Below are 288,358 nucleotides of genomic sequence, written 5' to 3' on the forward strand. Positions count from 1 at the left end.
TATATTACACTTTGTTTATAAAGCAACTGTCTTTTAAAAAATTCTAGTTAATAAACATAAAAGAGCTCTTCTGATAACTGATTAAGAGAAACATTTCCTATGGGCACAGACATTGTTGAACAAACTCAACAATGCAAATCCTAGAATAAATACTAGGAACACAGGTTTCAGATACTCTTAGATGAAACACAATTTTAAAAACTGAGAGGCACCTGGGTTGCTCAGCTGGTGAAGCATCCGACTTTGGCTCAGGTCCTGATCTCACAGTTCGTGAGTTCAAGCCCTGCGTTGGGCTCTGTGCTGACACTCAGAGCCTGGAGCCTGCTTCAGATTCTGTGTTTCCCTCTCTCTCTGTCCCTCCCCCTGCTTGCCCTCTGTCTCTCAAAAATACATAAACGTTAAAAAATTTTTTTTGAATTAAAAATAAAACTACCGATATAAAGTTTCTTATAAATTCATTTTATTTCAACAGCAAAAAAGTCAGTTATACACCTCTGACTGATTAGAAAGTATAATGTCTTCAGCATGGGTATTCTCACCATGCCACAAACACAGAAAGAGGCTGTAAGAGATGGATACAGGGGTGTCTTCTTTCTCTGGCAGTATTATATTAAACTGTAGTATAAACATCTGATTTTACAGAACAGGATGCCTCTTGAAGAGGTGTAGCTTATTTTATAATACCTAAGTATTGCAAACACATTCATTGAATGAATTGAGGAAGGAAAAGGAAGAAGAAACACCAATTCATGAAAATCCATTCCTAGACCGCACGCATATCGAGTCTACCTCTTTATAGAGTTCAGAATTTATTAGCCAATGCTGCATAGAAATACAGCTCCACTAGTCGTAAGTTGATATTGGAGAAAAATCACCAGAATGCCTAAGCATGGGGGTATATAAGAAACCAAATCCCTATCTGCCAATGGTTCCTGCTGGTGTCTACATCACAAGTGTCTGCATCCTGGACAGAGCTGAAAATGCCCCAGAGACAGCGGCCATTGAGCCATCATGCTCAACCAGACAGATGAGGACCCAAAGTGCTAAGTGCATGTTTCAGTCATGTGTTCTGAACCTGATTAGAGCCACACAGAACTATAAAAGGCAACTTCATACATTCTCTTTGAGAATAAATATAATTGTTAAACTTGGTATTCTTGCCTCAAAAAAGTTTTTTTATGCTACAGAGAATAAACTCTGATACACATTTTGAAACTCTCACTAAAATTACTATCCCAAGTCCATCAAGATTTGAGAGTTGGTTTTCCTGAAATAGGTGAAAGGGTAAGTTGTACCTACACCAGGCTTCCCCAGAGGACTTAGCCATACAATTACACATCAAAGTCCTTCAGCTCTCCCCAGCTCGCACCTATTTTCACTTTCACTTTCAGTTTCACAGAAAGTTTTATGGCATTTTCCATTTCATTCTTGACAATCTGAGCTACCTACAAAAAAAAAAAAAAAAAAAAAAAAAAAAAAAAAAAAAAAAAGAGGTTAACAAACTCTTTTCCCAATCAAAGAATGTTTCCCAACCCACCCATTGAGGCGATAAGCCAGACTAGAGCTCTTCATCTCATGGTGCTTAAAACTCAAAATCCAAAAAGAGCCAGCCATTCCAAACTGGTCTGCATTGAAGAGCAGGGCTCTACCAGTTTCTGTGGGAATGCTAAGTTTTTAAACCCTCATGGCAGAGCTCCAAACTCTCATCTAACTTCTCCCAAAGAAAAACAGCCCTGCATCAAAAGTTTCTTTTAAAAGGAGTATGAAGGGCACCTGGTGGCTCAGTCAGTTGAGCATCTGACTCTTGATTTCAGCTCAGGTCATGATCCCAGGGTCATGGGATGGATCCCTGAGTCGAGCTCTGTGTTAAGCATGGAGCTTGCTTAAGATTCATTCTCTCTCTCCCTCCCTCTCTCTCTCTCTCTCTTCACCCCTGCTCCTCTCCCCCTCTCACACACATACTCTCTCTCAAATTAAATAAATAAAAATAAAAATAAAAATAAAAATAAAAATAAAAATAAATAGGAGTATGAAACCGAGCACTCTTAGCTCTTTCTCAGCCCTGTAGGACTCAACATTTATATAGCTATATCTATAGTCCCGTCCTGGGACTAAGGAAGGATTCCAGAAATCTCATGCATCTTAACCTGATCTACAGCATCTTAGCATTCTGTGAAATGGACACAAACACTGCAAAAATACCTGAACAACATCCTCTTCTGCCACTTCATATAAGAGCTCATCATGGAGTTGAAGGATGAAGAAGCCTCCTCTGATCGGACAGAACATCCCTTGCAGTTTTCTTTTTGGTAACAATCCTGTGCCACGAAAAAGGGATAAAACTGATCAGTGTGTCACTGTACCATAAAAGAATCATTTTTTACGGATTTTGAGAAACTCTGGGAATTTTTAATCAAGAGATTAAAACACATGAGATTTAGAACTATTAGGAAAATATCTACTTGCTGACTGCTGACCTATCAGGTAAACTCAAATCTCCATCAACTTCCTCCCATAAAGGAGGAATCTAACAGTCAGTAAATGGAGTTTGAAGAACTCTGCTCCAAATGCCATCTAATTTATTTCTTATAAAACAACCTACATCTTCACTTTCCATGGCACCCTGGTAATAGCACCAGAGTAGTATGGGCCCTGATCCATGCTCCAGGAAAGTGAACTGGTATTGTCATTAGGTAGTGTATTATAAGAAGAACATTTGCTGCCACATTTTTATGGCCAGAAGTGTCACTGTGGTAGAACTGGTGCTTTCCCAACTGGACCAAACACTGTAGACAAGTAATTCTAAACCTAGGGTTCAGATGAGGACTTCAGAGACTGTATGAATCCCTTGAAGTTATATGTAAGTCTATACCTGTACATTTTTCTGTGGAGATGATCTTTCAGTAGACTCTCAAAAGAACCTGTAACTCCACTATATCAGACTCAGTTACTATTTCCTAACAAGCTGAGCCTGGTGGTACAAATAATGTCCCAGTGTTCACTAAGATAAGGTCCCACAATAATACCTTTAGAGTAACTGCCTTTAATCATTTGCCCATAGCTCACAGCAGTCCTTCCTTTCTGCCACCCCAATTTCCTACTGATCCTTCTAGGCAGCACAAACACTATCTTCCTCATATCTTGTGCTTCTCTCAGAGAGGATTCTTTAGCTGTCACTGTCTGCAGCCCAAGTTTTCTCACAGGTGGCTCTTAGAGGGTAAGAGAACAAAGGTAGATGAGGCTGTGGCAAGATGCTTCCATATCAGGGCTGCAAGGCTGTGCATCTAACTGAAATCTGCTCTGCCCCACCGGGCCCACTTATCTCACATCACTGGTTGTCAGGATGCTTTTCTGCTTTCCAGTCACCATACCTTCCTTCTCTTGATTTCTCCTAGTTATTTGGCTTCTGACTCTGAATGCTACGATCTCCCTGTTCCTGGTGTGGTCTGCTTCCTCAGGTTCAGCTCCCTTTGATCCCACTAACCTACCACTACTTTTAACCCAGCATGGCATCAGGATGTATCCTCAGGGACATACCCACATTGCTTTCCACCCACTCTAAAGGCTGTTGTTCTTGTCTATATCCTCATTCAGATACTGCATCACTCTGCTGTGAAGAGTTACAGAAATATTTCAGTCAGGAATCATATCTTCCCTTCTTTTCTTTAGATTTTAAATGTAAAGAGGTTGATAACTTTTACTCCCAAATCCTCTAAAGCACATAGTACAGTGTTATTCCCTAAATAAGTTTGATCATATATTCTTTCTTTAAAGACAGAGAGAATGTGTGTGTGGTGTGTGTGTGCAGTATGTGTGCACATTGACTCCCACACACAAAATGTTGAACGAGTAGCCTTAGATATATGGGGGAGAGAGAAGACAATAAAATTAACAATCCGCATTTGGTAGGCAAGTCTTTATATCTATGTATTTTTTGTATGTAGAAATGAACATCTTTATTATCTGTGTAACTGACTATATTATTCTCTATAACATATTTATATGTCTCTCCTAGAAACAGCAAATTCCATCCTCAACAGCTGATCTCACATTTTCTGCCCCATCTCCAATAGAACTGATTCTTCTCCTTTATGCCCAAAACCTTAACTTCTTCCCAGGAAAATTTAAAACTTGGCTGCAGTCATGGTTTGGTAATCTCAATCACACTGAAATGGTATTTAAAGCAAAAGTATGGACATGGGACAAACAGAGAAAGGAATCTACTTGTTAGAATAAGAAATAATCTATCCAAGCAACAAGGAGAGAACTTAGGAAAATAAGAACAAGAAGAGACAACAATACTGGCAAAGAAATGTTGTGATAAGGAAGTCAGCTCAGAATATATTCCCAGACTTGAGAGAGAACATGGAAGGTGATGAATTGGAAAATCAACATATTCTTAAGGTGTTATCTAAGGACAAGAGGATCCCTAAGACACCTTCAAAGTATCTGCAAAGCCAAAACTATTTTCATAATAACACTCAGGTTATTTTCCTTTTCCAGCCTCCTTCTCTCATAAGTACAACAAAGGGACCAGTTATCCTGGATTTACCACTAAAAGTCCCATATCCTAGGAAACCCATCCGTCTCCCACAAACTGGGACATTATCACCCAAGACTATAGAGGGTTTTCCAGAGGTTACAGGGCAGGTGAGATTGCAACAAATCCAAATGTCTGAATCCAATGCAGAAATCCAAATGTCTTCTCTTAAGCCAGACATTAAAGAGACTTGCAGAAACATAAATATCACCAATTTTCTTTTGTTCTAAAACAAAAGAACAGTAGTTGTTTCTATGAAAATATATTACTTATGCTAACATGTAGTGAGTTTATTATTTGTTATTATTTTTAAACATTAATATATGTTTTTGAATTCCCTGTTAAAATTTCTAATATGGTAAATATTACTATATATAACCTACATAAAGTTCTTTGGGACCCTTAGTAATTCTAAGAGTGTAAAAACATCATGAGATAAAAATGTATGAAAAATGCTGAGAATTAATATATAAAAATACTTCCCTTTGTCTTTTCTGATACCGTTAATCTTAATGTTACAGCAGGGTCCTTGTTTGTGAACAAACCTGTTCTGTCTCTTTGGAGCATACCCTCCCGATGACCATGAGATTTGAAGGTTGAGTGCAAGGTCTCTAATTGCTTCTGAATGTTAACTGTGGCTATTTTGACGATATCAGCTGCTGAACCTTGGACTGTTGTGTTGATGGCCTGACGCTCAGCCTATGAAAAACAGTAACAATAACAGGCGCTCCATTAGATATATCAACATTGTTTCATACCTGCTTTCAGTGTTCACAGATCAGTGCTCACCTCTGTAACCAGACTGGAAATCTAGACCAAGATGTGACCCAAGACATCAACTATTAAACTGCATCTTGAGAATAGCAACTAGAATGACCCAGGGCTCTAGATTCTGGGCTATCGTCCCCATGAGAACAGACTAAACAGAAGAAGGTCAGATGGCTTCAGTTTAGAAATCTTCAACACTCAGGATCAAAAACTGCATTACACTTAAAATGTATTTAGCAACTCAAAATTATTTTATAAACATATATCATCAATGTTCTAGCTGTTCATTCTAAAAGACCTATTCCTTGAAAAGTAACTCCTCTTAATCTTAAACAGATATAAGTAGAATACATTCTTTGTGATGTGAGTTAGAATGTTCCAAGCACATTCCCCATATCAGTGGTTTGTTGGTCCTATGTAGGGTTTGGCCCCAGCAGGTCAGGAGCCCTCTGGTATGAATCAGAGCTTTTTAATGAGCTGCTGGAGCTAATCATTAGCTGCTAGTAAAAATGCAGACCCTAGATTCCTAGATATTAAGTTAGAACTTACCCAAAACTCTTGCTACCACAGCTGCTAAAAGTGATGATCCTAAGGCAGCAGGGATGGACATCTGGTTTAATATCCAAAGTAGAACCTATCCATGAATACCATGCCTACTGTCCCAAAAGGTCTCAGAAAGTGGGAAGGGTCTACACACTGGACAGATCTATGTAACTTGAGATGTATTCTCTAGTTCCCTGTTACCTGGACTACAACCAACTCCTAGTATAGTTAATACCTATTAAAGAGATAGACTTTTTTTTTAATGTTTATTCATTTTTGAGAGACAGCATGAGTAGGGGAGGGCCAGAGAGAGGGGGCAACAGAGGATCTGAAGCAGGTTCTGAGCTGACAGCAGCAAGACCAATTCAGGGCTTGAACTCATGAGCCACGAGATCATGACCTGAGCCGAAATCAGATGCTCAACCAATTGAGCCACCCAGGTGTCCATAAACATTTTTTTAAATTATTTTTTCATCAGATGCTGACAAATCCACTCTAAACCCATTCAGTTGTCATTGTTTTAAGAATGATTAAATTTCAGAGTTCTACTGACTCCTCTCCTCTGTGTAGTGGACTGTGTTATTGTTGCTATTACTTGCTGCCCCACCCAATGCCATATAATTTCAAGTGTTGTTCACTCTAAACTGTTGACCTTGATTTATTTTGCTGAATGAAATGTGACTAAAATTGACATAAGCCCCATCTAAGAAGTTTTAAGAGCTACCCAACATTGTCACACACACACACAAAAAAGGCTTATCCCAGAGACTTTTCCTTCATTCTGAATTCCAGAATGAAGAAAATATGGAGTAAAGTCACAGTCAACCAAGAGCTTAAGTCTAGCGTGAATTAAAAATAAAGCTTCTTATTATAAGCCATTGAAATTTTTGGGTGGTTTTTACTGTGACATAAGCAAGCATAAAAATAAAACTAAGATATATAATTCACTCTCATGATATTATACTTCCCTGATTCTCTTCTAAAATAAAAAAAAAAAACTTGGCAGTCTTTGGCTTTGTGTCTTACAACCTCATTCCCCTCATGACCAAGGTTTTTTCATGTACATAAAAAATATAGGTTTCTGGTAATAGGAGATTAGTCCATTAGGACAAACCCTCCCACTAATAACAACCAGAAAAGCTGCATGGAGAACACCTATTTGAATCAGATGATTAAAAAGGAAATGAAAAATTATAGAACCTAAAGAGCTAAGAGAGAAAGAAAACCCTGGCGTTGGAGGCCACCATTTCTCTCAGGGGCATCAACAGGTTCCAGAAGAGGCAGCTGAAAGAATCTTTGAGCAGAGCTTAATGGTTTTGAGGGGTCTGGGGAACAAACAAGGGTCATGTAGTAGGAGGGCTAGTAAACCATCAACTTGCCACTCCAAAACTAACACCCTAAGAAAAAGATAAATTAGAAATAGTCTGGTCTTAACATCCTTGCTTCAAATCATTTCTATTCCTGAAATTAGATCAAAGTAACCCTATATTGTTGGTCATTCTAATCTCCTGCCAAAAGCAAATATGAATCTTCTGAATAAAGGTAACATTATCATACAAGCTTCAAATTATACCCACAGTCATTCATAAACAACATTTGACACTCAATAAAAAGCCACCAGGACAAAAAGGAGTTGAGACAATATAACTATTTTTGTAGAAAACTAAGAAAAACAAAGGGCAATAGGAACAGACTACAAGGATATAAGTTCAAGGCTTTAATTATACTATAAACTATTATCAAATTTATTAGACTATAAAGCAAAGTAAAATATATTCAACAAAATAAAAGATGAAATTGAATATTTCAGCAAAAAGTCAAAACCATAAAATAAGAGCAGAATGGAAACTCTATAACTGAAAAATAAAAATAACAGAACTTACTACAGCTTTGAAGTATTATCTTGAAATCTGGGATTGTGATACTTCCAGCTTGGTTCTTCTTTTGCAAGATTGCTTTAGCTATGTGGGGTCTTTTGTGGTTCCACACAAATTTTAGGATTGTTTAGATCTGTGAAAAATGCTATTAATATTTTGACAGGGATTGCATTGATCTGTAGATTGCTTTGAGTCGTATGGACATTTTAACAATATCTGTTCTTACAATCCATGAGCATGAAATATCTTTCCATTTGTTTGTGTCATCTTCAATTTCTTTCATCAACATTTTATAATTTTCAGAGTAAAGGTCTTTCATCTCCTTGGTTTAGTTTATTTTTAGGTATTTTATTATTTTTAGTGTAGTTGTAAATGGGATTATTTCCTTAATTTCTCTTTGTATTACTTCATTGTTAGTGTATTGAAATGCAACAGATTGCTGTAAATTAGTTTTGTATCTTGTGACTTCACTGAATTCATTTAACAGTTCCAGTACTTTTTTGGTGGAGTCTTTATAGTTTTCTATATACAGTATCATGTGATCTGCAAATAAGTTTTACTTCTTCCTTACCAATTTGGATGACTTTTATTTCTTTTTCTTGTCTGATTGCTGTGGCTAAGACTTCTAGTACTATGTTGAATAAACGCGGTGAGAGTGGGCATCCTTGTTTTGTTCCTAATCTTAGAGGAAAAGTTCTCAGTTTTTCACCATTGAGTATGATGCTAGCTGTGGGTTTTTTCCACACATGGTTTTTATTATGCTGAGGTAAGTTCCCTCTAAATCCACTTTGTTGACAGTTTTTATTATGAATTGATGTTGCATTTTGTCAAAAAGACAAGAACAAGCATTGCTGAGAATGTGGAGAAAAAGGAATCCTCATGCACTGTTGGTGGGAATGCAAAATAGTGCAGCCACTGTGGAAAAGAGTATGGAGATTCCTCAAAACAACTAAAAATTGAACTACCATATAATCCAGTAATTCCACTACTGGGTATTTACCAAACGAAAACAAAAACACTAATTCAAAAAGATGTATGGACCCTTATGTTTATTGCAGGATTATTTACAATAGCCGACATATGGAAGCAATCCAAGTGCCCATCCATAGTTGAATGGATAAAGAAGATGTGGTAATGTATACAATAGAATATCACTTAGCCATAAAAAAGAAGAATGAAATCTTGCCATTTACAACAACATAGATGGACCTAGAGGGTATAATACAAGGTGAAGTAAGTGAATCAGAGAAAGACAAATACTGTATGATTTTACCCATATGTGGAATTTAAGAAACAAAACAAAGAAAAATCAGAACAAACTGGTGGTTGCCGGGGGCAGAGGGGAGGGTGTGAGGATGAAATACATAAAGGGGATTAAGAGTACACTTAGGTTGATGAGCACTGAGAAATGCATAGAATTGTTGAATCATTATATCATACACCTGAGACTAATATAATACTATATATTAATTATACTCCAACTAAAAAAAAAAATCAATCTGAGCCAGGAAAAAAAAAAACAGAACTTAAAGCACTTAAATAGTACCTTTCCTGTAGTTGGGTGTGTGTGTATGGAAGGGTAGGGGGAGGGGGATGGTATTGATGTGGAGGGAGGATAAAGAAGCCTTATGGAGTTGTGGAAAAGTTCTATATCACTTTGAATAGAAAAGCTTAATAGTTGGGTTCAATAGCAAATTGAAGAGGAAAATCAGTAAATTGAAAGATAAGTTTGAAGAAAAAATCCAGAATTAAGCATGATGAAATATAAACATGGAAAGAGCCAAACAGAGGAAATGAAACATGAGGAATTTTTAAAAAAGATTTAAAATTTTTATAATAGGAGTCCCAGAAAAAGAGGAGAGAATGTAATGAAGCAATAATTAAAGAAGAACTGACTAAAAATCTTCTAAAATCAACAAAAGATATCAAGCCACAGATTGAAAAAGTCCTAACACTCTTAATGGATCAATCAAACACACATATCCACAGAGAAACACGTAAATTAAAAACACACATGCAATTTAGGTATATCACAGAAAATCTACTGTAAACCAGACAGAAAGAAAAATATTGTATGGAAATCAGCCTGGAGAAGAAAGGCAGATTACATCAAAGACAGTTAGACCAGGGCTGAGCAAACTACAGCCTGCAGGCCAAATGTGGCCTAGCTTCTATTTCTGTAAATAAAGTTTTATTGGAACACAACCACACAGTCACCCATTTATGTATTGTCTATGACTGTATTTGCACTATAAGAGCAGAAGTGAGCAGGTATGACAGAACCTCTATGCCCTGCACGCAAATATATAAGGGAGCTTACTTTATCTGACAAAGGCACTAATAAACCTAAAGGAAAGTTCTACATAGCAGTGAATGTTTAAAATTCCCCTCTGAGATCAGAAAAGAGGTAAAGATGCTCACTATCACTACTTGTATTCAACACTGTCCTGGCTTATAAGTCAAACAAAAGTAATAAAAGGAACAAAGTTTAGAAAAGTAGTTATAAAAACTACTTTGCAGATAATAATTGGGAAGATAGAGTTTCTAAAAGTATCTACAGATAAATTATTAGAATTAGTAATTACAATATTTGCAAGGCTTCTAGACAAAAGAACAACAATAAAAACAACTATTTCTATGTACCAGCAACAAAGGCTTAGAAAATGTAAAAAAGGAAGGAAAAGAGCAAAAATAGATACAACTTGCAACAGCATCAAAAATTTTCAAATACCTAGACAAATCTAATTCCCCAAAATTATACATCGAGAGAATTTAAAAACTACAGACCTAAATAAATGGACAGATATATCATGTTCATGGGCTGGAAAACTGAAGTGTATAAATATATCCATCAAGCTCATCTTGATCTATGAACTTGAGGCAATCTCAAAAAAGTCCCAACAGGATTTTGTGTTTATATAGAAATTTACAAGCTGCTTGTGCAAGTTATATGGAAATGCAGAGAACCAAGAAAAGGCAAAGCTGCATCACTAAGATGGTGTGGCACTGTCTAAAGGATGAACAAATACAACAGACAAAAATAATGTGTCCAAAAACAGACACATCCATATATAGAAATTTCATTTGTGGCAAAGGTGGCACTGAAGAACAGTAGGGGGAAAGCTCCGTTTTTCCAATAAATAGTTAGGGACAACTGTATATCCTTGAGGTGAGGGGAGATGGAAGACCTTGACCCTCAGTCTCTCATAATACATCAAAACCAATTTCTGGTTGATTGTAGATATAAATGTATATGGCAAAACCAAAAATTCTTAGCGAAAATTATCTTGACATTGGGGTAGTGAAAGCTTTCTTAAACAGATCAAGGAAAGCACTATAATAATATAAAAGACTGATAAGTCCACGTAACCAAAGAGCTCATATCTGGAATATATAAAGGACTCTCATAAATCAGTTAAAAGAGAGACAACTCAAAACAAATAAACAAACAAAGACAAAAGATTTAAACAGACCCTCCACAAAAGAAGACATCCAAATAGCCATAAACAAAAAAGGAGCTAAACATCATTAGTCATCAGAAAAAGGCAAATTGAAAGCACAATGAGGTACCATTACACAGTTACCAGAATAGCTAAAATTAAAAAGACCAATGATATCAACCAAGGCAAGAACGTAGATAAACAGAGCTGGTGGCAACGTTAATGGGGATAACTGCTCTGTAAAACTGTTAGGCAGTATATACTAAAGTAAAGACGTGCTTAATCTATGACTCACCAATTCCACTCTAAAAGTAATGAAATTAGGTACATATGTTCACCAAAAGACATATGTGAGAATGTTCATAGCAGCTTTATTAATGATAAGCAAAACCTGGAAAGAGTCCAAATGTCTGCCAATGGAGAAATGAAATGTTAGAATGGATAAATTGTTGGTATGTTTCTACTATGTCAGCTAAATAAAGACATGAACTATAGCTGCACATGAAACTCATGAATCTCACAGACCTATATTTGAATGAAAAAAGTCAGATCCAAGAGTACATATGGTACGATTGCATTTAAATAAAAATCAAGTTCATACAAAACTAACCTATAGTTTTATGTGTGTGCTGGGGTGGGAGGTGGATAGTACTGATTTGGAGGGAACATAAAGAAGCCTTCTAGGGTGTTGGAAAAGGTCCATATCATGACAGGATGGTGGTTATATGTGTATAAACATGTAAAACTTTACATGTTAAGATTTGTACCCTTTACTACACATGTTATTTCTCAATTAAAATTTAAAGGCTAATCCAAATTATTACCCTCTCCTCATCTAAAGTTACAAGTAAGAATGAAAAGGCAAGATACAGTGTGGAAGAGACTATTTTCCCAACATGTAATCAATATGTCTTTCCTACATATAAGAAAAAGACAGACAACTCAACAATAAAAAAAAAAAAATGAAAAAGAAGACTTGAAAAACCACTTTTCCAAGAAAGAATTAAGTAATGGCTAATAAATATTTGTTAAGTTACTTACCTCATTAATATTCAAGGAAATGCAAAGTAAAACTACAAGATACTACCTTAAACCCAACAGAATAGCTAAAATTATATCACCTTAATAGCAAATGTTGGTAAGAACACAGAGCAGTGAGAACTTGCACACACTTCTGAAAGGAGGACAGATTGCTGCAACCACCATCAAAAACAATTTGGCTTTATCTACTAAAGTTGAAGATAAGCAGCAATTCTAAGACTAGTTCTTTACCAAACATAAATTGAAACATATGTGCACCAAGAACATTGGACAAGAATTTTCAAATCAGCAATATCCATAATAACTCCAAACTGGAAACCTAAATTCCCATCAATGGAAAAATGGATAAACTGTGGTATAATCATAAACATACTATCATAAAGTAAAACAGCTACCTTTATGTAAGACGACATGAATGACTCGTCTATGCAGTTTTGAGTGAAAGAAGCTATAGGCAGAAGAATACATACATATGATGTACATAGAGATCAAAAATATATAAAACTATAGGGCTAGATTATAATAGTGATTATTTCTAGGAAGCAGTGGGTAGTGAGTAGGAGTCATCAAGGGACCTTCTAAGGTGCTAACAATATTCTATTTGACTTGAGTGGTAGTTACACAGGTGTAGTTCTGTGATAATTTACTAAAATTTACATTTGTTTCCTGTACTTTCTCTATGTATATTTTTCAATACAATAAAATTTTAAACAAAAAGTGAAGCCAAACCAAAGCAAACCAAAAATTAAATCTGGTTATATCTATTCGTAATTCTGAGGGATGGAATTTTCTTTTTTCTCAGCAACAACATAATGAATCAGTTAGAACTTTAACTCCTAAGGATTTGGCATGTAAAGTCTTACCCTCACATCTTTAGGTACAAAAATATTAGTTTTCAAAAACTTGTATGGTTTATTTACATCAATAAATATATCCTCCATTTTTAATCATGTAAATCCCAAGAAATATAACTCCTCTTAGATCAAGTCTAAAATTTTCAGCCTGCCATTAAAGCCTTCCACTAGCTGGCTCCATCTGACCAGTAGAAAATTATCTACTCCTAAGGGACAACTCATTTAGAGAGATGGTAAAACCCTGATAAATATTTGATGTCTGTGTATATGGTAGGCTACAGAGTGAAGAAGTAACAAAAAGCCATCTATTCTTCCACGGTCCTTAAGAACATTAGTGCTCTGAAGGTTTCTAGCTCCAGACAGAAGTCTAGCACTGTGGGGGGGCTGGGTATTTTCATTACATACAATGTATAGTGGGCACTGACATGCAGAAGTATTGGAGAAGATAAAATATAACCAGTTGAAATAGGAAGATGTGGACTATAATAGAAATTTAAATGTTCAGATGCATAGAATACTTTTGTGGGTCCCAAAGATTTCAGAGACTTTAAATCATAATTTTAGTAAATACCATCAATAAATATTTTAAATGCTGTTAAAAATAGCCTTTTTCAATATTTTGAATATCCTAATAACTTTGGGTGAGCCAGTGTTATTAAAATAAATAAACAAGGGGAGCCTGGGTGGCTCAATCGGTTAAGTGTCTAACTTAATTTCTGCTCAGGGCATGATGGGGCTTCCCGCTAGGCATGGAACCTGCTTAAGATTCAATCTCTCCCTCTCCCTCTGCCTCTTCACTGCATGTGTGCATGTGTGCTATCACTCTCTCTCTCTCAAAAAAATAAAAAAATAAACAAGTAGAATGAGCCAAAAATGAATGAACCACAATTTAATGATGGGCTAATCTGAAAAAATCGGAAACTTTGTGTGATATGACAAATTGGTATACAATATCTGAAACAAAGAACAATTAGCAAATGTAAGAATTACATTTATAATTTATTAGCAAAACTAAAAAAATAACTGGCTTACTGAAACAGAACGTCTTTAAAGTATTTGAAGTATTATTAAGTGAACTCATATTTACATTGGTCTCTAAGGACTACATTCAGCAAATACTGGCATGTGCCATTATTTCAAAGTCCTTAGTGAAACAGAAGATCCAATTAATAGGCTACTGATTCCTAAAAGGAAAATTAGCAGTGTTTAGTCTTGGTTGAAAAGTATATGTCATTAAAATATTAAGTTAAAAATCCAGAGAAATCTCAACATACGTGAGCTTTATGATAAGGGTTGTTGTCGTTGATTCCTGGTAAATATCTACGTCTTCCCAAAATGGTCTGAACAAATCCATCTCTTTTACAATTCTTCACTGTCTCTCTCATGAAATGATTAATCCCTACAAAGAAAATACAAAAATAATTATAACCAAAGTCCATTCTTAATCTCATTCACTAGCTTCAATATAATGAAATATACCAAAACCCTACCATGATTCTTAACACTATATCACATCATCAAATCTTTGCATATAAACTTTCATTCACTTTTTGTAGACTCAGAAAGTTAGGAACAAAATGACTTTAGAACATAATCAAGAAACCCAAAGCAGGAGGCATCACAATCCCAGACTTCAAGCTATACTATAAAGCTGTAATCATCGAGACAGTATGGTACTGGCACAAGAACAGACACTCAGATCAAGGGAACAGAATAGAGGATCCAGAAACAGACTCACAAAAGCATGGCCAACTAATCTTTGACAAAGCAGGAAAGAATATCCAATGGAATAAAGACAGTCTCTTCAGCAAGTGGTGCTGGGAAAACTGGACAGGGACATGCAGAAGAATGATCCTGGACCACTTTCTTAAACCAGACAAAAAAATAAACTCAAAATGGATGTAAGACCTAAATGTAAAACAGGAAGCCATCAAAATCCTCAAGGAGAAATCGGGAAAAAACCTCTTTGATCTTGGCCACAGCAACTTCTTACTCAACATGTCTCCAGAGGCAAGGGAAACAAAAGCAAAAATGAACTACTGGGACCCCATCAAGATAAAAAGCTTCTGCACAGCAAAGGAAACAATCAGCAAAACTAAAACACAACCAACAGAATGGGAGAAGATATTTGCAAATGACCTATCAGATAAAGGGTTAGTATCCAAAATCTACAAAGAACTTATCAAACTGAACACCCAAAAAACAAATAATCCAGTGAAGAAATGGGCAAAATATATGAATAGACACTTCTCCAAAGAAGACATCCAGATGGCCAATTGACACATGAAAAAATGCTCAATATCACTCATCATCAGGGAAATACAAATCAAAACCACAATGAGATACCACCTCACACTTGTCAGGATGGCTAACATTAACAACTCAGGCAACAACAGGTGTTGGCGAGGATGCTGAGAAAGAGGATCTCTTTTGCATTGCTGGCGGGAATGCAAGCTGGTGCAGCCACTCTGGAAAACAGTATGGAGGTCTCCTCAAAAAACTAAAAATAGAACTACCCTACAACCCAGCAACTGCACTACTAGGCATTTATCCAAGTGATGCAGGTGTGCAGTTTTGAAGGGACACATGCACCCCCATGTTTATAGCAGTACTATCACTAATAGCCAAAGTATGGAAAGAGCCCAAATGTCCATTGATGGATTAATGGATAAAGAAAATGTAAGAAAATGTGGTATTATATACAATGGAGTATTACTTGGCAATCAAAAAGAATGAAATCTTGCCATTTGCAACTACATGGATGGAACTTCAGGGTATTATGCTAAGTGAAATTAGTCAGAGAAAGACAAAAATCATGTGACTTCACTCATATGAGGACTTTAAGAGACAAAATAGATGAACATAAGGGAAGGGAAACAAAAAAAAAAAACAGGGAGGGGGACAAAACAGAAGAGACTCTTAACTATGGAGAACAAACTGAGGGTTGCTAGAGGAGTTGTGGGAGAGGGGATGGGCTAAACGGTAAGGGGCACTAAGGAATCTATTCCTGAAATCATTGTTGCACTATATGCTAATTTGGATGTAAATTTAAAAAAAATAAAAAATTAAATTAAAAAAAAAAAAAAGAACTAACATAATCAGGGCACCTGGGTGGCTCAGTTGGTTAAGCATTTGACTCTTGATTTCAGCTCAGGTCATGAGCTCACTGTTCGTGAGTTTGAGTCCTGCATTGGGCTCTGTGCTGACAGCACAAGCCTGCTTGGTATTCTCCCTCTCTCCCTCTCTCTTTGCCCTTCCCCCACGCTCGATCAATGTCTCAAAATAAATAAACATTAAAAAAAAAAGAAAGAAATGACATAATCTAACTCTATCACCAACAAAAAATATGAAACCAAACTCCAGAACAGAGCAGGTACTAAAACCTAGGATCTTAAGATTATTCCATGCTACTTTTCATCAGCTTCTTCTGCTCTTTCTGATTGTGTTAATCAATCCTCTTTTACTGTTTGGTCTTATCACTTCCAGGCTTAAAACATTCTAATAGCTCCTTGTTAGCATCTAAGCTACAGTCAAAATAGGACCTAAATGAAATCAATACAAGAATAATAAAAACTTCATTAGGAATATACACGACTCACTTCTTACAATTTAAAAAAATATGTACGGTGTACTTTTCAAACGCATTCATATTCCCTATACCAGGATTCATCCTCTGCTATATAGGCTCATTATTACATCTTACAGATCTCCAGATTGAATTTGTTGCTCCAGGTAGGCCAACTGTTCATTCCTATTTCTGAGCTAGAGAGGTCTTCTCTCCTCAACATCCTTTCTCCGTGCTATTTTAAACACAATCAGGTATACAGACTGTGCTGATATATCTTTATTCATACATGCAATCTCTGCTTTCTCACAGCTCTGCTTATCCTAAATAATTAACATTAATGTCTCCTAACTAAAACCCCTCATCTGAAGATTTCTGCTGTGTGGCTGGTACAGGAGAGACATTTGAGGGGACTGTGGGTGAAAGGAAGGGATAAAATCCTGCCAAGTGAAGCTGCTGGTGATATTCAACCACCAGCATAAGAATTTCAGAAAGCAGTAAGGCTCTCCCCTTTTCCTCTTTAAAAATTACTATGGTATTGTTGAGTGAAGAGCAAAAAAAGGATAAGACTGAAGACACTGCACCTGTACAAATTCTCTTAACTGACCCCTGTCAGAGGCTCTCAAATATTCAGAGATGGAAAGAACTACTTTAAAAAAAAAACAAGCAAAGGGGAAAAAAAGAGAGAGGCAAGTCAAGAAGCAGACACTTAGCTATAGAGAACTAATGGTTACCAGAGGGTAGGTGAATGTAGGGATGGGTTAAATAGGTGATAGGGATTAAGGAGTGCACTTGCCATGATGAGCACAGGGTGATGTATGGAAGTGTTGAATCGCTGTACTGTACACCTAAAATTAATCTAACACTATGTGTTAGCCAACTGAAATTTAAATAAAAATTAAAAAAATCAATTTTGAGGTATAGTTTATATACAGTAGAAGGAACCCACTTAATTTTTAAAATTTGTATATTAATTTTATTTCATTTTATTTTATTTTAATTTACATCCAAGTTAGTCAGCATATAGTGCAACAATGATTTCAGGAGTAGAATCCAGCGATTCATCACCTACATATAACACCCAGTGCTCATCCCAACAAGTGTCCTCCTTAATGCCCTTGTCCATTTAGCACACCCCCGCAACCCAAAACCCCTCCAACAACCCTCAGTTTGTTCTCTGTATTTAAGAGTCTCTTATGTTTTGTCCCTCTCCCTGTTTTTATATTATTTTTGCTTCTCTTCCAAATATGCTTCTCTTCCAGATATGTTCATCTGTTTTGTATCTTAAATTCCACATATGAGTGAAGTCATGATATTTGTCTTTCTTTGACTAATTTTACTTAGCATAATACACTCTAGTTCCATCCACATTGTTGCAAATTCTTTTTGATCACCAAGTAATATTTCAGTGTGTGTGTGTGTGTGTGTGTGTGTACACACACTACATCTTCGTTATCCATTCATCAGTCAGTGGACAGTTGGGCTCTTTCCACACTGGCTATTGTCGCTAGCACTGCTATAAACATTGGAGTGCATGTGCCCAGAAGGAACGCACTTTAGGTGAACAATTGGATGTATTTTAACAAATGAATGCACACTACAAGATATGAAACATTTATATCACCTTTATAGTTAGATCCCCATTATCAGCCAAAAAACTCATTGATCTGCTTTATGATACCATATCTTGGTTTTTCATATTCTTAAAAATTCATAAAAATTGAATTGTACTGTATGTTCTTATTTGAATTTGCCTTCTTTTGCTAAATAGTATTCCATTGCAGAGATATACCAAAATTTGTTTATCCATAATCCTGTTCATAGACAATTTGGTTGTTAGGAATAAAACTGCTATAACATTCACATAGCAGTCTTTCTCTTGCTGTTTTCATTTTTCTTGGGCAAATACCCAATAGTAGAATTGCCGGATCACATAATTATCTGTATGTTTAACTATGAAAGAGCCATACTGTTTTCCAAAGTGGTTGTACCATTTGACAATCCTACCAGCAATGTAAAAGGGATACAGTGTTTTTAATTTTGGCCATTGTAGTGTTTTTGTAATGGTGTCTCTTTGTGGTTTTCATTTGCTTTTCCCTGATGACTAATAACAATAATATTTGATGTTGTCATTCATATATTTTCTTTTGAGAAAAGTCTTTCAAATCTTTTGACCTTTATTTTATTGGATTGTTTGCTTTCTCACTATTGGTTGTAAGAATTTTTACATATTCTGGATGCAAGTTCTTTGTTGGATAATAGGAACTGCAAATATTTTCTCTTCTGTGGTTTGCCTTACATTTTCTTTTATTATTTAAAAAAATGTTTTTTAATGTTTATTTATTTTTGAGAGAGAGAGACAGAGTGTGAGCTGGGGAGGGGCAGAGAGAGAGAGAGAGAGAGAGAGAGAGAGAGAGAATCTGAAGCAGGCTCCAGGTTCTGAGCTGTCAGCACAGAGCCCAACATGGGGCTCGAACCCATGAACTACAAGATCATGACCTAAGCCAAAGTCGGACGCTTAACCAACTGAGCCACCGAGGCACCATGCCTTACATTTTCTTAATGGTATCGTCTATCAATGTTTATCTTTTATGGTTAATTCAGTGTAATTATCACCTAAGAAATCTTTGCCTACCTCAATGTCACAAAGAATTTTCCCCCTATTTTTTCCTTCTGAAGATTTGTAGTTTTAAATTTTACTTTTAAGTCTATGCTCCATATCAAGGTAATTTTTGAATAAAGTATGGGATAAAAGTTGAAGTCACTTTTTTTCCATATTAGTATTCAGTTGTTCTAGAACCAATTGTTGACAAGATCATCTTTCCTACATTGAATTACCATGGCAACCTAATTGAAAATCAAACCACCACATATATATATATACACTTATGCCTATATTGATTATTGTAGTTTTATCATAAATTTTGAACTCAGGGGGTGTTAGTATTCAACATTATACTTTTCCTCCCAAAATTTTTCTCATTATTCCAGGCCCTTTGAATTTCCAGATAAATTTAGAATAAGCTTGTCAAATTCTACACAAAAGTCTAATGGAATTTTGATTGGAACTAAATTGAATCCATAGAACAATTTATAGAGAACTGTCATCACAACAATATTGTACCTTCTAATAAATTAACATGGTAACCCTCACATTTATCTAAGTATTCTTAAATTTCTCTCAGGATTGTTTCAGAGTTTTCAATAAAGTCTTGCACATACTGTTAGATTTATCCCAACTATTTCATGTATTTTGATGTGATTGAAATGGTTTTATTTTTACTTCATTCACTAATTATTGCTCATAAACAAAGATACAACTGAATTTTACAAATTGACCTTGTATGATGGGAACTTTCTAAATTTAGTTATTTGTTCTAGTAGTTGTTTTTGTAGAATTCATATGATTTTCTATGTACAAGATCATGTCATATGTGAATAAATTCTTTTTGGGGATTGAGGACAAGGTTGACTATAAAGGACTATGAAATAGCTTTCTGGGGTGAAAGGCTAATGGTTCCATATCTTGGTTGTGATGCAGATTATATAACTCTGTGCATTTGTCAGAATTCATACAAATACACATCTAAAAGGAATGAATTTTACTGTATGTAAATTGTACCCCAATAAATGCCAAAAGAAAAGATAATTTAAAATGGTAATACTTGGGGCGCCTGGGTGGCGCAGTCGGTTAAGCGTCCGACTTCAGCCAGGTCACGATCTCGCGGTCTGTGAGTTCGAGCCCCGCGTCAGGCTCTGGGCTGATGGCTCGGAGCCTGGAGCCTGTTTCCGATTCTGTGTCTCCCTCTCTCTCTGCCCCTCCCCCGTTCATGCTCTGTCTCTCTCTGTCCCAAAAATAAATAAAAAACGTTGAAAAAAAATAAATAAATAAATAAAATGGTAATACTCAAACTGCTCTATAACAGTAATTGTTCTTTCATAGTGTCTGGTACATTTAATCAATGGTTTACTGTTTTGAGTTAAAGCTATCTAAACCTACAGCACAGGACAATTCCAGGGCTTTATGAGATATTCACAATGACATAGTAGCATATACATCAACTGGATTTTGTTATTCCATTTCTGATCCTACTTTTATTTAAAAAAAAAAAAAAAGCCCATCTTAGTAATGATAAGGTTAATGTTATTTAATTAACAATACCTAACAAAAACTTTTGAGTAATAGAAACGTTAACAGAAAATTTTCTAACACTAATTTTTTTCAATTAATATGGCAAGATAGTTGAAGGATAGCATCTAGAAGATAATTGGCACTCCAGGTTTATCTACCTGTATATCTGGATTTGAATGAATCAATGTAGCAGGCAGCATCATTTTCTTTAATGCCCATCTGCTCTCCCAAAGATTTAGCTCCCATTCCATAAATGATTCCATAGCAAATCTGAAAAGAAGTCATTACACTCAGTGAGTAAATTAAAGGTGATAACTACATAACATGCAAATATAAAAAGTTCATGAGGCTTGAAATTTGGTCCACTTTTTATTTCATAGTGAGTCAAAAATGATTAGATCTGTTTTTGGTAGGTTAAATTCATAGAACCTGACATCCAGTGAACATCTTTTCTCTTTTCTGCCTTTTAGGAATACTTTCGGGTAGGGAGGAAGGGGGAAATATGAATAAATGTGAATATGTGTGTGTTTTAAGAAAATAATACTAGTGATTTAAAAGGGAAGATTTATTCCTGTCATTTAACCAGTAGTCTTCAGAGCGGCTTTCTGCTCCCATAATACCATATTAACTTCTGCTTAAAGAAGTGTCCAGGAGTCAAGAAAGAGAAGCATTACAAACATTCGTCTCCTGGCCCTTACATAGGACTAATAGAGTAGGAAGTGATGGCTTCATGGTTGGAAAATAGGGAAGACTTCACTGGAAATGAATATGCTTTCCGCTTCACCACACCTGAAATCCCACAATTGCAGAATTCTTTTGGGTTAAATGAATTCCTGAGGAAATTTTGGGAGTAATGGAAGGAGGTGGTCTAAATAGGTCAGTAAGGACACTATAATTTAATAATGAATATTGCCTGGGTTCAAATCCCAATTCCAGCATTTACACAAGCTACCTAAAGTCTTGTAACTTGATTTATTCATCCATAAAATGAAGATAGTAATACCTGTATCATGAATTGTGAAGATTATGGAGTTATTATTTATAAGTGTTTAGGAAAATTCCTGATATAAAGCAAGCTCATATAAATGTCATTAAATACAATTCAGAAGATAACTTGCAAAAAATGATTATCAGAATTCCAAAATACTTTTAATGTGATAGGATGGCTAGAAGTTTTTGTTTTTTACATTTTTTAAATGTTTATTTATTTTTGAGAGAAAGAGAGAGCAAGCAGGCAAGACGCAAAGAGAGAGGGAGACACAGAATCCAAAGTGGGCTACAGGCTATGAGCTATCAGCACAGAGCCCAATGCAGGGCTTGAACTCGTGAACCATGAGATCATGACCTGAGCCGAAGTCAGACGCTTAACTGACTGAGCCACCTAGGTGCCCTGTAATGTTTATTTATTTACTGAAAGAGAGAGAGAGAGAAAGAGAACAGGGGAGGGGCAGAGAGAGAGGGAGAGCAAGAGAATCCCAAGCAGGCTTGCACTGTCAGTGCAGAGCCCTGATGCAGGGCTCAAACTCACGAACTATAAGATCATGACCTGAGCCGAAATCAAAGAGTTGGACACTTAACTGACTGAGTCACTCAGGCATCCCCCTATCTTTTTAAATACATTGAGAGAGTTTTTTTTTTTACCTTCTTTTTTCTTTCCCTTTTTGGTGTTTTTACATTTTATTTTATTGTGACTCCTACCTTTTTTTTTTTTTTTTTAAACTCAGAAAGTACACAGCACTTTCTGAGATCTCAGCCAGAGCCAAGGAGTTCAGTGCATGGTGACTTAGGAAGAAAAATTGACATAGCATAAACACCATTAAGTCATATAAGAACTTATTAAATAGAGGCAGATATCATCAGTGCATGAGTGTTTATATGGAGACAGAATGTCTAAGTTCTGGCATTCTGAACTTATCTTGGCTCCACCACTTACAGCTGTATGACTTTAAGCAAATTACTAACTTTTGGTGCCTTTGTTTACTCCTATATAAAATGGGAATAATAATAATACCTATTTTATGGGTTTATTAATATTAAATACTGGAACATTACCTATTTTACTTAGGGTTTGATTCTTGCTGAATGCAGAACCCCAGAAGAGATTCTTAAATAGAAAGGGCAAAGCTGGCTTTCTAAACAGTGGAAGAGGGGCACCTGGGTAGCTTAGTCAGTTAAGCATCCAACTTCAGCTCAGGTCATGATCTCACAGTTCGTGAGTTTGAGCCCCGCATCAGCCTCTGTGCTGACAGCTCAGCCCGGAGCCTGCTTCAGATTCTGTGTCTCCCTCTCTCTCTGTCCCTCCCCTGCTTGCACTCTCTCTCTCTCAAAAACAAATAATAAACATTAAAAAAAATTTTTTTAAAGTGGAAGAAACAAGTGCTGGTGCTAAATAGGCAATGTTGAGAGGAAGTGTTTCATGTCTAATGAGTGAGTCAAGAATTATAGTTGCGAGTAACTAGAAGTATAAATGTAAAACTAACACATAGGATCTTAAAGGTGGGAGTAATGTTCGTTTGCCTCAGCCAGCAATCCTATTCTCTCAAAAATGGCATCAGATTTCCCACAGGCCATGAGGTAAAAAAAAAAAAAAAAAAAAAAAAGTATCAATGTTAATCCAGGCCAGGAACTAATACGGACCCACTTGAAAAGTCCAAGGGCAGTGTAAAATTTCACATGTGGATTAGCTAACCAAAGGCCTCAAAAAGCTATCAGTTATTAATTATAATCTACAGCTCAGTCAATTTTTATTTTTCAGTAAACATTTAGAAAGCACCTGTGAAAATAAAGATGAAAATATGAATGCTTATAGACTAGAAAGAAATTTTTAAAACACACACACAGGGACACCTGGGTGGTTCAGTTGGTTAAGCATCTCTTGATTTTGGCTCTAGTCATGATCCCAAGGTCATGGGAGTGAGCCCACATCATGCTCTGGGCTAAGTGCAGAGTCTGCTTAAGCTTCTCTTTCTCAGGGGCACCTGGGTGGCTCAGTTGGTTGAGCGTCCGACTTCGGCTCAGGTCGTGATCTTACAGTTCATGAGTTTGAGCCCCGCATCAGGCTCTGTGCTAACAGAGCCTGGAGACTGCTTTGGATTCTGTGTCTCCCTCTCTCTCTGCCCCTCCTCTGCTCATGCTCTGTCTCTCTCTCTCTCTCTGCTCTCAAAAAGAAATAAACATTAAAAAAAAATAAAAGATTCTCTTTCTCTCCCTGCCCCCTACCCTGCTCTCCCACTCACGATTCCTCTGTCTCTCTAAAAGAAACCCCCCCCAAACACAGATATACATAAATAACAACTACCACCACCACCACCACAATATCTACCACTAATGCAGATGGCTTTCCTCACACTAAGTTGCCTCAGACTAAATCTACCTGATTCTTTTTACTGACTCTATTGAGGAAAGTATAATGAATACCATGAGACAGGCTCAGGTGAATGTGATTTCAAAGATCCAAAGATGGAGAAATCATTCCTCCACTGCAAATGATCAAGGCAATTTTTAAATTTTTTTAATCATTAAAATTCCCATTTATGTTCAACATGCTCACTAAGATCACCTGCTTTGCTTGTTGCCTCAGATCATCCCCAACAGACTCTGGCTCAATCATCTTCCACTCAGCGGCAATACTCCTGAAAACATCAGTTCCAGTGTTTAACACTTGAATGAGACGCCGATCATGAGATAAATGAGCCAAGATCCTCAGTTCAAGTTGAGAGTAATCAGCAGCTAATATTAAGCCACCTGAAACAGAAATGACTTTAGAAAAGCTGGTACAAAGATAAATCCAGGTTTTATAGAATTGAGCGGGAAGACAGAAATTTAGTTCTAACCTAGAACCATAAGATATGTGTCCAAAGGTTAAAATCTTGCTTTTAACATGATGCAATTCAGTTCTGTGACTTAGATCATAATTTTTCTGTTTGGCTTTCAAGTATATGTATTATGTGTAAAGCCACCCCTGACCTCTGCCACTTAACCACTATAGTAGTGCTTTCTTCAGTGTTTCCACAGCACCTGATACACAATCTAAAATGGTTCTTCCATGCCTCTCCCACGTAGCACAGAGCCATTAGAGATGGGATACTTATTTTTCCTTTTCATTCTATAGAAAATCCTTTAAATGAGGGGAAAAATATATTTTCTATTCTTTTAGATTGCTTGCAAAAACTGACATATCTTAAGTTTTACAACAAAACAAAAGATCAAATATTTGCTTCAATAAATTTTTTTAATTCTCATTTCAAAATTAAAAAAAAAAAAAGAAAAGAACATCCTTTAAATGGTTGTTGAATGAATGAATGAATGAAGAAACTGATTCGTAATATGTGCACATTTTAAGTGGGCTGGAGAGAAACATTCAATGGAAACAATCCTCTATGACTTGGAGGATTCAGAAAGTTTACCTATGAAATAGAAATAACTGGATTAGACACACATGGCAAAAACAAAATTTAAAAAATAGTGGTAAAGTGGCACCTGGGTGGCTCAGTCAGTTAAGCGTCTGGCTTTGGCTCAGGTCATGATACCATGGTTCATGAGTTTGAGCCCCTCATCAGGTTTCAGATCTTCTGTCCCCTTTCTCTCTATCCCTGCCCTGCTTATGCTCTCTCTCTCAAAAATAAATAAACTTTTTTTTAAAAATCATGGTAAAAAAAAGTAGGAAAAATATTTACAACTGATATCACAAAAGATTCATTGTCATATTATAAAAAAAGACATGCTACAAATCAAGAACAAGATAAAATATAAACAAGCAGTTCACAGAAATAATCAAAAGAACCTTAAACATACTAAAGAATGCTTGACTTCATTCACAATAAAAGAAATGCAATTTAAAACTATAGCAAGGAATAATTTTTCTCTACTTAAATTGCAAAAATCCAGAAGTCGGACAGTACGTTCTGTGGCAAGGCTAAGAAAGGAACACTCAGATATCGTTACTGGGAACTAAATGGCTATTCTCCCCCATTAGATTGCAATTCAACAATACCTACCAATTAAACAGATTTACTCTATGATTCAGCAAACAAACCCACAGTTTGCTGCTACACAGATTACCTGCACAGAGATTAAACTGATTTATGTTCAAAATTATTTACTGATCATCACAATTCTTCAGTATAAAAACATTAAGTGAAGAAAGGCATACAACAATGTATATGGAATCCTTGTTTTTGTGTAAGAATAGGGGAAGGAATTATATATTCACATTTGCTTATATCTGCATAAAAAATACAATGAGGACATGTAAGAAACATATATGAATGAGGTTATCTAGAAGAGCTGAAGACAATAGGACAACTAGGACAGGGAAGGAAATAAAACTTCTCAATATATTTTGATTTTATACATTTTTATTTCTGAACTATGGTAAATAAATAAACAATTCAAAAGTATATAAGTAATAATTTAAAACAAATGACCACAACTTTTATAGCCTTCCTGCCATAAATAAGATAAACTCACAAAATATATGAAATAAGTGTTTTCAGATGTTGGACATAGTACAGGACTACAATCCTTAAGAAGTAGGGAGGAGGGAAAAGATGAGGTGAGTCATACAAGTGTCTTAGGGTTCTGAAAAGAGGAATTTACCAGAATGCATTGCAGGGAAGGAAAGATGAAACAAAGCATTATGATCTCTCTGAGATGAGGAAGCAGAGACTAGAGTTTGTGCCTACTGAGGGAGCTAGAATTTGTGGAAATTTGGAGAAAGGAGTTGTACATAAGAGGAGCACCACAAATATGCATAGTAACCCCTTTGGACTTTTAACCAAATACTAAAGAAGGGAGATAGTTCAGGAAACCAGGCAAAGAACCAATACTAAAGGAGTAACTATTACTGAAGAAACAACCACCATCACATAGCTGTCAGCTGAACAACTACTTGAACAACATCCTCTTGAATGTTGAGAGATGTTCAAGCTGTGATCAGTCTGAGTGGACAGACCTTGTTAACCCCTTGAGCACCAAGTACAGACCCTAGCAAGGCAGCACCTTACAATCAGGACTAATCTAGCCCTGGGGTAAAGGCCACTCTAAACATTTGCTAACAAAGCTTAAAAAACATCTCAAAATGATCAAGCTGAATGTGAAAGTAAATTAAGTGTCTGCCAGAGAAAATGTTATTAATGAAGACTACAAAATCCCAAGAGTCAATAATGTAGCAACCGTAATGTCCAATATATAATAATAATAATAAAATACCAGACATATGAAGATCCAGAAAAATGTAACTGACCAGGAGAGTCTTTAATCAATAGCAAAATGACCCAGAAATTACAGAGATGATGGAATTTTAAATAGCTACCATAGATAATGTTCAGGAATTTAAAGACACATGAACATAATGATGTAACAAATAATGAAATGCAATAAGGTAATAAAAACTAGACAAAGAAATCAAATAAAAATTCTAAAGCTAAAAATACCTGAAATGTAAAACCCACCAGAAGGATGTGACAGTAATTAGACACTGTAGAAGAGAAGATCCATGAACATTAAAACAGCCAATAGAAAATATGCATTGTAGCACAGGATTGGGAGGAAAAAAAAAAAAAGGAAAGGGAAATAAAAAAGAAGAAAGCTTCAGGGAATTGTGGGGCAATACCAAGTGGTATTACATATGTATATTTGGAGTAATAGAAAGGAAGGAGAGAGAGATATGAACAAAAAACATTACAAGAAATAATGGTTGAAAATGTTCCAAATTTACTGAAAAATATAAGCACATAGATTAAAAAAAAGCAAAATGATGCCAACTGAGGAAATTCAGCAAATTCAAAAGTCTTACAAGCAAAGCATGAAAAACTACCCAGAGACTTGCGCCCAAATCAAATTGCTAAAATTGAATAACAAATAAAATTGAAAAAGCATCCAAGGAAAAGTTTTATTATGCTTAGAAAAAGAGCAAGAAAAATGGTGGAGTACTTCTCATCAGAAATAATGCAACCAGAAACTAGTGGAAATATATAAAGTGATGAAAGAGAAGGACTGTAAACCAATAAATCTATGTTGAATAAAATTATCATTCGGGCACCTGGGTGGCTCAGTTGACTGAGCATTGGACTCTTGATTTTGGTTCAGGTCATGTTCCCAGAGTCGTGGGATTGAACCCTGCATCAGGCTACGTGATGAGTGTGGAGTCTGCCTAAGATTATCTCTCTCTCTTCCTCTGCCCCTATCCCTGACTCACTTTCTCTCTCTCTCTCAAATAAAATTAAAAAAATAAATAAAATAAATTATCTTTCAAAAGTGAGGATAAAATAAAGACACCTAGAGACATGGGAATGCTGAGATAAGTCGTTGTCAGTAGATCTGCACTACAAGAAACCTTAAAGGAAGTATTCTGGAGGAAGTACTTTAAGATTCCTTGAATTACTCCAAGAAATGAAAAGTGCAAGAAATGGTAAAAATGGACAGATAAGAGAGATGCTTTTTTATTTGATTTCTTTGAAAGATTATAGACTGTTTCAAGCAAGAATAACAGCTATATAGTAGAATTTATATGTCATAGAAATAAAACCTATTATAAAAGAGGGGAAATGGAAAAAATTCCTTATATTACAGGTGAAGTAGTATAAGGTTATTTGAAGATAGTTTGTGATGGGATGCATATTGTAAACTCTAGAATATATAGGATAGTTAATAAGACAGTAGGGAAAATAAAAAGAATAAAAAGTAGTCACTTAAATCTTTAAAAAAGAATAAAAAACAGATAAATAAAACACAAATAACAAGAGAGTAGACTTAAACCAACCATATGCCAATTTTTTTTTTTTTTTGAGAGTTAGAGAGAGTGAGTGAGCACAAGCAGGGGAGGGGAAGAGGGAGTAGGAACGAGAGAAGCTTACACCAGCTTGATGCTTAGCTTAGATATAGGGCTCGATCTCATGTCCCTGAGATCATGACCTGGGCCCAAATCAAGACAGACGCTCAACTGACTGAGCCACTCAGGTGCCACACCAATAATTACTTTAGATGTAAATGGACTAAACACTAAATATATGTGACAGAAATTTTCAGATTTAATCGATATATCTTTAATTTCAATAAACTTAAAAAATGTAAACAAAAGCAGTATAAAATAAGGTCATGTTAACACAATTTTATTGTTTAGCTAAGAATAAATTGATGAACAAATAAACAAAATGAAGTATATACATACAATCAAATATTATTCAGCCTTAAAAAGAAAGGAAATTCTGACATATACTACAACATGGATGAATCTTAAAGACATTATGCTAAGTGAAATAACCAGACACCAAAAGACTAATATTGTATAATTTCACATAGATGAGATAGCTAGACTAGTCAAATTCACAGAGACATAAAGTAGAATGGTGGCTGCCAGGGGCTGGGGAGTGGGTGGGAAGAGTTATTTTTTAATAGATGTAGAGTTTCAGTTGTGGAAGATGAAAAAGTTCTGGAGATGGATGGTGGTAATGGCTATACAACAAGGCAAATGTACTTAATGTCACAGAGCTAAATACTTAAAAAAAAAAAATACTTAAAATACTTAAAAATGGTTACAATGATATAATGCTGATAGTTCATACTTAAAACAAAACTGAAAATTACCAAGCAGGTTATGTTATCATAGACCTGAATTCACCATTGGAACATTAAGTTTCTGACAGAATTAAAATAAATTCAGAATGCACTCACCCAGACCTAACAGCTGGCAAAAGATAAAAGAGCAAATATGTATACAAATATTAGGGATGTTTAGGAGTTAGATCGTGACTTTCAAATGTTTTATGACTCGAGTTTATAGCCAGAGTTAAACCTTTTATGAAAAGTATATGACTAGAGTACTGAGGAGAGGTCAGGCACTGGGAGGACAGCCTTGGGGACTAGCCCCTGCACTAGGAAGCAGCGGTGTGGAGAAGAGGAGGAGAAACAGAATAGCAAAGCAAGTCAGAAAGACAAAAAAAAAAAAAAAAAAAAAAAAAAAAAAAGTACCCTTCGAGATAAAGGGAGGACAGAAATTGAGGAAAGTAAGGGTTAATTGAACAGTACAAAAGCTGTACAGAAGTCAAAGAGGACAAGGACTAATGGTATCTGCTGGACTTTGTCAAAAGGTCTACAATGACCTTGGAAAACATGGTTTCAGCAGACTGCTGCCCATAAGCTTACACCACAGAAGTTTCCCACAGAGCAGATCATGAAGACAATGATGACTGACAACCTTGCAACACAAAGGGGAAAAACAGGCTACACTGAAGAGAGGAAAGGGGAAGCGACCAATGCATCCTTCTGAGTCTTATTCATAATGCAGGCTTTATCAGTGCTTTGAAAACCATTCCCACAGCAATGAGAAGTTCAGAAAACCATCAGCCACCTTACCTGGGAAAGGTACAAAGGCATGTCGCATGCTGACTGAAAAGGGCATTCCTCTGTCTGAGGCTCTCTCCTCCATCTGTGCCTGGTGTCCAGAGTTCAGGCTGCAACTTATCTTCTTTCTTCCTCTGCCATGAAAACAACATCAGCAGCTGGACATGAAGCAGTCTCAAATATATGAAAAAGGTCTCATTTTTCAGTAAAGTCAATAGTTCTATCTAAGAAACTTAAAAATCTTATCATTTGAAACGCACTTTAAAGCTTAACAAAGCTACTAGATTTTCTTTTTTAGCAAACATTCAATTAAACAGGAAGTAAGACATTTCTGTAACAGCTTCTGCCACAAACTGCTTCTGAAACAATTACTGATATTTAGCTCAAATCAACAAATCCTTTTGATATGTAATTATCTATGCTTTTTCTTTCCATCAGGTGTATATGGCAAGGGCAGGAGGGGATGTTCCTGACATAATTAAAAAACTCCTCCCTTTAGCGACTGAGTTAATAAAGCACGTCATGCCAATTGATTTAATTAGTGGCCTAGGTTTTCAGCCTTTCACCATCAACTAGCATCTTTATAGACAGACTCAGGATGTTAAACGGATAGCACCTAGAATAGAAATATATATGCCCAAGGGTGCCTGGGTGGCTTAGTCGATTAAGCCACCAACTCTTGATTTCAGCTTAAGTCATAATTTCAGGGGTTGTGAGTTTGAGCCCCCCACTAAGGGCTCTGTCTCTGGCTCCTCAACGGACTTGGGGCTCCACGCAACATGGAGCCTGCTTGGGATTCTCTCTCTTCCTCTTTCTCTGTCCCTCCCTGTGCACACGCACACTCTCTCTCCCTCAAAAATAAACTCAAAAAAAAAAAAAAAAAAGAAATATGTATGCCCAGAACAAAAAATTCATTATTTCATTATTTTGTCCAATAAAATAACTAATTTCATTATTTTGTCCAAACGGCTGTTTTTGAACCATTCATACTCACAAAAGTATATTAACACAAATACAGAGAAATAACATCTACCTGTATGTGGGAAGTAGGCCTTTGCCTAGGGCTTGGGAAGGTGGGCTTTCCCCTACTAGTGTTGGCATTTCGATCTCAAAATCTCTTGGCACGTTCTGAATATTTGGTTCTGTAAAGGTTATTCGTCCTAAAATCAAGCAGAATGAAGACATAAAATTGAGGGGAGTGGGAGGGATCTGACATTTATTTCACAGTAATGGCATTACTGAATTATCTTTAAAATGCATGTTCTATTATTGCTACGCTAAAATAAATTTGTATTTAAATATTTTTCATTATGTTCATGTGTCTGACAATGATAAAACAAGTATAAGACCAATCCCAATGTAGGTGAAGATATGAGTCAACAATAGAATATTTTACATTAACCTAGCTCTCTAGAAAACAATCCTATAAGTCATAATTTGATAAGTTGAACTATTCCTATGCTAAGGTGAATACCAGGTGTCAGCACTATACAATGTTAGTGGTGGTATTAATGAGTAACCAAATGGACTAATCAAATGGATCCCAGGAGAAATGACTGTCAAAGCTTTCAAAACCCAGGAATGCACAAAACAGAATCTGAAGCAGAAGAGCAACTGAATGCTGAAGAGGGACAACTGGGGCCCAAGGAGTTAGCTAATGTGGAAAATGCAGGAGTGAGAAGCGGTGACTGGAAAATCACTTTCTAGATATCAGCTGGCTGCTTTTCTTCATCACCATCCTTAATCATTAAGAGAATCAACGGTAGCATTGATAAAGTTGGAGACTAGAATCAGGTGGTTACTGAATTTTCTAGGAAAGAGAAAGCAATTTGTTTTAATGTTTATAGTCTTTATTTCCCAAAAAATATTTTACACTTGTTTACTTATTGATTGAATTTTTCTAAAACACATAAGCATAGTTCAAAAAAAGTCTGGGTAACTGATTGTGTTATTGTAGTTTTTATAACACATATATAGTGATACAAAATCTTCTGTTTTAAATTGTACTCTTCTTTGTAACTGGCTGTCTACTAGCTACTATATATAATTTCATCTTCTTTTGATGAGTCAGGCATTTTAAGTACCTCAGATATTCTTTTACTGAATAAATCCCTGATATATGTCCTTGTTATTTACCTTTTAGCAAAAATTAGTGCTCAATTAATGGTAGATATTAATGTACTTACTATCATTAAATGGCCTGTTCAATGTTACAAAACCAGCCAAAACCAGAAGAAGGAATCTAAGTCTCTTGCTGCCTCAGCACACTGTCTTCTTTTCTATAATGGCACTTACTATTCAGGCCTATTGTTTAAATTAATGAGGTTAACACTGGCAGACAAACAAGATGGCAAAAATAAATGAAAACATGAATGTAGCTTCATGGAGATGAATTCTAATAAATGGCTTTGCTATGCTTAGGTAAGCTTGTATTTCTAAAATAGTCTTTATTTATTTATTTATTTATTTACTTATTTTTATTAATTAAATATAATTTATTGTCAAATTGGTTTCCATACAATACCCATACAAACTGACTGAAAAACAAAAGGAACTGATTACTTTCTGCTTTATAAACAATGAATAAATGCAACACCTTTAAAACTCTACATTGATTTTGATATGTTGATATGTCTTAGCATATGTCTCAAAATGAAATTTAAATACCAATAGGGCAAGAAATGGCTAGGATGAAGGCAGATGTTAGCTAAATAGGGGAGAAGGGAAAAGACTTTATTTAGAACAGAGAATAAGCAAGCGAAGAGAAGAGCAGCTCCTCATGGTGCCTCCATCTGTAATAACAGCAACAACTGATAACTAGCCATGCACAAAGTGCCATGAACTAAACACTTTAAATGTATTAACCTACTTAATCCTCAGAATGACCTGGTGAAGTAGACTATTAACACTGTGTTTTACACATGAGGACACGTGGGCACCAAGCTACCTTGTCTAAAGATTCACAGCACCAGAATTCAAAATATGTAAAAATTAGATATTAAAGTCCAATTCTATACCACCAACCTAAACTATCTCCCCAATGAAAGAATTAATCCTGCCCTTTCTTCAAATGCACTTTGCAGTTGGCAAATATTTAGTTTTGTATGGCTTAGCCTAAGAATGCTTTTTTCCTTACCTATCCCAAGAGTCATACAAGACACTCAAAGTACTCCACAGCTCTTTTCTGATTCAGTAAAATAAGACACTCATTTATTATACAGATGTTCCACAGCACTATTTAGATTCAACTTGGAGAGAATCTTAAGAGGTTCAGGAGAGGGCTAGGACTGAAATTAGATAAGATCACTGGCTCAAATAAATATTAATCCAAAGCACAGCCTCAGACATCCCAGTTACTCTATATAGTACTTGAAAGTAGGAACTCTATCATACTAAATCTCATCTCTGTAGCTAGTATCCATCCATGCTTTGGTGTAGTATGTGTTTCATAAATGTTTATGAAACTTCACAGTATCTAATAATCAACACTTGAATTCCTTGGTCATCATAAGCAAATATTATATATGAAAAGTTTTTCTTTCAAAATTGGCTATTATCTACAATTAAGATTTCTCATTACCTGTAGCAGTGTGTGATTGTGATATAGGATAGATTCTTTCCATTCCAAGAAAAGGATTTAGACGCTTTTCCCGCTGCAGAGGAAAGACCACTTTGGTAATAGCATTAGTGATTCTTCTCCACTCTAATATCAAGCCTGGTAAAGGATGCAATGCCTTTAATTTATTTAAAACATCCTGCCAAAGAAATATAAAAAGGTAAGATCAGATTCTTGTCCAAATTCCATAGCAAACTAGACTTTCTTAAATCTCAAAATTAATTTTGTTAACTCCTGTATCTACAACTCAAAATTAACTGTTTGGGGTTTTTTTGACAATCACTGTGATAAAACTATAACAACTATAGATTATAAAATGCAAATATGGGGGCGCCTGGGTGGCGCAGTCGGTTAAGCGTCCGACTTCAGCCAGGTCACGATCTCGTGGTCCGTGAGTTCGAGCCCTGCATCAGGCTCTGGGCTGATGGCTCGGAGCCTGGAGCCTGTTTCCGATTCTGTGTCTCCCTCTCTCTCTGACCCTCCCCCGTTCATGCTCTGTCTCTCTCTGTCCCAAAAATAAATAAAAAACGTTGAAAAAATAAATAAATAAAATGCAAATATGTCAATGCTGAGTAATATCAATTTAGATCTACCTTAAAAATAAAATCAATGAGATGTCAACTTAGCAAGGTATTAGAACTGCCTTCCCTCGCCCCACCCCAAGAATCTTTTCTCTGTATTTTCCTTCTCTATTCTTCATGTGATTGGAAGTTTCTTATGTTTTGTTTTTTTTTTCCTTTTGCCCTAATACTTTCATGGTTTCCATGTCAAGAAAGTTAGAAGACGTTTATCTTCAAAACTGTGAATTTTCCATGCTACAGAATTTTGGTAAACTGCTAAGAAATAGGAACTTGGAAGGTTAGAGGGCCAGTGAGATAAAACAAAAAGTTTTGTTACAGAATGAAACAGTGGAAACTTCCCTAGGGCAGGTTAGTCATAGTTAATGATATTAGGGTCAAAATTCTACAGAATGGCAACTGGGGACTTCTTTTTCCTTGGCTGTTGTGGCTGTATTTCCTACCCCTTATTATTCCATTGAAAATTTGTTCAGCAAAACTGTAAAATTAAGCCTTTTCTCTTCTCTCTTAAGCATAAAGTTTCCATGGATTGTGATTTGTACTTTTACTTTGAAATTAGCAGAGTAGAGGGGTCTCTGGGTGGCTCAGTTGGTTATCCGACTCTTGGTTTTGGCTCACGTCATGATCTCACGGTTCATGAGTTCCAACCCTGCAGTGGGTTCTGCTCTGACAGCGTGGAGACTGCTTTGGATCAATTCTCTTTCCCCCTCTCTGCCCCTCTCACATTCACTCTCTCTCTCAAAACAAATAAGTAAACTTAAAAAAAAAAAAGAACTTAGTAGACTAGATTCTTAAAAGAAGTTCATGGAAAACTTACTATTTTGCCCTAAAATTGCCCCTAAACTATTTTATTTGTAATGGCTGGACTTTTTTTCTTTTTTAATTCTTCCGCACCTTTGTTCATATACCTATAACTATATAAATTATGTTACACTAGAAGTCCAAGAGTAGTGGATGTCAATGACTAAATAATGTCTACAGATCTAAGTTTATAAACCATTATACTGTCTTAATGATAGGAAGGACACAACTGCTAAATCAGATTATGGTCCAGATTTTCCATGATGGAATGTCTCCAGTTTTTGCAGGCAGTTGAACCACAAACCAATTTGTTTTTATCTGGATAAGTTCAAATATTGGGCTATGCTGGATCTTGCTTTCATCAGCATTCTTTCAAGACACTAAAATGCTAAAAGTAATTCAATTTCTGCCCTGTGACTGCCCCATAGAGCACCTTACTGGTGCTGAGCTGTTTTCCCAGCCTTAGCTTGCGTCCATTGTCATTCACTCTTCTAGTAGAACCCAAAGTCTTCTTGCTGCCTTGATTTTTTCTCTCTCCATTTGGTGGCAATTTTAATTCCAAAAATAAAACCTGCAAGAAATTAATGCTTCTTTAGTCAAGAATTAAATCCCAAGCATTGACATTCACAAACATTTTTTAAAGTTATTTAAGAAAATCTATATAATTCACTATGGCTTCGGAGATTTTCTTATAACATCTTAAATTATCACATTTAATAAATAATGGCAATAAAAATCTGTACGTCAAGTATGTCTATACCCTAATTTAGGCACTATCAGATTAATACCAATGCCAGGCTTTTAAACAGTCAAGAACACGGGAATGTATACTCTGTGCTGAACAAGTGATAAATAAGCTATTGACATTGAGACTAGCAATTGCTCTGACAACTGTGAACTCTCCTAAATACCCCTTGATGTGGTAACCAACATGGCTACTCAACCATTTAGGCCTCATAGAGGGTCAATATGGGAGGCTCTGTGGCTATCATATGATCACAAAAATCAGAGAACACTAAGGTAGAAAGGGATCCAAAAAGTCATCTACTTCCACCACCATAAGGCTAGACTCAGAATCCTTGGGCACAAAAGTCAGGAGAAGGTGGCTAACCCAACGTAGCAATAATGATAGCTAGAGTGGCTCATAAGCACCCACTGAAGAAACTAGGCCTATACAGAGCAGGGATTTTTTTTTTTTTAATTTAAAGTAACAATAAATCAACAATTCCAGGAGGAAAGACCTACCATAATTAAAACAATTCAAAGATCTCAAGTTACGTTTTTAAAGGTTCTTTATCTTGCATTTCTGTTTTTGGTGAAACCCTCAGAATTGAGTGCGGAAACTTCATAAATTACCTCTCCACGTCTCAATGAATATATCTGTGAAATGAGGTAGTTGAACTAGATGAGAGCAAGAGGCACTACTATTTATTGAGGACTTACTTTGTGTCGGCCATTATGCTAGATGCTTTAACACGTATCATCACATGTAATATATGTAACAATTCTGTGACACATTTGAAAAGTTTACACAGTTGGAGAAACTTGCTTAACATTACATGGCCAAAAAGCAGAAAAATTAAGAATTAGAACCCATAGTCTTCTGACTCCAAAGTCCTTTTTCTTTCCTCTAACCCATGCTTCCCTCTAGACTAGGAATCAACAACCATTTCCAAAAATGGGCCAGATAACAGATATTTTCAGCCAATTGTGCCATTATAGACCAAAAGCAGCCAAAGACAATAAGTAAATGAACAACAGGTGTGGCTGTGCTCCAATAAAATTTTATTTACAAAAACAGGTGGCAGACCAGATCTAGCCCACAAGACGTAGTTTGCTGATCCCCACTCTACACCAGTGCCATCCAAAAGAACTTTTTTGCAATAATGAAAATGTTCTATATTTGCATTCCCCATTACGATAGTCACTTGCCACATGTGGCTATAGAACATTTGAAACGTGTCTAGCACAAGTAAGGAACTGAATTAATATATTTTATTTAATTTTAATCAAATTAAATATAAATAGCCACAAGTGGCTAGTGGCTCCTGTATTGGACAGTGCAGCTCTAGATGATTAGTAATATCCTTCCCAGGTCAAAGATTCAACTTCAGATCACTAAGGATTAAACAGTCAATGTGTGAAACTGTCAGATTACCTTAAATATAATTTCCATTTTAACATGAAGACCTAAGAACAAGCCATTAACATCAAAGGTCTTTTATTCTGGCCTAGAGTTTAGTCTAGGCCTATGGCCTTAGTACCCATCTGAATCACAAGGGCACAGATTCCTGTCTTTGCCCCAAGCCTACTTATGCTGAAATCCAGAGATCCTATGTTTTTGATAAGTCTTCTATGTAATTTTATGTGCAGTCAGTTTGGGAGTTCTAAGCTAAAGAACTCAAAAGAGGGGTGCCTGGGTGGCTCAGTCCATTGGGCAGCCAACTTTGGCTCATGTCATGATCTCATAGCTCATGAGTTTGAGCCCTGTATCAGGCTCTGTGCTGACAGCCAGATTCTGTGTCTCCCTCTCTCTCTGCCCTTCCCCTGCTCATGCTTTGTCTCTGTCTCTCTCTCTCAAAAATAAATAAACATTAAAAAAAAACTCAAAAGAAAAAAATTTAAAAAATAAACAAAAAAAGGCACCACTAATTCAATACAAATGTACCCTGTGGTTAGGAGAAACAAAATTCCTCTTATTTTAAAAACATAACCCTGTGGCTTAAAAAGGGGGCATTTATATGAGTATATATAACATTTATTGAATATTTACTATGAGATGAGCACTATTCTAAGTGTTTTACTTTCATCATTTACTCCTCACAACAAATCTGTGAGGTATTTCTATCATAACCCATTTTACTGATGTAGAAATTGAGATATAAAGAGTTAATGTATTGGCCCAAGGTTCAGAGTTAATTACTAAGTGGAGGAGACAGGATTCAAATTCAAGAAGACTGGCTTGAAAGCCTGTGATCTTTACAATATGCTGTATTACTGAATTGCATCTGTAAGACACCTGAACCTCAATGCTATCGAGTATAAGCACCCACCCTGTACTTGTAACCCCTCTACAACACCCCAACCACCCTTTGCAGAGTGTGAGGAGACAAAAGAATAGAATGTCAAACTTTGAAAATAAAAAAAAAGGATAAACTCTGTCAAAACGTATGTAAGTTTATAAAAATCTTACGTAGGTTTAAAAAAAGCAAATAGTCACAAAATACCCTTTTTCATTAACAACTGAGAAAAATATCTAATTTTGTTCTCCAAAAAAAAATTGGGGGGAAGGAAGGAGTGAGACTTCATGAAATGTCTAACTTCATGGAGAAACAACTACACTGTTATGTAACATCACTATAGATCTTTTGTTTAATAAATATTTACTGAGCCTCCTCTGTTCTAGGTAAATCTCATGGAGCATACATTCTAGGTTTCTTTACTACCTTCCAAACTCATAAATACAGACATAATTTATAAATTAGACACTAGAATACTCTATTTCCAAAGTTCTGTGCTGGACTAAAATTTTTAAAATTGATCTTTGTCATTTAGGCAAACACATTTAGGAAATACACACACATACACAAACACACACATCATTTTTAACTCTAAAATTCTGCATTCCCATGATACAACCTCAGCAATATCATCTGAACTGGTGAAGGAAAAACTGTGCCCAGCTAGTTGATAGGCCTGAGTCTCAATGGCATCCAGCTTGGCTTGCATTATGTGTTTCTGACTTTCACACTCTGCAGTACTAAATCCAATTCCATTTAGTTCTAACAAGGCCAAGCAGTACTGAGAGGGCATTTCCACTTTACAGAAAACATCTGGAAGAAAAAACAAGAAAACTAAGACATTAATTCACCAGCTAAACGATTGGATTAGCATCATCACCTAAAAACACATGGAATTTTTCTAGGCAAATTCAGAGGTGCTACCCAAGCAATTCTTCAAGATCCAGTCTCCAAAGCAGCACTCTCAGGCCAACAATGAAAGGCATAAAAGTACTTCCCACTTTTCTACTTCAGCACTAGACCACTATCTTTGTCTACACAGAGGGCAGAAAAACTGGCAATCTTGTGAATAGTCTATATTATAATAAACTGCATTTCTCCCAAGATAATGTTTTTGTTTCTACCCTTGGCAAGAGCAAGAGAGCCAAACTTATTTGCTAAACTGACTAGAAAGAGTTAATCTCCTGAAATTATTTCCAATGTTCCTGGTTCCATGATATGCACATTTGCACAAAGAACTAAAAATGGATGCTTCTTACCAAAGAAGCCAATGCTCTTACCAAAGAGTAAAGAAAAAGTTTTCTAAAGTAAGAATCAGAGTATTTTTCTATCTACTGATGCTTCTCAACAGAGTAGTCATTCTACATCATTTTTTTCCAGTATGCTTTCTGGAATATTAGTGTCAAAGATACTCTATGAAAAGAGTACAGTTGAGAGACACTGTATTGGGAGTTCCAGCATTTATATACTGCTTTTGGACATTCATGATGCCTGTTAATTTAGTAAAGGCTCTGAGAAGCCCTGAAGCAAAGACTATTTAATTTTGTATTAACTGAAAGTCTGAAATTATTTGACCACAATACCTTGTATCTTATGCAATACTTATTAACATCCTGAAAAGTAAAAATATTTAATGTCTCACCTTTTAAGGAAAGTTTGTTGACCCCTGTGCTGGACAATCCAGACATAGAATTTGCATTAAAAGTGATAAAGAGGGATGCCTGGGTGGCTTAGTCCTTTAAGCCTCTGGCTCTTGAAAACAACTAGGTCGTGATTTCAAGGATTTGTGAGAGGGAGCCCCCCATGGTGGCAGCTGTGCTGACAGCACAGAGCCTGCTTGGGATTCTCTCTCTTCCCCTCTCTCTCTCTGCCCTTCCTCCTTGCTGTCTCTCTCTCAAATAAATAAAGTTTAAAAAAAGTGTGATAAAGAGTGATAAAGACCTGTGATAAAGTGTCTAAATATAAAACCAACACCAGTCTGTAATAGCACAAAAATGCCAGCAACATCGTTTTAACCTTGAAGGTTTTCCTTCTTCAACAAAGAATTGAGTTGATTCATAGCGTTGAAGATGAGAATCGACTCCATCGAGGCTCTGTATCTCCCAGAATGTTCAGTGTTGACATTCAGCCCCAGACTCTGAACTCCTTGGCCAGTCTCTATCCCTTCGAGGAGTGGAAGCTCATGAGGAAGAAAACTGGAAACTATGCTGTGAAGAGTTGGCTCCTTAGAATCTGGATCTAGTAACCAGCATGCCACCTGAGAGGGTTCAAAGACATTTGTGCGCACTTAAATCAAAAGGGGAAAATGCTCATTTCTAATCTCACTCATTTTCATGTAATACCAATTCAGTGGCCTTTCTAGAAGAGGAGGAAAGGATAATTATAAATTGTCCCAGGACTCATTTTTGGTACTAATTCGAGCAATTTTCAAAGAAGGAAAACTTACAACTTTTCATCACTACATTGATGATACAGCTCCTGCTGATATAGTTCTGAAATAGGCTTGAAATCTTAGCACCCTTCAGATAATTAAAACTTTGTTTCTGAAAATGTAGACAGGCTCTTCTCCACTAAGGGTTGATTTTGGCTAAGCTACTCTAGTAAAGATAGGCCTATACAGTTTTAGGTTTTTAAAAATTCTTTCAACATCATAAGAAGTGAGACATAAATGTTTTACCATTAAAACTTCATACTCAAAGTTTTAGAAAGCCTCTGGGGGCTTTCCCCTCAGGATGAGGGCCTGTCACTAGGACCATCCAACAAATCATGACTGCTATTTTTAGCTCTCCTATGAGACTAGACTTGTATTTTCTAATGCTATGTGATCTAGCAGATCAAAACTAAATTAGAATTAGGAAATATAAGCCCTATTCATAATTCTGACAATTACTACCTGACTCATTTACTTCTTCTGTAGCTTAAGAATGTAGTTTGATAGGGGAGTGTGATACTGTGAATTATAATAAGAAATTTAAAATCGGTCTCTGTCTCATTTCTAGGACAGAACTTCTAAAACCTTTGACATTTCCTTAACTATGAGATGAAGGTGTCTCTTGTTATGTTAATGAGGTGACTTTCGGAATGCCCCTAGGTTACCTAAGGATGGGAGCTGGCTGCCAGAGGAAACAACTCTGTGATTGGAGGGTGAGTACTTTCAGTCTCACCCCTGACCAGCTGGGAGGCGCCTGGAAGGCCAATGGCTAATGATTTAATCAATCGTGCCTATGTAATGAAGGCTCCATAAAATCCCCAAATGACAGGATTTGGAGAGCTTGGAAGTTGTGGAACATGGAGGTGTTGGCGAGTGTGGTGTGCTCGGACAGAGGATGGAAGCTTCCTTTCCCTTCCCACATACCTTACTCTGCATCTCTCTTCCGTCCGGATGTTCATCTGTATCATTTATCATATCCTTTTATAATAAACTGATAAATGTAACTAAATGTTTCCCTGAGTTTTGTGAGTCACTGTACTTAATTTATTGAATCTGAAGAGGGTGGAGGTCACAGGAACCTCTCATTTACAGCCAGTTGGTCAGACTACAGGTAACAACCTGGATTTACAACTGGCACCTGAAGTCCTTGCCAGATGTCCTCGGAAAGGGGGGTCCTTGGAATCTCCAGTCTGTAGTCAGTTGGTCAGGAGCATATGTGTTAATTTGGGCTTGCAACTGGCCTCAAAATAGTGGGCAGTCTGTGGCACTGACCCTTAACCTGTGGAATTTGATGCTATTTCCAGGTAGATACTGTCAGAATTGAGTTGTAGAATACCCAGCTGGTGTTTCCAGCATTGCTTGATGGTGTGGGGGAAAACCCTACAAACACATCAGAACTGGTCTCAGTAGGGGCGTTTGGGTGACTCAGTCTGTTAAGCCTCTGACTTCGGCTCAGGTCATGATCTTTCAGTTTGTGAGTTCAAGCCCTGCATTGGGCTCTTCTGACAGCTCAGAGCCTAGAGCCTGCTTTGGATTCTGTGTCTTCCTCTCCTGCTTGCTCTCTCAAAAATCAGTAAACATTAAAAAAAAATTAAAAAAAAGAATTGGTCTCAGAACATTTTTTTGTTTTTTTTTGTTTTTTTTGGTGTCAGAGAAGCAGAACTTGCTAGAAGGGCCTGGCTCACAGAAACATATGGTTTATGAAGAGAAAAGATAAAAGGGTGGAGATTATGATCCTTTGATCGCTGGATGCTACCTAGTGACCCATGATGTGAAACTGCAGTTACACTATAGTTACTAAAGGTAAAATCTACCAATGCAATTTAGAAATGGTAGACCTAACCCCCAAGGAGTTGGCTCATTAGATATATAAGGAAATAAAAAATAATAATCACACTAAACATACAATCTCCTGGTTACTGTTATCTGTAATAGCTAAATAAAAGTAAAGTGCTGGGTCTCGCCCTGATGATAAACCAAGTTCAGATTTGGGTCAGTCTGAGCTCTAGCCAGTAGCCTCAAAGTCATCTGTACAGGGGCAACACAAAGTAGCCCTAAGACCTCTGGTCATCGTTAAGGTAATCAATGTAGGAGGGCAATACCTACAAACTACCAAAACTAGGGGATACAGTGTGAAGAAGCTGTTTCCCTTTGCGGATCAGTATAATCAGTCTTTTTTTTTTTAAGTTTATTTATTTATTTTGAGAGACAGAGTGAGTGGGGGAGGGGCAGAGAGAGAGAGAGGAAGAGAGAAGAAGAGAGAGGGAGAGAAAGGGGGAGAGAGAGAGAGACAGAGAGAGAGAATCCAAGCAGGTTCAGCACTGTCAGTGCAGAGCCCTTTGCAGGGTTTGAACTCACAAACCACGAGATCATGGCCTAAATTGAAGTCAAACACTTAACCAACTGGGCCACCCAGGCACCCTACCTACTATCATCAGCCTCTTGAGGAACCTTTACTAAAATGGATTAGGAGAGTAATTTAGGAGGAGGGTCTGGTCTTGGATGCTGCAGAACAAAAGGCAGAGGGTTGATGCAAGACCCCACAGCTCACTATAGTATAATAATAGTTGAGTGTATGTGATCCAGATACCTGCGAGGTTGTTGCCAAGGAAACAGCTGGCCTGGTACACAGGATAAAAGCCACTGTAAGGTCTGTTTACCCTGAGAGGGAGACTGTCCCTTTTCTCTTATAAGTGCCAAGTGGAACACCCCAGATAAAGGAGCTGATATTCTTCATATGCAAGCCATATGGGACTGCTTTATGATAACTGGGATATTTACCCACTGAAATCAGTACATTATCCAGGTCACAGTAAATGCTTTGGTTTAAGGGGGACCTTTAACCATATAACTGTACTGTTGCAAAACTGAGGGACAGTTTGGGAAGCCTTGTCAAAATTACCACCTCACTTCCTCTCATAGGCCTTAGAGATGATAATAAAAACTTGAGATTTATTAACAAGAGAATGAGAAGAGGCAGGGCCAGAGTCAAGAGACTTCCCAACAGGGTGGAAAATTTTAAAAGGTTATTAACAAATAAGGGGAATAAAGCAAATATTGACAGGAGCAAGAGAAAGAGGAAACAGAAAGGGGAGAGTTACAGGACTCACCCCAGAAGGCTGGAAATCTTTAGATGGTTATTAAGAAATGTGATGAATAAAATGGGTAATGATGGATTAAATAAAAGGTTTTAATAAAGCACCACCAAAGGTTGGGTGGGTCAAAGCAACCCCCCCTCCGTTAGTCCCCCAACATTAAAGGGCCTCAAACAAGACTGTTCTATTCACCATAATTTGGAGAAATTTTAAAAGCTTGAAGGCAAAAGGTACAATGAGAAACCTGACCAGTGGTTAGGCAGATTAATCAAGTTAATAAAAGGGCCAGGGTACCTTGGTTCAACCCGTCCCTCAGGACTCAAAGCCTTTAGGACAAGCGTAGGTAAAACTGTCAGGAGGTGGAAAAGAGAAGTTTCCAGAACTCTTTGATGGAAGATCCAGGAACTCTGGTACCAAAACCCATTGGTAAAGCCCTGATTTGGGCTACAATTAGATTAAGAGAAATGTAAAAATGTAATCGTTGATAGGCTTATGTAAATTGGAATGTTTAATTATGTGAAGAAGTTGTATCTCCTTTACCTGAATATTTTATGGTAATGAGTTGTTATGCCTAGTTGGGGAACACTTTCCCTACCTAGTTTTGTAAAACCAAAGCCTTTTGATGAAGTCCTAATGGAGATTATGATTAGAAATGTAAGGGTTGATGGAATTAAGGAAAAAGTCTGTAGGAGAACTGGTATGTTTGAAATGGCTTTAGATGAGGTGGTTGGATCCTTACCTGATTGCATTTTGGGAATGGACATTATGTCAAACAGGGGAACATGTCCCATAATTAGTATTGTAAAACAGAAGGCATCTAAATTCACTCTTCAAGCAATGTTAAATAGACACGCTCAGTGCGAACCAGCAAGATTGTCTAATCCCGCACAGTGTGGAATAAAGCTCAAGTGCTGGTAAAGACAAACTGTGCAATCGCCCTATGTGGAGACTGGGGCTAATGGCAGAGCTTGTGAGCATCTCATGACAATGACTACTGGGACTTTAAACAAGAGAATTTCCATTTGAGGGTATTTATTGCCTTCTTATCTGACATTATTAATTGATGCTATTTCTATTACTAAAGGATATAATACAATCCTGAAACCTGAAATACCCACAAAGTGTTGGGTGATATCTGAGAACTGCTCTAATGGAGATGGCAGTGCCCAGTAGAGTTCCATAATAAAATGGAAACAGTTTATACAGGATCCTGCTGCCTGGGGAATGAAAAGAAGAGATACTCAAGAGCAGGGAGCCTCTTTTCTCCTAGGCTTGACTCTGGAATTGTGTGAGGAGAAGCTGCTGGATTCCATTGTCACTTGGACAGTGCTCTAGAAACAGTCCTTGACTGACTGATAAAGAGCTGCTAGGTTTGTGGATGGCAGTTCTGAAGTGAATGGACAATATCCTGCTTTGGAAGGCCATCATTCTAATTAAAGAAGATAGAAAAGATCATCCTGGTGTGCTGAATTTCATGTTGTTTTCCTAGCAGTGATGAAAGAATTGAACAGAGCTAGGGAAAAGCTCTGTTTGGGTTTTCACTGGCTCATAAATAATGCCCAATAACTTTGCCAGAATGTCAGTCAGGAAGGCAATGGACACATGGCCTACTAAAGAAGGGTCCTCTTCTGGGACACAGTCCTTATAGAAATTTGAAGGGGTGCATCAAAATAGGACACATTAATGCCTTTCAGAAGAATTCCCTTCTAGGCTAGGAAGGTGACTAGAATCATCAAGCCAATGTCCCTGTATGACCCTGGAAGATGGACACCTGGATCTGTGAAATGAGTGGGCCTGGTTCACTGCAGCAATGCAGAGATGGGCTGAATCTAGACATATTCCTCTTGCACCCTCTGAGGCACAGAGTGCCAAAACAAACTATTCTATCTGCCAACAAGAGGGATCAAGACTGCAGATGGTTATTTAGCAGATTCCCTGTTAGGAAGGTCATGAATATAGCTGGCAGGTGAAATTAATGCTAGTAGCCTTGGAGGGCTACAAATGGGTCCAATAGGAACAGACATTGACTCTGGACTGTGCTTTGCTTACCTGATTGTAGGGGCAAATGCTCTGGGTACTATTAAAAGAACAGAAGAAGAAATTGCACCAGTTTGAATGGCTGACTGTTATTTCTTCAGACTAAAGAACACACTTTACAGCCCATAATGTTCAACAATGGGCAAAGAGATATCCTCCTCAGTACTAGTTTGATAGAGAACTGAAATAGGCAATTAAAACATTGGTTGTCGTAAATGGGGGAAGAGAAAGGCAGGAAGAGATGGCTTTTATGCCTTCATGGTATGTGAGTATATGCTCACACTCAACATGAACATGAGTGGGGCTAAAGGAGTCCCCACTGGATATATTTGTCTGTTTGGATCTGAGGAACTAAGGTGGGGGGCGGGGGGAAGGTGCTAACATACTTTCTTTCCCACATCACCTCAACTTTTTTCCTCTTAGCTGATAATAGGGGTCACAGGACCAGGACTACGGGTATAAGGGCTGGAAATGAATGATTCCTAAGCAAGAAACTGTAACTATTCCAAAAGGGGTGAAGGCACATCCTGCCCCATCAGGCCCTTAGGAATTGTAACATAAAGGTTAAAGCATTGAAGGAAAAATAGTAGTTATGGCTAAGTAAATGAATAAATGGGCTTTGTAAGGAGGAAAATCCAATATTAACATCTTAAAAGCCGCTCCAAGCAAGAAATGATATTGTCTTTTAGTTTGATTATGTCAGATACCTGAAAGGGTGAAGCCATATATTGCTGACACAACTCTTACTTTTGGAACCTGGTAAGCCTGCAAAGCTGGGAGACATTTCATATCCTGCCATCCACATTAGAAACTGGTGAACAGAAACCTTTTGGAGAATATCAAATACGGTAGTTTGATGTAAAAGTTGGCAAATGTTTCTTATAAAAGTGAGCTTTTTAAAATTAATTATCTTCTTACATCAAAAGTGTTGTGACTGACAAAACTGATTGTGCAATCTTTCAAATAGTTTATGTAAAAAGTACTACAATAAATCTGAGATGCTACAGTAGTTTTAATGAGAAGCTCATATTACCCATATTCTCCTTTTGGACTCTGGAAGATCAAAATTAAGTGACAACTTTTTATATCCAGTAAATGTCAGTTTAAAAACTACATGGAATTTATCACATGTAAACCAAGCCCAGCCTGAACTGCAGAAAAGGCCAGTATCTTCAGTTTATTTGATATTGCCTTTGAAAATCTTTCCCTAAAAAAGCTAAAGAAACTAAGAAATTTATCCTATTGATTTATCCTATTATTGATTATATTGCTAATAACAACCAAGTAGTATCATATATCAATTCAAAATTAATATTCTACATACCTCATGTATTCAGTATCAATAGGGGGAAAATGATATTCCTTTGAAAGCTATGATACTGTAAATAAATGTCTTATGAAAATGCATTATACTGTTTATGTTACAATAATGTAAGTTACCCTTTCCTTGATAACTCAGAGTCATCATTATGAAAAGCATATCATGCTTTGCTATTATTATAAGCAAAGTTCACAGGGGCTAATAAGGTGATTTGTCCCTATGCTAAATGGCCCTAAATGTTGTCCTTTCAGATGGCTTATTATCTACACATTTTTCCTATTTTCTGCCTCTATACTCATGGACATCTGAAACAACCTGCTACCATATATTTAAATCTGACAGTTCTCACTTCATTTCTAATTTACTATGAGACAGAAAACTTAAAACATAACCAAAATAAAATTTTTTTAAATCTCTGAGGAAAGATATTAATTTTAGTGCTTAGAATTTGTGGAATCACTGTTTTTATCTACATAGAGGTATTTTGGTGCCTAACATTCTGTTCTGGGTGGATGAGATTACTGGATAAAGGAATGACTACTCTGAAAAATGTAAGCTTCATTGTTGGAGTTAAATAAATACCAAGTCATTTAAGAATTAACACTACACATTAAAAAAGTTTTTTTAAGTATAGTAAAAATTAAATAAGACATGAAACCTTAGGATCTTCATAACTTTGTTCCAAGGAGATACCACAAGACAGAAGAAGAATTTTATAGCTCTGGATGAAGTCATAGATGATAATAGAACGTTCTTTATCGGATTCGTCTTGAAAGCAAGACAGAAGATACCACATTCTGTCTTTCACAGTCAGGCTTGGATCCAGAGAAGGTGGGACCAAACTGGAACTAATTTCTTTAAAAAACAAACAAACAAAAAGGCTTAAGGCAAAAATTACATGCATTCATTTGAAGCAGCAATCTTTAATAAAAAGACTGAAAAAAGACTCAGAAATCTAAGGGTTTACTTCCATGTAACCAATAACTCAGCATGACCTTATTCAGGTTATGTTGATCATATAGATGAAGTGCTTCATATTCTAGTGTGTATGCTGCCGAAGCAAGCACGAAGCTTCATATTCTAAAAATTAAGGCTTATGCTATGTAATTTATATTGTTCTATTTAATTAGGTGGGAGACAATTCTAAATATGAATATTTCTAAAAATAAATTTACATTTCCCAGAATAAGGAGTTAAAGACAGAAAAGGGTGTTTTGAAATGAATTTTAAATGAACTCCTTTAAAAAGGTTTAGTATGAACGTATAGTGTTACATCTTAAAAAAAAAAAAAAAGTACTCAACATAACACATTTTCCCTCAAAACAACTGAAAAAAATTTCATGCTTACTCAGGAACACATACATTATATGGCATTCTTTAAAATGCTTACTTATTAATTTTGCTCCTGTCTAAAACCAATTATGTCAGGTATGTAATGCAGCAACTGTAATCAGATCACAAGGTATTTCTAGATCATATCCTCTCTATTCCAAAGGTTTCTACAAAGGCTGTATGATTCAACTATTGTATATGTTCAGCTCATCAGTGTCACTAGATAAGTTCCAGACACAGTCAATGACAGGAAAAAAGTCTGAAAAGAAACTGGTATGATCCAATCTTCAGAGCAATCCCCTAAGATATCCAGGGAGTCCCTAAGGCTCCACTCCACTACCTCCAAGAAGAAAAGATAGTATTAGTAGCCTACGTGATAGGTAGAGGGGAGTAAGAATAGTACTTAAGACATTCATTCTAATGAATATATGAAATAATGTACACATGTGCCACTTCCCCCCCTCCTCATTTTTTTAATCCTAAAAATAAATTCTAGGAAAACATCAGGAAATTATTCTCAACAAAAAAGCCACTATCCTAATAGAGATTATCTTAAAAATTATATGGTGACTTAATCAAATAGTGATTACTTACCAGGATGCTTTTGTTCCTTCTGCAGTGAAAAATAATAGGCATCTCTTCCACCCCAGCACACTGCCAAACCAACCACCAAGATGTCATCACAACCTTTAACAGGAACTCCATCATCTCTAATAGGGGTTTCCTGAGGTAGGCTGACTAAATAAATCAAAAGTGAAATAGTTAAAAATCTCAAAATAAAGCCATTAAACTGAATGTTAAAACAATGATAATGATAAAAAAAAAACTATTTGATTGGCAAAATTTCCAGATCCCCATAATATGCATTATTTGGATGGTCTTTTTAAGGTATATGTAAGATCTTTCTAGGCTTCCCATCAATTAAGATAACTGTCACTTTGAAAAATTTATCAAAGATATCTTAAAATATATCCATAATAATAACTAAAGTGGGTATTAACTAAATTTTTTAAAGCTACATTTTGAATTGCTATAACTGAAACAAATAAAGACCACTGGTATACTATAAAAATTTTGTAGTGAACTCAGCAATTCTTTTTTTCTTTTTTTAATGTTTATTTTTGAGAGAGAGAGACAGAGACACAGAATCTGCAGCGGGCTCCAGGCTCTGAGACGTCAGCACAGAGCCCAACACAGGGCTCAAACCCATGAGGTGTGAGATCATGACCTGAGCCGAAGTCAGACACTCAACTGAGCCAACGTAGGCACTCCTGAACTCAGAAATTCTTAACACTAAGAAACTCCAAAAAAATCAAGTATCTTACTTCTTGGTGAAGAATCAGGTATAATTTTGTATCCAGAGTCAACATTTTTTCTGAAATAATGGATCTCCAACTTTACAAATACAGGTCAAGAACCAGTCTAATAACTGGCACACAGTTGTTAAATTTAAGTGAACAATTTTACCCCTCTACCCGCTCAAAGAATGTGCTCAATTTTATATTTGTTGAATGAAAAATGGAAAGTACTAGTCAACACAAAACATATATAAAACTTGTCATTAACACATTTGCTCCATGACCTAAGTGTTCATCTACAGACAAATGAATAGGAAGATGTGGTATACATATACAATGAAATATTATGGTGCCATAAAAAGGGATGAGAACTTGCCGTTTGAAACATGGATGGACCTACAGGGTATTACACTAAGTGAAATAAGTCAGACTGAGAAAGGCAAATACCATATGATTTCATAAATAGAATCTAAAACAAAAACACATAAATGAATAAACAAACAAGCAGAATCAGACCTATAAATACAGAGAACAAACTGATGGTTACTAGAAGGAAGGGGAGGTGGGGGGTTGGGCAAAATGGCTAAAGAGAATGGGAGATACAGGCTTCTAGTTATGTAATGAATAAGTCATGGGAATAAAAGGCACAGCATGAAGAATATATATAGTCAATGATATTGTAATAGCAATGTATGGGGACAGATGGTAGCTATACTCATGGTGAACATGGTATAATGTATAAACTTCTCATATCATTATGTTGTACACCTAAAACTAATATAACATTGACTGTCAATTATACTCAAATAAAAAAATTAAAAAGAAAAACATGTGTTCCATGAATTGAAGATCAGACAAATACTCAAACTTTTATGAACAAATTCATTCATAAATACAGAGATTTAAGAAATCTGATCAAATCTTTGATTTCCACAGCAGGTCGACAAGCTGACTACAGCTATTCCCCAAGATACAGAATCCTTACTGTCATGAAGTAAGACAGGAATATACATGCATGGCATTATTTGGTTCAATTCTCTTAAAATGTGGAAGGACTCTGTGAGGATTTGGGATCAACATTTTGGTATAGAATTCATGAATATCAGTAAAGGTTATAAGTCTACTTGAGGTAAGTATTGAAAAATATAGTTAACATACATTGTTAAAAATATAGTGCCAATTTTCTATGTACTTTTGTGATTATCTAAGTAGATTATATAATACAAATTAATTATTTTAATTAATTAATAGAAAATAATTCATAAGCACTGATGATTAATAAAAAATGAGATACCAAAAATGGTGATCCATATTCAAAATATATTTGTTTTTACAAAATTATATTCTAACATTTATATATTATATAAAATATTATATTATGTATTAAATATACATATTTATATGATTTTTTAAAAGAAACATTGCGTTTAATGGTAAAGCTTAGCACACTACAGCACCAGATATGGGCTGGAGTTGAAGCAGCAGAGACAGGTAGATGACCTCCATGAAGCCTCGTAAAGTGAAAAGAATAAGAAAGGCAACAATTAGCACCATGGCCTGACACATGGCAAAACCCAGAATAGAACTGAAGAAATGCTGCTGTTTGAGAGCCAGGTTCCTGATACACCCAATGATCAAGCTGCCAAAAACTATCCCAGTTCTGGCCCATGTACCAGCCACAACAACTGGGATGGCTGCAGCAGCAATAAGCTTGGGTACTATGTCCATGTCCTGAGAGACAAGACTGCTATAGAACTCCCTTTGGACCACCTAGTGTGGGGAGCTACTGTGGCAAGGCTGTTTAGGGATTTCTGGCTTTTGAAGAAAAGAGGCAGACACAGGCCTGATTAGACCAGAGCTATAACAGCGGATCAGGGCCACAGTAATAAGTAGTGCCTTAGAGGTCTGCATTATTTCAGTATCCCAGCTTGACCTTTTTTCTCAGTGCTCAGTTCTGACACCCTGGAGTCGCCCATCACTTATACCAGATGGCAACTATTATTAATCTAGTTGCACTGAACAATAAGCTGTTCTACAGGTAAACCCATATAGAAGAAATTTTAATTAAATTGGAATAAATTTAGTACATTCATCCCAATTCACTATTTTACATATAAACATGAAAATATGAAAAATTAAAGAAAAAATTCTTACCTTGCTTAAGCCTACCACCAATAGCAGCATTTTTAGAAGACCTCAAATTACTGATCTTTTCACAAGCCAGTGAGATGGAAAATCTCTTTTTGCACTGCCACTCCTTAATGAATGTTTGAAAGAGAATTTGGTCACTTGCTACATCAATTATGGCCAAGCTTTCTGGGCTGCATGAGGCTGCAGTTAACTGCGATCCATCCTGTGACAACTGCAGTGAAAAACTTGTGTCTCTAATAGGTCTATCCTTTTTTAAACCATCTCTACTCTCTGAACTTAAATCTTGGTTTTTAATAGCTGAAGATGAGCCAAATGAGTAACTTTTACCAAGCTGTAAAACACTATGCATTTTCTGGAGTTTTACAGAAGATGTTCCAAGAATACTTGGAACCACTAGCTTAGAAGCAGATGCTGGGATGGGTGTAGGAGGAATGAGTCCGTTATCATCAACTATACAGCTCTCTTTCCAAGGCAAGAGGGATGAGGTTTTACCATGATGGGCACCGTTCTCCAGTGCTCCAATCTTGCTCTTTATTTCAACATTAGGGAAAAATGAAATTCCCGGAACTTGATTTGGCTCCAAATTTGAAATCACTTGTTTGCCATTTAACTCCATATTTTCCCCTTTTAAACTAGACAAGTTTGTAGTGGCTAATTTTTGCTTTTCATTTTCTAGAGGACTGGACACTTCATCTAAAATTCTTTGCAGTCCTGGACTTAAATCAAACGATGCCCCTGACCATAGGAGTGATTTATTTTGCCCTATCTCAGTTAATTTGGATTTTTTAGACTTTTCATCTTTATCTCTTCCAATTATTTCTCTTTGTGAATAATCATTATTGACAGTTCCTGGATCACTTAGTTCTAATGCTGTAAGAGACACTGAGGTATTATGTTTTTCCTGGACAGGAAATATATCTACATTGTCCAAAGCTTCAACCATCTGAGCAGAATCCAACTCTGAAAATATAAGAGACTCCTCACTGAAACAAGTCAACTGTTGCTGATTATCTTGATTCTCATTTATATTTGATTTTCTAAGTTGGCCCTCTGGTTGTAGACACAGAGAATGACTGAAACAGTTTGACATTAGTTCAGAAGAAAGCGGTTCTTTTGCTTGTGTATCAGGTGGTTGTTCTTTCACTAGGTAATCTTCACTGAAACTGTCAAATAGTAAGCTATCACTCAAATTCAAACTTGTTTCAGGAGCTGGCAGACATTCTACTTCTACACCAGTGGGAGGCGGTAGTATAACTGGTTTCAAAGCTTCTTGTGTTTGATAACCTTGAAGAAAACTATTTAATTGAGAGTCAGTGACAGAAAGTTCATTCCTTTTAAAACAAGGGCCATTTTCCCTCAAGAGTATTGGAGAATGAAAAATTGAGCTTTCTGGAGTCAGGACATCAACTCCATGTGAATCGGTGCTTTGTTTCACAGTATCTACAGTCTTATCCTCCAAATGATCTATATTTGTCACTCCTGGACAATGTCGTTCACCAGGAAAAGTAATATGAATCTCATTCTGAAAAGAGATCACCGAGCTCTGTTTGTCTAAACTCTTCGGCATTGTCTCTGTTGCCAGGTTGGCATCCTTTGCTCCTTCTTGTTTGGCATTTTCAGTTGCCATCTGTTGTATAATTTTCTCTGACTGAGTATCCAGGTACAAACTATCTTCAAATTCACAAAGAACTAAACCTAAGTCAGAAACGCAATTATTTTTAGTTTTGTTTGCTGCATAAACTTCCGTTTTTTCTTGTATTTTAGAGGGATTTAGAAAATCCTCATGCTGGCCTCCTGATTTACCAAATGCTCCAGTTGGGGGATGTATTCTACTGAGTATCTCAGTGCTGTTTATATTATCTCCTGATACCTGAAAATTATTTGATTTATTTTCCTCACCATTAAACTTCATAATTCCACACTTGATAATACCATTTGAGTCTTTATTCATATAACTACTGCCTGTCTCACAGGGCATTTGTCTCTCTAATATTTTTTTCTGTTTGGTATAAGTGTTTGTTTGTTTATCAGACTGTTTTTCTGCACACTGGTTAATTGAATGGGTGTCATGGTGTTTTACATAAACATTCTGGGTTTTTGAATCACTTTGTATCATCAGTACTTTGTTTATTTTTTCTGACTCAACAAAAGCTAGTGCTCTTCCGTTTTCACTAACTGTACTAGTGGGATGACAAGTCACTTTTTTACTCTGGGATTCTGTGATAAAATGTTCCACAAGAATATTGTTAGTTTTTGTTTTGTTCTTTGAACTTTGTTCTGTTTGTGATGAGAATGATGCTTTGCTATATTTTCCCTCAGCACAGTAAGATACATTTTTAGCAAACGGCTCTGGACTTCTAAATTCCATATTCTTCTCATCTAAGGTAATTGAGTCTTCACAATAAACAGGATTAGACATAGCTTGTTCCTGTAAATCAATTCTATACATCCCAGTGTCTTTCACAGGGCTACTATCTCTGGATTGTGTTAGATGCTTACCACGTTTCCAAGATCGAGAGGCAGTACTCATCTTTTCTGAACTGAAACTCAAAGATTCTTTTTTTGTTTTCTCAAATAAGAGAGTTTGAACAACATTCTTAGTGCCTTTTTTCCCCTCATTCAGAGAGGTTACTAGCTTTTCTTTACTTCTGTTCAAAGAAGCCCGTTTTCTTGCTCTGGAAATGGAATGTACTTGGGATTCTTGATTCCCATTCCGTAACTTGTAATAAAAGGAATTTCTATTCTCTCCACATTTAACTAAATCTTGCACTGTAGTTGGTGAATGCTTAGCAAAAGAATCATTAAACACTGAGCTACTTTTTTTCTTTGATATTAATCTTTTACAAGATCTCTTAGTTTGGGGTGTAAGTTTCTGTTCCTTTACTTCTGGCTCACTGCTGGTCAATGAGTGTGTATTAGAATTTAAAAGGGAATATGGATTCCATTGCACTCCCATTTCAGCTAAATCCTGCTGCAGAATCCTTTTGGCTTCTTCTACTATAAGGGCTGCTGCTTCCCTTTCAGTTAAACCTTTTCTGCCAGTCACCCAAATATTTCGCATATTCCGACGTTCTTCAACTGCTTCCTCTTCCTCATCCACGGCCTTTCGGGCACTAAACAAGGATATAGAAAAAGAAATAAATTAATGCATTGATTCATTCATGCATACAGAAATATTTATTAACCACTAAACTGATCTGTTCTAGGAAGTGAAGAAATAGCACTGAACAAGAGAGAAATACATCTGCTTTCTAAGAGCTTACATTTTAGTTGGAGAAACCAGAAAACAAATGTTAGAATGCATTCCATATCAACTGATGATAAGAGTTGTGAACAAAAACGAAGCACCAGGAGGGGATGGCTGGTTCTGCAATTTTCAGATAGCAAAATTAGGGAAGGCCTCACTAAAACAGATGTAGCAGAAACTTTTTTAAAATAGTGTCATAAAACTTTCATTGAAACAAATCCTCCTATGTAATATTAACTCTAGACAAAATAGTTGAAGGAAATGGAGAGTGACCAAAAGAAAGGAGAAACTGAAAGAGGGTAACTAAAAACTTGGATAAAAGCCTGGAGTTTATTAATTGACAGAATTTGAAAAAGAGCTCAGAATAATTACAGGAGGTATAAAATGAATGGAGAAAGTCCAGAAATGAGATCCAGAGAAGGAAAACCCAAAATTCTCCATATAAATCTGTTCAAATATCTAGCTGACCTCTAATCTATGCAAGTATGGGATGACTCTAAGCAGCCAGTTAAAAGTCTAAACTGAACAGAGATTTGAGTTACTGTCCACTATAGGAAGACAAAGTTTAGAGTTTGAGTTCAGCCAAGCTCACTGATAAAATATCAATGTTCTTTAGCGTAAAATAATAGATTCTACACCCTAAAATGCCAAACATATACATAATTGAAGTACCATGAAAAGAAAAAATACAGCATGAATCATAAAAACTATGAAAGAAATAATGGTCAAGAGACTTCTGTTTCCAACAAGACTGGTGTAAGAGGGACCAAGTTAGCCACTCACCCAAAACAACTAAAATACCAAGGCTAGCTCCTAAAAGATGTTGCAGCTTCCATTTTGCTCTCTTATATCACTTAGTCTAAAGAAAGCCAATCATCATGGCATAAGGACAACAACAGCTCTATGGAGAAGGTCACATGGAGAATTGAGCACCAGCTGGGCAGTATGTGTGTGTCATCTTAAAAGCAGATGCAACTCAACCCTTCAGATAATTATAGTCCCAGCCAACAGCTTTACTACAACCTCAAACCAGACCACCAACAAAGATGCTCCCAAGCTTATGACTCATAGAAACTTTGCGTTAATAATTATTTCTGTTGCTTTTAAGCCACAGAGTTCTTCTTTTAAAACATATTTTTCAAGTGTCTTTATTTAAGGACTCTCTACACCCAATGTGGGGCTTGAACTCACAACCCCAAGATCAAGAGTGACATGATCTCCTAAGCCAGCCAGGTGCCCCTAAGTCACTAAGCTCTTAAAGTAATTTGTTTCACAGCAATAGTTAATTAATTAGCCTATTAAAACTATCCAACTTCAAAGATATAAAAATCTCAAGGTCTACATATTTAGAAGGAAAAAAAAAGAATTATATCACCATCAGAATTCTCAAAAACAGCATGCACAGCAAAGAAATCATTTTCCTAAAACTTAGTAAAAGAAAAGGTGGACCAAAAGTCTATATCTAGTCAAGATGTGCTTTAATTATTAAGGTTATAGATAAGCAGTTTTACACATACAAGAACTTAGGGAATTCTATACGATATTAGCCCTCAAGAAATCTATTAGCAGGTAAGTGTAATCCAACCAAGAGAGGACTAAGAGTACTTCAGCACTAAGACTGATGGTAAGAATATGAATAAATAAAAACGTAGATTATATTAGTTTTCATCTCTACATCCTACAAGGGTAGGGACAAGGGTGGAAAATTAATGTATAAATGTTATACATTGAGACAAACAGAACTAATGCACTTTTTAAACGGAGGGAAAAGGAGAGGGAAAAAGAAAACTAAAGTAAGCTCAATGTCAATGACTATTGTTCAGGCAATAGGTAGGTGCTACAGGATACCATTAAAATCTTGACAAACCAGGGATGCCTGGCTGGCTCAGTTGGAAGAGCATATGACTCTTGATCTCAGAATTGTGAGTTTGAGCCCCACGTTGGGTGTAGAGACTACTGAAAAATAAAATCTTAAAAAAAATGTTTACAAGCCAGATAATAAAAAGTACACAGGTACGCGCTAGAACAAAATACACACCTGTCTAAATTTAAAAGTAAAACTCCAAAGAGTACCCTTAAAGGTAGACAAAGAAACATAGTAAATACACAATACACATAATTATAAAATAATTTAAGAATTGAAATGGAACATTTTAGTTATATCAATAAATGTGATGGGATTAAATCATCTATTAAAAGAAAGACTTCAATTTGGTTCAGAAAGTAAAACACAATTACAACTCAGTGTGGTACATAAAAATCATACCTAAAACCAAGTGATTCTAAAAGACTAAAACTAAAGGGATGGACAAAAAATATCCTAGAAAAATGGAGCAAGAAGAAAGCAGTGAGGGCTATTTTGCATTAAATATAACAAAAAGAGTAAAATTTAATGCTAAAAACAACAATCATAGTAAATATAACATTACCAGTCATATTTACTATGAGTATTTACACACCAAATAATAAGCAACCATTTTTATGAAGCAAATATAAGAGATACAAGGAGACACAGAAAGAAGTGTACTAATAATTAGTAGACTTTAATAAACCATTCTCATTAAAACACAGATCAAATGTTGAGGAGGGTAATAAATAAGAATAAAGAAGACCTAATGAACATAAGCAATGAGGGTGACTTTTTATGAATATATCTCAAACACTTTACCTTTGTAATACAGAACACATCTAGTTTGTATTGATCATATATTAGAGCACCAAGAAAACATCAGTGAGTTCCATGAAGTATATGTGTTATAAATAGCATGTTAGATTGATGTGCAATAAGACTAGAAATTATTTTAAAAAATAAAAAAACAAAAAGCACTTCCACCTGGGCAAAAGAAGGAAACCATGCAAATTACATTTCTAACAAATAAAAACAAAATCTCTACATATCATAATCTATGGGTTATATTTAAAATAAAAACCACAGGAAAACTCACAGTACTAAGTTCATAGTTCTACACTAAGAATACAGTATTTATCAATAAAAATATAAAAGTCAACAAATTCCTAGTTCAACAACAAAATTAGAAAAAGTACAAAAGAAAACAAAAGAAAGCAGGAAGAAGGAAATGTAAAATTAAAAGAAGAGATTAATAAGGTACATTACTTTAAAAAAAAAGCCATAGCAAGGGAATTAAAAGCAAAAGTGAATTACTGGGACCTTATGAAGATAAAAAGCTTCTGCACAGCAAAGGAAACAACCAACAAAACTAAAAGGCAACCAACGGAATGGGAAAAGATATTTGCAAATGACACATCGGACAAAGGGCTAGTATCCAAAATCTATAAAGAGCTCATCAAACTCCACACCCGAAAAACAAATAACCCAGTGAAGAAATGGGCAGAAAACATGAATAGACACTTCTCTAAAGAAGACATCCGGATGGCCAACAGGCACATGAAAAGATGTTCAACGTCGCTCCTTATCAGGGAAATACAAATCAAAACCACACTCAGATACCACCTCACGCCAGTCAGAGTGGCCAAAATGAAGAAATCAGGAGACTATAGATGCTGGAGAGGATGTGGAGAAACGGGAACCCTCTTGCACTGTTGGTGGGAATGCAAATTGGTGCAGCCGCTCTGGAAAGCAGTGTGGAGGTTCCTCAGAAAATTAAAAATAGACCTGCCCTATGACCCAGCAATAGCACTGCTAGGAATTTATCCAAGGGATACAGGAGTACTGATGCATAGGGGCACTTGTACCCCAATGTTTATAGCAGCACTCTCAACAATAGCCAAATTATGGAAAGAGCCTAAATGTCCATCAACTGATGAATGGATAAAGAAATTGTGGTTTATATACACAATGGAATACTACGTGGCAATGAGAAAAAATGAAATATGGCCTTTTGTAGCAACATGGATGGAACTGGAGAGTGTGATGCTAAGTGAAATAAGCCATATAGAGAAAGACAGATACCATATGGTTTCACTCTTATGTGGATCCTGAGAAACATAACAGAAACCCATGGGGGAGGGGAAGGAAAAAAAAAAAAAAAAAAAAGAGGTTAGAGTGGGAGAGAGCCAAAGCATAAGAGACTGTTAAAAACTGAGAACAAACTGAGGGTTGATGGGGGGTGGGAGGGAGGGCAGGGTGGGTGATGGGTATTGAGGAGGGCACCTTTTGGGATGAGCACTGGGTGTTGTATGGAAACCAATTTGACAGTAAATTTCATATATTAAAAAATAAATAAATAAATAAATAAATAAATAAATAAATAAAAAAAATAAAAAAAAAAGCCATAGACCTAGACCTAGGTCTAGATTTTTAATCAATTAAAATTTAACTGATTTTTAATCAATTTAAAAAATAGATAAACCACTAGCTAACCTAATCAAGAAAAAATAGAGATAAAGTAAAATTTATAAAATAGTAAATGACAAGGAAGGAATAACCATTGAAATAGAAGAAATACTTAAAATTCCTAAGAAACTAATTTACAAATCTCTATAAAAATGTATTTGAAAATCCAGATGCAACAAATAATTTTCTAAGGAAATACAGATTACCAAAATTGACCCCATTCAAGATAGAAAGCTTAGAGAGACTAATTTCTGAAAAAATAAAGTAGACAAAGTGATCAGGAAACTAACCCATTGAAAGGCACCATTCAACATGGTTTCATACAATAATCATATAAAAACTTCTAGCAGTCCCAAGCCTCCCTAAATTATTGCAAAGCACTGAAAACAAAAAATGCTTCATAATTCTTTTTCATGAGGCAAGTCTGATACCAAAACTGATAGCAAAACTTGAATAAAAATAGTGCAAAAAAACCACACAATGCAAGAAAACAATAGGCCAATATTATTTGTAAATAACAATGCAAAAGTATACTATATCAAATATTAGCAAATAGAATCTAACATCATATAATAAAATAAGATGACCAAATTAAATTTATTCCATAAGATTGATTCAATATTAGGAAACCTATTAATATAATGTACCATGCTAATAGATGAAGGAGGAGGAAAAAAAAACTATGATAATCTTCAGGAATATTGGAAAATGCTTTGACAAAATTCAATACCCAATCATGACAAAAATATTCAAGAATTATGTATTTCTTACATAAATACACACACACACACACACACACACACACACACACACACATACACACACACCATAGTTCTGAAACCAGTATCCTATTGAAGCAACACCAGAGGCATTTCCCCTAACAAACAAAGCAAAAATGCTTGTTTCCCCTAACAAAACAAAGAAAATTATTTACAAATAATATTGGCCTATTGTTTTCTTGTTTCCCCTAACAAAACAAAAATGTTTGTTTCCCCTAACAAAGCAAAAATGCCCAATATCTATTACTACTATCCTTACTACTACTACTACTACATATTAGAGATATCAGCTAATACAATTAGATAAATCAATTAAAAGCATACAAATTCTTACAGAAGTAAAATAACTATTTGTAGATGATGTGCCAACATACCTGGAAAATTCTAGAGAATCAATGATAAAAGTAATTCAAACAATAAAAGAATTTAGAAAATAGGATAAAAAATTATACAAAACAGCCTTCATATACCCTAATAATAACTATGTAGAAGACATAATAAAAGAGAGCAACCAATTAAAATAACAATAAATATTAAGTAGGAATAACTTTAACAAGAAATGTATAAAACCTGTGTGAGCAAAACTTAAAACTTTTGAAAACCTATATGAGGAAATCTTTTGAAAACTCTTAAAAGTCACAAAGACTAGATCAAATTCAAAGATGTTACCTATCCTTGGATAGGTTGACACAAAATATAAAGATATCAATTCTAAGTTAAATTTCAATACAATTCCTATAAAATATCAACAAGCTCTTTAACTTTCATATGGCAAATATGCAAGAATAGCCAAAAAAAAAAAAAATACTGGAAAACTATGAGAGGAAGTGTCCTTCCAGAGATTAATAATTTATAATTTATAATTAAAAGTATTTACTGGCTCATGAATTGACAAAAAGAATAGTATATAAAATAGAAACTACAGAAATAGACCTAATTATTTATGGATATTTGGTATATGACAAAGATGGCATCTCAAATCACTAAGTCAAAAATAAACATTTTTATAAATGGGAGCCATTGGATAAAAGACAAAATTTGATCCAGACTTTATACTATACACAAAATTAAATTCTAAATACATCAGGAATCTAGATGCAAATCTACAAATACTAGGAGAAGACATGAATGAATTCCTTTTTAATTTCAGTAGACAAAAGTTTTCTAACTATGACAATTCCAAAGCAAAAAAAAAAAAAAAAATTGACAAAAAAATCAATAGAAAAGTTAAAATTCTGCATGGCAAAAACAATGTAGTAAAAGCCAAAAGACAATTTATAAATTTTGAGAAAATATTTGAAATATACATATAAAATAAACAGCTAAGAACTCTAATCAATTTAAGAAGAAAAGATTCTTTTAAAAGGAGAAAGAAGGGCACCTGGGTGGCCCAGTAGATTAAGCATCTGACTCTTGATTTAGGCTCAGGTCATGATCTCAGGGTCCCTGTGATAGAGCCCTCTGCACTGACAGCATGCAGTCTGCTTGGGATTCTCTCTCTGCCACTCCCTTGTTCTTTCTCTCTCTATTAAAGTATATAAACATTTAAAAAAAATAAATAAATAAAAAGGAGAGGGAAAAGACCAAACTCAGTAGAAACAAGAAAAGACATAACCAGATAATTCACAAGGATACAAAAAAATGATCCTGAAACATATGAAAAGATATCCACCATCATTCACAATTGGAGAAATACACATTAAAACCATACTGAGATACTATTTCCTATCTATCAGACTGGTGAAATGAAAACTATAACAATGGATTCTGTTTGCAAGGCTGTGGCGTAATAGGCCAGTGAGAATGTAACCTGGTACAACCCTTCTGCAGGGTAATCTGGAACTAATAAACCTACATAAGCACTTACCTTTTGAAATCCCACATCCAAGAATTTACTCTGAAGAAACATTACCAACAATGGAAAATACATATGCATAGGTAATTTACTGTGAATTTTTGTTAATGGCAAACTGAGACAATAAAAATGGATTTTCTGGCTCTCATGTACCAAGTACTAAAAGGAAAGGGTGGCCAGGTGTCAGATATACCAGTTTCCATTCAGAAAATTAACATTAATACAATGCTATCTCTTATCTATACACCTTATTCAAATTTTATCAATTGTTCCACTTATATCCTTGTTCTAATCTAATCTAGAATAAGGTGGTACATTTGGTTGTCATGTCTCTTTATTTCCTTTAATTAGAAAGAGTTCCTCAGTTATTGTTTTTCATGACCTTGATATTTTTGAAGAGTATTAGACAATTATTTTGTATAATATCTCCCAATTTAGGTTTGTCTGATGTTTCCTTACAATTAAATTTATGTTAGACATTTTTGATAAGAATACTCCAGGAGTAATGCTGTGTCTTTCTCACTGTGTCACATGAGGAGGTATGTGACGTAGATCTGTCCTAATACTGATGTTAGTAATATTGATCAATAAAGTTCTGGGCATTCAGAAAAGGCATAATCGCAGAAATAGTAGCCTTAGCATAATACATAAGTACAAATAGCAACTAGAATGTAAAGAGAAACTAGACCTAGAACTTTGCCAAATGGTGGGGGAGCTGCCGGAACCCTTTCCATGTCAGGAGGGGCTGCAAGTGCCACAGTTTATGCTCCCTCTCCACCTTGATAGCCCAGAGAGAAGCAGGGTTCAGTTTCCCTAGCTGGCCTACCACTTCAGTAAGTTCCAGACCCCTAGCCCACACTAGCCCCAGCCCCACCAAAGTAGCACCAGTGTGGTGCCTGCCAGAACACCCCTGAGCAGTACTCACTGTAACTCCAGCCATTACAGCAAGGTGGCACAGGCGTAAAGCACCCCAGACCCAGGTCCACACTACTTTGGCTCCACACAGTTTACTAACACACTCCATGACTCCCTGGCCCACATCCACCTTAGTTCCAGCCACCCCAACAGTGCATCCCTTGTGTTAAGTGTCCCCAGAACACCCCAACTTGTAGCTTTAGCTGTCCTCCCAGGGCATCCTGTGGGTGGAGAGTCCCTAGACAGCCCTGGCCCATGCTCACTTCAGCTTCAGCTATCCTGCCAGGGATCCTCTCATGGAGAGCCCAGGGAATGCTCCAACCTGCGCCAACTTCAGCTATAGCTCTCCTGCCAGAGCACCCTCTCTATGGAGAGCTCTGGGACCACCTGGCCCAAGCCCACTTTAGCTCAAGCCATCCTACCAGGGCAGCCCAAACATGGAGTACCTGGGACTCCGTGCCCATGCCAGCCACAGTTCCAGCCAGCCAAAGTTATCCAGCATACACAGAATACACAGGAAATGACATACATAATACCTTTCTTTTAAGTTTAGAAGTAGCTATTCTACTCAATTCAAAGGAACAAACACAGAAAGTCAAGCAAGATGGGAAGACAGAGGAATATGCTCCAAACACAAGAACAAGACAAAACCTTAGGAAAAGGACCAAATGAAACCTAGAGAAACAATATGCTTGATAAGCAGTTTGAAATAATGATCTTAAAGATCTTCACTGGACTGGAGACAAGGGTGGAAGAACTCAGTGAAAACTTCAACAAAGAGTTAGAAAATATAAGAAAGAATCAAAGCTGAAGAATACAATAACTGATATGAAAAATACACTAGAAGGAATCAACAATAGGGGACGAGAAGAGATGATTAGCAATCTAGAAGACAAGGTAATAAAAAGCACTCAGCTGAACAGCAAATAGAAAAAAAAATTTTTTAATGAGAATAGGTTAAGGATAGGTTAAGCAATCTCTGGGATGACATCAAGAGAACAAATATTCACATTAGAGGGGTCCCAGAAGAGAATAGAGAAAGTAGGAGGCAGAAAATTCATTTGAAGAAATAACAGCTGAAAATTTCCTTAACCTGGGGGAAGAAAACAAACATCTAGGTTCAGGAAGGACAGAGAGTTCCAAACAAGATGAACTCAAGGAGTTCCACACCATGATACATAATTAAAATGTCAAAGGTTAAAGATAAAGAGAAAATTTCAAAAGGAGCAAGAGAGAAACAAAAAGTTACATAGAAGGGAAACCACTTATGGCTATCAGCAGATTTTTCAGCACAAATGTTGTGAGCCAAAAGAGAGTGGCATGATATATTCAAAGAGCTGAAAGGAAGAAAACCTACAACCAAGAATACGCTCCATGGCCATGTTATCATTCACAACCGAAGGAGAAATTTAAAAAAGTTAAAGTTCATCATCACTAGGCTACCCTTAAAAAAAATGTTAAAGGGACTTCTTTATGTTAAAAAGAAAAGGTCATAATCAGAACTAAGAAAATTATGAATACAAAGATGTAAAATATGAGAATACATACCTAAAAGGGAGGTGAAAAAATTTTTAGAATGTGTTCAAATTTAAGTAACTGACTTAATATAGACTGCTATATAATTAACATGTTATATATAAACCTCATCGTAAAGACAAAACCAAAATCTATAATGGGTATACAAAAAATAAAGACAATCAACTAATACAACAGAAAGTCATCAAAGGAAAGAGAGCAAAAGAAGAAGAAAAAAACTGAGAACTACAAAACAACCAGAAAACAATTAACAAAAGGGCAATAAGTACATACCTATCAATAATTACTTTAAATGTAAAAGTAGGTCTAATGCTCCCATCAAGACATAGCGTGGTGGAATAGATTAAAAAACAAGACCCATTTGTATGCTGCCTACAAAAGACTCATGTCAGACCTAAAGACACACAGAAATTAAGAATGAAAGAATAGGAAAAGATATTCCATGCAAATAAAAGCAAAATTAAAAAAAAGCCAAGGTAGCAATACTTATATCAGACAAAACAGACTTTAAACAAAGGTTGTAATAAGAGACAAAGGGCATTATATAATGATAATGGGGTTAATCCAACAAGAAGATATAACATTTGTAAATCTCTATGCACCCAACATTAGAGCACCTAAATACATAAAGGAAATATTAACAGACCTAAATGGAGAAATTGACAGTAATACAGTAATAGTAGAGGTCTATAACATCCCATTTACATCAATGGATAGATCATCCAGACAGAAAACAAAGGAAACAGTGGCTTTGAATGACACATTAGACCAGATGTACTTAAAATATCCATGCACAACATTCCATCCAAAAACAACAGAATATACCTTCAATTCAAGTGTACATAAGACATCCTCCAGAACAGATCACACATTAGACCATAAAACAAGTCCCAGGAAATTTAAGAAAATTGAAATCATGTCAAGTATCTTTTCTAACCACAATAAGAGCATAGAACTATCAATCACAAGAAAAAAACTGGTAAAAAGAAAAACACGTGTAGGCTAAACAGCATGCTACTAAATACCATGCTACTAAACACCCAATGGGTCAATGAAGAGATCAAAGAGAAAATCAAAAGATACAGGAAGACAAATGAAAATGAAAAGACAACAGTACAAAATCTTTGGGATTCAGTGAAAACAATTCTGAGAGAAATTCATACAGATACAGGCCTACCTCAAGAAACAAGAAAATTCTCAAATAAACAATCTAACCTTATATGTAAAGGAAATTGAAAAAGAGAATGAAGCCAAGGTCCATAAAAGGAAAGAAATTAAGATCACAGTGCAAATAAATGAAATAGAGATTTAAAAAAATAGAAAAGATCAAGGAAACCAAGAGCTTGTTCTTTGAAAAGATAAAATTAATAAACCTTTAGCTAGACTCATCAAGAAAAAAAGAAGAGGACACAAATCAATAAAATCAGAAATGAAAGAGGAAAATTAATAGCCAACACCACAGAAATACAAAGACTTACACGAGAACATTACAAAAAATTACGTCAATAAATTAGAATAAATGGATAAATTCCTAGAAACATATAATCTTCCAAAACCAAATCAGGAAGAAACAGCAGCTGAACAGACAAGACACTAGTAATGAAACTGAATGAGTAACCAAAAAACTCTCAAAAAACAAAAGTCCTTGACCAAATGGCTTCACAGGTAAATTCTACCAAACTTTTAAAGACAAGTGAATATCTATTCTCCTCAAACTATTCCAAAAAATAGAAGAGAAAGGAAAACTCCCAAAAACATTATAAATGTATTCTACAAAGCCGGTATTACCCTGATACCAAAACCAAAAACACTATAAAAAAAGAAAATTACAGGCCAATGCCCCTGATAAACATAGATGCAAAAATCCTCAACAAAATATTAACAAATCACATTCAACAGTATATTAAATGGATTATCCACCACGACTAAATGGGATTTACTCTGGGGATGCAAGGATAATTCAACGTTCACAAATCAAAACAAAGGTTAAATATCATATGATCGTCTCAATAGATGCAGAAGAAGCATTTGACAAAATTCAACTTGAGTTCATAATTAAAACTCTCAAAGTGGGTTTAGAGAGAACATACCTCAGTATAATAAAGGCCATACGTGAAAAACCCACAGTGAACATTACACTCAATGGTGAAAAATTGAGAGCTTTTCCCCTAAGATCAGGAACAAGACAAGAACATCCACCTTCCCCACGTTTATTCGGCATAGTACTGGAAAGCACAGCCAGAGCAATCAGACCAAAAAAGAAATACAAGACATCTAAACTGTTTAGGAAGAAGTAAAACCATCACTATTTGTAGATGATATGATACTATACATGGAAAACCCTAAAGATCCATCAAAAGTCTATTAGAATAAATATTCAGTGAAGTTGTAGCATAAAAAGTTAATACACAGAAATCTGTTGCATTTTTATACACTAATAGCAAAGTAAAAACAGAAATTAAGAAAACAAACCATTTACAGTTACACCAAAAATCTTGTACTCTGAAAACTATAAAACATTAATGAAAGAAACTGAAGATAGAAAAAAGAAATGGAATGATATTACCATGCTCATAGACTAGAAGAATTAACATTGTTGAAAATGTCCATACTACCCAAGCTATCTACAGATTCAATGCAATCCCTATCAAAATACCAACAGCATTTTTCTCAAAACTAGAATAAATAATACTACAATTTGTATGGAACCACAAAAGACCTAAAAGCCGAAGCAATCTTGAGAAAGAACAAAGCTGGAGGTATCACAATCCTAGATTTCAAGATAAACTACAAAGCTGTAATAATCAAAATAGTATGGTACTGGCACAAAAACATGTAGTAGATCAGTGAAACAGAACACAGAGTCCAGAAATAAACCCATGCTTAATGGACAATTAATCTATGACAAGGAGGCAAGAATATGCAATGGGAAAGTCTCTTCAGTAAATGACGCTGGGTAAACTGAACATCTATGTGCAAAAGAATGAAAGGGTATCACTTCTTATACCATACAAAAATAAATTCAAAATGGATTAAAGACCTAAATGTGAGACCTGAAACCATAAACTCCTAGAAGAAAATGCAGGCAGTAATTTCTTTGACATAAGCTTTAGCAACATTTTTCTGGATATGTCTCCTCTTGGAATAGGAACAAAAGCAAAATAAACTATTGGGATTTCACCAAAATAAAAAGCTTTTGCACAGTGAATGAAACAATCAACAAAACGAAAAGGTAACCTATTGAATGGGGGAAGATATTTGCAGATGATATATCCAATAACAGATTAATAGCAAAAATATGTAAAGAACTTATATGACTCAACACCAAAAACAAACAAATAATTAAATGGGCATTAAGTCCAATTAAAAATGGGCAGAGGACCTGAATAGACACATTTCCAAAGAAAATATATAGATGGCAAACTGACACACGAAGTTATTCAACATCACCAATCATCAGGGAAATCAAATCAAAACCATGAGATATCAGTTACACCTGTCAGGTCACCTGGAATCAAAGACAAGAAATAACAAGTGTTGGTGAGGATGTGGAGAAGAAGGAATGCTTGTGCACTGTTGGTGGGAATGTAAATTGGACCAACCACTGTGGAAAACAGCATGGAGGTTTTTCAAAAAATTAAAATGAAAATACCATACGATTCAGTAACTCTATTACTGAATATTGACCCAAAGAAAATGAAAACGCTAATTGGAAAAGATATATGCACCTCTATGTTCATTGCGGCATTATTTACAGTAGCCAGGGTATAGGAACAACCCAAGTGTCCACGGATAGATGAAGGAATATAGATGTCATATATATATATATATATATGTATCACATATCATGTATCATAAATATGTGATAGAATATTACTCGTCCGTAAAAATGATTGAGATCTTGCTATTTTTGACAACATGGATAGACCCAGAGGATATTATGCCAAATGAAATCAGTCAGACTAAGAAAGACAAATATCATATGATTTCACTTAGATGTGGACTCTGAAAAAACAAAAAAGAAAAAATAGACCCATAAATACAAAGAACAAACTGATTGTTGCTGGAGGGGAGAGGTAGGGGGATAGGCAAAATGGTTGAAGGGGAGTGAGAGATAAAGGCTTTCAATTATGGAATGATTAAGTCACAGGCATAAAATGTACAGCATGGGGAATATAATCAATGGTATTTAATAGCATTTTATGGCAAAAGATAGTAGTTACACTTGTGGTGAGCAGGGCATAACATATAGACCTTTCAAATCACTATATGTACACCTGAAACTAATGTACCACTGTGTGTCACCTATACTTCAATTTAAAAATATATACATACACACAGGCAGGCGCACACACTACACACACACACACACACACACACACACGATAGTAATTCTAAAGGGGGAAAAAAGGGGGCGCCTGGGTGGCGCAGTCGGTTAAGCGTCCGACTTCAGCCAGGTCACGATCTTGCGGTCCGTGAGTTCGAGCCCCGCGTCAGGCTCTGGGCTGATGGCTCGGAGCCTGGAGCCTGTTTCCGATTCTGTGTCTCCCTCTCTCTCTGCCCCTCCCCCGTTCATGCTCTGTCTCTCTCTGTCCCAAAAATAAAAAATAAAAAATGTTGAAAAAAAAAAATTCTAAAGGGGGAAAAAAGCAGTCTCATTTTCTTCCAGTGACCCCATGTACGTCATGATACTATCAAAGAAAAAATATTTTAGTACATTTTCTATTATTTACAAATAGACATAATTTTTCATTTAATAACTACTGGTCAGGAGGACTCTCTTACCTTTTAAAGGGCACAGCATTTTTCAGAACAGTCTCCACTTCCACAATATTTGCTCTGGCAAGATCTGCCACAGTAAGATAGCCAGAAGCATAGAAGAACCTGGCTCGCTGTGCATTAAGTAAGGACACCCGGACCAGGTCACACAACTCCCTCTGGATGCCAAATGTAAGACGCTTCTGAAATTGGGAAAGTAGTAGTTCCATGTTGTGCCAGCCGAGGCGGTTGGAAAATACTGTAATCATCCCTACAATAATCATAGAATATTTATGAAATTAAAAATTCTTGGGCTGCCTGGATGGCTCAGTTGGTTGAGCGCCTGACTTCACTCCGGTCACAATCTCTCAGTTTGTGGGTTCTAGCCCCACATGGGGCTCTGTGCTGACAGCCTGGAGCCTGGATCCTGCTTCGGATTCTGCCTCCTCTCTTTGCCCCTCCCCCATTCACACTGTCTCTCTCTCTCTCAAAAATAAACATTAAAAAAAGTTCAAAAATTCTTTTAAAAATTCTTTATAAATAATTCTCTATTTCTTTAGATACTTTTGTCTTGCTGTATCTTTTGTTTTGTTTTGTTTTACCAGCAGAATCGTAAACTTTAAGAGGCACAAAGGCACAAAGTATACGTTAACAGGCGAGTAGACACATGTTCAGGGCCTAGCTAACTGGTCAATAAAAGGGGTAAACACATTGTCATCTCATTTATTCTTAATCATGAACTTGATATTTGAAAAAACTGAGGCAGAGCATGTTAACACAAAGTACACAAAAAGCCCTCACTCTAGTTCATTCCTCTCATTCTCTCTTCCTTCCTTTCTTTTTTTAAGGAAGAGAGAACTCTTTAAAACAGGTGAGAGACTCTTTCATCTAGAGCAAAATAAGAAAATAAGAGAGATGATTTAAATATTCAAGTGCTGAGAGGAGTACAAAAAGTGAAGCTCCTATTGATATTTTCTTCAAGGAAAGGTTGCCCAACTTAATAGCTATTCCCTCATGAGATAAAGAGGCCAGAAGAGCCAATGTCAAGGCATTAATATAATCACTTCCCTATGAGAACATTAATCCTACAGGCAATTTGAGATCCTTCATGCCAGTGAGTTGAAGTCTCCAGCCCCTCCTACAATCTTTCCCTCAGTACTCTCATATATGCACACACCTTCACAATGAAACCTCCTACACTCCAAATCCACACTCTCTCCAGCAGCCCAGGGTTTCCTTCCTAAGAGTTTGTAAGGATTTCTTGGTAAAATCAGACCCAGAACTTCCCTATTTGCCTAGCTTACAGATAGGGGTTTAATTTTATTAAGGGCAGACCAGTGTTTCCTTAGAGGAGAGATATTTAGAACAGTCTACCAGATATACAGAAATCCCTCTGTAGTTGCCATCCTCCTACTCAATAACAAATATTAATCAGCAACTTGATGAGAAAGAGGAGGCCATTGAGAACTTTGGGTCTACTTCCTGCAACAGTGAAAACATAAAAACTAAAAAAAAAATAAAAAGGAGGATGCTTAGCAGGTGGCTAAGCAATGGAGGGAGACTAAGATCCAGACACTCAGCTAGCTGCCAGCTGCCAATCCTCTGGAGCAGGGTGAGAAGCCATAGTTTTAGGGGTTCTTATGAGGACAAACATACACAATTATGACTTTACATGATCCCCTCATTTTTAGAGAAGCCTAAAATAAACGGAATATGAAAAAAAGTAATTTTAACTTGATCTCAAACTGCAGAGTCTCAAATAAATGTGGAAACCCTTGTTTAACTGACCTGCATAAACAGCTGCTGACTGTTGTAAGGATTGAATCTGTCCACGACTGCATCCATATTTCTGATTTATTTCCTTTAAGGGAACTTCACTGATTAAGTCTAATAGCACAAGACTGGTAAAAAACCTGGAAAGTAAATCACCGAAAGTGTGGTAAGAGATTACTTATGCCTACAATGAAGATATAACATATGCTGGGAAACAAGAAAGAATCAAAAAGGCAAGTGAAGATTTATACACTGTGAGAAGATTCCTAATAGGATATAGGATTAGTGGACAAAGACTGAACTCAATGTTGGTCAAATAAATCCTGACATACATTAGTACTATAGCATAGCAAGGAACCTAATACCTATATAACAAAAAGAGCTCCTCCATATTTCAATACTGCTAACTAATTTTAAGAAATAAGACTTGGTTCAAGAAATATAATGGCACAATAATTTAAAAGAACATCTGATACACAGTTACATGATCATCTATTCATATTTCAAAAAAATGACATAATTTGATAATAAAAACCAGTTTTGACTTGAAAGGTCCTAGTGCCACAAATAATCCAAGTATATAAATCCTTACAAAATTCACACTTGATTATGTTGTAAATAATATACTAGATACTAGCACTAAGAAAAATAATTTTATTAGATTTTAAAGAAGCTAAATGATTCAATTTCCCCATCTGAATTTTTTAATGGCTCTTCCCCAGAGCCATTATAATATTGTTTTATAATAATGATACAAAGCACAACCTCACATGAAGCTACACTAAGTTGGCAATTCTAATTCACATCTTTAAGTAAAGGAAGTAATTAAATGTTCTACTTTAAAAGGTCTTCATCTACAATGACTTCTAAACTATAAATAGCAAGAGAGAAATATCAATCAATTCAGTAAATACAGGAAAGTGAAACTTTTTACCATACTCAGCCAAAAATTTGATTTTAATGATAATGAAAGTGACTACAATAAACTGAACATCTACTATATATCCAAAAACTGTGTTAAATACTGGATAGTGTAGACTCCTTGATATTTACCTTTTATGGATGGCCATCTGGCGATGCTGTCTCTCAGTTCTGGCTACTACTTTTCCTTTCACACAGCGAGCCAAGAACGCTTCTTCGACTCCCACTAGCTCTGCCACCCGTTTCATAGAAATTGGCAGCTTCTCCCATAAACAGAAAAATCGATACCAGTCAATAGTGGTCCAATCCTCAAACATAGGTGTAACCTAAAAGAAAGAAATATCATTCATTAGCTAAACAAATGTATTACAAAAGGAACAAAACTATAAATGTAAACTTTGTATTAAAAATAAAGGACTCAGCATTTGGAAAAATTTCTAAATGTGGTAATACCTCACTTATATGGAAACTTCATTTATTTACAAACGAGTCACAACCAAAAGAAAAGAGACCACTGAGCATACAAACTGGATTTTACCAAATCCAAGAACTTTAATCATAGACACTTTTAATTTCAATGTCCTTACATTAAGTACAATCCTAAGTATTTTCTATGATTTCCAAGAAAGAATCAGGAGAATAGAAAGAGTGGGGAAGGAAAGAAGGAATCAATATTCACAAATGCTACAATATATTATCTAAAATATCCAGGGTTCAACAACAATAAAAACTATGAGACATGCAAAGAAACAGGAAAGTGTGTCCCAAACACAAGGGAAAAACATGCAAAAGAACTTTGATAGGTTCCAGATTTGGGAATGCCAGACTTCGAGGTATACAAATACAGTCAAAGAACAAAAGAAAACTATGCTAAATGAAGTAAAGGAAGGTATGATGACAATGTCTCAGCAAGAAGAGAATAAGAGTAAAGAGAAAGAAATGATTAAAAAAAAAGAGCTAAATGGAAATTCTGAAAGTAAAGAGTGCAATAACTGAAATAAATAATTTACTACAGAGCTAAATACTACATGCAAGCTGTCAGAAGAATCAGCAAACATGAAGATATACCAATAGAGACTATGCAATCTGAGAGGACAGAAAAAAGGGAAGGAAAAATTAACAGAGCCTCAGAGAAATGTGGGAACTATTATGTGCAACAAGAGACTAAGTGAACTCCAAGTAGGATAAACATAAAAATATCCATACCCAGATGCATCATAGTAAAAATGTAAAAAAACAAGAGAAAATCTTGAAAGCAGCAGCAGAAAAACAATGCATCATATACAAGAGAAACCAATAAGATTAAGAGCTGACTTCTTAACAAAACAATGAAAGCTAGAATGCAATGAAATGATATATTCTAACAGCTGAAAGAAAAAAAAAAAAAAACCATCAACCCAGAATATTACATGAAGGAAACTATCTTTCTAAAGTAAAGGCATCATAAAGGCATTTTCACTGAAACAAAAACTAAAAACATTCTTTTCTAGCAGATTTTCCTTATAAGAAATACTAGAGAAAATTCTTCAGGTTGGAAAAAAAGTGACCCAAAACAGTATTTTAATTCCACACACAAAAAAAACCAAAAAGTGCCAATAGAAGTAGTTATGTAGATACTTATAAAGACAGTATTATTGCATATTTCCTCTCCTTCCCTCTCCTGATTTAAAAAGCAACTGTATAAAATGACATGTATGTAACATATAAAAATGCATTACATTTGGCAATAACAGCCCAAAGGTTGACATGTGGGAGTTGTGAAACTAAATAAAGAAAACCTCCCTTACCATGGATCAGGGAAGCCCTGAAGGGGGAGCTGTTAAGCCCATACCACTCATTGTAGCCTACATAACCAGCAGGAAGAAGGAAGAATAATTTCAACAAGGGAGAGCACTTTTCAAATCGGAATTGTATCTCCTGTCTTTAAAAATAGGAAGGAAGATCCCTCTCTGCTCTAGTGACAACACACTAACTACCATTTACAACTAATCAGAAACCACCACAAACTCAAACTCTTGTTCTTCTCCAGTACACTTTTGTTCTAAACAAAACACTCCCTAATTTCCTCCTAAAACATAATAAAAGCTGACCCTCCTTTGTCTTTTCAGACTTGCTTATGGTTCACCATAGCTTGCTTGTCCCAAATTGCAATTCCTCTGCTATTCCTGAATAAAATTCATTTTTTACTTAAATAAAATTTCTCTTTGCTCTGTTTAGAGTTAACAGAGCAAAACTGTATTGGAGTAAGGAAATGACAAAAGATAGTAACTAAAAACAATAGGAATAAAGAAAAACACAAATCTTAAATACGAATTTTAATGTAACAATAAATATACATTTTTCTCTCATCTTACCTTCTTTAAAGACATAAAATTGGGGTGCCTAGGTGGCCCAGTTGGTTAAGCATCCAACTCTTATTTTGGCTCAGGTCATGATCTCATGGTTCACAGGTTCAAGCCTGCATGGGGTTCTGCACTGATAGCGTGGAGCCTGCTTAGGATTTTCTCTTTCTCTCTCTCTCTCTCTCTCTCTCTCTCTCTCTCTCTCCCCCCCCCTTCTCTGTCCCTCCCCTGTTCGCTCACTTTCTCTCTCAAAATAAGTAAATAAACATTTAAAAAGACATAAAATTACATAAATTATAACTATAACAATGTATTACTGGGTTTGTAACACATATAGATATACACATATAACAGTAATAGCATATCAAAATAACACTATACCAGAATAATGTTTCTATATCTCACTGGAACTAAGTTAGTATAAATTTTAAGCTATATTATAACTCCTTGAGTAACCACTGAGAATAACTAAAAAAAAAAAATAGAGAAAAATTAATTAAAGAAATTAAAATGTTATACTAGGAAATATTCAATTAAAAGAAATCAATAAAAGAAGTACAGAGGACATAAAAAGACATAAGATATATAGAAAATAAAGAGACAAAACATAGATGTTACCCCAACTATATCAATAATAACATTAAATGTGAATGGGTTAAATAATAAAAATTAACAGACTGGATAAGAAGCCAGAATCCAACTATATGTTGTCTGTAGAAGACAGATACAAAAATACAAAAAGGTCAAAAGTAAAAGGCAGAGAAAATATAATGCAAACCACAACCATAATAAACCAGAGTGGCCATATTAATATCAGATAAAATAGACTGTTCAAAAACATTAATAAAAACAAAAGGATCATTCTATAATGATAAAAGGATCAACCCATCAAGTATATATAAACAACTATAAATATATACAGGGTGCTGAAATACAGGAACAAAACTTGTCATAAATGAAAAGAGAAATTAAAAAATAATAGCTTAAGACTTAAATACCCTAACTTTCAACTGGATAGAACAACTAAGCAGAAGATCAACTTAGTCTTCTAAGACAATATTCTAAATCAACTAGACCTAACAGACATCTGTAGAACTCCATCCAACAAGAGAAGAGTGCACATTGTTCTTGAATTCACATAGAACATTCTCCAGGATAGACCATATGTAGGCAATAAAACAAGCCTCAATGTATAAAAGTATAGGGGTGCCTAGCTGCCTCAGTCAGTGGAACATGCAACTCATGATCTCAAGGTTGTGGGTTTGAGTCCCATGTTGTGTGTAGAAATTGCTTAAAAATAAAGTCTTAAAAAATATATATATATATTTTTTTAAATATTATATTTAAAATATATATATATAAAATCTTAAAATATATATACACACATCCATATATATATATACACACACATATATATAATATATATAAATATATATTTATAAAATATATAAATATATATATATATATATACACACACACACATCCATATATATACATACACACACTAAATTACACAAAGTATGTTTCCTAAGAATGGAATAAAATTCAAAATGAATAACAAATAATGTTTGAGATTCATAATGTGGGAATTAAGAAACTACTAAATGACAATTGGTTAGGGAAAAAAATCACAATAGAAATTACAAAGTACCTTAAAATTAATGAATATAAAAAATGAAAACATAACGTACCGAACTTAGAAGATGCAGTGAAAGTAGTATTTTGAGAGAAATGTATAGCTATAAATGCTTCTATTAAAAAAATAAAGGTTTGAAACTAATACCCTAATCTTCAACTTTAGACAATTGCAAATTGAAGAACAATGTAAAGCCAAAATAAGAAGGAAGAAAATAATAAAGAGCAGAAATTAATGAAATAGCCAAAAATAATAAAAGAAAAATCAACTAAACAAAAATTGGTCTGGTAAAAGGCAAACTTGAGACACATAAAATTTTTCAAGATTTTATTTGAGCATAAATTGATTTCAATTGGGCAGTGCCAAACCAAAGGTGGTTAGAAGCCCTCCACTAACAGGGGGAGGAGCAAAGTTTTTATAGAGAAGATGCTGAAGCAAAGCAAAGCAATTATTTGACTGGTTATAGCTTAAGCACTTGCCCTACTTGGGAAAGCCTCAATGGCTGTTTGTGATTGGTTGTTCTCAAGTTTCAATTTCTTGGATTTGAGTGCACTGCTTCTGGCTTATGTTTTGTCTTGCTTACATAAACTACCAAGGCATTACAGCCGCCTCAATCTAATGGCTTCCTTGTTTAAATACTTTTAACAGTGCTTTGAAAAGATGAATGAAATTGAAAAACTTTACCTAGGCTGATTCAGAAATGAAGAGAGAGGACTTAAATTACTAAAGTCAGGAATGAAAGAAGGGATAACATTACTGAATGTACAGAGAAAAAAGGGGGGGGGGGTTATAAGAAAATAATGTGAAATGAATACCAACAAATTAGAGAAGCTATATAAAATGAACAAATTCCCGGAAACACACAAACTACCAAACTTGATTCAGGAAAACACAGGAAATATGAATAGACCTATAAGAAGTCAACTGATTGAATTAGTAATAAATTTACTCGAAAGAAAAGTCTGGGCCCAAATGGCTTGACTGGTAAAATTTATCAAATATTTACATAAGAAACATAAATCTTTCACAAATTCTTCCTTAAAACCACACAAAGTCATATTGAGAAAAGAGAACTACAGACAATATATCTAGTAAGTATAGATGCAACAATCCTCAGTAAACCAAATCTAGCAACAGATAAATAGCATTATACAAATAACCAAGTGGGATTTACCCAGAAAATCCAAGATCAATATCTCAAAATCAATTAACGTAATACACTATATCAATAAGATGGACAAAAAAACCCACATGATGATCTCAACAGATGCAGAAACAGCACCTGACAAAATCTAACACTCTCTCATGATAAAAGCATTCAACAAAGCCATCTGCAAAAAACCCACAACTAACATCAAGATTGATGGTGAAAGACTGAATACTTCTGCCCCAAGATAAGGAACAAGGCAAAGATGTATGTGGTTGCTATGTCTATCCCATATTTTATTGGATTCCAGCCAGGTAAATTAGAGAAAAAAGGAAAGGAAAGGAAAGGAAAGGAAAGGAAAGGAAAGGAAAGGAAAGGAAAGGAAGGAAAAAAGAAAAGAGAAGAGAAGGGAAGAAAGGGGAAGGGAAGTGAAGAGAAAGAAAGGGAAGGGAAAGGAGGAAGAGGAAGGATGGATGGAAGGAATGAAGGAAGAAAGGAAGGAAAAGATAGAAAAGGAAAGACATCCAGACTGAAAGGAAGAAGCAAAACTATATTTGCAGATGGCATGGTCTTGTATATAAAAAATCCTCAAGAATTCACAAAAGTACTGTAAGAATGAATAAACAAGCTTAATAGATTACGGGATATAAGACCCATGTACAAAAAACAGTTTTTTCTGTATACTTTAATAAATAATCTGTAAATGTAATTAAGAAATAAATTCAATTTACAATAGCATCAAAAAGAATAAAATGCTTAGGAATAAGCTTAACAACAACAACAACAAAAAACTTGTACTCTGAAAACTGTAAAAATTGTTGAAAGATATTAATGAACTATCTGCATCGACCATAAGGCTTAATATTATTAAGATGAAAATATTTCTCAAAATGACCAACAACTTCGGACAATCCCTATCAAAACTCAGCGGGCTTCTTTGCAGAAATTGGCAAGATGATCCTAAAATTTATAAGGAAATGCAAGTGACCCAGAATGATCAAAATTTTTTTCAAAGTAAACAAATTTAGAGGGCTCACATTTCCTGATTTCAAAACTTACTACCAAACTACAGTGACCAAAACAATATAATATCAGGGCACCTGGGTGGCTCACTTTGGTTAAGTGTCTGGCTTTTTATTTTGACTTAGGTCATGGTTTAGGTCTCATGGTTTGTGCAGGTCATGATCTCGTGGTTTGTGGGATCGAGCCCCATACTGTCAGCACAGAACCTACTTGGGATTCTCTCTCTCCCTCTCTCTCTGTCCCTCCCCCACTCAAGTGTGCTCTCTCTGTGCTCTTTCTCTCAAAATAAATAAACATTTTCTTCAAGTACAGTATCAGCATAAGGATAAATATATACCATTGAAACAGAATTGAAAGCCCAGAAATAAACCCTCACATTTGTGGTCACCTGATTTTTGACAAATGGTGCAGAGACACCTGGATATGCACATGCAAAGGAATGAAGTTAGATTCCCAACTTACATCAGTCACAAAAGTCCAAGTGGATCATATGTCTCAATGTAAGATAAAACTATAGAACTCAAGAAAACAGGAGTACATCCTTGTGACACTGAGTTATACAGTGGATTCCCAGATATGACAGCAAAAGAAAAAAATTGATAAATTTATCAAAATCCATAGCTTCTGTGCTTCGAAAATCATCATCAAAAACATGAAAAGATAACCCACAGAATGGAAGAAAATATTTCCAAATCTTATGTCTGATAAGAGACGTATCTAGAATATATAAAGAATACTTACCTCAATAATAAAAACTAGCAATACTTTAAATAATTTAAAATAGCAAATAATTTAAAAATAGCAAAGGATCTGAATATTTTTCTAAGATATTCATATGATCAATAAACACATGAAAAGATGCTCAACATCATTAGCCATTAGGGAAATGCAGTCCAAACTATAATGAGATAGCACTGGACACTCATAAGGATATATTAAAAAAGATAAAAACAAGCATTGGAGAAGATGTGAAGGATAGGTATTCATATACATTGCTAGTGGGAATGTAATATTATGCAGATGCTTTTGAGGAGTTTGAAAAATCTCAAAATGTTAAAAATAAAGTTACCACATAATTCAGCAATTCTACTCCTAGGGATATACTTGTACATGCATGTTCACAGCAGGATTATTAATAATAGCCAAAAAGCAAAAACATACCAAATGTCCATTAATTGATGAATGGATAGAAATGTAGTATATCCATACAATGGAATATTATTCTCCAATATAGAGAACTTAAGAACTGATACATGCTTTATTGCAGCATTATTTACAATAGCCAAGAAATGGAAGTACTCCAAGTGTTCATCAATAGATGAATGTATAAAGAAGATATGGTATACACAATGAAATACTAATTAGCCATAAAAAAGTATGAGACCTTGCCACTTGCAACAACACGCATGGAGCTAGAGGGTATTATGCTAAGCAAAATAAGTCAGTCAAAGATAAATATCCTATGATTTCACCTATATCTAGATTCTAAAAAACAAATGAATAAACAAACAAAAAGCAGGATCATATCTATAAAAACAGAATACAAACTTATGGTTGCCAGAGGCAAAGGGGGAGAGGGACAGGCAAAATAAGTGAAGGGGAGTGGGAGATACAAGCTTCCAGTTATGAAATAAGTCACAGGAATAAAAGGTACAGCATAAGGAATGTAATCGATGGTACTGTAATAGCATTGTATGGTGACAGATGGTAGCTACATTTGTGGTGATCATAGCAAAACATACAGAGCTATTGAATCACTATGTTCTGTACCTAAAACTAATGTAACATCATGTGTCAACTATACTCAATTTTTTTTTAAAAATAGAAAAAATAGGAATATATGTTATACCATGGATGAAACTTGAAAATATTATGCTAAGTGAAAGAAACCAGTCATAAAAGACCACATATTATATGATCCCATTTATATGAAATTTCCAGAATACGAAAGTCTATAAAACAGAAGGCACACTATTGCATTAGTGGTTGCTTAGGACTAAGGGAGAATGAGGAGACTAGAGGAAATTTGAGAGTAACTGCTAATGCAACCAGGGTTTTTCTAGGGTGATGAAAATGTTCTGAAATTAGATATTGGTGATAATTGCACAACTCTGTGAATATACTAAAACCCACTAACTTATACTTTAAATGGTATGCTATATAAACCATATTACACAAAGCTATTTTAAAAATATATACTCAACTTCTACATGAGAAAATTTTCAGAACATTCTTGGAAGCCCAAAAATAGACTTAAAGAAATAGAGAAACATGTCTCTTCATGAATAAGACCAATCAGTCTAAAAAAGAAGGATGTCAATTCTCCTACATGACAATGTGTAAATTTAACAATACCAATGAAAATACCAAGTTAATTCTAAGCATTACATTAAAAAGCAAGCAAGCAAGAAAGCATATGAACACTGAAAAAGGAGAGCAATGAAGGAAACTAGCCCCATTAGATAAAACATACAAGAAAAGCTTTTAATTAAAACAGGGTAACTCGTGTACAAATTGGTAAAATTGGTCTGTTGTCAGATTGACAAATGAGGCAGATATACATCCAAAACCAAATGTAAGTTTAAAATATCCAAATAAAAAATGCAAATTAGTACATAAAACATGGGGAAAAAAGTAAAGATAAAAGCTAAAGAAATTTTTTCATTCGTTGTGTGTAAATAAACCTTTTAATAAATGAAATTGTGACTGCAGAATGTCACCATGAAAGAAAGGTGAAATTGAAAAGCCATATACAGTAGGTCTCCCCTGCTGCTTATCTGTTGGTTTCACTTCCCATGGTTTTAGTTACCCACAGTTAACCATGGTCCATAACAGATGATATATCATCAGAAGGTCAATAGTGGCTTCACACTACATCATAATGTCTATAGTATTCACCTCACTTCATCTCATTACATAGGCAATTTATCATCTCACATCATCACAAGAAGGGTACATACAGTAAATAATTTGAGAGAAAGATCACATTCACAAAAGATTTATAACATTACATAATTGTTCTATTTTGTTATGTTGTTGTTATTAATCTCTTACTGTGCCTAATTTATAAATTAAAATTTATCAAAGGTATGTAGGTATGGGAAAAACATAATATACATAGGGTTCGGTACTATCTGGGTTTCAGGCTCCACTGATGGTATTGGAATGCATCCCCCATTTTTTCCCTCCATGAATTGTCATGTGTTTTATTTTTCTATTGTGTTTTGTTCTTTTTCTTAAGTTTTTAAGGTTGTTTTATATATTAGGGAGAGTAGTGCCCCATGGCACATAGAATGTATCCCCCATGGATAAGGGGTGACTACTGTACTAGAATAAACTTCTAATGGAACACAGCTCAAAAGAAGGGAATCATAATCAGACAATTACATGAAGAACAATGTTAGGGAATTCCTTTATAATCTTAGATCAAGAAAAGCATTTCTTGCCGATACAGAAGTTCATAAATTCAACGACATTTTTTAAAAATGTGAGGTAAAACACACAATAAACACAGCCAAAGCCAACTAAAAAACTAGGATAAAAATACTTTCAACTTATACTACAAAGCACTATTCTCCCTAATATATAAAACAACCTTAAAAACTTAAGAAAAAGAACAAAACACAATAGAAAAATAAAAGACATGGACAATTCATGGAGGGAAAAAAGCATACTGTCCTTAAACAAATGGAAAAAATGTTCAAATGTATTCATAACTTAAAAATATAAATTAAAAATACACTAAAAAGTATAAAAGCTTATCAATATATATACTCTACTCATCAGGTTGTGGAAAAATAACTACCCTAATATAGCACTGGTAAAATTGAAAAGTGATACAAATCTTATGGAGGGCAATCTTACAAAACCAAAATCACACGTGCCTTTATACTTTTATCAAACAATTGTTCTTTAGGGAGTCTTTCCTAAAGATATACCTCCCTCAAAACTAAATAATATATGCACCAAAGTTATTCACTGTAGCATCATTTGCCGTAACAAAATATTGGAAACAACCCAACTGTCCATCAACAGAGAACTGAATAAATAATGGTATACACACACAATGGAGTTATACAGATATTTTAAAAAAGAATTGAAAATCTCCATAAACTGACAGAGTGATTTCCAAGATATATTATTAAGGAAAAAAGATGGTGCAAAAAAAATGTATACAGTGCACTTACAGTAAGGTAAAGTAAGAATACATATATGTGCTTGCTAGTATTTATAAAACAAAAGAGATATAGTACTTTCTTATTTTATATACTTTATTACATTTCACAGATATTGTCTTTTTTTTTTTTTTTTAATACAAATTAAAGGTTTGTGACGGTCTTGCTTTGAGCAAGTCTACTGGCACCATTTTTCCAACAGCATTTGCTCACTTTGTGTCTCTGGGTCATATTTTGTAATTCTCACAGTTTATTTCAAATTTTTTCATTATTTTATGTGCTACGATAATCGATGATCAATTATCTTTGATGTTACTATTGTAATTGTTTTAAGGTCTCATTAACCACACCCATATAAAACAGTGAACTTGATAAATATTGTGTGTCTTCTGACTGCTCCACTGACCAGCCATTACCCTATCTCTCTCCCTCTCCTAGGGCTTTCCTACTCCCTGAGATATAACGATATTGAAATTAGGCCAATTAGTAACCCTACAATGGCCTCCACATGTTGAAATGAAAAGGAAGAGTCCCAAATCTCTCAAATCAAAAGCTAGAAATGATTAAGCTTAGTGAGGAAAGCATATAGAAAGCTGAAACAAGCTGAAAGCTAGGCCTTTTCCACCAAGCAGCTCCGTTGTGAAAGCAAAGGAAAAGTTCTTGAACTTTTAAATTAAAAGTTCTACTCCAGTAAACACACAAATGATAAGAAGGTGAAACATTCTTATTGCTGATATGTAGAAAGAGTGAGTGACCTGGATAGAAGATCCAAATAGCCACAACACTCCCTTAAGCCAAAGCCTAAACCAGAGCAAGGCTCTAACTCTTCAATTCTGAGAGGCTGAGAGAGGAGAGGAAGCTGTACAAGAAAAACTGGAAACTGGCAGAGGCTGGTTTGTGAGGTTTAAGGAAAGAAGCCGTCCCCATAATGTAAAAGTGCAAGGTTAAGCAGCAGGTGCTGATATAGAAAATGCAGCAAGTTATCCAGAAGATCTAGCTAAAATCATTAATAAACATAGCTACATTAAACAAAAAAATTTCAATGGAGACAAAATAGTTTACTATTAGAAGAAGATGCCATCTAGGATTTTTCATAGCTAAAGACAAGTCAATGCCTGGCTTCAAAGTTTCAAAGGACACGATGATTCTTGTTAGGTACTTATGCAGCTGGTGACTTGAAGTTGAAGCCAGTGCTCATTTACCATTCCAAAATCCTAAGGTCCTTAGTAATTGTGCTAAATCTATTCTCCCTGTGCTCTGTAAATGGAATAGCAAAGCCTGGATGACAGCACATCTGTTTACAACATGGTTTACTGAGTATTTTAAACCTACTATTGAGACCTACTCAGAAAAAGAAAGATTCCTTTCCAATTACTGCAGACAATGTAGTCACTCATGAGCTCTGATGGAGATGTACAAGATAAATGTTGTTTTCCTATCTCCTAATGGAATATCCGTTCTACAGTCCATGGATCTTGAAGTATAGATAATACTTGAACAATGTGGGGGTTGGGGCACCAACCCCAATGCAGTGGAAAAATCTGTGTACAACTTTTGACTCTCCCCAAATCTTAACTGCTCATAGTCTACTATTGACGGAAAGCTTTACCAATAACAGAAACAGTCAATTAACACATATTTTATGCTATATTATATACTGTATTCTTATGATATAGCTAGAAAAATGAAAATGTTAAGAAAATCATAAGGAAAATACACAGTACTGTGCTATATTTATTTTTTAAAAATCCATGTATAAGTGGACCTGCAAAGTTCAAACCCATTTTGTTCAAGAGCCAACTGTAATTTTGACTTTCAAGTCTTTTTATTGAAGAACTGTATTTCATAAGGCTATAGCTGTTAAAGACAGTAATTCCTCTGATGGGTCCAGGAAAAGTACATTGAAAACTTTCTGGAAAGGATTCCACCATTCTAGATGCCATAAGAACATTTATGATTCATGGGAAGAGGTCAAAACTTTAACATCAATGGGAGTTTAAGAGAAGTGACTTCCAACCCTCATGGATGAATGTATGGGTCCAAGATTCCCATGGAGGAAGTAACTGCACTTGTGGTGGAAACAGCAAGAGAACCTGAATCAGAAGTGGAGACTGAAGATGTGACTGAATTGCTGCAATCTCATGATAAAACTTGAATATATAAGCAGTTGCCTCTTACGGATAAGCAAAGAAAGTGGTTTCTTGAGATGTAATCTACTCCTGGTGCAGATGCTGTGAGAACCATCAAAATGACAACAATGGATTTAGAATGTGACATAAACTTAGTTGATAAAGAAAGCAGCAGCGGAGTTTGAGAGGATTGACTCCAATTTTGAAAGAAGCTCTACTGTCGGTAAAATGCTATCAAACAGCATCGCATGCTACAGAGAAATTGCTTGTGAAAGAGTCAAATTTCATTGGCAAATTTCATTGTTGTCTTATTCTTAAGAAATTGCCACAGCCACCTCCAACTTTAGCAATCACCACCTGGATCAGTTAGCAGACATCAACATCCAGGCAAGAACTTCTACCAGCAAAATGATTATGGCTTGCTGAAAGCTTAGATGATGCTTAACATTTTTTAGCAATAAAGTATTTTTAAATTAAGGTATGTACATTTTTTAGACAATGCTATTACACACTTAATAGACTATAGTGACTATAGTATAGTATAAACTTATATATACTGGGAAACCAAAAAAGTCATTTGGCTCACTTACTGCATTATTTGCTTTGTTACAGTGGTCTGGAACCAAACCTGCAATATTGCCAAGGTGTGTCTGTGTATTAAAAACTAATGAAAATAGTTATCTATGAAGGTCAGTAGAGGTACATCCTTTTGATGTACTTCTGGCTTTTGAATCACATAAATGTTTTAAATATTCAAAAAATAAAATAGTATATGAAAACTACATGTTTTATTTAACTTAAAACATAAATGTATATTAACTTGCCACATTTTGAGCTAAGGTCAAGGCCTTTTGTTTTGAGTCTAAGTCTACTGATTAGAATTTATCACTGCTTTCTTATGTAGACCACATCCACAATACACTGAAATTCAATTTGTTTTGGCCAAGTGTAGTTAGATATTAAAGAGAAATGCAAAATAATCTGTGAGCAGTATCCTTCTAGTTCTTTCCCATATTGACTTTTATAACTTTTTTACAGTTTTTACAGTTGTCTCACATATTTCATTAGCAATTATTTTAATGACTTATATTCAATCTGATTTTCATGGAAGTAAACTGGCAGTCTGACCCTAGAACTGATAATCTTATCCACTGTATGATAAATGAGACAGTTTTAAGACCGTGGCAGGTAACTAATAACACTGGCTTTGAGATTCTTCCTAGCCACATTCTCAGGCACAGAACTTTGAGCATATTATCACCCATGTATTACAATTGTTCACTAGAAGAAAAAATGGCCTTGTTCTGGCATTTCCCCTCTGTTCACCTCAACACTGTTTTTTATTTAAATGCATTTCCTGATAAGCCTTCCTAATTCTATTTAACTTTGTTTTTAAGATTTATTTTATTTTTTTAAAGTATTCTCTAGGCCCAACGTAGGGCTTGAACTCACAACCCCAAGATCAAGAGTTGCATGCTCCATCAAATGAGCTGGATAGGCACCCCAACCTTCCTAATTCTCTGATAATTTCAGTTTTATGCTCCCACCACTCACTTGCTTATCGAAATATATGTATCTGCCCCTTTCCCCCAAGCTTTATCAAAGTATAATTGGCAAATGAAATTGGATATATTGAAGATGTATAATATGATGATTTGATACATGTGTTCCTGTGTAATGAATACGACAATCAAGTTAATTAACACATCCATCACCTGACACAGTTACCACTCTGTGTGTGTTTGTGGTAAGAACAGATTTACTCTCTAAACAAATTCCAAGTATACAATACAGTGTTATTAGTTATAATTACCATTTTGTACATTAGATTCCTACAACTTATCCATATTATAAGTGAAAGTTTGTACTCTTTGACCGACATCTACCTATGTTCCCCATGCCCTGGCACCAGGCAACTGCCATTTAACAATATTTCTGAGTTCAACTTTTTCAAATTCCACATGTGAGTGATATCATATTATATGTGCCTTCCTCTCTCTGGCTTACTGCACTGAACATGATACCCTCCCAGGATAATCCATGTTGTCACAAATGGCACGATTTCCTTCTTTTTGATAGCTGAATGATGTTCCATTGTATATAGTTATAACATCCTATTCTAAGCTGATAACAACTTAACTTTAATTACATACACAAACTCAAAAATTTTACTTCTCTATCCCCTTATGTTTTAGGTCATTGATGTTACCATTTACATCTTTTATTTTGTGTATCCATTAACTCATTATTTTGTTTTTTTTTTTAATATAGTAGACACATTACATTAGTTTCAGGTATACAACTTAGTGATTTAACAAGTTTATACATTATGCTATGTTCACCACAAGTATAGTTAACATGTCTTATTATATCACTATTACAATATCATTGACTGTATTCCTTATGCTCTACATTTTATTCCTGTGACTTAATCATTCCACAACTGGAGGCCTGTGTCTTCTTCTCTTCTCCCAATTTGCTCATCTCCCTACCCTACCCCCTCAGTTTGCTTTCTTTAATTAGGATCTATTTCTGCTTTTTGTTTGCTTATTCTTTTTTTTTCCATTTATGAGTGGCATCATATGATACTTGTCTTTCTCATTCTGACATATCACTTAGCATAATATCTTTGAGTTCACAGATTTTTTCTTTTCCTTGACTGAGTCCACTTTTGAAGCTACTGAATTTTTCACATCACCCACTGTATTCTTCAGCTCTAGGACTCATGTTTGGTTTTACTTTTCGATGGTTTCTATTTCTTTGTTGAATTTCTCATTCTGGTCATGTACTGTTTTCCTAATTTTGTTTGGTTGACTATCTGTGTTTTATTGTAGTTCACTGAAATTCATTAAGAGGATTATTCTGAATTCGTGGTCAGTCAGTTCACAGATCTCCATTTGTTTAGGTTTGGTTACTGGAGCTTTACTAGTTTCTTTGGTGGTGCCATATTTCCTTGATTCTTCATTATTCTTGTATCCTTGTGTTGGTATGTGTGCATTTGAGGAAGCAGTCACTTCTTCTAGTCTTTACAGGTTTGCTTCAATAGGGAAAGATTTTCACTAGTCAGCCCAAACTAGGTTCTCAAAGGCCAGCTGGTAGAGCCCACAGGAGGGTGGGCAAGGTTTGATGCCAGAGTTTCTGGTTGGGTGGGGCCACTGGCTCAGCCCTGCATTCAGGCAAGACCACTCCCTGGGCTGCCTGATCAGGTGGGACTGTTAGCTGGTCTCTGCAGACAGGCATGGCCACTGGCTGGGCTCTCTGGCCAGACAGGACCAGAGACTAGACTCCTTGGATAGGTGGTGCCATTAACTGACCTTTGTGTTCAGGTGTGGCCAGAGGTTATGCTCCATGGTTGGATGGGGCTGCAGGATGGACCCTGTGATCATGCAGGACTTCTGGCTGTGTTCTACAGTTCAGAGTCCCTGCTCCAGCAGGGCCACAAGATGAGCTCTGCAGTTGGGTAGGGGTGTCAGACTGGTTACCTGCAAGGACAGAGGTACAGGCTGGGCTCTGCAGTCAGGCCTTTGCCTGGGAATCCTAGCTGGGCTTAACTGTTCACCCTGCTTTCTGGTCAAACAGGCAGCAATCTGGCACAAGTGGGTGGAGCCATTTGCTGGGCTGTCTGATTGGGCAAGGTGGCCAGGAGGGATGCAGTGCCATCACTAATCCACACACAAATCCCTGTGAGCCCTACCTCCCATATTGTTCCTTAGGTAATCTAGCCTTGCCTATTTCCCTAGCGTTCCCCATAAGGTAAGACAGAAGTGGACTTCCCAGGGAACACTCCAGAATGCTGAGGAAGCTAGATGTCAACCCCAAGCTCTCTTTTTCTCACTGGGGAAACTGTAGGCCCAGAGAATTCCTCCCAGTGTGGTACAGTGCTGCATTAGGGAGGGGCAACACTGTCAAAGTGAAACCACTACTCTTAGCCTTCTAATGTGGCTTTTCTCAGTTTTTGTGCTCCATGAATGTGTTTCAGCCTAACTGCCAGGTTCTGGGATTTTTAGAAAGGTGTTTTTGTCTGTAAATAGTTGCTAATTCATATTTCTGTTATGGAGACTAGAGTCAGGGGCCTCTTATTCTGCCATCTTGCTTATGTCAGTTCCTACGACTGCTCTTAATTGACAAAATATTTTTAGCCAGGTTCTTTCCAGAGAATACAATCTCAAACCCTATTTTATTCAATTTTTATCAAAATCTTTGTTATAAGAAATAGTTATAAAAGACTATCTAATATATACAAGCCTTTAAAATTCCTTATTGCATTTATTATAGAGATTTTCTCAAGAATATAAGACCCTGAGTGTCTTTTTAGGACTAAATTTCTCTTATGCAATAAAATGCAACATTTTTCCTAATTATTTTTTTAAAGATTTTACTTTTTTAAGTAATCTTTACACCCAACATGGGTCTCGAACTTACAACCCAGAGATCAAAAGTCACATGCTTTACTGACTGAAACAGCCAGGTACCCCTTTTCCTCATTTTTTTGGTTTTGTTTATCTTATCAATATTGAGACTAATCAAGCTTTCCTGTTTGCTGTAGTTGCTAGAAAACTCAGAACCAAAGTTGGCTACAGGAACTGTACATGACTTAAAGGCATGCATGTTTATGTACAAACCTTTGAATTTTATATGATGATCTTATTTTCAATTTCCTGATATTTCATTATACTTTACTATTCTTTTATATATTGTAAAATATGTTTTTTATAAAACACCTCAAATGCTTTTTTGAAAGGTTAGAGAAAAAAGTAGACAAATAAATTAAAATGTCACTATAACATTTAGCTTATTACTTTAAAACAACTCTCTTCTTACCTGTACTCTATTTCCACCACTGCTACCCTAAAGAAGACAAACAAGATGTTCCCGAGATGTTCAGGATTCTATATAAGTATTTTCTCCCCATTTTCACAAACTTAATAGTGAAGAAAACAGAACTTACCAGATAAACAATATGCAAATCATTCTCTAAAACAAAGCCCTTCATTGCTCTTTGGAGGTCAGCAAAAATATCTAAAGTATCAGTTGGAGAAAGTGAAGAAGACAGAGTTGCTGAACCAAGATGTGTTGGATGATACACTTTTCCTGGTTGGGGGCAGGTGAAGGGAAATAAAGTATCAAATGTTAAAGATTAAATAAAACACTCTTTCTGTACTCTATAATTTACGTTTTAGCCTCTGATAAATTTTACAAACAGAATTTTGCCCAATGTATGCATATTTATGAGCAGATTCTATGCTAAATGTCTGATGTTGCTAAATCCAACACTAAGTACTAAAAATGAGTTTATATACCACTCGAAAAACCGGTTTCCTTTTATAGTGTTTGAAAAGTCAATTTCCTTTTACTAAGCAGTATAAAGTCAGCAAAGATGAAAAAGTGTATACTGTAATTAAGTCACACTTACCTTCTGTTCCATCACTAGCTTCAGTAATCTGGATGAATTCGTTTTCTAGCAGCCACATTACACAGGCTTCAATTGCTCCAAGTTGAACAGAATCTTGATTCTTCTGAATTCCCAGCTTCCCTTCTCTCATACTCGCAGCCAAAAATGTGCAAGAAGCATAAGTCTGCATATCTTGTGATGTACTTGCCATTCCACCAACTATTATCTGATATAAGAGGTTTGAAATTTTCTGTAACTTTTTAATAAGACATGCAGGCCCTTATGATATAAAAGAAATGAAGTGATTTTGTTCTCTTAAAATATTCTCAGCATCTTAACGTAGAGACTTTTTATTAATTCTTCCATTATCACTCGTTATACATGTAGATAACACCTAATGACAACATCAAAAGTTTCCTTAAAAGTAGATACATTTTCTCATAAATGAAAATAAATGAATCACTATCTATCTGAAATGTAGGAACTAACAACATAGCCTTCCTTCTGAAACATATGGGCATATAGGAATGCTAGTATTGAATATTCCCCACCCAGAAGGGGGATGGGAATGGGTGTAGAAAAAGTGAAGTGAGTTGTGTTTTGTGGATATCATCTTCCTACAACTATATTAAATATACTAATTAAGTGTACTAATTTTCCCTTTGACTTCTTCCATTTAATACAGATTGAAAACATACTAAATCAACCTAAACAGAGCTTACTCCTTTTAATGACCCCAATGCATAGTTTTACCGAGATTTATTTAGTATTTGTGGTATTTTGGTTGTTTCCAGTTTTTTCTTATTGCCAATAGTGCCATAATAACCATTCTTGTACATTTAATTTTATGCAATTTCACAAATACATCCCTAAGTAAAACTCTTAGTTGTGAATCTACTGGTAAATGGCTATGTGTTCTGTTTTGGTAGTGTTGTTGTTTTTATCTTAGTGGATATGTCCAAGTTGCCCTCCCAAAAGAGTTTCAGCAGTATATGAGAATGCCTACTTTCTATATCCTTACCAACCCTATGTTATCAGTTACTTTCCTTTTTTAGTGTGTTTTCATTTTTGTTTTCAAATGGAGAGCGAAAGGGGAGAAAAAAAGTATGAGCACAGGTACCAGAACCCCTAGCACCAGTACTAAAGCCAAGAGCAAGGCATGCTGGTATATGAACAGAAAAATTTCTGGATGAATACACAAAACACTTAAAAGGAGATTCGTTACCTTTGAGGACCCAGAATAGAAAGTTTTTTCACTTTAGATCTTTCCATGTTGTTTAAAACTTCTAATCATGTCTATTTGTAATTTGATTTTATTTTAATGTCAATAGGTATTATCTGTATGTAAGAACTATGGTCCATTTTTGTCACCTTTTTTAAAAATTCAAAAAATAATAAAGTATACCTAAAAAAGAAAAAGAATCATCTGGCATTTGGGTTTTAATCCACTGTTCTGAAATACGCTGACATAGAACTAGCTGTATTAAACTCCAGGAAATAACTATATAAATTAGAAGACATTCAGACTTGGGAACATTATAAACAATCTCACAATGAAACACAAAGCTAAGATTTTTCTTCACATCATTAAGTTCTATCATCATATTATAGGCTTCAAAGAGCAAATAATTTAGTGAATTCTTCCTTACCTCCAGAATAGCTCTTATCATGCTTGCAGTTACTTCTTCTCCTTCTTGTCTTTGCAAACAGCTACGAACAGGTTTTAGAGATCCCTGAAGTAGAGCTATGCCTTTTGATTTCTCAGAGTTCTTACAAACTAAGATACTCTCACCTATAACCAAAAAAATGCACATTTGCAAAACCCCAACATATTTCCATAAGATACCTGCCAAAGAGAATTTAAGTTGTCTTACTTATTTAAAAAGAAGGTAATAGATGATACCGGTTATTACGATCATAAAATTATTGCTGATGCTTTAATTTTCTGAATTTTGGATTGAAGGGGATCAGAATATGCCATACCAAAACATGCCATTTTGGCATAAGGATTATTTTGACCTGAAGGCACTTAGGAAGTAGCAAACACAGTAAGAGCTCCTGGCCCTCACCCTGTTTGCCTAGATGTAAGACATAAATTTCTCTTTGTGAAGGTGTTCCACTTATCACTTATCACTGGATGCAGAAAGGCAGCACCAAGATGGGTCTGCATAAACCTTACTAAATAATCCTTAACTTCTGTTAGTTTCCAGTATATATTTACTTTCCCACAATTTACCACTTCTAGAAACTCAAACCCCTTTTCCTTGGTCTTGTCACTTCACAATTCTATTACCTTTTGTTAAAAGGGTATAAAGCCCCTAACATCTAACTGCTTCTTTGGGTCTTTACTGGTTCTCTATGAAGTCCTCTGTCTATGCAAAAAATTAAAATATTAATATCAAATAAAATATGTATGCCTTTTCTCCTGTTAATCTGCCATCTGTCAGTCTAATTTGCAGGCACTAGCCATAGAAGCTAAGCAGGCACAGGAAAAGTTTATTTCCTTCCACATAGGAGCAACTGTTTTTACTGAATAATTAAGTATATAATAATAATAATAGAGGTATTTTGAAAATCATAAAGGAAAATGCAAATACAAATTATTACTGGTTACATATGAAAACACGAATTCAAAAATATTTACAGAAACCTAGAAATTACATTATAACTCACTAATCAAAAAGCTTTAGGTTACTGTGACAATCAAATGAATAAAAATGTGATAGCACTTACACATTATAAACATATATAAAGGTACAATTTATACAAACATAAACTATTATTACAGTAATTAAGACTAGAAAAAAGATAATTTTTTTTTTTCAAAAATGAATCCAATAGTAGGGGAAAGGAAGCAAGTAGATGTGTAAGGGGGAAAATGAAGGCAACTTGCATTAGAGAAAACTAAAAATGGCATTGTGGTGGAGTATATTAATCATTCTAGGGAGAGAGAAGACTTTCCTAAAGCTGATTGCTAAACTGAGAACCAAGATAGGATAAAGATAAAGGACTATAAACTTGATGACTGTTGTTGTTTATCCTAGATATATTACAAAAAGATAGATGCCATCAAACAAAACAATAGCAGCAACAAAAACAGCTGGATAAAATGCATCACCTGGCTCTTATAAACACTACAAAATAGCCCAACTTAAGATAAAAAATTATCTACAAAATGGATCAACTAGCATTAGTGGCAAATACAAAAAGCCACTTTGGGCTATTCAAACTACTTTCAGCTTTTAATCCTTCAGCAAGATGGACAACCCTTTTTCAAAGTGAGCAAGATTTATGAAAATTAATGCCAATATATACAGTCCAAGTCCCTGCTCCCATCTGTCTGAGGAGGTTGTATCCATACTACAATAGACAAGTCAATTAGAATCAAATCAATTATTACTATTTGACTTGTAAATCACTATTTTTGCACAAAGTACCAACCTCTTATACTGGAAGGTTCCAAGAAATCCACAGAAAGATTAAAATGTTATCTAAATAAAACACCATTAACTGTCTAGGAACATTAACATAATTTATAAAATGTAAAGAAGTTATAAAGATGCTACATAATCTAAAAAGCATGACCAAGTATGCATATCTTCATAATTGATATGAAACACTATATTCACACATTCTCCATTTGCTGGAAGTTCTGAGCAAGCATATGTCATCCTGAAATGGAGCATTATGCAAAGTCAAAACTTCAGAAGTTTCCAAGACCTCAAATACAAAGTTACTGTGATACATTTTAGTTTTGTTTAAATGTTAATCTGATTTAAGGCTTGATAATTTGGCCAGGGTACCAATCTTCCAATTATTCTTCCCTACAAGAAAGAGAAGTATAAGCTAAGAATATAGCAGGGCAAATAAAATCTCCTTATCTTCTATATTACCTTAAAGACCCTCTGACCCTAAAAGAAGAGTAGCTGTGTAAAATGAACTTAGACTCCACCCTCCAGAGTTTGAGCCTACTAAGAAATTAGAGTTGGAAGGAAGGGCAGAGGGAAGAGCAAATAGGAATAGGAAGGGAGTGTTTTTGTCTCTTCCCCCAACCTTTTCTAAACATGTGTAATCTGCACATTTTATAGGTAAAGTAAGAGACAGAGCAGGATAAACTTCTTTGATGCCTATAATAGGGGAAATCCAAGGAGTTGGATGGTTTTTTTTAATCATTAGTATTTTTAGGGCTTAAAAGAGAGGCAGGCCAATAGCCCTTCAGGGATTACAGAGAAGTCATTTGTTACTGGGGCTGAGACACATAGCCATTCTCTCATTTTTCCTTTAATAAAACTCCTACATGTTGGATGGGCACATGGCCACACAGCTAAAGGTTATATTTCCCAGCCTCTCTTGCAGTTGGGAAATGTAACCATGTGACTAAGTTCTGGCCGACTGGATGTGAGGAGAAATACTTAGTGCAACTTCTGAGAAGTGCCCTTAAGGGATAAGTTGTGTCCTTTACTTCCTCATCACCCCTTCCTGATGGTTGAAATGCAGATGTGATGACAGACAAATCAAGTTATTCTAATAGTCACTTCCTTGTATACTACCTAGGTTTTTGCACCCAGACTATCCCACTTATTTTCCCATTAAGACTTTCCCTTTTCTCCTGGATATCCTAATGTTCTTCAGCAACCATAGAACTATTTTTTTACATACAGTATAATATTAGTCAATAAAATACATCCTAGAGAAGAAAGATGAGATGACAGAGAACTTCCTCCCAAAGCTCTTTAATGTTGTAAGACTTATAACAATTTTGTCACACCCATAATTATCTACCAAGTTAGTAATAACATTTGCTGCTACCTCAATATTTAATTCAAACAAGACTCTTCCTCATTGCTTAAGACATAACTTCTGCTTAGTTTCTGTTAATGTTACCATTACTTGCTGACAGAAGAAACTAAAAAGGTGTTTTCAGAACCAGCACCATTTTAGAGAGAAAATAATGGTATGTGAAATTCCTATTCCTAAATGTAAGAGTACTTTCCAGCTCTCAGTATCCCTCCTTTGAAGTCTTAGGTCAGTCACCTAAGCAGAACTAAAACCCCATGAAAATTACTCCCTTCATTAGCACTAAATAGATTATACTGGAAATTAAAAATCATCTTCTAGCTAATATGATAAATCATTTTGATTAGAATAATACTGAATCATTTCACCATATATAAAAGAAAATCTTAATTTTACATTAAGAGAAAATCAATGGCTAATGATATATGAAAATTATAACTTACATTCATTATAAATATTAAGCAAATCAAAAACATGACATTAGTGCTTTGGATAACAAAGAAATACAGCATGATGAGAAATCAATTGGCAGGCATCAGTCAGATTTCAAGTAGACTGACACTGTCCTTCACCAATGCTATTACAATTAAAATCAAACTCACTTACCTACTGTGTCTACCCCTTTCCTGCCAGCACGACCAACCATCTGCTTATAAGTAAGAATATCTAGAGGTCGACCACTGAAAATCGGAGTACGAATAATTACACGACGTGCTGGTAAATTCACCCCAGATGAAAGAGTAGAAGTTGCTGCCAAAACCCGAATCTGACCTTGACGGAAGGCTCCTTCAATGATATCCCTCTCCTCAAAAGTAAGACCTAACAAAAGGAAGTTACAATAACATATATTTATTAATGAATATATGAAATAACGAATATAATGAAAATACTGTACTTGATTACTTACAAATGGATCTGGGAATCTACTAGAAACTTCTAAAGATTTTAACAAGCTATTGTTACGACCATAAACAACATCTTTATGTCACCACAGTCTATCTTTAAGAGTATAATCTGCCTCCCCTAGTATACTTTTTTTTTTAAATATGAAATTTATTGTAAATTGGTTTCCATACAACACCCAGTGCTCATCCCAACAGGTGCCCTCCTCAATACACATCACCCACCCTCCCCCCCCTCCCACCCCCCATTAACCCTCAGTTTGTCCTCAGTTTTTAAGAGTCTCTTATGCTTTGGCTCTCTCCCACTCTAACCTTTTTTTTTTTTTTTTTTTCCTTCCCCTCCCCCACGGTCTTCTGTTAAGTTTCTCAGGATCCACATAAAAGTGAAAACATATGATATATATCTTTCTCTGTATGGCTTATTTCCCTTAGCATAACACTCTCCAGTTCCATCCACGTTGCTACAGTAGGCCATATTTCATTCTTTCTCATTGCCACATAGTATTCCATTGTGTATATAAACCACAATTTCTTTATCCATTCATCAGTTGATGGACATTTAGGCTCTTTCCATAATTTGGCTATTGTTGAAAGTGCTGCTATAAATATTGGGGTACAAGTGCCCTGATGCATCAGCACTCCTGTATCCCTTGGGTAAATTGCTAGCAGTGCTATTGCTGGGTCATAGGATAGGTCTATTTTTAATTTTTTGAGGAACCTCCACATTGTTTTCCAGCGTGGCTGCACCAGTTTGCATTCCCACCAACAGTACAAGAGGGTTCCCGTTTCTCCACATCGTCTCCAGCATCTATAGTCTCCTGATTTGTTCATTTTAGCCACTCTGACTGGCGTGAGGTGGTATCTGAGTGTGGTTTTGATTTGTATCTCCCTGATGAGGAGTGACGTTGAGCATCTTTTCATGTGCCTGTTGGCCATCTGGATGTCTTCTTTAGAGGAGTGTCAGTTCATGTTTTCTGCCCATTTCTTCACCAGATTATTTGTTTTTCGGGTGTGGAGCTTGGTGAGTTCTTTATAGATTTTGGATACTAGCCCTTTGTCTGATATGTCATTTACAAATATCTTTTCCCATTCTGTTGGTTGCATTTTATTTATTAATTTTTTTTTAAAGTATTTTTTAATGTTTATTTTTTTTTTGAGACAGAGAGAGACAGAGCATGAGCGGGGGAGGGGCAGAGAGAGAGGGAGACACAGAATCTGAAGCAGGCTCCGGGCTCCAAGCTGTCAGCTCAGAGCCCGACGCGGGGCTTGAACTCACGGACCGTGAGATCATGACCTGAGCCGAAGACGGCCGCCCAACCGACTGAGCCACCCAGGCGCCCCTGTTGGTTGCATTTTAGTTTTGTTGATTGTTTCCTTTGCAGTGCAGAAGTTATCTTCATGAGGTCCCAATAGTTCATTTTTGCTTTTAATTCCCTTGCCTTTGGGGATGTGTCAAGTAAGAAATTGCTGTGGCTGAGGTCAGAGAGATTTTTTTCCTGCTTTCTCCTCTAGGGTTTTGATGGTTTCCTGTCCCACATTCAGGTCCTTTATCCATTTTGAGTTTGTTTTTGTGAATGGTATGAGAAAGTGGTCTAGTTTCATCCTTCTGCATGTTGCTGTCCAGTTCTCCCAGCACCATTTGTTAAAGAGACTCTTTTTTCCATTGGATGGTCTTTCCTGCTTTGTCAAAGATTAGTTGGCCATACTTTTGTGGGTCCAGTTCTGGGGTTTCTATTCTATTCCATTGGTCCATGTGTCTGTTTTTGTGCTAATACCATGCTGTCTTGATGATGACAGCTTTGTAGTAGAGGCTACAGTCTGGGATTGTGATGCCTCCTGCTTTGGTCTTCTTCTTCAAAATTACTTTGACTATTCGGGGCCTTTGTGGTTCCATACAAATTTTAGGATTGCTTGTTCTAGCTTCAAGAAGAATGCTGGTGCAATTTCGATTGGGATTGCATTGAATGTGTAGAAAGCTTTGGGTAGTATTGACATTTTAACAATATTTATTCTTCAAATCCATGAGCATGGAAAGTTTTTCCATTTCTTTATATCTTCTTCAATTTCCTTCATAAGCTTTCTATAGTTTTCAGCATACAGATCTTTTTTTTACATCTTTGGTTAGGTTTATTCCTAGGTATTTTATGCTTCTTGGTGCAATTGTCAATGGGATCAGTTCCTTTATTTGTCTTTCTGTTGTTTCATTATTAGTGTATAAGAATGCAACTGATTTATGTACATTGATTTTGTATCCTGCAACTTTGCTGAATTCATGTATCAGTTCTAACAGACTTTTGGTGGAGTCTATCTGGTTTTCCATGTATAATATCATGTCATATGCAAAAAGTGAAAGCTTGACTTCTTCATTGCCAATTTTGATGCCTTTGATTTCCTTTTGTTGTCTAATTGCTGATGCTAGCACTTCCAACACTATGTTAAACAACAGCAGTGAGAGTGGACATCTCTGTCATGTTCCTGATCTCAGGGAGAAAGCTGTCAGTTTTTCCCCATAGAGGATGATATTAGCTGTGGGCTTTACATAAATGGCTTTTTTGATGTTTAAGTATGTTCCTTCTATCCTGACTTTCTCGAGGGTTTTTATTAAGAAAGGATGCTGGGGGCGCCTGGGTGGCGCAGTTGGTTAAGCGTCCGACTTCAGCCAGGTCACGATCTCGCGGTCCGTGAGTTCGAGCCCCACGTCAGGCTCTGGGCTGATGGCTCAGAGCCTGGAGCCTGTTTCCGATTCTGTGTCTCCCTCTCTCTCTGCCCCTCCCCCGTTCATGCTCTGTCTCTCTCTGTCCCAAAAATAAAAAAAAAACAAAAAAAAACGATGAAAAAAAAAAAAAAAGAAAAAAAAAAAAAAGAAAGGATGCTGAATTTTGTCAAATGCTTTTTCTGCATCGATTGATGGGATCATATGGTTCTTATCTTTTCTTTCATTAATGCGATGTATCACATTGATTGACTTGCGAATGTTGAACCAGCCCTACAGCCCAGGAATGAATCCCACTTGATCATGGTGTATAATTCTTTTTATAAGCTATTGAATTCGATTTGCTAGTATCTTATTGAGAATTTTTGCATCCATCCATCATCACCATCAGGGATATTGGCCTGTAGTTCTCTTTTTTTGCTGGGTCTCTGTCTGGTTTAGGAATCAAAGTACTGCTGGCTTCATAGAATGAGTCTGGAAGTTGTCCTTCCCTTTCTAGTTTTTGGAATAGCTTGAGAAGGATAGGTATTATCTCTGCTTTAAATGTCTGGTAGAATTCCCCTGGGAAGTCATCTGGTCCTGGACTCTTACTTGTTGGGAGATTTTTGATAACTGATTCAATTTCTTTGCTGGTTATGGGTCTGTTCAAGTTTTCTATTTCATCCTGATTGAGTTTTGGAAGTGTGTGGGTGTTTAGGAATTTGTCCATTTCTTCCAGGTTGTCCAGTTTATTGGCATATAATTTTTTATAGTATTCCCTGATAATTGCTTGTATTTCTGAGGGATTGGTTGTAATAATTCCATTTTCATTCATGATTTTATCCATTTGGACCATCTCCCTTTTCTTTTTGAGAAGCTTGGCTAGAGGTTTATCAATTTTGTTTATTTTTTCAAAAAACCAACTCTTGGTTTCATTGATCTGCTCTACAGTTCTTTTAGATTCTATATTGTTTATTTTGACTGTGATCTTTATTATTTCTCTTCTGCTGGGTTCGGGGTGTCTTTGCTGTTCTGCTTCTATTTCCTTTAGGTGTGCTGTTAGATTTTGTAATTGGGTTTTTTTTTTTGTTTCTTGAGATAGGCCTGGATTGCAATGTATTTTCCTCTCAGGACTGCTTTTGCTGCATCCCAAAGCGTTTGGATTGTTGTATTTTCATTTTCGTTTGTTTCCATATATTTTTTAATTTCTCTTCTAATTGCCTGGTTGACCCACTCATTCTTTAGTAGGATGTTCTTTAACCTCCATGCTTGTGGAGGTTTTCTAGACTTTTTCTGTGGTTGATTTCAAGCTTCATAGCATTGTCGTCTGAAAATATGCATGGTATGATCTCAATTCTTTTATACTTAAGAAGGGCTGTTTTGTGATCCAGTATGTGATCTATCTTGGAGAATGTTCCATGTGCACTCGAGAAGAAAGTATATTCTGTTGCTTTGGGATGCAGAGTTCTCAATATATCTGTCAAGTCCATCTGATCCAATGTATCATTCAGGACCCCTGTTTCTTTATTGATCCTGTGTCTAGATGATCTATCCATTGTTGTAAGTGAAGTATTAAAGTCCCCTGCAATTACCACATTCTTATCAATAAGGTTGCTTATGTTTGTGAGTAATGGTTTTATATATTTGGGGGCTCCGGTATTCGGCGCATAGACATTTATAATTGTTAGCTCTTCCTGATGGATAGACCCTGTGATTATTATATAATGCTCTTCTTCATCTCTTGTTACAGCCTTTAATTTAAAGTCTAGCTTGTCTGATATAAGTATGGCTACTCCAGCTTTCTTCTGACTTCCAGTAGCATGATAGATAGTCCTCTATCCCCTCACTTTCAATCTGAAGGTGTCCTCAGGTCTAAAACGAGTCTCTTGTAAACAGCAAATAGAAGGGTCTTGTTTTTTTCCATTCCTTTACCTTACGTCTTTTGATTGGAGCATTTAGTCCATTTACATTCAGTGTTATTATAGAAAGATGCGGGTTTAGAGTCATTGTGATGTCTGTAGGTTTCATGCTTGTAGTGATGTCTCTGGTACTTTGTGGTCCTTGCAACATTTCACTCACAGAATCCCCCTTAGGATCTCTTTGTAGGGCTGGTTTAGTGGTGATGAATTCCTTCAGTTTTTGTTTGTTTGGGAAGACGTTTATCTCTCCTTCTATTCTGAATGACAGACTTGCTGGATAAAGGATTCTTGGCTGCATATTTTTTTCTGTTCATCACATTGAAGATTTCCTGCCATTCCTTTCTGGCTTGCCAAGTTTCAGTAGATAGATCTGTCACTAATCTTATCGGTCTCCCTTTATATGTTAGAGTGTGTTTATCCCTAGCTGCTTTCAGAATTTTCTCTTTATCCTTGTATTTTGCCAGTTTCACTATGCTATGTCCTGCAGAAGATTGATTCAAGTTACATCTGAAGGGAGTTCTCTGTGCCTCTTGGATTTCAATGCCTTTTTCCTTCCCCAGATCAGGGAAGTTCTCAGCTATGATTTGTTCAAGTACACCTTCAGCCTCTTTCTCTCTCTCGTCCTCCTCTGGAATTCCTATTATACGGCTATTGTTGTGTTTCATTGCATCATTTAGTTCTCTAATTCTCCCCTCATACTCCTGGATTTTTTTTAATCTCTCTTTTTCTCAGCTTCCTCTTTTTCCATAATTTTATCTTCTAATTCACCTATTCTCTCCTCTGCCTCTTCAATCTGAGCTATGGTCACCTCCATTTTATTTTACACTTCATTTATAGCATTTTTTAGCTCCTCCTGACTGTTTCTTAGTCCCTTGATCTCTATAGCAATAGATTCTCTGCCATCCTCTATACTTTTTTCAAGCCCAACGATTAATTTTATGACTATTATTTTAAATTTATGTTCCGTTATATTGCTTAAATCATTTTTGATCAATTCGTTAGCTGTCGCTACTTCCTGGAGTTTCTTTTGAGGAGAATTCTTCCGTTTTATCATTTTGGATAGTCCCTGGAGTGGCGCAGAACTGCAGGGCACTTCCCTTGTGCTGTCTAGAATAACTTGTGTTGGTGGGCGGGGCCGCAGTCAGACCTGATGTCTGTCCCCAGCCCACAGCTTGGGCCACAGTCAGACTGGTGTGTACCTTATCTTCCCCTCTCCCAGGGGCAGGACTCACTGTGGAGTGGTATGGCCCCTATGGGGGCTACTTGCACACTGCCAGGCTTGTGGTGCTGCTTCTATGGGATCTGGAGTATTAGCCAAGGTGGATCCGCAAGGTGCACAGGGACAGGAGGGGCAGGCTTAGCTCGCTTTGCCATGGGTGGTCCCCTGCGGAAGGGGCCCTGCAGCACCGGGAGGGAGGCAGGCAGACCTGTCGGAGGGATGGATCCACAGAAGCACAGCATTGGGTGTTTGTGCAGTGCAAGCAAGTTCGGTGACAGAAACTGGTTCCCTTTGGGATTTTGGCTGGGGGATGGGAGAGGGAGATGATGCTGGCCAACACCTTTGTTCCCCGCCGAGCTGAGGTCTGTCTTCTGCGGCTCAACACCTCTCCCTCCCGTTGTCCTCTCGCCCTCCCACTCTCCGAGCAGAGCTGTTGACTTATAACATTCCAGATGTTAAGTCCCGCTGGCTGTCAGAACTCAAGCAGTCTGGCCCCTCCACTTTTACAAGCCAGACTCAGGGCTCTGCCTTGCCAGGTGGGCTGCCCCTCCACCCCACCGGCTCCCTCCCGCCAGTCCATGTAGTGCGCACCGCCCCTCCGCCCTTCCTACCCTCTTCCATGGGCCTCTTGTCTACACTTGGCTCTGGAGAATCCATTCTGCTAGACCTCTGGCAGTTTTCTGGGTTATTTAGGCAGATGTGGGTGGAATCTAAGTGATCAGCAGGACGCGATGGGCCCAGCGTCCTCCTACACTGCCATCTTCTCCTGCATTCCCCTCTAGTATACTTCTATCTCATCTTCTAGACCAGGGTGGGCAAACTTTTTCTGTATATATTTTAGGCTTTGCAAGACAGATGGTCTGTGTCAACCCTACCACCGTCAAATGAAAGCAGCCACAGAACAAATGAGCATGACTGTGTTCCAATACAACTTTACGAAAATAAATGGTGTGCTGGATTTGACCAGCAGACTGCAGTTTGTTGACCTCTGTTCTAGAAAATGAACTCACTGAGCATAGAGACATTGCTTATGCATCACACTATCTTCAGGGTCTATCCAACACAGTGGTCAGGCACAGTTTTGACATAAATAAATGCTAAAGAATATATATACAAGTAAATGAAAAAAGTATATACAATATATACTTATCTAGATTATTTTTAATTTTATTTAAAAAATCAAAAGGATTGGGTGCTTGGGTGGCTCAGTTAGTTGAGCGTCAAACTTCGGCTCAGGTCAAGAGTTCACTGTTCATGAGTTCAAGCCCCGTGTTGGGCTCTGTGCTATAGTTCAGAGCCTGGAGCCTACTTCCAATTCTATGTCTCCCTCTCTCTCTACCTCTCCCTTGCTCACTCTGTCCCCCTCTCTCTCTCAAAAAAAAAATAATAATAATAATTTAAAAAATATCAAAAAGATTGAGGTTCTAGTTTATAAATTAAGTAGTGGGTCCACAGGTATTCATTTTATTAATATGCATAAGTTAAATATAATAAAAATATCTTGTATGCTTATATATACACATATATTTTAAAATTTATTTATGTACATGTAATGAAAATTTTAAATAAATTAAAAAGGTTAAATTCCTAATTTTAGGAACTATATATTCTTAATCATATTCTTAGTACATATAATCATGGACAAACCACCCTCTGAAAGAAGTTATTTAGTTCAGTGACTGTATAATCCTTGCAATTTTGACCTGTTTTATTTTTAAACACTTCTAGTGCTCTCAAAATACAATATGACAATTTCTAAAATTAATTTGATTTTGATATATTTGTAAGTATATTTCAATACCCCTTAAGATAAAAGGAAACACTCAGAGTAGCATAAAATTAGGGTAGTAAATACCTGTCTAACCTAAATTTTAAGGAAACAAAATGTAGAAAGGTAACAATTATAGAATTCACTTCTCCAAGGGAACAAAAAAGCCTTTATGTAGTTTTATATACTATACAGATAAGTAAACTAAACGTGTTTTATTCTTGTTTAATCTTGATCACGCAATTTCTTAAAATGAAATCTAAGAGTATTAGACTGACAAGAAATCAAATGCACACAAATATAAATGTGAAGGAATTATGAGGATATTTGGAGGGGGCTTCTTAATAACAGATTACAAATATGGATACCTGCATGATGAAATGCTACTCCCCATGGTATAGTTTTTTGCAATACAGAGTCCAATCCTGAAGGTGAACGTTTTAACTGATCCATCACTTCTAGGAGACTCTTTTGTTCCAGTACCACTGGTGGAAGTTCAGAAGATCTTACCAATCCTGTCACAGAAAAATTATCAACACTGTTCACCTCTGGATAGACCTCCTTAAGTGCTATCTGCCTAAGTCAGGACAGAGCTAAATATCAGGGCAATGGCTCTAAAATTACCATATATAATAATTAGCTGAACATCTTTTAAAAATACTGATGGCTGGCTCTCACTCTTGGCCATTGTGATGTAATAGGATGCAACCTGGACATAAGGAATTTTTAAATCTCCTAGATGATTCTAATGTGCACCAAAGTTTAGAAAGCACTGTAGTAGAGTGAGGCCAAGCCCACAAGAGGGGACAAAGGACCCAGCTAAGGAAGGAGAGGATTACAGATACTACCACTCAGAGCCTAAAAATCAAAATCCTTGCTCATCAGTATACTCTCACACAATAGGCATCCTTGAGTCTCAAGTAGGAGCCCAAGAAATGGCATTCCAAATAGGAAATGGTCATAGAGGAAATGATGGGAGAGAGAGAAAACAAACTTAACAGAACGCCAATAGACTTAATACTGACCAATAATAATTGTAGATTCTCCACTTATAATTCTAGTAACGACAGCCTTTAAATTCTCTGAAAATCATTTTATATACCAGTTTTTGCAAGGATGTGGATCACCTTGTGCATAATTGCCTCCATGCAAAAGTCAGATATATTAAATGGCAAAACAGAAAATTCAGCAGACCATTTGGCATAGGTATAGGTATATAAAATCTAGTTTTAAATAACTGTAAGTGTTTGTATATGGTAGAGAATACTCGGAAATGTCATTTTCTTTGTGAGAAGGCACTAAGCCTTTGAAACCAGCATCACTTGATATCAGACTAAATGTCTTGTTTGAATAAAAAGACTGAAAGGAAGGATGAATAAAAAGCAAATATACAATGTCCCCCTAAAGGTTCAGAAAAATGGAAGTGCCAATGCTCAATAAAAATGATTAAAATGTGTGCAAAAAAAAAAAAAAAAAAAAAATCCTTGCTCAAAGTGTGTCCCATCAACCAGCAGTGTCAGAACCACCTAGGAACCTATTTCTGTGTGACAATTTTTCTAGCCTATTTGCCACTAATGTGGTAATTAATCACATATTACCTTCTGTTTTTGTCTCTCTGTGTAACCTGCTCTCTTAGTAAGCAAGACCTCAACTTTTTTAGGTGTAGGAACTATGTTTTCTTTAAAGAATCTCCCAAACTTTTGGATTTCTGAACTAGCAAATTTCTCATAAGATATATTTTTAATATAGCTTCTATTTCCTAATTAAAAAAATATTTTAGGTAAACTTTTCTTAAAATTTTAAAGACTCAGAGGGGCGCCTAGGTGGCTCAGTTGGCTGGGCATCCAACTTCAGCTCAGGACATGATCTTGTGGTCCGTGAGTTCGAGCCCCACATTGGGCTCCGTGCTGACAGCTCAGAGCATGGAGCCTGCTTTGGATTCTGTGTCTCCCTTTCTCTGGCCCTCCCCCACTCACACTCTGTCTCACTCTCTCTCTCAAAAATAAATAAACATTAAAAAAAAATTGGGGGGCACTGGGTGGCTCAGTCAGTGGAGCGTCCGACTTTGGCTACTGTCATGATCTCACAGTTTGTGAGTTTGAGCCCCATGTTGGGCTCTGTGCTGACAGCTCAGAGCCTGGAACCTGCTTTGGATTCTGTGTCCTCCCTCTCTCTCTGCCCCTAACCCACTCACATTCTGTTTCTGTCTCTCTCAAAAATAAATAAACATTTTAAAAAAAAACTTTTTTTTAATTAAAAAAAAATTTAAAGACTCAGAGAGGCTTGTCAATGTTTTATTATGCTAAGTACAATTAAACATTTTTTTAAACTACCATTGATTGATACCTTTATTTCCGAAGAAAAGTCATTTTAACATAAAAGAAATTAGTAGGGATAATTTCAGAATTTAAACTTCAGCTTTACAAAAAATGTGCTGCCTTGTCTTTACTTTTCTAGTGAAAAGTTCATCATAGCCCAGGCTCCAATTTAAGCACCAGGATTTGGGAACCCTTGTGATAAATCAAAATGACAGAATCTCAAGCAAAGAAGGTAATAATAATATTTCTGGCTATCAAAGGAATTTAAGTTATTATGGTACAACATAAAGAATATAAATGGCATAGTATAGGAAACATCAATCAGGAGGGAAATAAAAGCAGTAGTATAATGTTGGGCTGGAGTCTTCCCAAAATAAACTTCAAGCAAAGTTTACTTGTTAGATCTAAGCTTGAGGTATCTATCACCTATCCTCATGACTGCAGTAGCATAATGAATTCATAAAATATCCTAATATTCTGTGACCAGAACTGGTTGGTCTCTGTCTTCTCTACACCTATCTTGGACCCCAAGGGACCACAGGTTAGCAAAAGTGGTGAGGGAACAGTGCTCATCCTAGAATCAGTAAAATATATACTAATAGTCATAGCTATACACTAAATTATTACTCAGCAATAAAAAAGAATCAGTTTGATAGATTTAACAACCTGGATGAATCTTAAAAATACCATGCTGAAAGAAGCCAAACATAAAACACACAAACATACTATATAATTTCATTTATATGAAATTCTTAGAAAAGTCACAACTAATATAGAGAAACAGAAAGCAGATCAGAGGTTGCCTGGGGCTAACAATAGAGAGGAGATTGATAGCTAAAGAGCAAAGATTACATTTTAGGATGATAAAATGTTCTATATGTTCATTAGAGTAGGGATTAAACAAATGTATACAATTGTTAAAATTCATTAAATTATGTAATTCAAATGGGTACCTTGTATTGTGTATAAATTAAACCTTAATTAAAGCTGCTTTTAAAATACATATGTGTTTATATACATACATATGTATATGTGTGTGATTCTTTCTTAGAGTTTGGAAATATAAAGAGAGAGATGTCTGATTTCTCCAGAAAAATGTGCATATGAAATTTTATATATAATTTAGGAGCTTCAAAGATATCTCTCAAGGCCCATGGACCCCAGATGAAGAATCTTGTATGTTTAGTAGTATGCACCTGTATAAATCCAGTATTACAAAAATCTGAAGGTTAGCCTGAGTGTATGTATACATTGTCTATAATGAGGATAAGGAGAGGAGCATAGTTTTGTAAAGGAGTGTCCAGTGGGCAGGTGGAGGCAATGATCAAAGAGAACTATACTTTATTTATATAATCATTAACATTACTTTTAAGCAAATATACTGAAAATAGAGGCTTTCATTTCCATCAGTAACTTACCCTCAGCTTGATGGTGTAGGTTATAAAACTCACGGGCAATGATATCTGCCAACTTCTCACACCATTTCTTTGATGGACAGAAAAGTAATACTGAATGGTTATCACAAATGGTCTCATAACATAAACTAACAACATGGTCCTCATCTCCCTAAAAAAGAAAGAGAAATAGTCATTTTAGTGGTCTTTCAAAACATTTCACATCAGTTTCAAGTCACTCATTTTGCTTATTGGGGAAGGTTTTTTTCTACTGAAAGGTATAATAAAAACCCGTTACAAAGTCAGTAACAAAGAAAAAGCAAGAGAAAAAAAAAGAAATAAGCTTCCTTATGATGCAAGGTAATTTCAGGTAGAACAAAGTATATGTAAATGTCTAGTAGCCCAGTGAGTTCTCAAAACTGGAAGGTCAGTGTGTTTAACTGGATTAATTCATTCATTCATTCACTTGATGAACAAACATTTACTACATACCAGATACTGTTCTAGGTACTAGAGATAAAGAACAAAGCAGAAAAAAAGCTCTGCCCTCAGAATTTTACTACTCCAGTAAGAAGGGATTGATAATAACAAAAACAAGCTAAGTAAAACGCACAGAATTTTGAAGAGTGCTAAAAATAAAATGGAAAATAGGGACCAGGAAAGGGAGGACATTATAATTTAGATGAGTTAGCCAGGGAAGGTCTCAGAAAGTGACATTTGAGTAAAGGTCCAAAGGTGAAAGAGTAAACCATGCTGATGAGTGGGGGGAAAGCATTCCAGACAGAGAGAACCTGAGGTAGAAGATTCTTGGTATATCATAGAACAGCAATGTGGCTGTGGTGGGAGTGAGAAGGAATGTAGTAGGTGAGCTCAGAGCACTAAGGGGCTGGGGACAGATCACATAGGGCATTATAGGCTACCAAAAAGAGGCTGGCCTTCATTCGAAATGAAACAAGGAAGCATTCCAAGTTTGGGAACATAATGGTTATGTGATCGGATGCTCATTTAAAAAGAAAATTTTTTTAATGTTTTTATTTATTTTGGAGACAGAGAGAGAGTATGAGCAGGGGCGGGGCAGAGAGAGAGGGAGATACAGAATCTGAAGCAGGCTCCAGGCTCTGACCTGTCAGCACAGAGCCCGACACGGGGCTCAAACTCAGAGACTGTGAGATCATGACCTGAGCTGAAGTCAGATGCTCAACCGACTGAGCCACCCAGGCACCCCTCGGATGCTCATTTTAAATAGATCACTAGCTCCTGATTTAAGCATAGACTGAAAGGGAGAAGGTGGGAAATAGAAAGATCAATTTGGAGACTATTTCAATAATCCAAATAAGGGTCAAGTGATTCAAATAGGGTGGAGGCATAGACATAATAATAGAAAGAGATTAATAGGACAGTAAATAAATGTGTTTACATATATATTTCATTGAGGTAACCAAGGCACAGTCTGCTGCAGTTTGGGGTACTGAGCAAAACAACTGAATAAGATTCCATGCCAGGCATACAGAGGCTACAAATGCAGACCTATGAGAGTACTGAAACGTGAATTTACTCCTAGTACCAACTCCAGCTGTTTCAGTACTCAGAGGCACAGCTCTTTATAAAATGTGAAGATGCCCCACTCCACAGATGATGAATCAGTTTTTTAATGTCAGGATTGAAAAATCAGACCTAAAAAAATACTGTGAACTAAAATTTTTTAACTGTATTTATCGGTGTGTGAGGAAATTTATCATTCATCAAACACTTCCTAGATGCCAGTTTTTTAAAACCATACTTCATTCTTACAATAAGTGTTACATCGCATTTTATAGAGGAAGACAGTATGTTCAGAGAGGTTTTGTGATTCAACTAATATCAGTCATATCAAGAATCTCTATGGAATACCAGAAATAGGTCTGACTCCAAAAATGTTTTTCCCCGTTACTATATAATTACTACTTAACAAAAGTTTCATTTTCCACATTAGTATTTAGTAAGTAAACTAAACCATAAGAAAATCTTTTCCCAGTTAAAAAGAAAAATCTACAAAATTAGTTATTACTTATTATTTATATTATTTTCTATTACTTATACTTACTGGAAATGATAATTTTTTTTTAAGTTTGACAGAGTATGAGTGGGGGAGGGGGAGGGACAGAGAGAGAGGAAGAGAGAGAATCTCAAGCAGACCTTGCACCGTGAACAGAGCCTGATGCAGGGCTCAAACCCAGCAACTGTGAGATCATGACCTGAACTGAAACTAAGAGTCGGACGCTTAACCACCTGAGCCACCCAGGTGCCCCACAAAATGATAATCATTTAAATTCAAGGCACAACTACATTTCCTCTCTCACCATCACCACCAGTTATTTAAGATGAAACCAATTAGCTTAATATTAAGTAATCCTTCTGGGGCACCTGGGTGGCTCAGTCGATTGAGCAATCGACTTCGGCTCAGGTCATGATCTTGCGGTTCACAGGTTCGACCTTTGGGCTCTGTGCTGACAGCTTGGAGCCTGCTTTGGATTCTGTGTCTCCCTCTCTCTCTGCCCCTCCCCGATCACACTCTGTCTCTCTCTCTCAAAAATAAATAAAAAAATTTTTTTTAAATAAAAAAAAATATTAATAATCCTTCTGATGGTGATGTAAAGCATATTCAACTACTTTGCAACCACTAACTTATATAACTCAAAAATTGTTAACAACTTGCTAGAAAATGCAATCAAACACTGGGAATACTTATCGAAGAATACTGACTTACCTTTACTTGTAGACGGGGCTGAAATTCCCTCACAAGTTTCATTGAAGAATCATATATAGAATTTCCAATTTTTACTGACTCCAACAGTGGTACAGGACGAAAGTTGGTGTGGTAGAGTTCAGCATTTAACCAGGAAGCCACAAGCTCCAAATTAGGAAGAGTAGCACTCATGCCAACAATCTGCACGGCATTAGACAGAGGACTGGCTAAATCTGTCTGGCTGTAAAAAATAAACGAAAATGATGTTAAAAGACACATAGTATTAATTACAAATAGTGTTGCTAACAATATTTTTGTTCATGTCCTTCAGGACATACACCAAGTCATTTTTAAGGTACACACCTAGAAATAAAATTACTGGGTTATAACTTATCTTCAATTTTATTAATGTCAAACTGGTTTCCAGAGACGGTACCAAAGTATCTCCATAATCCATGTGTGTTTTATTGTTCCACATCTTGTCACCACTTAGTTAAAAAAAAAAAAAAAAAAAGATGCCAATCTTTTTTTTCTTTTTTAATTTATTGTCAAGTTAGCTAACATACAGTGTAGTCTTGGCTTCAGGAGTGGATTCCATGATTCATCACTTACATATAACACCCAGTGCTCATCCCAACATGTACCCCCCTTAATGCCCATCACCCATATTCTCCAACCCCCAAACCCCCATCCCATCAACCCTTAGTTTGTTCTCTGTATTTAAGAGTCTCTTATGGTTTTCCTCCGTTTGTAACTTATTTTTCCTTCCCTTCCCCTATATTCATCTGTTGTGTTTCTCAAATTCCACATATGAGTGAAACCATATGATATCTTTCTCTAACTGACTTATTTCACTTAGCATAATACCCTCCAGTTCCATCCACGTTGGTGCAAATGCCAATCTTTTTAATGTTAGCCATTTTGGAAAGTGTGTGGTAATATCCCCTTGAGGAAGTAGTTTACATTTCCTTGATTAGTAATGGTATTAAGACCATTTCATGTTTATGGACCATTTGGATACCATCTTATAAATGCCTGTTGAAGGTGCTTGCCCATTGACGTATTGGGTTTTTTCTTCTTGATCATAGAAGTGTGTGAATGTTCTAGATAATAACTTTCCTCTTTCAATAAGTTTTGCTCTTGTCTTTATTTATTTCCTTCTACTTTCTGTGGCATTATTTTACTATTCTTTTTCTAAGTTCTTGAGATGAATAATGCATTAATTTTTCAGTCTCTCTTCTTTAATAATATATGCACTTTATACTATCAAGTTCCCTTTAAACTTTAGCTACATTTCAAAAGTTTTGTTAGGAGACATGCCTTCAAACTATCTTCCAATTTCTACTGCGATTACTTTTTTGACCCAAAAATGGGTCAAAATGTTTTTCCCAATTTCCAGTGTGAATTTTCTAGTCATGCCTCTCCTATATTTATTTCTAGTTGAATCCCATTTGTCAGAGAATACATTTTAAGTGACTTAAACCCTTTAAAATATATTGCTTTATGGCTCAGCATTAGTACAAATTTACTATGTTCATTGAAAGGAACATTCTGCTTTTATTTGGTAATTCTTCTACATACATCCATTAGGTCAAATTTGGTAATTGTATTAGTCACATCTTCTATATCCCTACTGCTTTAGGACATAGATGATTATCTCCATGTTTTCTCATATACTGCAAAAGGTGTTAAAATCTCCCTAGACTGAAACATAAGAGCTCCCAGATTGAAAGAATCTATTGAGTACTGAGTACAATGAACAAAAATGGAACACCAAGACACATCAGCATGAAATTTCACAACACTGAGAAATAAAAGGAGCCCTAAAAACTCCCAGAGAGAATTAAAACATTTTATACAAAGGACAAAGGATAAGCATGGCATGGGATTTCTCAACACTAACAAGAAAATGAAGTAATGTCTTAAAAACTCTAAAGTTTTTAAGTAATAAGTAGTAAGTAAGTAGTAAGTAGTAACTTAAGTAAGTAACTTAAGTAGTAAGTAAGTTTTTAATGAAGTAATGTCTTAAAAACTCTAAAGGAAATCTTGACTTTTATACCTGGACAATCTATGAGATAGCTATAAAACATTTCAGACATGAAAATTTTCAAAAAAAATCACATGCGTAATAGCCTGTAAACTAAAATAAAGTGGATTTTCCTGAAAGATGTCCTCACCAAAATGAGGAAAACATAAATTATCCAAAAAAAGGGGTGCTCTGATTCAAGCAAAAAGTAATAGGAATGAATGATAATGATAAAGAAAGATCCTAAAATAAGTGCTGTGCAGCACATACATATGTAGTTTACCCACCTATCCAGATTGGAACAGTTCAGAAGGCTTTTGGAGAAACTTCAAGAAGATGAATTTGGTATAATAGCAAATGTGTTAAAACATATTGGATGAAAATTTACATAAGTGGGAAAGAGGCTGGAGGTCAATCAGTGATAAGGACATAGAAAACCAAACCATTAGGGTGCCCGGGTGGCTCAGTCGGTTGAGCGTCCCACTCTTGATTTCAGTTCAGGTCATAATCCCAGGACTGTGGGATGGAGTCCTGCATCAGATTCCATGCTGAGCATGGAGTCTGCTTAAGATTCCCTCTCTCCCTCCCTCTCCTCTTCTCTCCAGTTCACACACTCACATAATAAATACAAAATAAAAGAAAAACAACAACAACAAAACACAGGCCATCAAACAAATAAACAAAAAAAACATTTATCAATTTCAGAGAAAATAAAACATTATTTAGAAAGTAAAAGTAGTCACAATATATACTACATGGCTCAGTTGGCAATGGCATGTATAGTCCTAACAGCATAACACTAAATATTGATCTGAGCAAAATTATGACATAACAGTATTTGGAGAATGGGAAGGTGATGAGAAGACAGAGACTGTGGGGTGGAGGGGAGGTGATGGGAGACTCGGTTGGGTAAGTAAAGAATATAAAAAAGAGCTAGGATTTGAAGGGGCACATGTACCCCAATGTTTATAATAGCACTATCAACAATAGCCAAATTATGGAAAGACCCCAAATGTCCATCGACCGACAAATGAATAAAAAAGATGTGTTATATATATATACAATGGAATATTACTTGGTGATCAAAAAGAATGAAATCTTGCCATTTACAACAACAGTATGCTAAATGAAATAAATCAGGCAGAAAAAAAAACTATCATATGATTTCACTCATATGTAGGATTTAAGAAACAAAACAGATGAACATAGGGGAAGGAAGGAAAAATAAGATAAAAATAGGGAGGCAAACCATAAGAGACTCTTAAATACAGAAAACAAACTGAAGGTTGCTGGAGGGGAGGTAGGTCGGGAGACGGGCTAAATGGGTAACGGGCATTAAGGAGGGCACTTGTTGGAATGAGCACTGGGGGTTATATATAAGTGATGAATCACTAAATTCTATTTCTGAAACCATTCTTATACTATATGTTAACTAACTTGGATTTAAAGAAAAGTAAAAAATAAATACATACATACATACTGAAATGAGAAAAAAAGAGCTAGATCTTCATCTTCCACAGTAAGTAATCAATATAAACTGTAAAACTAAAAACTCAAGTGGTTACATTTAGAGATAACACTATAAATAATTGTTTTTAAAGCTATGAGAGTTGAAAGTAGTTACCTCTGGTAAGTGGAGGATGAAGAAATGTTATTTTTCAAAATTAGCTTTGACTACTTAAATACAATGAATGTATAACTGACAAATACAAAAACTGGATTTTTAAAATTTTATCATAAAAATGGTGAGTAGTCAGAAATTTTTAAATGTTTACAAAATAAAATCACTCTCAGTCTTATGTACTTCTTTTGGAATAAAAACTAACTGCTATACATGAGTTTGTTCTAAATAGGCACTATTCTACTTCTTTAATTTATTTAATTCATACCTATTTTGCAGACCCTTTCTCAACATTGCTAGAATATCAGGAACTCAGTTATTTCAGGTACTTACCAAGATGCTGACTTATGAGTAATATAGCAAATCTTAGTCAGCAAAAGTTCCAGCAGATACCCTCGGTGAGAGTCTCCCAGCATATGCAATTCATCCACAACCACCATTCCTAGATTTTACAAAATTTCACAATTTCAAGAAAAATTTTAAAAGACCCAATATCTTATACAGTAAGTAGCTGTCGTTACTATAATATATTGCAGGTGATACAAATTTCTAACCCTAACACAAAAATTAGATTTCACATAGTAGATGATCCTTTTTCAAGATATTTCAGGCATCATAAGTGGTCCTACTATAAGTATTCTGGATCTAAAAATCAATGATTAGCTAAATCAGGGCTAACTCAGAGAAAACTGCCTCTTATTACTCAGACACTTCTTTATTGGCAACCTTGTAGAAATGTATGTACAATGAGACATCAAATACATTTATGACAGTTATTCAGTGTATTGACTTTTCTATGGGGGAAAACAGCCAGGGCAACCATACTGATGTTAGGAAGTTGCTTAGAAAAACAAGATCAGATCAAGAAGAAAGAAGTGATTTTAAGAGATGTTTTTGTTGGAAGTGATAGGCTAGTGAATCACCCTACTACAAAACATAAATATGACCGTAATTCCCTTCTCCACTACTTAGTGAATTAAACCAGTCTGTGCACTTGGAATAGTGCTCAAGAATAATTGAAAATTTACTATCAACCAACACCTCCTTTAAAGGTCATCATGTCATGGTTTTCACAGGCGGTGGTATCCTCCCTACAAATCTTGCCCACCAAAATCAAGATCTTTCAGGTCTATTTCCTAATGGCATGATGTTCCTTTTCCTCATTGGTAAGCTATCTCAAAATCATATGGCATGATAAGTTATTTCAACATTTATTCACTCACTCATTCAAAAAATATTTATTCTCCCTAGTGTGCCAGGCACTGTGCTCAATATATTAGATATAAGACTTAATAAGATTCTATTGCAATCCTCAACGTATTTATAATCCAATTGGATCACAAGTAATAAGACAATTCTGATACAAATTGGTGAATGTGATTTCTCTAAGCTTTATAGAGCAGAGCCATGTCTTATTAATCTTTGATTTCACTCCTCACTCCTAACCTACTCCTACTTTACCATTTAAGTTCACCAGGTTCTCAATGAATGGCTAACTGATATTCCTGCTGCTTCTGTTGCTGCTACAACCATTCTCTTCCTGTTGCTATCTCTACATAGACTTTCCTAAGAGGTTATTAAAGAAAAAAAAAAGTATTAAGATAGAAAATCTTCCTAGAGTCCTAAGTTCAAATACAGTATCAGCTTCTATAGCTCCCTACAATTTCCCTGCTAAATGGTAGCCTCTGAGAAGAGGTCAAATCTAGATATCTTAGCATTAGAACATGATAATGAATATACATACACAGTAACTGTGGATATGACAGAACCAGTCCCAGCATGCTTCCTTCTATTCTTGGTAAAGTTTAGACAGAAGAAAAATAATGAGAAATGACTTGAGGGCTCAAGGATATCCTCTATGTTTTGTAAAGTATATACAAGGAAATAGTCAATTAACAGCAGCAGGACACAATTTTTTTTTTTAAACAGAGTTCCTAACATTACAGATGCCAATTCTCAACTTCAGAAATAGATGACAGACAGTAAGAAAAAACATGGGACACGTAGAAATCACAAAAGCTCCACTCCATTCCAACAAAAAATAGCAACAGAAAGTATTTGCTTATTTCCTACTTTTCTTACCTAATAGGTCCATCTTATTTTCCTCTATAAGGCGATTGATTAGACCATTGGCTCTCTCAATGGTGCAGACAGCAATATCCAAGGAAGAGAAATGCCTTGTGGGGGAGGCGCTGCCCATATAACCGTCCACATTTATTCCTACTTCCTGAAACAGACTCTGAATTGAGTAAAAAGGAACAATACAGGTAAAAATATTTAAAATTCATGAATTGTAGATTGGTTCTATTCCACGACACAGACATAAGTATCAAAAGATATTTATTAGATTACTGTTGGTTGTTCCTAGCCAGGATACACTGGTTCTTTTTAGAATCATATACTAAAAATATGAAGTTTAGAACTGACAAAACTCAGAACAGAGATTTTCTGTTAAGACAAAGCCAAATAAAATTAAGTATGCCATTTTAATGATAGTATTAAAGCAGCATTTCCTAGAACTATTTATAGAAATTAAAATTGGGGGAAAAAAACTACCTTAAGCACTAAATTTTTATTCTAAAAACATGCAAGATACTAGGTCTTTTTTTAAACACTAATGTAACACTTTAAGAAACAAATTTATACTTCATGAAAAAAATATTCTTACTATACCACTAATTTCTTATACAATGGAAGTTTTCAAAAGTCAAATGCAGTGGGACTTTGATGTTAATTTTCTTTTAGTTTAAATTGTAACTAACATACCTTCTTAATAAAAAGGATCCTTTCATCATTTTGTTACTTTGGTCTAAGTTGAGAGGATGTGGGACCAGCTTTGTTGGCTATTTGGCCTCTGAAATAACTGTTAAAAAGATTTATAGAACCACTGAATTTGAGAGCTGTTCATTCAATAAAATGTTTGAGTGTTTATTGAGTTAACCCATAGTTTGAGGGTTAACATCCTCATTTTAAGAATGAAAATACTGATGCCCAGGAGATTATGTGCCTGGTCTGAAAACTTAGTTAATGGCAAAACTGGGACTAGAATCCAGATTTTCTGGACCACCAGTACAATAGTCTTGCCATTCCAACACGGCATTTTTTCACTGCAGAAATCACAATAGTAACTTTATTCTACTTAATGAAACACTGTATTTGTAAAAATGGCTTAAAAACCAGTGAGTATCATACAAATAAAAAACATTACTCACTTTTGCAGAATAGAACAGACCACAGGCTTGAAGTGGTATATGATTCTACCTAAGCACCAATGGATTTTGTTCTTCTTGCCTTAAATATTCCCGAACGGCTCTCAGGATAGGATATGTTTCTGTAAATACCCTTTCCTTTCCACGTTTCTCTCTAATCCTACTATTCAGCTAAAATGCTGATTTTTAATTTATGACTCAATCAGCATGAGTATTATGTTTACTTCCTAAGGGAAAGTTTATAAATTTTAACACAATTTCCAATCATTCTTTTGATTTGATGACCCTTTCTCTTTTATGCAATATTTTTAAAGTTTCTCTTTGGGGCGCCTGGGTGGCTCAGTCGGTTGAGCGTCTGACTTCAGCTCAGGTCATAATCTCGCAGTTTGTGAATTCAAGCCCCGCATCGGGCTCTGTGCTGATAGCTCAGAGCCTGAAGCCTGCTTCGCATTCTGTGTCTCCCCATCTCTCTGCCCCTTCCCTGCTCATACTCAGTGTCTCTCTGTCTCTCAATAATAAATAAATGTTAAAAAAAATTATTTTTTAATAAAAAAAAAGTTTCTCTTCATAAATGGTCAACTTTCAAAGCAACACTGGGATGCAATAAAAGAAACTTATTATTAACACAGCCCCAATAACAGGTCTTATCACAATAATGTTCTTAGTACAAGAACATTACCTGGAGATAGTATTTCTTCTCTTTAGCCACAGAGACAAAGGGCAAAATAAACAAAGCTTTCTTCCGCATTTCCAAAACCCTCTTCAACATAAGTAGTTCAGCAACAAGAGTCTTTCCAGCACTTGTCGGAGCTAAAACATATTATTCCATAAGGTTATCATAAAGAGAAGTAATATTTGACATACTGCACAAATAAATGTTTTAAACCACATCCAGTAACTACAGGGCCTAAGACTAACCTATCATTAAGGCCCCTACTAGCATTTGAAAACTTTATATGCTTAAACCCCACTGACTTCAAACCAGGGTTCTAGATAGCCTCACACAGAAGAGAATTATTAAACAAATCCTTTTTGGAACAATAAATGATGAATATTGAGTCCCTAGTTTGTATCTAAAGATCCTTTAAGTACTGAATGGTTAAAAGCCCTGCTTTGAGGAAGGAGATAAACAACTTTAATATATTGTGATAGGAACTATGATAGAAGCTGAGAGAGAAGAGCTGTAACAAAGTTTATGGGAAGGAAATAGAAGTTATGAGAAGACAATGGAAGAGGAAAGGAATGTCAAGCAAAAGAAACAGCATGTTCAAAGGCCTGGAGGAAAACCTGGTGAATTCAGATGACAGTAATTTAGTAAGCCTGAAATAAAATCAGTAGGAGTAAGAGAAGATAAATGAATGTGCCACATGAAAAAGAATTTTATAATCCCACCACATAAGGACTTTAGAATTTATCCTGAAAGCAACACAGAATGATGAGTTTCATAAAAAGGAGTGGCAAGATCATGCACTTTATAAAGACCACTTTGGGTGCAGAGGCAGAACAAAACCAGAGAGAAAAGATAAACTAGTTATAAGGCTACTCCATAATCTAGAAGATGATAGCATAATCTACAAGAGAGAGGATAATAAGCTAGGTTATGTACCTAAAAACAGAGAGTAGTCAGAATCAAGCTATTTGGGATAATACACACTGGACTTGGTAATTAATTGATATAAGTTGGTGACCAGAGATATGAATGACACTCAAGTTTTGGTTTAAGCAGTAGAAATGGTCAGGCCATTCTACCACTGTCACCAGTTAGCATTTATTGTGTACCTTCTACATGCCAAGAACTCTTCTAAGCATTCTCTCATGCTTTCTATTAATATGCTCTCTATTAATTGCCACAGGCGGCAAGTGTTAGTTTTCAAACCCAACCAATCTGATTCCACACTCTGAACTTATTTCTAATGATAACTCTGTATTTGCTGCAGCCATAAGGAAAAACCTGGATCACTCAACTTCAGAGAAAACTGATACAAAGAAAGTGCATCTTACCAAGTAAGTTCTAAAGTCAGCACAGTAAAAAAATTAAGTAGTATGAATGCCAGAGTTGCTCTTGAAAGCCTATATATATCTTCTATAAAGCAAATTACACGCAGTTTTGTGTATGCAACCCTGTAAAGCGAGTCAATTTATAAATAAATAATGTATAATGTTCATACACCGTAAGGCAACTGAGATCAACGGAGCAGGGGCAGGGGCCGGGGCGGGGTGGGGGGCAGGGAGAACATATTTACATTTCCCTTGCACACTCATCCTGGGACATGTTTGTTGAGAGGAATGGCAAGCAGAACAGCTCTCCTCAAATTGTCTGCTTTTGGGGGCACCCGCGTGGCTCAATCTGTTGAGCGTCCGACTATGGCTCAGGTCATGATCTTGCAGTTTCTGAGTTCAGCCCCACATCAGGCTCTGTGCTGACAGTTCAGAGCCTGGAGCCTGCTTCGGATTCTGTGTCTCATTCTCTCTCAAGCCCCTCCCCCACTTGTGCTTTGTCTCTGTCTCTCCAAAAGCAATGTAAAAAAAAAATTTTAATTGTCTGCTTTTTTGCTCTCTACCAACCACCAATATAATGGAATTTGCATAATTTAAGTATGTATATGAGACTCCACTTTTCATATTTTAAGACTTAAGACTTTCTCTAGTTATAAATCACTGTTTCATTCACTTTTTAAAACTACCTCATAACTACTACCTTTTAACTACTTCATAACCACCTCAATAGAGTATCCTTTACATTCATGTCTTTAAAGTAATAAAGAAATTAATTTGCACAAATTTTAATACCTGAATAGACTAAATTCTTTCCTTCCAGGACTTGTCCAAGCAAAAGGCACTCTGCCTGCCACTCAAACATCTTTTTTACACCAAAACTGTGATATTTCTCCAGAACCGCTGCAGGAAGTCCCCAGTTTGCCAAGAGCAACTTGTCCATGTGATCGTCAGAAACTGTCTGCTTGCATTCCCCTTTCAGGAAAGAAAAAAGTAATTAAGAGTTGAATCTAATTCTAATATATGACTTCAGTAGTCCTCCACCGTGTTTTGGAATCCCTGTGTGTTGGAGTGAGGCTATATAGAGCATATCCTGACATAAAGCATTTTCCCATATAAGGATCTGTAAGGAGTCCTGGGCACTATTAGGCGTTGAGCCTCCCACAGATGATTAGACTGGCCACTAGGAAGTTGTTTCTGTAAAGGTCGAATGACCCACAAACCACTTGAATATTATCACGAGGCTGTTGCCCAATATGCACGTCCATGTCCTAACAGAAAGTGACCTTCCACACCAGTCAGGAGTCACAAACTGAGAAAGGGAGTAGAAGCCTAGCAGGCTGTGCAAACAAGCAAGCTCTGTGCTGTAATTACGTACACCTTCTGACACGTGGCTGGGCAGAGCTGCCCACCTCACCCGCCGCCCCCAGAGGGCCCGAGAGTACCTGCAGCTGCTGCTGGCGGGCGACCGAGGTCCTTCAAGCAGCGCCCCAGGCCTGGGGGAGGACTCAGCACCGGCCCTGAGGGGAGCAGGGGGCTGTCATTACTGTCACAGCAGCTTCCCGAGAAGGAGTACGAGCCTGATGCTGAACGTCGCCGTTTCCCACTCCAGCGCGGAAGATTCATCGCGAACTCTTCTTTGCCATTCAGGGAAAGCCACAGTCCCAGCGTCTTCCCACACGGTAGAAACAGGGCCTGATGACAGGTGTAGTCACCATCTTCCCGCCACGGTTTTCAAACAGACCTCCCAACCCGCGCCGGAACCATAGAGTTCTCAGTGGTGAGAGTATCCTGAAAAACCATAGAATCGTGGGGAAGGAGCGTCTCTCAGTGGTGTCCTAGACCTCCAGTCTCTAACCTTTGTGGGTTAGGGTCAGAGAAGCTAAACTGGGCCTGGTTGGGGGGCGGGGAGGGGGGAGACTCGGTATATATAACCTGCACTTATAATCGGGTTAGCCTAAGCACTTTTTTGGGTCCATTTCTGATTTGAATAGCAAGATTTACTAACTTCAAAAAGTGAGTTGCCCTTTATAGGTAGATCAGGGAAATAACTCTTCTTAAAGTGTTGTATTAAAAAATTATAGCAGATTATGTGTGCAAAATATTATACAAGTGAAACCTCGGATTTCTAGTGGAGCATAATCAGCCGCTCTCGTAGTGTATGATGGTGTGGCAGAGGCTATTTCTGCAGTTCCTGCTGTGGCCATCACACTCTGACGAATACGTGACGGCGAGTCGGGGACTGCTGGCAGACCCCTTCGAAGTCTGTATTAACGCTGCAAAGAATGGGCTCTGAATGTGCCTGGGTGATCATTCTAAGCCAAGAGCTTGTTGATGGACCTGTGCTCTACCTTTTGGCAAGGTAGAAGCAAACGCATTCTGGACGTAAACTGTGGCTAGTTAATTACCTAGTTGCATAATTAGTTTCACCAAGCAAATCTAGTAGGAGAAAGGCCTGTCCTTAAGAGGCTGCGCTATTCTATAGCACTAACGATCTCAAAAGGGCTGGTCCAGTAGAAAAGATTGGTTAGACGCCTGGAAAATAGGCACTTTAGAATTCTATGAAAACCTACCTTATTAAAAAATGTTTTTTAATGACAATATTCTAAAGTTCCACAAGATGGAGACATTACTCCACGAAGGAAACATTTTTCCTCGTTCTCTTTTATGCAAGTTCCCTGGATTCATTCTCTCAACCATTTATTGAGTACCTTCTGTGTATGTGGCAGGGAAAAGGCAGGAAATGGTTCCTGCTCTCAAAGAGAAAGAGCCTAGAGAAAGAGACAGACATTAAACAAATTATTAATTTTAAGTTGTACTAATGTTCAGGCAGAAATGAGCAGTGTTATCAAAGAAGTAGAAAGAATCCTAATTTACATTGTAGTCATGGAAGAACTTTATGAAATGTCCTATAGCATAGAGGTCAAGAGTGCGATTCTGGAGCCAATCAGTCTAAGTATGAAGACTTTGTAACTGATTTGGGGCAACTTGCTTAACTTCTTTGTGCATCCATTATTTCATGTATATGACAGTGATAATAATAGTAAACTGTTTGGTTTTTATGAACATTAAATAAGTCAATATGGGTAAAGTGCTTAGAACAGTGCCTCCCACATAATAAACGTTCTAATATTTCTCCCAATATAAACCCAGCATTTTAAGGAAGGTAATAAACCAAAAAAAAAAAAAATTCTCACAAATCTCACATTATTTTTATTATATGAACTATGATCAAATGAGGAAAATAATTAGGAAGGAAATGCAAGAAATAGTTCATGTCATCCCAGTAAAAAGCTTAGAGAATATTTTCAAATTTTCAAACATTCAACAACTGTTTCTAATTTTTAAAAAAAATCTTAAAAAAGAAAGCTACTTCTCAAAACTATTTTTTTAAATATTTAAAAAAATTTTTTGTGCTAACAGGTATTGTAATAATGTTAATACACCAGAAGTATTTCCCATCTGTCTTTTAATTGCATCTGAGCTTGTGTTCCTTAGGATTTTTATTTGTGGTAATTCTTCCAGGTCTGAGTTAAAATCTTCCACAGGGAATGCCTGGGTGTCTCAGTCAGTAGAACATGGGACTCTTGATCTCAGAGTCATAAATTCAAGCCCCCCGTGTGGTATAGATTTTATTTACAACAAATAAAAAATAAATAAAATCTCCCAGAAAAAAAAAAAAAAAACATCTGCACATATTTCTGGCAGTTTCTGGGAGACATCCAATTCTGGACCACTTTAAACTTAATTTCTCGGTTGATTTTTTTTTTTTAAATATATGGAAGTAGGAGAATGATGTTAGACACTCAGAGCCAGATTTGGACAGACTTCCATCCTCACCATATCAATCTGCAGATCAGACATTTCTCTCCTTTACTTACTAAGGGTGCTGCTTCTTGGGTTTTGACTTTATTTTCTTAGACCTTATCTCTCACCTGTTAGGAGCCCCAGACTCCTATCCCAGAATACATAATCCATTAAAATCCACACTCTAGATCACCATGGATCAGCAGACACCACTATGGAAAACTTTGGTTCTAGAGTTTCATTTGCTCATTTAGAATGTTTGAGTATTTGATTGACATTTATGTCCTACAAGGAATTCTCTGATTTTTACAATTTTACTCAGGAATTTTATTAAATATATTTCTTATATAACATCCACAATTTTAAGAAGTGTGCTACACTAGAAGTGGTTTCTTGTTCAGCCTAATATTTCTGAAAACAAAAGCAAAGGAAACTCAAATGACAATTGATATACATTCAAATATGTCATCTGATTATTTTAGCCTGTACAAATAATAAAGTGATTTTTCCATTGAAATTGCAGAGGTTATATAGAAAAATAAAATTTATGCAAACTACATTTGTGAGTTAATTAAAACAAAGTCATCTACCCAAACTGAATAAATTCTGTGCTTCTCATGTGGATGGAAGTGATTTGCAAAAAAAAGGAGGAACCAGAAAATATCCAAGATCAGAAATGGGATGCAAGTGGTGCTAATTGGAGCTAATGTGCTCAGACTAAAGGAGATGCTAATTAAGAGGATTTTCTATTTGAAGTGCAGTGGTTCTCAACTGGACAAGGGCAGTGGCTGCACATTAGTATCCCCTGGGGAGCTTTAGAACTATTATCCTATGCCTAAAGACTCTGATGTAATTGGTCTGGGATAGAACCTTAAAAGCTCCCCCAGGTGTTCTTAAAATGTTGCTGGAATTGAGAACCCCTGGTATAATCCAAGGGGTGCTGCAGACTTGAATTCAGGTAGCTTCTGTGAAGGTTTAATAAGAGGCTTAGCTGAACAAGAAACTCTGAAAAAGACCTATTTCTCCACAGTGTCCAAAGAACTAGTAGAAATAGCTCGCTTATGCATGGGGTCGGAAGCAAAATTGAAATAACTTCAAAGGTCTAGGTTAAAACATCAGAAAGCCAACTTAAAGATAGTAAAATGAAACTGTGAATGCCTGAAGGAAATTGAATTACAGAAATACGCAAGAACACGAACCTATAACTTCCAAATTTACATGTAGGCTGTTCTCCCACTTCTCACATGGCAATACTATCGATTGCTTATGTAGTAAATACCAAGCAGACACTGTAAGGAAGAGGGATAAGGAGTAAAACTAGGAATCCTAAGGATGTGATTTTTGGAGTAGAAATAGCCTTTGATTAGATGGGGAAAGGGGTGAGTACTCTGCCGGGGAAAAGTTACCAAAAGGAACCCTGGTGGATCAAGCTCCTGATTGGTTTGGTTGGGGTGGGGGGAGTCAGATCATACCTAAGCTAACACCCCAGGGCTACCACTTGAGTCTCTGAGTGTACAGTTTTAAAATCAGCCTTTTTTTTTTTTTTTGCCTGCAAACTTTTAATTTATTTTTTATTTTTTAATATAACTTATTGTTAAATTGGCTAACATACAGTGTGTAAAGTGTGCTCTTGGTGTTGGGGGTAGATTCCCATGGTTCATTGCTTACATACAACACCCAGTGCTCATCCCAACAAGTGCCGTCCTCAATGCCCATCACCCATTTTCCCTTCTCCCCCACCCACATCAACCCTCAGTTTGTTCTCTGTATTTAAGAGTCTCTTATGGTTTGCCTCCCTCCCTCTGTTTGTAACTATTTTTCCCCTTCCCTTCTGTTAAGTTTCTCAAGATCCAAATATGAGTGAAAACATATCTGTCTTTCTCTGACTGACTTCTTTCACTTAGCATAATACCCTCCAATTACATCCATGTTGCTGCAAATAGCAGGGTTTCATTCTTTCTCATTGCCAAGTAGTACTCCATTGTATATATAAACCACAGCCGATGGACATTTAGGCTCTTTCCATAATTTGGCTATTGTTGGAAGTGCTGCTATAAACATTGGGGTACATGTGCCCCTATGAATCAGCACTCCTGCATTCTTTGGATAAATTCCTAGTAGTGCTATTGCTGGGTCATAGGGTAGTTCTAGTTTTAATTTTTTAAGGAAACTCCACACTGTTTTCCAGAGTGGCTGTACCAGTTTGCATTCCCACCAACAGTGCAAGAGGGTTCCCTTTCTCCACATTCTCTCCAACATCTGTCATTTCCTGAGTTGTTAATTTTAGTCACTCTGGCTAGTATGAGATGATATCTCAGTGTGGTTTTGATTTGGATTTCCCTGATGATGAATGACATTGAGCATCTTTTCATGTGTCTGTTGGCCATCTAGATGTCTTCTTTGGAAAAGTGTCTATTCGTGTCTTTTGCCCATTTCTTCACTGGATTTATTTGGAAAACCCAAAAGAAAGACTCCACCAAAAGGCTGCTAGAACTGATACATGAATTCAGGAAATTCACAGGGTACAAATATTGGTTGTATTTTATACACCAATAATGAAGCTACAGAAAGAGAAATCAAGAAATTGACCCCATTTACAATTCCACCAACAACCATAAAATACCCAGGAATAAACCTAACCAAAGATATAAAAGATCTGTATGCTGAAAACTATAGAAAACTTATGAAGGAAATTGAAGAAGACACAAAGAAATGGAAAAACATTCCATGCTCATGGATTGGAAGAATAAATATTGTTAAAACGTCAATACTACCCAAAGCAATCTACATATTCAATGCAATCCCAATCACGATTGCACCGTCATTCTTCTTAAAAATCAGCTTTTTGATTCTGAGGATTTCTCTAGATGTGACTTTATTTTTTTCTTTTATACTCTCAACCCCACCCTTTTTCTTATTTAGATGAAATCTTCCCCCAAATCAACAGCAACAAACAGGAAGAATGAGTGGAGACTTGCTTATAGCCAGCTGCTTTGGTGTAGGGTAGAGGATGCAGGCCTATTTGGGTTGAATTTGTGTTCCTGTCTTCTTTTTGCATTTCCCCATTGCCTCTTTCCCTAATTATCTCTCCTCATTTTCACTTTATTTGCCTTTCTACCCTTCTCTTCCTGTATACATTTGATCACTATGAAGATAGTATACCCTTATGCATAATGCAAGGAAAAAATTTATCTTTAATAAACTCGGAATCCTCCATGGAAAGACTTCCTTTATGATAAAGGGGACCTTACAGTTACCTATAATTCTCATGTTAATAAAATGGCCCTTAAAGCGATTCACAGTTGTCCTCAAGTGTAATTTTTATATAGATTAGACAATCTTTTGAGCATGAATTGGTAAATAAATATATTTCAAGATTCCATCTTTCTTCTCTAAAGTGGGACCAACTTACAAAGATCACATCTTCACCGCCCATTTTGATGGTGTGCACATCCTGGGTTACGTCAATGGTAACTCTAAAGGACAAGGACACAGACATTCCTCTCCTATATCACCTCACCTGCAAGGGTAAAGTAAGACTGTTTATTTTGGTTCAATGGTGTCATGAGTATCTCATTATCTGCCAGACTCAGAACATACTGGAAAATCTCTGGAGCATATGACCTGGATTGGACCATTCTCTAAGGCAAGTGACATATCATTGAGGTGTAGGTGTTTTAGCCAGTTCAGGCTGCTATAACAAAACACAGGGATAACATAAATTTTTCTCACAGTTCTGGATACCGGAAGTTCAAGATCAGGGTGCCAGCATGTTTGGGTTCTGGTGAGAGCCCTCTTCTGGGTTGCAGAATGCTGCTTGTTGTATCCTCAAATAGCAGAAAGAAAGAGAGAGATCTCTCTGGGGCCCTTTTTATTTGGGTATTAATTCCATTCATGAGGGCTCCACCCTCGTGAAGGCTAGGATTTCAACAAATGAGTTTGGAGGGGATACATTCAGTCCATAACAGAAGGTAAAATGTCCCTTAGTCAACATATGAAAAGTATATGGCTCAGCCCAACACAGCAGGCCAGGCAGGTAAGCTTCCCTGAACTCCAGTTCACCAAACTAGAGGCACAGTAGATGGCAGACTTAGGTTTGAACCCCAGAGCCACCATTTTCTAGCATTTTTACCTTAGGTAAAATTAACTTTTTTTAACCCGTTTTCCTTTTTTAAAATTGAACTGATAAAAATGCCTATATCACAGCTTGTGGTAAGAATTATATTACATATAAAGTGCTTAGCATCACACTTGGCATGTAATTAGCATCCAGTAATTGATAGATATTATTAATCTTCCTCTGAGGTATATTTAACATAGAAAATCCTAGAATCAATGAGAAGGCTCGCCTTTTGAAACAAAGACAACTTGTAATATTCAGATTCACTATTATTTTTGATGAGCAAGTTTTCTCAACCTTGGATAGCTGAATGCTATTCCCTTTCCCTAAAGCACTTTTATCCATTTCTTCACTCAGAGAGTTTCTAGTTACTCTTCAGAGGTTGGCTTAATGATTCTTCCTCAAAAAGAAGCCTTTTCTGACTCCAATAGTACCTGAATTTTCTTATTACTCCAAAATAACTGTATAATTAATTGTCTTCCCCACTAGATATAATCTCCATAGAGTCACAGATTATGTCTATTACGATTGACTCTATGTACCCTGCTGGTGACTACTGAAGGCTTCAGGCATTCCTTCCCTAAATCTTCACTGCAATTTTTTGAGGGAGCTATTCATCTCATCTAGTTCTATTAATTATTGAGGGAGAGACATTTAAGTCTCCAACTATAATTGTGGTTTTGTCTATTTTTCCTTTCAGTTCTATCAGTTTTTGTTTCACATATTTGTTGTTTGGTGCATACACATTTAGGATGGTTCGTTCTTCTTAGTAGACTGACCATATCATTATGTAATGTACTTCTCTGTCCTTGGTAATTTGTTTTGCTCTGTACTTTGTCTAATATTAAGATAGGCGCTCCAGCTTTCTTTTGATTAATGTTTGCATCTTATCTTTTTCATCCTTTTATTTTATTTTATTATACTTGTATAATTACACTTGAAGTTACTTTATCATATTGCATTGTAATATTGTATATTTGTATATTACATATAAATTATATGTATAATCATTAATTATATACATTATATAATTTCTTAATATATTATTATGTAATATAGATATATCTTATCAAAGTCAACTGGTATTGATATTTTGAGTGAATTGTAGAAGCTTTAACCCCTTTATGTCCCTTTACCCTTCCCCATTTATAATATAATTGTATTAATTATTTTCTCCATATTCATTGAGAACTATACTGAAGACTATTACAATTTTTGCTTCAACCATCAAACAAACTCAAGAAGATAAGGGAAATGTATTGTGTTTACCCATATTTTTATTTCTGTGTTCTTTCTTTCTTCTAAATGTTCCCAGAGTCCTTCTTTTTTTCATTTCCTTTTTGTTTACAGAGCTTTCTTTAGCCATTCTTTTGAGGGTAGACCTGCTGGTGACACATGCTCTTAGATTTACCTCATGTGTGAATGTCTTTAATTCCCCCTTCATTCCTTAAATATATTTTCATTGGATATAGAATTGTGGCTTAACCATTCTTCTAGCACTTGAAAAATATTTTGTTATTTCCTTCCACCCTTCATGGATGCTGATGAGAAATACACTGTCATTTGAATTGTTTTTCCCATCAGTAATGTGTCATTTCTCTCTGACTGCTTTCAAGACCAAATCTGTCTTTGGTTTTCAGAAGACTATAATATGTCTTTGCACTAATTGCTTTGGATTTAATCCATTTAAGTTTTGGTCAGATTTTTCAACCTGCAGGCTTATGGTTTTTGACAAATGCTAGAAATTTTTAGTCATTATTATTATTATTATTATTTAAATATGTTTCAGCCCTCTGCAATCTTCTACCTCTGGGACTCTGATGACACAAATATTAGATCTCTTTTTGTCCCACAAGTCCCTAAGGTTCTGTTCATTTTTTCCAGGCTATTTTCTCTCTGTTGTTGAGATTGCATAGCTTTTATTGTTCAAATTTACTGAGTCTTGCCTCTGTCCTTTCCATTTTGCTATTGAGCCTATCCATTGAGGGGTTTTTTCCCCTTTTTGGTTATATATTTTGGTTCTAATTTTTTCGTTTTGTTCTTTTTTATATCTTTATTTCTTTTTTTTAGTCTTCTTATTTCCTTCCTGAAATTTTATATATGTTTTCATTTGTCTCAAGAGTATTTGTAATTACTTGTTGAAGAATTTTTCTGATGGTTGCTTTAAAATTCTTGTCAGATAATTGGACACCATGTCATCTCAGTGTTAGCATTTGTTGATTGTCTCACTTAGTATGAGCTCTCCATGGTTCTTGGTAAGACATGATTTTCACTTGAAACTTGGACATTTTGTGCATTGTGTTATAAGACTTAGGATCTTATTTAAATCATGTGTTTTAGCATGCTTCCTCTGACACCAATCTGGTGGGTGAAGGGGATACCACCTTAGTACTATCAGGTGGGGATGGAAGTCCAAGTTTTCCACTCAGCCTCCCTTGACACTGGGAAAAGGGGCATGGAGAAGGGAGGAAAGGGACTCATTACAGCAAAGTGGAAGTGGAAGATTAGGCTCCCCGGTAGGCCTCTGTTAATTCTACCCTGGATAAGAAGGGGAGGGACACCTCATTACTGTTCCCCATGTGGCCTCCACTGGGGGACACCTTTTGAGTGGGGTTAGAAGAGGGATTGCTACTGCTGAGAAGTCATGAAAGTCTTCACTCTCTACTAAGCCTGATCTATTGCCACCCCAGCAAAGAGAAGGAGGAACACTGCATTAACAGTAGATAGGGTTGGAACTCCATGCTCCCCACTTGGTCTCAACTGACACTGTATGAGACGAGAGGTGCTCATTACCACCCTACAGAGATGGAAATCCTGGCTCCCAACTCAGCCTTCTATGAGACCTCCCAGGTGAAAAGAACCTGGACAGTGAATACATTTTTACAGTGTGGCAAAGGTGGATGTCTAGGCTATTCACTCAGCCTTTGCTGGCCAGGGTAAATGTGGGACTGGAGTTTCTCTGTACAGCGCATATTGTCTAAAAGTCTGCCTTGCTTGGCTGCCCCTTTTCCTGGTCCTTCAACAGAAGAGCAGATTTTGGGGGGCATTTTTTTTTGTCTGTGCCCATTGAATTTTGGGTTTGCTGACTTTTCCAGTGTCCCTTTGGTATATGTAAAGCAGAACAACATAAAACAGGAAACTCACAATAGTGAATTTTGGGGGACCCAGGGCCTTAGCCGGTCTGCCTTCTGTTCACATTACAGAATCTTCATGAGTTTGAAACTTTTTCTGTCTTTTGTGAAAAAGGAAAAAAGAGAGTAAATAAGAGTTTGAGGAAAATATTTTGAAAAAAAAGTTCCTGAGAAAGACTGAGGGATCAAGAATATTGAGACATTAAGAAAAAGTACTAAAAGAAATATAGAAATACCAAGAAAGTTAAAGAGAGCATGAGTATAACAGAGGAAAGAAACTGGATAGCAGAATTAGTAAGAAAGATGAAAAAGATAGATTAAGAAAGACTGTTGGAGATGAACAGAAATTGAGTTCATTTTGAGAAAAATGTTGAGAAATAGAGAGTTCAGAAACTAGGATATTGTCAAAATGTGAGAATTAGTGAGAATTTGAGAAAGAGAAAAATTGGGAAAGTAAAAGTATAAGAGAAAGAAATTGCGTTTTTGAAAGAAATTCAGAAAGAGAAAGAAGAAAGAAGAGGAATGACAAGAATGATAAGAATGGCAAGAGAATGACAGAAATAACAAATTAGTAGACATGGATGACTGAGAGACATTTTAAAAGAAAGTGAGATATAACAAGAGAGAACAAGAGAAAACTTGAGAGTGGTATTGGGATAAATTGTGAGATTTCTCTCAACTGTGCTCTTTTTGGAACACCTGTCAATTATCGTCCCATTTCCTGAGTTGATTCTTTAATGCCTAAGTTTTTTCCTTCCTATTGTCCATTGTTTTGTTTTTGTGCTTTACTTAGGGTATATCTCTTTTGTCATGTGGTAAGCTTCCATCTTCTTTATTTGGTAGAATACAGAGTGTGAATCTGATCTTTTGTTTCTAAATCTATGGCTTAGTTTAAGACCTATGCATTCTGGGCTAGCTGACAGGAGGGGTGGGAAGGGCCAGGGTCAATAACACTACATTATGTATTTAAATGTTGCTAAGACAATAAATCATAAAAGTTCTTAGCTCAAGAAAAAATTGTAACTATTTATTGTGACAGATATTAACTAGACTTATTGTGCAATATATACAATATTGAATCATTCTTTTATATACCTGAAACTAATATAATGTTATAGGTCAATTAGAACTCAGTAAAATAAATAAACAGGGTGGGAGATAAGTGATTCATGAGTGAATAAGAGAACAAATGGATGTATAAGACTTCAGTCTATTTAAGGAAGATGGTGGCCAGGGTGGGTGGGTAAAGCACCACGGAAAATACAAATTAAGGGTCAACAAATAGCAGCAGCAAGAGTAATAAAATACATATATCAGACTTTTATCCTTATGGCTAAACAAGCTGCAGTTCAGAAAGTTAAGGAAATAACAGCAGTTGAAAAATATGAAGAACAGAATGAGGCCTAATATAAATCTAATGAAAATTCCAAAAGAAGATAATAGAGATAATGGAAGAATGACAATATGCAAAGAGATAATGGCTCAGAAATGTCCATAATTGAAGAAATTCAATGTGCTTAGGTTGAAAACATATAGCAAAACATAGACAATATAAATAAGAATAAATCTTACCTAGACACTTAGAGGTAAACACATAGACTATGAACAAAGGACACATCTTTTTAAAGCAACAAGAGAGTAGAGAAAGATCACCTACAAAGGAATAAAAGTTCAACTATCAGCAGACTTCTCAGATAAATGAGTTTTATATTCACCTAACCTATTATGCAGGATTGACAATATTTTCAGGCAAAGCACGTTTGAAATGTTTACAATTAATAGACCATCACAAAAAGAATTACTAATGATTCTACTTTAGAAAGAATAAACCTGTGTCCAAGAGAAAAAAGGAGGCTGAGAGAGAAGCAATGGTGAGTGACCAAAGAACATGATAAGCATGGTTTAATCTAAATAAATATTTATGACAAAAATAATAATGGCTACTTTTAGGGGCATAAAAGCAAGTTTGATCTAAAACGGTAGACAAAAATAACATGAGAACCTGAAGGTGCAGGATTCACTGTTAAAAATCCAAAGAGCATTATATTGTTTGGGACAAGTATAGAGAAACTGATTAATTTTGAATTTTTTAAATCAAGTATTTATATGAAAAATTAATGGTAAGTTTAAACCTTGCATATAATTGCATACAACTGTGAAAAGGCGGAGAGGGAATAAAGTGCAAACATTTCAACAGAAAGCAGGAAAAATGAAAAAAAACACAAAAACACAAAAAATATAAGGAAGTAGACATCAGTCCAAATATATTTCTAATCATGATCCTATCAAACGTAAATGGATTTAATCCACATTAAAATTCTCAGATCAGATTGCTGGCTTAAAGAGACAGAGCTATAAACAAGGCAAGTATAAAAGTAAAGAGATGGTGGTATCAAAAGGACCCAGAACCCTATGACCCAGCAATAGCACTACTAGGAATTTATCCAAAGGATACAGGAGTGCTGATTCATAGGGGCACATGCACCCCAATGTTTATATCAGTGCTTCCAACAATAGCCAAATTATGGAAAGAGCCTAAATGTCCATCAGCTGATGAATGGATAAAGAAGATGTGGTTTATATATATAATGGAATACTACTTGGCAGTGAGAAAGAATGAAACACTGACATTTGCAGCAACGTGGATGTAACTGGAGGGTATTATGCTAAGTGAAATATGTCAGTCAGAGAGAGATATCATGTTTTCACTCATGTGGAATTTGAGAAACTTAACAGAAGACCATGGGGGAAAGGAAGGGGGAAAAATAGTTACAGAGGGGGGAGGGATGCAAACCATAAGAGACTCTTAAATACAGAGAACAAACTGAGGGTTGATGGGGGGGAGAGGAGAAAATGGGCGATGGGCATTGAGGAGGGCACTTGGGATGAGCACTGGGTGTTGTATGTAAGTGATGAATCATGGGAATCTACCCCCAAAACCAAGAACACACTGTATACACTGTATGTTAGACAACTTGACAATAAATTATACTTTAAAATAATAATAATAATAATAAATAAAATAAAATTTTTAAAAAGGACACAGGAGATGGCTTAAAGGGTAGGTCAAAAGTAGAGTTTGAGTATAAAATGAATAATGACTATTTCCAGCAACAGTTATATTAGTGTCTAAGCATACTATTACTGAACGAATAAATGATTGAATGAACGAAAGGTTGGACATCAGGTGTATATCTGGGTGCAAGGGTCTGGGTGTATCAAAAATTACATTTAAATACCTGGTGTTTCACCATGAGGACACACTAAAACAAAACAAAACAAAAAACAAAAAACACTTGATTTCCAGAGAGAGGATAAAGCAGGCTTGAAAATGGGCTCTCCAAAAGGATTCATGAGGGTAAGCAGGGGAGGGAAGTGAAGAAGGATAGGGGCCCAGAATGTGAGGTTTAAGTGGTCCAGAAAGATTCAAAGATTGAAAGAGAAAGATTGAAAGATGCAAATCACTCAGCTCCATTCCCATTGGAAGGAGATAATAGAAGACTAAAGTTGAGGACAGAAGGCAGATCAGAAGGTCAGATTGTCTTACGAAAGTGAACGTAAGATTCCTGTTACAGATGGTGTCTGCTTTTGCAGGGCTCCCATCCTTTCCCAATCTATGCTGGCCTGTGTTTTGTTAACTGCAGAATCACCACACCTAAGTAAGCAACCACTTGTGGGAGGCAGTCAATAAATATTTGCTGAGTATATGCAGTGCCCTGCTGGCAATTCTTGTTTGTGCTCCCCATAGCCCTGACCTAGGAAAACACCTGAGTCAGGTTGAAATATACACTTCCTTGTTTCACATGCTAGTTAAGCTGAAGACTCAATGCCCTTCCAGGGAGAGTGGGCAGGTGTTTAGATGGTGCATACAGGAGTCAGTAAGACCTGATTCATTCCCAGTTATGCTACGCTAGCTGCCAAAACTTGAAGACCCTGCTTCTCTTCATCTAAAAGAGGATGTTAACAATTGTACTTTATCCCCCATGTGTTTGTTTAGAATTCAGTGAATCATGCATATGAAGCACTTAAATGTTTGATACATAGAAAACATCTTCAAATGTTATTATTATGACTATTATTATATTGAATAATATTCTAATGTTCTTATTGTATGTTACTGCATAATTGTACTACTTCATTTACTCTGAGGATTATATTGAAGAACAGATGCTTAGCTAGGTTTAATTTTCCTTCAATTAAATGCCAGTTCCTGGCCCATCCTCTATTATTGCTTTTCAAATGCTTTGGTCTCAATCTTTTTACATTCTTAAAAATTACTGATTGAGGACTCCAAAGAGCTTTTTTTCTTTCTGTGGGTTATATCCTCAGACATTTGCCACATTAGAAATTAAAATTGATAAATTAAAAAACATTTATTCATTTCAGAACAAAATGATAAATGCATTACATGTTAACCATATTTTCCACGCACACAAAAGGTGAAAAGAATGTCATCGTTTTACATAATAGAAACTTTGTCTGGCTAAATAGAAGATAGAAGTCTCTTCTGCATTGTTTTCTTTTTTGAAATATAGTTGACATGCAGTGTTATATTAGTTTCAGGTGTACAACACAGCAATTCCACAAGTCTATACATTACTCAATGCTCACCACAGTAAGTTTAGTCATCATACAGCGTTAATACAATATTATTGACTATATTCCCCATGCTGTACTTTTAATCTCCATGACTTATTTATTTTATAACCGCAAGTTTATACTTCTTAATCCCCTTCACCTATTTTGCCCACCCCCCACCCACTTCCCCTCTGACAACCACCAATTCTCTTCTGCTTTTGCATTTACTTTTTATGATATATTGTTTTTGTTGAAACTAGCCTTATGCACATTATGTTGAAATCTGGCTTTATGTGGTTATAGTGTTAGAAAAGAAAGAAGTATTCTAATAGTCTTTGTGATAATTGTGGATATTCTTTGAAGCTACAAAGCAATATCAATAAGTAGTAACTTTTTAAAAAGTGGTTGTTACGTGATACTTGAAATCATAGCAATGAGCTTTGCATAATCTATCACATTAAAATCCACTGGTCTGCATCACCCTTTGAGTGGATCTTTTACCTACACATGGGCTTGTAACAGCACACACTGGATATTTGTAAAATACTGGTTTATGAACAATCAGTTGGAGTTATGAAGTTCTCCTAAATGTATTCCACTATACGTTCATGATAAAATGACAGTTAAAAAGTAAACATCTCGGGGCACCTGGGTGGCTCAGTTGGTTAAGCGTCCGACCTCAGCTCAGGTCATGATCTCGTGGTCCGTGAGTTCGAGCCCCGCGTCAGGCTCTGGGCTGATGGCTCAGAGCCTGGAGCCTGTTTCTGATTCTGTGTCTCCCTCTCTCTCTGCCCCTCCCCCGTTCATGCTCTGTCTCTCTCTGTCTCAAAAATAATTAAACGTTAAAAAAAAAAAAGGTAAACATCTCAATATTATCATGAATATATTATTATATAATTTGACCTCAGGAACCCCCTGAAAAGATCTCAAGGACTCCCAAGAGCTTTTGGAGCACACTTGGAGAACTGCTGCCCCAGATTATCCAACTTTTCATAGTAATGGCCTCTCTCTCTTACTCCATCTCTCCCTCCTTCCCTCCTTCCCTCTTTTGCACACCTTTTCCAAGCAAAAGCAAAATTAATCTATATTCTCTTCCCACATACATATCACCTCCTCATAGCCAACTGTTTCCAAAGGTGCAATAAAGGGACAATAAAGTAGAAGCAGAAAAATAAATGAGTAACTAAAATTGAAATTGCTTTTGGAAGGAAAAGTACATAGTGCCAAGAAAGAGTTAAGAGAACACTGTGAAGTTGTTTGGGAAGAGAAGTCAGCTTCTACATGTTCATGTTGTTTAAACTGAGAAAAGATAGGCGGTAGGTAATGAGTAGTGTTAAGTAGGAGATGAAAGTGGAGATGAGCATATGCAAACACCAGGAAACAGGCAACTCATGACTTACTCAAAGAATTGAAGGAAATCCACAGTGGCCATAACACAGGGCTAAAAAGAGGGGAGAGCTCAGTAGGTGCCATTTTCAAGGCTAAGACAAGAGTACAAATGGAGGCACACATACCATATATCTAAGTATTTAGAAACTGTAAATCAAGCTATCAAACTGTTAAGTAAAATATGTTCTACTTGCCCACTTTGACAGATATATATCTTCCTAGACGCTGAGATTCAGATTTTGAATTCTTGGGTTCTCTGAAGTTCCAAAGAACATGGCAATGTAGGGAGAGCTAGCCCCAACCACTCCACCCTCATTCTCATCCCTGCCTGCATGCCTAGGTCCAGGCTCTGTTGACACCCCTTTGACCTATAGTCACCTCTTGGGCCAGGGAGGGGTGGACATTGACAGCATGTTTTTCCCTGAGGAGGATGAATCAGGGAAGGGGCTGTGCAGGTTCCAGGCAATGGGTAGAGAAGTGTGTGGTCCCTGGTACACGGAGTATGATGTAGAAGTGGGCACATATTCTAGATGGTCATGACAGTTTTAAATTGTAGACTCTATGCCCAGTGGGGAAGCACATACTAAAGAACAAAAGAGAGGCCCTTTTAGAACCTTGCTAAGTCTTATTTGCAGACCCGTAATATCAGCATCATCTGGTAACTTATTAGAGATGCAGAATCTTAAGCCCCAGATCTATCGAATCAGAATCTGTATCTCAACAATATCCCTGGCTGATTTGTATACCTATTAAAGTCTGAGAGGTGTAGAACTCAATGAAAGGACTCAAGACAAGGGCTATTTTTTTTTTAATGTTTTTATTTATTTTTGAGACAGAGGGAGACAGAGCATGAGCAGGGGAGGGACAGAGAGACACAGAATCTGAAGAGAGCTCCAGGCTCTGAGCTGTCAGCACAGAGCCCAATGCAGGGCTCGAACTCACGGAGTGTAAAATCATGACCTGAGCTGAAGTCGCATGCTCAACCGACTGAGCCACCCAGGCGCCCCAAGACAAGGGCTATTTTTCCAGGTTTATAAGAAGTACTGCCTGTTCCTGTAAGTCTTCCTAGGCCAAGGTCACTGAGGATGTGGGATTTGTCCCACCTGCACTAGGGAGTCATGGAAGAGCTCTAAGCAGTACAGTTACATGGTCTGAATTACTTTTCTAAATAACAGCAGTTCCCATTCCTTGAGCATTACATTGCAACAAGCTTTGCGGTTTACAGATAGGATTTTAGTGAATCATCACTACAGCCATGTGAGATGGAGATTATAATTATTTTTCAACTGGGGAACAGGCTTAGGAAGGTGAAGTCACTCTCAAATTCAGAGGTACTATGTGAAGGACCTGTTGTCTTCAATACATCGCATTCCAAGAAATGAATGAGCTCATCACTCTTCATTCCCCACTCTACTCTATTCCACAGACTTACCAATGCAGCCCTCTGGTGCCTGGATGAACAGAGGAGCCCCTGGAACTTCCCAGACCCACCCTTTTTATCTACATGAGTGATTACAGCATTGATGTGATACAGCAAGACAAAGTTGATCACAGTGAGCCTTCCTTTCAGTCTGACCCCCATCTCTTAGGGGCCCACAGAACTCCTTGAAGGAGGAACAGTTACAATAGTCAAATGAATCCCAAATGCTTCTAGCTCAGGCTGAATCCCATTTTCCAGGATGGATTAACTGGTAACATAAAAAATAGGGTGAATTTTTGTGCAGTCTGTGTTGTCTAAGAAACGCATGTCAGGTAGGACTAAATCTCCAAGAATTTTATTAGGGGAAATGCCTGTGCCAGAAAATGGGGAAGGCCAGAAGGGCTGTCAGATCATAACACAAATCTGACTTCTAGTGAAGGAGAAGGGAAGGTTGGGTAGAAGCATCTTAGACCGTCCACCATGCAGTCTAAATTGTGTAATGCTGTTGGTGAAATCTGAGTAAGCTTTGTGGACTGTACCAATGTCATTTTCCTGGTATTGATAATATACTACAGTTATGCAAGATGTCACCATTGGGAGAGGCTGGATGAAGGGTACACAGAACCTCCTTGTCCTTTTTTTTTTTTTTTTTTTTTTTTTTTTGGCAACTTCTGTGCACATGTAATTATTTCAAAAGTAAAAGTAAAAAAAAAAATACAGCACTAGAAAATGTGATAATTTTTTGCTTTCAGTATTTGTATAGAATCCAAATAACTAAAGAAGAGAAAATTAGTCTATTATATTTAACCAGATATTTTCCAATTCTGTGGCTCTTCCTTTCATTCTTGAAGTTCCAATTTTCCCTTAGTACCATTTCTCTTCAGTCTGAGGAACTTCCTTTAACATTTCTGTAGAACAGGACTACTGGCCATAGAGTCTCATAGTTTCCCTTGATCTGAGAACGTCTGTATTTTACCTTTATTCTTGAAGGATGCTTTCTTTGGATATAGATATAGAATTCTAAGTTGACAGGTATTTTAGCACTTTAAAGATTTTATTCCACTGTCAGTCTTCCTTGGTTCTTGATGAGAAATCCATGGGCATTTGATCTCATCTAATTGTCTAATGTATCCATCTTTTCATGTAAAGACTGTATTTCAACAACCTCATTTTTTAAAGTCCCCCTACTCTGAATCACAAAGATATCAGCTCAATTCTCTTAATATTACCAAAGTTTCATTTTGGACTAATACATCTGGAGTATTTTTCTATGGTATACATGTGAATCACTTTCCAGCTGATGTAGAGTTTCCTGGAATTAACTTCATTTGTCCAAGATTGTTACAGCAAGCCGAGGCACCTTGAAAACATTGTTTCCCAGGGAATGAATGAATGCATCAGTATCCCCTTTCTCATATAGGTTTTCCTTCCCAGATGTCAGCACCCCTGATAAACAGAATGGCCCCAGAGAATTCCGAGTCATACCCTCTTATCAATATGGATGATTCCAGCATGAACTTGACACCATCAGATCTAGAGGGTCCCAGTGACTACAACTCTCCTTCACCCTCCCTCCTCCACTGTTACCCTCTTCACAGGGGGCCCTGTAACTGTATTTTACATTTGTTTTAAAACAGTTATTCATTTTTATACCTTCTTTTCAAAAACCTATTCAAAAAAATGTCCCCATTATAAAAGGGGAAGTTATAAATTTCATAATCACAGTCAAGTGCCTTTCACCCATGCTTGACTACATTAAGATAGATAAGCTGAAAACACAAGCTACAGAGCAAGAGAGAATGTTTTTTTTCTGAGAGGGAAAGACTGAAGTAAAAAGTGACTGAAAACTCCTTTCCAAAGGCAAGGTATGATTCTGACACCAATTCTTATGCGTGGGAAAAACCATGTCAACCAGCTGGGTGTCCTAAATTCATCTCAATTCTGATATTATCTACTTAGAGATAGCCTCATTCAGATTCCACAAATTAAGGGCTCAGTCTCACAAGACTGCCCCCACTTCAAATGCCAACCCAAAATCTAGGTTGTCACTTCTGCTTCTGACCAACTGCCTCTATGTCAGAGGTTCCCATGACCCCCTTCTTGGGTTCAATTAATTAATTCCTGAGCTCACAGAACTCAGGAAACCAGTTTGCTCACTAGATTATTGCCAGTTTATTACAAAGGATAGTAAAGGATACAAATTAACAGCCAGATGACAAGATATATAGGGCAAGGTCCAAAACAAAGGAACTTCTATCTGCTTGGAATTTGTTTGGCCCTGGCTGAGCAGCATGTCATTGCATCTGGTTCACCAACCTGGAAGCTGTCCAAACAATCCCCTTTGGGTTTTTATGGAGGCTTCATTACATAGCCATGATTAATTAAATAATTGTCATTGGTGATTTATTCAACCTCCAAGTCCTCTCCCATCCCCACAAATCAGTGGTAGGGCTAGCAACTTCCAATCCTCTAATCAGGATTTGTTCCCTTGCAAATAGCCCCCTGCCTCCATCTCTAGGGGATTTCCAAAAGTCACCTTATTAGTGTAAACTCAGCTGTGGTTGAAAGGAGCATTTATAAATATCAAGACACCCATTTAACCTTTAAGACTGAAGAACTTTAAAGAACTGAGGACAAGAGACCAAATACTATAACAAAAGATGCCCCCATTGCTGTTATCAATTAGGAAATTTGAAGCTTTTGGGAGCTGTGAGCCAGGAACCATGGACAAAGACTGAAATATATGTTTATTATAAATCATAATATCACACAGGAATATTGTCATCCACCATTGTGGGAAAATGTGAAAAAACCTCATTTATAGAGTGGTAGTATATAAATGTATACAGATATTTCTTTTCATAAGTTGTATCTTACTGAATTCTGAAATATGTACTTGTTTTTATTCAACAATGTATCCTAGAGATTTTTCTATGTTCATAATATCTACCTTTTAAAAACTATATGACTGTACAAAAATCATTTAAGTTTCTATATACAATGAACAATATGAAAAGGAAATTAATAAAACAATTCCACTTACAATAGCATCAAAAAGAATAAAGTACTAAGGAATAAACCAAGGAAGCAAACCAAACTAAAAACTAAGTAAACTAAAAACTACAAAATGTTGCTGAAAGTAATTAAAGAGTAGATAAATACATGGAAATAAATCCTGTGAGAATGGATTGGAAGGCTTCATATTGTTAAGATATCAATACTACCTAAAGCAATGTATGAACTTAATGCAATATCTATCAAAATCCCAATGGTATGGTTTGCAAAAATACAAAAATCCATCCTAAAATTCACATGGAATCTCAAGGGACCACAAATAGCTAAAAAAATCTTGAGAAAGAACAAAGTTGGAGACCCAAGACTCATACTCCTGATTTCTAAACAAACTACAGTGATCACAACAGTACTGGCATAAAGACATACATGCACCAATAGAAAAGAAGAGAAAGCCCAGAAATACAGTCTCACATGTATATGGTCAGCTGATTTTTGACAAGGATGCCAAGACCATTGACTGGGGAAAGCAGAATATCTTCAATAAATGATGTTGGGAAAACTGGATATCCACATGCAAAAGGATGAATATGGACCCTTACCTTACCCTATAGAAAAATTAACTCAAAATGGATCAAAGATCTAAACGTGAGAGGCAAAACTATAAGAAAACATAGGGGAAAAGCTTCACAACACTGGATCTGCGATGACTTCTTAGAGATTATACCACAAACAGAGGCAACAAAAGTATAAATACATAGATTAGATAACATAAAAGTGAAAAACTTCTGTGCACCAAAGGACAGAATCAACAGTAGAATGGCAACCTATGGAATGGAGAAAATATTTGCAAATCATATATCTGATAAGGGGTTAACATCCATAATAGATAAAGAACTCCTATAAAATAATAAATAGGTCATTTCTCCAAGAAGATATACTAATGACCAACAAGCATATGAAAATATTCTCAAAATAGTTAATCATTAGGCAAAAGCAATTCAAAACCGCAAGATATTCCCCTCACACCCATCATGATGGCAACTATCAAAAAACAAACAGAAAATAACAAGTGCTGACAAAAATGTGGAGAAATTGGAATCTTTGTGCCCTGTTGGTGGGAATGTAGAATGGTGCACCCACTATAGAAAGCAGTATGGTGATATCTCAAAAATTAAAAATAGAATTATCATATGATCCAGAAATTTCACACAAAAGAACTGGAAGCAGGGTAAAAGGAGATATTTGTATACACGTTTTCATAATAGCATTATTAACAATAGCCAAAAGGTAAAAACAACCCAAGTGTCCAACAGCAGATACATGGATAAACAAAAAAAACCCCATATGTGGTATATACATACAATGGAATATTATTTAGCCTTGAAAAGGAAGGAGATTCTGATACATGCTATAACATGGATGAAACGTGAGAACATTATACTACATGAAATAAGCAAGTCACAAAAATACAAACACTATATGATTCTACTTACATGAGGTATCTAGAGTAGTAGATTCATACAAACAACAGAAAATGGTGGTTGTCAAGCGCTGGGGGAGGGAGGAGTGGGAGTTGTTATTTAATGGGTACAGAGTTTCAGTTTTATAAGATGAAAACAGTCTGGAGATTGGTTTCACCACAGTGTGAACGTACTTAATGCTACCGAACTATACACTAAACAATGATGTCAATAGTAAATTTTAAATTATGTATATTTCACCACAATTTAAAAAATATACATGATTAGGTACTATTCTAAGCTATGGATATACAAAAGATTATTTCACCAGCTTTCTATTGATGAATTAACATTTTAATTCCCAGTGATAAATATTCTGGGTTAAATGGTATGAAGTATATTAAAATGAAAGCTATTACTAACTTTCTTTTCAAATTTTGTGCCACTTCACACCTCCACTAATAATAAATAATGGTATGCATTCCCCCACATTATCAATAAAGTTTGATTTATAGTTAAAGTTTTTGCCAGTCTTGCGGGAGAAAAATTAACTCATTGTGTTAATTTACACATTATGAATCCCTAGTGAAATTGAGCATTTTTCACCATTTTAAACATTTTTACCTTCCTTTCTAGACATTATTTTTTCATGCCTTTGACCCAATTTTATGATGGAATTTGTTTTTTCTCATTATTTTTGAACAATTTTTTTTATAAAATAGGGATATGAATCCTTTAATACATATTTCAAGTCTCTCTAGTCTGATGCAATTTATTTTAACCATTTAAGGTTTTTGTTCTTTTATTATTTCAATGTAAACGTTAAAAAATAAACTTGAATCTATTTGTAATTGCTATTGAATTTTGTGAGTTAGAGTGTAATTTCTTACACACTAATGGCAACTTGTTCTATTCCTACTGCTTGGAAATGCCAGTTTTCCATCTATAGTAGTGTTTGTTTGTTTTTTCTATATTCTGTTGTAGCTCTAATTTAACCTTTTTGGCACCAAAACTGCCGCATTCCATGTTACCTATTTAAAGTATGTTAGATGGCAGTCTAGCCCATTCTCTTTCTTTTAAAAATAAAAAATTACATACTTTTAGATACTTTCTTTTCCGAATTTTGGAACCATCTTGTCAAACTCCATAAAAAAAATCTATTAATAAATTGATTAGACACCTTGCCTGCCCCCACCTTGAGCCAGCGGGTCTCCACTCATGTGGCATCAAGTGAGAGCACTGATACTGGCAGAGTGGACCTGGGTAGGGCGATGATGGCCAGGCTCTCACTGGGGCTTCTTCTTCTGTAGCTGCTTCTACCCACACAGATTTATTCAAATCAAAAACCTACTGTAATACTTTCAAGTAACTCCTCCCAGAATACCTCCACTGCCCCAAATCCAGCTAATGCCATCACCCTGACAACTAGCAGTGCTCTGCAGTCAACAGCCAGTCTCTTCATCGTCTTGTTTCCTTCTACATCTCTACGGTTAAGATAAGAGACTTAGGCCAAGAAACATCTATACTTCCCCATCTTCTAAACCCAATCCAAATGGTGTCTAGACAGCCAGTGTGACAAAGAAAAAACAGGTCCTTGTTGAATCTGCTAATTCCACACTTTATTTTATTGACACAGAAAATGTTGAGGATCCCAAGTTTTACTGGTTTGAAGAACATATGAAGAGTCTATTGTCTGGATGATGAATGTCTATTAAATCTACTGGAGTTGCATGTACAAGATGAAGAGACAACATCCAAGATTAGTTAAGGTATGATTTCTTTAAAGGTGGCTTAAGAAGTATGGACAGGTAAATTCTACCTTGAAAATGAGAATAGATTTTATCTTACCTAGATATAAAGGATGGGATGTCAACAGAATCAGTTTTCATTTGGTTCTTTAAATCTTTAAGGCCATAAAACAGTTAATACAAAAAGCTTCCATAATTCTATTTATATGTACATGGAAGAATCTTCCAGGTGTTGCCGTAAATCCTCAATGTATTGTCTCAGCAGTACTGATTTAATGCCAGTGTAGTCTAGATAAAGTTTTACATTGTTGAGCTATCACTGTTTTTTGGGAACTGAACTCTTTCCGCTGAGGCTTTGGATTTGACATTGCATTTGATTTTTTGTATAGTAGTTGACATGTGCCAAGGCAATGATGGATTGGAATCTACCCCAGATTGAAGCATAATGAGCAAATTTTGCTTATATACATATCACCCATTCCTATTCAACAAGAGTGCTAGATTCATTTATCTAAACTGATTCCAAAAAGTAGGAGTACATTGACCTCAACTAATTTCAAAATGCTTTTATTTCTGCTTATGTTGAATACTTTTTGCAATTAAAAAAAATCTGTTGTGAAGGTAAAATTAACAAATCTTGAAATTAAAAAGACAAAATATGTGCAGGAGCCAAAATTATAAATCAAGTATTTGGGAAGTGAAGACTAGAAGCTTACTTACAATAAATTCAGGAAAACTTTTATACTCTTTTTGTAAATACTTTTTTTTTTTAACTCTGAATCAGAATAATCACATTTGGAAAACTTTCTGTTCGCCAATATTTTTAGATGGTTAGAACTTCATCCTAAGCCCAAAGAAGGCTTGATTCTGGAAAGTACATCTTTTCACAACTGCCCAGATGCACAGAAAGCTTTTTAAAAATAGACACTCTAAAATATTTTGTTCACATGGTCACCCACTGAGGCTCATCAGAACAAGTGCCCTCCTTAATGCCCATCACCTATCTAACCCATCTGCCCACCCATCTCCCCACTGATGCTTAAATGTTCCAATATCTAATATGGCCACAGTAGTCTTGATGACCAAAGTCATTTTTTCCCCAACTTTAGGAACCCACGCCATAACAACCATTTCCAACAGATCTCAAGCTACTGTGTATGAATGAACATTCCTTTTTGTTTCATGCCTGAATGTTGTCTACCTACTTTGGATTGTATATTGTGTTTGTATATTTATGCTTTGATTCATAGTAACTTCTCATATTATGGAATTGATTTGCATTGAACAAGAACTGCAAATTTAAAAAATGGCTGAAAGAACAAAAAAAGATATTGATTAGGATTAAACTGAAGTTATAGAACTATTTGGAAGAGGAGATTGACATTTTTGTAATATTTACTCATTTCTCTCAAGAACATAATATGCCTTTTTTGTTTCAATTTTTTATTTAAATTCCAGTTAGTTAACATACGGTGTAATATTAGTTTCAGGAGTAGAATTTAGTGATTCATCACTTACATGTAACACCCATTGCTCATCACAACAAGTGCCCTCCTTAATGCCCATCACCTATCTAACCCAACTGCCCACCCACCACCCCTCCAGCAACCCTCAGTTTGTTCTCTATAGTTGAGAGTCTGTTTTATGGTTTGCCTCTCTCACTTCCCCCCATGTTCATCTATTTCTTAAATTCCACATATGAGTACAATGATCATTTATGCCCTTTACACAGCTTTATAATTTATTTCATATAGTTTTTAGACATTTCATTTAGATATATTCTTAGGCATTCTATATATTTTGAGGATCTAACATATAGGAACTTTTAAAATGCAATGTTGACCTTACATTTCTTATTTGCTTTAAAACACTTAATGGTTGCATCACAATCTTATATTCTTCCAATGTGTTGAAGTGTTTTACACAATATTATATTTTGGGGTCTTTTTTTTCCAGTGGAATTTTAAACATGAACTTTTTGGTGTTTTGCAAATATGACACTTTTGCTTTTTTGTTGTGCTACTTATTTCTTATTCATATTTTGTTTCATTTGCTAGGTACACTAGTGCAATGCTGCACAGTACCTAAGTTAGAGGACATTTTTGCTTCTTATTTACTTTAATAGTAATGGTCTTGATGTCTCTTATTAAGTATTTATCATTTTTTTAAAAATATATTTATTTTTGAGAGACACAGAGTGCATATGCGAGGGAGGAGTAGTGGGGGGAGAGAATCTGAATTGGGCTCTGTGCTGACAGCAGACAGCCTGATAAGGGGTTTGAACTCACAAACTGTGAGATCATGACCTGAGCCAAAGTCGGATGCTTAACCAACTGAGCCACGCAGGTGCCCCAAGTATTTATCCATTTTGATATAGAAACTCTTTTGGTTAAGGAAATACCTTCTTTTTTTTTTTCAATATATGAAATTTATTGTCAAATTGGTTTCCATACAACACCCAGTGCTCATCCCAAAAGGTGCCCTCCTCAATGCCCATCCCCCACCCTCCCCTCCCTCCCACCCCCCATCAACCCTCAGTTTGTTCTCAGTTTTCAACAGTCTCTTATGCTTTGGCTCTCTCCCCCTCTAACCTCTTTTTTTTTTTTTTCCTTCCTCTCCCCCATGGGTTTCTGTTAAGTTTCTCAGGATCCACATAAGAGTGAAACCATATGGTATCTGTCTTTCTCTGTATGGTTTATTTCACTTAGCATCACACTCTCCAGTTCCATCCACGTTGCTACAAAAGGCCATATTTCATTCTTTCTCATTGCCACGTAGTATTCCATTGTGTATATAAACCACAATTTCTTTATCCATTCATCAGTTGATGGACATTTAGGCTCTTTCCAAAATTTGGCTATTGTTGAGAGTGCTGCTATAAACATTGGGGTACAAGTGCCCCTATGCCTCAGTACTCCTGTATCGCTTGGGTAAATTCCTAGCAGTGCTATTGCTGGGTCATAGGGTAGGTCTATTTTTAATTTTTTGAGGAACCTCCACACTGCTTTCCAGAGCGGCTGCACCAATTTGCATTCAGGAAATACCTTCTATTCCTACCTTGACCAACATTTTATCAGAAATGACTGTCTAATTTTTTTTAATTTTATGTCATCTTTTTATATGATCATGAAAATTTTCTGGTAATGTAGCTGGTTGTCTTAATAAAAATGTATGCCTTAAAATACAGAAAAGAACAATGAATATTATAGCAAATACTTATAATGTCACCACAAAAAAGAAAAAAAACCTGTTAACATATAATCACGTTTTTCCAGTTGCTTTTTCCAACTTTATGCTCAAAGTAAATCACATAAGAAATATATAACTTAGTCTGATTTATTTAAAAAATGATAGTGATTAAGCCAAAGCACTTACTTAACAATCATTCTCAACTGTTCTATCCCACCTCTTTCTTCTCTGAGGCAGTCACTAATATAGGTTTGGTATAATTTTTGTAGTTTACTTTTTATGTGTTAATAAACTATAATTTTCTGAGTTTTTTAAAAAGTATAGTTCCTATATCATAGTATATAAGCAAATAACAAACATTAGTAATATAGTTTTTTTGAATTTGTTTTCTATGAAACTATTGTAATTGGTAATATTTTCCTAACTTACACCTGATATGCTGAGGGAGTTAATTATTATAAGATCAGTAGGTGCAGAGGCAGTGATTTGATTATCAGAAAAGTGTTAGGGTTGTTACATAGCCTATGTTAAATATAGTTTATAACTTCAATTAAAGAGACTTCATTTTCAATGCCAAATATTCTTCTTCTATTTTTTTTTGTTTGTTTCTTTATTTTTGAGAGAGACAAAGAGGTCAAGTGGGAAAGGGGCCGAGAGAGAGAGAGAGAGAAACACATAATCCGAAGCAGGGTCCAGGATCCAAGCTGTCAGCACAGAGCCCTATGCAGGGCTCGAACTCACAAATGGTGAGATCATGACCTGAGCTGAAATCAGACACTTAACTGACTGAGCCACCCAGGTGCCCCATCAATGACAAATATTCTAAAATAATAAAAATTTAAAAAGAAAACACTTCTGTTGTGTATATTATGTGCCATGCATTATGCTAGTGTTTTGTGTGTATTAATGCCTGACATTAATACATCTGTGTAACATTTACAAGCCCTATTATAAAATAGCATTATTAGCATCACCTATTTATGATTTATGAGCTGAAGTGAAGAGTTTAAGTCACCCGTTTCTATCACATTCCTAGATAATTAGTTTCTGAGGAAAATTTCCACCATTAAACATAAAATTACTGAATCTCCACTCCATTTCCTCCAGTCGTTCACCTTGGCAAACATAGTTCCTGCACATAATAGTTCCATCTCAGAGTGGATCTCTCTTCTTTTGGAAAAAAGATGATTGCTAAAGATTGAATTTTACTTACTTATTTTTAACATATAAAAATTTCAATTATAAAGAAAAACAGAGATAGTATAATGAATTCCCATGAGCCCATCATTAAGTCTTAGCAAATATATATCTCATTTAGTATGTTTTTGAGGTTCATCCATGTTGTAAAATGTATCAGCAATCCATTATTTTTTTTGTTGATGAATGATATTCCATCGTATAGATATAACACATTTGTATGTCCATTCAACAACAAGGAGATTTAGATTGTTATCAGATTTTGGCAATTATGAACAGTGGGGCTGTGAATAGTTGTGCATATATCTCTGAATGGATGAATGTTCGCATTTCTCTTGGGTAGATTCCTAGGAGTGAAATTGCTGGGTTGTATGGTAAGATTATGTTAAACTTTCTTTTAAAGAAAATGCCAAACTGTCTTCCAAAGTAGCTGTATCATTTAATAGTTCCACCAGTAATCTCCAATTGTTATATGAGAGTTCTAATTTCTCCATATTCCTTCACATGACCATTTATATATCTTTGGTGAAATGCTTATTCAAACCTTTTAATTCTAATTAAATTAAATTCTACGATTTTTAATTGGAATGTTTTTCTTCATTTTTGAGATGTGTTTATTAGATATTCCAGATGCAAGTTCTTAACCAGATATACATTTCCTTCTGTCTGAAGAATGGCCTTTAACATATCCTATAGTGAAAGTCTGTTGTTGATGGATTCTTTCAGCTTTTATATGTGCAAAAGCATCTTTTCTCAGAATGGTCTTCTGAACTTTCCAATGTATACGTGTTGATGTTTTGAGGCTTCTCCTCTTCTTAAGCCCTGATGATTCCCCGCTGTCTTTCTTCTGCATCTCTGCATCTTCCCATGGATAAGTGGCAAGTCACAATCAAAGCTCCAAGACTCATTTGAAAAACACAAATAATAGGTATCAGAAGAGACTAGTTATTACACCAAGATAAGGGCACAAAGCTTAGATGCAAAAATATTGCTACAGTTTTACTAAAAAGAATATTTCAAATAAACACATACATCAATAATGACATGAGTATATAAAAAGCTAAAAACACACAAAGATTACTCTTTTCCTTCTTTTTATCACCTATAAGTTTTTTTCTTCATTTAATTTACTTTTATATGTTGTGTGTTTGCATACACAGATAAGAAACGTAAAGCCTTTACCTTTACTTTTAATGCATAATTAAATCAGACAATATATATGTAATACAGAAATAACATGTTATAGCTTTTTACATGTGCACATGTGCAAGAAGGGGAGGGGCAGACAGAGGGAGAGAGAGAATCCCAAGCAGGCTCTGTACTGCCAGAACAGAGTCCCATGTGGGGCTCAAACTCACGAACCACAAGATCATGACCTGGGTAGAAACCAACAGCCTGACGCTCAACTGACTGAACCACTTAGGCACCCTCAGAATTTAACATCTTAAACTGTAACGATACTTTGCTAGACCACGTACAGTCCAATGAGATATTTTACATTCGTTTGTTCATATTAAGACTTTGAAATCCAATGAATACTTTATACTTAACAGCATATCTCAACCTAGATGCTAAATTTTCATCATAAATACTTAATATGCTTTTAGAGTTCATAAAATTTAATTTAAAAAGTAGACCAAAGGGGTGCCTGGGTAGCTCAGTCGGTTAAGCATACGACTTTGGCTCAGGTCATGATCTCAAGTTTCAGGCGTTCAAGCCTTGTGTCGGCTCTGTGCTGACAGCACAGAGCCTGGAGCCTGCTTTGGATTATGTATCTCCCTCTCTCTCTCTGCCTCTCCTCCACTCGTGCTCTGTCTCTCTGTCTCTCAAAAATAAATAAATGTTAAAAAAATTTAAAAAGTAGACCCAAGTTGTTCTAAATATACTAAAAAAGTTACCAGTAACTGGATTGAGTATCTGTTTTTAAATTTAAGTTAAAATTTAATAAAATTAAAAATTCAGTAACTCAGTGGAACTAGCCACATATCATGTACTTGACAGCCATGATGGGTAGTGGCTACTGTATTGAACAAAACAGCTCTAGAGAGCTAAGGAACAAAGTTGTTTTCAATTTTGTACTGTGTCCGTACATAACTTACCCAAATAAATAAACCGTTTTCCTGTTTTAAAGCCAAATAGTAACTAGAAGTTTGTAGAGATCAAGGATGCACCCCTAAAGGACGAATGTGGAGGCAAAACAGTTATCTTAATAGTATATTCTTGTAACCTAGAACAAAATTCCCAGTAATAGCATTCCAAAAACACATTCTGAAAGTGCTGTATCACATACAACTTCATTGGAAGTAAGATTGTGCGCTCAGTAAAACTATACAGCTTAATGAAAAGAGTAATCTCAGAGTGTTGATGAAGATATCAACTACCTAAGTTTGAATAGAATAATTTTATAAAATATGAGTAGAAAAATCAATATAAATTAATATTTTACATATTTGATTTCAAATACATATATATGAATCTCAAAAATAAATTAGATACTGTAAGTATAGAATATATACATATAAATATGTGATTATATTAAATATATTTCATATAGGTTATTTACATCTATGTTCCTAATTAGCATAGTCTGTAGCTTTGTTTATAGAATTTATTCTTGAGGCGCCTGGGCGGCTCAGTTGGTTGAGCATCCAACTTCAGCTCACGTCATGATCTCACAGCTCATGAGTTCTAGCCCTGCGTCAGGCTCTGTGCTTTGACAGTGCAGAGCCTGGAGCCTGTTTCTGATTCTGTGTCTCCCTCTCCCTCTTTCCCTGTCCCACTTGTGTGCTGTTCTCTGCCTCTCTCAAAAATAAATAAACATTAATTTTAAAAAACTTATGGTGTCTATTCTTGCCTGGGTTTAGTACTGGTGTTATGGACTTCAAATATAAGAAGTGAAGTTCAAGTGAAAACCATTCCTTCTTTTATTGAAATGGGCATATAACAGCATTGCCTTGAATTCCATATAGCACAGAATTGTCTTGAATTCCATAATATATCTTATGTTTTTGTGTAGTTTTTAGTTTATTCAGGTTCTGCAGTTATTGTTTTTAGTAAATTATGGTAATTGTATTTTCTTAGAAATTTTCCTTTCTCTCAATTGCCATTTTAAAAAAATACTCTATAACTTTTTGATTGCCAGCATGACTTTAGTAATGTCTTATTTCTTATGAACTTTTTCCCAGGGCAATGATTAGAGCTTCAGAAATCCTGGAAAAGAAAAACCCTATTTACCAGACAAGATGGATCAAGTTCCAAAATAAATAAGCAAAGAGAGAAAACCCACTTTGAAGAGTGTGTTATATTTAGGTGCAGGGAGATGCACCTTCTTCCTAGTTTTTAAAGGAAACAAAAGTGTGAAAAAGAAGAGGGAAACCATTGTCCACTATCTTGAGGTTAGGCAGGGTAGACAGAGTACCAGAGAAGGGGGTTTTCTGTTTTCAGTTCAGGGCAAACCGAAACTCAAAGGAGTCATGTCCCAGAGTGAACAAACTGGATAGGGAGAAAGTTAAGAGGTAACTTTTCCCAGAGGAAAAAACTAAATCTCAGAAAACAGAGGACAAAGCACTGTTACACAGGGTTCAGCCACCCAGAGTGAAGACCTGGGACCTTTATCTCCTAAAGTCCAAGCCGTGTTGAAGGAAGTCATGGAAAATTCACAGTTGTGGTTTCTTGGGAGTTTTTAGGAAAGGAGGTGGTGTAATGGAAGAAGTACCAAAAACACACCTCATTTGCCCACACAGCATGAAGAGTTGGAGACTCTGTTTATCCACACCATGTTTCCAGATTAAAATCCCCAGGAGGAATCACCTTCGAAACTCAACTTACCCAAGTCAATAGTAAAGGTCTATCTGATTCCCTGAAGTGTGCTTGGCACCTTCATCCAAACCACAATCTGGAAATTTCTGTCATAACGTAATAATAATATTTCAATATTGAATACATACTGTGCACTAGTACTGAACTGGGCACATCACATATGTTGGCCTTGCTATCATCCAGTTTAAAAGATGAGGAAAACTGAGGTTCAGGGGCAAAGTGTTTGGATCACAGATACAAGAATAAGCAGTATAACTGGAATTAGAACTTCAGAGTTCTCGTACTGTAGAGCTCAAATAGAGGAAGGACCCTTATTCAGATTCCTGACTTAGGGTCTTCCCAAGTAAATCCCTGCAATCTGTTTAATTCATAATGCTACCAAGAGACAAAGAGCTCCCCTCAACCTCTGAATCTGCTAAGGCCCCAAAGTTTTTCTTACACTATTCCTTACTATAATCCTCACCTCCCTGGTAGGACTAGCTTCTCTTCTTTAGAGTTCAGGAAACTTTCTTGGACTAGTTTCTCTTCTCTAGAGTTCAGGAAACCTTCTCTAAAGTCCCAGAACAACCTCTGAAACAACCCCCTTTTTTTTCTTCTTCCTTCTCTGGGGTCCCAGTCCTGATTCCTTGCTGTCCCTGCACTCATGCCCATCTCTGCTCTCTCAGAATTCAGTGTCATGAGGACTTGGAGAGGACATGAGGGTTATAATCTGGCTTTTTCCACTCCAGACAAGCCCCCAAATCCTCCATTCACTGACCATAATCCTCCCACTTCTCCCACTCTTGTATCTGGTTCAGGAACCAACAATTCAAATTGAGGAAGCAGCAGCAGCAACTACTAAAGCAACCAAACCAGACCCTTCCATCCAAGAATGTGCACATCTCAACCACAAAGTCAATCAGTCTTCATTATTTTTCTTCCTGCAGTTTCAGATTTCTGTAGCTCCTTTCCACATCAGCCCTTAGGCCCTTTCAACTGGGCATGGGACTCTCACCACTGAGATATCCAAATGTAAAATCCTTAGTTGGAGAAGCTAGTGGCCTCAGTGTCTTGCTTTGTACTCTGATACCTATGACATAGCCTAAATCATGAAAGTGTACAGTTTTCCTGATGAGGGTGAGACATCCTGCCATTCTTTTCATTGTCTATAGAAGTATCCCTCACCAACAAGATCCCAGCTAGAAGAAAAGAGTTCCTCTCTCCACATCTGTGCTGGTCCAGCTGTAGGTCTATCTCCTGGACAAATCAGGTCGAGTATGACAAGCTGGGGCTTTGCAGTCTAAGAGATTGCCTGGAATTCTAGAATAACTCCAATGTGGTGGAGTTTGGATTTCTCTGATCAAAGTACAAATAAATACCAGATCATATAGAAAAATGTTCTTGTCTCTTATACATGCCTCTTTTCTTTCCTTTGTATGCTTCTAAACCCAAATGTATGGGTCAGTGTCACTTTGATTCCCACAGAAGTGTAAAAACTAGAGATGCTTTAACAAGTATAGCTCAGTACTACACATCAGCCCCACAACTCTCCCAGGAGATAGGCCTTCCTAATTCCTTAGATGGCCAAAGAGACTCCAAAATTCCCTCTTCTCAAAACTATCTTAAACTTTTAATTAATTTTTAATTTTGTTTTTATTTTTTATTTTATTTTTTTTTAGGATTTTAAAAGTTTTTATTTAAATTCCAGTTAGTCAACAATGCAATATTTGTTTCAGGTGTACAATATAGTAATTCAACAAAATATACAACACGTTGTGCTCATTAAAACAAGTGCACTCCTCAATCCCTATCACCTATTTAACCCATCCTCCTACCCACCTCCCCTCTGATAACCATCAGTTTGTTCTCTGTAGTTAGAAGTCTGTTTCTTGGTTTGCCTCTCTCTTTTTTATCCCTTTGCTTGTTTGTTTTGTTTCTTAAATTCTACATATGAGTGAAATCATATGGTACCTATCTTTCTCTGACTGACTTATTTTGCTCTAGTTCTATCCACATCGATGAAAATGGCAAGACTTCATTCTTTTTGATGGCTGAGGAATATTCCATTATATAATAAACAAACAAAGAAACAAACAAACACCATATCTTCTTTTTCCATTCATCAGTCAATGAACATTTGGGCCGTGTCCATAATTTGGCTATTATATATAATGCTGCCATAAACACTGGGGTGCATGTATCCCTTTGAATTAGTATTTGTATTCTTTTAGTAAATACTTAATAGTGCAATTGCTGAATTGTAGGGCAGTTCTATTTTTAACTTTTTGAGGAAGCTCCATACTGTTTTCCAGAGTGACTGTACCAGTTTGCATTCCCACCAATAGTGCAAGAGAGTTCCCCTTTCTCCACATCCTTGCCAACACTTGTTGTTTCTTGTGTTGTTGATTTTAGCCATTCTATCAGGTGTGAGGTGAAATCTCATTGTAGTTTTGATTTGTATTTGCCTGATGATCCATAATGTTGAGCATCTTTTCATGTGCCTATTGGCCCTCTGGATGTCTTCTTTGGAGAAATGTCTGTTCAGGTCTTCTGCCCATTTTTAAATCGAATTATTGGGGGGGGATGTTGAGTTTTATAAGTTCTTTATATATTTTGAGTATTAATACTTTATCTAATCGTTAGCAAATATCTTCTCCCATTCAATGGGTTGACTTTTAGTTTTGTTGATTGTTTCCTTTGCTGTGCAGAAGCTTTTTATTTTGATGAAGTCCCAATAGTTTATTTTCGCTTTTGTTTCCCTTGCATTGGGAGATATATCTAGAAAGAAGTTGCAATGCCAGTGTCAAAGAGATTACTACCTGTGTTCTCCACCAAAAAATTGCTAGAACTGATACACAAATTCATTAAAGTTGCAGGATACAATATCAATGTACAGAAATCTGTTGTATTTCTATACACCAATAATGAAGCAGCAGAAAAATTAAGAAAACAATCCCATTTACAATTGTACCAAAAATAATAAAATACCTAGTAATAAGCCTAACCAAAGAGGTGAAAGACCCATGTTCTGAAAACATTGGTGAAAGAAGTTGAATATGACACCAAGAAATGGAAAGACATTCCATACTTGTGGATTGGAAGAACAACTATTGTTAAAATGTCTATACTACCCAAAGCAATCTACACATTTAGTGCAATCCCTATCATATCACCAACTGCATTTTTCACAGAGCTGGAACAAACAATTTTAAAATTAGTATGGAACCACAGAAGACCCCAAATAACCAAAGCAAACTTGAAAAAGAAAAGCAAGCTGGAGCATCACGATTCCAGACTTCAATATTACAAAGCTGTAATGATCAAGACAGTATAGTACTGACACAAAAATAGATACATAGAATAGAAAACCCAGAAATGAACCACAACTATATGATCAACTAATCTTAATCAAAGCAGGAAAGAATATCCAATGGGAAAAAGAGTCTCTTCAAGTGGTTCTGGAAACCTGGACAGCAACACACAGAAGAATGAAACTGGACCACTTTCTTACATCATACACAAAAATATATTCAAATGGATTAAAGACCTAAATGTGAGCCATGAAACCATAAAAATCCTAGAGGAGTATACTTCAAGTTTTTATTTTAATTCCAGTTAGTTAACATATAGTGTCATATTAGTTTCAGGTGTACAATATAGCAATTTAACAGCTCCATACATCATCCTGTGTTCATCACAACAAGCGCCTTAATCCTCATCACCTATTTAATCCACCCCCACACCTACCTCCCTTCTGGTAATCATCAGTTTGTTCTATATAATTAAGAATCTGTTCCTTGCTTTGACTCTCTCTCTCTCTCTTCCCTTTGCCTGTCTGTTTTGTTTCTTAAATTCCACATATGAATGAAGTTATATGGTATTTGTTTTTCTCTGACTTATTTCACCTAGCATAATACTCTCTAGCTCCATACACGTTGTTTCAAATGGCAAGACTTTATTCTTTTTTATGGCTGAGTAATATTCCTACCTTAGGCTTTTTTTTTTTTTTTTTTTAAAGGGTCAGCAGCAGGGCTGGGTTGGTCATTAACCTTTAATGGGAGCAGTATATAAACTTATATTTTATTACCAGTATTTAGGGCCTAGGGTTTTCTAATAGATATATTCAGTCAAAATTTAAGGGGAAATCACAATCACCATTAGTTTTAATATATGAATCCATAAGTACTAAGAAACGTATGAACTGGCATAGAAAGAAATACAACAGATTTTGAAGATGAGATGATTATCTAGGAAAATTGACAACATCAACTGTCAGGCTTTTAGAATTACTGTTCAGCAAGTTTTCCAGTACATGATCAACCTACAAAATTAATAGCATGTCCCCAAAACCAATAATAAAACAAAACATAATAAAATAAATACCTCTCAATGAAAAATATGTAAGGATCTAGGAATCGAATAAAGGATATAGAAGATGTTGTGGATAAAAGGCTTTTGAGGCCATAAAATAATACATTTGAGAGGATTTAAGTCATAAATTCTGTTCTCCAAACTCATGGGAATGAAAATAAAAATCAATAGTAAAAGAAAATTCAGAAAATTCTCAAAATTCCCAAATACATGAATATTAAAAAGTACATTCCCAAATAACCAATAGATAAAGACAAAATCACAAGGAAAATTAGGAAATACCCAGAGACAAATGAAAACAAAAACACAACATGCCAAAACATATGAGAGGAAGTTAAATCAGTACTTAGAAGGAAATTTATAGCTACAAAATCCTATGTTTAAAAAATGGTGTCTCAAATTAATAACATTTTTTTAAATAGGAAGGAAGCTTGAATAAATATATTAATATCTGTCAAGTTATACTTTAAGGCAAAACACTTGGTTAAAAGTAAAAATATATTAGACAAGGACAAAAGGAACAATTAACCTGAAAAATATAATAATTCTGCATTTGTATCTATTTAACAACGTATTTCCAAGACATATAAAGAAAAGTTAACACAATTCTGGGGGAAACTTAAACACATAATCGTAATGGAACATTTTAATATAATACTCAACAATTGCCGAGTCAAATAGATTAAAATTCAGTATGCATAGAGAAGGTTTTTAACCACACAGTGAATAAACTTGACTTAAAAGAAGTAGATTTCTTCATCCAAATGATAGAGAATACACATTATTTTCAAGCACATAATGATCATGTACTAGACCACAAAGTGTATCTTAAACTTAAATGAACCAATAACATATAAGCAGCATTTTTTTTAAGTCATAAGGCAATTTGACTAGAAGAAACTTCAACTTCTCTCTCCATTTAGAAATAAAGAGTACATTTTTAAGTAATTAATAAATCATGGAAGAAATTATGTTAATAACCTGGTAAATAATAATAATAATAATAATAATAATAATAATAATAATAACAACTAGGTCAATATTTACTGGGGAAACTAACAGACACTAGTAGTAGCAGGTTTGCAGGTCTTTGTTACCCATCACATCCTGGATCACTGCAGAGGGATCTTGCAGAGCAAGACTGCAGACCTAGGAGAGAAACACTGGCCCTTAGGCTGTGACATTTTTTGCCTTTTCTTTTTTACTTTTGATTTTTTTAATAGTCTTTATTTTTTAGAGCAGTTTTAGGTTCATAGCAAAATCAAGCAGAAGGTACAGAGATTTACCATATACTTCCTGCTCCCTCATATATATAGCCTCCTCCATTATCGGGAGGGGTAGGTATATTTGTTACAATTGATGAACCTACATTGACATACCATCACCTAAAGTCATAGTTTACATTAAGGTTTACTCTGGGCGGTGTACATTACACGGATTTTGACAAATGTATAATGACATGTATCCATCATTATAGTATCTTATAGGATAATTTCACTGCCCTAAAAATTCTCTGTGTTCTATCTATTTATCCCTCTCTCTCCCCTAACCTCTAGCAACCACTGATCCCTTTACTGTCTCCATAGATTTACCCTCAAACCAATAAGTTTATACCTTCATAAACTAGAAAAAGAAAAGCAAACTAAGTCCAAGGTAAGCAGAAGGAAGAATATAAAGACTAGAGCAGAAATAAATCAAATAAAGAAAAGAAAAACAATACAGCAAGTCAATAAAATCAAAAGCTAGCTCTTTCTCAGTCCGACTTACTTCATTTAGCATAATACCCTTTAGACCCATCCATGTTGGCACAAAAGACAAATACCATATATTTCACTTATCAGTGGAATCTAAAAACAAAACAAATAAATAAACCAAAAGCAAATAGGACATATAAATATAGAGAATAAATTGATGGCTGCCAGAGGGAAGGAAGCTTAAGAGACAGGCAAAATGGGAGAAGGGAAGGGAAACACAGGATTCCAGTTATGGAATAACTAAATGACAGGAATAAAAGGGACAGCATGGGAAATATAGTCACTAGTACTGTAATAGCAATGTACAGTGACAAATTGTAGCTTCACTTGAGCATAGAGATGTAACATACAGAGATGTTGAATCACTATGTTTTATATCTAAAATTAATGTAATATTGTTTGTCAAGTATCCTCAAAAAATTTTTTTAAATAATTGAAAGGGAAAAAAAGCTAGTTCTTTGAAAAGATAAAAAAATGATAAATCTTTAGATAGATTGACCAAAACCAAAAGAAAATAAATTAAAAAAGAAGACTCAAATTACTAGAATCATAAGTGAAAGATTATACTACCAACCTTACAAAAATAAAAAGCATTGTAAAGGAATACTACACAAATTATAAAATTATGCAATTATTCATAACAAATTAGATAATTTAGATGAAATGGAAAATTTCCTAGGAAGACACAAAATACAAAACTTGACTAAACAAGAAATAGAAATGTGAATAGAGCTTTAACAAATAAAGAGATTGAGTTAATAATCAAAAATTTCCCACAAAGAAAAGTCCAGGCCTAGATGGCTTCACTACTAAATTCTGCCAAACATTTAAAGAATTAACAACAATCTTTCACAAACTCTCCCCCAAAAAACAAGAAGAGAACACTTTCTAACTCATTCTATAAGACCACATTACTCTGATACCAGAACGGAACAAAGACATCATGAAAAAATTACAAAGTAATATCCCTTATGAATATAGATGCAAAAATCCTCCACAAAATACTAGAATACCAAATCCAGCAACATATAAAAAGGATTATATACCAGACCAAATAGGGTTCATCTAGGAATGCAAAGTTGGTTCAACATAAAAAAAAATCTGTGTACTATACCATATTAGTAGAATAAAGACAAAGTCACATGATCTTTTTAATAGACACAGAAAAGCATGTGACAAAATTCCTTACACTTTCATGAAAAAGACACTCAACAAATTGGGATAAACTTTCCAACTTCTTCAACTTGATAAAGGTCATCTACAAAATGCCCACAGGTAACATCATAATGGCAAAAGACTGACTGCTTCTCCCCTAAGATCAAAAACAAGAGGGGTACCTGGATGATTCAGTTAGTTAGGCATCTGACTTCGACTCTGGTCATGATCTTACGGTTGGTGGGTTTGAGCCCCACGTCAGGGTCTGGGCTGACAGTTCAGAGCCTGGACTGTCTCTCTGACCCTTCCCTACTCTCTCTCTCTCTCTCTCTCTCTCTCTCTCTTTCTTTCTCAAAAATAAATAAACATTAAAAAAAGAAAACAGGAAACAAATTTGGGATGGCCACATTCATCACTCTTATTTAGCACAGTGCTTAAAGTTTTAGGCAGCGCAGTCAAGCAAGAAAAGGAAATAAAAGGCATCTGAATTAGAAAGGAAGAAGTAAAAATATCTCTGTTCACAGATGGCATGATCTTGTATATAGAAAATCCTAAGGAATCCATAAGAAAACTATTAGAACTAATCAACAAGTTAAGCAAAGTTTCAGGATACAAGACCAATATGTAAAATTTTTATAATTTTCAACTGCTCGTTGTTCACCCCTAAATAAGTTTACCTATGTGGACATATGTGCATGGAAAAATCCAGGGAAAGGCGAATTCTGTATCTGTCTTCGGTCCATATATTCAAATAACAGCATTGGTGAACACTTGGTATGTTCTGGGCATCATTTGTGTGCTCTACCTATATTAATGCATTAATGTGTAAGCTTACTAACACATAGTCACACCAAGTATTTTCATCCCCATTTCACAATTGAGAAAACAGAGGGAGAGAGTGGTTAAGTAATTCGGCCACATACATAAATTAGTGAAGCCAGGATTATATATTTGCTTTCCTTAAAATATCGCTAAAAGGGTTTCTTTGAAGAGGAAGTAAAGAAGAGCCCCAGACTCAGAGTGAGAAGAACTGAGTCTTTCCACCAGCCAGCTGTGTGACCTTGGATGGACAATTTACTTTTCTAAACCTCTGTCTCTTTGTGTAAAAAGAGGAAGTTGGACAAAGTAAAAGCAAAGCACCCACCACCGCAGATTCTCTCACACTGGACTTAATTAACACTGTGCCTGATTTCTGATTTACAAACCCTCCCTTTCCCGGCCGCGGGGGAAAGAAGAGGGCCAGGAGAGGACAGCCACTTACTTGTCATGACAAGAAATAGGAGAAACAGAAACAGGACCACATGTCACTTGCACAAGTTGCTGCTTCAGCCAGTGATGGGTTTAGGTGAAAAGCATGGTTATAATTAGAGCAGCAGCCTGGCCTGAATGCTCCACCAGCCACAGTGAGCACAGCTGGATCTGCCGACTGCACGCACAGGAGTCTGAGAGGCTGCTCCGGCCTTGAAAATGATCCTTCTTAAAAAGATTTGCCTCCTTCCTCAAAGGAAAGAAAACCTATTGATATAAAAGCTCACTTCCCTTCTGGCTTCCCCTGCTAAATGCTACTCCAGTAGAGACCAAGTGTTGATGAATACAGGGGAAAGAAAAAAATCGTAAGCTGAGCCTGGTCACATTGCCCCTTGTGATATAGTTTTATTTTTAACTTCGAAACACTTGAACTATTTCTGTTGAAGTTTTCTCTCCTTTCCCTGCCTCCTCAACAGAACTCTGTCCTCTGCTGCAGCTGATGCACCACGGCCACTTCCTGCAATCTGCTTGTTCACAATCAAGGGACACAGGTGCAGCAGATGCTGACTCCGCCCGTGCCATTAAGGTAAGCTCTTCAAACTCGAGCAGGTGCACCAGGGGGACACGTGGAGTGATGAACATGGAGATGGAAGCTGGGCTGCGCACCACCTTTTTGCTCTGAACAAGAGGATTGTTAAGCAAATTAGTTAGATGTGGCGGAGAAAGGGGTGGGCTTTGAGAATGAGACTCAGCCATATGTAAACTCTTCTTTTAAATCAAAAATCTTAGAGCAGGAAGAAATTACCTGCTTTCTGACAGCTTACGTTCTCTCTTCTATAATCAACCAAAGTGGCTATGTGATGTCTCTAAAGTTATACAGTAGTGATGGGGGGTTGGGGCAGGGTGGAGAAGATGGTGAGGGAATAGGTAGAAGGATTTCTATTTCTATTTTCTATTTCTATTTTCTAAAGTCCAAATGCTATGATCTTTTCACCAATCAGCATTTGCTACGTTAACTGCCATTCTATGTACCTTAAATTCCATCCCCTGTGTCACACTACCGATTAATAATATAGCACAATTATATTCACTGTATGTGCTATTTAAACTCTGTTCATAGAGCTTAAAACCTGTTTTTCTTTAACAATATTCCCTAAGTGTGGTTCTCTCCTCTCTAAATCTCTTGAATCCAAAATGCATCCATGGAATAGAAGTGAGAGTATTTTACAAGTTGACAAATTTATACAGGCTTTTGCACACAAACCGCAAATTATTACAAAGTTGGAGCTTGCACATCCAGAGGGCCAAAGGGAAAATGATGAATGATACTTGAAGTATCAAAAGCTTTAAAATGTAGATTATTTCTAGTTTTTGCAATAACTGCATAGCATTGCATGCACAAATAAATTGTCAGGGATAAGGGTGCAGTGTTTATTTTGTTTCCCTCTGGGACTTGCTTTAATGTTCAAAGTTCAGCTAAGGACATCCTAGGAAGTAGCCTATGCAGCAAAAGGGATTCTGTACACTCTGAACTTTGCAGTGTACAGGCTAAAGCTACCAATGCCAAGTAAAAAGAGACCTACCCAGATACCCTAACTCCTGGATTCCTTCCTTCCTGCCTCTGTAACCTCCAGACATATCCCATAACTGTGCTGTAGACATCTAGATTGTACTTATCCCTGTTTGCTGGGGACAATGTATTGTATAGAGCTGACTAACTTCCCTTAATTTTGTCAGGGTTTCCACAGTACCAAGGTCTTCAAGGTATATGGTGGGATGCTGTGCTGGCAAGACAGGGGCGTGGTGGTTTAGGAGTAACCAAGCATACAGGCTACCTCACAGCTACCCCAAGATAATCTGGCTAATTAGCACTTTCTTGGCCAATACAAAACAATAATTAAAAATACTGATACTAATAACACAAGCACCAGATAGGAGAATTAACTAGGGTATAATGAAAATGCTGGAATCATAGCCCAGAAGCCCAGGATTGTGGACCCAGGTATGGGAATTATCATCAGCCACTGGTTGTGTTAAAATTTCAAGAGACAAAGGGATTACTTTAGTATTTAAGTTTATACACTTTCTTTCCCTAGAATTAAAATCACCATAGCAGCGGAACAGGTGAACAATGTATAATTAAAGTAACTAATTAATTGGGTAACAGGTTAAGAGTTGAAGAATATCTCTGATCTTTAACTTTTGACCTTGTCACTTCCACTGAAGATAAAGCTCAGGAATAAATAATTATCGCCAGGGCCAGCCACATGAGGAGGCAAAATAGTTAGTTGCTGATATCATGTGAGGGGTGCTGAAAGGGGCCCTTGCCTAAAAATATCTCCCTGACATCAACCCTGTTTGCCTACTAATTTTAAAATTATAGTAAAGAATGTTAAAGCTATTATCTGTTAATCCCATTCTCTTTTGCTTGAGTCAGTGATTTAAATATACCTGCTATATGCCTCCTCATGACCTTGTTGGCCAGTGACAGTCAGGCACCACCTCTTTCTCATTCTTCCATGCTCTGTCCTATTTTGTCCTTGGTACCATGTAAGCTGCCCACATGCTCTTCGCCACCACCACAACACAGGTTGCTCTGTATGGCATTGTGCTTTCCACAGAATTCTCACTATTACATCAAGGTGAGAAGCAAGGGAAGGACACTTCACTTTTCTCTGGGCCTCAGCTTCTCTTGTACGAAATGAAGAGGTTAAACTAGACACTTTCATTTCAAAGTGAGGTTCTTAGACCATCATCAGGAGCTTGTTACATGGTTAAGACTCTCGGGCCCCGCCCTAATCCTACCAGATCCAAATCCACATTTTAAAAAGATTGCCCAGGTGATTCCTACACACAAGCTCCAGAGCAGAGGATTTCTGATTATGTGCCCAATCCAGATTTCTGATTTAGGACTGCAAAGATTTAGAACAAGTACTACAACCTCCTGAAAACCAATTCTGGCAGCATTCAGAGTTTCTATTATAACTTGAGCCCACAGAATTCTCTTCCGTTCAGTTAAGGCTACATTCACATAATAACATTGAAAACATTTCTTTTTCTTTATTTAAAAAAAAAAAAAAAAAAACCACGGGGCACCTGGGTGGCTCAGTTGGTTAAGCATCCGACTTTGGCTTAGATCAGGTCATGATCTCACGGTTTGTGGGTTCAAGCCCCTCATCGGGCTCTGTGCTGACAGCTCAGAGCCTGGAGTCTGCTTCAGATTCTGTGTCTCCCTCTCTCTCTGCCCCTCCCCAACTCGTCCTCTATTTCTCTCTGTCTCAAAAATAAATAAATATTTTTTAAAAATCAAGAAAATTTTAAAAAGCCCCAAATTAGCAGACATCTGACATCATTACAACTTTCCTCTTAAATCTGTCTCAAATTGCTCTCACACAGCTCTTTCAAAAAGCTGTTTTCTTTAGGGTTCTATTTTATTGCATTCAATTCAATCCTATTGAATAAACATTGAGTTCCAGGAGAACATTGGCTGTACTCACTCTCTCAGTGTCTCAGAAACTACTGTGCACATTCCTTGAGGGTATTCTCCTTCTTTGGTATTCCAGTCAGATCTCCTTTCCCACCCAAACACATTCTCCTGGCCAGATGACTTCTGCTCCATTGATGGCCTTCATCCCCAGGCTCTCCATCATAGCAACTTCCCTTAGAAGGTATTGACTCTGCAGCCCATTGCAATAGAGAAGCCAATTTTAGCTGACATCTTCCCTTTTTGCTCAATGAACAGAATAATGTATGTAGGTAAATAATAAAGATGACAAACTTGGGCTTAGGAAGCAAAGATGCCTCAATCTGCCTTTGTGACATCTGTAAGATCCTCCAGCATGGATGCCATACTGTTTGAATTTTTAAGAGCTTCAGGAATGAATGTGGTGAATACAAGGCACCATAGTTGGGGGGGTGGTTTAAGGGTACTCACATTCTTATGGGACTGAGGTAAAACTTTTTTCTTAAATGGGGTTTGAAGATGATTAAGCAGGCAGTGGAACATAAGCTACATTGGCCTGAGGGAGAACTGAATACTGAAAGGCTGGCCAAGAGGGGCAGGAGTGATGCAATGGGAAGACATAAGACCTGGATGCAGAAGTGACCATGGGAATGACCTTCCTCATAGGGGAAGGACTAACAATTGAGTGACACTTTCTCTACTTTATGTTATTTGTCATAATCCTATGGGGTATTATGAGTTCCATTTTATCAATGAATAAGTTAGCTTTAGGGAAATTAACTTGTGAAAAATTACTTAGCTAGCACATGACAGTGTTCATGAATTTACTTTATTTTGAGGGTATCAGGTAAGGCCTCCACAGGAGGAAACATAACAGCTAAAGTCTAAACAGCAGGAAGGAGCCCATAACACAAATAAAGAGTGAAGGGAGAATTTTAGTAGAAAGAACCAGCACAAAGTCCCTACACTGGACGAAGTGACAAGGCTAGAACTAAGTGCTCAAGGGAGAGGTGAGGTAAAGGAGGCCAGCAGGGGACACTGATGCAGGGCCTTGTGGGCCAGGATAAGGGTGTCAGAATTTACTCCTCGTGATGGGAATCCACTGGAGATTTTAAGTGGGAATAATGACCCGGTGTTAAAGTTATTGAAATCACTCTTCTGCTGATGAATGTAGATTACAGAGCACAAGATGGGAAGGGTGAGACTGATTACAGGCTTTTGCACCAGACTGGATGAGTATGATGGTGCTTGGATCCAGGCAGTGGTGGTGGAGATGGGAAGATATGGACAGAACTGCCCACTGCCCTTTCAGATCTCTCCCCAAGGCCTTCCTACCTAACTGGGCAGTAGTTCCTCTGTGACTGAAAGCACAAAATCAACCAGCTTCTATCTCAGTGGTTCTTAAACTTGAGCTTACAACAGAATCAGCTGGATGCAGCAGTTCTGATTCCATAGGTCTGATTTGGTAGGGCCCAATAGTTTACATTTCTAACCAATTCCTAGGTAATACTGACACTGTGGGTCAGTATGTGGGTCACTTTAAGGGGCACTGTTCTAGCTGACTTGCCTTTTCTTATTAATTTACTCCTTTGTGAGTGGTCCACACAGCACCACAACTTGCATCAAATGTTTCTCCCCTACCAGGTTCTAACTTATCCCCTATTTTTGTAAAGAATATCTATCACTTAAACTCATGTACCTGGTCCTTTCACCTATTCACATTCCACTTAAACTGCATCCAGTACAAGGGGTAAAATCTAGTTCTGTGTAGACTTTTTTTTAACTACTTAAGTCTAAATTATTTCATGTTGACTGCTATCTCCTCTATCTAGGGGAACATTAAAACATAATTTGGGGAGAGGGTTTCAGAGGGTGTTTTGACCATAGACTTGATTGAAGTCCATTTTTAAGAGGAGAGAATGTATTGCCTTTTCAGACAGGAAGTGAGAATGTATTTATTTATTTAAGTTTATTTATTTATTTTGAGAGAGAGAGAGGCAGAAAGGGAGAGAGAATCCCAAGCAGGCTCTGCACTGTCAAGGGCAAAGCCTGACACAAGGCTCAAACTCACCAACCATGAGAACATGACCTGAACTGAAATCAAGAGTCAGATGCTTAACTGACTGGACCACCCAGGTGCCCCAGGAAGTAATAATTTAAAGGTGAACATAGAAGCATAGAAACTGAAGGAGGAAATGGCACCTGGATAAAAATACATTGTTTTTGTCATTGAATTTTGTCAACTTTTTCCACCATGAAGAGTTTCTATAATGTATGTGCTTTAACTTAGTAGGTTTTTGAGTTTAAATCTCAGAATCTATATTATACTACAGATTCTAACCTAAAAACTTTACTTTCATATTTATGCTACCTCAAATGCAAGGCCATGGGACATGGATACTTTTCATATTTCCTCTATTCAGATGGGGCACAGTATGGAATATGGTCCAGACGAGGACCAAAAAAAAAGTCATCAGAGGGACGAAGATACTTCCTATGAATGATGAACATCCAGTTCCTCTACAGTCTGGAAAGATTATATATGTATTCTGTGCCTCAACTGGAGGAAGGGAGGATCTTCCCCTAATGGGCTCTAGTCATGGGCTTGCTTTTATCCCAAATCACAGAGATAGACCACATGTCTCTGTGGGTCTCTGAGGGACACAGTGTGATGTAGCAAAGAGTACAGAGTTTGAAGCTGGACAAACCTAGGCTTCTTTGTGTTCCACTGTAAAGTATAAAGGGTAAGACCCACATCACATAGTTGTTTGAGGATTAAATGAGGTGTTACTTAAAGCACATGGTAGGCACTAAAATCTTATTTCTCTTTCTCCCTGGCATCCAAAATGCAGAAAAATTCCTCAGTCTATGAAAGTCAGACAAACACCATTGAGGATAAGGATCCAGTCACTGCATTGGAACAGAGATTAGGAGAACAAATCATCTTATGTCACGAGATAACCAATGATATATATAAGTTGAACAATTTGGGGCAAGACCAAGTGGCTACAACATAAGATAATCAATCAAGTATCCAAGTTTGTCTGGCACTAAGAGGCTTCCTGGGATTTAAATCAAGCTTCCTCAGAGCTAAAACCAAGAAAGTCCCAGGCAAACCAGGATGATTGGTCATAATGCTTACCTAGCAATAATTAGACAATCAAGAATTTTGGATTGTCCTTTATCTCAGTGGGAACAATTTCCCCTAGATATACAACAAAAGGTTTAGATATGATTTTTTACACCCTTAGGCTATACTTATCTTTCTTCTCCCCTCCACTGTCAAACTGCTCCAAAGGATAGTCTACACTTTTGTGTCTTTCTGCTCAGTACATGTCCTCTCTCAAAGTCACTTATTTGGTGTAGCTCCAGAGCCTGGCAGAAGATCTTTAAATAGCATCATTAAAAACAGAACAAACAAAGGAAACAGCATCTTTGTTCCTGCATGCATGGTTTGTTTGTTTGTTTTCTTTTAAAGGGATATTTTCAAGTAACTTCAAAGACATGGAGAGCAATAGGGCTCCACCACAAATGTTTCCAGTTTCAATAGCACTGCTCCAAACAAAACAAAACAAAACAACAACAACAAAAACCATACTTTATAATGCTGAAGGATAAGAAATGATTTGGTTCAGAGTTCATCACCACTGTCCCTCCGGCCAACCATATCCCTGCTGCTGGGGCTGAGTTGTCATCACACACACAGAGCACACGGAACTAGCTAGGCCTGCTTTTCCCTTCCCAGAAGCTGGTCTCAACTTTGTGACAGAACCAGGCTGGCAAATACAAAGGTAGACAGTCATGCTGCTGGTAGCTTCTTTCACTTAGCCTTATTCCATTTGCGATCTGCCTCTTCTTTCCCACCTAAAAACCAGTAGGGGACTCTGAGTCACCCAGACTGCATCTTTATTTGTGTCTTTTATGAATAGAAAGCAGATGATCACACTCTCCCAACAAGGCCACAGGCCCTGCCAATATTGGAATGTGTGTTTAATGGCTTCCCCCTCCGCCCCAAGCAAACACCACATTTTGCGTGGCAAGGGTCCCACCGCACAGCTGAAATGCCACATTTGCTCTGCCAAGAGCTCTTTGGGGATCTGCCATGAGCAGTGACATTGTTATCATTGTTCTTAATCTTGAGGCAGCATTTGAGGCTATAGCTCACCATTTCCTTTACATGGGGCCACGTAGTTCTGACTCTTAGCTCTCTGGTCTCTCTTCTCTGGCTTTACTTCTCCCCACTGTCTTGAAAGTGGTCATACTTAGCTCTGTACTTCACGGCTCAGATGCCTATTCTATGCTCTTCTTTCTCCAGTTATGGCTTCCTCTCTCATTTCTAAGTGAACACTTCTCAAATCTACATCTCTCCATTCTACCCACATCTTCCCATCCTCATGATCTGTCATCACCTTAAAAACTTGTATTAAACTTGCTGGGCTCATCTTTCCCCCCCAAAACAATTCCTTCTTCAGACTTCTATTTTTCTCAGAATTACATCCAATGTTCTCTCTTCCTTGTTCAAAATCTTGGCATCAGCTTTGACTCCTCCTCTTTCCCCATCTCCAGACAGAAACCAAAATGCTGTGATTCCCTTGTGATGCCTACTGTCTGCCTCATCTTGCCTAATTCCATACCATCAGTCCTGCTCCTGCAGCTTCATCACCCTCCATGAAGCAGTTTCTTACTCCAAGCCCTCCACACTGTCCCTCCACTGCTGGTTAATACCCAGTCACAGTGTTAAATGGCCCCTTATTGAGCAAGCAAATAATTCCAGATGCTTTAGCCTCATATTTACAAATTTCCACAATAAACCCATGATGAACTTTCCCCCCACAGGAGTGATCAATCTAGAATATAGCAGGAGCCTAACTGAATGCTAAGTTGTATGCTAAAAGCTCCAGTAGCTGGACTCTTACATCCAAAAGATGTCCTCTTGCCCAATCCTATCCTGCTGCACCTCAGTCCAGCCCTCACAGCCCTTCACTCTGCTCAATTCCCCCTCTACCTTTAACACCTTAATTTATCTCCTCCTGGGCCCTGAGTCCACTTGGTAGTCTTGCTTACAACTTCTCACCTGCCTCCTGATTCAGGATATTAGGGATAAAGAGCTATCTGCCATGATTCCTCTTTCACACTCAGTAGTCCTAGTGCATAAGAATCAGACGGGTAATATATTAAGGATGTGAATTCCAGACACAGCCCTCACTTAAGTCTGAGGTGCAGACTATGCTATGCTATGCTGTCCAATAGAACTTTTTATGCAGATGGAAATGTTCTGTTTTGTGTTGTCCAATAGAATAGCTACTAATCACATGTGGTCATTGAATACTTGAATTGTAGCTAGTGTGACCAAAAACCTGAATTATTAATTTTATTCCATTTTGATTAATTTAAATTTAAATAGTCACATGTGGCTGGTGGCTGCCACCGTGAACAGTGCAGACTTATAGATTTAACAGGCATCGTGAGTGACTAATTCTGCTTAGCAATAGTGTTGAAGAACTACCTAAACAAGCAGTGTGACACTTATGCTCCCTTACTGGCACATTGTAATCAACAAATGTTTGTTGGAGGACTGAATGAACAAATGAGCATATGAATAAATTTGAATATAATTTCCTTGAGATTTAAGACTGTCTCTTCTGGAAAAGAAATTTGAGGGGACTTTTCCAAATTAAAAGAGGCTAAAAAGACTTACCAACCAAATGTAATAAATTGACCTTAAAGGGACCCTGGTTCCAAAGTTAAATTTTTTTTTTTAAAGTATTGAAGACATTCTTTGGGACAATTGTGTAAATTTGAATACAGACAGCATATTACACGATATTAGAAAATATTTTTTTCATTTTCTTAGGTGAGATAATGTTATTACAGTTACAAAGGAAAATTTCTTCAGTCTTAGGAAATACGTGCTAAAGTACTCAGGGATGAGGTGTCATGATATCAACAACCTATTTTCAAGTGCTTTGGTAAAAAGTGTGTGTGTGTGTGTGTGTGTAGAGGAAGAGAGAGAAAGCCAAAGTGGCAAAATGTTACCTTTAAAATCTAGGTAGAGTATATTTGGCTGTTCATTGTATATGTTCTTTCACCTTTTCTGAATATTTGAATTTTTTTAAGTTATAGGAAAATTCACCCACAATGAATTGGCAAATCCTAAAGTAAAATAAAATTTTAAAATACTGTATTTTCTGACTTTTGGGTTCTAACTCCACCCTACCCCACCCACCCCACTCCATCCCAGACTAACATAGTGCTGACATTGTGCTATAAACTCTGTAGACCAGGTGCTGCAAACTGGCAACCTACAGATCCTATGTAGTTTGCATACATGTTTTACCTTGGCCCAAATAGAGGCTGCATTTGTTCTGATTAAATTAGTTGCCAACTTTAAAATTCCAAGGATTTTTATCGTAATGTATTATGCAGCAAGATGTTTTGCAATATAATGAAATATAAAGTACTCATTTTAGGGGAACCTGGCTGGCTCAGTCAGTAGAGCACGCAACTCTTGATATCAGGGCCATGAGTTCAAGCCCTACACTGGGCGTGGAGCCTACCTAAAAAGTTGTAAAAAAATAAAATAAAAATAAGACACTTATTTTATAATAGCAAACATGTATAGATCATGTCCTATGAGACAAGTACTATTTTAAGAGTTTTGGGTATTTAACTCATTTACTCCCCACAACAGTGCTATGAGATAGGTATTATTATTATTCTCCCTTTTACAGATGGGGGAAATGATGAACAAAGAGATTAAGTAACTTTCTCAGTTTCACAACTACTGACTTGTAGTGCCAGGTTGAATCTTGCACAGTCAGCCTCCTAACAACCATACTTTACCGCCAGTCACAACAATCTGCATCCCCAGTTTCTCTGGAAAAATCGGATGATCTGGCAACATATTCCCATGTGGGACCAATTGACCAGAGCCAAGGAGCTACATTCTCCTGAAGGCAGGGCATCTTCTCTTCTGCTTGCCAGAGTTCCCATTCAGCCTGCTTCTGGGGCCTTGGGGTCTGACCCCTGCTCTAGCCACAGCACAGCTGAATTCAGCAGGCTGAAGGACAGATGGTAGATACATCACAGATACTTGTACACCTGCCCCAGGCCAAGCTGAATATCAGGCTGACCTGGTAGTGAGCATGAAGCTCTACTGGGAGAGAAAGTTAGGAGGGAAACTTGGGCCAGATGTGTGTGTGTGTGGTAGTTATGGGAGGCATGGATGTGTGGAACATCAGACCAACTGTTGGTAGACAAAGGAGAAAAGTTACAGGAACCAAAAGGTACATATCCCATGCCTGATAAGATGCCTCACCAGAGGGCTGGGTGTCAGTGAGAAGACTGTGGGCTAGCATGGCCCGGGACTCCATCACTTAGCAGCTGTATAATCTTGGACAAGTTATTTAACTTCTCCAGCTTCCATTTCCTGGACTATAAAATGTGGGCAATGACATTTACCTCGAGGGTGGTTAAAGGAATCAGAGTATACAAAGTCTCTTTGGTGCCTGTTAATACACATAACCAAAATGCTTTTCTTACTAATCATTCATATTCATATTTTCATGTTTTCCCCTAGATTTACAAAGCAAGAAGAAATTAGGAAGCTATGGTAAGTAGTATGGTGATTATTGGATTTTCATCTTTCAGGGGTCCAGGTCTGGCTTCATTTAACCTGTAGCCGAAGCAGCTGGCAGACTTGCCGTTATGGTTGATGATACTTATTGACTTTTGGCCAAACCAGAGATGCTAGAGAAGAACCTAGAAGAAACTGACATGGAGTAAGGGAAAAGCAGAGAGATGAGAAAGATTTGTGGGCAAATACTTTCACTAAAACTTTAAAAATGAAAAACCCAAACATCCAGCAATAAACTAAGTGGTTGACAATTCCTTCATTCAGCAAATTGAGTGCCTACAATGGTCCAAGTGCTGGAGATACAGATGTGAATAAAACTAGACATGGCCCCTCTCCTCCCAGCACTTGGTAGGTAGTTGGTTAAATAAATGACAGCACACTCACTCTGGAATATTACACTGCCACGATGAAGACAGTTTGCAAAGAATCATTAATAAAGCATGTTGGTCTAATGTTATAATAGCAAGGTAAATACAGGATGAAGAATTGTATTCACAGTATTAACAAGATAATATAAATCACCCATAATCCACAACTCAAAAACAATTATCAACATTGTAGTCCATTACATTCAGCTTTTTCTTTTTCTATTCTTTTTTTTTTTAATTTTTTTAATGTTTATTTATTTTTGAGAGAGAGGCAGTGAGAGCCAGGGAGGGGCAGAGAGACAGAGACAGAGACAGAGACAGAGACAGCAAGAGACAGACAGACAGACAGAATACGAAATAAGCTCCAGGCTCTGAGCTGTCAGCACACAGCCTGACGCGGGCCCAAACCCATGAACTGGGAGATCGTGACCTGGGCTGAAGTTGGACGCTTAATTGACTGAGCCATCCAGGCGCCCCTTTCTTTTTCTATTCTAAACACATCTACTATATACATAGAATAAACTATTGGAAAATGAAGAAGAGAGTGTTGGTAGTTGTTATTTTGGGGTTGTGGGATTATGAGTGATTTTTGCTTCTTCTCTATGATTTTGTAGATTGTCCAAGGTTCCTATAATAAGCATGTATAAACAGGTAATAAGCCAATTAAAACACAGTCACAGACATGCATAGAGCTTCTCTCCCCCATTTGTTTTCTCTTTCCCCTTGCTTTGGTGTCTCCAGGGTAGGGCACGCAAGCCTCTAAGTGGGCAGCACAGGCATTGTGAGAAATGCTTTGACCGTCACTGCCACATTCCTGTGGAGCCTGATGTCTCCTGTCTGGTGATAAACTGCCACCTGTCCTGTGGTGCTACCTTCCACATGTGCAAAGAGGCAGAGCATGAGCTCCTCTGCCCTCTGGAGCAGGTTCCATGCCTCAACTCTGAATATGGCTGCCCCCTTTCCATGTCCCGCCACAAGCTGGCCAAACACTTGCAAGTGTGCCCTGCCAGTGTGGTCTGCTGCTCCATGGAGTGGAATCGCTGGCCAAACGTGGACTCTGAAACTACCCTTCATGAGAACATCATGAAAGAGACCCCCAGTGAGGAGTGTTTGGACACAGCCCTGGCCCTCCAGGACCAGAAGGTCCTTTTCAGATCTTTAAAAATGGTAGAACTTTTCCCAGAAACTAGAGAGCCCACTCGGGAGGAAACTACCATGAATGGTGAAGCCACTTGGGAGGAAATGGGAGGAGCAGTGGGTGGAGTGGATGCCAGTTTGGTACCACATGGGTCTCTGTCAGCAGCTAATGGAGAAATGGTAGAGCTGAGTCAAGAAGAACGAGAGGCATTAGCCAAAACCAAAGAAGGGATGGACCTGGCCAAGTATGACAAGTGGGAAAATATATTCAGCAAAGAGCATGCAGCCTCTGCTTTAACAAGTACATCAGTGAACTGTGACAACAATAACAGGAACAACCCAGGAAAAGAACAGGTTTCCAGTGACAATAACATGGTAAGGGAGGATGATCTCCAAGAGAAAGAGAAAGAACCACAGGAAAAACAGAAGCAGCAGGACTTTAATGCAGTCGTGGAAAAGACAGGGCTTGCCCCTTGGCAGGATGGTGTTCTGGAAAGACTGAAAACAGCTGTGGATGCAAAGGACTATAATATGTATCTGGTGCACAATGGGAGGATGCTTATTCACTTTGGTCAGATGGCTGCTTGTACACCTAGGGAGAGAGACTTTGTTTATGGCAAACTTGAGGCTCAGGAAGTAAAGACTGTTTACACCTTCAAAGTTCCTGTGAGCTACTGTGGGAAGCGGGCTCGCATTGGAGATGCCATGTTGAGTTGTAAGCCAAGTGAACACAAGGCCGTAGATACTTCAGATTTAGGGATCACTGTGGAGGACCTGCCCAAATCAGATCTCATCAAAACCACCCTCCTGTGTGCTTTAGAAAGAGAACTTAAAGGTCATGTCATCTCCGAATCTAGGAGCATTGATGGGCTGTTTATGGATTTTGCTACACAGACATACAATTTTGAGCCAGAACAGTTTTCTTCTGGGACAGTGCTGGCTGACCTCCTAACCACTGACAACCCAGGGGGGCTCCATGTGGAACTCCACAGTGAGTGTGTCACCCGGAGACATAACAAAAGCAGCTCTGCCTTCACTTTCACTTGCAACAAATTCTTCAGGAGGGATGAATTTCCCTTACATTTCAAGAATGTCCACACAGACATTCAATCATGTCTCAATGGCTGGTTCCAGCATCGATGCCCTCTCGCCTACTTGGGATGTACTTTTATTCAAAACCATTTCCGTCCCCCAGGACAAAAGGCAAAAGTGATTTATAGTCAGGAGCTCAAGACCTTTGCCATCAAGCCAGAGGTTGCTTCAGAGCTGGGTGAGAGAAAGAAGAACAACCATCTCTCAGGCCGTGGAGCAAAAAGCCAGAATTCTCTAACCAGCTTGCCCCTGGAGGTTTTGCAGTACATTGCTGGGTTCTTGGACAGCATCAGCCTGTCCCAGCTTTCCCAGGTATCTGTGCTGATGAGAAATATCTGTGCTACTTTGTTACAAGAGAGAGGGATGGTCCTCCTACAGTGGAAGAAGAAGAGGTATTCTCATGGAGGCACTTCCTGGAGAGTCCACAGAAAGGCAAGTAAACTCTTATTCATTCATTCATTCATTCATTCACTCAACAACTATTTAGGAAGAGCTTTCTATGTGCCAAGCACTGTACCAGGCACTGGCAATGTACTAGGTTACTGGGAATAAGACATAATTCCTAAATTCAAGGAGGCCAGTCCAGTAGGGAAGACAGACCTACAGACATATAAATGACAATACAAATGGTAGTGCCTGTTTATCTCTGTGTATGTGTCCTGGATATCTTCTGCTTGCTCACATGATTCATTCTCCAACCCTGTGATCAGTTCCCTGGGAGGCTGATCTCTACAGACTGCCTCAATCAGCAGACTTGCCCGCCAGCTTCCATTTGGGCTAATCAAATGGGAGTGTATCAGTAGGAAATGGGAGGGAGGTAGACTGAGTTGATGTATCTATTCTTCTGGCTTCCTCCCTTTATGCATTTTTCCCTTCCATGACACCTAGCACTGGCCATGTCCCTCCATTGAAGGTGACTGTTTCAGGTGGCTCTCTCCACAAAGTTACTCATTCTGGGATACAATGACCTCCTTTCTTCTTCCCTTTCATGCCTAGGGTATTAATGCTCTAGATTGTTACTTGCCTGGGTACTGCACTATATCTTGTGGCTTTCCTACACCCTGCCCATACATTTGTATATCATTATTTTTTTTAATTCTCTTCAAATTACCAAGTTAAGTGTTCCATCTGTTTCTTGCCTGGACTCTGATACAGTATGCCAACAAATTCTCCTCAGTCCCATATCAACTCATTTTTTAAAAAAGACTTTTTGCCTTTGTTTTTTTTTTTTTTTTTTTTAATTTTTTTTTTTTTTCAACGTTTATTTATTTTTGGGACAGAGAGAGACAGAGCGTGAACGGGGGAGGGACAGAGAGAGAGGGAGACACAGAATCGGAAACAGGCTCCAGGCTCCGAGCCATCAGCCCAGAGCCCGACGCGGGGCTCGAACTCACAGACCGTGAGATCGTGACCTGGCTGAAGTCGGACGCTTAACCGACTGCGCCACCCAGGCGCCCAAGACTTTTTGCCTTTGTTAAAGGAATTTTGAAATTCTAAAATAATTTGGTCCACTGATCTCTCCTGATTCAAATACCTATTTACTTTCTCAAAAAGCTGCTGTGTAAATCAAAGAATCTTTCTCTTCAGAAAAATCTTACTTCTTTTTTCCAATCGCATTACACTTGCCGAACTGCATCATAACTTCTATTAGTTTATACCATACAGAAGTGAAACTCCTTAGCATCCTTTCCCATGGTAAATATGTTGGTAATATGAACCACAAATTAATAATGCCCATTTAGCTCAATAATTCCATAATCTCACTGTTGAATTTTTTCCCAAAATGTGGGTGTACAAACTGGCACTGGGGAGTTAGAGTTGTTTACACCTATTTTCATTAATTATGTCTAAAACATCTTATATGTTTTCTATTATTTATTCCCTGAACAGTCTTCTTTAAAAAATAATCATGAGACTCTCCTTCATGTATCCAGGCCTGCATCCACGTGTTTAATAAACACTGACTTCCACCCATCCACATGTTAGGGACAAACATGAATGAGACTGAGAACCTGCCCTCAGAAACTGTATAGTCTAGAACTGTCTAATATCTTTCTCTATAAAATCGGATGCAAACAATTTAATTTATGTAGTAGAAATTCCATTAATTTTTGGCTCATGTTTGTCCCCAGTTCAATGATTCCTGACCACTCTTGAAAATTATTTGGGACAAACAAATTTCCTTTTAGAAAGGAAGAAAGAGAATTTAGTTGGAGCTAAAGGATGCTCATATTAAAATGGCTTTTTTTAAGCAAAAAAGGGAAATAGTTCTAAAATCTCAGAAAATACCTTTTTTTACATAGGAACAAGGATAAGAAACTGAGGGTGAAGTGTCAGGTTGAAAGGGTCTCAGGTTATGCCTATCCTTATAGCCAGATTTTAATTTTTTTAATGTTTATTCTTTTTTTTTTTGAGAGAGAGAGAGAGACAGAGCATGGGCAGGGGAAGGGCAGAGAGAGGGAGACACAGAATCTGAAGCAGACTCCAGGCTCTGAGCTGTCAGCACAGGAGAGTCCAACACAGGGCTCAAACCCACAAACCATGAGATCATAACCTGAGCCAAAGTCAGATGCTCAACCAACTGAGCCACCCAGGTACCCTTATTAGATTTTAAAACTAGTAACTCTGCACCATATCCTAGGTGGAAAGGCCAAAAGGGGGTTTGTGTACCAGATATCTATATTTCTCCTGAGGTTTCTGTGTTAGGATACTTTTAGTTTTAAGCAACACCAACTTAAAATGGCATAAACAATAAAGGGAATTTTGGCCCACAAAACTAAACAAATCCACAGGTAATGGCTTCAGGTAAGATTTGATCTAGCAGTTCAAAAATGCCCCCAATGACCTTTTTACTTTCTATATCTTATTTCTACTTCCTCACTAGTGGCTCCTTTCTAAGACACAGTTATCCCTTGGTGGTCCCTTTTGGCTGCCAGCAGCTAAGACAGCAGTTTCCCAGTTCAAGTACAGAAGGAAAAAGAAAATCTGCTTCTTAATATCTCAAGCAAAAGTTCTAGGGTAGAGTCTCATTGACACTAATTGTCCTCATTTGAACCATGTGTCTATTCTAGAACTAATCACTGTTGCTGGTGGGAGGGTGGTGGGTGGGTGTCAATATGCAGATTGCTGTGGTCATTTCCATACATTACATGGCTGGCTGGGAAGATTATCAATTGGAAGGGGGGATTAGGAATTGGATGCTGAAGAAGGAACTAACAAATGTCTGCAGCAGCCACTAAACATTCTCTGGAAGCTAAGAACATGAAGAAAAGAAAGGTATTTTCTTATAGTCTTCAAATAAAGCTAGCCTGAGATTATTGCCCCGGCATTCACTTTTGAACTTCTATGTTTCCTAACAGATCTGGCAATTCAGCAGCCTTTTCTCCAAAGTCAAGAGCTGGGAGTTTAATGAAGTTGCTTCCATGTCTGAACACCTGAAGGCCTGTCCTTTCAACATTGTAGAGCATAAGACTGACCCAGTTCTTCTGACCAGCATGTGTCAGCTCCAGGAGCAGCCCCGAGAAACCTTAGTCACCACCTTTAGAACCAGACCACGGGGAAGACACACTTGCTAAAGATTCAGATGCCACCGTTCTTGGATTTGCCCTCCGAGTTACTGAAAGTAGGACAGAGTGTGGTTTTGAGGACTTTCTTCTGTAAACTGCATATGTGCTTTTCTAGGTATATGGAGCATGCACTGTCCTAAACCTGAGCAGTTGCACAGGATCTAAGAATTTTCTAAGCCGTGGTTTGTACACTTGCCATTAAGTGCCATACTGATTACTTATTTCCTTCTCCCCACCCCCTTTTTTTCCTAAAACAAATCAGTCTGAGGAGAAAAAATAGGTAACTTGAGGCCATTTAAAAAATAAGCCCAAGTCTTAGGAGATGAGAGAGCACTGAAATTCCATAACCAGTACAGACCTGTGTTTTTGTGGAGAATGTTTTAATTGATGAGCACTTTCAAATTTATGGGGCAAGCAACGCAGGATTGGGTCAGAGGTGTGTTCCACCTCTCATGAAGGGCACGTGGTTTGATGGTTCTGGAGCTGGGGTTGTCTTGATGGTTAAGTCTAGGTCTTCTTTTAGTCACTCCTGCAAACCCAGGAAGTCCAAGCATAGCTCAATGAAATGGAGACCTTGACCGAGTAGAGCAGCCTTGAGGACAACACAGGCCAAAGAATGAGAGGCAGAAATGAGGTCACAGAGTTTGTTGTGGAAAATCTTAGCAACATACAGAAGGACAGCCTTACAAAATGAGGAAAAGTCCAAAAGGGCATTGTATTAATGGAGAAAATTAGCACCAAAAGCCACACGCCTACTTTTAAACATGTTAAAAACGACTTGAGTCCAGATTCTTTTCTTCTTAAAATTATATTCTAGGTCTGGATTAGGGATAGCAGAGGTATAGCCCAGCACCATCCTGGGCTAGCTGAGATGACCTCAAGACATTAACACCAATTTCAGTGTCATGCCAGAATGCACAGGGTAATCCAGAGAGACCACACATTGGCAGAGTCCAGACAAGGCCCACTGCAGTTCCTGTGGCCCACCAGGTCTTAGATACCATTCGAGTACCCTGTGAGGGATCATAGGAAGGAACACACCTGAACATAGTAGTTCCCATAGAACACATAGGAACATAATTGCTCCTACCTATTGTGGTTCATGACTCCAGTCTGTCAGAAATTGGTGATACTATTGGGCTTTGGTAACAAATAGTGAATACTCATGAAAATAGGAGTAAAATAAAAATACACAATAGACACTGCCATCCCCTAAAGCAGGGTTTCTCAGAACTATTGACATTTTGAACTGAACAATTCTTTGTTATAAGGGACTATCCTGTGTGTTATCAGATATTTAGCAGCAGCCTTGGCCCCTATGCAATAGATACCAGTAGCCCTCCACCCCCACATCTGTAACAACCAAAAATGTCTCCAGACATTGCTAAATATCCTCTGGGAGTAAAATCTCTCTGGGTTGAGAACCGCCATAAGCAATATCATACCAGTGGCAGTAACTTAGGATAAGTTTTTAGTACAGCAAAATCTTACATAAGTATCTACAATGGTTATGATTTTATGTAGCTCTTCTTTATTTACTAGATAAGTCTTAGATGTGATTTTAAGTTGGGAACCAGATGGAGCTGATTGTTCAGTGTGGCTTTATGTCCTTAGGTCATGTGCAAAGAAATATATCCTTTCAGTTCAGATCTCTCCAGATGTAGCAGAAGCCAGCATGTTGAGCTATTTATCTTGTGTTTCTTTCCCTCTTACCTTAATTGGTGCCATTTTCCCAGCAGTCTTCAAACAAGTGAGAAAAGGGAAAAGGAGGACATGTATCATGCGGAAGCAGAGAACAAAGAATTTAGCCAACAAAAAGAGTTTAGTCGATCTGAATACTTGTTATTGCCTGGGCCTCTCTCTGAACATGGTTCAGAGCTGGTACAGATGAAGTAGAGGACACCAGTGAGAAGAGTCAGAAGGCGTTAAAGCAAGTCCCAGAGTAGAAGCATGCTTATCTTTTCATTATAATATGCCACTTGGTACTATTTGGTAATGTAATTCTATTTTTCATAATCCTTTTTGCTTGGTTTATATTTCACATTTGTATATAAGGCACCATTTTCTAAAAATACAGCTAGAGTGTGAGCTATGATTTTATTCAGTGAAGGTGAGTAACTGGAAACAGCTGAGCACCAAAGTGGAAAAAAAGGAAGAGTTCCCCAGGTCTCAGCTCCATGTGTTTTGAATCCAGTCCCCTCCTATCTAGAGAAAGAAAGCTCCTAAAGTGCATTCTGGGTGTCTTCTTTTACTAGAAAAAGAGATAAAGTGTAGCTATTCACCAAGGGAGAGAAAAATCAGGGGCTGCTGTTAGATGAAAAATGGAGAGAAAGGAGGAGAGCAGAGGGATTTTCCTTCACACCTGGGCAGCTCAGGGTCCAGGAGAGCAGCCAGGAGGCTGCCCATACGGCTTTGTGGGCTGCACACTTACAGTTACTCTTTATTTTCCCAGTTACTGCCTTCAGAGAAAAATTAAATTGATTAGCATCATCAAACACATTTTATAAGATATCTAGTTGTATATGTTGCAGGAATCCAGGGTACTACAGGTATCCACCAGTCTACACAAACAAGCACATTTTATAGTGAGATGTCAGCTGAAGCAAAAAGGAAGCCTTTTAGAGAGGCTGTGGATTGGACTGAAAAATGACTGGATTCATGAGATGAGGGTATGTTGAGTAGCATGAGCAGCAGAATTATCTGACAGAGGCAAGACAGCTGGACGTTGCTTCAGATGAAGAAGAAGCAGAGGGGAGTAAAAAGGAATAGGAGTAGGAGTCTGGACAGGGAGGTATCTATGAACAGATACCTTGATGAGTTAATCTATCTGAAGTAGAGACCAGCCAAACATGGAGGGTGAAGTCTGCAGAACTGAAGCAGAAAGGAAGTTTCTGTCTTATAATGAAGGGAAAAGTGAAAAGCAAGGTGGAACTTGAAGATGGAACAGGAAAACCACTGTGAAAGTCTGATCTATCTGTGATATTGAGTCAAACTGAAATGAAGAATGAGATTGTGTACATCTGTGGTGACTTACCTCTGTGTGCTGGAAATCCCACTGTCTCTAGAAGTGGCAATAAAAGCTGTTTTGCACTCTGGAAAGCTAACTGAGTGATTCTTGTAAGTTAGGTCTAGAGACAGATCTGTGATTCACTGGCACAGAGGTCATTGTGGAAACAAAGGAGTGTGTGTCTTGAAGGAGAACCAAGGAACAAGCCTGAAGGATGCAGTGCTCTCGACACATGAGGAGCTCGCCAATTTTATGGAGTCCTAGAACAATTATGGATCTTAGTCATTAATCCTAGCTCCTGCTTGGGCCCACTGCTTTCTTCATCTTTGCCCCCAAATCCCTTTTATTTTGATTTTATCTAGGATCTCCTATTAGACCTTGCTGAGCCCAATGTCTCAGAAAAAAATGGCTGGAAAAACAAACAAAAAAACAAAACAAACAAACAAACAAACAAAAAACCCACCATACCCAGGTCTCTCATTCTTTCTCATCCCCATAATTTGCTTGGTGATTTGCTTTTTGCCCACCATTAGCTGTTTAAATGTACTCATCTCTTTTCCTATCAGCCTTGGCTCTGGACCACACAGAACAGTCATGAGTTTCCCCTATCTACCCTCTTACATGGCCATCGATTTCAGTCACCCAACTACAAGGAAGCCTGGACTTTCCCTAATAGAGGCCACTGTCTCTGACCCTAAATCCTCTTAATACCTCACTGGAGCCTGTGTTCCTTTAGCTTTAGTCTTTTTTTTTGCTGACCAAATCTCTCTTTTCCTCCTTTCTATTCCCCAATTTGTGTTTCTTCCTCAAGAATCATCATGTCCTGTGCTTGCTTCAGCAGCACATATACTAAAGAATCACCATGTCCTGGGGTGCCTGGGTTCTCAGTCAGTTAAGTGTCCAACTCTCGGTTTTGGCTCATGGTTCATGAGTTCAAGCCCTGCATTGGGCTCTGTGCTGATAGTGCAGAGCCTGCTTGGGATTTTCTCTCTCTCCTTTTCTCTCTCTGCCCCTCCCATGCTCTTTCTCTCTCTCCCTCAAAATAAGTAAACTTAAAAAAAGGAAAGTATCATCATGTCCTTAAAGAACGCAGTCATTACTCCCAGGAAGAAGGTGGTTGGCCTCTCACAACTGCTAAAGCCAATGCAAGTTGAACTGCCTTAATGTGTATACTTCCTGGTCCTCTGGCCCCTCACCTTACTGCCATTTTCCAGGCCAAACTATTTGGTGTTGGGTTTAAGTACAATCTAAGGAGAAGATTTAACCTTGATATACAGGGTGCAGGGCAGTGGGCAATGGCAGGAGGGGGTCTTCTGGATACACCTGAGAGAGGGAAGGAGAATTGGAGCCATGAGAGTAGGGCCATTGAGGCCTGCATAAAAAGTACTATTTACCTCAGCATACAAATGAACCACAGTCCCACTTTATTTCTGATTTAAGATTGAGCAGACAGAAGGTTAAAAAAAAATCTCTGCAGAAAAGGAAAGTGGGCAAACAGTATAGCCAGGCAAATCAGACAATCTAGACATACCTTTCCATGTAAGCAAACCAGGAAGCTCAGAGCTCACAAACAGAGGAAGGCAGAACTTGGGGTATTTGAGGGAGTATTCATGAGGAAGCAGACAGGATCACAAGATGAATGTATGTCCGTGAGCACTTCTAGGGTAGAAAGGACACTGAGGGGAAGAAGACCCCTTCCTCATGCTGTCTCTGTCCCAACCCCTAGTGGAGAGGGAGAGGAAAGTCTCTCTAGAATCTCAGGCAACTCGTCTCTAGAACTCAGTGCAACTTACACTTGCAGTAAGAATAGGGTGGGGGTGAAGGCAGAAACACTTTGGACTTGGGAAGTCATGGTAGAGGAGACAGGGAGAGCCAGTTACTGGAGGAGCTTGACATAATTTGCAGGAAAGAGTCCAAAGTGGCCATGGCAACGTCCCCGCCACCAGCCCTCATCCACCATCTCAATGTCAGTGATGATGTCATCAGGATCAAAGGAAATCTCGTCACTTCCCTCTGGGGAGGAAATGGATGGGATGTTAGGATGGTCAGACCGTAATCCTTCCATTCCTGTCCCCACTTTAAACTTCAGGGAAAGAAGGGTGCTATTCTTCTGGATGCTAATCCTGGGTCCTCCCCTGACCCTCAGAATCCATCCTCCTCTCTTGTATAGTAAGGGCCTCCAGGCACCAGACCCCTCAGACCACTCCAAACCTACCTCCTTGGTAATCATACAGGGCTATCGCTGAGATCCCTGCTCCAGCCCCAGCTGGGTAGCCAGATGATTCTGCATGAAGAGAAATATAAACATGGTCTCACCAACATGGAGAAGGAAAACAGGTCCTTCTGGGTAGTGGGGGAATTCCTCTTCCTTTTGCCCTCCCCTGGACTGGACCCAATGCAGGAGCTGCTTCTCCCACCCCCCACCCCCCACTCACCAGCCATAGTGGAGGCAAAAGAAGGATTCTCAGGTTCGAGTACATCCTCATAGTCCCCGTCTGGTTCACCATCCTGCTCACATCTGTCAATGTCTCCAATATCCTCATAGTCATTCTCAGTCTCAGGCTCAGTCTCAGGCTCAGGCTCAGACTTGGGCTGAGGCTCAGGCTCAGGCTCAGGCTCAGGCTCAGGCTCAGGCTCTACTTCATACACTGGCTCTTCCTCCAGCTGCAGGCCTTCCAGAGTCCTGGGAGGCAGGGCTGGGGGCTCCTCATCCTGAGAAGGGACGGGTGTGGATCAGAACAACTTCCACCCATGGGTGGGGTACTAAGACCCCACCCATCACCATCCTACCAATTCTACCCTCGTCCTCACCTCTACCTAATAGACTCTCCTATGGAACACAAGCTTTCATCCATCTTTATTCCTTGACTTCCTCCCATACCTACCCACTCAAAACATCTACCAGGAGGTGATAGGAGGGGAATATAGAAGGTGTGAAGAGAAGGAAATGGAAAGCAAGTCCGATTCCTCTAATGACCAGGAAAAGATTGAAGCAAAACACATTTTTGAGAACACCACGGCTAGGATGACTAACTCTCCTGATCTTTCCAGGACTAGGTAGCCCCCAGAATGCAAGGTTTTCAGTGCTAAGACCAGGACAGTACCAGACAAACCAGGGTGGTTGGTCACTTCATATGGCCCACCTTTCCTCCCATGAGGAGATGGGGAAGGGATAGAGGATCTTTGGGGCTCTACTCACATCTGGGGGATTCTGCCTCAGGGGCAGGGTGGGCACTGGGTGTTCCCTACTGGTTCTCACAGGTCCAGGCTGTGATGGTGGACAGGTCCCTGCTGGAGGCCAGGCCTGTGAAGAATGAAGCATCTCTCTTGTAAGTATGTAAACCTCTGTCTTCTCTCTTACACTTCCCTTCCTGTCTCTGCCAATCCAAATCAATCATCCTTCTAGATGGGCTCCAACCTGAAGTGATAGCTCCTTCTTGTTCCTGTAGTAATGACTGGCTGCATGGCCAAATATGCAAATCTTGGTCTATATAAATCTTGATTTTTTTTTCCCTCTAACATTTTGGTATATATGAGGCCCAATCACTCAGCCTGAAATCTTCCCGAAGATAGAGACAGGAGTTATCAACTTTGCCTAACACCAGGGAGGCCTGTGCCTTATTTTCTACCAATGATTTGGAATCCTTACTTTATTTGGGCAAGGAATCTTGGATGTGAACCCCAGAAGACCAAGCACTCACCTCTGAAGAGATTTTCTTGGGCAATGGGGCTGGCACCTCTGGCTCTCCCACAGTGTCTACTGGCCGCTTAGCCTCATGGCTCATCTTTACCAGGGCCTTTCTCTCCTGTTGCTGCCTGGCTATCTGCTGTGCCTTTTCTTCTTCCTCCCGCTTCCTCTTCTCCTCAGCCATGGACTCAAATTTTGCCTTCAACCCACGAGCACCACTAGAAGCTGCAGACACAGGCAAGAAGAATTAGGATTGTCTTGGATCAGGTATGGTGGGGATGGCACTTGAAGGAAGAGAAGGAATTGGTTAAATATCCAGGCAGAAAGCAGATGGAGAGGGAACTCATGGGAGAGAAGGTAAGAGGTACTGATGGAGGAACAAGTGGGTTTTAGGAAGAGAATATAGCCCTGAAGCCTAGATTTCCATATAGCCAAGCCATGCAATCTCACACTTTTGTCCTTTCTAAATTATAAGCTTTGTTTTCCTAACCAGCATCCTTCCCTATCCACATTCCTTAAACCTGTATGCCCTCTGGCCACCACCCACTCTCTCCTTCCCAGTCCCAAATTCTTATCCTTCTTATTCTTCCCAAATGTCTCCCCAACCCTCCCTTCCTATGTTCTCTGCTCACAGTTCCTTCCTAATGTCACTCCATCTCTCTACCCACTTAATCCAGTTTTTCTAGGAGAGAGAATTTGGGAATATACAGGCAGGATCAAGTCTACCTCAGCTAGTTTAAGTAGTTAAAGGCATGGAGAGGGTAGTCTAGGCATAAGAAAGAATGAGAAGGAAGAGGTGGTTGAGGAAAATAGAGAAAAGGAATTGTTAAGACTCACCAGCCTCTATGGGTGTCGTCTTTTTATAAGCTGTAGTTGGAGCCTCCATTTCATTGAAGCCAACAGCACTCTGTAGAGAGAACAGTATGCAGGGAGGGAGGAGAAGGGAATGGTGATAACCCAAAGTCAGTATTGGGTATTGGGGCCACTATAGGAGGTATCCCTAACCATTTGGTGCTTAATAGTTAAACAGGGTATTCCTACATTGTTTTGTGGTAGAGAGAGGGGTAAAGAATTTCTAAACTGGTGGGCTCAGCTCCCCTTTTTGAAACCTCAGAGAACCTAGAACCTCACACCTCTAAGTCCAGTTGCCTAGAATGCAGCAGGGCCCAGCCAATGCATGAAGAGGAACTGGTGTGCATGGAATAGAAATAGATTATAGATTGAATTAAGCAATGTCTAGCAATCAATGAAATTTCAAACATCACCTTTCCCTGAAGTTTATCTGTGTTTCTGTCTCTTTCTCTGACTCCCTCCATTCTCTTTATTTGAAGCTCAGGCTCTGGAAGACTTGCCCATTAAATGCTGAAAGCAGTCAATGGGTAGTGTAGGACAACAGCTCAGGACACTTAGCTTCTCTTATCTCAATCCATTTCAAGTGCAGTTTAGGGACTTTTTCTCAAGACACTGGTGTTCTGGTGCTTTACCTTATCCACTCGGTCCTTCTGGATTCCATACTGACCACCAAAGCCCTTGGCATAATCTGCAGGACAGAAAGGTCTGAGAGTCATAAGAGGAGTTAAAATGCTAGGAATGTATAGGTAGGGGAGTCATGGAAGAAAGACCAGACAACAGGAATATGGAAAACAGAGATGGATGAGGAAGAGTGAGAATCAGAGGGTAGAGAAAAGCCTGGATGGAAAGAGAAAGAAAAAGATAGGGAGAAAAACAGTTAAAAGAAAATGGATTGGAGATAGATATGAAGAGGGAAAGATAAAAGAGAGAAGTGACAGAAAAGGAAGTAATATAGGGAGGAAATGGGAAAAAAATAAGGAGGTTCCTCCAGTCATCCCCTATATGTCCCAGGGAGGAGAGAGACCTCTCTGTCTTTGTGAGGCACAGGGGCCTGTGAGACTCAAAGCCAAATCACTCACTTGTCATCACCCAGCCTGTTTCTCTTTCTCTTGCTCAGTGACCCCTTCTCTTTGGCCTCTTCTGTCCTGCTCCTAATCTTGCTTCTTTCCTCTCTATCCTCTTGGTTTCTTCCCATCCACCCCACATACATACACTTACCCTTTACACCACCACTGCACATCTGCACCTCTGTACTCTGGGTCCTCTGTGTCAGCTTCCAGCAAGGAAGGAAGGAGGGCTCTAGGCTACTGTGTGACCTCCCTCCTCTCCAATCCCAACTCACCTCTCTGGGACTCATGTTTCTCTGTCTCTCCCTTGTAGTCATATCCCAGAGCTGCTTTGTCCCGTTTATCCTTCTCTATCCCATAACGGCCTCCAAAGCCATGAGAGTAATCTGTGGTGGAAGAAGTAGTCATGAGAGCCCACTCAGCCCAAAGGAAGGTACTGTGGAAGAGAGAAGTCAGGTTAAGTGGGTGTAGGGGGGATAGGGGCCTGGGAAGAAAGATGGGCCAGCATCTAAGTGAATTAAAGACAAACAGTGTCCTAAGCCATCTTTTGGAAGCTGTAATTCAACATTGTTCACTCCTTTCCTCTTCACCTTTACTTCTGTCTCAAGATGAGAAGAGCATTTCAATCTTCTCCCTTCTTCAAGGAAGGGTAAAGTATAGAGAATGTAAAGAGACACTTTCAGGCAAAAAAAAGGCAAATACATATGAAATGTAGCCTGTTCTTACTCCTATATAAACACTTAGCAATATCTGCTAAAATACAACAATCTTTTTTTTTTTTAATAGTGAAGCTCAAATGAAAAAAAAAAAAAAATCATGTCTCCAGAAACAAAGAGATGAATCAAAGCAGTAGATATGAGAGTACTTATGAGTGGACTGAGAAAACCCAAGGATGTTTTAAGCCCCGAATTTAGTGTCTAGAGATTAGGATCTAGGGTCAGGGGTTCTTATACAAGAACAGGGGACTGGGGAGCAAGAAATGACACTCTACCTGCTTCTGTAAAAGAGTTCTAGAAAAATTCTACTTATTTTTCCAGGGAAATGGTGAAGGGGGTTGTCATTTGTTCAGCACTTGGTAGTGGGAAATTTTACCTATGGGACTTGGAAACTCCAGGCTTACCCTGAATGTGTAGAATGCAAATTTCCAGTTATACACTACTTATATTACACAGGAATTCTAAGAGGAGAAATTAACTTCATGCTGGTCTAGAAAAATATATACCACCAAAAGAAAAAGCATTGGAAAGATGGCAGGAATATGAGACAGAGTAGACCTCAATAGAAAATGCATTATAAGAGATAAGAGAGCTATAACACAATAACAAGAGAACAAGTCATCATTTATGAGGAATATGTATGTTGGTATAACCAATTAACAGAATCCAGATTTATATGTAAGCAAAAACTGACAGAAACAGAAAGAAATAGACAAATCTGTGATCCTAGGTGAAGATATTAACACTCCTGTCACATTAATTGATAGAATATTTAGACAAAAAGAATCTAAAATTATAGAAGGTGCAACATTATCATCTAACAAGACCTAATTGACAATTACAGAACATTATATCCCCAAACTGCATAATATACTATTTTTTATGCACATAGAAAATTCACCAAGATAGATTATATGCTTGCCTATACAATAAGTTGCAATACATTAAAAAGGTTGAAATATTAGACATCATATTCTCTTCACACAATAGGGTTAAATTAGAAAATTCTCTAATACCTAGAAAATAAATATCACATTTATAAATAACCCATGGGTCAAAGAAAAAATCAAAAGGGAAATTAGAACACACATTTTTAGCTTAATAAAAATTAAAACACACAGAACATGTGGAATGCAGCAAAAGTTTGTTTAGAGGGAAGTATATAACTTTAAGTACCCATACATGTTACTACACTTTGTCCAAACCCATAGAAAGTACAATACCAATAGTAATCCCTAAGATAAACTATGGATGGACTTTGGGTGATTTTTGATGTGTCAGTGTAGGTTCATCCTTGGTAAAAAATGTACCACTGTGGTGAGTGATGTTAATAATGGAGGAGGCTACACGTATGGGGGTGATGAGGGAGGAGTGTATGGGAAATCTCTGTGTCTTCCTCTCAATTTTGTTGTAAGTCTAAAACTTCTCTAAAAATATAAAGTCTAGGGGCACCTGGGTGGCTCAACCAGTTAAGCATTGGACTCTGGATTTCAGCTCAGGTCATGATCTCACAGTTCGTGGGTTGAAGCCCCATGTCAGGCTCTGCACTCACTGTGTCAGAGCCTGCCTTGGATCCTCTGTCTCCCTCTCTCTGGCCCTCTCCTGCTCATGCACTCTCTCTTTCTCTCTCTCAAAAATAAATAAACATTAAAAAAGTTAAAAATAAATGAATAAAAATACAAAGCCTATGATGGGATACCATCTCACACCTGTCAGAATGGCTAAAATTAACAACATAGGAAACAACAGGTATTGGCAAGGATGGAGAGAAAGGTGAACCCTCTTGCACTATTGTTGGGAATCTAGACTGGTACAGCCACTCTGGAAAACAGTATGTATCTTGCTCAAAAAGTTAAAAACCTACCCTCTGACCCAGCAATTGCACTATGAGGTATTTACCCAAAGGATACAGAAATACAGATTCAATGGGAACACATGCCCCCAGATGTTTATAGCAGCATTATCAACAATAGCCAAATTATGGAAAGAGCCCAAATGTCCATCAACTAATGAATAGACAAAGCAGACGTGGTATACACACACACACACACACACACACACACACACACACACACACACACACACTGGAATATTACTCAGCCATCAAAAGGAATGAAATCTTGCCATTTGTAACAATGTAGATGGAGCTAGAGAGAGTATTATGCTAAGTGAAATAGGTCAGTCAGAAAAAAATAAATACCATTTGATTTCACTCATATGTGGAATTTAAGAAACAAAACAGATGAACATAGGGGAAGGAAAAAAAAGAGGAAGGAAAATCATAAGAGACTCTTAACTATGGAGAGCAAACTGAGGTTCTCTGGAGGGGTGTTGGTGGCAGGATGGGTTGAATGGGTGATAGTTATTAAGCAGGGCACTTGTGATGAGTACTGTTATATGTAAGTGATGAATCACTAAATTCTCCTCCTGAAACCATTATTACACTCTATGTCAACCAACTCAAATTTAAATAAAAACTTGAAACAATAAATAAATAAGTAAATAAATAAATAAAAATATAAAGGCTTTAAAGAAAGAGAAAGAAAGAGAGAGAGAGAGAGAGAGAGAGAGAGAGAGAGAGAGAGATACATTAAAAAGAGAAGGAAAAATTCCAGTATGCATCTAATATGGGTTCCAGAAGAAAGAATAAAGGAGAGGAGAGGCACTATCCAAAGGAAACCAACCTGAGAATTTTCTATAATTGAAGTTATTTCTCAGGTTGAAGAGGAACAATAGTCTCATGCAGGAAAGAGAAATAAGTCCAACATTTAGATGTATCCTAATGATATTTCAGAATATCAGAGACAAAAAGAAAACCTTTCAGGGCACCTAGGTGGTTCAGTCGGTTAAACATCTGACTTTGGCCCAGGTCATGGTCTTGCAGTCCACGGGTTCAAGCCCTGCATTGGGCTCTGTGCTGACAGCTCAGAGCCTGGAGCCTGCTTCAGATTCTGTGTCTCCTTCTCTTTCTGCCTCTCCACTGCTCACACTCTGTCTCTATCTCTCAAGAATAAATAAACATTAAAAATTTAAAAAAAAGGAAAACCTCTCACAGAAAAAATAGGGACACAAAGGAATGATGGTTAGAGTACACAAGAGAGATGCCAAGGAGGATGAAATAATACCTTCAAAGTGATGAAGGAAAAGTTACAATGAGAAATGGAGCAAAATATATTTTTCAGACAAAACCTGGGAGTTCTTTCATAGGCTCTCACTGAAAGAATTATCAAAGGATATACTTTAGTAAGAAGGAAATAAAAGCAATGAGGAAACAGCGAAATATAATAAACGGGAATGGGCTAGGAAGTTGGTAAATATGTTGGACAATTTAAATAAGCATTCACTAGGGGCACTTGGGTAGCTCAGTCGGTTAAGTGTCCGACTTTGGCTCAGGTCATGATCTCGAAATTTGTGAGTTCGAGCCCCGCATCAGGCTCTGTGCTGAGAGCTCAGAACCTGGAGCCTGCTTTGGATTCTGTGTCTCCCTCTCTCTGTGTCCCTCTCCACTCACACTCTTGTTTCTCTCTCTCAAAAGTAAATAAACATTAAAAAATTAAAAAATAAATAAAAAATAAATAAGCATTCACTAAATAATAATAGTGATTCATTTTTGTGGGGTTTAAAAACACATGGAATCCTTACACTGGGCAACAATTGGCCAGTTGGTACAAAGAATGTAGGATGTAGAAGGAATGCAATTAAATTATTCTACATTTTCTTTGTTACTCAGGATGAGATAGTGATTAATTTTAAACTTAAGTAAAAAATGAGAGTTAAAACTTAGGGATACCTTCCTAAAATAAAGGAATAGAATACCTTATTTTCAATCCAGATGGAAAAGGGGACTAAACAATCTCATAGGAAGAGATAAAGAAGAAAGAAGCAAGTACATGCTTGGATTTAAAAATAAATACAATAGTGGGGAACTGGGTCATGGAACTAAAGGGAGTTGATGACAGCTATTGGGAGGTGAAGTCTGAGCTGAATAGGTCAATTGGGTTGCAAAGGTTGAAGCACAGGGTCCTTGCCTTTCTGAGATGCATGCTTCTCCACTTCTCCTTTGTAATCAAAGCCAACTGCCGACTACAGAGAAAAGGAGAGAGGATTGATTAGAACTGGAGCTGACAGTTTTCCCTCTCCCTCACATACTTCCCCCCAGCTCAGGCCAGAGGTTAGTTTATAGGAGCTTAGGGCTGAGAATGAGGGTTTGACCTAGAAACAGATGACACCCTGACCTGACAGGCTGGTGGAGCAGCAGTGTGCTACAGAGCAATGAACGTGAGCGTTATGGGCTCATCAGCTCTTGATTCAACCCCCAACCCCACTTGCCCTATTTTTAGTTGTTTAACTTTATGCATGTCCTTTAACATTACTGAGCCTCAGTCTCCTCAAATATGAAATGAAACTAGGTAAACCTCCTTACTAACCTCAAGTATGAAATGGAGAAATGATCCCTCTTTATTTGGGACCAGTGTAAGTAATAAGTGGGTCAAGGTATGTAAAGTGTTTGCATTGTGTCACTCAGTAAATTAGTGCTTTACTTCCTAACTCTCACGATATTAAAATGAGATAATAGTTAGGAATGTGCCTTGTAAACTATAAAGCACTATGCACATGTAAGAGATATTATCCTATTCCTAATTGATTGTACTGTGCCTCTCTTCTCTTTCCCTAAATGGCAGCCGACACCCAGAGATGTGTTTTGATGGGATGAGAGGCAACTAGGAGAACCTGGATCTTTGCTGCTCTAGGACTGGATATGTTGGCCAATACCTAACATCACTCATAGCTACATCCCCATCTGGCTCAGTACCTATAGGTCTTCTAAGCAAGACTAGATTTTACATCTCAAGAGCCATTACTATGTATTGTTTCTTGGTTTACATGACATAATGACTATTTAGGTAATTCAATTTGTGACTCAGGAGGCAGAAGATGAAACAAAGAACAAGGAGTGATCAGGAAAAGACAAGATAGAAGGGAAATTCCATCCTACTGTGCTTTTTCTTTTTCTTTTTTTTTTTTTTTTTCCCACAAAGGAGTCTTTAAAACCTCTGGGCTTCAGGGTTTTGGTGCTACATCATGCGAAAAGTAACCTTTACCTTCTAAAAACATTATAACCCTAATTAGCTGTTTTACTTGATAGTTTGCTCCTGTGGTCATAATACTTAAGCTGACTCCCACATTCTCCTGAAAGGCATAATGATAAGGTTTTGATGCTTGAACAAAAGAGGAGCTTTGGAATTTCCCTTGTCTTTCTTCAAGACAATGAGGAAATCAATGGTTTGACTTCCTTATCAATGTTTGATTCCTTATCAAAACAGAGTTTCAGAATCTTTGTATCATTTATATTAACACTATTGAGCTCAGCATGTGGCCTCCAAAAGTGGCACAAAGGAACTTGCTGAAGAAGATTATGGGAGCTATCCTCATGATGGACCCTCCTGAGGCCACTGCCATCTTTCCATAGGAGAAGCATAGACCCACATTCAACAGTGAGTGCTGGTAAATCCCACAGGATTTGAGCTGGGTGGCACAGGGAGATACTTACCTTGTCTGCCCTGTCCTTCTCAACTCCATATTTGCCTCCAAAGCCTCTGGCAGCATCAGTCTGAGAAGAGTGCTTCTCCACCTCAGCAACATATTCATGGCCCACAGCACTCTAAGAAAATCAGATGGAATGAGTGAAAGACAAAAATGACTGTAAAAATTAAAATGATACAGACGTGGTTTGGGATTTAAGAATACCAGAAATTCCATTCTGGGTCTGTCTCATAGCCTCCACCAGTGTATCATGTAAGGAGTATATGACTGGAGAGAGCAAGGTTGCTTTTTCTAGAGGCTCACACATCCTGAGTCTTCTTTAATACCATTAGGAACCCATCACTTAGGAAACTCCTGTAGGATGGGCTGGAACCATCAGGATAGATTCGAGGTAGGCAGAACAGTGGTTAAGCCAGAAACAAAAAGAAAGGTAAAAACAAGGGATTTATGGGTCAAAATAGAATTAAGTAGTTAATAAAGAGAGATCAAAGGGGACTAACTTTATACCATAGCCAACATTGCACATTTCATTAAAACAGCCAAGTGCTTCTGTTCTGGATTATAGTTTCTGTGTGACCATCACATTTCAGAAGTGCCAACTGAGCCCTGATATTTAACAGTGACTGACTCTGCACCAAAGGGGGTTGGTAGACAATACTGTAAGTAGTCCAAGAGGGCATATAAATTTTCTATGCCCCTTCACTTTTTATTCCATCTATTGTTTTATTTTCTATTTGGTTTTAAAAGGTTTATCTCTTCTAATATTTAGATATGGCTATTTTAATAATCTGGGAACTGACTAGTACTTCAAACCAAATAATGCAGAGTCCCAAATAAGAAGAAATTAGAAAGCCTTTCCTTTCTCCTGTATTTTGAATCTCATGCTGGGACAAACATCAATACAGAGATTGATGTGAAGCATTGCCGTATATGAGCTCCTAGGAACTCATTTTACAGTATTCTTAGGTCTGTGTAGGTCAACTTTGCTTGTGAATTTAAGAATGCATGAATGCTTATCTATTTTAGTTTTTTCCTAGGAATTTTGTGGAGAATACAATGTCTACATTGCACTTTACACAATGACAAAACAAAACACTTCTTGAGGGTGCACTAAAGGCTTTTCATTGAATTATTTTTTCCTCCTTAGAGATAAAATCTTTTTTGTTGTTGTTGTTACAGGAATATATCTCTATCTTTGAGATTAGCAAAGTCAATGGAAACTATGATTTAAAACACAAGCATTTTTGGGGCGCCTGGGTGGCTCAGTCGGTTAAGCGTCCGACTTCGGCTCAGGTCATGATCTCACGGTCCGTGAGTTCAAGCCCCGTGTCGGGCTCTGTGCTGACAGCTCAGAGCCTGGAGCCTGCTTCAGATTCTGTGTCTCCCTCTCTCTCTGACCCTCCCCCGTTCATGCTCTGTCTCTCTCTGTCTCAAAAATAAACATTAAAAAAATTTTTTTTTAATTAAAAAAATAAAGAAATAAGACACAAGCATTTTTAACCATAGTTTAGTGGTAGCTAATGGATAAAGGAAAATATTTGTATTTGATGGAATCTAATGAATAAATTCACATCAATATTTTTCCCATGCACATATCATATAAGATATAATATATATATAGACAAAGAACACTAAATACACAGTAAAGAAAATAATAAGAAGTTGCAATATCAACATTCTATACAAACATTTGAAAACAGTAAATGATTTTAAGACATATTCTTCCCTTCTCTAATTGTGACCCTGTCTCCTCAGTCTAGGAGTTACAGCATGGCTGGGTCTACCACAGGCTAGCCTTTTTAAATTCTTGGACCACATTTTCTACCATCTATATTTATGTGTTGAAATCAGGAAAAAAATGATACAAATAGTATGTGGACATTCTATTTTAAAGCCCAAATTAATACTGTACTTTGAATAAGTTTTAAACTACAATACCAACAAATGAATCAATTTTTTATCTTTAAGCAAACATCTTTCTTTCAACTCACCTTGTCCATTCGGTCTCTCTCCACCCCAAACCGACCTCCATACCCATGGGATGCTTTGGGCCCTGAGTCCATCTCCTTCTTCTTGAGAATATCATGCTCCTCTGACACTTTGTTCCTCAGCTGGTGGATACTGGAAGTAACCACATGACAGAGACTCATCTAGCACAAGTCAATGAACTCTCCCTCCCAGAAAAATGGAAGTCTTGAGATGTGTTCTTTATTTTTAGCAATAACCTGAGCTCCCAAAGTATATCAATGCTGGGTCTGGAAGTAAGAGATTAGTGTGGCCTATATACCATAGTCTGATTTAAACTCTCCACAAGCCAATAATATTTCCTCTAGTCTGTTAATTTGTCCACTAAATAAACTTCTGATACTTGTCCCGTTTTTCATGTTCTTAAATATTAGAGGACAGTGATACCAATTATATTCTAGTAACTGGGAAGTTATTTTCCTTCTGAATGGGTCTGCTTTCTAGCATTAGATACTCTCTCCCCAGAAGTACAAAAATATTTATATACCCCTTTATTCCCACATTCTAGTCCTGAGAATCTACCTCAAGGAAATAATTTTAAATATGGCAAGTCTTAATATCTAACGATATTCACTGAAACACTGAAGATAATAGCAAGAACTAAGAAACAATTTATAGGGCTAATACTTGGAGAACAGTTAAGTAAATTGCAATATTACCTTTCAATGGCATACTAGGAAGTCATTAACGACGGTTAGGAAAGATGTAGCTTTGGGAGATTTATCTATACATTAAGTATTTGGTGTATATTTTGGTAAAAAATGAATGCCCTTCATCTCCACCCCCAAATCTGAAATTCCTTACACTAAAATCTAATAAAACAAACAATAAGCAGAATCAGACCTATAAATACAGAGAACAAACTGATGGTTGCCAGAGGGAATGGGCAAAATGGAAGAAGGAGAGTAGAAGATGCAGGGTTCCAGTTATAGAATAAATACGTCACAGAAGTAATAGTCAAAGCACAAGGAATGTAGTCAATGACATTATAATAGCGATGTAACTACACAGATGGTAGCTATATTTGTGGTAAACACATCATAATGTATAAACTTGTCAAATCACTAAGTTATCCACCTGAAATGAATGTAACATTATGTATCAACTATACTGAAATGAAAAAAAAGCTAATAAAAACTAACAAAATTCAGTCTTATCACTAATTGTTGTAACACCTGAAGACCCAAATAAACTTGATTTGGGACACCTCTGTCACTAAGAGAATGTAACACCAAAAGGAAGCCTTCTCCTTCTTACTTCACTTTCATCTTCACTATGAGGGTAGAGAGTACCTCTGCATATCTGTCTGCTCTGAGGATATGAAGTGACAGGTCAGCACCAGCACTAGCACCAATAAGGGACAATCAGTATGTATACTTGGTCACATAGAGGCACTTCTGGGGATTCTTAGAAACATTTGGACAAGAGAACCCTAAATTAAAAAATTTCACTTCCTGTAGCAAGAAAAAGAGGTTTAGGGAATTGAGACATGATGATGTTACTGGGACTTCACCAGCTCGGGAAAACCAGATACACTGGTTACAGGTTAGAATGGCCATCCCACAGCAGAAATTCTCTTCTTTCATGGAAGAATAGATCCATCTGGTGGCCTTCTAGTATAAGCCCACCAAAAGCCTTTTTTTAAAGCCCTCTTGGCTTTAGTCATAGTTAATTTTAGAAAGCTGGCTTTGAACCAGATGAAATTAAGCTAAGAGCTGGAAGGACCATCTGTTCCGTGCCTGCTCTAAACCCTCTGGCAGCAGTGGAGGCAGAGATCCTGTGTTGCTAGTTCATTAACACTGACACTTTAGAAATGTCTGTGTCAAAAAAGCTACTGGTTCCAAGAACATGTAAATAACTGTTATTTCCCAACCAAAATATTCAGATGAAGAATGACAAAAATGATGCCAAACATTACTTTCAAATGAGCAAAATGTGCGAAGTTTTAATGAGTCCAATGATTGCCACATGGGTCATAACTATATCATTGTTAAAACAAGTTTTAAAGGGGATTTGAAAATGAAATTCAGGAATTTCCACCTAATGGATGATAGCAAAGCTAATCAGAGGATGATGCCAATAGATAATACAATTTAAATAAAAATGCTGGGGCCAAAAAAGACCAACTTCTTATCAAATTCTTTAGAATATAGCTGAAGCCACTCTAAATAGGCCTTAATCATATTAGTACCTCACTCAATAAATATTCATTAAACTTTTGAGTGTAAGGCACTTTTAGGCTGTGCGGATACAAAGATTATTAATGTATATGGAGATAGTGGTCAGGTGGGAGAGATAGAAAAAGTTACAATCCAATGTGCTAAGCAGCATATCTAAGAAACGTTTGACACATTAAGTCTCAGATACCTATTTTAAGTTTTGAAATACCTTGGAATTTGATAAAGCGATGCAGTTTATGGGAACCAAGTGTTTTGTTTTTGTTATAATAATAAAAGCACAGAGATGAGTCACACAGATAAGATTTTATCCACAGATGATATGATCATAGATGCAGAAAATCTAAAGAATCTACAGAATACACTACTGGAACTATTAAGTACATTTGGTAAGTTCACAGGATACAAGGGCATGATCAAAATCAATTTCATTTCTACACACAGGCATAACTCATTTTAGGGGCACGCCACTTTATTACACTTTGCAGATATTGTGTTTTTAACAAATTGAAGATTTGTGGCAACACTATATTGAGCAAGTCCATTGGCACCATTTTTCCTACACCATTTGCTCACTTCATGTATCTGTCACATTTTGGTACTTTGCACAATATTTCAAAGTTTTTCAATATTATTATATTGATTATGGTGATCTGTGATCAGTGCTGCTTGACGTTACTATTATAATGGTTTGGGGGCACCATGAACTTGAATGGATGGGAAGTTGCTTCTTATGGATGAGCAAAGAAAGTGGTTTCTTGAGATGTCATAAATGTTGCATGTATTCTGACTGCTCCCCCAACCAGCCATTTCCCCATCTCTCTTTCTTGCCTTAGGCCTCCTTATTCCCTGAGACACAGCAATTTTGAAATCAGGCCAATTAATAACTCTGCAATGGCATCTAAGTGTTCAAGTGAAAGAAGAGTCACACATCTCTCCTTTAAATCAAAAGCTTCAAAATCATTTCAAAAGAAATCATTAAGCTTAATGATGAAGGCATTTCAAAAGCCAAGACAGGCCAAAAGGTAGGTCTCTTATGCCACACAGTTAGCCAAGTTGTGAATGCAAAGGAAAAGTTCTTTGTTTAAATTTTCTTATGTAACTGACTGTCAAATTGGCTTACATACAATACCCAGTACTCATCCCAACAAGTGCCCTACTCAATGTCCATCACTCATTTTCCCTCTCCCCTTCCTGCCCCCCCATCCACCCTTAGTTTGTTCTCTGTATTTAATAATCTCTTGTGGTTTGCCTCCCCCTCTCTCTGTTTGTATCTATTTTTCCCCCTTCCCTTCCCCCATGGTCTGTTCAGTTTCTCAAGATCCACATGAGTGAAAACATATGATAACTGTCCTTCTCTGACTGACTTATTTCAGTCAGCATAATACCTTCCAGATGCAAAGGAAAAGTTCTTAAAATAAATTAAAAGTGCTACTCCAGTGAACATAAGAATGATAAGAAAGCAAAACAGACTTATTGCTGATATGGAGAATGTTCTAGTGGTCTGGATAGAAGATCAAACCAACCACAACATTCCCTTAAGTCAAAGCCTAATCTAGTGCAAGGCCCTAACTTTCTTCAGTTCCATGAGGGATACAAGAGGTGAGGAAGCTGCAGAAGAAAAGCTGGAAGCTAGCAGTGGTTGGTTTTTGAGGTTTAAGGAAAGACACCATCTTCATAACATAACAGTTCAAGGTGAAACAACAGGTGCTGATGTAGAAGCTGCAGAAAGTTATCCAGAAGATCTACCTAAGATAATTAATGAAGGTGGCTACACTAAACAAAAGATTTTCAATGTAGACAAAACAGCCTTCTACTGAAAGATGCCATCTAGAACTTTCATAGCTAAAGAGGAGAAGTCAATGCCTGGCTTCAAAGCTTCAATAGACAGGCTGATTCTCTTGTTAGGGGCTAAGGAAGCTGGTGATTTTAAGCTGAAGCCAATGCTCATTTACCATCCTGAGAATCCCAGGGCCCTTTAAGAATCACACTAAATCTGGGGCGCCTGGGTGGCGCAGTCGGTTAAGCGTCCGACTTCAGCCAGGTCACGATCTCGCGGTCCGTGAGTTCGAGCCCCGCGTCAGGCTCTGGGCTGATGGCTCGGAGCCTGGAGCCTGTTTCCGATTCTGTGTCTCCCTCTCTCTCTGCCCCTCCCCCGTTCATGCTCTGTCTCTCTCTGTCCCAAAAATAAATAAAAAAACGTTGAAAAAAAAAAAAAAAGAATCACACTAAATCTACTCTACCGGTGCTCTATAAATGGAACAGCAAAGACTGGATGACAGCACATCTGTTTACAACATGGTTTACTGAATATTTTAAGTCCACTGCTGAGACCTACTACTCAGAAAAGAGATGCCTTTCAAAATATTATTGCTCATTGACAATGCGCCTGGCCCCCAAGAACTCTGATGGAGATGGACCACATGGTTAGTGTCATTTTCAAAACCTGCTAACACAACATCCATTCTGCTGCCCATGGGTCAAGGAATAATTTCATTTTTCAAGTCTTGTGACAATATTTAAGAAATCTATCCTTTAAGACTACAGATGCCATAGATAGTGATTCCTCTGATGGATCTGGGCAAAGTAAATTGAAAACCTTCTGGAAAGGATTCACCATTAGAGGTGGCATTAAGAACATTCAATAATTCACAAGGAGAGATCAAAATATCAATATTAACAGGAGTTTGAGGAAGTTGATTTCAACCCTCATGAATGACTTTGAGGGTTCAAGACTCCTGTGGAGGAAGTAACTGCAGTTGTGGCGGAAACAGCAAGAGAACTAGAATCAGAAGTGGAGCCTGAAGATGTGACTGAATTGCTGCAATCTCAAGATACAACTTGAATGCATGGGAAGTTGCTTCTTATGGATGAGCAAAGAAAGTGGTTTCTTGAGATGGAAACTACTCCTGGTGTAGATGCTGTGAAGACTGTCAAAATGACAACAAAGGACTTAGAATATGACATAAATTTACATGATAAAGCAGCAGCCGGGTTTTAGAGGATTGACTCCAATTTTGAAAGAAGCTCTACTGTGGGTAAAATGCTATCAAACAGTGTCACATGCTACAGAAAAATCATTCAGGAAAGGAAAAGCCAATCAATGTAGCAAACTTCCAATTTTGATACAGAAAATTTTTCCATAGAAATTGCCACAGTCACCCCAACTTTAGCAACCATCAGTCAGAAGCCATCAGAAGCCATCAACATGGAGGTAAGACCCTCCACCAGCAAAAAGATATGACTCACTGAATGTTCAGATGATGCTTACTATCTTTTAGCAAAGTATTTTTATTTTTAAAAAATGTTTATTTTATTTTATTTTTTTTGAGAGAGAGAGAGAGAGAGAGAGAGAGAGAATGAGCGGGGAAGGGGCAGAGAGAGAGAGAGGGAGAGAAAGAATCCCAATCCATGCTGACGCAGGGCTCAAACCCACAAACTGTGAGGTCATGACCTGAGCCAAAACCAAGGCCACCGAGGCACCCCACAAAGTGCTTTTAAATTAAGGTATGTACATTATTTCTTTAGACATAATGCTACTGCACACTTAATAGACCACAATATAATGTGAACATAACTTTTATATGCACTGAGAAATAAAAAAACTCATTTTACTTGCTTTATTCTGATATTTGCTTTATTGTGAGGGCCAGACACCAAACCTGCAATATTGCTGAGTATGACTATACTAGCCATGGACATTTGGAAATTAAAAGTTAAAAATAAATACTATGTATTATCCCGTGAAATCACATGAACTATTTTAGCATCAATTTAATAATAAAATATGTCCAAGACCTGAACATCGAAAAATATTACTGAAAAAATTGAAGAAGAAATAAATAAGTCCATGTTCATGGACAGGAAAATTCAAGATCATTAAGATACCAGTTTTCTCTAAAATGATCTATAGATTCAATGCAATTTCAACCAAAATATGATCAGACATTTTTGTAGGAATTGACTCATTTATTCTAAAATATATGTAGGAATATAAAGTCCTGGGACAGTAAAAACGTTTTTTTTTAATTTTATTTTATTTAAAAAAAAATTTTTTTTAACGTTTTATTTATTTTTGAGACAGGGAGAGACAGAGCATGAACAGGGGAGGGTCAGAGAGAGGGAGACACAGAATCCGAAACAGGCTCCAGGCTCTGAGCTGTCAGCACAGAGCCCGACGCGGGGCTCGAACTCACAGACTGCAAGATCATGACCTGAGCTGAAGTCGGCCACCTAACCAACTGAGCCACCCAGGCCCCCCTTAAATTTTATTTTAGAGAGAGAGCACAAGTTGGGGAGAGGGGGGGAGAGAGAGAGTGAGAGAGAGGGAGAGAGAATCTTAAGCAGGCTCCATGCTCAGCCCAGAGCCCAACACGGGGCTCAATCCCACCACCCTGGGATCATGATCTGAGCTGAAACCAAGAGTCGTACATTCAACTGACTAAGCCACACAGGTACCACTTGAACAGACACTTTAAATGAAGACATATAAAGATACATGAATAACACATAACAAGATGCTCAATAAAATTAAGCATCAAAGAAATACAAATTAAAATGACCACATACCCACAAGAGTGATAAAAATTAAAAATACTAACAATACCAAGTGTAGAGAAGCATGTGGAGCAATTGAAATCCATACATTATTGGTAGGAATAAAAAATGGTAAATTCCTTTCAGTTTGGTAATTTCTTGAAATAAATGCATACTTATTATATGACTCAGCAGTTTTATTCCAAGATATTTCCCAAGAGAGATAAAAACACATGTCAACAAAAAGATTTGGACCCAAATGTTCATACAGCTTTATTTTTAATAGTTCCAAATTGTCAACAACCCAGATATCCATCAGCAGGGTAATGGATAAACCAAACTAAGATATACCCATATAATGGGAAACCACTGGACAGTAAAAAGGGACAAAAGACTGATACACAAAGACCATAGTTAGGTCTCAAATAATTATACTGAGTGAAAGAAGACAGACACAAAAGAATATATTTTGTATTACTGCATTTACATAAAATTCTAGAATAGGCATAACTAACGTATAGTGACAGGAAGCAGCTCAGTGTTTACATCCAGCCAGGGGTGGACATGGGATATATGGACTGTAAAGAGGCACATGAGCATGAGAGGGCAAGAGTGGCAAAAAGAAGATGGAAAAAAGGGCCAGAGACCTTGAAAATCAGGCAGCTACTAGGAAACACTAGGTTGCTTGCAGCTGCCTGGCCCAGGCTTCTCTATACAATAGATGAGGGACAGACATTATCCTTTGAGCTATTCACTGAATTACCAAGTCACTCCCCAAACTAAGTATATTTTAGGTAGACTTAAAAAAGAAAGATAATGGTGTGGGGGAAGGTAGTGAGATTAGTGAGAACCACAATCACTTCCTTTTCCTGCTCTGAGTGATCTCAACTCTGCAGCTACTGTTCTCCTCTCCAACTTCCCCCTCCTTTCCAAAGCCCTTAGTGATTCTCATCTGACCTTAAAGATTGGCTTAGCCCATGTTAGCCAGAGAGAATCCAAGAATATTAGAGACTTAATAATGGAAGGTCCTCTAGAGGTCTTTTTGATCCCAGTGGGAAAACTGAGAATCAGAGAGGAAAAGTGACCTGTTCATGGTCACCTGGCTAGTTACTAGCAGAGATGGGGCTTTTACATCTTGGTAGCTTGGGTGAATGGGAAGGAAGTGGGTTTTTGTGTAAATATCTCTACCATGTATGCTATCCTTAAAAGATCCAGTTAGGTTAATAAGGTAACATCCAAGGTCACTACATTTTATAATTCCAAGGGTCAACAGAGTAATGGATATACTGAGTTGTACAACACAACAGTCCAAGTAAACACCACTTAGGAAGAAGAAAGACTGTAATTTTTTTACATGTTTATGTTAGGTTTTTAGGAAGAAAGAATATAATTTAAACTAATCTATATTTGGGCACCTCAGTGGCTCAGTGGGTCAAGCATCCAACTTCGGCTCAGGTCATGAGCTCGCGGTTTGTGAGTCTGAGCCCCGCTTTGGGCTTTGCGCTGACAGCTCAGAGCCTGGAGCCTGCTTCGGATTCTGTGTCTCCCTCTCTCTCTGCCTCTCCCCTGCTCACGCTTTGTCTCTGTCTGTCTCTCAATAATAAATAAACGTTAAAGAAAATAAGAAATAAATAAAAATAAACTATATTAACAAAAAAAAAGAAATATTGGGGTGCCTGGGTGGCTCAGTTGGTTGAACATCTGACTTCTGGCTTAGGCTTTTGCTCAGGGTATGTGAGTTTGAGCCCCACATTGGGCTGGCTGCTATCAGGGCAGAGCTCAGTTTGGATCCTGTCTCCTCTCTCTGCCTCTCCCTAGCTCATGCTCTCTATCTCAAAAATAAATAAACATTTTTTAAAAATGAAGAGAAATATTATTGAGCTGCTAAGAGGTGCTAAATACTGCACTAGAATGTTGATACATGTTAGCCCCTTGAATTTTAACCATACTCTGCAGGGTAGCTATTATTATTCCCCTTTGATAAGCAAATAAACTGAGATTCCGAGAGGTTATATGTCTAAATTCACATTACTTGTAGCTGCAGAGCTGTTAGTCGAACCTAACAAATTCAAGCTCTTTCTATAAGATCATGGCAAAGATTTAGCAGTCTTCCTTAAAATATTCTGCTCCTACTATGCATGAGACAAGCTGGTTGGGAAAGGTATTAGAATATTGGTATCTTCATCTTAAGAGTTCTCGGGATACTAGGGCTGAGTAGCCTTTACTCAGAAAAGGAAAAGGATCTTTTTTTTTTTTTTTTTTTTTTTTTTTGATCTATGAGATTGGAAAGGAGCATCAAGAAACTTCCTGAATGAACCTGTTCCATTTTTTTTCATCTTTCCAACTGCTTCCAGAATTGGTTGGTTTAAGAACAATATTCATTACAGTTTCTTGAGATAAATCATTATGTCTTATCAAACAACGATGCATATTACTGAATATTATCAAATTATATAAACACATGCTAAGTTTCCTAGTGTGTTGTTTATACAATGTGGTCATCCACTGACACTTTTTAAATCTAGGGGAAAAGAGGTAAAAACACTATTGTTAAATTCTGTATGGGGGAGTTAAAATGGAGTTTTAAAATGTATTAATTTTGCCAATTTATTTGTAATTGTTAATTTTTGCTTTAAAAAATTTAAAAATTTTTTATTTTAGAGACAGAGTGATCGGGTGAGAGGGGCAGAGAGATACTCTTAAGCAGGCTCCATGCTCGGCATGGAGCCAAATGTGGGGCTTGATCCCATGACCCTGGGATCATGACCTGAGCCAAAATCAAGAGTCAGATGCTCAACCAACTGAGCCATCCAGGCATCCCAATTTTTGCTTTTTTTATTTTTGCTCTTGTTATGCAGTTTATTGTGTCTACCCTGCTACTAATATTTGACATCCAAAGTAGACAGCCCTGTTTAAATGATCCTGAATAATCTATGGAGGAGAAGAGGGAATCTTTCAATATGAATATACAATATATCCCACAGAAACCCTTAGATATGTCTGTAACTTCCTTCTTTCTTACAGTATCAGACTGTTTTGTTGTTTTGCTCTTATTTCTGATAAAACGTTGGGTTATCATCTTTAAGACCCTTAAACCCTATTACTAAAATAATTTTAATCAATAGGTTTTCTAACTGTCACATTTCTTCATATTACCATTCATGGTTTCCAGCTTCTGTCAAGTAGCCAAATACAAATTTTTATTTTAAAAATCATTCAGGCCAGGTATGGGACCTGATATTGTCCTCTTCTTACAATATCTATTCTGAGTTATTTACCTTGATCTTTCACTGAATCCTTCTTGGTCTATCTGAAGTCACCTACATTCTAGACACACATTTCTATTTCTTTGAATAGATAGATGATAAAGAGATGTTGGAGAGATAAAGTGATACAACCTCAACCAGTATTTGAGCTACCTCATCTCTGAATCCCTTATAATAGACCCACTTGGGGAAATAGCATAGTTGTTAGAAATGAGAGAGAGAATACGGTTAGGGGGATAAGTGGAGGGACATGAAACAGAAACCCACAATGATACACATAGGGACACACAGGGATAGATTCAAGAAAAAACAAATGCAAAGACACGTAGACATTAACTACCTTCTCTCCTTCCTTCCTTCCTTCTTCTCTCACCCTCCCCTGAGTGTCCAAGTTCTCCTCAGGCTCTTCCTACACCCTTTTTCTGCACCCCAATCCTTTTGGCACCTACTTGATATGTTCTGCACGTCCAGAGCCTTCAATGGTCTTGGCTCCCCACCGTTGCTCCTTTTCAGAGATGTCATTCTACAAAAGACATCATCAGCAATAAGTGATGGCAAGAGATGTGCCACATTGAGAGAGGCTGACACATGTGCCTGCACCTCAGCTTCTGCCTAGCTTGTCATAGCCCGTCAATCACAATGTCAAACTCCTCTACACCTGTCCCCTTCCATCCTCAACATCAGCTATCATGCACACCCCCACTCATGACACCCAACTGTCCTACCAGTCAGTTCTACCATGAGTGCTATTTCAGTCCCAGATTGTCCTTTCTAAGCCCCCTAAAAGGTAAGTAATAACAGAGTAGCCCAGGTGCCTCTCCCTTGTCCCCTCACCTCCACCTTTTATTGATTTTTCCAAGCAAAGTTATTTCCAAACTCACCACAAAGTCAGGGTCTGTGTCCCAATCATCACCCTGGGTCTCCACAGAAACAGATACATCATGCCCTACTACAGACTTCCACATCTGAGGATGACAAAATGGGAATTAGGGAGAGAAAATCAAGAAGAGGGAAAACAAGAATGCTGCTGAAGTCAATGTTATAGCAGTCCAGTGGTTTTGCTATTTTTTCTTAGAACAAAATGGAAGCTGAGGCAAAGCAGATGGAAGTTTTAGGAAAACACTTTTGCTCAGTTAGAGGAGCGGAGGGGGGGGGATTTATTCAAGACAAATTAACACGGTCTAGGCCTACTGAGTCTGGAGAGAGGCCATCATGGGTGTAGGTAATGTTAAATAATCTGGGTGTCAAAACTGCTGGGAACATTCATTTGTGTTGCAAGGCTAGCAGGGTAGTGGCTTAAAGTGGCCATCAATGAGGAGTACTAGGGTACCCTTCAAATTAAAGCACCATGCCTCTCAGTTTCTACATATGACTCCTGTTACAGCTGTTGAAAGGTGCATTGGTCCAGCCCCTAATAAAGTGAACACCTACACTTTCTTCTCTACCACCTGCATAATTCTACTGAGAAAATTCCAACCCCAGTGCAAGTCATTATCCCATTTTCATTCTAAGAGCAGCTACTGAATAGGTGCATGAGGTCAGTAGGGCAGTCAGCTGAAATTCCTGCCCTGAACAACACATAAGGAAGTATTATTTACTGGGAATGAATCATCTATTCTTTAATTTTTAAAAACAGTTCAATTATATTTCTAAAGAAGATAACTGGTTCAAACAGCATATAATAAATCCCTTATTTTGAACACTGAGAGTTATTAGATTTTTTTATTAAGAAAGAAATTGTTAGAGAACACTAGGATGAAGGGGAGCCAAATTGTTATTCTGTGGCATCCCCAGTGTTTCCATTGGCTCTGCCAGTTTATGCATGAGGAATAGCAAGTTGCTCTGTATGTGTGGGATCCTGGATCTCTGTATGTCCATTGACAAATGCTTATCTGCTCTCGGGGGACACTGAGACTTCTTGACCCTGCTACTACTTGCTAACTAGCAACTCTCCTGTCCATCCTTCCTTGGACTCCTCATCCCACTGGTGTATTTCCCTATACTCTTCACTGTCTCTTAAATGAGACCTCTTAAAACTGCTCCTAGGACCCCACAATGTCTCCACACAGTCTCTCAGACTCTCCGATTTTCCTTTCCTCTTGGAAGCTCCATCTTTCTCCATGCTATTTGATAGCCTCCTTGGAAACTAGCCCAAGGATTTGGGGGGAAGGGTGGTTAAAGAGATGCAAAGAGGACACTGGAGAAGTAGTGACTGAGTCAGCTGCACTGTGAGAGGAGTCCCTGCCCAGAACAGCTCTGCCTTTCCTTATGGGGTAACAATTATGGATTGAAGAGATAAGGCCTATGGTCCTGGCTCCTGGGCTGCTTTTTGACAAAATGACTTCATACAGAAAACTGGAAAGGAGAAGTTTCTGAAATATTCATGATCAAAAAGGAAGCAAGGAGGACTGACGGTCCTCTCCTCTTTCCTGCTGTTCCTCTGGGGCCTCAGCCTAACTCACCCAAAAGCCTCCCATCTTCATGTATTTTTTAAACAAAGGGAAGTTTCTGACGCAGAGACTATTAGTGTCCTTAAGCTGCTGGCCAGAAATAGAAAAGCCAAGAGGGGCTATTAGAGGTAGGGGACTGGGGAGTAACTTGGTGAGGAATGGTGCCCAGGATCGCAGGCACAATTAAGGGCCTCATCACGAAGCTGCCTGACAGCATCAGTAAAGTACATGGACCTCAGTCAGAAGATCACCCCAGCTCTGTTACTAAGCCCCTGTGGGAACAGGGGTAAGGGAATCAACATGGAATATGTTCTTATTTGTCAGGTACCAGAGTAGGCAATTAAAAATATTAATTGGGTAAATCACTGAACATCTTTGATACTCCATTTTCCCCAGGGGAAAATAAATGAAGAGGTTAATGTAGCTAATTCATCAAGTCCCCTTCATTTCGGACATTCTGGGATTCTGGGATCCTACAATCACAGAAACTAGCCCTAGTGGAACCATTGTTTGGCCTCCATCCGCACTGGTGCTCAGCACGGGTGTAAGTAGCAACTACTTCCTGCTGTGTCACAGTGTCTCCTATGTGAGTTTTGTCTCTTTGCAAGACCATATGCTCTCTAAGGACAGAGACTTTGTCTTCATCTCCTATGGTCCTCCTCTTGCCTCAGGGCCTAGGAGCAACAGGCCTTAGGAGAAGGTTGTAGACTGTCAGCAGAAACTAAGAGTCCTGGGTGGCTGCTGCATCATGTGCCCTGGGCTCCAGACCCCCATTTCAGTTTCCATCCCCATATGCTCATTAGTCACAATCACTCACCCCCAGGCCTCTGGCCATAAAAGTCTAAGAGCCTGTGAGAAAGGACTTTATCTCTCATGGAGGACTAAGAGCCAGGTAGGTTCCTCTTAATTCAGCTCTTGCCCTGTGCTCCCCAACTTTCCCACTGCTCAGAGTACCCACCTCCAGTAGCCAAGTGTCTGCTCTAAGCTCCCAGCTCTTCACGTCCACTGGGCTCCCCTCTCTACTGCCACTTCAGAGCAAGAAACTCTGAGCTGCTGCTTCAGTTCCGTATTCAGCAGGTTTTCTGTCATTTCCTGACACCCTGTCCTCACAGCTACTTCCTGAAGTTTGAGTCAGTTCCTTCTGCTTAGGCACTTAAAAAAAAAAAAAAAAAAAAAAAAAAAAAAAGATAAAATGCCGCCGTGCCTCATCTTTTGCAACGCTTTGAGAGTCACAGGGAAGTTATAAGAAATGCTGCTCTCTCAGAGTTTATATCTGGTCAAGGAAGCAAAGCATTCACAGAAAATACATAAAAGAATGTTGTAGAACAGCACTCATGTTTGAAATAGGTAGGCACTTGCATCTACTATGGTACAGGAATTTGTGGTAAAAGTAATTTGGTATGGGGTGAAGTAATCTAGAAAGGTTTAATGAGAAAAGTGATTTTTATGTGGGTTTTGAAGGGTAAGATTTAAAAAGAAACTCACTTCTACATCACCCATCGCACTTAAACCTGGGGTTTGCATACAGATATTCAAATAAGCATTGATCAGTTGAACAATGGAACAGAATCAGTCACGGGAAAGGCAAGCCATGGAGGGAGAAAGTTTCAGACGTTGTTTAGGGGAGTGGGGTCTGAGCTAACTAGCAGAAAAAAGTCTGAAAGAACTAGATGCTACTACCAGATGTTGGAAGGTTTTTGTGGCATTTTGTATTACTGTTCAAGATTTGCTGCCCCTCCTTCCTTTCCTTCTTGAAGCCAGACTTGCTCAGGTGACTGATTTGGGCCAATTAAATGTGAGAAGTGAAATACATCACTTTCTGGTGGAGACTTTAAGACCAGTGCAAGCTTTGCCATGCTTTTCTGCCCACTGCTCACCAAGGCAAAGTGCAGTTCTCCAGTGGCTCCTCTGGAAGCCTGGGTCCCCAGCTGAGAATGATGACAACACTACTAGACTAAACAGTAATCTTTGCTGTTTTAGCTACTAAAAATTGGTGTTTGTTACTGTTATCTGACCTAGTCTCTCCTAAGCCTGATGATATGGAGTTCTAACCTGATTTGCTCAGGTTTGAGCTTCCCAACAGACTCAAACAGAGACTAGATGAAAGTGGTCTAAGATATAGTGGAGGTGATTTCTGCATTAGAAATAATAAGACTTTAGTCACTCTTAAGAATTCTATGTCAGTTTGGTGGGTGGTGGTGGTAGTGTATTTCTCTCTCCTACTTCACGACCTATTTATTATGGCAGCACCAAAATCATTTCAAGGAAAAGATCATTTGTAGAAGGGGAAAAGATCTTTTAGATCATTTGGGATCCTGATTCAGTGTCAAAAATGGGAATGATCAGACCAAATACTGTGGCACACCATCCAGGTACAGTTCTAACCCTATCACTCTTTAGCAAAGTCTCAAGTTCATTTCTTCTTCTTCTTTTTTAAGTTTATTTATTTTGGGAGAGAGAGGGAAAGTGAGCATGAGCAGAGGAGGGGCAGAGGGAGGGAGAGAATCCCAAGTAGGCTCTGCACTCTAGCTCTATCCCACGAACCATAGGATTATGACCCGAGCCGAAATCAAGAACCGGTCACTTAACTGACTGAGCCACCCAGGTTGCCCCCAAGTTCATTTCTAATGAGACAGTGAGATGGAGCACACAAATAAATAGCATGGACTTTCAAGCCATAAAATCTTGGTTTGATTCACTCATTGTACTTTAATAAAGTAAGTTAGCTTTTCCTAAGCAGCAACTTAATATAAAAATAACATAGTAGGGGTGCCTGGGTGGCTCTGTTGATTAAGCGTCTGACTTCAGTTCAGATCATGATCTCACGGTTTAGGAGTTTGGGCCCCACATAGGGCTTCATGCTAACAGCATACAGCCTGCTTGGGATTCTCTCTCTCCCTCTGTGCTCCTCCCCTACTCTCTTTCAAAATAAATAAACTTAAAAACCAGTAACATAGTAATGTTTATTCTGCTATACCCTCTTAGATTTCTCTTCCCCCAACTCCCATTCATAGGGATCCTTAAGGGCCTAATATTTTCACTATACCCCAGATAAGTATTCTCTCAGGCCCAGGCATGAGCTGCATGAATCTCAGGCCCTAAGGCGCAGTTTGTTTGGTTCAACACTAGAATGAATTTCCTCACTCCGCTTCATCACCCTGGAGTCTAGAGGCTAAGGCCAGAATGACACATGCAGCCATTACTGATGCTGGCCAAGGAGAAGGAAGCCTAAACAGGTAGAGCTTACTACCCCTGAATCCACTCCTGGCTGCCCAACCCTCTGTCTCCTATCTACCCTTCCTTGCCCAGCATGCAAGCACATGTACATAAGCACCTGTGTCTACATACATTCATACACATGTACACACCACCACCAGTTTTGATTCTGAAAATAATTTTATTATTTTACAATTGTTCAGGAAAGTTCCTGGGTTGCCATGACCAAGATTTGGTCACCAAAGAACAAAGGATCACAGCAGATCAATCAGTCCACCAGTTTTCTCTCTTCTTTGGGTGGTGAGAGCAGGCAGGGAACACATCATGTGCATAATGAGAAACTAACCAGCAGGTAAGGGTGGGGGAAGGGGAGGCAAGGAACAGGCACAAATGGAATTCAATCCTGGCTGCCATTCTCAGGCTTAGACTTAGATATCTTGTCTTCTCTATATTCGCCCTCCACTTTCCTCAGCTCTGTTACCACAGAGGGCAGATGACTATGGGCTGAGAAACAGGGCTAACTATCACCAACAGCAGAGTAGCTTCGTACAACCAGAGGCTAGGAGTGGTCATCAGACCAGTCAGATCTCCCTGGTGGGAGTCAATGCCTCACCTAGGATTAGCTCCTAGTATACTGCTTTAGGGTCTACACTCAAGGCATATCCAGACAACATCGGAATGACAAGAATCTGATCTCCCCTGTCTATAGCCAATTCTTCCTTTCAATGAAAGGAAAGGCACGAGCCATTTAATACCTCAGTATGTGATCAAGGGCACACACATAGGATTCTATCCCTATAGTCCAGGACCTCAAATCTAACTCCAGTTATGTCTGAACAACCAGGGAAGGAGTCAGTGTCCTACCCTGTGATTGGTCAACTGAAACCCTGGGGAGTTCTTCAGTTCCCACCCTATTTTGCAAGAGACCTAACCAGCTATTCTATGAGATACTGTTCCCCAAAACTTTGTTTATGGCAGGTCCACCTTCCCTCTGAAGCAGGAGAAAATATAAGGTAACTGAGGGAAAGAAAGTATCAATCAAAATGATACTAGACTTCAGATTATTAGGTTTATTACAACCATCTTCTAAGCTGAAAGACATTCCTCATCATCCTTCACAGGACCACAAAAAATCAGGGCCCTGCAAAATCTGAACAAATACCGGGTTCAACAACCGACTGTGGGGCCTCCTCAGATTATGCAGGAAGTGTTCCGACCCCGGGCAGGAGAAGAAAGCAGACCCGCTGGTCCCTGCAGCTCTGCCCTGGGCTGACATCCACCTCTGTTTGTGCAGGCACTTTCTGTGGAGAGTTGGAGAGAAGACCTGTAAGTGGGAAGACTGTTCCACTAGCAAAATTGATGGTTTGGATGTTAGAGATGAGGGAATTCCAAGTTCTGAGGGGAGTAGTCACAAAGGTGAGAACTCAGTTTATAGATGGCCTGTGAAACACAGAATGAGTAGGACGTGAACCATCAGAAAGTAGATGGCTGCTAGCAGTGGCACTCGGGTCCGGGAATGACAGAGTGAACGCAGGACCCGCTTCCATCCAGCACCACTCCGGGTCTGAAAGAAAAATTGGAAAGTCAGAGAGGTTTGCCCTACAGGGATATGTCCCTTTCCCTTCTCCCAACATTGCAGGAAAGAGGTATCCTGAGAGAAAGCTCCTTCAGGGTCACTTGGCCAACTCCACTAGGTTCCTCTAACCTTCCATACCCTTCTAGTCTTAGATTCATCAGGTACTCAGTGCCTGGACTTCCACCTTCCTTTTCCTTGACTCCTTGCCCTCAATGCAGCCAGCCCTGTCTGATAGCTTAGTACCCTCTCCTTAGTTTCTCCCCTTCTTACCCTTCGACAGCTGCTGCTTGTAAGATCTATCAACAGTGCCTGTTCCTGAGTGCCACAGGAGCCAATGATAGGAGACCGCGCAGAGTCCCATTCACTGTGCTCCAACCTGTGTTGAGGGAAAAAAAGAGACATGGCTTGGTTGTAGCACAAGCAGCTGATGAGGTGAAGTCTTCCCAGCCATCCTGCTGTGTGATGTAGCACGACAGACTGGCAGCAAAGGCTGCTACTATAGTTCCTGTCCCTACACAAGCAGTGTGTGTGCAGGCAGATCGGTTTCTTTCAGCAGCAGTTAACGGTGAGGATAACTACCAGGAATTAATAATTGCCTACTATGTATCAGATGCTGGACTGGGTGCTGTACATATATTTAATCCTCAGGTTAGAGGTTGGTGTTACTATCTTCAAACTAATGTTGTCTTGTCCATGGTGGCACAGCCAGTAACAGGTCAAGCCAGAATTCAAAACCCAGGTTTGTCTCTAAACCTCACGTCTGTTTTTTGTTTATTTTTTTTTCCAATACACCAGAGAAACTCATTAAATTGTTTTTTCATTTACCAAAGGCTAATTAGGCAAAAGCATCCAAGGAAGATTTTTGTGAGGTTCTTAGAATTAAACTGAACTGCCAGCCTCTACTGCTTCTTCATTTTTTGCTGATTTAATACTGGCACTTCTCTATGTAATGAAGAAGCTGCCTTTTTCCATTCAATGGTTTCTCAAAAAACATCAACTGCATCAAAGGGGCTGCAGTAACATAGCACATTTGAACAAATATTTGCCTATAGGTATGCACTTTTTAATCATGGTGGGGAGGATGGAACTCTCCACTCTTCCATATGAAGGGATGTCCATTAGTCTAACACTCCTGGCCTCTCATTGCAGGTCACCGAATTTTCTCCTGGAAAGAAAGAATATTTTAATCTGATTTGTGAGTTTGGAAGGAGAAACTGAATGAGTACAGTCTAGCTCCATCATGCCAGTTTTCCTCTGAGAGTCAGGCTGACTGCACAGTACACCTTCTGTGTCTGTTCCTCCAGATGATAAGCTTTTCAGGGACAGCCCTGACCTGGAACAGCAAAGTCTGGCACTATGCAGGTCAGTATGTCAACTTCTGTAGGCTAGGCCGAGGAAAAATGAAATGTTTGTAAATATTGGTGAACCAAACAGCATTGGCTGCTTTTAAATAACAAGTCCACTGGGGGTGCGTGGGTGGCTCAGTTTGTTAAGCGTCCAACTCTTGATTTCAACTCAGGTCATGATCTCATGGTTTGTGGGTTCGGGGCCCCGCATTGGGCTCCATGCTGGCAGTGCAGAGCCTGCTTGGGATTCTCTCTCTCCCTCTCTCTGCTCCTCTCCCACTCACTCACTCTTTCTCAAAATAAATTTCTTTAAAAAGAAATAACAAGTGCGCTTAGTTCCACATACACTGCACAGTACATGTGAAAGAAGCTCTAACATGGCAGAGTGTGGGGCCTAGGCGGGCTGCACTTGATCAGCTGCCTACATCTGCATTCTGCATCAGGGCCGAAGAGGACACTGTGGAAGGGCTAAGCTTAGACTAACGTAGCTTATCTTGACCCCAAACTTCACTGCAGCACCCATCTCAAGATGGGATTAGATCCTAATTATTCCCAAGTCTGGCCACTGAAGTGTACCCAGTGTAATCAGAAAGGATGAGAAGTGAACAGAGGTTATCTCCCTCAGTCCTTTACCGCCGGATCTGCTCCTCAGCCACAGAAAGGGCAGTCTCAGCAGCCACTCTTTGGTCTCGTTCTTCTTCCAGCAGCTTCCGCAATTCGCTCATCTCTTGTTTAGTGTTGCACAACTGCTGCTGGGCTTCAGAAAAGCTTCAAAATAAAAGGACATCAAACAGCATCAGTAGGTGCAGAACATAGTTGCTGACACAAGGGATTCAAAGCCTTCGTAAGATTATAAAGCAGGAAAATGTATAGACGTTTATACAAACAAAAAATAGGAAGGGGAAAAGATTTTTTTAAAAAAAGAACATTTTAAAAGTGTAGCTGTTGAAATAAGTTGCAGAGAATGCCTTAGAGATTTTAGAGATTGACTGCATATCTTTCATTTGAATACCACAGGATTAGTGGTGTGTGTGTGTGCGCGCGCAGGTGTGCTCCCATTGCCTGACAAACTTTCAACTTTACAAATTTGTTATTATAGTTGGTACAATTTAATCCTCACACCAATCCGGTGAGGCTGATAAGAAGTCATATTAAACCCATACTCTGGGCTCCAGTTCCATCTAGATGACTGTCCATTTCTGTACACTAGTGTGTGCACCAGGGTTGAGGGCTGCTCCCCTACCTGAGCTGTGGCTCCCTCAGTTCCTCAGGATCACTCTTCCTGTGAGCTCCATTCTTTTCCTGGGGAGCTCCTGGAGCAACATCTATATTCAGTGGCCCCTAGAAGAAGAATAAGTTTAGTAATTCAGAGATGAAAGCACTTAAGAAACCGCTTGGGCAAAATGAGAACTCACTGAACACCAGAGAGAATGAGACACCCTGGAGAAAAACACTCCTCTTGTCGTTCTCTTCAAGTACAGAGTCAGAAGTGAGAATCTTCTGCTCTAAGAGATTAATCTCCTACCTGAAACTCTTGATTAGATTTTCTCCCAGATAATCATTTTTTAATCTCTCTTCTTAAAATTTTAAAGGCTTACCGCTGAAATCTGCTTTTTTTCTAGTGGAGGCTCATGGATTTTCCAAAAGCTACTCTGATCCTTCCGTTGTTCGACTACTCGCAAACCTCCTCCTTCCCTGTCCTATTCATCTCCATGCTAATTCTCACTACCTCCCAGCTTCAACAGTACACACCGCTAGGCTGTGTCACCAGCCCCACCTATTTTGTTTCTCAGGGCCAAATCTTCCTACAGCTTTCTTATTTCTTGAAGCCAAATCCACAGTCTTAGTGACAGAGTTAAAGCCTCAGTCATCAGTTTCCCACTCACTTTTTGATTTCTCTCCCACCATCTCACTGATCTTTGTCCTTCTAATCCCTTCACTCTTTAATTTTTCTAGGCCTTATTCCCATCTCAGCGAATGCTCTCCTCTCTTCCATCACACCTAATTAATCTTTAGCCTGAGGCACCAGCCTCTCCCATGCTGCTCTTTATGCTTTCCCATTCGCACTCAATTTTGTAACCCTTTTCCCAGCCTCTCGCCGCCTTCCAGCTCACCGCTTGCAGCTCCTGGACCTGCTTCTCCAAGACTGCGCAGTGATTAAAAAGGTCAGTGTAGTGCTGCTGGTTCTCACGAAGACTCTGACTGGTATCACTGAGCTGTATTGAAAGGGTATTTTTCTCTTCGAGTAGTTGAGAGAACTGCAACAGTGGAGAGGGGAAGGACTGTTTCACAAGAAGCAGTGCTTAGGAAGACTCTTGGAGTTTCAAGGATCTAATTTTTTTTAATCCAAGACCTTTATTTCAATAATAGTAACAAGAGCATTGTGTGTTCCTTCAAACTGAGAAAACTCAGAATTTTTCAACTGAAAAAGGAAAATAATTCTGGAGAAGTGGTAGGAAACTATTTGTGGTGCCTAGTACATTGACTGGGAAACCAGAAAGCAGAAACCCACAAGCAATCTGATAGTACAAACTATTGCAGGTATGTAAAGGAGAAAGATAGCAGGTTGGGTCCAAGATGAAATAACTCACAAATGACTATAATCCTTAAAAGTCGATAAGAGATAGAGCTGTCACCTAAAAATTCACACAACCACAGTACTGGGCAGATTCTTCAATGCTGCAGAGAGTTACAAGTTGTCAAGAAGGTAGAAAAAGAAATTATCATGGGTGGTAGGTGGGAGACACAGAAGAAATCCTAAATTTCTATGTACATGTAAGAAACTATACTGGGAGCACAGACTCTCACAGGTGGAAATATTTCAGTCACTCAAAGCAGGACCTTCCTTTACTACCTAAGAGGTAGTTATTCAGTCTTTCCTTGAACATGTCCAGTGTCAGGGGTGCTCACCACCTGACAGAGCAGCCCACGTCAGTTTTTACCAGGTCAAAAACCAGAAAATTATTTTTTCTATTGAATGAAAAATTTACCCATTGTAGCTCCTACGATGACTTGAATTCAATCCCCTGGAACTACAATTCTAATTCCTCACTTGCAGGCTTGTCAGGTTTCAAGTTTTAGTTATGATTAATACCCAGAAATATTAACAATCAGAGATACTTCTTCAAAGTCCCTGCTATAGGACTGTATGCATTATGCGAAGGGAAACCAGTGTACCTGGACACATGTTCAATCTTTCCCTGAGTATTCCTTTTGTAATTATTCTGAGTTAGTACTTGTGTGAAAAAGCGGACTCAATGTTCAAAGAGAAGATAAATTCTTCTAGAGATACTCTGGCTGGATGGGAAGGACATTTGATACTCACAGAAAACTAGAATAAGAAATCCACATGGTATAACAAAAATATTTGCATAGCCAAAATAAAAATCACAACAAATAACCTTACCTCTGAAAAGCAAGTTTACAAAGTAATTTTTATTTTTTTTTATTTTCTATTTTATTTTTCATCTATTTAATTTAAATTTAATTTTTTTAATGTCTATTTATTTTTTGAGAGACAGAGCACAAAGGGGGCAGGGGCAGAGAGAGAGGCAGACACAGAATCCGAAGTAGGCCCCAGGCTCCAAGCTGTCAGCACAGAGCCCAATGTAGGGCCTAAACCCAGGAACCATGAGATCATGACCTGAGCCAAAGTCGGACACTCAACTGACTGAGTCACCCAGGCACCCCGACAAAGTACTTTTTAAAGTATCATCTGATTTGAGAGAGGTAGAGGAATGATTTCTGTCCCCGTTCATAAATAACAAACAAGAGACGATCAGTGACATGCCCAACAACATGTAGCTAATAGATGACAGACCAGGACTCAAGTATGGTTCTTGATTCCAAGTCTAAGGTCTCCCTACTACATGATGGCATCCCATCTGCGGGTTCAGCGAGGGAAGTGAACCAGGTTATGGTTTTTTGGGGGGAGTACGACAAGTGAGCAAAGAAAAGGATATAAACGTTTGAGAAGCAATACTAATTTGAAGACAGGGGTAGACATGACTACTGGGTACAATGATAACTACTGGGTTCTGAGACAGAGTATTATAGTCTCCTAACAAACAAAAATTAATTTTCCTGGCAACAGTGAACAGCTCAAACTGTACAAAAACAAACAAACAAACAAACAAACACCTCTCAATATTGAAAAATACAACACTTTATTTTTCCTTCACAAATCTGAAGGAGAAAACTTCGATTTGTAAAACTCACTGGAAGCAAAACCCCTCTTCACTGAAAAAGTCTAATTGCTTATTAGCCAGCCATCCTCATATAAAGCACTTTTCCTAATGTTTGCATTATTCTTTCTAGAATTAGACACAGATCCCTATAGCTCAGGTATTGACAAACTTTGTTCCAGGGTCTACTGCCTTTTTTTGTAAATAAGGTTTTATTGGAACATGACCACTCTATTTATGTGCCACCTGCGGCTGCTTTTGTGACACAACTGCAGAGCTGAATAGTGGTAACAGAGACGGCATAGCCTACAGACCTAAAGTATTTACCATCTGGGCCTTGACAGAATTTGCTGACCTCTGTTCTAGCTCATAAGCTATTGTACTTCATCATATCTATACTTATAAAAACAGATGCAGGAGGGAATGATCTAGACTACATTATACCAATAATCATTCCTCTCATGTTTTTAAGTTTGTATTATATACAAACATCCAACCATGCTGGCAGAATTATATACATAAAGTCTGAGCATCCATGGAAAGAATTAGGGCAGTGGCTTGGAGAGCAGCCATTCTACGCTGACAGCCCATCTACTGTGCTCCATCCTAGGGCCCAAGAAGAAATTCTCCTAGGTAGCTGGGACCCATCTAGAGTGAGGCTCTAAACTCATCAGATAATATGCTCCATGAGGGACTACTGTGTATCCTAACATACGGCCAGGCCCATAGAAGGCAAATAATAGTTATTTGCTTGATGAATGAATGAATGACACTAGGGACAGAGATACTTTACAGTTGATTTCTAAAGGAAGTACTCTTTCTCACCCAGAATGATAGTGACTCAAAGTAGTGCTTCTCATTCTTTAAGTGGTAGATGAAGTATATCTCAATAAAGTTGTTAAAGAAAGCATAACTGTGATTATGACCCAGAACCAGTACATAAATATATATAATTGAAGCTAAAGTTTCCCAAAACAAGATATGTTCTTTATTATATATATTACATAATACATACATATTTCCAATCTTTTTTACTGTGTTTTTTTACAAAACACTATTTGCACTGCTTCTAATAGCCCTAAACTGGAAAAACCCAAAAGTCCTTTAAACAGCAGAACAGAGAAACCATGGTATAAGCCTACAATGCAATACTGTACAGTATGAGAAGGAAAAATCACACTATATACAACAGGATGAATCTCACAAAATAAATGAAGCAACATAAGAGAGAAGATATGATTCCATGCACCTGTAGTTCTAAGAAGGGGGTGGTCATGAACAGAAAAGGACACAAGGGATTTCTAGGGTTCTGGTATGTTCTGATTGTTGATCTGGGTGCTGGCTATACAGGTGTCTTCACCTTGTGAAAATATGCCATGTTGAATTTATGGTTTGTATGCTTTTTTGTATCTTTACTCAATAAAACATTAACATTAGGGGCGCCTGGGTGGCTCAGTTGGTTGAGCATCAGACTTCAGCTCAGGTCATGATCTTTTGGTTAGGGAGTTCAAGCCCTGCACTGGGCTAGCTGTTGTCAGCATGGAGCCTGCTTCGGATCCTCTGTCCCTCTCTCTGCCCCTCCCCCGTGTGCGCTCGCGCGCTCTCTCTCTCTCTCTCTCTCTCTCTCTCAAAAATAAACATTAAAAAAAAGTTTACATTAAAAATTTTTTAGTTGCTACCCACTAAAATGACCTCATCATTTACTAATAGCCCTGAATCGCAGTTTAAAATACTGTCCTAGAAAGACAAATGCTCAAAGTGATTTAGAGTGATTTTCAGGGCAGCAAATGTAACAAGGCTGAGATGGAATCTAGTTTATGGAAAAAAGGGGAACTGGATAGGAGCTGCTCTGGAGCCCCCTTGAAAACACCCAGACAGGGGCACCTGGGTGGCTCAGTCAGTTGAACATCTGACTTTTGACTTCAGCTCAGGTCATGGTTCGTGAGTTTGAGCCCTGCATCGAGCTCTGCACTGACAGTGTGGAGCCTGCTTGGGTTTCTGTCTCTCCCTCGCTCCCTCTCTCTCTGCCCCTCTACCACTGCCCCCTGCAAAATAAATAAATTTAATAAACTTACTTTATAAGAAAAAATAACCACTCCCAGACAATTACCCCAATAAAAGCCCTATAGTTTTATTCATTTGGATCAACAAACCTATTTTTTAAAATGCAAATTTGTCTGCCAAAGTTAATAGCATTATCAGCATCTGATACTTTGATGTCAATTAGTTGAATTTAACATTTAATAACTACCTTCTACATAAGCTAGGTACTGTGCTTTTCCACATACTATTATCATATTTATCTCAGAATGACCTCCTCCTAACACTTTAGGTAAATTACTTAATACCTCTGGGCCTTAGTTTCCTCATCTATAATACAGCTTACCAATCTTTACCATTTTTGGATCATAGATCCCTTGGTGAACTGATGAGTTCTCATGATGAGAAACTCACACACACACACACACCATTTTGTATATACTTTTTGGACATTCACAGCTTTCCTCAAAGCCAATCTTTGTACTCTACAGTCTAAATGACCTCTTAAATCCCTTCTAGTTCTAACATAAACTACCTAGCTGGGTTCCTCTGAAGAAGTCAGAACTAGGGAGTTGCCACCAGAGAATATTTGAAGTCAGAAAGCAACAGGAATATAATGATTCATAAGAAGGTGGGGAAGGAGAGGTAGGTGAAGGAGGAAGAAAAGCCAGAGAATGAATGAGGAGAGAAGACACAGATGTAAAAAGGCTTCCAAGAATAATTTTCTTCCAAGAATAATCTTGCCTTGGCGAGGGGTACCTGGGTGGCTCGGTCAATTGGGCGTCCAACTTCAGCTCAGGTCATGATCTCACAGTTCGTGGGTTCTAGCCCCGCGTCAGGCTCTGTGCTGACAGCTCGGAGCCTGGAGCCTGCTTCAGATTCTGTGTCTCCCTCTCTCTCTCTGCCCCTCCCCTGTTCATGCTCTGTCTCATTCTCTTTCAAAACTGAATAAACGTTAAAAAAAACATTTAAAAAAAAAAAAAAAATCTTGCCTTGGCGAGATTGGCTCTAGGGACCAGATGGCAAAGTGGCTCTTCCCTACAGAAATACATCCTATCTACTCCAGCATGCTTCCTTAGAGTGTCTAGAATGGCATGGCTGGGGTTTGGGGGAAAATCTGGCTTCTTTAGTTCCAGAATGTTAGACACCAGTGAAGAAGCCTACAAATAGAGTGGAACAAAGAGCAGCCCTCTCACCTCTATCCCTGCTATCTAATCACATCTGAAAAGCTTCCTCCTGGAGACATTTTCCTGTTGCACATTGATGGGAAACAGAGAGGAAGGTGTTGGAGGATTTGTGGGGAGTTACCTCAATATTACTAACAAGGGATACAGATGGGGAGAGAATGCTGGGGAATAAGCCTTCCTAAAAGAGTTGGATTTTTTTTTTTTTTATTCTTATTGAATAGATTTCACCAATCATTCCCAAGGACACTCCAAGGATGAGGAAGTGGATATGGTCCCGTATCTGTGCTTTGCGGGGAGCAACCCAGGCTCCAAGAAAGGTAAATCTTCTGCGCCCTAAGATATGCTATAGCTAAAACCCAGGCTTAATCAGTTCCTACTTACGACCTTGCTTCTGGTCATGGAAATAAGAAATTGAATTTTAGTCTAGTAGGAAACACTTACCTTACTGTTTAGTTGCTGAATTCTCAATTCCTTTTGGTGAATTTCCTTTAAGCTGTCATTGAGCTGAGTCCTAAGAAGTTCTGTCTCATAAACTAGATTTTGTGATCCATCTAGGGATGCCAATGTCTCTGGGGATGCCTGCCAGGATACAAACACTGATGAAATTCCCTCCCAATGCTGTTCATGCTTAATTCCTTCCCTCAGTAAATTCTGTCCACTTCATAGGAGGTCACAAGACAGCTTGTCCAAGAGTGGTAGATGGGCACTTGGCTTGCAGGAAGCTGATTCTTCCTGGGTGGTGGTTATCTCTAAGTAGCAATCAGCACTGAAATTACTCACCTGTCTTTGGTACTGTACTTTGAGGGCCTCAGTATGGGAGGAAGGAGATCTCAATTCCCTTATAAGATTCTGCAGATGACTGAGCTGCTGATCTTTATCTGAGATAGCCATAAGGTACTGTTCCTTCATTCTCTTCTCCTGGGCTTCCCAGGAGCTCTTCTCCACCCTACAAAACACATGAAATGATCATAGGTAAAAAATACTTGTGAGACAAGGATGAATAATTACATATTCAAAACAGTAGCATGGGCTGTAGAGATGTAGTAAATATGTAACCAATTGAAATTTATATTATAAATTGAACTGTACAGCAAGATGATGAAGCTGAACTAATAAAATAATTTCAACTGGCAAGACCAAGGATGATTTTATAGAAAAACATTCCAGGTTCCAGGAACATACTGAACAAAAGGCACAAAAATGAACACACACACACACACACACACACACACACACGCACTGAATTTGGAAGTGGAGTAGCATGTAAAGTGGATAGGGTAGGAAATGAGGATGGAGAAGTGAGGTTGGATCATGTGGGGCACTGAGTGCATGCTAAATAAAGCTTACTTTATAAGCAATGGGAAACTACTGTAACTCTTCGGAAAGGTAGTGCCAGATGCAGTCTAATGTTATAGTGACAAAAATACAACTGTAGAGTCTTGTAGGAACTGGGTTCAAATGCTGGCTCTGTCATAAACTAGGCATCAGACCCTGAGTAAAGTTTCTTAATCTCTCTGAGTTTCACTGGTGAAATGGGAATACATATCTATTCCTGAAGATTATTCTGAGGATTGAATGAGACACTGTATGCCATGCACCAGACACAGAGCCTGCCACATCATAATCGCCCAACAAATATGAGCTGCTGATATTTTTATTCCCTAAACTTAGCCAAGAGGAAGGCTTCTTTCTGATCCCAGCTAATTTTTTGTAGTACTAGCAAAAACTGCATCTCTGTCATATTCTTTAGTTCTACTTCTCTCTGTACTGTCTAGAAGAACTCATTAGAATTGTAATCAAATTTCTTCAGTGTCTCTTCACTTTAAATAATGCCCATGTCTCTATTTGTCCCAATAATACAAGATTTTGTTTGAATTGAATCTGACTTTTTTTTGTCTTTCACTTTAGAAAAAAGGTACAATGGTCCCTTCTTTTCTAAATGGCAAATACCTGTTATGAAATAATACTGCTTTGCTAAGAAGTGAGTTGGAATACAGTCAAAATGTTTTCAAATAGGCAGAGCCAAAACTTAGAAACTAAAATGAAATTTTATTACAAGGTCACTATATGTAAAAGGCACAAGAACTTTCAACACTTTCTTTGATATTTGTGAAAAAATGAGAGAGAACAATTTAAGAGCGTAATGCAGAAGAAAGACCATAATCTTCCATAAAAAGCTTCAAGCTGCCATTTTTCTGGAAGGTGGTGATGGCATGGAAAGAGACGCTCAAAGGAGAATAGGGCCTAAGAAACAAAGCCGATTATTCATGTAACTCAGCCATTACAGGGTTATACCTCACTTACCCCTTATGTAAGAGAGCACAGGAACCAGAGCAGAATGAGCAAACCAATAGCTACAAGGGGAAGAGAAAGGTCATGGTATAAATCCAGGCTCTCCTAATAAGCCAACCCTGAGGCTAACAGAGGTTTAAACAAGATGTTCCAGCCTTTTCATATTTGAAAAGCTAATTTCCCCCAAGTATATCAAGAGCAAACGACAGAGAGCCCTGAAGATATTCAGCTAAAAAAACCTGGTCCTAAAGTCAGGGAATCAAACCTGTGTCTTCATTTTCTTCTTCCTTCTAAATGTGAAGTAAAATATCTTCCTTTCCTCCCCCCAATTTACTCACATTCACTTGAGATATAATTTTACTTTTCTTCAAAATTGCTCAACTGTGGAAGGTCAAGAGAGAAAGGCTAAGAGAAAGGTACATGGGGACACAATGAGGGGGCAAAAAAATCAACAGACCAGAAATCATTTTTTTCTCTTCTCTAAGATTCAACTCTATAAGGAAAGTATCCTTTTAGGATGCCCTTTCAGGAAATTTAAAAGGGAAGAGGTGTCTACAGAAAATAAGCCTTTAGAGCTTTGCAGCTCTTAAGTTTATACTGGTAACTGGACACTTAATATATTTGTAGTTCCAGGTGACCTGGAGATAATATGGGAGCATCAACTTGATGTCTCCCATATGGTTCCAATCATCTTTGGAGATCCCTAAATTCAAAGGTCAGTTTTACTATGCATTTGGAAAAAGACACACCGAGATCCTGATCTCTTGATAATGCACTGATTCTAAAAGACTCTAACAGAATAAACTCAGGGTAGCTATTCCCTGGGCAGGGAATGAGTGGGGGGAGATAAAGCTGAAACGGAGCAATTCATTTTTTCTCTTGAGATTCAACTCCAGAAAGAATAAACAGAAGAAATTTGTGTTCCCAGAGAGCAAAAATTCAATTTTTTTACCTTTGCAATCATCATTTGGTTAAAAATGTGTACTTTTATTATTTGGAGAGGCTATCAACTCCATGAAATAGGCTATATATATGTTCACTTACAAGAAAGTCAATAAGATGTTAAATATGAAAACCTTTTAGATGTAATTTTACTGGGCAAAATTTAAATTACCAAGTTCTACAAAGCTCTGTAAAGCTGGCTTAAGGTTTATTTTGAAATGCCACGTTAGCAAAATGTATGTTATCTAGGATCGGTGAAGGAACAAATCTTTTGTGTCTGCACATTAAGAGCTGCCTTAGGGCCATTCCAACAATACTTTTATTATATTGCTAACTGCCACGATGGTAGCCCCTCTGTAAGTTGGATAGGAATCTAGACTCCACCTGTATTCTCTGTATTCACTTGCCGATAGCAGCAGGTGAGACAAAACAGGTGCTGCATGATTAGCAGTACTTTCCAACACGGAGATTCTTCTTTTAGTACCAAACTTTGAAAGTTTTGGATTTGAAACAGCAATAAAGTTCCAACAGTGAGGTTGCAACAACAGGATTTGTTTTTACATACTGCTAAGCATTTCTTCTTTACCTTTCTTTTTGGATCAAATTTGTTAGAAACACTGAATTTAAAAACCAGCCAGAAGTACAGTTCTTATTATATTTTTTTCTGCTCTAATAGTACCATATAACACTATTATTCATCTTTAAAAGAAAAGGGCTTGGATTTCTGGATACAGACAAGAGGGAGTGGATGCATATCTCCTTATTTCCCCCACTAAGTATAGATAAAAACCCTGGGAATTATGTATAAAAACAAACACAGGAAGACCCAGAAACATGGAGAGAAGAAATTGGACCAACTAGAGACCCCAGGACATGAGAAATGACACAGCATTGAATTTGCTGGTTTTTCTTTTTGAATTTTATATATCCCAAACTGGGTGAAGAAGGATCCAACAATCTAGAAACACCAGTGAGTACCAAGTAAAGTTTGTTCCCACTTGCCAAAAGACCACTTGCCAAAAGCCTAGTGAGGCAAATATTAAAGACAGTAATCACTCTATTCTAGGTGAACATCATGGAAAAACCACAGCACCTTCCCTCCACCCCAAATCAACAAAATCCTAGTGGAAAGAGCAGACTTATATCTTTGCCTAGAGATAACTAGGTGTAATTCACCCTCCTTGCTGGGTGGTATCAGAAAAGGCCAAAGTACCCTGGACTATCACCACTACCCAGTGGAAAAGAGGTGACTCTGACTGCCCCCACCTACACCCCACTATAGTGTCAATGTAAACAACATGTGGGGTCTAGACATCTACCTCTACCCATAACAAGGTAACAAAGCAGAGGTAGTATCAGAGACAGGTTCCCTGTCCCTGTGCAGGTAGTATCAGAAGAGGTCAACAGAAAGTTTGGACTTTGGACTTCTGGACCAGGGGTAACAAGAGGAGTAGATGTCTACCTATTCAACCACCTTCCTGCAATGTCAGTAGGGGCTGAGTGAGGAACCTATATTTTCCCCCACTGTCCAATGATAATGAAATGCCTCTCTCCAAAACCTGCCACCCCCAATGGTATCAATGGAGTCCATGTATGGACCTTGGACTTGTATTCTCACCTAACAATACTGATGCACTGCTCCCCACCAAGTGCAGTGTCAATGAAGTACAAATGGGGAACCTGGGCAGCTGTCTCTTCCTGGCAGTATCAAGGCACCTCTTCTCCTGGGGTAACAATGAAGGCTGAGTAGACAGCCCACTGGGCTGCACCCTCCATCTAGCAGTGGAAGCCTACTAAAGCAGAGAATTTAAGTAAGATTCAGAGTCATATCATCTCCAAAATGTTCAAGATACAACTGAAAATCACTCATCATACTAAGAACCAGGGAAGTTATGACTTGTCTGAGAAAAGAAAATTAACAGATTACAACACTGAAATGACACAGATGTTGAATTAAATGTATAGAATTATATAAGGATTTTAAAGCAGCCACCACAAAAATGCTTAGACAAGCAATTACTAACACACTGGAAACAAATGAAAATACAGAATGCTTCCCATTTCTCCAAAGACAATATTCAGATGGGCAACAGACACATGAAAAGATGCTCAGCATCATAATCTTCAGAGAAAGGCAAATCAAAACCACAATAAGGTATCACCTCACAGCAGTCAGAATGGCTATTATCATAAAGACAAGAAATAGTTAAGTATTGGTGAGGATGTGGAGAAAAAGGAAACTTCAATTACTGTTACTGGGAATATAAACTGGTACAGCCACTATATGAAACAGTATGAAGGTTCCTCAACAAATTAAAAATAGAATACCATACAACCCAGTAACTCCACTTCTGGGTATTTTCCAAAAGTAAACAAAACACTAATTCAAAAAGATATATGCATCCTTATGTTTACTGCAGCATTATTTACAACTGCAAAGATATAGAAGCAACTCAAGTGTCCACTGACAGATGAATGGGTAAAGAAGATCTGGTATACACACACACACACACACACACACACACACACACAGGAATATTACTGAACTAAAAAGAGAAGGAAATTTTGTCATTCACAACAACATGGATGGACCTAGAGGGTATTATGCTAAATGAAGTAAGTCAGACAGAAAATGAGACAAACACCATATGATTTCACTTATATGTGGAATCTGAAAAACAACAAACAAAGAAATGGACTCATAAATACAGAGAACAAACCAGTGATTGCCAGAGCAGAGTGGGTGGAGGAGGGATGGCAAAATAGGTGAGAGGATTAAGAGGCAGAAACTACCAGTTATAAAACAAATAAGTCACAGGAATGAAAAGTTCAGCATAGGAAATATAATCAATAATATTGTAATAACTTTGTATGGTGACAGATGGTAACTACACTTATCACAGTGAGCACTGCATAATTTATATAATTGTTGAATCACTATGTTGTACAGCTGAAACTAATGTAACATTGTATGTCAATTATACTTCACTTAAAAAAAGAGAAAACCTTAGCAAAGAAATAGAAGATACAAAGAAGACTGAAAAGAAATCTTAGAACTTAAAAATATAATATCCAAAATAAAAGCTAATAACTCAATGGGCTCAACAACAGAATAGAAGTGATGAAGAAAAAAAATCAAGAATCAGTGAATATGAAGCTAGAACTGAAATTACTGAATTTGCAAATAGAGAAAAATAATCATTAAATTGGATTTCATCAAAATTAAAAAGACATTGAGAAGAATGAGAAGATAAGCTGCAGACTAGGAGAAAATATTTGCAAGCCATGTATCTGATAAGGAACTTGTACCTAGAACATATAAAGAATGCTCAAAACTCAAGAGTAAAAAAAAATTAACAACCCAAATAAAAAATGGACAGAACACATGAACAAACATTTCATTAAAAAGGACATATGCATGTCAAACAAGCAACAAAAAAATTTTCAACATTATTAGCCATTATGCAAATTAAAACCACACTGGGATACCATGGCGTATCTACTAAAAAACTACGATACAGTCACAATATCAAATGCTGACAAGAATACAGCATTCAATATTGAAACTAGATCATTCATATATTGCTGCTAGGAATATAAAATAGTACAGTCATTCTGGAATATAGTTTTATAATTTCTTAAAAAACTAAACAGACACTTACCATACAACCTAGCATTTGCACTCCTGGACAAACATCTCAGAGAAATGAAAACTTATTTTCCACATAAAAACCTATACACAAATGGTTATAGCAGCTTTATTAATAACACATAAAAATGAGAAGCAACACTCACGTGTGAATGGTTAAAGCAGTATATTCATACCATGGAATACTATTCATCAATATAAAGAATGAACTATTGATACACGAACAATGTTGATGGACCTCAAAGGCATTTATGATATGTGAATAAAGCTAATTTCAAAAGGTTACATACCGTAGGATTCCACTTAAAATGATGTATGTTAACTAACTGGAATTTAAATAAAAACTTTTAAAAAATTCTCAAAATGGCAAAATGATAGAGGTGGAGAACAGATTAGTGGTTGCCAGAGTAGGATATTGGCATAGGAGGGCGAGGAAGTGACTATTTTCAGTGATGATTACATTTATTTACACATATGATAAAGTTGCACAGAACTATGCACACATACCACACACATACATATGTAAGTGAACATAAAATTGATGAAATCTGAAAAAGGTCTATGACTCACACCCATGTCATTTCCTAATTTGGGTATACTATAGTAATGTAAGATATTACCATTAGAGGAAACTGGGTGAAAGGTATACAGGAGCTCTCTGTACTATTTTTGTAACTTCTTATAAAACTATATTTTATAATAAAAAGCTAAAAAAAAAAAAAGAAAACTAAAAGAAAAAGAGTCAAAAAGCAGGGATTATCATACCTGAGCTGATGCAGCTCATGTTGCCAGGAGAGATTTTCCTGCCTTAGCTCTTCTTGCATAATCTGAAAATTTTTTGTCTTATCTTGATACTCCTGAAGTTGAGCCTTCAGTGGACGTAACTCAGTGATTTCTTGGTTAATCTGTAAGTATTGCTGCTGCAGATTCTTCAATTCCTTCAGCTTTAACCAAAGGGAAAGTAACAGGGTGATTCATCACATCTCATTCACCCAGCTGTAAGTCATCAGCAGCTCTCTGCTAAGTCAGTCAGACACCACGACAGACTATCAGCACCTAACAGGTTCACTGACATATATTTGCAACATTAATCTCTAAAATGGTGAAATATAGGCAGCCAGGCTGGTGGGAATCACCCCATAGAGCTGCCATCAAGGCTATAGGGCCTGACCATTCCTGCAACTTGTACCCCAGCCTCCTGCTCCTGAGGTCCCCAGTTGATTCTAGATCTACAACCTGGACATAGGACAGACCTAGAGGACCTACAGTTTCTTTATGGGTGGTACCTCCCCAGAACAAGAAATGTAAAGATGGACTGACTTTCTATTTAGCCCTGTGCCCTGCTTAGGCTTTTAAACTTTCTTACATGGATATCAACCTTAACTCTAGCTTAGCTAATGTTGACTATGAAAAGAAGGCAGTGATGCCCAGGCCCAGGGATTAATAAGAGTACTTAGGCTTTGAGGGTCCAACATCCCGCCCACATAGGTTGTGTGACCCTGTGCACATTCCTCACACCCTCTAAGCCTTAATTTCCCTTATCTATAAAATTTCCCTTACCTTCCTTATAGTACTTCTCATTAGATTATGAGAATCAACTGACGAAATTAATGGTGGTAGTGATGATGGTTATGGTGGTGATGGTAATAATGATGATGGTCATATAATGATGGTGGACTTGCCTTTAATTAACAAAACTCTCTACCTACATTCCAGATATATCTTCAAATTATTTATCCCCAGTACTCTTTAAAAGCTTGGTAGTAAGAAATAATGTCAGGACATCTGGGCTAAAAGGGTGCATTGAACACATGTCTCTTTCACCCACTCTTAGAAACATCATTAAACGTACAATAAAGGCATCATTTTATAAGCATAAAACACAAGAACAGGGAGAACAAGAGAGGAGTCAGCAACAACAAAATTAATTTTGGAAGCTGAAAAGCAGATGCATAAGTGGTAACTGACTTAACAGATCTGGGAAAGCCAAATCTTAAGCTGGCAGTAAGGAAAGCCAAGAACCAATGGAACTTACTCTGTAGAATCTTCAAAAGGCTCAGGAATTAACAGCACCAGGTACCTCTGGAAAAGATAGTGATGGGGGTAGGGAGAAGGTGGTGGCTGAAATAAGGAGAATTAGATGAAAGCTGCTTAAAAAACAATTACATCCCTAAATACTCCTCTTAGTTCCATACCTTTTGTTAACTCTAACAGACAACTAGAGTGTTATTCTTTGGAGAAGGTAAAAGAAGTGTCTCTGGGCCATCAAATACCAGGCACAACTGAAGGTAAAAAGACTGCTCTAAAACAAGGGTGATTGAGTCAATGTATGCCTTCTGAATGCTTGAAGTCTTTCCCCTACTCAGCTTGGACAATGCTGGCACCCAGGCCTTTACCATCCATGCAGGAAATGAGAAGTCTTCTCTAGAAAATCTGACCAGCCCAAGAGGAACTAAAGATACAACATGGGAACTACCCACAAAAAGTTCAGCAAGATCACCCTGCAATCACCAACCTCACAGTTGGTAAGCCCCATCCACAAGCTTTTTAGACCTTACCCTTAAACATGAAGAGTAATTCAAGGATTAACCCCCATCTGAAGAATGGATATCATTAAGTCTGGGATGAAAAGAACTAAAAGAAAAGTAATTCAGAAGACATTAGCAGGAGGAAGAATATAATACACTTGAAGATTTAACAGAGAATATTGGAAATTAGAAACATTAGAGCAGAAATAAAAAATAAAGAAAAATTCATTATAAGAAAACATCAAAGAACAAAATTACCACCCCTATTCTTGGAGAAATAAGTTAAGAACATCTATCTATGTGACAAGAAAAAAAAAAAGAAATACTTAGAAATTAGGAACATGATCATAAAAATGAAAACCTCAATATAAGGTTCTAAGGATAAAAGTGAGAAAGCCTTCCCAAAGTATAGCAAAAAGAATAGAAAGGAAAATTATAGAACCAATCCAGAAGGTCCTACATCTAAATAACAGGCTTTTCAGAAAAAAAGACAACAGAGAAAAAGGATGGGGAAAATGGTAAAACTGAATTCAAAAGAATCTCCCAAAATTGATGAGTATGACTTCTTGGATTTAAAGGACTAGAGAAAATGATGAATAAAAATAGATCCACATCAAAGTACATTATCATGAAATTTCAGAATACATGACTAAAAACTCTATACATTTCCAAAAAGATATGAGAGAGACAAAAAGGAGATAAAGAAATAGATTATAGATAAAGGATCAGCAATCAGAACATTAGACTCCTGAACCACACTGTAATATAAAAGGCAATAGACCAATGTCTTCACAATTTTGAAGGGGAATTATTTTCAGCTTAGAATTCTATAGCCAGCCAAACTATCAATCAAGTATGAGAGATAAAAAGACATTTTCAATAAATTTACCTCCCCTGTATCTTTTCTTAGGGAGCTACCAACAAATCATTTGTTGGAAATGATTTCTTCCAACATGGGAATTCCAACAAGGGGAATTATTTTCAGCTTAGAATTCTATAGCCAGCCAAACTATCAATCAAGTATGAGAGATAAAAAGACATTTTCAATAAATTTACCTCCCCTGTATCTTTTGTTAGGGAGCTTCCAACAAATCATTTGTTGGAAATGATTTCTTCCAACAAAATGAAGACACAAAACCAAGACAAGGAAGACCTGGAATACAAAAAACAGGAGATCTAATACAAGAAACAGGTGAAGGGAGATATCCTAGGATGAAAACTAGGAGTGCACAGCAACTGGTTCATGTAAGAGCGAGAAAAAAAACTCCAGAATTTTCTTCATAAATGCAAAATTGATAGGAATAAACACCTTAAGAGGATATGTGGATAAATGGCAGTAAACCTAGAGGTAAATTATATTGATAAATAGAAAGAAAACTAGTAACAACAACAAAAATACAGCTATTAACTCTAAGGGGGAAAAAAGATGCTGAGGAAAATAAAAGTAACATATCTCAGCTCTTATTTGTAGTCATAAAAATGTAAACACTGGGGCGCCTGGGTGGCTCAGTCGGTTAAGTGGCCGACTTCAGCTCAGGTCATGATCTCGCGGTCCGTGAATTCGAGCCCCACATCGGGCTCTGTGCTGACAGCTTAGAGCCTGGAGCCTGTTTCAGATTCTGTGTCTCCCTCTCTCTGACCTTCCCCTGTTCATGCTCTGTCTCTCCCTGTCTCAAAAATAAATAAAACGTTAAAAAAAAATTAAAAAAAAATGTAAACACTGAATACTGAATTAACCAGAATGCAAATTACATCAGTAGAATGGAAAACGGGCTGTATACTGAAAATGTGCATATGTACCATGGAAGTAGAGAGAGGAAAGAGACCTAAATAAATCCCCGTTAGCATAAAAGACAGTCAATAGCTAATACAAAGAATTAAAACTCAAGATGCATTACCAGCATGATATTTAGATACCGAGAAAACACCAAAATAATAAGACAGTTGAAAGCAAAGTGTCTTGGGAGGAGGAGAATCAGAGTTGGGAGTGCTGTTTTTCTAATCAAACACGTAGAACTGAGTGATATGCAGAATTTAGTGACATAGATGTGCATATAACTTTATTTTTTAAACAAAAAAGAAAAACATTTTTTTGTTTTAAAACAAAAACATTTTTATGCACTAAATATATTCTTTATTCACTCCTCTAATCCAGATACTCTAAATATTAATCTTGGAATAGACTAGATCATCAGGAAGCTGTGTGTCTGGGACTGCATTTTAGCTGTTTGTATAAGTACCTTTAGGAAACTAGACAAAATTCTTTTGCTATGCAGTTACAGCAAGGAATGGCTAAATTAAACCTATAAAATAGGGAGCCTAGGTGGCTCAGTTGGTTGGGTGTCCGACTTCAGATCTGATCTCACCGTTTGTGGGTTTGAGCCCCGCGTTGGGCTCTGTGCTGACAGCTCAGAGCCTAGAGCCCGCTTCAGATTCTGTGTCTCCCTCTCTCTCTGACCCTCCCCCTACTTGCACTCTCTCTCTCTCTCTCAAAAATAAATAAACATTAAAAAAATTTTTTAACCCCTATGAAATAACTATTATATTTACTGTAGAGAAGTAAAGGATATTTCACAATTTCATACGGTCCTCTCTATAGAAACACAAAAGAAATTTCTTGCAGGTCTCAATAAACTATTCTTATATCGAACAAAGTAGTTTTTCTTTCTTCCTTTTCCCTAAAACACGGATATTGTAATTCATGTATATGGATTTTTAATTCCTTATTTCTGATGGCTGCCAGAAAGCTGGAAAAAAATCTGATGACCCATCTTTCTAAAAAGATATTGTGACATCTCCTTGGGATACTAAATTTACTCCTGGTTTAATCTTTTTCTCTCCTATCCTCATCTTCTCTTCCTTCCCAGTTACTTGCATTATATTATCGTGAAAAACTGCTCATATCTTTATATGCTACTTCAAGTCATTTTCAGAATGAAATGAGTATAGGGGACTTCCAGAAAAGATGGCAGAGTCAGAGGATCCTAAAGTCACCTTGTTCCATGGATACAACTAGATAACAATCACATCAGTGTAAACAACCCTGAAAATGATTCAAAGACTGGCAGAACAGACTCCACAAGTAAACATACAGAAGAGACCACATCAGGTAGAAACACAGTTGGGAGCCAAGCTGACTCAGGAGACTGTCCATGGGAAGGAAGGACATCACAAGAACAGAGAAGGGAGAGGAGCAGACCCCATACCAGGCACCCCAGTCACAGGGACCTGCACTGGGAAGACAAAGCCTCGTAACACTGGCTTTGAGAACCAAAGGGAGCTAATATCTGGAGTTTTTATAATCAGTGGGGCTTACCACCTAGAACTTTACAGATGAACAGCTTGGCTCTGGGAGAGCTGGAGGGCAAGAGAAAATTAAGTCCCTTCCAATAAAGAGCACAACAAATAGCCCTGCTGAGATATAGCATAAAAGCAGCAGTTTGAAAAAATGCCTGGGGCATACAGGAAGACTTATCTATTAATCTCAGAGTGTATGCTGGAGGGCCAAGGATCTTTGGGAGACTTCTCCAAGAACAAAAGAGCTGGCAGGTGCCATTTCCCTCCCACCCCCAGCCTATATATGCAGATGTCTGCAGAAACCAGTGCAGCACAAACACTCTCCACTTGGGATTGCTGTGCCCCACCCCTGGGTTCTTCTGCAGACTCATCCCCTGCAACCTGGCCTCAGCAGGAGTATATCCAAAATGGCACCACAGGCGTGGCATTCTGCAAACAGTCCCAACAGGGGCCAATACCACTCCAAAGTGACTCCTGTCCAAAGGAGAGGGGAAGATAACCACACAGTAGTTTACTGCAGCCTTAGCAATGGGCTGGGAGGAGACGCCTGGTCTGACTACAATCCCCCACCCACTAACAAAAACCTACCAGGGGATAACACAGGGAGAGCTCCCTGCAGTTCAGTGTAATCACAGCTCCGGCAAACACCTGGTCTGACCCAACTAAAGCCCAAGACAGTCCCAGACTGGCCCATTAACAACACAGGGACCAAACTCTGCCCACAACAGGCAAAAGGAGCCATTGCAGATCACTACACTGAAGGCAAACACAGCTCAGCCACAACATGAGGGTGCACACAACACACACAGGAAACACCTTGAAATGCCAGGTTCTGGTGAACAAGGGACATTGCACTACAGGGCACCACAGGATCTCTTCTTGATAAGGCCACTACTTGCCACGGCTGACTTGATGTTGCTGACTTTCCTAACACATAGATATAAACATGGAGAGTTAGGCAAACTGAGGAATCAGAGGAATAATCCCCAAATGAAAGAACAGGACAAAGAGAGAGAAATGAAATGGAGATAAGCAATATGCCTGATAGAGGATTTAAAGTAATGGTCAGAAAGATACTCACTGAACTTGAGAAAAGAGTGGAAGATCTCAGTGAGACTGTCAACAAAAAACCAGAAAACACACAAAAAAAGAACCAGTCAGAGAGGAAGAACTCAATAACTGAAATTAAAACTACACTAGAGAGAATAAATAGTAGAATAGAGAAAAGAGAAGTACAGATCAGTAACCTGGAAGACAGAGTAATGGAAAACAATCAAGCTAAACAAGAGAAAGAAAAATGAATAAAGAATGAGAATAGATTAAGGGAACTCAGTGATATCTTCAAGTATAACGTTTGCATTATATGGATCCCAGAAGAAGGAGAGAAAGGGGGCAGGAAATTTATTTGAAGAAATAATAGCTAAAAATTTCCCTAATCAGGGGGAAGACACATAAATCCAGATCCAGAGGCACAGACAGCCCCCAACAAAATCAACCCAGGGAGGTCCACACCAAGATACACAGTAATTAAAATGGCAAAAATTAATGATACAGAGAATTTTAAAAGCAGCAAGAGAAAAGAAAACAATACGTACAACAGAAAGCCCATAAAACTATCAGCTGATTTTTCGGCAGAAACTTTGCAGGACACAGGGGAGTGGCATGATATATTCAAAGTGCTGAAAGAAAAAAACCTGCAATAAACAATACTCTATCCAGAAGGGCTTTATCTATCATTCAGAATAGAAGGAGAGATAGAGTTTCAGGACAAATGAAATTTAAAGGAATATATCACCACCAAACCAGCCTTACAAGAAATGTTAAAGGGGACTCTTCAAATGGAAAGGAAAGACCATAAGCAGAAGTAAGAAAAGTAGGAAGCACAAAAGCAGTAAAATCAAGTACATCTATAAAAACCAGTCAAGGGTTTCACAAAATACAAATATGTAAAGTATGACACTATATACCTAAAACATGGAGGGGAGAGGAGAAAATTTTGGTACTTTTAGAATTAGTTCAAACTTAAGTGACCATCAGCTTAATACAGACTATTATATGCACAAGATGTTATATATAAACCTAATGATAACCACAAATCAAGAAACTGGTAATAGACATGTAAAAAAATAAAATGAATCCAAGTATATCACTAAAGAAAGACAGCAAACCATGAGAGAAGAGAACAAGAAAGGAACAGAAAAGATCTACAAAAACAACTGTAAAACAAGCAACAAATTTGCAAGAAGTACACACCTATCAATAACTACCTCAAATGTAAATGAACTAAACTCTCCAATCAAAAAGCATGCAGTGACAGAATGGATAAAAAATCAAGACTCATCTAGATGCTGTCTAGAAGAGACTCATTTCAGACCTAAAGATACCTGCAGATTAAAATTGAGGGGGACAGAGAAACATGTATCATGCAAATAGATTTCAAGGGAAAGCTAGGGTAGCAATACTTACATCAGACAAAATAGACTTTAAAGTAAATACAATAACAAGAGACAAAGAAGGACACTCCATAATCATAAAGGGAACAATCCAACAAGATATAGCAATTGTAAATATTTATGCACCCACCATGGCACACCCAAATAAATAAAGAAGCCCACAACTTAAAGGAAGTAATCAGTAGTAATACAATAATAGTAGGAGACTTTAACACTCCAGTGAAATCGGACAGACCATCCAAATAGAAAATCAACAAGAAAACAGTGGCTTGAATGACATGCTGTACCAGATGGACCTAACAGACATACTCAGAACATTCCATCCTAAAACAGCAGAATATACATTCTTTTCAAGTGCACATAAAATATTCTCCAGAATATATCATGTTAGACCACAAACAAGTCTCAACAAATTCAAAATGAGTGAAGAGGTATCATGCATCTTTTCTGACAATGCTACATATAAAACTAGAAATCAACCCCAAGGAAAAATTCTAGAAAGAACACAAATACATAGAGATTATATAACATGCTACTAATGAATGAGTCAACCAAGAAATCAAAGAGGAAACTTACAAATACATGAAGACAAATGAAAATACAATGATCCAAAATCTTTGGGGTGCAGCAAAAGTGGTTCTAAGAGGGAAGTTTATAGCAAAACAGGCCTACCTCAAGAAGCAAGAAAAATCTCAAATAAACAATCTAACCTTACATTTAAAGGATCTTTAAAAAAAGAATAACAAAAAAAATCTAAAACCAGCAGAAGGAAGGATAAAATAAAGATTAGAGCAGAAATAAACAAAATAGAAACTAAAAATACAATAGGAGAGATCAATGAAACCAGGAGCTGGTTCCTGGAAAAGACCAACAAAATTGATAAAATATTGGTGAGATTCATAAAAGAGAGAGAGAGAGAGAGGGAGAGAGAGAGAACTCAAATAAAATCAGAAATGAAAAAAGAAATGACCGACACCACAGAAATACAAAGGATTATAAGAGAATATTATGAAAAATTATATGCTAACAAATTGGGCAACCTAGAAAAAATGGATAAATTCCTATAAACATATAATCTACCAAAATTGAAGCAGGAAGAAACAGAAAATTTGAACAAACCAATACCAGCAAAGAAACTGAATCAGTAATCAACAAACTCCCAACAAACAAAAAAGTCCAGGACCAGACAGCTTCACAGGTGAATTCTACCAAACATTTAAAGAAGAGTTAACCCTGTTCTTAAACTATTCCAAAAAGTAGAAGAGGAAGGAAAGGTTCCGAATTCATTGTATGAGGCTAGCATTATCCTGATTCCAAAACTAGATAAAGACACCACTAAAACAGAGAACTACAGGCCAACTACTCTGATGAGCATAGATGCAAAAATCCTCAACAAAATATTAGCAAACTGAATCCAACAATATATTTAAAAAATCATTCACCATAATCAGAATTTACTCCTGAGATGCTGGAGGGTTCAATATTTGCAAATCAATCAATGTGAGATCTTTTCAATATCTGAAGAAAAAGCACTTGACAAGGTACAACATCCATTCATGACAAAAACCATCAGCAAAGCAGGTTTAGAGGGAACATACCTCACCATAATACAGGTCTTATATGAAAAACCCACAGCTAACATCATATTCAATGGGGAAAAACAGAGCTTTTCCCCTGAGGTCAGGAACAACATGAGGATTTCCTTTCTCACCATCACCACTTTTATTCAGCATAGTACTAGAAATCTTAGCCACAACAATCAGATTAAGAGAAAGAAATAAAAGGCATCCAAATTGGTAAGAAAGAAGTAAAACTTTCACTATTTGCAGATTACATGATACTATATATAGAAAACCCTAAAGATTCCACCAAAAACCTACTAGAACTGATAAATGAATTCAGTAACTTCACAGAATAAAAATCGATATACAGAAATCTGTTGCATTTCTATTTACTTAATGAAGCAACAGAAAGAGAAATAAATAAAACAATCCTATTCACAATTGCAACCAATAATAATGAAATACCTAGGAATAAAATTCACCAAAGAGGTGAAAGACCTGTACTCTGTAAACTATAAAAACACTGATGAAAGAAATTAAAGATCACACACACACACACACACAAATGGGAAGATATTCTATGCTCACGGACTGGGAGAGCCAATATTGTTAAAATGTCTATACTACCCAAAGCAATCCTTAATCAAATGCAATCCCTATCAAAATACCAACAGCATTTTTCACAAAACTACAATAAATAATCCTAAAATTTGTGTGGAACCACTAAGACCCTGAATAGCCAAACCAAACTTAAAAAAGAACAAAATTGGAGCTATCACTCTCCCAGATTCCAAACTATACTACAAAGCTGTAATAATCAAAACACTATGGTACTGGCACAAAAACAGACACATTGATCATTGGAAAGAATAGAGCCCAGAAGTAAACCTATGATTTAATCAATTAATCTATGACAAATGAGGAAAAAGACAGTCTCTTCAACAAATGGTGCTGGGGAAACTGGACAGCTACATGCGAAAGAATGAAACTGGACCACTTTCTTACACTATACACAAAAATAAATTCAAAATCGATTAAAGACCTAATTGTGAGACCTGAAACTATAGAAACCTAGAAGAGAGCACGGGCAGTAATTTCTTTGGCCCCAGCAACATTTTTTCTAGTTATGTCTCCTAAGGCAAGGAAAACAAAAGCAAATATAAACTATTGGGACTACATCAAAATAAAAAGCTTCTAGAGAACAAAGGAAAAAATCAACAAAAAAAAGACAACCTACTAAATGGGAGAAGGTATTTGTAAATGATACATCCACTAAAGGGTTAGTATACAAAATATATAAATAACTTATAAAACAACACCAAAAAACCCCCACACAATCCAATTTTTAAAAGGGCAGAAGACATGAACAGATATTTTTCCAAAAAAAGACATATGGCCAACAGACACATAAAAAGATGCTCAACATCACTAATTATCAGAGAAATGCAAATCAAAACCACAATGAGATACCTGTCAGAATGGCTAGAATCAAAAACACAAGAAACAACAAGTTTTGGTGAAGATACGGAGAAAAAGGAACCCTCACTCACTATTGGTAGGAATGTAAACTGATGGCATCTACTGTGGAAAACAGTATGGAATTTCCTCAAAAAATTAAGAACAGAATTACAATATGATCCAGTAATTCTACTACTGGATATTTATCCAAAGAATACAAAAATACTAATTCAGAAAGATATATGCATCCCTATGTTTACAGCAGCAGTAACACAATATCTAAAATATGGAAGGAATCCAAGTGGTCCATCAATAGATGAGTGGATAAAGAAGATGTATTTATATACAATGGAATAATAGTCACAGAAAAGAATGAAATCTCACCATGTGTAACATGAATGGGTCTAGAGTGTATAATGCTAAGTGAAATAAGTCAGTCAGAGAAAGACAAATACCATATGATTTTACTCATATGTGGAATTTAGGAAACAAAACAGTCAAAGGAAAAAGGAGGCAAAAAAGCAGACTGATGTTTACCAGAGGGGAGGTGGCAGGGGGATGGGTGAAACAGGTGAAGGGGAGGAGGAGTCCACTTATCCTGATGAGCACTGAGTAATGTATCGAATTGCTGAATCACTATATTGTATACCTGAAACTAATGTAACACTGTGCATTAATTACACTGGAATCTAAAAACAATTTTAAAAAAAAGAATGAAATGAGTATAGATAAAGGCAGCTCTGGAGATTTGCTCTCTACCCTTTAGGTAAACATTGTCTAAGTACTTATTTGATTATGGGAAAGTCCTAAGGAAGTTCGGACAGACTGAAAACTCTGGAATGTTTTCAGAGTTGTTTGTGACATTGTATTAGAATCCTCAGGGCTAATTCTCTGCCACTTGGACACTCAGACTTTCCCTTGAATAACTAAGTAGAGAACCAAAGTAAGCTAAATCCCTTTCGGATCTAAATCATTTCTGGAGTGGTCCTGAGGGAAAAGGAGTGTGTTGTAGAAAGAGGTGATAAACTGCTAGCCTCAGCTGAATGTTGAAACTGATAGTGGTTGACTTAAGATAGCTCCCATAACTATCATATATGCAGCCAGTGACTGAGAGACTATATGCTTCAATGCCCATGACATAGACTGAGAACAAGATATGAGGGAAAAGAGTTGATGGACAGTTAATGATACATTCAAGAAGTATGCAGAAGCACCTCAGCAGACTGCAGTGGGCCTCATTTGTAGTATCACCCAGTCAGACTGTCAGGCTTTCATGTGATTTATAACCCTGCCTAGGCTTTAGGATTCATTCATGGCAGAAATAAAGGCCTCAGTCTCAAATGTTTCCGTAACTCCCCTACGTGACAGTTTTACAAAATGGAAAAAACAGCGTTTTCAGTAACAACCACAAAAATAGAGAATGATCCCCAACTATGTTGATTACCTACCATATAGTTAATTAATTACCCCATGCTAAAAATCATAGGAAATACATACAAGTATAATACATGACACTTAACCAAGAGTTTAGAATCTAATCAGGGAAATATTAAGTGTATAGAAATTAAACACACACAGACACATACACATATATACATCAAGACAATATGGAACAAATCAAAGTACTAGAGAAGTACAAACAGAAGGCAATGGACAATTAAGTGATTTGGAAATACAACCAGAGAATTTGAGCTCCAGGGAGATGTTTAAATAGTGGGAAATATTTGCCCAACAAAGGAAAATTGAGAGAACATTTTGGTTCAGAGGATGGTAATGTGGAAGTACTAGATATGATTACTGCATAATGAGGAGTTCAGTTTGGCTGCAATGAAGATTATGAGTAATGGAGTAGTAACAAGGAAGGCTGGAAAGAAGGACCTGAACAAGATATAGGGTGTCAAATGCCAGAGGTTTGAATCCTAAGCCTATTCTAGAGTAATACAACTTTTAAAGATTTTTGAGCAGTATAGTAATAAGAAAGAAGAGCTTAAGATTTATTCAGTGATGATATATAAAATATACTGGAAAGGTGACAAACTCAAAGAAGCAGTATCACAACAGTTAAGTGTATAGTGTTAAGAACTTATCTTAAGATATCGATGATGGAAAGGAAAAAGATATTTGAAGCCCACTGTGAGTAAAGTGACAGACCTTGATGATTAAATGAAATAAAATCATGGATAGCTATGAGCCTTAGGGAACAGAAGAACACTACTATGAGTTATAGAAATGTAGAAATTATAAAATGCTGACTTGGCTTGTAAATATCCAGCAGACGAAAATATGGAATGGAGATTGAGAGATAGAAAGCATTGTGAGGTAGCAAGTTTAGTCCCCAGTGTTTACGATAAGTAGAGCAATTCATTAAACAAAACCTTGTCAATTAAGAATCTAACATAATAGCTTCCAGGAAAAAGATTTTGACTTCGAAGATAATCAAGTCCTGGGTGCTATAAACTACAGCTTTGAGGTATATACTGTCCTGATGAAAACCTTTCACATTTGCATTCTGAAAGCAATGAAAAAAGTTTAAGCTCCTAGGACAAAGTCTGCTGAACTGAAACTATTTTTAAAATATAAACAAATATGTACACATTGTATTGCTGTCAAAACAATAGCTGGAAAGAGGGGCTTTGTTTGGATTACAAAAATGAAAAAATTATCTATAAATGCTAGATATTAAGTGTAATATGAATGAACACATTGTCTACAAAGAAAAAGAAAAATTAGAACAAGTCTTTACAGGTAGGGGAGGGGCGCCTGGGTGGCTCAGTCGGTTGGGCATCTGACTTCAGCTCGGGTCATGATCTCACGGTTCGTGGGTTTGAGCCCCACATCGGGCTCTGTGCTGACAGCTCAGAGCCTGGAGCCTGCTTTGGATTCTGTGTCTCCCTCTCTCTCTGCCCCTTCCCCCACTCATGCTCTCTCTCTCTCTCAAAAATAAACATTAAAAAAAAATTAACAGGTAGGAGAAATGATCTCTTTACTCAGGCTAATCTTAAAAACTAGAATTTTCATATTCTGGACACTGGTCACTTTTTAAAATGGAAAATCCAACCTTTTGAAGCTCAGTTTATTTCCTATTTGGCCTAAGTACATGGCCTTGACAGAGTCAAGAACTGTCATGAAAGTGAAGGCAGTAATGTCACAAAGCAGAACCTGGCTTGGCTCATATAGTTCCAATTTTTGCCTCTGAATCTTGATAACCTGGAAGTTTTTAAGAAAACAGACCTCGATTAAACTACTGGATCCTGCTAAAAGCAGCAAAATTTTAGTATTAGAGATCCTCATTAGCTTTCTCTCAGATTGAAAAAAAGTTGGGTATTAAACTTATTTAAATTAACCATTTTTACATTTAACTTTTTTGTGACAAATTAGGGTTGAGTTATATGTAATTATGAGATGAACTGAATCCTCTCTACCCTTAATTCTACCAGATGACCTATTGCTAAACTGTCACTGTAAGAAGGCACTGAATGATCCCTATACCTTCATTCATTGAACTATGACAAATTCTGGAAATATTTATGTGTGTGTTTAAAATATATAAAACAGCCTCCATCTCTTCATTCTTTTGTAACCAATGGAGAGTTTTGTGCACAGAAAATCTGTAATTGTTTTTAAATGGAATGGCAGATTTAAAGTAATTTAAGTAATGTCTGTGTTTCTCTAAGAGCACACAGAATCTGTGAGATGGATAATACTGTCTCAGAGTTCCCAGATAATATGTATAAGAATGTGCTTATCTTTTTTTCCATGGAGACGAAAATTATAAAGAAAGGCTCAAAAACTCCCAAACAAAGACCAGAAAGAGAACCAGACACTCACTAGTCGGTCTCTGTCATTTTGGAGTGATGACATAGCTTTTTTTAAACTCTGGACTTCAGCTAGGCTGGTCACAGGCTGGGCCGCAGACCTCTGCTTCCCCTCCTCCAACTTGCGGAATTTCTGCAGTTCATTCAACAGGTGATCTCTCTCATTCTGTAGACTGGCCATAGCCTTGGAAAAGGACTGCACTTGACTGTAAGAATCTTCTAGTTGTGAGGACAAGTGAAGCAGTTGCTCATCTTTGGACAAAAGCTGTTGGTTAAGTTTCTCAAGGTGAGGCAAGCTGCTATCCTCAGTGGAGTTCGCTGAAAGGGCAGCTTTAGAAACAAGAGCATCTCTCTCCCTGCTTAAGAGGCCCTGTTCTTCTCTCAGCTGTGCCAGCTCCTCGAGACTGGCCTCGTATTTCCTTTTCAGTTCATCAAGCTCCTCATTGGCATGATCCCTGCTATTTTGTAGGGAGTTCATAGACCTTCCGAAAGACTGGATTTGTGCTGTGAGATCTTTATTTTCTTTGGTGACCATGAGTAATTTCTGTTCCATCTCCACTAGATCTCTTGCTAGCTCTGCCACTCTCTCTTCTGCAGTTTCTGTTTCATTTCGCATTATCCCGGCATCATGGTGAAGATGCTTTAATTCTTTCTTCAGTTTATCTTCAATTTCACCCACTTTCTTGGCAGCTTCCTTCTGAACACAAATCAACTCCTTTTCCAGTTCTGTAATTCTCTTCTGAGAGGAGGAAAGGGTAGTACTTAACTTCTGTACTTCTTCTTCTTTTACTTTTAATTGGGCCTGAAATATCCCTAAAGTTCCTTCTTCTTGCAAGGCTGTCAACTGTTTCTTTAGTTGAGATATAGATGCATTCAAGCTCTCAATCTCTCTAGACAAACTTTGTTTCTCCTCCTCTAGAGCAAGTGAGGACCTCCGCAGATCCTCCTTTGCTTCCTCAGACTCCTTCAGCTTTCCTTCCAATTTAGCACATTCACTTTTTAGCTCCTTATTCTGCTGAAGTTGGGCTTCAAGTAGTTGTTTTTGCTGGCAGTCCTTTCTTGATATCACTTGGTTCAGGTCTTCTCTATACTGGATCAGTTCTGCATCTAATTTGGCATTCTCAGAATTGAGATCATCCATATGACTTCTCAAGCATCGAATTTCTTCTTTAAGCTTGTTATTCTCAGCAGCAGCTTCTTGGATGAGTTGATCTTTTTCCAAGATGACAGAGAGATGTCGCTCTTCCAGCTGTTGGTAGTCGCCTACTATGCGGTCTCGGTCATCCTGGAGAGAAGACATGGATTTAACGAAGGAATTCAACTGAGCCTTCTGCTGCAAGTTTTCCTTCTTGATGGTTTTCAGTGTTTCCATAAGCTGGTTGGTTTTGTCAACAGCTTTTTTGTTCTCCTCTTCTAAGACAATATTCTCCTCTTCCTCCTGGGACAACAGGTTTTCCAATTCTTTAATTTCTTTATTATGTTGCTGATGTAGTTCAGCAACAGCTACTTGGATTGCCTGTTCCTTGGCAGAAAGCAGGCTTATAATCTTCTGCTCCTTCATGCTTATTTCTTCATGCAGCCTACTAGTCAGTTGTCTGGAGGCCTGAAGATCAGTCTCTAGCTGTTCATAACTGAACTTACAATTCTGGATGTCAGCCTCTTGCTGCTTTATGATCCCTTCCAAATTCTCTTTCTTTTCCTTACATTTTTCTAAAGAATTATTTAAATCAGTCGACTGGTCTCTGAGAATCTTAAGTTCTGATTCCAACTTAGCTAATTCATTCTGAGAACTGTGGTACAGATGCCGAGTCTCTTCTAGCTGGGACAAAAGTTCTTTGTTTTCCCCTTGCAGAGTATCACAGACCTTTTGTTGAAGCTGGACCTCTGTCTGGGCCTTGGACTCCCAAATTTGCTTATCATGTTCAAGCCTGGAAAAAAAGAGAGGAGGTCATTAATTACAGATTTCAAGGAAAAACTACCTGATGCCTAAGGAACACATACAACAAGTACTCAGACCTACAAATGAATCAATATTTATGATTCAAGGTGCTCATCCTTTTAATGAAGAGATATTAGTTCTATTGAGTGCTCTGTATCAAAGGTATATTGTACCTAAGGGTATTTCAGTCATAAACTCCCAAATATGTTGCTGATTTTAGTGGCATGACTTTGCACACTCTAGAAAGCAATATTTTCTATTTTGTTTTACTTTGCTCCAGACAAGCTAATGTCTAGCTTCTTAAAGGAATTATCTTGGTGTGACAGACCATGAGGAAACCTGTCTCAGAGCAGAAAAATCCTATTAAAAGTGGAGGAGTACCAAGTGTTAGTTCCTGAGCTTGAAAAGTGATATAAAATTGGTGTTAGAGGAAAAGAACTCTAACAGGTATATGCAGTATGAATTAATGTGAAATATAGGGAAGAGAAAAGAGGAGATCATTTAGGAAGCTAAAGCAGTCATTTGGGAGTACCACAGTAAAAACCCAGACAAAGATAGTGGAAATGAAAACGAAAAGGGAGAAATCAAAGAGATCTCTCAATAGAAAGATGGGAAGAGAAGCAAACATGGATATTTCACCTTAATACTAGTCAAAAATCACTGAAAAAAAAAAAAAAAGAAGTGAGGGAGAATATAGCTTCTAGAGAAGTCTAAGCCAAAATGAGTCCTGTAATATCAAAGGCAATAGAAATAGTTTAAATAGTGACTTTCTTTGCCTTCAGTTACATTTAGAAGAGCATAAAACTTATCCATTTACCTGGAAATGTTGATCTTCAATTCTTCCATGTGGATGGACATCTGCCTAAGCTGATCCTTTAGAACACTGCAATTCTCCTCTTTGAGTCTAATTTCTTCTTCTTTTGTTTGAATAGCATCACTGAATTTCCTCTCCCACTTCTTGGCTTCATCTATTACCCTGTCCCGATCATCCTGGAGGGAAGACATGCTCTTAGTGAAAGCTGCAAGCTGGGCCACAGTACTATCAAGGTTTTCCTGAAGTTGCTTAACTTCCTTGTCTTTCTTGTTCAGAGTAATCTGAACCTCTCCAAATGTCTCTTCCAAGTGGACTTTCTCTCTACGCAAAGCATCCAGTTTCTCTTGCATGTTCTTCTTCTCTTTCAGGTGTTTCTCTTCTACCTGCTCCAGTCTCCGCTCCAGATCTTCATCTTTTTGTTTCATTTGGCTTTTAACTGATTCTTTGTTGGACTGAAGTTCCTTTTTCAACTTGAGATTATCTGCTAGGACCCTTGCTGCTTCACTTTGAGTGTCATCTAGCAGTACTTTGAAGCTAGCCAATTCTGTTTCTGCCTTCTTGCGGTGTTCATTGGCTTGAGCCAGATTTTCTTTGGTTATTTCCAAATCTTTTTGGGACTCTGTTTGAACAAACTCTAGGGCCTTTACAGTTCTCTCCAGAGCACTAATTTTCTCTTGATACCTGATGCAGTCCTTCTGCAGCTGCTTTACTTCTTGTTGTTTTTCTTTTAACAGCTCTTGAAGTTCCTTTGCATGGCTTTTATTGCCAGGTTCCTTCTGAGCACCTTGTATTTTCTCCAAATATTCCTTTCGTATTTCTGATTCCACCTTAGTTTTCTCCTTGACTAACTGCTGCTTTTCTTCTTCCAATTCACTCACACACTTTTTAAGGTTCTGCATTTCGGATTCCAGTAGCTCATTTTTTATTTGGGCATCTGTAACATCCTGATAGTAATTGCCAATGCTTCCATTAAGTTCTGCTAATTGATTCATAAGCCTCTCTTCCAAATCATCTTTCTCTTCTTCTGCTGTCTCCTTTAGCTTGGTAACTCTGGCAAGTTCTTCTTGCATTTGCTGATTTGATAGGTTTATTTTGGTTATTTCTTCCTGAAGTATTTTTAGTTCATCATCCTTTGCTGATATTTGACTCTGTAAGGTACTTCTCTCATTTTCTAAAGTCTGGTTAAATTCTCTTTCTTTCTGCTTCTCTTCCTCTAATTCAGCAATTTTTTCTTTGAGCTGATCAATCTGCTGCAGGCAGTTATTAATTTCATCATTTGAACTGACATTCTCATTTTCATCAGGCTTCTTGGCACTGTTCTCAGATGGAACAGATTCTGAATATTCAGTCCTTGTGCTCATGTTCAGAGAGCTTTGTTCATTAGAATCACCTGGGACAGACTGTGTTGTCCCTTCAAAGATATCCCTTTGGTTATCAGGTTTCTCAGTGGCCTCCAGGCTACCTTGTTTGGATACAGTACCTTCAACCTGATGCTTTAAATCTCGAACCTCTTCACATAGAGAGTCCTTCTCAGTCATTAAAGCCTCAAACTCCTTAGAAAGGGTTTTATACTCTGTTTTGACCCTTTCCAGTTCTTCTTTCAAGTTGGAATTGGAAGAAAGAAGTGCTTCCACATCATCATTCGATGTACCTCCTCCAGAATGTACCTCTGCTCTAAGCCGGTCATTCTCTTCTTCCAATTCTAGGATTTTCTGTTGTTTAGATTTAGCAAACTTTCTCATCTTTTCTTTCATTTCCTCCATTTCCCGTTCAGCTTCCTGTAATTGCTTTTCTGCCTCTTTCTTGTTTGCTTCTGTGCTTCTCAACTTGCCATACAGTTCTTGCTTCTCTTGCCTCACAGTTTCCACGACATGCTGAATCCTTTCTGCCTCATTACTAACATTCTCATATGACTGCAGAAGGATTTCATACTCCTTTTGTAACTCTTTGTGTTTCTCTTGCCACTCAGCGCTTTCTGCAATCTTAGAACATTTCAAAGATTCAATTTCCTTCACTAAGTTTTTCTTGTCTTCAGTAAGATCCTCCAGAGCTAATTTCAGACTTTCACAAGAGCCACTGAGACTTTGATTTTCCATTAAAGATCTGTCCATTTCTGTAATGAGCTTGTCTCTTTCTTCCTGAAGAAGAGCTAACTTTCCTAAGAATGTATCTTTTTCTTTATTTTGAGCAGAAACTTGGCTTTCCACATCTGCCAGAGACTTAGTGAGATGTTCAATGGTTTCTCTGGCCAAAGACAATTCCTCTTGGAGACTTTTGTTTTCTTTTAGTGCTTCTTTTCGGGAAATAAGAGCAGCTTGCAGTTTCCTCTGTATTTGTTGCTTTGCTTTACTTTCTTCCCCAGTCTCCTCTGGTTTTTGCTTCATTTCACAAAGTTCCACCTGCAACTGCTTTATCTTCTCATCATGTTCTTTGGCTTGCATTTCCAGCTGTGTATGGAGAGCCTTGATTAAATCCTCTTGTTCCATTATCTCTGTCTGTACTTTCATAAGCGCCTCTTCTTTCTCACTAAGCTGTCCAGAAAGGTATCTAACTTCTTCTTCCTTTTTGCTTAGGAGTTTCTGCAATTCATCTAGTTCAGGCTGTAATTCTCTTAAATGTTCTAATCCAGCAATTTCTAGCTGACTGCTTTCCAACTTCTGCCTCAGGCTTTCTGCATGGGTTTCAGCCTCATGGGATGCTGTCTTCAGGCTCCGGATTTCCAAATCCTGTTTATTTATCTGCTCTTGTAACTGAAATACCTCTTCTGATTTTTTAGTGAGCTCACTTGTCACAGAACTAATCTTCAATTCCAACTCCTCTTTCTGGGCCTCTATCTCTTTCAGCTGGTTCTTAATCTGGACAACAGAAGTACTGCTCTGCAGAGCATCTGCATCTCTAGGAGAAAGCAAGTCAGATTCTGAAACAGATTGAGCAGGTTGCTGCTCTGTGGCTTTGAATAAAGGTTCTTTTAAACTTTGATTTGGAGGTCCTGGATCCTGCTGGTCGATGCTCAGGAGTTTTCTGTCTACAGACTCCTTTACTTGAATCTGGAGTTGTCTTAGTTGGTCTCCGATGTCCTCATTTTCCTTCCTCTGCTCATCAAATTGATCTCGTAAGTGATTATAATCATCCTTCTGTTGCTTTAGTTCCTCTCTAAGATGTCTTTCTTTTTCTTGTGCCTTCTGTAGAATCGCCTTTCGAGAGGTTAACACCTCTTGTAGTTTCTTTTGAAGTTGCTCCTTTTCTTTTTCAAGGTCCAGCATCTTTTCTTCCAGCTCTGGTTTCCAGTGTTCTCCACTGCCCACACCAGGTGGACTGATGGCCACTGTTTCTTTTACAGGTGCTGCTGAGTCTCCATCACCTACATCCTTGTTACCTGTGGTTAACTTTTGGATAACTGCTTGGTTTTCAATGATTTCTGCTTGCAGCAAATCTATTTTGTTTGTCTTCTCTTGCAGGTTCTGATTCATCTGTTTGATCACAGCCTGTAACTCTTCTTCAGCTGCTACCTTCTCTTCTAAATCCTTCCTTACATGCTCTAGCTCCACCTCTTTCTCAGATATTATCTGTTTTAAAGAAATTTCTATTTCTTGGCACTTAGCAGTCACACATTTTTCTGAGTCTTCTTTGCTTTCTTTGTCTTCTTCCATTTCTCTCTTCTCACTCTCATTGAGTGGGATCTCTTTCGTAGATTCATCTTTCACTTTGGCCAATTCCTCTTCTAATCTACTGACTCTCTGTAGAAGTTCCTTTCTGTTAATAAGAGCTGCCTGGAGCTTTCTCTTTCTCTGTTCACTTTCTTTCTTTACAAGGTCTAATTCATGCTGAAGTTCTTCTTTACTTAGGAGCCCTGCTGGGTTCAGCTCATCATAATTCTGTTTAAGGCCAGAAACAACTTCTTTATCTTCTTCTATCTGCTCTTTTTTTGCCTCTTCAGCCCTGGATAATAAGTTCAACTGTTCTTTAAGAGTCTTAATTTCAATCCCAAGAGAAAACTTCTCCTCATTAAGCTGAACCATTTTCTCAGTCATACTGAAGCTGATTTCCGTCACTTGCTGATCCTTCTCTATGATGGTTTGTCGGAGGGTTTCCACATCTCTTTTTTTCTCTAATAAGAGTTGATCCATTTTTGCTATTTCAAGTTCCTTCTGTGAAAGAGCCTGAGAAAGTTCTTCCATCTTATTTGATATATTCCTTACACATTCTGCGCCTTCAAGAACTTCATTTTCCTTCTTCTCCAGCTGGCTTTGCAGGCTTTTTATCAGTGCACTCTGCTCAGAAAACTGAAGCTGCAAACCATCGAGTTCATTCTGCAAAACTTCAATCTTCACATCTTTAGATTTGGCTTCTATGCTGAGACTGTGGATCTGTTCAGTAAGCAAGTTGTGATGAGTCGTTTGACTTTCATAGTCAAGTCTTCTTTGCCTTTCTGCTTCTGCAAGGCTCACTTCCAGTTGTTGTACCTGAGCCCTCAGTTCCGTTACCACACTAAGTTCCTTCACCTGAGAGAGAAGTTGGTCTCTTTCTTCAGACAAAGCAGTGAATGCACTGTTGGTATTTTCGGCATTTTTCCTAAACTCATCAATCAACTGGATTAGGTTGCTGATTTCTTTAGTTTTCTCATCTAAATTTTCCTCATAGATTTCCTCTGCTTTATGAGAGCTTATCTCGAGCTCCAAAATTTGCCTTTTTAGCCTTTCCAATTCATCCTGGTGACACTGACAAATTCCTGGTACAGCAGAAAGGGATTTATCAACATCATCCTGTTTGGTTGATTTTAATTCCATTTCAGTGTCATTTAAAGATATATCTTCAGATGTTCTATTTTGATGTTTAGTACTCATCTGCTTTTCTTTTTCAAGTGTTGGAAGACTGCTCCCTTCATGTGGCATTGGGGGAAAATGTTGCCCTGTATCTTCAGGCAATACTTTCATGCTAACTGTAAGTATTCCTTCACTTTCTGCCTGCTTCATTTCTTTCTGGTCAGGGACCTCAGCGTCCTCCTCGGCCTTTTTCCCCTGGAGCTGCAGCTTAAGAAATGCAATCTCTTCTTGAGCTTCTTTCATTTCCAGCAATAAAACGGACAGTTCTTTATGTTTCTGAGAAAATGTGTTGTCTAAGACATCCTGTCCACTCTCCTCAGCAGAAGAGCTACTCTTGCCGAGTCCGGTAATATCAACCATGTTGACCTATTTTTTAAAAAAGAAAGGAAAAGCCTCAATCAGATGTCTTATAAGAAAGAGCCTAACTAAAAACTCATATTTCAGGCATTTTTCAAAACCTGAAAATCTCTAGTCCAAACCTCCTTCCATAAAGCTGCTAAATACTTTTAAAATCAGTTATTATTTCCCAAACTGGACCTCTGTGTGAGAGTACCCTGTCAATCCTATATTGAGGTCAAGCCATATTCATAAGACCTATATAGTAGCCTGGAACTCCTTTTCTGGATATCCCGTACTTGGGAAACTTTTTCTTTAGATTAAAATTCCTATTTGTTTCTCTTGAGAATTGCTTAAAAATAAAAAGAAAAGCAGGAAATGCATTAAATTTTGCTTGATCCCACACCAAAAAGGAAGTTATGAGATCCTTTTTCCTAAACTATCCGTTGAAATGGGAAATATTACATAAGATAGCCATTACCACCAGATAAGTGGATCATTAAACAAGTAGGTTGAGATAAACTACCATAATCAAATAACCAAAAAGAAGTTCCACTGAGGGGTGGGTATGAAATTACAGACTTGTCTGACAAAATATTAACCATTATTATTACAAAGATAGCTGTGTTAGACTGCTTAATCCATATACATTGTTTCTATAATTGTCTTCCTAGGAAACAAAATCAGTGAATCTCCTGGTAAATTTCATTAGAACTTTACTAAATTGAGTTTGGAGACAGTGTACACAATGAAATCTCCACCTTTGCCAACAGCACCATTTTTTTTCCCCCGAAAAAAATTCCAATTTGATAGGAGGGAAAAATCCCCACAGGACTGTCAAATAATGTAGTGGCCAAGAGTACAAGCTCTGCAATCCAACTGAGTTCACATCTTAGCTCTGCCATTTACTAGCAAAAGCTGGCACACAGTAAGTATCCAATGAATATTAGCTACTATGTTGGTAACATTCTCAGCCATTGAATAAGAAAAAATATTCATCACTTTAAAATTATTATTTCAAGAAAGGTTATAATTTTTCATAAGCATTATTTTTAATCATTTAAAATTCTCTGCTGTCTGCATTATTCATAATCAAATTTCTGGAGATTAACACTGGACAGAGTATTTAAGCACATGGAAAAAGCTCCTTTTATAATTTCTTCAGGTCACATGCTTATTTATCCATCCCTATATACACTAAAGACCTGATATAGTCAAGACATCACTTTCTGCCAGAAGACCTCAATATAATTCCTTTTTTGTTCTCTCTCTCGGCCTAAGTATATTTGTTTCCTCTTCTCCATCATGCCAGTTCACTCACTCTCTTCCTTCCCTTGGTCACACCCTCTGCTGCTCTCCATGAGATCTACTAAGTTCAATCAACTTTTTGGCTCAGGTGAAAAATCAATGTTATCCCTAAGATATATACCCAATGTTATACCGGAGAACTTTGTTTTTTCCAGCCACTCTCATTACTTTTTCTGCTAATACTAGCCTTTCCCTTTCAGCTGAGCTTACACTTTCTATGCACCTTTTCTACTCACTTTCTCTTACCCCAAAGGATTATCTTAGGCACCCTTCCTTTTGCAATTTCTTTGTGTGTGTGTGTGTGTGTTTTTTCCCCTTTCTTTTCCCTTGTTCTCTGTTTTTGTGTTCTCCCTTCTGGTATTGTTTTTCTTTTTCTTTTTTTTTTAATGTTTTTATTTATTTTTGAGACAGAGAGAGAGAGAGAGAGAGAGCATGAGCAGGGAGGGGCAGAGAGAGAGGGAGTCACAGAATCCGAAGCAGGCTCCAGGCTCCGAGGTGTCAGCACAGAGCCCAACATGGGGCACGAACTCACGGACTGTGAGATCATGACCTGAGCTGAAGTCAGACGCTTAACTGACTGTGCCACCCAGGAGCCCCTGTTTTTCTTTTTCTTAAGAAATTAGCATCTTTCTTACCTGTTCCTCTTTTTTGATCTAAGTTGTCTTGTTTTCACTAGATACTACTGCTAAGCATCTTAAAACATTAAGCACCTGCTTGGCCAAACACGACTCATTTTTACTCTGTCAGTATCCAAATAATGCTATAACTTTCAAATTTTAGTTTCCTTTTGCCAAGTTTGTGAACAGCACATCAGCAGTCCCATAAAAAAATACTAAATATAAGTATAATGGTTAATTTTATTGTCAACTTTGCTAAAGCATAGTACCCAGATACGTGGTCAAACATTATTCTAGAATTATTCTACATGTGTCTGTGAAGGTATTTTTTAGGTGAAATAAACATTTAAATCAGTAGGCTTTGATTACCCTCCACAATGTAAGTGGGCCTCATCTAATCAGTTGAGGCCTTAACCAAAAAAAAAAAAAAAAAAAAAAAAAAAAGACTGACACCTCCAAACAGAGGGAATTCTGCCACCAGACTGCCTTTAGACTCGAACTGTAACTCTTCCCTCGGTCTCTACCCTGCTGGCCTACCCTCTAGATTTTGGATTTGCTAGCTCCCACAATTGCATGAACTAATTCCCTTAAAATAAATCTCTCTCTCTACATATATACACACTCCCTATTTTGTTTCTCTGAAGAACTCTAATATAATTAAGCAGACACTTCTATTAAGAAGTTACATTATTCTTCAAGGCCACTTATGACTCTATCACTGACTTCTTAAAACAACAGAATATTTAGGAATCACACATTCTTATAAGTAATTTCAGGTTATAAAAAGCACCATTCTTCAAAAATACTCTTTTTAATATAATCCTAAATGAAACTATGCCAATTTAGTGGAGGGGAACTAGAGATTTTATCTAATCTCCTCACTGAGAAACTTTTCCGAGATGGGCAAAGAAGTTGAGATAAATAATAACCCAGTATGAGAAAGGAATTATCAAATCCCAAACAAATGGCTACTATACTTGTATTCTGGTTCAGGACAAATAAAAAAAAAAAATCCAATATTTTGATATAAATGAGACCAAATGGGAAATAATAACCATTATAACTTTCTCTGTCAACATTAGAAAGTTGCTGAAATGTTTAGGTTTGAAGCTAACTTCTCTTGATCTAGTTCACATTCTGGTTATTTTAAGAACATATCACTTACCTCACTGACTTCTCTATCTGCCTCTCCACTTCTATTCTGAGCCTCCAGGAGAGTAATCTGAGAAGACAGTTTTTCTGAAAGTCACAAAATAAATATCCTTAGATGATTTATGTAGAGTGTTTGAGAAAACAGAGACATGATTGTGTGTGAGGCTATTTGAGATGCATGATATAATCCAAGAGGAAAGAAATAAACAAAATAGTTTTGGGAAGATAAAAGGCTTATTTTATCAAAAAGAAATGGCAAGAGAAGACGTGATATAAGACAGAATGGTGGGGAAAAAGACAGAATGGTTCTAGGTGATGATAGTTAATCTGAATGAAGTATATAAATAGTGGAGGGCTTTAGAGGAGAAGGATGCCAGAGCATGTGAAGAGTAGCAGCTATTTCTGTGGCACAATTTGGGACTTCTAGGGTAATAAATTTGCCTTGATTTATCCATAACCCTACTGTGTTCATAATATACATCTTACATTCATACAGCACTTAAAGGTCTTCAATGTTCTTTCACATATGTTTATAAAGACATCAAATTTTAGCACTAGAACACAGCTATCTAATCTCTTCAATGACCATATAAAGAAACATTGAAATGACATGACCTACAGCTAGTTCACAGAGAGCTGGGATCATAATCCAATCTTCTAAGTTCTACCCCATGTTCTATTTTGATACATATATCTAAAAAGGGTAGTAGTACTTTGGAGGATAAAAACACTGAGTATTAACATGCCCCCAAGAAGTTTATACACTTTCTGAGAAGCTAAGACAGATATGTTAAAGGTAAAAAAAGCATTTTATACTACATCTAAATGTCTTAACATGACCTACATGGGCTCTCATGAGTTGACCCCACCTATTCTACAACCTTTTCTTCTGCACTGGCCTTTTTTTGCTCACTCTCCTCCCAAAATACTGGCTTTATTTCTGTCTGCAAACATATCAAGTTTATTCAGATTTCATGGTATTTGCACTGCTTTTTTCTCTGCTTGGAATGCTTCTTGCTTGGCCTTTTTGAATGGCTGTCCCCTTTTCTTCATTCAGGTTTCAAGTTCTCAGAGAGGCCTACCCTAATGACTCTAATGTTGCTTTCCTCTCTCCCCAGGCATACTTGCAGTTATCTATTTTATTTTTATCCTAATACTTATCATGTTCTGAAATTTTCTTATTTATATATCTGTTCATGGCCTATCTTCCCCTGTAATGTGTTAGGCAAGTTATCACAGCAACTAGATTACTGCTTGGCACATAGAATAGGTACCACAGAAATCTGCTAAATGAATGAATGACAATTCATGAAACAAATGAATTTGAGACAGTATATAATGTGTTCAGACATCTCACAAGATTATTTGAGGAAGAGGTACAGTGGTAGAAATGGAAGTGCAAAAGGGGAGTTGAATAGAATATGACACATAAAGCAAAGGTAACCTAAAACCAAACACAAAAACTAATACAGAAAACCTTAAGGGCAGTGATCCTTGCAGGAAAAAGCAAAGAGAATGGAACTTGTGTAACACCTCTAAACTATAATGAGCTATATGACAGTGATAGGCACTGTTTGCAAAACTGCAAAATAAGCATCATGGATAAAGTCTCAAAGAAGTGCTTTAAGTGGGTTGATTAATGAGCTGAATTTGTGGTGTTCTTTATATATTAGCAATGGTGGGAATAGTCTAATACAGATATATAATCCCCAGCTAAGTAGAACTGAAAAATGGTTAATGTGGAAATACTGTCTCTAGAGTTTAAGAAAGGTACAAACTTGGGGCACCTGGGTGGCTCAGTTGGTTAAGCATCCAACTTCAGCTCAGGTTATGATTACACAGTTCGTGAGTTCAAGCCCCTTGTTGACAGCTCAGAGCCTGGAGCCTGCTTCAGATTCTGTGTCTCCCTCTCTCTCTCTGCCCCTCCCCCACTAGGGCTCTGTCTCTCTCTCTTTCTCAAAAGTAAATAAACATTAAAAAAAATAAAAAGAAATGGTACAAACTTTACTTGGTAAAGTACCCTAGTTGAGGTCTGAAAGATGAGTAAGAATTAGCCTGACTAAAGGAAAGGGATAGGGTTGTAAGTAGTATATAGCATGAGCAAAACTCAAAATGTTTTCTACTTTTGGACCTTTATTTTACACTGATCTCTGTTACTTCATCCCCAAAATGTATTACCGGGAATACCCTTTCTCTCATCATTTTGCCTCTTTAAAAATTCATCCTCTTATTAAGGTCCTATTCAAGCCATGCTCCTGAAAAGATCCCTTGACCACTCCAAAATACTGATATCCTACAGCATTTACATCCCATAATGTAAAATGTTATACTTACATAAACACGGGTATGATGCTCTAATTGTTCATTGTGTATTAGTCCTATCTTTAATAACCACCAGCTGTGCTAAGATCATTGTCATCGAATCAGAAAATCTACATGTTATACATGTATAGTGATAAAAGTAGAAGCATGTGGGTTGAGAAGACAGAGAATTATGGTTTTCATTTATACGTACCATTCTCAGCTTTCAGCTCCTCCAGCTCTATAGAACTAAGGAGCAAAGCTCTCTTTTCATTCTCTAGTTCTATCACTTTCTTCTGCAAAAAGGCAATATTCTCCTCAGTGACTACCTAAAATGTAGAAAGACAACAAATCAATGATTCTCAGTGAAAAACCCTCACATAATGCCCAGATAGCCTCTGGCATTTTTGTCTTCTAAAAGTTCTCCAGCCACGAAAATACTTTAAATATGGCATCTACGTATTTGCCTAGCTCATCTTTAAAGTAATGCTTTTTATCAGAAGATAGAAAAATTTTCACACAAACTTCTAGTTCATTGGCTTTCAAATTTAAGAATAGGCACTGGATTACAAAGACAGAAATCTCAAGTCTATTGCACAAGAAAAAACATTTTCAGGTCCATAAGTAACATTACCAAGTTTGCTTAATGCCACTTGATAACCAGATCACTCTCTTGTAGGAGACTAAACATGAAGAAGAACAGGGACAAAAGTTAATATATAATCTTTAAAAAGAAGAAGAGCCATAACTGTTTTTTTTTTTTTTCCCAAGGATAATAAAAATTATCTTGTGCTTCATTTATGCATCCATATTGGTTTCGTTTTCCTAGTGAGGCAAATATCTCATTAGGACACATCTTTAGTTGTCTGTCATTTTATACAGGTTTTTCTTCGCCAAGGGGATTTTCTATACAATTCTTCATAAAAGTGTAGGATTTTTAAGCCTTGATAGTCTTTACAGCCTACTCAGCCCCAAATCTTCACTTAATGTTTAAAGAAATGGCAAGAGATGAGTTTAAGGATTCTATGACTTATTCTAAGGGAAGTTCCCGGTTTGCATTACAAGGAGCAAGTAAAACACTGACAGAAAAGCCTCAGAATGAGATCTTGAAAAACAAGGAAACAGACTTTGGGGCAAACACACCTGCCAGAGTGTGAGAGGGAAATCAATGAAAGAAGAAAAAATGAATTATCAAATCCCAAATAAGAAAAAACGGTACAGCTAAATCCAATCGTATCAATAATTACATTAAATGGACACTAAACACTCTAATTATAAAGTAGAGATTATGAGAAGAAATAAAAGAGCATAACCAAACTTTATGCTGCTTTTAAGACATTCACTTTTTTTTTTTTGAAATTTATTGTCAAATTGGTTTCCATACAACACCCAGTGCTCATCCCAAAAGGTGCCCTCCTCAATACCCATCACCCACCCCCCCCTCCCTCCCACCCCCCATCAACCCTCAGTTTGTTCTCAGTTTTTAAGAGTCTCTTATGCTCTGGCTCTCTCCCACTCTAACCTCTTTTTTTTTTTTTTTTTTTTTTTTTTTTTTACTTCCCCTCCCCCATGGGTTTCTGTTAAGTTTCTCAGGATCCACATAAGAGTGAAAACATATGATATCTGTCTTTCTCTGTATGGCTTATTTCACTTAGCATAACACTCTCCAGTTCCATCCATGTTGCTACAAAGGACCATATTTCATTCTTTCTCACTGCCACGTAGTACTCCATTGTGTATATAAACCACAATTTCTTTATCCATGCATCAGTTGACGGACATTTAGGCTCTTTCCATAATTTGGCTATTGTTGAGAGTGCTGCTATAAACATTGGGGTACAAGTGCCCCTATGCATCAGTACTCCTGTATCCCTTGGGTAAATTCCTAGCAGTGCTACTGCTGGGTCATAGGGTAGGTAAGACATTCACTTTAAAGAAAGAGTAACTTGAAAGTAAAAGAATAGAAAAGAATGTACTATACAAACAGTAAACATCAGAAGACTAGAGTTCTTTCATTAATATCAGATAAAAAAAGAACTTCAAGTAAGGAAATGTTACTAGAGATAGAGTAACATTTTATAAATGAAATAAGGAACATTTCCTCAGAAGACATAAAATCATAAATGTAAAGGTAATTAATAATAGAAATTCAAATTACGAAGAAGCAAAAAATGACAATTAAAAGGAAAAATAGACAATTCCAGAATCCAATAACTACAGAATATACATCCTTTACAAGTGCACAAGGTATGATCACCAAGAAAGACCACAGGCTGTATCATAAAACAAGTCTCTAAAAAATGTCAAAGGATTTTAAATCATATACAGCATATTATCTGATCACAATGAAATCCAATTACAAATCAATAATAATAAAATATCTAGAAATAAAACCAAATTTCTAGATATTAAACAACACACTTCTAAATAATCCACAAAGAAGAAATCGCAAGGAAAATGAACAATAAAAAATATATCAAACTATGGACTTTGAGAGAATTGTGTAACTTTAAATGAAAAATGCTTATATGAGGGAAAAAAACTTAAACCTTTGATATAAAGTTCTACCTTGAGAGGTTAGCAAAAGAACAACAAAGTAAAACCAATTAGTAGAAAGAAATACCAGAAAGCAACAATCAATGAAAGTGAAAACAGACCAGTAACAGAGAAAATCAACAAAGCCAAAGCTAGTTCTTTGAAAAGATTTAAAAAAAATAAGAAGTGGAATAATTGCTAGTAACACTGCTCAGGAAAACAAAGCATAAATTGAGGGAATTTTGATCAAAGGATACACACTTGCAGTGAGAAGATGAACAAATTCTGTCCTGGAGAGCTAATTTACAGCACTGTAATACACAGTTAATGATACTGTATCACATACTTGAAAGTTGCTGAGAGACTAGATCTTCAATATTCTTACCACAAAACAGAAGTGATAATTATGTGACATGATGGAGGTGTTAGCTAAGGCTAAGGTAATCATACTGTAAAATATAAATGAATCAAATCAATACTTTGTACACCTCAAACTTATACAATGATGTATCAATTATATCTCAGTTTTTAAAAAACAATAGGGACTGGGGTGAGGGTGAGTGCCACTAAAAAGCTATGGGCATTAAAAGGATAAAGAGGGAATATTATAACCAACAATATGACAAAAACTAAACATCTTCAATGAAATGGGCACAATCTCAACAACAATAACAAAAAAACCCAAACTGACATAAGATGAAAAAAATCTTATTAGCATTATACCTGTAAAAGAAATTCAATTTCTTTCTTTCTTTTACAATTTTAGATTCAGTCTCACTGTTGAATTCTTTCAGACATTTAATACCAATCTTAAACTCTCAGAAAATAAAAAGGAACACTTTCAAGCTTGTCTTATGAGGCCAGCACAATCTTAATATCAAAATCTGACAAAGATATTATAAAACAAAGAGAAAATTATAGACTGATATCCTTCATGAATATGGATACCAAATCCTTCACAAAATAGTAGCAAATCAAATTCAGTAATGTATTAAAGGGATAATACTTCATGACCAAGTGGGATTTATCCCAACAACACAAGGTTGGTTTAATATTAAAATACTGTACCACATTAACAGAATATAAAAGAAAATCCATATGTGCATTTAGAAAAATGCAGAAAAAGCATTTGACAAAATTCAATGCCAATTCTCAGAAAACTAGAAATAGAGGGGAATGTCCTCAATCCAGTAAAGGACATTTATTGAAAACCTAAAGTTAATGGTAAGCATAGCTAATGGTAAAATATGGAACATTTTCCCATAAGATCAGGAACAATGCAAGAATCTCACCACTTTATGAAATAGTGTAATGAAAATGAAGGTCCTAGCTATTGCATAAAAAAAAGAAAGACATAAAGATTAGAAAGAAGTAAAAGTCATCTTTATTTGGAGATGACATGACGGTTTACTTAGAAAATCCAAGGAATCTATAAAAAGAGACTAGAACTAATAAAATGAATATTTGTCAAGTTCAGATAATATAAAGTTACTAAGCAAAATTCAATTGTACATTTACATATTAGCAGCAAACAGCTGGAAACTGAAATTAGAATAATTCCATCTACAATAGCATCAACAGGCATTAACTACTTTGGAATAAACTTTTAAATGTGCACAGCCCCTCCAATGAAAACTATAAAACATCATGAAGGAAATTAAAGAAGATAAAAATAAGTGGGAAAATATACTACATTAGCTCATGGATTGATAAGTTCAGTAGTGTTAAGATGTCAATTCTCCCTAAATTGATCTATAGATTCAACACAGTGCCAACTCAAAATCCCACCGAGCTTTCTTTCGTTTTTTTTTTTTTTTAATACAATTTGAGAACACAGACTATATACTTTCTGTGGATATGTACCTGTAATAAAGCGATCTTGAATAGAAGAACAAAATCAAAAGACTTATACTACTTGACTTCAAGACTAACTACACTCTACAGTAGTAAAGACAGTGTGTTACTGGCCTAAGGACTGACAAATAGATCAAGACAACAGAATACTAAGTTCAGAAATGGACCTAGTAATCATTTGATTTTCAACAAATATACCAAAGAAATCCAATGAGGAAAGTAAAGTCTTTTCAAGAAATAGTGCTGAAACAACTGGACATCTATATGGGGGAAAAAAATAAGCCTTGACCCTTACCTTACACTACACACAAAAATTCTGAGGTTCAGAGACTTAACTGGGAAGGCTAAAACCGTAAAGCTTGTGGAAGAAAACAAGACAAAAACTTCACGACTTGGCATTAAGCAAAGGTTTCATAGTTAGGGCACAGAAAATTATAACAATAAAAAAAAATTGATAAATAACAGGTTTCATCAAAATTATAAAATGTCTACTAGTTAAAAGACATGAAGAATATGAGTAGGAGGCAAGCCACTGTGTGGGAGAAAATAGTCACGAAACAGATTTGAAAATAAATTGGCATTCAGAATATATAAAGAATCCCTACTACTTGATAATAAAAAGACAAAGAACTTCAATTTTTTTTTTTTTTTAATTTTTTTTTTCAACGTTTTTTATTTATTATTTTTTGGGACAGAGAGAGACAGAGCATGAACGGGGGAGGGGCAGAGAGAGAGGGAGACACAGAATCGGAAACAGGCTCCAGGCTCCGAGCCATCAGCCCAGAGCCTGACGCGGGGCTCGAACTCACAGACCGCGAGATCGTGACCTGGATGAAGTCGGACGCTTAACCGACTGCGCCACCCAGGCGCCCCAGAACTTCAATTTTTAAATGGGGGAATAACTTGAAAAGACACTTGATCAAAATAAGATATATAAAGCCAGGAATCTCAAGAAAAAATGTTCAATATCATTTTTCATCAAGGAAATGTAAATTAAAACCAAGCACCCATTAAAATGGCTAACATTTTTTAAATTGACAATATCAAATCTTGGAAAAGATGTGGGACAACTAGAACTCTCATATATTTTAGATGGCAATGTAAAATAATACAACCACTTTGGGAAATGATTCGGCAGTTTCTTATAAAGCTAAATACATACGCTATGGCCCAGCAATTCCTCAACTAGTATTTACTGAAGATAAATGTCCTCACAAATACCTGTACAAGAATGTTTATAGCAGCTTAATTCATAATGGCCAAAGCCCAGGAAATCATCAACAGGAAATTACAGCACAGTCATGCAAAAGGAAAATGCAATATATTCACAAAATTAAGTACTTCTCAGCAATATAAAAAGTACAGTATGATATATGCAGCAATATGGATGAATCTCAAAACAGGCTGAGTGTAAGAAACTTTACACAAAAGAGCACATATATTTACATGACTCTGGAAAACAGGCAAAATTAATCTGTGGTGAAAAAACAGAACATTGGTCATCTCTAGAAGGTTAGGATGTGATTGGCTTCAAAAAGGTATGAGAATACTTCGTGGGCAGATAGTGATATATCTTGATAGGGATTTGGGGTAACAGTAGTGTATGCATTTGACAAAACTCAATGAATGGTACATTTAATATTTATACATTTCATGTTTCTAAATCTTACTTCAAAAGAAAAAAACTATAAATAAATATTAAAATCTAGTCAATGATATGCATGTTGGAATATTTAGAGAAAAATGTATCTACAACTTCCTGTGAAATACATAAAAAATTAAGATGAAGTAGTGGATGGATAAATGGATAGATGTTTTATAAAGCAAATACAGTAAGATGTTTTGTTTTGTTTTGTTTTGCTTGTTTTTTAGTAAAATGTTGATAGAACCCAGATAGTGGATATAGAGGTATTCACTATCATATTCTTTAAATTTTTTGAAATTATTGAAAAATGTCTTTAAACATTAGAGGGAAAAGTTGTGATTTTGAGAACAGAAGAGATTGGAAAGCTAGATGCTAGAAGCCAGGAAACAAAAATTTTTATCAGTGTACAGTACTGCCCAGGGACCATGGAACTCTTGCTGGTCAATATGTTTGTCAGTTTGGAAGGGTATAGCTTATAATGGAGATGAATGAATCCAGTTATCCCAGCTTGGCACTAGCCAATTAAGAGCATCAAACTAACTATCCTTGTTCTGATAATCATGCTCCATAACAGCCTTATGATGATTACAATCTAGCTTCTCACAGAGATTTTTACAGAAGGAAAAGAGAATATATGGGCCAATCAACAGCTAATTGGCAATTAAAGTTTCTACTGTTACTTAATGAGAGCATTATGATTTCTATAATAGACTTAAACATCTGGTTAGATGAAATTGTGTACATTAAAGCTGATCAAATCTCAGTCTACCAAAAACAAAATTGACTTCTCAGCTGATAAAAGGGATTATAAAATCAAAAATAATGATTTATTTCCAAATCAGAATTCTAAGACCTTAGAATCAGAAAGGCTCCTGAGATCATGGTACTTATTATCTATTATTTCCTCATTAATCACTGTTCAGACATAAATTAATGGCTTTCATGATTCCTTTCAAATGAAATCACCTCCAAAAAAGCATTTTATCAGGGCGCCTGGGTGGCTCAGTTGGTTAAGTGTCTGACTCTTGGTTTCAGCTCAGGTCATGATCTCACAATTTCTTGAGTTTGAGCCCCATATCGGCCTCTGCACTGACAGTGTGGAGCTTGCTTGGGATTCTCCCTTTCTCTCTGCTCTTCCCCTGCTCACACCCTCTCTGTCTCTCTCAAAATAAATAAATATTTTTTTTTAAAAAAGCATCTTATCAGGCAGAAGAGACAGAAAGTTTATACTACTTTCTGGAATAAATTCTCATTAGAGCACTCAAGTATAGATATAGCAAAGACAGATCATATTCGTAAGAAGTAAACATTTAATTACCTGTGTATCCTCAGTATAAACATCTGGGAGAGAAGTCTGAGACGCTGCTTCTTGTTGTTGCAAGGTTGGTCTGCTTAGCAATTTGACTTGCTCTAAGGAAAGGAAAATAAGTAAATAAAAATGATTTCTGATGCAAGTCTGAAACTTGGTAAATTGTTATCTTCTAGAGATATACCACATGCTGCTTACTCCAGTTATCTTTTTTTAAATATTTTTTTTTAATGTTTATTTACTTCTGAGACAGATGGAGCATGAGTGGGGGAGGGGCAGAGATAGAGGGAGACACAGAATCCAAAGCAGGCTCCAGGCTCAGAGCTGTCAGCACAGAGCCCAACACGGGGCTCAAAGTCACAGACCATGAGATCATGACCTGAGCCGAAGTCAGTCACTCAACCGACTGAGCCACCCAGGCACCCCTTACTCCAGTTATCTTAATTAAAATTATGCCAATGTCATGTTTTAACTGTTCACATGCTCTGAAGGACCAAAAGGCATCTCCATAAACCACTTCCTTAAAAGGTAAAATAAAACAGGATTAGAATTTTTTACAAAGTCATTTTTCCTTAACCCCTTGCAAATGCCTTTAGTATTTTTAAATTTTATTTTCTTCACTCTACACTGAATCATTATGAATCCCACCAAGATAATATGGCACAACTCTGCACATAAATATGGTCCAGTTAAGAGGACAGTGTGCTCATGTAACACACTGTTCCCATGTAATGCCTCTCAAGGCTTTCTGGTTAATGTTCAACTCCTCAATACAGATCTTCAGCTTAAGTTTTTCTAAAATCTTTCCTTCAAATGTATGCCAATCTCTTCAAATTAAATTAGAAGCATGTATTACTTTAATAATAAAACTTTTTTAAAAAGTAAGTTTTCATTAGGCCTTCTTAAAGGATAAAGATTTTCCTTAAAAAGAACTTTTTACCTTTAAGAAAAGCATTCAGATCCATCTTTAGAAGTAAGGATGATTCCACACCATTCAGTTTCCCTACCTATGTACCTAGATCTAGCCTGAGTTTCCCAAAAATTAATTCAAATCCTACTCATTTATTGGGTAAAAATAACAACACAAGAAACAACAGGTGTCAATGAGGATGTGGAGAAAGGGGAATCCTCTTACACTGTTGGTGGGAATGCAGACTGGTGCAGCCACTCTGGAAAATAGTATGGAGGTTCCTCAAAGAGTTAAAAATAGAACTACCCTATGATCGAGCAGTTGCACTACTAGGTATTTACCCAAAGGATACAAAAATCGTATTCGAAGGGATTCATGCACCCCAGTGTTTATAGCAACATTATCAACAACAGCCAAACTATGGAAAGAGCCCAAATGTCCATCGACTGATGAATGGATAAAGAAGATGTGGCATATAGACACAATGGAATATTATTCAGCCATCAAAAAGAACAAAATCTTGCCATTTGCAACAATGTGGACGGAACTAGAGTGTATTATGCTAGTGAAATAAGTCAGTCAGAGAAAGACAAATACCATCTGATTTCACACATATGTGGAATTTAAGAAACAAAACAGATGAACATATGGGGGGTGGCATGGAGAGAGGGAAACAAACTAAAAGAGACTCTTTAAAGACAGAGAACAAACTGATGGTTATCAGAGGGAGGTGGATGGGAGATGGACTAGATGGGTGATAGGTATAAGGAGGGCACTTATGATGAGCACTGGATGTTGTATGTAAGTGATGAATCACTGAATTCTACTCTTGAAACCAATATTGCACTGTATGTTAACTAAAATTTAAAGAAAAATTTGAAGAAAACAAAAAACAAATCCTACTCATTTCAGTTACTGAAACTTTCAGATCACAGTCATGTTTCACATAGCATTCTTTTTAATACACGACACATCATTATCAATAGTTTTTATTTCTGTAATGATAATTATAATATTAAGCCAGATTATAACTTCAGCCAGAGATAGGAAAAATGACAAAGAGTTCAGAAGAGAGGTCTTTCGTAATTCTGCTAATGATTCAATTGCTTTGAGCAAATGATGTCATTAACATATCCCTGAAATTCTGAAGTAGGAGACACTCAGGTGCTAACCAAGTAGACTTGAAAAGCAACCAAATACTGACCTTCCAGTTGTTGAATAGCCTGGGCTGAATGAACTGCCTGTTCACTCTTATCTTGGAGAAGCTTTGAATTTTCCTCCTTTAGAGCATTACAGGCAGAATGTAGCTCTTGCTCAGTCTTCTGAAGACTCGAAATGTGAGAGATCTTCTCTTCCATTTCTGCTTTGTGCTTCTGCTCTAAAGCATTGTACCGGGACTGTAGTTCAGCCTGGGCTTGACCTGCTTGCTCAAGCTGCTCCAGAAGATGATGCATTTCTTCCTGCAGGTTATGGAAAGATAATTTTCTCTCTGTCACCTCAAGTTGCATCTTTTCCATTAGAATCTTGGACTCCTGTCTTTCTGTTTCCACAGTGTTCCTTAAAGTATTATGCTCAGCTTCCATCTGCTGTAACTGCTGAGAGAGAATCTAAGAAAAAAAGACAAAGCTTCATGAGCTATAAATTCATTCTTTCATTTCAATAAGCATAGTTAAGTACCTGTTCTAGGTGAAGCATGGGGCTAGAGACCCAGGACCAAACCTAAAATTGCATAAGACCCTGTATTTGCTCCTTGATACTTTTAACAGTTTCTATTCATACATACTTATTTGTGCGTCATCTTTTATTTTCTGTCTCTCCCGTTACGAAATAAGTTCAATAAGTGAAGGGACTTTGTTTTATCATCACTGTTCTCTAGCACCAAGCATAGTGCATGTCACAATGAGTACCTGGTACTCAATAAATATTGAATAACGAATGAATGAATGAATGTCGTTCCTGCCCTCATGGAACTCAGAGTTCAGTGGGAGTCACATTTAACCAGATAATTATAATTCAAAAGTGATAGAGGCCATGAGAGAGATACTTAGGTATTAACAGGAGCAGAGAAAAAGGGAAATTTGCCGAAAGTCACATAGTTGTAACTATTTGTATAGTAACTATCTAGTAAGAGGCACAACTGAGATTTGAACCTAACTGCCTGAAGACAGTGAGAGGAGCCTCGGGATCAGGATATAGGTTTTATTAGGATGGGAGATCTGGGATGTTTCTATGCAAGACGTCCTTCTCAAGAAGAGTTGAAAATTAAGAAGAAAGAAGATGATTGACTTTCTCCAGCAGCACACAGCACCCAGATGAATAAGCAGAGAATCTGGACTATAGCACTGATTCTACATTAGGATTTGGCTACCTGAATGTGATAAGACAAGGACATAGGGAACCTAAGGTCTGATAAAAGAGTATTCCAAATGGTCAGACATGGGTCAACAGCAGATGGGGAAAGGAGAGAGGCCAAGAAAGAACTAACATACCAGAGGAACAAAGTGAAAGGACCAAAGGATCTCAATGAGAATAAAGGTCAAGACAGCCTGAGAAAGGGAATGACAGGATGGGTTACAGCCTGGGATGGGATACTTGAGCTTAAGATTTTAGAACATCTTTGTCTGATCACTTTAGATTCAGGGAATACTGCATGGTGGGATTATTTCAAGCCAACAGAAAATCAACAAAAACAAACAAGGGATAGTAAAAATCAGGCACAAGAACCATTCGAGATACCAAAGGAGCAAACTAACAGAAAGGAAACTCACTAGAAGACAGTATGACATTCTAGAGAAACTAGGCTTCATGAGCTATAAATTCATTCTTTCATTTCAATAAGCATAGTGAATTCAATAAGCATAGGTGAAGCATGGGGCTAGAGACCCAGGACCAAACCTAAAATTGCATAAGACCTAAAAGCACAAAGGAAAAAGCAAGAATAAAAGATACAAATAAAAGCAAGAATAAAAGATACAAAAGGTAAGCTCATCATTATATCACCACCATGTAAGCACAGGGTATTTGTTGAAAGAATGAATAAATGGCACCTATTCTCAGAAGGCTTACGATGTTATGGAATGCCTGGGTGGCTCAGTTGGTTAAGCGTCTGACTCTTGATTTTGGCTCAGATCATGCTGTCACGATTCATGACATAGAGCCCCAAGCTGGGCTCCCCATTGACAGCACAAAGCCTGCTTGGGATTCTCTCTCTCTCCCTTTCTCTCTGCCCCTCCTCCACTCCTCCATGTGTACATGCTCTCTCGCTCTCTCTCTCTCTCTCAAAAATAAACGAGAGGCGCTCGGGTGGTGGCTTAGCCAGTTGAGTGTCTTACTTTGGCTCAGGTCATGATCTTGCGGTCTATGAGATCAAGTCCTGCGTTGGGCTCTGTGCTGACAGTTCTGAGCCTGGAGTCTGCTTTGGATTCTGTGTCTCTATCTCTCTTTGCCCTCCCCCATTTTCTCTCTTTCTCAAAAATAAATAAACATTAAAAAAAATTATAAATAAATAAACTTTAAAAAGAAGGCTTATGATGTTATATGTGCTGCCTGGGAAACTAAAGTGGAAATGAATACTCCACTCCTAAGACAGGCAGTAAAGATCACGAGGCAGTACCTGGTTTTTCTCTTCGGCAGTAGTCAGCTCCTGTTGTAGCAAGTCCACCACCTGAGCACGGCCCAATAAGGCTTCCTCATGCTCTTCAAGCTTCCTCTGCAGCACCCTTAATTTCTGAGAAGGAAATGTTTTAGATACAATGTGCTAAACCAATGAGCACCATTATCTGCTTACCTTTCGAAATATTATGTAGATTTGTGTACTTCTGTTTTTTGGATGTTGAGATGACAGATTAAAGAGTGGGACACCAGCATGCCATGCTCCCCCTCCAGCACAAAAAAGAATCTCCGAAATTGCCTTCTCCAGTACACTGACAACAACCAAACTGAGATACAAGCAAGCCCCTGAATTAGGGAGGCTTTTTAGTAATTAGAGAAAATAAAACATCCACTTCTAAAATTATATAGTCAATGTCCTACTCCTATGTAACATAAGTACATGTATATCTCACTCACCAAAGAGAACATTCTCTGCAGGCAAGAACCATTTCTCTTCTAGCTTCATGCACAGGACATGCACTCGATACACATTTGTTGGATAAATAAATCAATGATACATGTATATATTAATATACTACTTCAAAGAGTGCTATATTCTGAAACTTTATTTAGTGGTGTATTCTGAAGGATTACTTAGAACGTGGAAGAAGTTTTCACTCAAAAACAATTAAATGCATCAACCATGAAATACCACTGGAGCACTTTTAGTTACCAGACTGCACTACACACTAAATAAAAACAAATACCTTCAAGTTAGTAGATGATAAACTTAAAAACAATGAAGCCAATTTCCAAAATATACCCAATGAATTTTTTTAGAATAATTGATTTAATAAGAGACTTTATGACTTCAAAATCACTCCTTTACATCTTTATAATTTTTTGAAAGTTTAAAACTGGCTTCATTGATTTGAAGCTTTGGATCAGGTCTTTAATGCAGCTACAATTGGCAAACTGAAGAGAAACCAATTTCTGACTACCACATACATTTGCCAATTAAATTTAGCTTTTGAGTACCAACAACCTGGTTAGAGGCATAAAAGGCAAGGTAAGGACAAGAAAAAATAAATAATTAATATGCAACAGAAGACAAGATCACCAAAAAGAAGCCAATTAAGGAGCACACTAAGACCAAGTAGAGAGCAGTATGCAAAGGTAGAAAATTTAATTAAAAGTTAACCAAATGACAGTCATTCTACTAAGTTTTAGCAACACACCTGTTGCATCTCTGTTTCCACATCTGCCTGGGTTACTAACTGAAGAAGCTCATCTTCATGAAGACGAACTTGTGTTTCAAAGCGGGCATCTTTCTCTCGGACCACCTGCTGCATGGAACTCAACTAAAGACACACACCAGAGAAACTATACACGTTACACTCCCCGAATATAGCACAAACAAAACTCACACACTATTCTCCAAAGATAGACACTGAGAACTGATAGACAATAGAGTTTTTAAATTAAATTTTTAATGTCAAGGATGAGAATGCGAAAGAGAGACAGGCCTGACAATAACTTCCAATGTAAGAGAAATCCTCTTATCAAATTCAGAAATCAGCCTAAATACAAATTGCGATTAACAATTGTATTTGCATGGCTACTAAAATGTTTAAATATACAAGAAGTATAATTTTTAAAAGTTCTGCAGAGATTAGAATATTAAACCTACAAAGTGAAATTAGGTTTCTGTTAAGTCCTAGGCACATCAATATCACACTCAGGCTCAAAAACTTTCAGTGAAAAATCTCATGCCCTATTAAGTCAAACTTCAAACTAATGGATCTTTTATTCAAAATTCTCTACAACTGGAATAAATCCCATTTGATCATGGTGAATGATTTTTTAAATGTATTGGTTGGATTCAGTTTGCTAGTATTTTATTGAGAATTTTTGCATCCATGTTCATCAGGAATATCAACTTGTCTTATCTTCAAAGAACTGCTTTTACCAAAGACCTTGGTATATTTCTAAACTCTTACCACCTCTTCCTGACGCCACTATTTTCAGGTGTCATTACTTGCAGGCTTCTAGATCACCCTTATTTGTAAATGGCTCTTAACAGAATAAAATGGAAATAAATAGACTATGAGCTGTTTAACATCAGTGTTTTTGTTTTGTTCTGTTCTGCAGTTATGTGTGTGTGCACGTGCACATGTGTGTCTGCATACGAATGCCTACTTACTCATTTCTTTAAGATCTGTAGTGTGTGTGTGTTGTGTGTGTGTGTGTGTGCGCGCGCGCGCGCATGTGCACATGTGTTGTCTGCATATGAATGCCTACTTATTCATTTCCTTAAGATCTGTAGTTGAGTATGCTGACCTCATCTTAGCTTGCCCAGTCTGTATTGGTCCTTCAACCACTGCTAATTTTTTCAATTTATGACATCTTGAATTATCTCAGCTCTCCTTCTGGGTAGGAAAAAAATCTTTGTAATTTTTTTATCTTAATTCTGACATTACTATGAATCTGGAATCCTGTGTTGCAAGTGTATAGGCATTGGAGTCCTTCATTACCAAATGCATCTATGTATCCTTTCCTATAAATGTACCATATTCCTTTTTAATCTCTGTGACTTTGCTCAGACCATTCCTCACAAATGGAATACTTTCCCCCATCTTGTCGAGATTAATATCTATCCATCACAGTTTTGCCTAATTTTTCCATGTACCTTCCTTGGATATCACACTCATGGTAACCTCTTTCATCTCTCAAAATACTTTCCATTTGTGTTGACGCTTGCTATTCACTCATTCTGAATGGTTTGCATTATGATGGATCTGTTAATAATATATTTATATTCTTGGCTTTCCATGTTTTATGCCACTCAGTAAAATACATATTTTGTATTTCTTTATGCTACATTATATATAGTGCTTCTGCCTACAACAGACACAATAAAAGCTAATAGTTTTGTAAAAGTAAGGATTTCGGGATATACAATATTAACTGTATATATAGCAGCAGACCATCCATGGACAGAAAACACCGTTAATACAATAATTTATCAAAAAATTAAACACCCAATGGAAAAAATTAACTATTATGCAAAGATACTTCAAGGGAAAAAACAAATTCACGAGTCAAAAGCATTCTCAAGGGAAAAATATAGGGTTGGTTGGTCAAGCTGGAAATTTAGAAAAACAGCCAGAGAGAAGGAGTTGAGGATGCCAGTCCAAACAGTCTGGTCCTGGTAGCAGAAATAAATATGAAGAATGTCAAATACTAGTGCCTTTTAACATTGAATCATGTAACCTATACCACTTTCTCATCATATACTAAGAAACCTTCTGATTATAATTTAACTTCTCAGTAAGATTTTACTATAGGGAAAGAAGGGACCTAATCATTTGTATTTCTTTTTGTTTACCTTACCAGTCCCCTCCAAACAACACAAGCCAAATCATAAAAGACTGAATTTCTGTGTGCTATTAAAACCAAATTACAGGACTGTAGAACTTAGAAACAGCCATCAATTAGGTTATGGCAAATTTATCAACACTTTTATTGTAACACTTTTATAGTAACATTTCTATTTTCTTCTACTACCATACCCTTCTCATTTCTACTGTAACATTCTAGTTACTATACTTTTATATACTAAGGTTTTAAAAAGTGTTTGAATTGGGGCACCTGGGTGGCTCAGTTGGTCGGGTGTCTGACTTTTGATTTTGGCTCAGATCATGATCTCATGGTTCATCAGTTTGAGCCCCATGTTGGGCTCTGTGTTGACAGTACAGAGCCTGCTTGAGATTCTTTCTCTTTCCCTCTCTCCCTCTCTCCCTGGACCCCCACACCCCTGCTTGCACTCTTTCTCTCAAAAGAAATAAACTAAAAAAAAAAAAAAGTGTCTGAATTGGCTTGTCATGAATAACCCATTAGACTTTCATGATTCTTTATTCTAACCATTATGAGGTACCTTCCCCCCTACCTGAGCAGCTTGTTCTGCCTGTGTCTGGCTGAGCTGGGCTTTCAGACTGCTAATGAGTTCTTCCTTCTCTTGGAGCTGTTGCTTCATAATTAAAAATTCTTCCACCTCTGTTGAGCGCTTATCAAATGGAAGACACAGAAGGAAAAAAATATTTAAACAAAAGAATTAGCACTCTTTATTCTTTGACCTCGCCGTCTCATTTGCCCCAATACCTACCAATATCCTTCTAATTTCCTCTTAACACAAAAGTGAACTACATGTGCATAGTGGTTTTTAAAAAGTAATTATCAGAATTATTTGTCAGAGGAAAATAGAAGCGACAGCAGCAATTTTTCAACTTCTCTGAATCCTCACATTGAAACAGACAGCACAACTAAACAGTAAAACCAAAAACCCATAGATAATATTCACAATGAAATTAGGAAGGTAGTCCCACAAACTCCAAAATACAAGCAGGCAGAGCAAACCACCAAAAGGCACAAGACCTGCATGGTATTAAGAGCCTACACAAAGGAAGAAGGCAGCAACAGAGCAACAGTAATGGCCTTGAGAACAGGAAAATCCCCAAATAGCCAACAAGTTCTTACTGGAAAGCACAGTTGGCCAATCTAAGAACAGCAGCTTAAATTGGCAGGGCTTTTCCATTCTCCAATACTGGGTAAATGCAAGGGATCCACAGGAAAAAGGACTAAAAGGCTAGATCAGCCTAGCCCCTCTGAATTCTCAAAACTGACTCATCAGGGCTGCCTTCCAAGATTCAGAGCTGCCTTCCAAGACACAGACCGGAAATAAGAAAAAACTTCTAGGAGTGAAATAAAAATTACGCAGAATAGAGATAACAGAAACAGAAGAAAAAGGTCTATACACATGTTGTATAATTCATTATCAACTAGCCACATGTGACTACAGAAGGCCTGAAATACGCCTAATGCAAATGAGGAGTTTAATTATAAATATAATTTAATTTTAATTAAAGTACAAATTATTTCCCATTAAATTCAACTATATTTCATTTGATTGCATCATGTCATATACTCTTGAATTGTTAAACAAGTAAGACAAGTAAGAAGTGTGCATGCTATTCCTAGTATTACAATAAATACATCATGTAGTCAGTGTCAGTGGATTCACTCAGTTTGAATGATTTTTTCCTACATACTCATGTAACACTGCAATGTGTTTATCTGAATCCTTTATGCAGACAACATGAGTCACAGTTGATACCTATGCAGATCATACAAAAAATGATGTTTCAGCCCTCAGTTCAGTTATTGGAAAGTGTTTAAGTATGTCTGGAACAACTTAAAATGAATCTACTTTTTCAATTGGAAATTTTATGAAATCTACACAGAGGTGAAGTATTTCTAATGAGAATTTAATAACCCAAATTGAGACATAATATAAAAATACACACCAAATTTCAGACAGTGAAAAAAAAGAAAAAGTAAAATACACAAAAATAATTATATTAATTTCAAAAGTATATTTTGAATATATTGGACTAAATGAAAAATATTTTTGAAATTAATTTTCCTTCCTGTTCTTTATCTTTTGTAATATAGCCACTACAAAATTTTTAAAATTATGCATGTGGTTTACATTATATTACTATTGAATCCAGCTGCCAGATCTTTGGACAGACACACACACACACACACACAAAAGAGAGAGAGAGAGAGAGAGAGAGAGAGAAAAGTCTCTTAAGTAAATAAAGTTCTCCTGAACGAAGCCTCTCTCCAAAAGTTTAGAAAAATTAACTGCACACAAAAATAAGGAACATAAAAGGATCAAGGTTAAATTTCATACAAAGTTATTATTAGAAAAAAGACTAAGGAGCAGAATAATATTCTTAAAGGTCATAATAACAGAACTGAGACATGTTAAAAATAAAATAAAATAAAAAACCAAACCCGCCATCTATTTAAAAAGGTGTTAAAAAATAAAGAAAATTATATAAAACACAGAAGAACAACATAAATCAAAATTAGAAATTTCAGAAAAAGAAATCTAAACAAGAAATAACACAAAAGTAAACAAACACAAAACAGAATGCCTTAAGTGAAGTAAGAAAAAAAAAGAAAGTTACAGTGAAGAAAGAAAGAAAAAGGAACTAAGAGTGACAAATACTAAAGATAATCAAAGAAGGAACATACAGATAATAGAAGTTCTTAAAGAAGAAAACATACCAAATATTACAAGCTATATAATTCAAGAAAACTCTTCTGAAATAAAAATATGTGAAACCATATATTAAAAAAGCATAATAGGGGGCGTCTGGGTGGCTCAGTTGGTTGAGCATCAGACTTCGGCTCAGGTCATGATCTCGCGGTCTGTGAGTTCAAGCCCCGCGTAGGGCTCTGTGCTACAGCTCAGAGCCTGGAGCCTGCTTCGGATTCTGTCTCCCCCTCTCTCTCCCCCTCCCCCACTCGTGCTCTATCTCTCTCTCTCTCTCTGTCAAGGGTGAATAAATATTAAAAAAAAATTTTTAAAAAAGCATAATAGGAATCCACAAATATCAACCACAAATGGCAAACACCGATTACTAGACTTAGGCAGGAAGGAAAGGAAGTTGGTGAGGGAAGGAAAGGGAAGAAGAAAGAAAATTGACAGATACATAGGTAAACATCTGTTGGGTATCTAGAAAAATGTATTTATGGTATAATAATCCATTGGGCCTTAGTGATTCATTAACCTAATGATTATGAGGTGACTAAACACCCCTACCTGTGTAGTTTGCTCTGCCTGTGCCTGGATAAGTTGGGCTTGCAAACAGCTAATTAGTTCTTCCTTCTCCAGGAGTTTATGTTTTATCTTTTCTGCTTCCATCTCTTCCTCTGTAGAACTCTTATCATGCTGAAAATACAGGAGATAAAGTTATTTATTTAAAATAATTACAACTAATACATATGTGATCTTTTGTTCTAACTTGCCCTATATAACTATTTGATTATAGTTTCATAAATGGGAGCAAGAAATAACACCTGACCTATCAACCAGGAAGGAATCTTAGAGTTTTCCCATTTTAGTATGGCCAGGTAGCTCCTTGCTAGACTCATCCTCCATCAGATAACAGCTATCAACTCTGAACAATACAGGAAAACAGCTACTTGAAAATGCTAGAGGGCAACCAAAAGCAGGAAGACACTGGAAGGGAGTCAATACTTGGAAGAAATTACACTGAGTTTCCCATTTTTATGGTTTTTTTGTCTGAGGACAAAACCAGTCAGCACCACACAGGACTAAAACTTAATAGAAAATTCACAGTCTCACTGCCTTGAAAAACCAGAGGACAGAATTTAGGAAAACACAGGTGCTGTTAAGTGAGGGGCAAAACATCATACAAGACCCAGTAAAGGGAAATCCAAATCTTTCAAGTCTATTTTTTCCCCCGAAAAGCTCTTCCTTATATTAAACCAGACTCTCCCTCCCTACTGAATTCACCACCCTCAAATGAACCAAGTCTGCTTATTAGAACTACGCAAGATAATTTTATACTTTCTTCTACGTAATACTTTGTCAAGCATCTGAGGATTGCTGTCATTTCTTCAACTATACTTTCCAGAGACTGTCTAGCTCTGTAAATGGGTATCCAATAGTATAAAGCTGCTATAACTAATTGCTGAAACTTAGAAATCATTTGAATTCGACCCTCTTATTTAACAGAAGAAGGAAATGAAGTTGTGGTCTCAGGCCTTAAAAAAAAAAAAAAAAGAGTATAAAATGGATAACTTAAAAATCTAACAACATAGTAGAGGGAAAGTTAGAAGAAACAAAGCAACGTGGGGAGACAGGCTGGTACCACAACTACAAGAAGAAACAATTATCAGAGGAAAAACCAAGAAGAAAAGAATCTTGATGAACAAGTAATCTGAGAAGAATGAGAAAAGCTCCTAAAATAAGCTTTGAGAAGTTAAATAAAGCTATGGAAAAGTAATGTCTTCTGAGCATTAGATCCAGAGAAAAAAGACTAACCAGGGTACTAGGAAGCTAACCAGTGACCCCAAGAGTTGTGCCTAGAGAATCAATTACAACCTCATTTCCCCAAACTAAAAACATTGAACAAGGTGGAATTAAGAAAATGAAAATAATGGGGCACCTGGGTGGCTCAGTCGGTTAAGGTTCTGACTTCAGCTCAGGTCATGAACTCACAGTCTGTGTGTTCAAGCCCCGCATCAGGCTCTGTGCTGACAGCTCAGAGCCTGGAGCCTGCTTCAGATTCTGTGTCTTCCTCTCTCTCTGTCCCTTGGCTGATTGCACTCTGTCTCTGTCTCTCTCTCTCTCTCTCTCAAAAATAAATAAACATTAAAAAAAAAGAAAAAGAAAATGAAAATAAAAATAAATAGATCTCTTAGGCAGAGTTAAGGCTAGGCCAACTACAATGTGCACATGTTATATGCCGGCCTCCATTATATTCTATACCAAACTCTTCAAAAAACTCAGGTTTCTTGTTCACTACATGGCTGGTTGAATGTGAATATCTGGGGCTTAACCACATAGAAAAGCAATAATAATGTGTTGGGACAATACTCTTTCTTAAAAGGCACCACTTTCCTTATTCCTCTAACCCTGATCTTAAATTGTTTTGCTGGTGACAGGTGACAGTCATAAACCTAGAAAGCACCCCTCACAGGGAGCCCAAGGCAATCTAATTAATTCAGTTACAATGCATGAAATATTAATCCACTAATATATGGCCACATGAAGACGAAGAATATTCTATGTCAAGTCACTGACTAAAAGAATTCAGAGCTGGTGGAAACCTTACAGACTATGTAGTTTAATATTCTAACCAAAGATGAAATTCCACCAAAAAGTATGTGCCTCTCCCATCTAAATTCCTCACTCCAGTATATTTTTCCTGTTAGCCTTTTTTAATTCTCTGAAGGTCTAGGTCACATTTCATTTCTATATTTTCTGTTGGCCTTTTATTCTATCTGTGTGTGGCCCAGAGCCCAGCTAGACTACAAGCTCAATAAGAAAGTACAACATTTAGTGTTGTAACTTCATAAATTTTTGTGATTAGGGAAGATCTGTTATAATGGGAGGCTTTTCCACTCAGAAAATGTGTATTATATCCAGTCACCGTACCTTGGAAAGTTGCTCCTCTGACTGAGGTTCTGTAGGCAGGACAGTCCCTCCTTGTGCCTTCATTTCTTCAATGTGCTTATTCAAAGAAGTTAATTTGGCCTTAGCATGAAGTTTTAGTTTTTTTATTTTATTATCAGCAGCTTTTCTTTCTTCCTGTCAGAGAACAATGAGATGGTAAGTATATAAATGTTTATTCATCACGTACCTAGTACATAACAAAAAGTTATTCTCAATAGGCATCATTTTACAGTATGAGGGAAATAAGAATCACATTCTCTAATCACTTAAGTGAAAAGAAAAATGTAAGTGAATGTTGTGTCTGTCTTTTATCAAATGCTTGGCAGGAAAGGAGGAAAACCATGGTACCTGTAGAACTTCATCCTTTTGTTGCAGTTGAATGTCCTTCTGTCTAACGATTTCTTTTAACTCCACCACCAACTGCTCAGCATAAGCCAGGCGCTCCAGAACATCCTCTTGTGTTCTATTGTTAAATTCCATGTCTGATTCTTGGGGTAATGCCTAGTATTTAGACAAAAAGTTGCCAATGCACCAGGGAAAAGACATTAGCATTGAGAGAAAAGAGTTCCTTCATTGCAACATCATTTTATCTTTTCCCCAGCTCACCTCCGTACTTAAGAAATCTTTCCAACTCTGAGACAATAATTATCATCATAGCCATTAAAATATATTGAGTATTTTAGAAATGTGAAGCATTTCACAAACATTATCTCATTTATGAGATTATCCTAATTTTACCAAAGAGAAAAATAAAGGGAAGCAAATATAACAAACTAGCAAGTGGAAGACCCCAAAATTTAAATTTAAGAGAGCAGTTGAATAAAGTTCTCTCAACCACTAGGCAATACTGCTTGTCTTTCAGAAAACTAAAGGGCTTCTTTTGATTCCTTATGTGACCATCAGAAAATACAATGTAAACTATAAGAGAAGTGTGGATAAATTTACAATAGCAAACATATCTTCAAACCTGAAAGGTGCCCTAGTTCTGCCACTAATTATTCAAACCTTTCCTAGGGAACAGGATATATACCTGAGGAGAAGTTAAAACAATCTAGCTAGCACTAAACAAGGCTCAGGGGGCAATGAGAAAGATCTTTCCAATCTCATCCAGAACTTGACTCCCATCACCGTGGCTTATAGGCTACAAACTTATAGGAGAAGGATCATTTATAAAGTATCAATATTTTTCTTAATCCTCTCTTCCACCTAGTACAATGGAGGCTGCTTAAAACCTTCTATCTTCCTTTTCCTCAGAAGAACATAGAATATATGTCTCATCAGTTTAATTTAGAACAGAGCTACTCACAGGGTCTAGGGAAGCCCTCATATTCTGATCAGTGTCATCTCCTGATAATTCATGCAAAACAACATTGGCTAATCCTGACAATCGGCTCAGCATTTCTGCAGGAAAAGAAAACATAAACAGTAAAATGGACATAGGCTTCTCTTGTACTGGCAACTATATCATCTATAAGTGAAAAGCATGATGATGTCTTTAAAAAGGCATTTGAGGGGCGCCTGGGTAGAGCATCCGACTTCAGCTCAGGTCATAATCTCGCGGTTAGTGAGTTCGAGCCCCATGTCAGGCTCTGGGCTGACAGCTCAAAGCCTGGAGACTCTTTCAGATTCTGTGCCCTCCCTCTCTCTCTGCCCCTCCCCCATTCATGTTCTCTCTCTCTCTCTCTCTCTCTCTCTCTCTCTCTCTCTCAAAAAATAAAATAAACATTAAAAAAAATTTTTTAAAAAGGCATTTGAGTATGTGCAGTGTAGTCACATAGTGTTCTTTTCAGTGGCAACTGCACTACACTCAAATAACCACCACTAACATTTTCTAAATAAAATACAGATACATAATTGTTTTGTGGGAAGTAAAAATGTCTTATAAGTTACCTTTAATCCATTTTCTTTCATCATAATTTCATTTACAAACATGAACTTCTAACATTCCTTCCCCTGCCAGAAGATTATTCTCTCCTACTTTGTCAAATAAATCCTGTGATGTAGCAAAATTTTTCTTTTTATGTGCCCTCATGAACCCCATTCTTTCAGGAGGGTTTCCTGATAACCTATGCGGTTTTGCTAAAATTTAAATATAATCCTTGTTTAAATGTATAGCATTAAATGCATATATTAGAAAAGGAAAAGGGATTTAAATCAGCAACCTGTGCTGCTTCTGTAGGAAATTAGAAAAAGAAGAGCAAAATAAAACAAACATAAGCAGAAAAAAATTCAGGTTAGAGCAGAAACTAATAAAATTGAAAATAGAAAAATACAGAAAATCACTAAAACCAAAAGATGATTCTTAAAGAGTAAGTTCAAACTAAAATTACCTGAATGTAACATAGACTGCCACCTGCAGAAAAGGTTATATACAAACCTAATGGTACCCTTATATCAAAAACCACTAATAAATATGCAAAGTATAAAGAGAAAGAAATCCAAATATATCACTAAATAAAATCAGCAAACTATGAAAGAGATAAAGACAAAGAAGGATCAGAGAATATCTCCAGGAACAACCATAAAACAAATAATAAAATGGCAGTAAATACATACCTATCAACAATTACTTTGGATGTAAATGTACTAAACACTCCAATTAAAAGACACAGTGTGACAGAACAGATTTTAAAAAATAAGGCCATCTGTAAGCTGCCTACAAGAGACTCATTTCAGACCTAAAGATACATGCAGATTGAAAATAGGGCATGGAGAAATATTTATCATGCAAATGGATGTCAAAAGAGAGCTTGAGTACCAATAGTTATATGGGACAAAGCAGACTTTAAAACAAAGACTGTAACAAGAGACTTTTTTTTTTTTAAGTTTATTTATTTTGAGGGAGAGAGTGTGAGTGGGGCAGGGGCAGAGAGAAAGGGAGAGAGAGAATCCCAATCTCATGAACCCTGAGATTATGACCTGAAAGGAAACCAAGAGTCGAACGATTAACTTGACTGAGCCACCCGGGTGCCCCAAATACATATTCTTCTCAAGTGCACATGGAGCATTCTCCAGAACAGATCACAAAATAAGCCTAAACAAATTCAAGAAAACTGAAGTCATACCATACATTGTTATTGAACACAATGCTATGAAAATACAAGTCAATCACAAGAAAAAATCTGGAAAGAACACAAATACATGGAGGTTAAATAATATGCTACTAAACAATGAATGTGTTGACCAGGAAACAAAAGAAGAAATAAAAAAGTATATGGAAACGAATGAAAATGAAAATATAATGGTCCAAAAGCTTTGGGATGCAGCAAAAGCAGTTCTAAGAGGGAAGTTAATTGCAATACGGGCCTACCTACCTCAAGAAGTAATAAATTTTCAAATAAACAACCTAACCTTATACCTAAAGGAGCTAAAAAAAAAGAAACACAAACAAAACCTAAAACCAGCAAAAGGAAGGAAATAATAAAGATTAGAGCAAATAAATGATATGGAAACTAAAAAAATAGCACAGATCAATGAAACCAGGAGCCAGACTTATCAAAGTTGGCGGGGGGGGGGGGGGGGGGGGGGGAGGGAGGAAGGAAGGACTCAAATAAAATCACAAATGAGAGGAGAAATAACAACCAACACCACAGAAATACAAACAATTATAAGAGAATATTATGAAACACTATATGTCAACAAACTGGACAACCTGGAAGAAATAGATAAATTCCTAGAAACACATAAACTATCAAAAACGAAACAAGAAATAGAAAATCTGAACAGACTGATAAACAGAAAAGAAACTGAATCAGTAGTCAAAAACTTCCACCAAAACAAGTCAGAGGTGAATTCTACCAAACTAGAATACCATTTAGCTATTCTTCTCAAAATTTTGCAAAAACATAGAAAAGGGAGGAAAACTTTCAAATTCATTTTATGAGGCCAGTAGTACACTGATTTCAAAAACAGATAAAGACACCACTTAAGAGAACTACAAGTCAGTATCCCTGATGAACACAGATTTAAAAATCCTCAACAAAATACTAGCAAATCAAATTAGTATTTTAAAAAAATTATTCATGATCAAGGAGGATTTATTCCTAGGCTACAAGAATGGTTCAATATTTGCAAATCAATCAGTGTGATAATCACATCAATAAGAGGAAGGTTAAGAACCACAAGATCATTTCAATAGATACAGAAAAGGCAGTTGATAAAGTACAATATCAATTCATGATAAAAATCTTCAGCAAAGTAGCTGTAGAGGGAACATACCTCAACATAATAAAAGCCATATATGAAAAACCCACAGCCAACATCAAAAACTGAGAGATTTTCCTCTAAGCTTAGGAACAAGAGAAGGATGTCCACTCTCACTGCTTTTATTCAACATAGAAGTCCTGGCCACAGCAATCAGGTAAGAGAAAGAAATAAAAGGCATCCAAATTGGTAAGGAAGAACTGAAACTTTCATTATTTGCAGATGACATGATACTATATATAGAAAACCCAAAAGACTCCATCAAAAACTGCTAGAACTGATAAATGAATTCAGTAAAACTGCAGGATACAAAATCAATGTACAGAAATCTGTTGCATTTCTATACACCAATAATGAAGCAGAAGAGAAATTAAGAAAACAATCCCATTTGTAACTGCACCAAAAATAATTAAATACCTAGGAATAAACCTAACCAAAGAAGAAAAATAATTGTACTCTAAAAACTATAAAACACTGAAGAAAGAAACTGTAAATGACACAAAGAAATGGAAAAACATTCTATGCTCATGGGTTGGAAGAACAAATATTATTAAAATGTCTATACTACCCAAAGCAATCAATAGACTTAATGCAACCCTCCCCCCTCAAAATACCAACACCATTTTTCACAGAACTAGAACAAACAATTCTACAATTTGTATGGAACCACCAAAGACCCCAAATAGCAAAAGCAATCATGAAAAAGAGAAACAAAGCTGTAGGCATCACAATTCTGAAATTCAAGTTATATTACAAAACTGTGGTAATCAAAACAGTATGGTACTGGCACAAAAACAGACCCATAGATCAATGGAACAGAATAGAAAACCCAGAAATAAACCCACAACAATATGGTCAATTAATCTTTGACAAAGCAGAAAAGAATATCCAATGGGAAAAAGACTCTCTTCAATAAGGAAGAGGAAAACACTAGGAAAATGGGACAGCAACATGCAAAAAGAAAGAAACTGGATCACTTTCCTATACCTTACACAAAAATAGATTCAAAATGGATTAAAGAACTGAATGTGAGATCTGAAACCATAAAAATCCTAGAAGAGAACACAGGCAGTGTTCAGTAACTGCTTAGAACAAGCAGTAACCTCTTTGACATTGGCTGTTGCACTTTTTTCTAGATATATTTCCTAAGACAAGGGGGAAAATGCAGAAATAAATTATTGGGACTATATCAAAATGAAAAGCTTCTGCACAGCAAAGGAAATATCAACAAAATGCAAAGTCAACTTGCAGAATGGGAGAAGATATTTGCAAATGACATATCCTATAAAGGGTTAGTATAAAACTCAACACCAAAAAAAATAATAATCATCTAATTAAATTATGGGCAGAAGACATGAACAGACATTTCTTCAAAGAAGTCATGGAGATGGCTGACACATAAGAAGGTGTTCATCATCACTTACCATAAGGGCAATGCAAATCAAACCACAATGATTTATCACTTCACACTTGTCAGAATAGCTAAAATCAACAACACAAGAAACAACAGGTGTTGGCAAGGATGTGGAGAAAAAGGAACACTCTTGCACTGTTGGTGAGAATGCAAATCAGTGTAGCCACTCTGGAAAACAGTATGGAGGTTCCTCAAAAAGTTAAAAATAGAACTACCATATGATCCAGCAATTGCACTACTAGGTATTTGCCCAAAGAATACAAAAAACTATTTCAAAGGGATACACATACCCCTATGTTTATTTACAACAGCCATGATATGGAAGCAGCCCAAGTGTGTCCATAGATTGATGAATAAAGAAGATATGGTATGCGTGTATATATAAATATATACACATATATATATGTGTATATACACACATATATATATGTACATACATATTTATATGTGTATATACACATATATATGTATATATATATGTATATATATGTACACACAAAAGAATATTATTCCACCATAAAAAAATAACAAGAATCTTGCCATTTACAATAACATGGATGGAACTAGAGAGTATAATCCTAAGTGAAATAAGTCAGTCCAACAAAGGCAAATACCATATGATACCACTCATATGAAGAATTTAAGAAAAAACAAATAAGCAAAGGGGGAAAAAAGAGACAAATAAAGAAACAGACTCTTAATTATAGAGAACAAACTGATGATTACCAGAGGGGAGGTGGGTGAGGGGATGGGTTAATTAGGTGATGGGGATTAAGGAGTGCACTTATTGTAATGAGTACTGGGTAATATATGGAATTTTCTTTTTATGTTTGTTTATTTATTTTGAGGGAGGAGGGGCAGAGAAAGAGGGAGAGAGAGAATCCCAAGCAAGCTCTATGCTGACAGCACAGACCCCAATGCAAGGCTCTGTGAGATCATGACCTGAGCCGAAATCAAGAGTCAGATGCTTCACTGACTGAGCCACCCAGGTGCCTCTGATGTATGGAATTGTTGAATCACTATATTGCACACCTGAAATAAATATAACACTATACCTTAGCTAACTAGAATTAAAATAAAAACTTAAAAAAAAAAAGTTTGTTCTTTGAAAAGATCAACAAAATTGATAATGCTCTAGTCAGGCTGACCAAGGAAAAAAAAATAAAGATACAAGTTATCAATATCAGTTATGAAAAAGGAGACATCAGTACAGATCTAACATACATTAAAATATTGTAACACAACAGTACAAATAATTCTATGCCCATAAATTCATCAACATAGAAGAAATGGGATAATTCCTTAAAAGATATAAGCTAAAAAAACTCACTAAAGAAGAAAAAGACAAATATAGATAATACACACAAAATAATATACATACATAATACACACAAATATATAAATACACATACACCCACACATCCCTTATTTATTATTTACTCATTCATTCATTCAGATCAGTGTCAACTGCTAGTCCATAGAAGTGAGAATATTAATGTTTTGATAGGAAAAATCAAAATAGAACTGGACTGTGCATAGCACTAGTATAAGTAATTACACTAAATTTTGTTTAATGATAAAATGTTATTTGGCCTTCAAAAGCCTCAGCAGGGAGAAATATAAAAGCTCTTGTACAAAATAAGCACTTGAATTAAAAACAATTACCCCTAAAGTTTTCTTCTACTTAGAACAGTAATAATGTTTAGGGCAACCATGGTCCTTAATTAAGAAGGAAGTGGTGAAGTCTTTGTTTCTATGACAGGTTATCTTGGATAACCGAACTAGCATATAACACTTAGAAAAAAGATGTACATGAAACAGGAAAGGAAAAAGAAAACCACTCCTAGAAGGGCAACATAGAACCACATATAACTATATATATAACTACTAAAAAGGCAACATAGGGCCACACATAAATATATAGGACCATATATAACCACTCATTCAAGCTGTGAGACTTATAACTATAGTCAGTTAAAAAAAATCACAACTCACCATTACACAGACTAAACTTTGTTTTCAACTCTCAAGACTGAATTTTCTATAGCAATCATTAGTGAAAGAAATGAACACCATTAACTATGTGCCTAATAGGCACATAGATTTGCACTAATCAAAGAAAGTCATAACAGAACCTACTCTATCAAACAGAATCATTTTATCTTCAGATTTTTCAGACCACATCAGGAATAAACACACACACAAAAAATCAACCAACTGATGGGACTCTGAAAAAATGGGGATTGCAAACAGCACAGATTATGGAACTTCCTGATTTCCCACATAAAAATTGACAAAGCAACTAGATAACAAAACTAAAAACCCATATACAGGCTTTACCAAAAAAACAATGTGACAAAGTTTCCCACAAACTCTAAAATAAACATGGATATAGATAAACCACCAACAGCCACAAGATCTGCATGTCATTGTTGTCCATGTGGGAGGAAAAGGGAAGTGAAGAGTGGCAGAATGTTCCACCCCAAAATCTGTCACTTTGGCTTAAAGATTATTTTGGAGCTAAAGGCACTTGAAAAATAGCAGGTACAAGAAGGATGCTCTGACCTCTCCTTTTTCTTCCTGAAAGCAAGATACAAAACCTCATATGGAAGATGTCCTCCTTATATTAGAAGGAAAGTAACATTCTTATCTCCAGGGATGGGGAGTTGAAGCCAAGAGGAATCTGTACAAACAAACCTTGTATGTGAATCCTTGTCTTCCTAGTCACTTTTCCATGATTAACTACCCCTTTGCCTTGTACTGTTATCACAATTTACTGCTCCTTGTCCAACTCAATATATAAGTGTTCCATTCTAATTGCTTCTTTTAGTCTTCATTTCCTTATGAGGGCTCCAGTGTCACTTAAAATTTATACTAAATAAATCTGTATGCTTTCCCTGTTAATCTGTCCTATGCATATTTAATTCTCCATCCAAAAACCTTAAGAGGAAAGAGGTAAAATAATGCTGCCATACAGAAGCTATAAGACTGTGACACATAAACCAAGAGAACCACAAAATAGCCAGTGGGTATTCACTGGAAAATGTGCTGAGCCAATTAAAGAATAGCAGCTGAAAGAGGGAGGTATATCCATACTCCAACACACATAAGAGCAAGGAGCCTGCAAGATTTAAAATGACTAAAGAGTCTGGGCCCCTGAACTCTCAAAACTGAAGAGTCATGGCTCTCTTTCAGAACAGGGCTTCTAGTAAGAGCAGAACCAAAATTCATCAAAACTGAGTCAACAGACAACAAAGGAAGATCCAGATAAAGAGTGAGCTGGGGGTAGTAGAAAAGGAGTCAGGAAATCTCAGAAATCCAATGGCCACATATTTGAACCAATATTGGAAAACAACGTAAGAGGGAACTCTGTGAAGTTAGAAAGGCTATCCAAAATAAATGTCCTTCTAAAAGTTTAGCAACATTAAATTAACACAAAAATGAGCACCTGAAAAGTAACACAATCTCCATACAAAGTCATTTTAAGAAAAATAGCAGAATAATATCCATACAGAAAATGGAAGCATGTCAAAGAGTCATGCTCAAAATAACTCAAAATTACAACCTACTAAATCAAAATGATGTAAGACATGAAAAGCCATACGTCAGAAACTGAAATACCCATAAAGGCAGCAAGAGAAGAAAGGAACAAATGAACCACACAACAGTCAGAAAACTATTAATAAAATGGCAATAGTAAATTCTTTCAAAAATTACTTTAAATATAATTGGATTAAATTATACAATCAAAAGACATGGAGTGGCTGAATGGATTTAAGAAACAAAATCCAACTATATGCTGCATACAAGAGACTCACTGGCTCTAAGGTTACACAGAGACTGAAAGTGAAGAGATGGAAAAAGATATTCCATGCAAATGGTAACCAAAAGAAAACAAAGGTGACTAATAAAAGACAAAATAAACTTTTAGTTAAAAACTGTAATGACAGGCAGAGAAAAGGTCAATGGTAAAGGGGTAAATGATAAAGGGGTTAATTCATCAAGAGGATATAATACTTGTAAATAAATATGTATACACCCAGTATCAGAAAGCTAAATATATTAAGCAAATGTTCGCAGAACTGAAGGCAGAAATAGACAGCAATACAATAATAGTGGTAGACTTCAATTCCCTTACAACAGATATGTCATCCAGACAGAAAAGCAATAAAAGCATAAGAAAGCAATAAGAAAACAATGTACTTGAACTACACATTAAATTAAATGGACCTAACAGACATATACATAACATAACAAAAGCAGCAAAATATACATTCATTTCAAGTGCACATGGAACACTATCTAGGATATAGATCATATATTGGGCCACAAAATAAGTCTTTACAAATTTAAGAATATTGAAATGATATCGAGTATTATTTCTGATGACAATGGTATGAAACTAAAAATCAAAGAGAGAGAGAAACAAAAAACAAAGTCTTAACTACAGAGAACTGATGGTTACCAGAGGGGATATGGTGGAAGATGGGTTAAATAAGTGATGGGGATTAGGGAGTGCGCTTGTGATGAGAACCAGGTGATGTATGTAATTGCTGAATCACCATATTGTACACCTGAAACTAATACAAGACTGTATGATCACTAACTGGAATTAAATTTAAAGAAAAAAAACATTAAAAGAAGAAATAAAATTACTTTTAATATGCAAAAAATAGCAAGAAGAATATTGGAAAATCCACAAATATGTGAAAATTAAACAATATGCTCCTGAATCAATGGGTCAAAGAAGAAATCACAAAGGAAATAAAAAATTATATTGAGACAAATGAAAATGGAAACATGGCATATCCATGGAAATTTAATGAGACACAGCAAAAGCAGTTTTAAGAGGAAAGTTTGTGGAGATAGCCTCCTACATTAAGAAAAAAGAAAGATCTCAAATAAACATTGTAACTTGACACTTCAAGGATCTAGCGAAAGAAAAACTAAGGTGAAAGCAGAAGGAAGGAAATAAATAATTATCAAAGCAGGAATAAAGGAAATGGAGACTTAAAAAACAATAGAAAACACCAATAAAACTAAGTTTTTCAATGTAACTGGTTTTTTGAAAAGATAAACAAAATTGACAAACCTTTAGCTAGACTAAGAAAAGAGAGATTCAAATGAATAAAATCATAAGTGAAGGAGGAGACACTACAACTGAGAATACAGTAATATAAGGGATCTTAAGAGACTACCATGAATAACTATATGCAAAAAAATTGGATAACTTGGAAGACACAGATGAATTCCTAGAAACATACAACTTATCAAGAATGAATCATGAGAAACAAAATCTGAACAAACCAATAACATAGAGATTGACCCAAAAACCTCTCAACAAAGAAATGCCCAGAACTTGATGGCTTCACTAGTAAACTCTAAAAAAATGCTTAAAGAAGAATTAATGCTAATCCTTCTCAAACTAGTCTAAAAAAAACTGAAGGAGAGGAAACACTTTCAAATTCATTTTATGAGGACAGTATTACCTGGATACTGAATCCAGACAAGGACACAACAAGGAAATTATAGGCCAGTATCCCCGATGAAATAGATGCAATAATCCTCAACAAAATACCAGCATACTCAATTCAACATCACATTAAAAGGATCATTCACCATGTCAGGTAGGATTTATTCCTAAAATACAAGGATGGTTCAACATCCACAAATCAATAAATGTGATGTACTAAATTAACAGAAGGAATGATAAATATCACATAATCATCTCAATAGATGGAGAATAAGCATTAAAAAAATTCAACATCCTTTCATGATAAAAACTCTCAACCGAGTAAGTACAGAAGGAATGTACCTCAGTATAATTAAGGCCATATACAAGCCCACAGTTATATCATACTCAATGGTAAAAAGCTAAAAGCATTTCCTCTAAAATCAGAAAGACAATAAAGATGCCCATTCTCACCACATCTATTCAATATAGTACTGGAAGTCCTAACCAGATCAATGAGGCAAGGAAAAGAAATAATAGGCACCCAAATCAGAAAGCAGCAAAATTTTCTTTTTGCAGATAACATGGCCTTACATATAAGAAACCCTAAAGATTTCACCAAAAAATTATTACAACCAGGGTGCTGGGGTGGCTCAGTCAGTTAAGGGTCTGACTTCAGCTCACGTCATGATCTCACAGTTCATGGGTTCCAGTGAGTCCCGGGTGGGGCTCTGTGCTAAAAGCTCAGAGCCTGGAGCCTGCTTCAGATCCTGGGTCTCCCTCTCTCTCTGCCCCTCCCCCTCTGGTGCTCTGCCTCTCTCTCAAAAATAAATAAAAAAACATTTAAAAAACTTTTAAAAATTATTACAACTAACAAACTAATTCAATAAAGTTTCAGGATATAAAATCAGTATACAAAAATTATGTTTCTCTGTACCAACAACAAACTATCCCCTCAAAATTAAGAAAATAAAGCCAATTATAACAGCATTTTAAAAAATAAAATACTTAGGAATAAATTTAACATTGTATATATAAACCACGTCTTTATCCATTTATCAGTTGATGGACATTTAGGCTCTTTCCATAATTTGGCTATTGTTGAAAGAGGATCTTGAGAAACTTAACAGAAGACCATGGGGGAGGGAAAGGGGAAAAAAAGTTACAGACAGGGAGGGAGGCAAACCATAAGAGGCTCTTAAATACAGAGAACAAATTGAGGGTTGATGTGGGGTGGGGGAGAAGGGAAAGTGGGTGATGGGCATTGAGGAGGGC

At 37.1% G+C, this 288,358-nt stretch overlaps 4 protein-coding genes and 1 pseudogene across 11 annotated transcripts in view; 1 reads left to right on the plus strand and 4 right to left on the minus strand.

Moving 5' to 3' along the window:
- Nucleotides 1-438: 438 nt before the first annotated feature.
- Nucleotides 439-122,343, minus strand: POLQ (DNA polymerase theta). 2 transcript variants are annotated; one of them, XM_078453056.2, is made up of 32 exons: nt 122,246-122,343; nt 120,884-121,081; nt 119,756-120,101; nt 119,106-119,285; nt 116,995-117,125; nt 115,189-115,345; nt 113,440-113,548; nt 109,481-109,700; nt 106,759-106,906; nt 103,391-103,537; nt 95,129-95,341; nt 91,375-91,517; nt 89,747-89,951; nt 89,282-89,424; nt 72,014-72,207; nt 70,976-71,100; nt 69,215-69,458; nt 51,786-54,895; nt 48,928-49,071; nt 47,660-47,856; nt 40,134-40,374; nt 38,737-38,930; nt 35,531-35,668; nt 33,683-33,857; nt 31,136-31,262; nt 30,115-30,236; nt 24,320-24,504; nt 20,919-21,030; nt 14,338-14,462; nt 5,086-5,239; nt 2,203-2,318; nt 439-1,445 (listed from the first exon to the last, which is right to left on the minus strand). In XM_078453056.2, the coding sequence occupies exons 3-32, from the start codon at nt 119,934-119,936 to the stop codon at nt 1,332-1,334; spliced, it is 7,794 nt and encodes a 2,597-aa protein (XP_078309182.2). In that variant the 5' UTR covers nt 119,937-120,101; nt 120,884-121,081; nt 122,246-122,343; the 3' UTR covers nt 439-1,331. The 2 variants fall into 2 exon arrangements, with proteins under 2 accessions (XP_078309182.2, XP_078309183.2); XM_078453057.2 differs by lacking the exons at nt 439-1,445; nt 2,203-2,318; nt 5,086-5,239; ... (3 more) ...; nt 30,115-30,236; nt 31,136-31,262 and having other exon boundaries at nt 33,733-33,857; nt 35,536-35,668.
- LOC132683659 (ATP synthase F(0) complex subunit C1, mitochondrial pseudogene) lies at nt 51,007-51,779 on the minus strand (annotated as a pseudogene).
- Nucleotides 122,344-159,704: 37,361 nt separating the features above from the next.
- FBXO40 (F-box protein 40) lies at nt 159,705-176,961 on the plus strand. The gene is made up of 5 exons (XM_060639853.3): nt 159,705-160,055; nt 160,167-160,276; nt 170,733-170,765; nt 171,899-173,818; nt 176,746-176,961. Exons 3-5 carry the CDS (start codon nt 170,763-170,765, stop codon nt 176,959-176,961), a joined length of 2,139 nt encoding a protein of 712 aa, XP_060495836.1. The 5' UTR covers nt 159,705-160,055; nt 160,167-160,276; nt 170,733-170,762.
- A 4,399-nt stretch (nt 176,962-181,360) lies between these two features.
- On the minus strand, nt 181,361-207,379 carry HCLS1 (hematopoietic cell-specific Lyn substrate 1). The gene is made up of 14 exons (XM_060639852.2): nt 207,239-207,379; nt 204,712-204,795; nt 204,280-204,353; nt 193,818-193,947; nt 191,834-191,944; nt 190,311-190,365; nt 185,842-185,952; nt 185,132-185,187; nt 184,485-184,554; nt 183,661-183,872; nt 183,159-183,263; nt 182,395-182,671; nt 182,175-182,243; nt 181,361-181,972 (listed from the first exon to the last, which is right to left on the minus strand). The coding sequence occupies exons 2-14, from the start codon at nt 204,793-204,795 to the stop codon at nt 181,836-181,838; spliced, it is 1,491 nt and encodes a 496-aa protein (XP_060495835.1). The 5' UTR covers nt 207,239-207,379; the 3' UTR covers nt 181,361-181,835.
- A 2,278-nt stretch (nt 207,380-209,657) lies between these two features.
- Nucleotides 209,658-288,358, minus strand: part of GOLGB1 (golgin B1) — a 90,220-nt gene continuing 11,519 nt past the window's right edge. For 2 of the 7 annotated variants that reach the window (XM_060639846.3, XM_060639847.3), the window contains exons 2-22: nt 277,321-277,415; nt 276,363-276,515; nt 275,997-276,149; nt 273,633-273,761; nt 270,909-271,025; nt 268,198-268,320; nt 266,982-267,095; nt 264,573-264,975; nt 262,468-262,559; nt 255,330-255,444; nt 252,828-252,901; nt 244,582-249,767; nt 241,839-243,753; nt 227,478-227,656; nt 220,610-220,775; nt 220,271-220,408; nt 214,533-214,676; nt 213,662-213,759; nt 213,052-213,186; nt 211,343-211,448; nt 209,658-211,060 (exon numbers count right to left, since the gene is read on the minus strand). In XM_060639846.3, coding sequence (XP_060495829.3) covers nt 210,926-211,060; nt 211,343-211,448; nt 213,052-213,186; nt 213,662-213,759; nt 214,533-214,676; nt 220,271-220,408; nt 220,610-220,775; nt 227,478-227,656; nt 241,839-243,753; nt 244,582-249,767; nt 252,828-252,901; nt 255,330-255,444; nt 262,468-262,559; nt 264,573-264,975; nt 266,982-267,095; nt 268,198-268,320; nt 270,909-271,025; nt 273,633-273,761; nt 275,997-276,149; nt 276,363-276,515; nt 277,321-277,413 — 9,768 coding nt within the window. In that variant the 5' untranslated portion in view covers nt 277,414-277,415 and the 3' untranslated portion in view covers nt 209,658-210,925. Of the gene's footprint in view, nt 211,061-211,342; nt 211,449-213,051; nt 213,187-213,661; nt 213,760-214,532; nt 214,677-220,270; nt 220,409-220,609; nt 220,776-227,477; nt 227,657-228,747; nt 228,834-241,838; nt 243,754-244,581; nt 249,768-252,827; nt 252,902-255,329; nt 255,445-262,467; nt 262,560-264,572; nt 264,976-266,981; nt 267,096-268,197; nt 268,321-270,908; nt 271,026-273,632; nt 273,762-275,996; nt 276,150-276,362; nt 276,516-277,320; nt 277,416-288,358 lie in introns of those variants that run through there. The other 5 variants (XM_060639849.3, XM_060639848.3, XR_009612328.3 and 2 more) reach the window with 5 other exon arrangements.

This window comes from Panthera onca, chromosome C2, assembly GCF_046562875.1.
Source record: "Panthera onca isolate mPanOnc1 chromosome C2, mPanOnc1 haplotype 2, whole genome shotgun sequence".
NCBI classification, from domain to species: domain Eukaryota; kingdom Metazoa; phylum Chordata; class Mammalia; order Carnivora; family Felidae; genus Panthera; species Panthera onca.

Bases quoted from the DNA above. Each gene is read 5' to 3' on its own strand.
- POLQ (XM_078453056.2), bottom strand. From the start codon at position 119,936: ATGAATCTTCCGCGCTGGAGTGGGAAACGGCGACGTTCAGCATCAGGC. The intron at 31,263-33,682 runs GTAATGAGAAAT...GCTTGATTTTAG, and splicing joins ACAATCACACACTGCTACAG to GACGAATAACCTTTACAGAA. The intron at 21,031-24,319 runs GTGATCTTAGTG...ACTTCTTTTCAG, and splicing joins TGAGGCAACAAGCAAAGCAG to ATTTGCTATGGAATCATTTA.
- FBXO40 (XM_060639853.3), top strand. The intron at 173,819-176,745 runs GCAAGTAAACTC...GTTTCCTAACAG, and splicing joins CCTGGAGAGTCCACAGAAAG to ATCTGGCAATTCAGCAGCCT.
- HCLS1 (XM_060639852.2), bottom strand. From the start codon at position 204,795: ATGTGGAAGTCTGTAGTAGGGCATGATGTATCTGTTTCTGTGGAGACC. The intron at 204,354-204,711 runs GTGAGTTTGGAA...TGTCTTTTGTAG, and splicing joins ACACAGACCCTGACTTTGTG to AATGACATCTCTGAAAAGGA. The intron at 191,945-193,817 runs GTGAGTTGAAAG...TGATTTTCTTAG, and splicing joins AGAGAGACCGAATGGACAAG to AGTGCTGTGGGCCATGAATA.